Source organism: Lethenteron reissneri, chromosome 46 (genome assembly GCF_015708825.2).
Source record: "Lethenteron reissneri isolate LAM-NWPU_2019-01 chromosome 46, ASM1570882v1, whole genome shotgun sequence".
Lineage (NCBI taxonomy): Eukaryota > Metazoa > Chordata > Hyperoartia > Petromyzontiformes > Petromyzontidae > Lethenteron > Lethenteron reissneri.
In genome coordinates, this window is record NC_083824.1 from 2,032,610 (window position 1) to 2,295,981 (window position 263,372).

General features: G+C 50.6%; 4 protein-coding genes and 1 long non-coding RNA gene across 12 annotated transcripts; 4 read left to right on the forward strand and 1 right to left on the reverse strand.

Annotated features, from left to right (window-relative positions):
* Positions 1-13,722: 13,722 nt before the first annotated feature.
* LOC133354043 (solute carrier organic anion transporter family member 3A1-like) lies at positions 13,723-25,390 on the forward strand. Its single transcript, XM_061570590.1, has 9 exons — positions 13,723-13,726; positions 13,877-13,975; positions 14,421-14,756; positions 15,963-16,127; positions 16,525-16,732; positions 18,319-18,457; positions 19,051-19,229; positions 19,713-19,777; positions 20,635-25,390. Exons 1-9 carry the CDS (start codon positions 13,723-13,725, stop codon positions 21,147-21,149), a joined length of 1,710 nt encoding a protein of 569 aa, XP_061426574.1. The 3' UTR covers positions 21,150-25,390.
* Positions 25,391-31,760: 6,370 nt separating this feature from the next.
* LOC133354245 (CMP-N-acetylneuraminate-poly-alpha-2,8-sialyltransferase-like) lies at positions 31,761-73,740 on the forward strand. The gene is made up of 5 exons (XM_061570944.1): positions 31,761-32,406; positions 42,315-42,440; positions 53,768-54,025; positions 57,124-57,417; positions 68,029-73,740. The coding sequence occupies exons 1-5, from the start codon at positions 32,243-32,245 to the stop codon at positions 68,309-68,311; spliced, it is 1,125 nt and encodes a 374-aa protein (XP_061426928.1). The 5' UTR covers positions 31,761-32,242; the 3' UTR covers positions 68,312-73,740.
* Positions 73,741-77,754: 4,014 nt separating this feature from the next.
* Positions 77,755-84,662, reverse strand: LOC133354247 (membrane protein FAM174B-like). Its single transcript, XM_061570946.1, has 3 exons — positions 84,029-84,662; positions 79,928-80,065; positions 77,755-78,924 (listed from the first exon to the last, which is right to left on the reverse strand). The coding sequence occupies exons 1-3, from the start codon at positions 84,346-84,348 to the stop codon at positions 78,921-78,923; spliced, it is 462 nt and encodes a 153-aa protein (XP_061426930.1). The 5' UTR covers positions 84,349-84,662; the 3' UTR covers positions 77,755-78,920.
* A 450-nt stretch (positions 84,663-85,112) lies between these two features.
* On the forward strand, positions 85,113-224,204 carry CTC1 (CST telomere replication complex component 1). Of its 8 annotated transcripts, XM_061570930.1 has the most exons (27): positions 85,708-85,759; positions 88,033-88,139; positions 95,207-95,268; positions 140,029-140,222; positions 147,942-148,135; positions 148,364-148,488; positions 150,794-151,017; positions 152,219-152,393; positions 160,814-161,116; positions 165,103-165,231; positions 175,427-175,653; positions 195,604-195,853; positions 198,058-198,285; positions 198,784-198,919; positions 200,058-200,145; positions 203,377-204,241; positions 204,732-204,815; positions 205,891-206,028; positions 206,656-206,750; positions 215,562-215,668; positions 217,865-218,030; positions 218,451-218,528; positions 219,024-219,192; positions 219,722-219,789; positions 221,101-221,254; positions 223,039-223,165; positions 224,056-224,204. In XM_061570930.1, the coding sequence occupies exons 2-27, from the start codon at positions 88,073-88,075 to the stop codon at positions 224,190-224,192; spliced, it is 4,590 nt and encodes a 1,529-aa protein (XP_061426914.1). In that variant the 5' UTR covers positions 85,708-85,759; positions 88,033-88,072; the 3' UTR covers positions 224,193-224,204. The 8 variants fall into 8 exon arrangements, with proteins under 8 accessions (XP_061426915.1, XP_061426917.1, XP_061426914.1 ...); XM_061570931.1 differs by lacking the exons at positions 85,708-85,759; positions 88,033-88,139 and adding an exon at positions 85,113-85,205 and having other exon boundaries at positions 95,202-95,268; XM_061570933.1 differs by lacking the exon at positions 88,033-88,139 and having other exon boundaries at positions 85,682-85,759; positions 95,202-95,268.
* LOC133354250 (uncharacterized) lies at positions 183,959-187,191 on the forward strand. The gene is made up of 2 exons (XR_009756561.1): positions 183,959-184,724; positions 186,133-187,191. It is a non-coding gene; the product is annotated as an uncharacterized LOC133354250 (long non-coding RNA).
* Positions 224,205-263,372: the final 39,168 nt, after the last annotated feature.

Genomic DNA, 263,372 nt, shown 5'->3' on the forward strand with positions numbered 1-263,372 from the left:
AACCTCATCGTAACCTTTTGTGGCAAAGCCCAGGGCTCAAACCCAGGCGCCGAGCGGCTACGCGGCCCCACGGCGCCTTCTCGTGGGCGAGCACGGCGCCCGGACGCGCCGCTGGCCTCCGCGGCGTCGCCCCTCGGTCTCGCCGTGACGGCACCACTGGCACTCGGGTCGCGACCCCAGTGCCCGCCCGCCCCTCTTCCCCGCTCCCCCGTCACGGTAACCCAAAGCGATGAAGACGTTGCGGCAGGAGCCGTGTGGCCCCCCGGCGCTCGCGAGCGTGTGCGCCGCGCCCCTGGCATAGAGAGCGCTCTGGTTTCCGTAATGCGAGCGCAAAGTCCGGGGGGAATCGGTGGATGGCAAAGGGGGGGGGACTAGGACGTGAGGTGGCTTTGGGGTGTGTCGGCCGAGCGACTCGGGGGTCGTGTCGTGTCGTGAACCCAGCGATCATCTCGCGACCGGTAGCCGTCTGCGACGATCAAACTCCTCGTCGTGTTGTAACAGCGCAGCTGTCGTAACTCTACACCGCCCGCTGTCACGCAGCCACTCGGTCTCACGTGCGGCGGGGCGATGTCTGTGACGGGCTCTTTTTGCTTGAGCCTGTGGACCGTTCATAATCGCCACGCCCCGTCAAATATTACATCTCACCGGTCGCCCGTACGTGCATTGACACTTGCCGTGTTTCCAAGAACACAAAACTGCCAAAGCGGTCGCCACGCAGCTCGCCACGCACACAGCAGCATTGCTGCCCGTACCCGCACCTCGATTCCGTGCAGAGGATGGCAGTGAAATATTTCCGAGAAAAATTTTGCACGCGAAAAAAAAAAAACTCCCCCGCGCCACGCGTCCACGCGAGCGTCGAATGCCGCTGACGTGCAACGTCATCGCGAAACGGATGGGCGCCCCGTTGTTCCAACGGCTCACCAGCCTGTTTGTGTTTTCATTATGATGGCCGTGATCGTTGCGAAAATAATTCGGCCGCCCTCTTCCCAAGCCACCATTGCGCTTTTGACGCTGCCGGCGTTCCGCCAGCCAAGCGTTGGTGGTCGTCGGGCGAGCGACGATTCACCAGCGACGAGAAGAGCGTTCCTTCTGCTCCTCGTCCACGACTTTTTGCTTTCCGGGTCCTTTGTTCTGCCTCGTTCTGCCCATTAGCCTGAAGTTGACACTCACATGTAATTTGCATAAATCGTTTATAATTGGTTCTTTGCACACGCTGATGCCACTCACGCCTGGGCGTCGCGGTGACGAGATGGTAACTCCTCCGCCTGATATGCAGGAGCACGTGGGTTCCATCCCGACCCTGACACCTGTATATTTTGCCGTTGCATGTTCTCCCCGTCGTTGTAGGATTTCTCTCCGGGTCCTCCGGTGTTTTCCCCTCCACATTTAAAGTCAGCATCAAGCTCTTAGTTTTTTCGGTAAAGTATACAGCAAATGTGGCTGTGACGGTCCCACCTGATGACGGAGACTTGTGTTGCCTCCGAAACGTCGTGATTTATTATTATTTTATTATTATTTATTTTTATTTCATTTTTTACCTACGTGACTTTACCGAAAAAACTAAGAGTATGAATCCTTGCAGTCACAAAAGCTTCAAATCTAGAATTCAGCATCAAGCGTTTAGAGTATTTGGCTGATATAAATGTCCACGTGAAAAGCCACTTCGTTGAGCTATAATATATGCTTCTGAACAAGAGCTATATAGCTCAGTGGGCCTTACCTCGTAAAATAAAATCAGTTCAGTTTAATAGTTTAGTATCTTGAGTGTAAGAACCAACTTTATTCGATGAATCTGTGAATAATTACAGCCTATTGATTCTTCTGTAATAACCCAGACATACGCTGCAGGGTGCTTTTTCAGAAATATTAACTATTAACCATTATGTAATCTTCTTCTTGTGGTTAAATAAATTATGCATGCACGTGTGTCTGTGTGCGCATAGACTTATTGTGGCAAGCGGTGGCGTCGTGATTAGCGCACCGCGCTCCAGACCCGGCGAACAAAGTTCGATTCCCGCTCGCGGCTAACACCGGTGACGATTTTTCGAACCGGTTCTGGGCTGACCCAGCCTCAAATGAGTATCTGGTGCAATGTGTGTAGTAAACATCACCACTGGGGAGACAAAGGCGGTCTGCTGTGGTGCTGGCCACCCACCGCCTCGTGTAATGTACCGGCCTTCATAGGTGCTCGCTAATAGCACTTTGCCCGAAACATGTCATACGGGGGACCTTTGTCTTTTTTTGGCTCATAGAATGAAAAATACAGACCAAACGAGAAGATGAATCAGGATGAACGATTGTGAAAATTGGATTCTTAAAAAGATAATTGATTCTTTGATTGAACCCTGATTGGTAACCATTCACTGACTCACAGATGGCTTGAATCGTTACCCATTACGAACCGAACAGCCCTAGAGTGTTGTTTTGCATTCTTACTGACATGCGAGCGTGCGTTTTTGGGAAGCCAAATCTGGTGACCCATGTTCGATTCCCACTTGCGACCAATAACGATGACCAAACCGACGCGTGCAATGGCGTGTTCGTTAATACATCATGAGTAAAAATGTGAACAGAACTCAACACATTCTTCAATAATAACACCGTGGCCTTAAAATGAAAAATATATGATAGGCGACGTTTTGGGATTGGACCTTCTTCATAGCACATCGTGTCCTCTGTCCATTCCCTGAAACGGCTGATAGCCCTTCTTTAAAGCAAATCACGCCAATGGCTCTTTACCCGAAACGCCACCGATTATCTAAATGTATTTCCACGAAATGCCACACACAGTAGTCATTGAGGAAAGTGCGGTTTGTTCTTGTTGTTGTTGTGCTTGCCAACTGCAACAGCAGGGCACAGGCAGATAACTCGTCACACTGCTTGACACGGCGCAGGAGGAGGAGGCGCTTTGCCAAGCGCATGTAGTCAGGTGTCTGTGGTCTCGCCCAGGGCCACCGAGGAGACACAAGTGGCCTCCATTGCCCTCCCTGCAAGTCGAATGGTGTCCTCAACCCGCAGCCACCCATCAGCAGCGTCGATGCTTGTTACCTGTCCGCAGTCGAGGGCAATCCGAGTGAGCTGGGGAGTTCTCACACGCGCACGCACAGAGGCAAAGATCCACCGTGCAGCCTTTAACAGACTGTCGGGGCGAGTGAGGTTAGCGAACAGCGCTTATGAAGGCTGGCACGGCACACGTCACTGATGTTTACGCACCGCACCAGATACACATTTAAGGCCGAGTCGACCTAGGGGAGTCCCAGGACCGTTTCAGACATCTATTGCCGACGCTCGCTGTGAGCGGGAATCGTAGGCCAGCGCGCTAACCACCGCACTAGCGCACTTCCCGCACTGGCATTCACAGACTCGTACACACATTGTACTGTGACTCTGGCATGTGTTGGCGTGGAGATTGGATGAATGCACACTCCGGTTTGTCCGGGCCAAGTGACCAGTGTCTGGTTTTTATTTTCTCTCTCTCTCTCAAAACTCCTCCGGGGGGTGGACACATTTCCAGCGGGCAGAATTCAAAGTCGCGATGCCCCCGCGTCGTGCCGACACCAAAACATTCCCTGTGGCCGGACTGAGGTTGAGTCCGGGACCGGAGGGAAGTGGCACCGGGTCGGATCGCCTCTCGTCTCTCCCCCCCCGCCGCCCGACTCTGAGATCTCCACCGGCTGCGCTGCCTCGCCCGCTATTTCGGGTCACGTCGATGTCTGCGTCGCTTTGTTCGTCTTTAAGGATGCGCACGAAGCGAGTGAAACGAAAATCGAAACGATGATGACGCAAGGTACGCCTGTTGGATGTCGGCATCGCCGCGCGACTCCTCGCTGCGCGCCACTGAGTCCTCTTGTCGGGGGGCGCTGCTCGTTCCCTCGCGGCGACAGATTCCCCTCACCGCCGTGCCGTTCGCGTCATCTCGTCGGCGGTGTGCCCCGTTTCGTCGCCGCGGACTCCTTGCGAGCGCGCGGTTTGCGGTGCGGTGCGCCGTGGGTCCACTGGCGGCGCTCGGCCCGGACCAAAGCGCTCCCCGCGTCGTGCCCTCCATTGGCCAAAGACGATGACGGATCGCGGGCTCGGTGCGACTTGGCCGACCCCGCAATTTGCGTGGTGGGTTGGTGAAGTGTAAGGTAAAAAAGGAGCGAGCAAATCACAGCACCCCCCCTACCCACTCTCTACCCCCTTAAAAAATAACCTGGAATGGCTTTTGACGAGGGAACGATCTCATTTACACGGCTCGCACTGTAACGGGCCCTGCCTGCAGTGCCAGTTAATGGGTACAGCCCTCGCGCGACTGCGGCGGGAGGGGTGAGAGCATCCGCCGGGGATTGTGTGGGCGCGCGCGCGTGTGTGTGCGTGTTTGCGTGCGTGTGCGGTCATGGGCCACACCTGGCGCGGTGTGTAAACATCGCCACTGGGGAGACAAAGGTGGCCGGGCGTAGTGTTGGCCACCCACCCCCTCGTGTGCCGTGCCGACCTTCATAGGTGCTCGCTAACAGCACTTGCCCCAACAGTCTGTTAAGGCTATACAGGGGATCTTTGTTTTTGTGTGCGTGTGTTTGCACGATTATGTGCCCAAAAGTGCATGTGTGTGGGGCGTGTTTGTTGCGTGCACGTTGCATGTGTGCACGTGTTATGTGCCCGGCCGTGCGTTTGTGTCTGTGTGTGTGTGTGCGTGCGTGCGCATGTGCATTTGTTCACAAGTGATCGCCTGGCTGCTCATTCGCGTGTACACAGGCGTCTGCACACACCGCCGGGGTCATTTGTGTGCTCGCTGCTAAAGTGTTCCGCTATTATTTGTTAGGTACCATAAGTGGCCAGCGCTGAGAGTACACACGGTGACACGGGCCTCCTCATACCCCCCCGGCCCCCTCCCATCTGCGCGCAAACATCAAAGACTCGAGAGCGGAGAAGCAAATTGCGTGGACACGCAGCCACTCGCAGGCTGCGCCGGACTGCACCGGCCTACGCCGGGCCCCAGAATGCCACGCTCGCCTCGTGGACCCCACGCCTGCGTCAACCTCATTTGGCCCCTTCCGAGAATCGCACGCGTCTTTCTTTTGGCTGCTCAGCCATCGAACAAGGCGGCGGTCACCGCATCGCGTGCGGCGCTTTCACATGCGCTTTAGCGGCCGTCTGGAACGCTCCGCCCGATATCATGGAGCCACTGGAGCTGTGCCGCTTTTTAACATCATCTCGATTGAAAACCCATTTCTGGAGAACTGCTTTTTGTGTTTAGTTTGTTGTCCTCACACCGCACCGCCGATTAGTACGGTTGGATACGTACGGTGCGAAAGAAGTTCAGCATACGCACGTACGTCATGATTTATCGTTTTATTGCCAAGTCAGGAGAGTGACGACCGGTTTCCTGCTTCGTGTAAAGCCAGCAGTGGTTGGCCTCGCCCTTGCCACAGGAGTGACCAGCCCTGTCCTAGGAATGTGGAATTTACAGCAACTGGCACAGCACTAAATGGACGCAAGTGCCCTGGCACGCTCACACTGCAAGTGGGCGAGGGCAACGCTGATGCCTGGCGCCACCACCAGCACCGCCACCACCAGCACCGCCAGCACCGCCACCACCAGCACCACCACCAGCACCACCAGCACCACCACCACCAGCACCGCCACCACCACCAGCACCGCCACCACCGCCAGCACCGCCACCACCGCCAGCACCGCCACCACCAGCACCACCAGCACCGCCACCACCAGCACCACCGCCACCAGCACCACCAGCACTGCCACCGCCACCACCGCCAGCACCGCCACCACCAGCACCACCACCAGCACCACCAGCACCACCACCACCAGCACCGCCACCACCACCAGCACCGCCACCACCGCCAGCACCGCCACCACCGCCAGCACCGCCAGCACCACCACCACCACCGCCACCGTGGCCTGAATCCCCCCCCCACCACTGCCGCCGCCCACCGACCCCCAACTCCACTTCCAGCCAATCCTCCCATGTCGCTGGTGGTGGTGCCGTGGGTGTAATCCCGTGTAATGTATATTACCGTAATGGGGAGCAGATAGGCCAGACACACACACACACGCAGGCAGGACGTCTGGCGTGCAGTTAATCAGGCGGCTTTGTGGCTCCTGTCGAATTTAATTTCTTTAATGGCCCAACGCAGAGCGCAGGGCACGGTCACGTGGACCCATCAGTGCGTTTATCAACGGTCGAGGAAGAGCGCCGGCCCGACAATTAACGCCGCGCCTGGCCACGCTGCTGACGATGACGAAGGTGACGGTGATCCATTTGGTTTGTAGAAGAGTTGACAATCGCAGCGTCGTCGAATTTGGCCGTCGGCGGTTTTGAAACGTTTCCACCCGCGGGACGGATTCGCACGTCTCCCGAGTGCAGGGAGATTATTATTATTTTGTTCGTTTAAAAATGCAGCCGAGACTCTTCTCGATGATAAAAAAAAGAGTGATTTAGCGCCGCCGCCGCCAAGCCAACAGTTTGGACGCGGTCCAGGCCAAGCCGCTGTCCGCACGCCGCTCGCGCGCCTCGTTTGCGTAACCGCCGGGACCTGTCGCGCGCTGCGCAACGCGGCGCTCTGGTGACAAAGTTCCCATTCCCGGGTGGCGGTGTGGGGCCCTCCCTGGCGTTGGCGATCGTCTTGCCAGCGGGCCGCCCCCGCAGCCCCCCCCCCCCCGTGCAGTCACGTGTCACCGCTCGGTGGATCTCTCCCCGTGGCGAGGAACGGACGGCGAGAAGCGTTGTGTCCGGCACGACGAGTGAGAGACGAGCAGCGTTCGCACGCGGTGGTGTGATTGGTTAGCGGCGGTGGCGCAACACTTGACGTGAGATCTGGAGGTTCGTCGGTTCGGTTCGATCTCCCGGCTCGGCAGTTGAAACAAAGTTCCGCTTCCCCCTCCCCCCTGCCTCACCACGTCGCTCATCGCCTCGCCCACCACCTCACCCACCACGTCGCCCACCGCCTCGCCCACTCAGCAGTACAACTGGCTTCACCACAGGGAGGCAGATCGGCAGGTCACGTCCGGTGTGGTCAAGTGTGGGAATGCCCACCTCTTCCAACGCGTCTGCTCACAGCGTACACGAGTCATACAGAAACGGAAAAGTCAGAATATTTAGACTGGAGGAGGAATCCGATGAGCTATGAAGCTCTTTTTCATGGACGTCCAGTAGTTCACATATATCCAGTACAAACACCCTGCCAGGAGTCCAAGATCACCTGTGTAGCCTTGAGCAGACTATCAGGGCGAGTGCTGCTGTGTGTGTCCACGCGTGTTTGCGCACGTGTGTGTGTGGCCACGTAACTGCCTGCTTGCACGTGTGTGTGTGTGGCCACGTAACTGTGCCTGCTTGCGCGTGTGTGAACATTCGTGTGTTTACTTGCGTGTGTGCGTGTGCGTGTGACCTTTGCGTGACCCTGCCTGCCGTACCTTTTAGCTACACTCTGATTTAAAACAGTTTTTAAATAAAAACGTGTGGTGTTGGGTTTTTGTGGTGATTCCAACATATTCTATTTAGGATTTATAGAGTGCCCTTTCGAGGGCACTTTACATGATAATTACGACGGTGATAATTCACAATCATCAAAGCACATAGTGGACTTTAAATAAACTCCTTCTAAATGTGATGGAAATGACATCTTCTGATTAGAACGATGAGTATAATAATAATGAGGGTGATATATTGGGTGGCACACTTGTGCCTCACAGCAAGAAAGGCCTGGGTTCGATTGCAAACTCGGCACACCCCTGTGTGGAGTTTGCATGTCACCCCCGGCTCCGCATGGGTTTCCTCCGGGTTCCCTGCTTTCCTCCCATAGCTTCAATAAAGCCCACGCAAAGTCACTGGAATTGGCCAAAACGACATCTCAATGCAGAAAAAGAATCTACGTGACTCGATTGGCATCACACTTCGCAGCAACATCGCCCCCTACTGCAAAAAAAATTGGCAGGATCCTCCTTAGAAAGAAATTTTAAAAAAATTATAATTATTTTACCAGGTAAGGGCCGACTTAGCTATATAGCTCTTTCAGAAGCGACCTACCACAAATGAAGTGGCTTATCGCGTGGAAAGTTATAACTGCCAAACAAAACGCGTGACGTTGATTCTAAATGTGGAGTGAGTAACCGGAGGACCCGGAGAAAAATCCACGCGACCACGGAGAGACACACACAAACTCCAAATATAGAGCAGGCGTCAGGGTCGGGATCGAACCCACGACCTCCTGCATACCAGGCGAGGTAGTCAACATCTCGTCACCTCGAGACTCGGTGGGGCTCTCCTGGGTAAACAAACAGAGAAATAAAGTAGTACCCCGGTTACGTCGGGGATGCCTTCCTGAAAGGTGCGACGACGAATATCGAAACGACGTCAATTCGCACCTCCGATTAGCGCGGTTGGCTACGTACGGTGCGAAAGAAGTTCAACGTACTTAAACAGACGTAAATCAAAGCCGTTTACAGGGTTAGGTGGAGGCGAAGGCTGAGAGGCGACGGATAACGGGAAAGGGCGGACGATGCCGTCAGCGACGTGAGTGTGGCCTGAAGCGACGCTAATCGGGTCGGAGCGGTGTTAGTAACAAAGTGACGGCGTGTTTGCTAAACGACGTAAAAGGGGGGACCACGTAAATCGGGATGTTACCGTCACTACGATGATGTTGTGACCTTGGCCACTTTGTCCAAGTAGCTCAATACAAATCTCGAATTTTTAAAGTGAAACTGCACGAAATTGTGATGATTGTCAACGCCACTGCTTCTCGGGTCCGCTCCGTTCCGCCGTGGCGTTGTTATCGCTCTTCGACTGCTCTTCTCCGGATGAGAACCATTATCAACGGTAAAGTGATTAGACGATGAAATATAAAACCGAAGCTCTGTTTCCCACCGCAAAGCACGATTATATATCTCGTGGCAGAACCAGCGGGAGAACCGCGATAAACGAGTTGGCGAGGCTATCCTGGATGCACATTTCACTAATTTCGCATCGTAAGTAGCCAACCGTGCTAATCGGAGGTGTCGGTGGGAAGGACAAACTGAAGACAACAAGCAGCTCTAAAGAGTTTGTCAATCGAGATGATGTAAATGTGCATCGCTCCAGTGGCTTCCCAATATCAGAAGGAAGAGCGTTCCAGACGGCCGCAGAAGCGCATCTGAACGCGTGCGATGCGGCGGCCGTCTTTGTTCGAAGGCGAGCAGCCAGTAGCCGCTGCTGCTGCAGCTGCAGCTGCAGCTGCGAGGATGAGCGGAGTGTCGCGTGACGATGGGTAGATACAAGGCACTGAGTCCGAGATCCCTGCTCGCTGCCGGAACGTCTCGTCTCTCGGCCACGCTGTGTTTTACCACGACACTGCAGGTCACTTCGCTCTGTGTGTACGCGTGTACTTTGAACTTCCTTCGCACCTTACGCAGCCAACCGTGTTCATCGGTGCCGGGGTGGTGTGGGGGGGCAGACAAACTCAACACAAAGAGCAGTTCTAAAGAGATGAGTTTCCGAGCGAGATTCTAAAACTCCCTGCCACTGTCCGAGGGCGGTCATGCGTCCGCCGCTTGTTGCAGAGGTTCGCGGGCTCGAATCTGGTGGCCGCCCCCGGTTAATCCCGCGGCTGTAATCAACCGCTTCACGTGAACGCTCCCGCAAGAGCAGGCCGCCGCGTGCCGGCGTCGGAGCCCAAAGACGTCGACTGCCAACATTCCCCGCAAGTTGCTCAACGGGGACTGCAGATGGCAACCATCGCCCCCTAGTGGCATGCCAATGCCCTCTGGTGACTCTCGCAAGTGAGAATGTGTCCTTGCCTCTGATTAATCTCGCCCGGTTAAACAAATCAATCTTCCCTCGCACTGCCCGACTTGAGAACCTCTTCCCAACGTCTCTTTTCCCTCCCCTCGGAACCTCTCACAACAATCACCTCGCTCAAACGCCCCGCTCGCTCACACCCCTTCCCCTCTTTGGCAGTGTGCCGTTTGTTGCTGGCCGCTTGGCGCTTGTGGGCCTCTGCGCGGGGGGCCCCGACGCGCTCACCTCGAGCCACGCGGTCCTCTCACCCAACGCCAGAGACGATTTTAAAGTTTGTCGACAGCAACGACAACGACAACAACAAATAGCAACGTGGCACTTGGCGTCACGTGGGAGGGCCGCGGAGACTTCGGGTACGCGCTCGCCCGGTCAGGGGTCATCGTCCCCTCGTTCATCTATCGGCGCGTTCCTCCTTTACTACTCAAAGCATGAGAGAGAGAGAGAGGGGAGGGGGAGAGATCAATTTGCTTCGACGGCTTCGATTTTGGCCGGCCGCCCGCGGCTTGTGGGGGGTGTGGCCCTGCCTCGTCTTCACGTCTCGCGGCGATTCTACTGCTTGATTTTGTTTCTTCGCCCCTTGCTTGCTGGGAGAGCGCCTCGCGCGGATTTGAAGACATCAGCACTTGGGCGAGTGCCCAAAGGGGAGGGAGGAGGAGGAGAGGGGGGAGAGTGGAGAGGGGGTGGAGGAGAGGAGGGGGCAGCAGGGAGGAGGAGGAGGAGGAGAAGAGGGGAGGGATGAGGAGAGGGGAGAGGGGAGGGAGGACGAGGGAGCGAGCAGACGTTGCGAGGAGGTCCACTGATGTATCACAACGCAACGTGCGCCAATTTTGACAGCGTCTTACGTAAACAAACACATTCCAGTTGAAGTGGCTTCACAATCACCAAACAAACACAAAATAACATTGTGATACTTCTACTTCTGCGAAGGTAGAGCCAGCAGATTGCAATCCCAATGTTTAAAACCTGGTTGCGGGCGGTCGTCTCAGCCCATCAGTATCCCTCCGGGACTGATAAAATGGAGTACCACTTTGTGCAGAAGCCAACAGCGATTGTGCTATGGATATGTTCGCCCCCGCCATGGGAGTGTGGAATTTCCACAAACTGGCTCAGGGCCGCTAGCGGGAGCTGAGCACCAATATGTCGTTACTGCATATGTTGCATTTATGATGTTTATGTTGAAGATGACGATTCTAATTTTTCTATTTTGACATTTAATTTTTGGAACGTGCTTCTGGTGCGGTATTTAATAATAATAAGTATTATTATTTTCCATGCTCATTGTAACTTTTGTCTATTTTGCTCAACGATTTTCAAGGCGCGGTTGGCTACGTACGGTGCGAAAGAAATTCCAACGCACCTACATACAATTGCATCGCGTTCACACCGTGTAATGCCCGTCGCGTTACACGAGGGCTCCCTCGGGAACGGACTTTCCGTTAGGGCCCTGGCCCCGGTTAAACCGAACGCTCTTAGTTGATTGTTCCCTGGCCACTGCTTATCAAGTGGAGTGCGTGGAGTGCGTGGAGTGAGTGCTGTTGGCCCACAGCCAGTGGCATCTGATGCTGATGTTGCTGGGCACCGCTTGAGCTCCTGCCTCCCCTCGTGTGTGTGTTCTACATGTACGCACGTTGAACTTCTTTCGCGCCCTACGTAGCCAACTGCGCCCATCGGAGGTGCGGGCGATGGACAACAAACCAAACGCAAAAAGCAGTCCTGAAGATACGAGCGTTCAATCGAGATGATGAAGATGTAAAAGTGCATCGCTCCAGTGGCTTCCTACGATCGGAAGATGGCCGCAGAAGTGCATCTAAAAGCGGCGGGCGATGATGCGGTGACCCCCATCTTTGTGCGATAGCGAGCCAAAAGCCGCCACTGCCGCTGCTGCTGCTGCTGCTGCGAGGATGACGGAGAACGGGAAGCACTTGAGCGGGAGCCGTGAACAATTGGCATTGCAAGTGCACGGGCAACGCCGAGCCAACTCGGCGGCCCAGCCCGCAGGTCGATCAGTGCTCGATGACGACGACGAGGATGCTGAGAATGATTTAATTTGATCGAGCGTCCTTCACGCTGGGCCGGGCGGACGCCTCTCTCTGGGTGCTTTACTCGCCGCGACGAGCCACTCACTTGACGTCTCAAAAGGGAAACCCGCCGCCCCCCCCCCCCCAGAACCCCACCACAGTGGCAGCTGTCCCCGTGTGGCACAAGGTGACTCAGCAGCCGGCCTGCGATCGCTCGTCCATCGGACTGCGAGCAGAGGGGGCGATGATTGCTACCGCTGTGCGCAATCCCATTTGAGTAATTCGCGAAGGATTATTTTTCTTCTTCGAAGTTTGGTTACACTTAGACCGTGATGACGGCACGCAATGGCCGGCTCGTTTCTAATGACATCCACGGGATCGTTAACGTACACTGTGAGTGAAGCGGACGGCGCTCGGTATTTTTACGGATAACCAATACCAATACACCGCCATTTGCCACTACACGGTGGTGGCGTCACCACGGCGTCTGTGCCAGGCCAGGTGCACTTTGAGGCCAGGTGAAGTGTTGAAGGATCGCTAATAGGAGGTCACAGGACTGACCCAGGTGCCACGGATAACCCCCTCCCCCTCATTATTAACCAGGACGGCCTGCCGGATTTGACCCACGAACCTCTGTCATTGGCCCCAAGCCGGACGACCGCACCTTGCGGTTCACGGCTCCCACGGACGAACGGGGGGTGGTGGTGGTGGTGGTGTTGGGGGCGGAGCGCGAGCTCGGAGTGCCCGGCAGTGCCGTCGCGTGGCAGGGCCCGTTGTGAGCTCCGCCGTTCGCCGTGGAGATCGCGTGGCTACGATGCCACCTTGCGTTGGTGTCGGCTAACCGTGACCCTGACTCGCGTTGGCAGGCACGGTCGATCGATCGCGGTCGTTATGTCATCGAAATGTTGTCTTGTACTGGAGGAATCCGATGAGCTATAAAGCTCTTTTTTCACAGAACGATTCAACAACAAATAATAATAAAAAAACGATCGGAGTGCAAAACATACGAAAGGTAAACAAATCACTTTGAATAATATACACATTTATTTTTATCTTACCAGATGAAGCCCATTGAGCTCTTAGCTTTTTCAAAAGTGACCTGCTAATCACAAGTGATAGCTCATTTAAGATGGCTCATCGTCATCGCGTGGTTTCAGTTGTCCAGCGTCGATCTCGCCGGGGGGAACCGTGGAAAGGTCGGACGTGTGGACATTGTGAGAGATTGGCAGCTGCTGCCGCCCTGCCGTGCACATTTCTGGAGAGAGTGACGGAGAGAGAGTGTGAGAGAGAGAGAGAGCGAGAGAGAGCCAGCGAGAGAGAGCAAGAGAGCGAACGAAACTTTGACTTTTAAACCACTTTTATTGCCGCCAGAAGCAACAGCACTGGAGGCAATTTCGATACGAAACACAAAGTCACCAGCAACAAAATAACCAAACACAATAAAAAAAACGCGCTACAGCACGTGGCGCTAGACGCACCATCCACAAAAAAACTTCACGTGGTGGTCGTCGTGCACGCCACACCCCACGACTGTGCACGTTAGAAGGTGAAAAGGAGGGTGAGAGAGAGAGACAGCGAGAGAGAGACAGAGAGACAGAGAGAGAGCGAGAGAGTGAGAGAGACAGCGAGTGAGAGCGCGACAGAGTGAGAGAGGCAGCAGCATTGGCTGCGGGGGAAACGCGCCGCCGTGCCGTCCGAAGTCGGCGATTTTCCGCGAGATTAGGAACGCAAATTTACTGCGCGTGAAAACACGTGCCGTGGAGAAGGGCATTCGCCCGAAAACATCGTCTATTTGTATTTATCTAGTTTTTTTCCCCCTTTCATTGACGAGTGTGTTGAGTTTTGTTGCTGTTGTGGAAAAAGTTGGGATTTGTGAACACCTGTAGCACGGGTGTTCACAAACATAATTGGTCAGGGCCGATACGTGACGCTCAGATGTGTGACGTTGTACCGTGCGGTTGATGATAATTCGTTGGGTGGACATTGGCGGCACGTGCTCGCACCGCGAAACGCCAGGGCTGTGACGTGCCGGCCTTAACAGGAGCTCGCTGACGGAGCAACTGACCACTGCTTCTCTGTTTGTCCGCAGGCATCGTGTTCACCACGCTGGTGTTCGGCCCGGCGTGCGGCTTCATGCTGGGCTCCGTGTTCACGCGCATTTACGTGGACGCCATCTTCATCAACACGAGTGAGCCCGCTCGACATTCAGACACTCTGTGAAGGTTATCGTCGCGAGAGACGACCCGTGACCGGTTTGACTGGTGCCCGCTGCTCCACGTGATGAGCCACTTCGTCGAGCTGTTATTTGTGGCCAGGTCGCTCCTCAAAAAAGAGCTACGCAGCTCAGCGGGCCTTACCTGGTAAAACAAAAATAGCTTCGTTTAAAAATTGTTTGGTACCAGCAGTGGAACACGATCCAAGTCCTCCAAGCCCTTGGGCCGAGGCAAGGCCAAGCAATAGAGGGCCCGAGACAAAGCCAAGGCCGAGAGCCCCCTCGGGCCGAGGCCAATGCCAATCGTGGCCTCAGGCCGGCACTTCAGAAGCCAAGGAATTTTTGCCGTGACCGTCGCCCCTCGTGTTCGTTCCCCGCCTCCACCTTCGACACACAAACACTCTCACCCCCCACCGCACAGGCAAGCTGGACCTGACCCCGGAAGACCCGCGCTGGATCGGCGCGTGGTGGGCCGGCTTCCTCCTCTGCGCCGTGCTCCTCTTCGTCTCCTCGCTCTTCATGTTCGGCTTCCCACGCTCGCTCGCCCGCCCGCCGCACTGCACGCCCGAGCTGCTGCCCTCGCTGCCGCCGCCGCCGATGCTGCTGCCGCCGCCGCCCGGCGCCGTCGTTGCCGGCCACTCGGATCGCGCCGCCCTCCGACCCCTGGCGGCGCCTCTGACCCCCAAGACGGCAAACGGCAGCGTGATTACCCCGGGCAACGGGCGGGAGGCGTTGTCGTGTTGCCGCCACTTGAGAGGTGAAGCGCCGTGCAGCGGTTAACGGCGGTTAACGGCGGTTAACGGCGGTTAACGGCGGTTAACGGCGGCTTCGTACCCAGAGGCGAAGAAGCGTCCTTGTCGTCGTAGGCCGTTGCGTGCCCGGGGGGCGTGGTGTAAATTTTGTCAAATTCGAAAATTTGTCCGCATAATTCTGACATGGGAAATTGCGCGCGGCATCAGCAACATCGCCCTGTCCTGCAGAATTGCTGCAGAGAGGACGCTACGGTAGCGAGATGGTAACTCCCTCGCCTGGTATACAGGAGGTCGTGGCTTTCATCCCGATGCCTGAATCCGTGGAGTTTGCGTGTCTCTCACGTGGATTTTTTCTCTGGGTGCTCCGGTTTTTCTCTCCACGTTTAGAAAACACGCGCTTAGAGTCTTTGGCTGCTGCTATGAATGTCCACTTCGTTGAGCTGTCATTTGTGATAGCCGGGTCGTCTCTGAAAAAAGAGCTACACAGCTCAGAGGACCTTACCTGGTAAAGTTAAACATTGTTTAAAAGTTGTTTTGAAAGACCGCGTCAACAGAAACGCCGCCGCCTTCCTCCGCATTTGTCTCGCGCTGTAAGGAGTGGCACGAATCTCGAACGTGCCAATGCTTTTATTTTGGCGATTTGTTGCCGGCACCTGCCTGGCCGAGTGATTCAAACGACGCGAGATGAACGCAACAACACTCGGCGGTGGGTGGGGGGGGGGGGGGTCGGGGGAGGGGGGGCGGAGGTGGCCCGGGTGAGTCGCGAGGCTCGCGCTGAACCGACTCCGCTTGGTTCTGGTGTTCGAGTCTGGGTTGCAGTTAGCTGCCTGCGACGAAATTCTCAACAGCAGCGAGAGTTCAATGTCTTGGCACCAATGCCTGCACAAAACACCACGCGTGTCCATTTAGATTCTCTCAGACTTATTTTCATTCGGGCTCTGTGAAGGAGGCTTGGAAAAGCCACCACTGGACTGGTTTCGTCAATTATCCCGTGACACCTGAGCCCTGCCCCGTGACCTCCTCCCAGCGAGTGATCAGGTCCAATATGCACCTGTGCTAGCGCAGCGATGTGCGGTGGTTAGCGCTCTGCACTATGAACCCGGCTACCCGAGTAAAATTCCACGCTCGTGATCAATGCAGTAACAGCGGCGAATATCTGAACCGGTCATAAGTCGACTCGCCGGGGGGATCTTTGTGTTGGCGGCACGCAGTGATCCCCAGGGCGACGCGCACTCTGCTGCGGAACCCGGTGTTCACCTGCATCGTGCTGGCCGCCTGCGCCGAGATCGCCGTCATCGCCGGCTTCGCCGCCTTCCTGGGGAAGTACCTGGAGCGGCAGTACAACCTCACCGCCTCCTACGCCAACCAGCTGCTCGGTAAGTCCAGCCGGTCATCTCCTCCTCCTCATCCTCCTCTCACGTGGAGCAGCCCGCTGGTTCCACTAGAACACGTGTGGTTGTGTCGGGGTAGCTGAGTGGAGCAGTCCACTCATTCCACTAGAACACGTGTGGTTGTGTCTGGGTAGCTGAGTGGAGCAGTCCACTCATTCCACTAGAACACGCGTGGTTGTGTCGGGGTAGCTGAGTGGAGTAATCCACTCATTCCACTAGAACACGCGTGGTTGTGTTGGGGTAGCTGAGTGGAGCAGTCCACGCATTCCACTAGAACACGCGTGGCGGTGACGTCGTCGGCGTTGACGCTGCGTGGACGTGGGATGCGGGGCGCCGTTTGTAACGTCCGCGTGTCGCCACCCCGCGTCCACCCCCTGCCCAGCGATGACGGCGATCCCGTGCGCGTGTCTGGGCATCCTGCTGGGAGGGCTGATCGTGCGCCGCCTCTCGCTCACGCCCCTGGGCGCGGCGCGCACCGCCCTCATGGTCAACCTGGTGTCCACGGCCTGCTACGTCTCCTTCATGTTCCTGGGCTGCGGCACGGGGCCCGTGGCCGGCGTCACCACGCGCTACGCCAACGTCTTCAACGAGTAGGGAGCGAGCGAGCGAACACGCCAACTCCGATCGTCCTCGCAGCAGCGGCTGCTTTTGGCTGCTCGCCGTCGAACAAAGACGGTCGCCGCATCGCGTGGCGCTTTCAGTCACACCGGAGCTGTGCAAATATCTTCAGAATTGCTTTTTTGTGTTTAGTTTGTTGTCCTTCCCCGGCACCTCCGATTAGCGCGGTTACGTACGGTGTGAAAGAAGTTCAACGTACGTACATGCATACGGATCGCGCGCCATGCAGAGCACCTCCCTAGAGCGTGCTTGATGTTCTCAGGCCCATCACCATTGGCCGCTCAATAAAAGTCCCACCGATATTTGCATTTCAGTGACGATTGACCCTCTTTGAAGCGACCCCAGAAGTGGTTCGGTGGCGCCATCTTCTGGGGCCACCTCACCACCACCGCGTCACGCGGTCGGCAGGTGCTCCACCCGTGGCGGTCCTAAGCCGATTCTAAACCGCCCGACGATCCGCCGATTGATTTAGACGATTGCGGGACGCGCGTTCGCCGCTTGTTCACCGTTCGAATTCAGTGGGCGGCCCGATTATTACTGCAGTGCAACAACCGTAAAAATGTACGTGCCGTGTGTACGTTTAACTTGTTTTGCACCGTACGTAGCCAACCATGCTAATCGGAGATGCGGGGGCAAGGACAACAAGCTTAACACAGAAAGCAGTTCTCAAGAAAAGAGTTTTCAATCTAGGGGGTTTAAAAGTGCAAAGCTCCAGTGGCTTCCTGATATCGGAAGGAAGAGCGTTCCAGACGGCCGCAGAAGTGCGGTGAGCGTCTTTGTACGACGGCTTGCGTGATGCTTTATGCTCTTTGACGAAATCGGCAAGGTTTATAGCGGCTCATTTGTGGCACTTTGTGTGTACGGAGCACGACCTTGCGATGAACTCGTTCGGCAACCGGAAGGCCATGCAGCTCGGTGAGCACCGGACAGACACGGTGTCGGATCTTGCAGATGCCACACGCCGTCCGCTTCACTCACGGTGGACGTTAAAGATCCCGGCCATTCGCAGGAGTCGGCGATGGCGTGCCGGCGTCACGGTCCAAATCGTCTAAATTGTAAATGACTCAATTGGGATTGTCGAGGGCAGTCATCGGCCCCTACTGGCAGACCGATGACCCCCAGGTCACCCTCGTAAATGAGACTCATCCTGGTCGCTTGAGTTCTCACCTGGCTCAACAAAGGAAACTTGAAACGAAACTTTGTCCAACAACCGATTGTCTTTGACTTGTCCGGACGGCGAGGCTCTACCCACGGCGCTCCTGCATGTGCGTGCATGTGTATGTTTATGTGCGCGCGTGTGTGCACGCATGTGTGTGTGCATGTGTGTGTGCACGTGTGTGTGCGTGCATGTGTATGTTTATGTGCGCGCGTGTGTGCACGCATGTGTGTGTGCATGTGTGTGTGCACATGTGTGTGCGTGCATGTGTATGTTTATGTGCGCGCGTGTGTGCATGCATGTGTGTGTGCATGTGTGTGTGTGTGTGCGCACGTGTTTGTGTGTGCACGTGTGTGTGTGTGCACGTGTGATTGTGTGTGTGCGTGTGCCTGTGTGTTTCAGGTCGGATGGGGATTGGCCCCTGGACCCGTACGCGCCGTGTAACCTGGAGTGTGGCTGTACGGCCGGAGCGTACAGCCCCGTGTGCGGCTCCGACGGCATCACGTACCTCTCACCCTGCTACGCCGGCTGCTTGTCTGGGGTGCGTTACTTGCACGTGTGCGTGTGCGGGCACGTGCGTGCGTGTGCGGGCACGTGCGTGCGTGTGTTGTGTGGGGAACGGTAGGATAGCGGTTAGCGCGCTGCGCTACAAACCTGGTGACACGATTTCGATTCCTGCTCACGGCCAACGTCAGTGCCAAATATCTGAACCATTCTTAGGCCTCCCCTAAGTCGTCTAAAATGAGTACTAAGGCAGCCGGGCGTGGTGTTGGCCACTCACCTCCTTTTGTGCCATGCCTGCCTTCATAGGTGCTCGCTAGCAGCACTTGCTCCAAAAGTCTGTTAAGGCTATACTGGCGGATCTTTGTTTGTTGTGTGTGTCATAGAAACTCGGGTCCCTTATGTAGCCTTCAACACACACATTCTCTGCAGAACAGGGCGAGGAACATTGCAATTCAACACACAGAGGCGCCCGAGCCGGGCACCAAACCCCAGGCCCATCTTGCCGTGAGGCACGAGCGTTGCCACTTATTGCAGCGCAACCTCGCCCGCCCGCCCGGCCGCCCGCCCGCCCGCCGCGTGCCGTACCTGTACCGTGCCTGCGTGCATTTCTTCCCCCCCTTTCCCCCGTAGAACATGTCGGAGTGTCTGTGCGTGTTCGCGAGCGAGGGAGGGCGAGCGGAGAGCGCCGTGCCGGGCCGCTGCCCGAACCCCGAGTGCCAGCGAGTGTTCCCCACCTTCCTCGCCATGGTCTGCGTCAGCAGCCTCATCGGCGCCATGGCGCAGACGCCGGCCATCATGATACTCATCAGGTGAGCGCCTTCCGCCAGGACCCCCGGCAGGAACCGCGCCGGGGCCCGGCTGGGCCACAGGGCCACCGTCCAAATATATCGGGAAGAACTCCCGCTTTATCTGGAGTCTAAATGCAAGGACAACAAAGTAAACAAAAAAAGGCAGTTCTAAAGAAATTCGTTTTCAAAAAGCCGAGTTCACCCCTGAGTGATCACGTGTGTGCAACTTGTCACGTACATTTTGTTATTTTGTCTCGAGGCGCAATTTGTAACGCGTGCAAGCGGGGTCGGTGGGAAGGCGGCCAAAACCGGCGCCACCAAAATCGGCCAAGCTCTGCGGTCTTCCAGCAGGATGCTTGCCACTCTATCCCAACTGGTCGCTGCACGCACGGCTCACGGTGATGTCTGTGTCCGTTGAACGGCCCCCGCCCCCCCCCACCCACACGTGGCACCGGCCGTTGGTGACCAAACTCTCCGTTGGCCTTCGTCGTGCGGCGCTCTCAGAACCGTGAGTCCGGAGCTCAAGTCGTACGCGCTGGGGGTGCAGTTCCTTCTCATACGCCTCCTGGGTAAGTCCTCGCTCACACACGCACGTGGGCACGCACGCACGCACGTGGGCACACGCCGTCGGCGGCGTGAGTTCTGGCTCAAGGAATGAAATGAGGCCGCCCTTCTCAGTAGCCGTGGAACATCGGCACCAAGGTCGGGCCAACGTTGGTCCAGCGGTTCCAGCCCACATGTCAATCAACCTTCGTCCAACGTTGGGGGCTTACTGGGCCGTCCTATTTAACGGTTGTGACGTACAATTACAACGTCACAACGGTGCTCGGTGAAATCCCTGATGCCACGTAATTCTCTTAAAGTGCATTCCGATGCTTTCGGGCACTCTTGGTGCAGGGCCTGCTGAAGGGCTTGCCTCGGGCCTCCTCTGACTGCATCCTTTTCGCCCGTTTCTTCCGCGAGACTTGGGAACGTGACTGCGCCTGGGGGAGACGTTACCGGGAGGGCCCCTTAGGAATTGACGCCGGAAGGCGGCTGCTGCTCCGCGCCCTCTCGGCGCACGCCCCCACGCTTGGCTCGTCTGGATAAAGAGGCCGAGCGAAGCGGTTTCATGTCGTCGCCTTCGAGGACACCGTTGGCCGCGAGTGTTCAGAACCGACAACTCCGCGGTGTCGTGACGTCGCATGGTCCGCGTCGCGATCGGTGTTTGGAGCAAAAATAAATGAAAGAGCTTTGTTCTCCTCCGCTGCGTTTTTGGGTCTACGCCGAAAACGTTTTGTTGAACGTCGCGGTGGGTGTCTCTGAAACTCGTCGGAGAGTTACCACAGCACGCCCGCGGACCCCTGTGCGGTAGAAAAATAAATCGGCTAATTAACGACAAAATCGACGACTCTTTCACCGCCGTCCTCCCGCCTCCTCCCCCCAGGGTTCATTCCGCCGCCGCTCATCTTCGGCATCGCCATCGACATGACGTGCGTGCGCTGGTCCGAGCCGTGCTCGCGCACGGGCGCCGTCCTCGCCAAGGGCAGCCGCGGCGCCTGCGCCCTCTACGACAGCGAGTCCTACCGCCGCATCTACGTCATCCTGGCCGTGGCGCTCAAGGCCACCGCCTTCCTGCTCTACGCCGCCACGTGGGCCTGCCTGCGCTGCTCGCCGGCGCGCTACCTCCACTCCGGCGGCGCCAACGGAGCGGCCGGGTCGGCGGCGGCTGCCGCGACCGCGGCAGCCGCGGCAGCCGCGGCGGCCGCGGCGACGGCTCCGGTGCCGGGCGCGGCCGCGTTCGGCCCGTCCGGTCCGGGCGACGGAGCGGCCGAACGGGGCTGGGCGGCCGGGCCGGCGTCCCCTCTGTCGGCGGGCGGGAGGCCCGGCGGGCCGAGGGCAAAGTTCGTCTACAGCCTGGACGATCGCGAGCTCTGCGAGAACATGGAGACCGTGCTGTAGGGTCGGGGCCGGCGCGACGGACCCCGCGGTTCGCCACCCCGAGAGCCCCGCCGCGGCTGCTGTCTCGCCACGCTCGTCGCGAAGGTGCCGATGCTCCGTCGCGCGCGGGCCAACCCTCCCGATCCCAAGCGGTGGGCTGCCGCCCTCCAAACTCTTTTCACCGCACGCCGATTTTAAAAGTCGGGGAAAAAAAGCGACACGATTAGCTCTGCAAACTCGGCGTGCGCGTGTGAAAGGGTCTGAATTGGCAGCCGACCCCTGCGAATCGGTAGCGTTGGCGAGCGCGCAATCGCTCGAGCACGTAAGCGCTCGATCGGCCATCGAGGCTGCCCTCCGGCCTCGACAGGTTTTTCCACGGAAGGCGCCGGGCGGCATTGGGGGGGGGGGGGGGTGGGGGGGGGCGGGGGGGCGGGCACAGACTGCTGCGGTTGTTTCGGGGGAGCGACCGCGACGGCGCCACGCCGGTGCGCCTCACAGTGCCTCACGGATGGAGACGGTGTGTCGACGACGCGCGGGGTTGAACGTGCAGTGGGGACGTGCGAAATTGCGTGCGAGCGGGAGGTGGGGGAAGCGTTTGAGCACGCGAGCGTCGTGACGGCGGGGAGAGAGCGTGGCAGTGCCACTGAGTGTCCCTTTCCCCGGCACGTGTGAAAGCGCATACATGGTGTAAGAACGCAAAATTGTTAAAAATATATAAATGCGCACAAACACCAAATATCGCACAACACTTGCACAGCACGGCGACATGTGACAATGCTGATTTATATCGCTATGCGATAATACATTTCTACTGAAAAAGCACTTTCAAATATTTTTTTAAAAGTGACTTTCGCAAAAAGGAAAACAGAATTCCTGTATAAAGTGCTGAAGATATATATACTGAAATGCAGCTAAATGAATGATTTTTATTTGATTCTCGAAAACGTGTACATAGGTGTCTGTGTCATTACCGAGCTAGTCATCATTGTTGTGAGTACCCCAAGCCAAAAACACCATCAACCATCGCGGTTAGCAGTGGCGAGATGGGTCTACATGTTACAACGCCGACATCACGGTTGTGTTAATCAGTACTTACGTTCGAACATTGGGTGCCTTGTGTTTGTGGTCACAATCGCAAGTGAGTGACCACGACTTAACAGCGACTCAAGCTCAGACTCTTGATTACGATGCCCAACTGTTTTCCTTTTTCCTTTAAACCCGTGCGTCGCCACCTCTGCCGTCGCAAAAATGTGGTGGCGCACGTGCGTTTTTGTTGTCTTGACGTGCAGTTGTGCCACACCAGCACGCGTGCGCGTGCGCCTGCATGCATGCGTGTGCGTGCGCATGTGCGTACGTGTGCGCGTGCACGCGTGCTACGGAGAAAACAACGGAAGTCAGTATTGCCAGCTGCACCGTCGGTTGCAGCAAGCGTGAGACGTTAGTTGTAATTGTCACAGCTTGGGTTCCTCAGAACGAAAGAAAGAAGTACCTCTCTCCTTTTCCACTTGGCACATCCGTTTCGAGCCGGGGGCCGTGCCGACACGGCCCAGCGATAACCGGTGACTCGGGAGTCGCCGGTTATCTTTTTTGTCCACCGCAGAAGCCGAGCCGTGCCGCTGTTGTCACACGCGGATCACGTGGTGGATACACGCTCACGCGCACACATCACACACGCAGGTAAGACAAATATCCCCCGTATAGCCTCAACAGACTGTTGGAGCAAGTGCTGTTAGCGAGCAGCACCTATGAAGGCCGGCACTGTGGCACACGAGGGGGTGGGTGGCCAACACCACGCCCGGCAGCCTTTGTCTCCCGAGTAGCGATGTTTACACACTGCACCAGGTTAGTTTGAGTCGACCTAGGGGAGGACCGGGACCGGTTCAGATAATTGTCACCGGTGTTGGCCATGAGCGGCAATCGAACTCGAGTCGCCGGGTTCGTAGCGCAGCGCGCCAACCGCTGCATTGCCGCTCCCCACATACGCAGATATACACAATCACACACATACACGATCACACACATACACGATCACACATACACGATCGCACACATACACAGTCACGAAACTCAGACGCATCTTCTCGCTTCCGACTCACTCTGACCAGCTGGACCCTAGTTTGTCGAGCTTCTTCAAGTGTGATGACATCACGTGCCTTGCTTGGCCCCGAGCCAGATCCAGATGTCTTCTTGTGAGGCCAGCGTATCACGCTTTGGTTCCGGCTCGGCTCGGCAGCCAGTGGAAAACCCCACCGTACCGTGACGGTTCCGGACTGGCTCGGGTCAGATGTGCCAATGGAAAAAAACGAGGTAAATATAGCACGCAGCATCGGCCAATTCCTGAATGCTGGTTGCGGGTGGTTCTGTGGTGTCGTTGATGGATCGCAGAGGTTTAGAGAATGAATTTAACAAAAAACCCACCCGGTGTTTGCAGTAGATTTAGAACGTGTGTTTAGACTTTGATTATGAGATTATGCCCCCCCCCCGCCAGCAAGTTTCTGACAGTGTTGTCCACCTATGCGTAGGTTTTCCCGGGGCACTCTGTTGATTTCAAGGAAAGCAAAATGTGCACTGCAAGTTACAATTAAACAAAACAACAATTCCTTTACTCTACACTAGAGGGCATTGGTGGCTTAGCTTGCATCTTTCTTCGTTATTTCTGCGGGTCCTCGGTTCAAACTCCCTCCATCATTGTCCGATTTTGAGCTTTCTTCTTTCAAGCTATGAAGCTCATCTTCATTCTCCTGTCTCTCGCCTATTTACCAGCATCTTTTTTTTTACAGACCACTCATCGTGAAGTGCGCACCTCTGAGCTTGTGTCCAAACCGCATATTTATTTTCTGCATCGTTCTGAGGCTTCTCTCCTCCCGAACCTGCTCTTGAACTTAGACCATTCACCATTTTTCTCCATCCGACTCAGGGGGCTCCACGGTGGCGAGATGTTAACTCCCTCGCCTGGTATACAGGAGGTCGTGGGTTCGATCCTGGTCCCAATCCTGGCCCTGACGCCTGCTGTATATTCGGAGTTTGCATGTTCTCCCCGTGGTCGCATGGATTTTATTTCTCCCCACATTTAGACTGAACGTCACGCATTTAGAGTATTTGGCTTCAATACATGTCCACGCGTTGATAAGCCACTTCGCTGAGCTATCATTCGTGGTAGCCAGGCTACTTCTTAAAAACAGCCACGTGGCAGTTCAGTACCTGGTAAATAAAATTGTAACAAAAAATCTCCATTGGACCCCACAAGCCCCTTGTCAAGGCTTTCAGTCGTCGTATGCCTCTTCCTTTCTCAAGAGTCGCAGAGTTTTTTGTCGCATGCAACGCTACGCTCCATATAGCAGGGCCCGCGCGGGTCAACTTTTATTCAAACTCTCTGCTCATTCGTTTTGTCAGCCAACATTCTTCTACGATTGTCGAGATGCGTGATGAACAAAACGTACACATGTATACATATAGTGCCAGATTGCCGTCATGCAGGAGGATAACTCCGTAGCCTTGCGATTTTTACCCCCCCGTGGTTTCACGATGGAGACATCGGTGAGTTCTTCGCGAAAGATCTCTCGAGAAGTTGAACATTCGTCAAGAAGGGAATCTGGGTGGTGCTCAGTTTACGTTGGCGGCTCCAAATTCCACATTCCCGTGGCAGGGTCCAGTCTTTACATAGAGGACACCCTCCGTCAGTATGATTATTCCAGTACGATTGTCAGATCTTAATGTCTCTGCAAATTGTGGAGTTGCAAACAGTTAAGGCTGAGTGAAATCTGCATCGATTTTAAAACACATTCCTATACCACTTGAAAAAACGAATAAAAGTTGCTGTGTAGCCAAAAAAAGTGAGTATTTTTCTAGGTGGTTTATGTGTCCAGCACACAGGTTTGTATATTAAGTGAATTTAATTTCAAAGTAACAATAACGTAGAGCGACTGATCGCTTGTAAGAATCTATTTTTACTTGTGTACTGTGAAGAGGGATGTGTTTTAAATTTCACACTTTTCTTTTTTCGTAACCATGGAGCTTTCTCAGAGAACATGTTTGTTATCGTCATCATGAATCACAAGCCAACGCTGCATCTTCACCTTCGTTTCAGATTCCAGAATTTTGCCGAGGATTATTTTTATACACGGCCATTAACAAACAAACAAAAAGTTGGTAAAACTTACAGCCTGTAGTTTGAACAAAGAATTATAAAACCCGCTGTATATCCGAATGTGTTTTTTGTTGTTGTAAATATGATGTAACGTATATAAAACTTGAAGATCATATTGTGTTGTGTCTTGCTAAAAATGTGTTCCTGTTACTAAATATTGTTTTGGGGCGGAAACAGATGGCACATTTAGACTGCGTATAATAAACATGGCTTCATAACATTCACGTTCATGGATATGTAGTGCCACATTTCCATCTGCATCCGGCACAAAATCTAATTCATAATATTACATTATGAAGTCATGTAAGTAGTAAATAATGTTTGAGGTCTTGCTGTAGCATTGCATATGTGCGTGTGTGTAGGAATGATACCCAATCAAACAATAAATGACCCACGGTTGCTCTAGCTCAGTCGAGAATGGTTAATTTCGATCACACAACAGAGAGTTTCTTGGGAAAATGTATCCCGTTTTAAATCATTGTTGGGTCGCGAAGAAATGCCAAACAATTTTCACTTGCATCAATATTTGATTCGCTTACAAACTTAGCATAGAGATTCTTTATTTTTCTTTAAGACCAAAAATATTTAATAATCCATCATTGTCGTTTCACTAAATCAATTTTGAGCTCACCCTGTCCTTGACAATAAATGTGCACTCAAAGTGGGCTGGTGAGGCATTTGGATAGCACCGGCATTCTCGTGAGGAGCGCATCCTGGATGATGTTTGTTGTTGTTGTTGTCTCATTTGCAGCGCGCAGGACACGCATGCACCCGGGACACGTCCGGCAATGACGCTGCCTCGGTTCCACGGCTGGGCCAGTGCGCATGTAACAGCATAGCCTCGGTGTTGCCGTCTCGCACACTCAACCAATGTACGAGTGCCCATCGTGCACGTGGGGCTTGCCTGGTAATTAGTGCTGAGCAGAGGTCGCTCAGGTCCCGGAGATGGGAGCTGTAGCAGTGTTTGTTGCATGGGGCAATGGTTTATCTACTTGAATATTTACGATGTTTGCCTAACACCGAGGTTTTTGCAGCAAATATTAAGATTGATTATTGTGGCGGGCCACGTAATGGCCTGGGCCAAATTCGTGTTTTTGGGCCCTACACCACCCGACACAGCCAAACAAATTTAATGGTCACGCGTACAATTATTTAACACCGATTATCACGTCATTTAATTGAACAGCAAGGATTTTCTGAATCACAAGGCTCATTTCCAGGAGAGTTCGACATTGGGATGATTGTCCGACATTGGGATGATTGTCCATTTCCATTAAAGAGTGTTGTTTTATTATTATTCCTACATTAGAGAGGAATCCAGATGGCCTGAAGAAAACGCATGCATATGAGGGGATAACGCTCAAAACGCACACACAGACTGGGTCACATCCCATTCGGTGTACTGCCGTCACCGACCACGCCTCGTAGTCCAGTGGGTTTGGGAATTTAGAAAACCCACCTGATCCACCAACCCTTACCCTCCACAAATGCTGCATCACATGGCATGTGCCACCAGGTCTTGCTATGCCTCTTCCTTCTCACCTGATCCATGGAATGATAGGTGCAGTGTGCATCCTCACCAAGAGAGGTTTTGTTTCAGGTATCTGACGTCAGGTTGCCTTTCCACTCCTGTGGGACATTCTCTGCGCGACAGCTGAGTTGTGTAAATCAGGTGGGGCCGAATGTGCAGTGGTGAATTAAAGATGCATGACTTACATTTCCTCTTAACACACTGCTTTGAGATGCACTACTTGAGATGCATTACTTTGCCCTTCGAGCAGTGCAATGACTCCAGTCTGATGTTTATGCTGCAGTGATGGAATGAGCGAAAACGAACTGGTCAGAAAATATTACCAACAGAAATGCAAATATTTGAACTCATTTCCCAAACTGATACCCTAATATGTACAGTGTGTTTCCGTTACGAGGCACTGCTGGTGATGAATGTGGTGAGCTATTTATTATTTCTGGTGATGAATGTGGTGAGCTATTTATTTTTTCTGGATTTTGCCTTCCAGTTCGAGCAAGGGTTGGTCAAGCAACATATTTTTTCATGATTGGAATTCCAAACCATTTTGTACATGGTTTGAATCGCAGCCTGGTCATCATGTTTCCCAGTTATATATCCTTATGACAGGACCATTTAAAAGCCACCGCCTGTATCTCTTTGGCCTTGTAAAGCCTAAACGGTGGCCAGGCAGTGTAGATGAGGTCATTCACTATCATGGGGTTGAGCATGAACGCAGGTACTGTATTGGGATTCTTATTTTTAAATCCGTGGGGTATTTCTGTTAATCCTGGAGGTCATTGTCACGATGTCGTTAAAGAGTGAAACCCCCCAACCAGCCACCTTGTGCACGGAGACCTCGGGTGCTGGGCGCAGTAGCTGTGCTCTCTGTGCACGCGTGCAGTGAGCTGGCATAGGTTGTGGGCCCCTTAAAGTCTCTCTTATCGTGCCTCGGTTTCTGTGGGCAGGCCAAGTCGCTTGGGCTCGAGCACCAAGCGAGTTGGCCTGAACTCGAGTTAAAGGAATTGTCCACGATTGTTCCGAGTTACTCAACGGCTAGACCTTTCCCGGAAATAATTCCGAGCAAGACTTGATCGGAAATACTTGTGAGTCAAATACCACGACCACATTGATGACTTTAAATGCATAACATTAAATGTTCCAGCTGCCTACAACATTCTTGTTATATTCTTAGGTGTTTTCGGTAAAGTCACGTAGGTAAAACATCAAAATTAATGAAAATAATAAAATAAAATAAAGATCACGACGTTTCGGAGGCAACACAAGTCTCCGTCATCGGAGACTTGTGTTTGATGACGGAGACTTGTGTTGCCTCTGAAACGTCGTGATCTTTATTTTATTTTATTATTTTCATTAATTTTGATGTTTTACCTACGTGACTTTACCGAAAACACCTAAGAATATGATTCCTTGCAGTCACGAAAGCTTCAAGTCTAACATTCTTGTTGTTGACATGCTTGGTCGTGTTATTTTCGACTCGGTACGAATTATGTTGTTGGAAATGTACGTGTGTGTTGCACTCCTTTCGCACCGTACGTAGCCAACTGTGCTCGTCGGAGGTGCGGGGGAAGGACAAATTAATTCAAAAAGCAGTTATAAAGAAATTAGCTTTTCAATCTAAGATTTTTAAGTGCAAATACAGGCCAGCGGGTGAAGAACTCGAGTTGACTTCAAATTATGGAAATGCCGTGGCGGGTGAGATAATCTCGAGTACGCACTCCCGTTCTGCGACTCCAGTTCTGACTCGTGCAGAAATGCGGTTTCATTTCGTTCTCCATCCATGCCCCCCCCCGCCTCTCTCTCCTCTCTCTGTGTGGCCCTGAGTTGATGTGTCCCATTTCTAGTGTTGTATAAACGTGCCTTTTTCCAACCAATGGCTTTGCGATCGTTTTTGTTCGTGAGCCGCGGTACATTGGCCGAACAAGGAGAGTGGCGTCTCTGACATACAGCAAATCGCTCGTTTCTGCTCGCGAGGGTTTTTGTTTATTGAAGGGACAATATCCATCTACCCCCGAGCTCGTCCACCCTCGTCAGCCGTGTGGGCTCTCACACCTCGTCCGCAAGACGACCACATTTGCCTACAGTCCAGGTGGATCTAGAACCGTTACAAAGGAGGGGGAGGGAAGAGCTTGGGGTTAGCGGTCCCAGAAGTTTAGTCTCCGAAATAGGGATTCATCATCGAATTGTGGGGGTCAGCGCGTGAGTAGAACGTGACGCGTCGTGCACGCTGCTCCACGTCACACAGCCAACTAATGAAGTCGTCACGTGATGACCAAGCGTGGAGGAGGGTTTTACGACACACACGTTTTTTACTTACGCGTTCTGGCTCAAAAATAAGAATGATACATCATCGTATTTGTCGCGAAAGCCAACTACGTGTTAGTAAAAAAACATTAATCAGGCCCTACATTAATTTTATTGTAGTGAAAAAAACATGAAACGCATCTTCTCTGTTGAATGTCACTAAAATGCCGATTATCGGGGGTGGGGGGGGATCACATCGCCCCCTCCCACCGAAACTCGTTCGCTTGCCATCTCTGCTTCTTATTCTCTGCTTCTGTTGCAAGGCAGTGTTCGGTGAAGGCGGAAGAAACCCTTCCGAGGTTGTGTGCCCAGGGCCATCAAACGTGACTCGAACCGTCGTCAATGCAAATAAATCGACCTCGAAGCGAATTTCAGGAACACTCAAATGACGTCACCGCGGTGCGTTTAAACACGTGGTTGCAACCCCAGCGGCACCCCCAAGAGAATGTGCGAAAGTCACACAGTCTGTGTTTTATCCTCCTCCATATTCTTCGATGCGGTGGCTTCCAACTCGCATTGGCCACCTTGGGGACACAAGTCCCAGGTAAAATACAATACTTGAAAATGTATATCTATAAAAGTTTGCAGACTTGGTCAATCCACTGCTTGATGAAGGCCACATCCCATCCTGTGTCAGTCACGCGGGTTTTTTTTTTGTTTTACCAATGCTGGTCCGTGTGAGTTTACTCACCAGTGCTGTTCACCACGGTCATGAACAGAACTCATGTGCCTGGGTTCATAGGGCATTGCGCTAACAACTGCGCCACCACTCCACACTTACGGCTGCATTTTTAAAGGTGAATGAATTAATCCGAAAGTTAATGCATGGTACAAAATAACCATCACGGTAATGTTAACTGTCCTTTCATATTTCTCCCGAACACACGCGCGATTATTTGTGCCCCTGTTGAGAATATAAATAACATAAATAAACGCTTGCTTTGCATCGTTATCTCACCACATTAAGATAGTATTTACACGTCCCATCTGCCATCATATTACCGTATTAAACCGATGGCTGTTGCTGCAAAAATCACCCCCAGAATGCTCGTGTGGCTGATGGCACGTGTTCAAAATGCACGTGTCTTCTCTGTGGAGGACACAACTATGGATAGGGAGGCGTATTGTCTGCTTGTGTGTTTTTGTTGTCGCTAAGGATCTCCGCTTATCACAAAGCCGTGTCCTCAATCTGCGAACAAACGACTTAGTCCCGAAGCACCGCGACCTGCTCCGACGAGGGATGGCGCCCGAGGGGCGCCGCGGCTCTCGCGTTCACGCCGACCGCGTGTGGCGGCCGTCTCCGCGAGAAGCCCCCGGGGCAGGCGCCGGGGGCGGTGCTCACCCCCACGGGCACGCGGTGCTCACCCCCACGGGCACGCGGGGCCACGGCGGCTTCACGGTCGGGATTCACACTGCAGGAATCCGAAGAGCTATAAAGCTTCGATTTAAAGCTTTCGTGACTGCAGGAATTCATCTTCTTGGTTCTTTCGGTAAAGTAACGTAGAAGGGAATTATTTTATTATGTTTTATTTTTATCATTGTATTACTTCCCTTCTACGTGACTTTACCGAAAGAACCAAGAAGATGAGCTATAAAGCTCTTTTTTCACAGATGTTCCAGTAGGGGCACTGGGTCAGAGAGTTACTTGGACGAAGGCCTCCCCCAGGCCATTCCCACAATGGCATCTCACTCCGGGGCGCGAGCTGGTGTCGTGGATCCATCTCCACGTCGTTGACCCTCACGGGCGTGAGGTCACGGGCAACAACAGCCTCGTCCATCGGGACCTCCTCGTTCCTTCTTACAGCCACGACGTCTTGCCCCGCAAGCACCACTTTCGGCGGCGAGTCAAAACGATGTCTCGTTTGAGTCGCCTGCTCCACAATTTCTTCACAGTATTTGTCTCCTAAGTGTACATGCGGTCAGTAATCAGGCATGCGTGCTTCTCCGTAACTTTCAGACGCTGTTTCCTTCCTCTGTCAAAGTCCACGGTTCTGCCTGTCACCAAGACACCCGCCACTCAGATTTAGGAAGCTAAGTAGGGTTGATCCTGGCTAGTTGTTGGATGGGCCACCATACAAACCAGGTTGGTGTCGGCTTGCGGGAACACGTAGTGGTCAGCAGAGGGCAGTACAGCGACATCCATTGTACTCCCTCTGTGTCCCCACGAGTCTGCCGGCCGCCTCCACCAACTCGCACTGACCAACGTGGTGAAGTATGGTCACTTTGACCATCATGACATGAACTTGCATGGGGGGAGAGGCCGTCATCCAGCAGTGGATAATTAAAAATAACCTTTAAAAAGCACCTCTGAGCAATAAGGAACAAAACGTCAAACGGCCAGCAAAAAAACCTCTCAAAGTTGTAACAGATTTTAGCGTCAACGCGTTTACCGAATTTTCGGCACCGACCCATTGACAAAGGGGGCACCGCCGCTTCGGCGCATGGCGCGACGTGCACGTGCCCCTGGGCCACTGCGGGCTGCTCGCCTCATGCTCCTCATTTGCATAAGTTCCCCCGCCCACCACCTGCAGGCGAACCAATCAGCCGCGAACAAAACTCGCGGAGACTCCCCCTCCCGTCCAACTCCCCTCGTGCCCCCTCCCCCCTCCCGTGGCTCGGTCGGTGGCGCGCGCGCGCCGGTTGCACAGAACCCGGCGCGCGAGCGCGCGAGCGGTGCACGCGCAGCACGGGGGCGCGCGCAGCACGGGGGCGCGCGCGCGAGCGGTGCACGCGCAGCACGGGGGCGCGCGCGCGAGAGAGCCGCGCGAGCTCCGCTCCGTTCCCGCCTTTTTCTCCTCGCGGCGGCGATGCAACCCGCCGAGTACAAAGAACCCCGTGGCAGCATCAGCAGCCGCACGAGAAGCTGACGAGGCATTGTACACACGTCGAGGAAGTCGTTTGCTCGGTGCAAGCAGCCTCCTTTGCCTCGCATAACTATAGCAGACGCAACAAACACCACACGCAATAGCGGCGGGCGCGAACGTCGTAAGCACCCCGTTATTCGCGACACCGGACACGCCGAGAGACTTTATCATCGTCACCAACGTCGCGTTAAAGACTGGGACAGCCCGCTCTCAAGTTGTGTCGCGGTGGTGCTGGAGGTGCTGCAGGAGGAGGAGGAGATGAGTGTTCGCCATGCGCATGCGGACGAACCTCGTGACGGCAGGCGCCGTCTCGCTGCTCGGGCTGCTGCTGCTCGCCCGGGACCCGGGGGGCGCGGGGGGCCCTGGGGGCGCGAGGCGCCCGGGGGGCCCGGGGGGCTCAAGGTGGCGGGGCAAGGGGCCCGGGGCGGCGGCCAGGTCAGTGGCGTGGGGGGGGGTCTTCTCATCTTTCACTCCGTTAAATACTCTTAAATTAACACGGATGAGATGTTTAAATGTATATGTATTGAAACGTGACGACGTGTGTGTGAGTGGATTTTCTTAAAATTTGTCTTGGGGTTTGATTGTTGACAAATCTCTTGACAGATGTCCTGAAATGTGTGGGTCTCTTCAGTTCTCTGAAGTTAAATATTTACTAAGATTTATCTTAACTTTAGACGGAACGACGTGTGAGTGAGTGAATGATCTTAAAAATTGTCTTGGGTTTGATTGTTGACAAATCTCCTGACAGATCACCTGAAATGTGTGATTGGGTCTCTTCGATTCTCAGAATATTAACTGAGATTTATCTTATCTTTAAATGTAACGAAATGTGAGTGAGGAAATTATCTTAAAATTTGTCCTGGGTTTAATCGTTGACTTTCAGGAGATTTGTTTCTTAACTAGAAATGTAACGACCTGTGTGAGTGAGATTGGTCTCTTCACTTATCTGACGTTAAATATTAAAGAAGATTTCTCTTAACTTTAAACATAACGCCACGTGAGTGAGGGAATTATAATTCTCGCAAAGTCGTGGACGTGACGAAATGTGAGTGACAGGATTTCTTCAATTAATCTTACTATTCTCTTAACGTTAAACGTAACGAATCATGAGTGAGGAAATAATCCTCAATTTCTCCCAAGTTTAATCGTAAACTTTGAAGACATTTCCCTTCAATCGCTTCTTAACTTTCAATGTAACAAAACGGTGCCATCAATGGGGATTCTGCAATTATCTTAATTCTCTTAACTTTACACACAACCGACTGAAGGTGATTCTCTTAATTTATCTGAACTTAACATTGTGAGAGGATGAAGCTCTGCGTAAGATTGATTCGTCGTCAGCCAGCAACTAAACATACTGTATGTATTACACGTAATGTATACATTATTTAAATTTACTAAATTGACGAATCTCCTGACAGATGTCCTGAAATGTGTGATTGGGTCTCTTCAATTCTCTGAAGTGAAATATTTACTAAGGTTTATCTTAACTTTAAACGTAACGACGTGGGAGTGAGGGAATCATCTTAAAATTTGTCTTGGGTTTGATTGTTTAATTTACTAAATTAAAATAACGAGCACTCTTCTTTGGCGAATGCGGGAAACTTGACAAATGTGTTGATTGGAGAGTTAAAACGCATTCCATGTCCCCCCCTCATCCAGCTCGTTATTGTATGAAGTGCCATGTATCGCTGACGTATTGTATTCTATTAATGTGTAGAGTTTTCCATTGCATTCAATCATCGACACGTTTAAGCGTTAAACGCAACGTTTGTGAAGTACATGTGCTATGAAGAAGGGCCGTTGCCTGAAACGTCACCTATGATACAAAACATTCATTTGAAGACCACAACACAGTAATATTGACGAATATGTTCATTTACGTAATTTGTGCACCGCTACCCAAGACAGCATCTCATAACAATTAGTATTTTGTCGTCATACAGTCATCAGATAAAAGCACTATTAATGCAGTGAAGTAATTACCGTGCTTAAGGAAATAAAAATCCATCCGTTGCTTAAAGGGGAGGAAAATACGATTTTAAACGTCATTAAAGTATCCAGAGAGACAGCTTATTTCAGGTTATATGATTGCTTCATTTGAGTTCATATAACCATCCATTGGCCATGTGGATCAAATGTACAATATGTATCTGCTATACATTTAACATGTTAAGCCCATTTGTCAATTCATTGATGAATGAGGATTTATTTTCGCCATGTTGTTAGTGGGTGTTGATCGAGAGGACTTAACCAAGGTGGGGAAGTTGGGGATCATAGACGTGGGAGTGTCGTAGAGTACAACAATGGGTTTTGCTACACTGCTGTCTGGCACATGCCTGGTGAGTTGGTCATAGGCATGGCTGATGTGATTGTGGAGATGAATCGCTGAAGAGCGAATGCAAACTATAGAACAAAGAGGACAGGCATCTTGGGAGATGGGCCACTGGGTATGGAGTAGACTGGAACCCAGGTGGCAGACATGTGGCAATTAGGTTAGCTCCGTGTGAGAGTAATTAATAGTTTAATAGGCTGCCATAACACTGCATTATATATGCTTAAGATACGAAAGGGACTCATATGCATAGATGAATATGCAATGCTATATTCTGCATTGATAAAACTGCAGCAACGAATTATTTCACGCAAATATCTTTAATATACGTGAGCTATTCTGTCCACTGATGAAGCACTCCCTCCCTGCCTTAAGCTCAGTTTTTGAGGCATTTGCAGAATTTTTTACATTGCTGATGCTGCTTAATTTGCATGAAATGTACAATAAAAAACATTCTGCTTAAGTGTTGCATTTACACTGACACGGCACACCTAATGTATGTATTACTGTATATTTAAGAGCTCATACATTTTTTGCTACCCGCATATATTATGAAATGCCATATCCAACACCATGGCAGTGGCGTGCGTGTGAAACATGCTGGGTTCCCTGTGGCTAAAGTACTGCTATTTTTTTTTACTGCAGATTTTACCAGACAAAGAATAAGCAGATCGAGTAGCTACAGAAAAGGGTAGAACACATGGTGGAAGTTTAATTAAAACGTGCACAGTTGCACACTTCAAGAACAAACGATTCCTTGTGTAAAGCCAACACTACTGTTTTGTTAGACAAAGCATTTTGATGACGCTTGCGTTGGCAGTGGTGCACACGCACAGATAAAAAAAATTCGGCACATTTGCCAATTCCACTGCCTTGAAAAGAAGTATATAACAGGTGACATTTTGGACAATGACGCTTCTTGACAATAACATCGAGAGGCGATAAGAGTTCACAGAACATATAGAAGTAGCATGGATGTACCTATCTGGCCTCTCTAATGACCAATGTGTGGAGATGTGTTGGTATTGTTACAAGAGGCTGTGTGAGTCGGCACACATCACGCGGTGGCCGGTGGAAACAACCAGTCTGTAATACAGTACATTTACACAATCTAAACAAAGGCTGTTAATAGACCCAAAATGTCACTTTTGTGGTCCTATTAAGATGTTATAGGAAATAATCGGCTTTTGGGAAATGTAATAGTTTAAATGAGTTGCTGCAGTGCGAATGGCAGTGTAAAGGATGCACACATTGCAGTATGCAGAAATTATGAAGTAATCACATACATCATGCCTGGCGCATGCACGTGTGCATTCAAACAAATATTTTCCTGGCAACCCTAAAACAGTATTGAGGCAGCTATCTGAACTGAGTGCCTATCCTAAGCCCATACACTACTTACCAGGAGGGATGCATCGAGCTACATGCCCATCTGTCTTTTGGGATGATTGTGTAGTGACTGACTCGAAGACACTAGGAGTAGGAGGCACTCTATTTATTAACAGCCTTCTCAGTTCACACAAAGTAACTACAGCCCCCAGTCAGGACAGCTGGCAGACTGCCTGGCTGATGACGCCAAGAAGGTGAAGACGTAGACGGCGATGAAGACTCCAGCAGCACGATGAGGAGATCCCACTCACGGCGACAGCCGCGAGCCTTCGCTGGGGTCCCCTTTTATCCTCCCAGCGTGGCCTCGCTCCGCCCCAGCGTCGCCCCCTTTCCAGAACCTACTAGCGGGTTCCCGGGCTTCTCTCCGTGCCCCCTCTGTAACCTTTCCCTTACATCCCTCTCTCTCCAGCTTGTCATGGGACCTGCTGTCAGGCAGGGCTGCTGCAACTGCAGATCCCCTTCTCTCTCAGCAACCAGCGCTATGCTACGTAGTGACCCATTTTATGTCACTACAATTGTACCCCCAAGAGGTCAGATGGTTTTAATGTCAAGTATATTGTACTTTGCATAAAATTAGAGGCTGCTCAAATGTGTTTTATTGCTGACAATCATAGCAGTGTTGCAGAAGAATTACGCAGTCTTCTGAAGGACGAGACCCTATCATTTCATAGTAGCCTGTGTGAATGGGTAAGGTTTCACACATGAGATTGCATTACAGCTCGTGGGTTCATGACCCTTTGACATTCTTCCCCTCTTAGTCATGTTTTTTTTATTTTCCCATTTCTTCCCACTCCTTGTAATGAATTTGCCAAACACCCCAATGCAGGGCTCTTCTGAAAAGAAGTCACGAGGTTCAGTGAGTCTTTTCTGAATACAAAATAAAAACATGTACTTTTATATTATTGACAAACAACCTTTGTGGCTGAGAATGGACTAGTGAGCACAAAGTGTATCTACATCGATTGAATATATGTGACTTGTGGAGTCAACCTTGCCATATGCACAGCCACTGTATACCTATAAAATATTAATAATGGAAAATGATTTTGGAATTCCCAGGTGGTGTTTATGTGACGCATATGTAGGTGTGTTCAGCAAGCATTGCAAATATCTCTTCACAAAAGTGTGTTCAGAGCACAGCAGATGCACCCTGGGAGACTTAATAACAGTTATAGTTCTGCAAGCTTGACTCATTAAAATATGAAAAGGATGGCATTGAGCGCCATAGTAGTGGAGTGCATTGATACAATAGTGTTTCTTTTGTTTTCTCAAAGCAAACTTTTACATGGGAGAAGTGAATGCGAATCTATAATTCTGTCAGACATGCTAGAATGCCCACCCTCCTGTTATTTCGATCCATTCCTATCCCCTCATCCCCGAACCATGATGTCAAATAAAATACATTTGAGTTCACTCACGTTAGAAGGGATGGCCTCCTGCTACCAAGCAATAGGTGTCTAATGCAATTTAATTTAATGACTCATCCCTCTGAGCACGATTCTCAAATATATAAACATGGACATTGTATTTCAGCTGGAAGAACCTGAGGAGCTCTGAAGTGCTCGTTGACAGGGGTCCAACCCAAGCTGGTGGGCAGTAGCAGAAAATCACAACGCAAGTTACGTTTCAATTGGCCATGTGGGTTTTGTAGCAATGAAACATTTAGTGTGACCCATTTTCTTTGTCATTGTGGTGCATAAATGAAGCCTTACTAGTCTTCATATTATTTGCACTTACAATATTGGCAAGTTATTCAAGAATTTTACTGCACACTGTTTCAAAGGAAATAGATTGGATCGCCCATTGTTAACACAATTATCTATTGGAGCATATGTAGAGTCGTGTAGGGAAGTGTTTTGCCGGTATTATTCTGTCTTCAAGTGAGTGGTCATCTGGTCTAATTTGTGAAACGGTAAAGTGAGTCTATGCTTTTCATTTTGTTTGAGTTTACTCAGAGGAATGTATATGGACAACTGCGTTGTTTTACTTGCAGGCACATCAGTTTATTTTAGTCCTGTCTTTTTATTAAACTAGTGTTGTATTTTAATGCCGAGTACTATTGTTCCATATGCATATACATACATCCATTATCGTGCGAGGATGCTTGTGGTCATGTGGTGGCTAATTGTGTGACCACCTGAACTGGGCAATTAGGAGCTAAAAGCCCGTGAAACCGTTGCCTTACAGAACAACGATCCTCCGCAACCACAGTGACCGCATGCTGCGATGCATATCTATGCTCAACGGATGCATATTTATGCTCTACGCAAGTCACTCTTATGGGTTGATTACTAATTGCTTATTAATTGTGTTGAAGAAGATAAAAATACATCTTTGTTTCGTTGTATGTTCAAGTCATAGCCACTTACACTTTGTAAAGTCGGCAAAAAAGACAACTGTACAATTAAATTGGCATTGATAAAATATTGAATTGGGACGCACAAGTGAGATGAACAACATTGTATGTGGATGTTGATTTCCTGGCAACAGTGGAGGTTTACACGTGATAATTTGTTAGTTTTAATGAATCTGGGTTCAACTGCACGAAGGCAATAGTGTGTGAAAATATGAATCAAATAGGAATCCAATCAGCAGCTTCTCCCAGGCAATGGTAACTTAGCTATAACTGCAGTGGAATTAATCAGGAGTATATTACCTAGGGAATAATTTTTTTTTTTAGAACAAATGACAGTATATTCTGTTAAGGCAATGGTCTAATCAGGAATAACTTGTTGTCCAATGCAGTCACATCATTAACGTGCATTCTATATTCATTATGAAATGCCAAATACTCATCCAGTTAAGATTTATATTTAATGTCCTTATGCTTAAACAATTCCATGGTATTTTTTAACACTTGAACTGAGACCGATAATTTGGAAAAGCTTAAATTTGAAGTTGCATTTGAAATGACTAAGTTTATTATCATTCTGAGTTACGTAGAAAACCGTCCCAATAGATTTTGGGGAGTATTACCGATTTCAATCGTGAATGCAGTTATCTCCGTATAATATGTGATTATAATATACATAATGTGGAGGATGGCCCACTTTACTAGATTCCCAGGAGCTTAAGTTCAACTTATTTTTGTCCCAGCTCATATGAAAAATTAATTTAAATTCATCTAATTTGCTCATTTAAATACAAGCAAGGGCTGCTCTGCAGGAGGGTTATTCTGAATTGACCATGTAGTGTCTGGTAAGTAATAACTCCTTGATTAAGGTGGCTAGGTAGCTCGGGTCAGAGCGCTGGGCTGGTACCGCTGACATCCTGGAGCCGCCCATGGTTAACCTGGATTCACCAATGTCTGTACAAGAAAACATTTTTATTGTTCCTTATTTGGCAAAATTTCAGCTCAGAATAAAAATGATACACGTTTATGACGGACATTTCTGTCTGTAACAGATTGGGTTTGGAAAGTTCTGCCCTCCAATGTACATAGAGGGTACTTGAAGAGATTTCAGAAGAAGTCTTGCAATACCTCCTTCTTTGAACTGCTCTCTATCATGGGGTGAATGCACTGCTTATTGAGTTCTGAATAACTTGATTATATCATTGCATAACAAAAATAGCACAATTTGGATTAAACAAGGACAAAGACATTACATGTATTTTTAAAGTGACAACTCAGTGAATATTTGCTCCAGAAAAATGTATCTCTGTAAAGGAGGAAGAAATTGTCAGTGGCCACTTACACTGGATAATATCAGAATTTTATTAATGTGTTAAAGGATGTGGGAATTACGTCACATTGACATCAAGAGAGTGCTATAATGGTGTGCTTGACCATATCTTGAAACGTTTTTTGGATAACTCGACAGCCTATGTAGGATAAGAGTTGTCTGTTTTTTGGGTTTAATATTCTTTTAGCTTACATTGCTTATACATAACGAAGTGGAATCGACATAATGTGCCATGAAACTGTCCACTAATCATTCACTAAATATTGTTTTGTGTCAGGTTATGTGGAATTCTGCTTGGAAAATGTGAAGAGGTTTTGGTTTTTTTTATTAATGTGTAGTGACATCGTTGGATGCCACTGTGTGAAGCCGGCCTGTGGAAAGGCACGGCACACGATGTATTGACATCGCTGACACCACTTTAATGTGGATGTAGTATGGGCCCTAGTGAGCACTGACTGACAGTTGGCACCACGCTCTGCGTGCAGTGCCAGCCCCTACAATATAGAAGGCGAGAGTGCCGGGTACGGTACGGGGTTACCAGGGGACTATGGCACTCTGGTTGAACCCGGAGGACACGGACCCCCAAAGGGGGACTGGGGTGATCACGTGTCCAGGTGAAGATCCTTCTCGAGGTTTGGAGAAGGTGGGCGTGGCTAGAGGCGGCGCGAGCACCACCACACAGGTGATAAGCCAGAGCCCTGAGCACCACCGGCTGCTGTTGTCATTCTGAAGAATCGACGTTCCACGTCCAACGTCCAAGAAGAGTCATCAACACGTGGACCTGGACCCAAGCTGAGGTCCCATCCATTGTCGCTACTCCCAAGTGTAATTAGTGTAGTTAGCTTGGTGGACCACCTCCGTAGGTTGTTATCTGGTGATGGGGTAGTTACCCCTGTGTGTTAGTGTGTTGGTACCAATAAATGTGTTGCCTCCAAGAGTGCGTCTGCGAGTCAGTTTGAACCCACTACAAATGCAAAGTGAAAACGATTGTGCATATTCAGTACTCCGCCAAGGGGGTCTGTTAATTAGGTATTATCATGTGAGCTGGAATGTTAATTTATTAATGCTACGAGCTGCATTTGGTTTTGAGTATGTATCTTTGATACCTGTGAGTCTCATGACATACATCACAGTTCACCAGCCCATTGCAAAAATATAGTTTTCATTATTATTACAGCCCTGTCAGTATGTGACATGCACATTGGCAGTAACTTTTAACACTGCACAGAGACACAACAACCCCCTTGCATGTCCATTCTCTCACTTCCAGTGATCATATTTTCCAGCTCCTCTGGGAATTATAAACAAATGTTAAAACAGCCTGCCACCCAAAGCAAAACCTTATAAAATAAAATAATTAGCGTGTTTGGAAAACGTCGACTTTGAGAGAGCCCTACATTACTTTCAGGTTTATTGCTCGTAGAATTGATAAAGGTGATCATTACCATTACTTGAAGCCAGTGCAATCAGACAGTCTGATTTTAGCATTGTAAGTTTTTAAGCAAGATTCAAACCTTTGTATAGCAATTAACCATGGCTTGCTGCTTCATTTGTTGGCTGTGATGAAAAAACCACAGGTGTTGGGTAATTGTCCTTGAGGAACAGAAAATACATACTCCTTCGTTTTTGTTTTAAAATAATATGGTGTGATAATTCTCCACATCTTTTCACATAAGTGTGCACATCATTTCCGCTGTCTCTTGAGCCTTCTGCATAGTGCATATTGCTGAGTGCAGAATTGCATCCTGGATTAAGCCTTTTTATAGGTTGTGCTATCTGACTTGGGAGAGCTGCCTTGCAGTTGGGTTTAATGAATGTCTCCTGTGTGCTGGGGTTTGCGGAGCCATTACTCTATTGACACTCGGATTAAGCTGCGGTAAGGTTGATGCTTAAGATGAATGTACGCCCTAGAAACCTCTTCACCACATTAATTAATGTCTTTATTTGTGGCGTCTCACATTTTGCAAATGAAAAGGGGTGTTAAACCTTTGCACGAACCCATATTCTAACACTATAAGGCTTACTGCTGCTATAAAAAAAGAACCATGCAAGGTGGAACTGGCATAATAATTCATGGGCATCAATAAGGAACTTTGCACACTAAGATTGTTATGAAAATGCAATTGTCAAAGGCAGAAATACTCATTGAATGTCAGACTGCAGCGAACGAGGAGCGAACCATGACATTTACTCGGAGCACATGCCTTGGCGTGTACCTCACAAAGTTGAATGCTTATCTTGTTTTTTGCTTCGTGGCCACACTTTATATAAACAATAATGTAATAGCATTGTGAGCAGAGAAACCAAATCCAGATTAAATGTAAATAACATTTCTGTAATACTGGCAAAAAAGGTCCCATGATAACAGTTCTGTATGCACAACCCCCCCAAATGACAACACTTTTGCAGTAGGGTGCTGCATTTTGATGTTTGGACAATAATTTTAGTGATTTTTGTGTGTTTTATGTAGCTAATGGTGTGATTGAGATCATTCACTTAGCCTGTATTTACTGTGCTTCTTTCATTTAGTATTCTGATTATGTTATGGACATTATGTCATGAGAACAGAAATTTTCATTCAGAATTCTCACAATGCATCACCTACCAAATGCTGTAAGACAATAACCTCTGGAAGGTGGTATTGAAATTACTTCTGAGCCTTCAATTCCCCTATATGTATACTGAGGGTGTGCACCTTCTCACAATCCACCAATTTCTGGAGTTTCATAGATGTGATCCAACAACCGTTGCTCCAATCTGCTGGATTACAGGCATGTGCTGGGCTTATCACAACACCTGGTTTAATGACAGGCTGCTACTAAGCCTTGTTTTGACGCAGCCTTAACCAGATGCCTTTCTATATTCTCCCCAACTGCTACCCCCGTCCCTTCTGACTTGCTCTCCCACTCTCTCCCTCTCCTGTTCTCCCTCCCAAGGCGAGACATGAGGGGCCTCCAGAGAGTCCGTGTTGGCAACATGAGTGTGAGTGGTGAGAGCAGTCACTGGCCCGTGGAAGGAGCGCAAGGGTGGCGCTTCAACCTGTCCCTCGCCATGCACATACGGTGGGTGGGTGTCTGTGTGCAGTGCGCTTGTGTGTAGCTGTCCATGCATATTAAAAAGGACAAAAGAAGAATTACACCTGGTCCTGCCACCTCAAATTGTCCTCTGAATTTAAGCAGACTGGCCCTCTGCATTGTTATAATTTTGGTTTATTTGCCCTAACAAGCAGTGTATTGATTTGATTTATTTTCTAATTACAATTCCCCTTGAAATAAAAGCATTCCAGGCCATCAGACTCAAAGGATGTGCTGTTTGGCATCCACTGCTTAGTTTTTTTTCCACCAGTGATGGTTTTCTGAAGCTTGATAGGAGGCTTGCCAGCTGCCAATATGTAGCATTCCTGTCGGTAAACGTTTGTCTTAAACCTAGTTAATGCTGTTAAGCCTCTATTTCAAATTGTTGTTAAGCGTGGAGTAGTTACATATTTGTGTCCTAGTTAGTGAGTGAGCAGGATCATTGTTCTCTCAGCCCTGCTGCTTAGTGCTAATTCCATCACAAATTGTCCAGTACCATTCAGTGTTAGAACATTGGCCTTGGAAGCTGTATAATAAGTAAAAATATGCTGTTGCTTCATAAGGATTTTTCATACAGACATTAGTATTATTTTTTTGTTAAATATATTTACTCTGTTTTATTCTGTTTTTATAATGACTAATATTTCCCCCACTTCCTTTATGGTCTTCTAACATATGTGTTTTTGTAGCATATGCTTATACCAGTAATAAAGACATGTGGTGCCCAATTCAAGTCTCTTGAGGGATTTTATTATCTATTACATATGTTCTCTTATGATTATTACTACTACTGTATTATGAATATAAGGTTTATATCGATGCTTGCTTCTATAGTTCTGCCAGCATAGTGTGAGCATTGAGACTAGAAGATAGATATTGTATTTTTTGTCCTTTGAGTTAATGTATTTATTTAACACGTGCTTTTGCCAACCATTTAGTGTACAATTATATAAAAGAGGTTATACATGTAAAATTTGTCTTCATAAGAAAAATAACAAACGCAACCACTTCAGCCTGCATTTGCACTCTAATAATGGGTAGCTATGCATTATGGTGGGATGGATTGGAAAAGTATTTAATGTGCTGTACTATGCACCCCGCACATCCTGCACTGACCAGCGTGGTGGAAGTATGGTCGAACAACCCAAAGACTGACACGGTGTGGGGAGGCCTTCATCCAAAGGGGTTATAAAGTATATTGTATAATATTTGCTACTTTATTCTCCATTGGGTAGTTATTGTATAACAGCGATTACAATGCTGTGTTGGGTAGTGCTTATATGCAAGTGGTGTCACAGTGTTCTGCATAGGGTAGCTATTACTCTGTATGGGGTAACAGCTGGTGCCACAGTTGTCAGGTGTCATCTAAGTCTATCAGTGTGACAACACATGCACAGATGTGTTTTTATTATGTATATATTTTGTACACTTTGCATGTAAAGGCTGACAATAAACCATAAAGAAAATCCTCAGCATGGATTGTCCATATTGTGTGGCGTTGTATACCCATCTGCGGTACGTAAATGCATCAGTAATTTTACGGAGCAGCTTTCAATTTTCACTCTTGTCAGCCTGGTGGGAGGTGGGGAAGGGAGCAGTCTGCTTGAGTCAGCTTCTGTGTGTTAGGAATGTCTAATACCATTAATGTAATTGATTGATGGATAGTTTTCCATGCCACTCACTAACTGCAGTTTTTACACCTGACATGGCCTGTCTCCATGCCTTGAGCTGACTGATCAGTGTTTTGCATTTGCAATGCACTTTTAATCTCATCAACTGGATTTGCAAATACAAGGTAAGGTGGCTTGCATTACCTGTTGCAGGTCTGTTGTGATATACAGAACAGCTACAGTATACAGGTGGGTGCATGACTCCTGTTTTATCAAAAGGTGGTGAACATTGACAATGTGAGGGTGCAATATAACTTTTCACTGATACCAGTGAACATTTTATGTAACCAAAGACAATTTTTGAGAAGAAATGCTCTTGCTGCCAGATCCTTATTCGTACTCGATTGAAGCATGTTATTACACCCAATCCTTCCATGGGAAATTTGATGATCTTGACACAGACGTGCAAAAAGATGATGCTCACATAGGTATGGACTGCACCGGCCATTATATTTGTTGTGGAGGGCTCCCTGGAAGCTTCTCAAAGTAGCACCCAGGAGGCTGGTGCCTGCCTCCTGCTGCTCAGCTACTGAGAGCACTCAGCTGTGACTGGATTGGAAACACACTGCTCACCAGCTGCTCATTGGTTGGCACCGATTAAGGATTTTAAAAAATATAAGAAAAGAGGTTCGTAATGGTTTTTAGATTTTGTGAAAATCTTAGGGCTACTGGTGAATCCAAAGCAAACCTATGAGTTGAATTAAAGTATGTTTTCAGCTTAACAGTGACTTGCCATTGTATTGCATGTATAGTGGTATACTTAATCATGTATCTTTATTACTTATTTTTATTGGGGGTGGGGGTAGAAAGTGGTGGAAAAACAATTATCTCACTGGGGCCATAATATTGACTTGAGTTTGCTGGCCGTGGCTTATATCAGTGGGAAGTAATATCTGAACTGGTCCTGGGCAACCCCACGCCTTCACCAACCCTCACCTACTATTGTGGTGAAATATGGTATGGTAAAAAACCACCATGATCGGCATGCTGCATATTGAGAAAAGGGCTGTAGTTGTTTCTGTGGGAACTCGGCACGATATAGAATTTTCCATACGTTAATTGTTTTACGTGAACAAAAAAAATCATAATAGTTTGAGGGACACAATTGGAGAACACAACAGTATGCATCTCTAGGAAATTACTGAATAAGCCCTGGGTTAAAATTTATGAAAAGGGAGGTAAGCAAGAGCAGCATTTAATGCTTTTAAAAATTAAATCTGACAATGAAAAGCAACATACCAACGTGCCTAAACACAAACACTTTCAATCAGTGCATATATTACCTGCCAGGACATGGATTTAAAATATATACTCTGATACACAACATAGAACAAAAGCTGAAAAATGCGCAAAGAAACACAAAGAGATGCATTCTAGAAATGACACTGAATGACAGAAAGAAGAACATGTGAATTATAGAACAAACACAAATTAGAGATCACTTGTTGACTTTTTAATAAAAGTAAGAGGGATTCAGCAGGACATTGCTAAAAAGGGGATGCCAGCTGATGGACAAGACTGGTAATGGAGTTGTGAAGATGGAGCGATGAAATCGGCTCATGTCCATTAGCAAGATGGATTGTGGCATTGCATGAACATGAGAAATGGAAATAACTTGAGGGGAGGCCTTCATCCAGAAGTGGAGACATAATTGCTTATTTACCAATGAATGTCACACTGTCCAAGACTCTTTTTCGGGAGGGTTCTGCATTGGAATGTTTGGCCAACACCAATTACGTCATATGCTTTTTAGCTTTGGGAAATCTTGAAGGAGATTCATGCATGGAGGTGGGGGACATACAAACACCAGGTACTTGAATAAGGAATACAATTCCAGTCCTCCATGCTATAAGATATAAGCTTTACCACTGTACCACCCTGCAGCAAGGATCGTTATGTAGCATGCATTTATTGGTTTGTTTGTTTTGGCCATTTTTTGCCGACTGATATATTTGAAATGTATTTAGGTATAATAAGCTGAATTTATTTCATATTTATATATGAATGCATCTTATTCAGAGATGGCCAACCTGAATGGGAATGTTGTACATTATCTATTTAGGGTGGTATGTGGCCTGGCCAGGATGTTATTAGACTAGAGTTATTTTTTTCAATGCCACTGAGGCTACATATGATTGCTTGTATGTACTTATTTCAAGTTAAAGCGATTTAATGATTCCAAATAGCTCGTATAGATTTTGCATCTTAAGTTGACATATTTGCGCAAAATGTAAGTGCACATATTTGCATGTGCACATGTATGCATTCAATTGCCCTTGTCAAAACGACCTCTAGTTTTTTTCTGTAGTCTGGTGTGTAACACAGGGGGCACCCCAAATGCTCATGTCGAACCCCGCAGTGTTGCCGCAATTATGACTTTATATAGCGCTTCACACTGGCCTGACAAATTAACTTCTATCTCATCTCACTGCTGTGTGGATTTGTCAAATTTATGCCTTTTCAAATCTAATCAGGTGCACAGCACTTATTGTGCAATGGTTTCTTCTTGGTTATTAGATTACTAATATAATACGGAATTGCTTTTATTATGCCTGTGGGTTCAGTTGTGGTGCTAAGATGAGTGGGCTTTCAGAATTTGTGAACGACACATACCACACTCATCCTGACCTATATTTCACCATGCACGGTCAACAACTTCCATTATTTTATTATGGATGTTCGTAGCTTTTGCTAACAATGCAACCGCCATGTTAACTGGCACAATTCCCGTTCTCAATTTTTTAACTCTGCAAATGCCACGCCCCCACAGCTTTATTTAGCCACACGTGTTAAAAGCCTACATTATTTTACCATGCATGTTTAGATACTTAAATTTTTAGTAATGCATGTACCATATTTGGGAAGACCTTTTTTGACCTCGACATTTAAAAGTTGTCTTTTTTAGCCACCCCCTGCCATATTCCCATGATATTGAATCATACACATTCAGTCTACATCGTAGTGTTGCACTCATCACAGCTGCTGTCTCGGTAGCTGGCAGAGTGCATTGCCTCCAAGAAGCACTCTATTTATTGGGTTAAAAAACTGTGTTCATAATACTCACAGATTGCGCCACTTACTATTATTTAATTATGTACAGTATAGAAATTTCAAATCCTGAATAGGTGCTATTGTCTGCTTATAGTTAATTGATATAAATATTTTATAAATGTGGCTCATGACCCAATTAAGCATGCCCTGGAAAGTTTTCATTTGCATATTCGTGGGCCAGCCGATATAATAGTGGAAGGTTAATCATGTTATAACAAACAAAAAAATGTAATGCTCTATTCACCTATAATTAATGTTCCGTTTGCCATGGTGGCTATGAGGCGTGAGATTGTAAGGCACGTGGCCGTGAAGGGTCTGCTTGATTAACTTGCTTTAAATAAATATCTGCCATCACATGGTGTGCGTCTCTAGCCTGGCTACTTAGATAATGGGTTTGGTATCTCACACAAGGCTTGGAACAAGGTGTCTCTCCGTGTTCCTCGCAATTGCATTGCTAGTGTCACCTAGTGCAGTGTTTTCCAACCTGTGGTACATAAGGCTGTGGGAAGTGGTCCACGGAATTATTGCGCATATTAGGACATCTTTTTCCACTAAAGCATGGATGGTGGTGCACAAATTATTGTTTACGTTTAAAAATGGACTGCGAGTCCAGAAAGGCTGGACACTTTATGTATGGGCATACAATTTACTTTTGAAATGTGTCACTCTTATGATCATCGTCTACATTTTTGGTACAATATACACTAATATAAAGTAGTTGCTTTATGCAGAAACAGGACCCTGCCATACCAAGGTGCATTTTCCTCTTTTGGGTTTTGTGTGCAGGGAGTCACTTTAATTTACCAAAAAAAAATCCTAGCTATTTATCAGATGCAGCTTTGTTTTTCAATGTTGATATAAACATATATGTCGAGTTACTCAAGCGTGACTAGAAATGGCACCAAAAATGTGCCCATATATCATACTGACTTGTACAGCTTGTTCCAGCAATGCCAGGTTCAACTTCAAATGCATGCCACTCGACTTTGTGTGGTGCCATTACTTAACTGGCACGGGGCCAATAACGAGCTCCTCTTCGCACGTTCTCTAAACATTTAGAATTAATGAAGAGCTCCAAGCTAGTGAATTTCTTAAGAATGTTAATCCTCTACTTTTGTTCTCTTGTAATATAACCCACGGGAATTTTTGAAAAGACGACTGTAATTACACGGAATTTTTTGACAAGCCCATGATGCTGCTTGGAGAATAAGATACTAATGCAGGCTTACACATTTGCAGGTAGTGAGCAAAAATGCGAAGTGGCTTCATGATTTACGAACTTTTAAAGGGATAAGTTAATGGCTCAGAAAGCAAACTAACAGCAATAGACTAATGTTAAAAGCCTGATGAAAGCACTTGCATTAATTGGATGCTTTTAGGATTCATCGTTTTTTTTCTGAAACTGTTTAGTTTTTTTTGAGACACTGCTGAATAACTGGCTGGAAAGATATTCAGTGTTCATGCAAATTTTCATTGGAATTTTTTTTTGTTCAATAAATGTTGGCATTCATTAAAAATAGCCTCACTGATTGTAATGCAGCACCATTATGCTGGGTGGCATTGGGGGTAGGGCCATTTGGGGACTTTAATTACATTCTGGGACTCAATAAGCATTCTTCCATAGCATTTATAAATGAGCTGGATGTGAGATTATTTTATTTTCTCCACTTTCATATGAAATTAGCACACAAACACCCCAAGGTCACCCTTTTCACCAGAACAGCACAGTGTAGTGTTTGCACATAATGTTGGTGTGAGTGTGCACTTGTGTGTTTGTAACAACAGGAAGTGGCTCTTCTTCTGAACAAAAAAATGAAGGGAGCGTGGTGGTGTGGTGTGGGAAGCTGTAAGCCCCAGGTTACTTTGGGCTCGCCTTCCCATCAACTGGAGGCGAGGAGTGGTGGTCATGGTTAATTATGCCCCCACTCAAGACGAACATCCATGGAGAGATGCAGGCAAGGCTGATGAGTTAGATGCCTTCTATGACCTCCTGTCACAGGTGCTAGCTAAAGTGGCCCTTCAGGCTAGAGTCATCTTGTTGGGTGACTTTAATGCCCGAGTTGGTCATGATGCTGGCACCTGGTCTGGAGTGATTGGAAGACATGGGCCAGATCAGCTTAATAACAACTGTAGGAGGCTGCTACATTTTTGTGCAGCCCATGGGCTTGTAATTACCAACACACTGTTCCGGCATCAGCGCATCCATACAACATCATGGATGCATGCTGGGTCCAAGCAAGAACATCTGCTGGACTACGTAGTGACAGAACAGCGGATGCGGGCCCATGTCCTTGACACCAGGACCTACCGTGGAGCTGATCTACCCTCTAACCATCGACGAGTCATCTGTAAGATGCGCCTGCCATTCTTCCACTCCGGTGGTGGGTGTACACCCAGGACCTCATTCAAACCTAAGGTGGCCTGGTCTCAACTAGCTGTTGAAAGTTGCAAGCAAGAATTTCATCATCGTTTGCAGCTGGGCTTGGCATCGTCCCCCACTCCTCCTGGGCGAGGTTTAGGACTGTGTCTCATGCAGCTGCAATGGCTGCTTTAAGTACGTGGTCCCGACCTCCCCAGATACCCTGGCTGACAGAGGAGGTGTTCAAGCTGGCTGAGAAAAAGCGACAGGCCCACTCTCATCGGCTACAGCATCCCACGTTGGAGAATGAGGAGGCTTACCGCAGCCTTCACTCGGAGGTTCGGAGAGCCGTGAGGCGCTGCAAGGATGGGTGGTGGTCGCGGGTTGCTGAGGAGATGGAGTCTGCCTCAATGGCCCGTGATCACAAATCCCTATTTAATTCAATCAAAAAAATTAACCCGTAAAAACAAAGTTTTTCACTCTAAATCCTTTATATGCGTGGCGGCTAGAGTCCTCTCGTCCTCTGGCTTGAGATGGCTGCCACCTATGGGTCAGATGATTGTCTGCCAGCATTAAGCAATTGGTAATTAAATATTTAAACAAATTTCCCGAAACTGTGTAAAATTTTGGGAAAAAAATTTCACGAAAATTAATTGTCACGCACAACGAGTCTGTGTGCAAAATGTCAGCTCGATTGGATCACGGGAAGTGGGTTAAAAAACGACCGAAAGATTTCCACGGTCGTAAGCAAGCAAGCAAGTGAACTTAATATAAAGGATTTAAAAAGTAACCTGCAGTGCCACACCTATTACCATCATTAGGGGAAAAAATGGTGATCCAATCTCCAACCCCCAGGAACATGTTTGCAGAAGTCCTGGGGGAGGGGAAATCCCTCCACAAGCATCATGGGACACAGTGGGGATGACCTTGCCGAGGCTGCGGTGCCTCAAATATTAGAAGAGGAAGTCACCCCCTGTGAGTGGCTGTCTGAGGTGCCATCTGTTGAGGAAGTACTGAAGGCGGTCCAGAGTCTGAGACCAGGAAAGGCACCGGGCAGAGATGATCTCCCAAGCGAAATGCTGAGGGAGGGTGGCGTTTGTGCACAGATTGCTCTACATGACATCATAACAACAGTCTGGACCACTGGACGGGTTCCGCAGGACTGGAACGATGCCCTGGTGGTCCTCATCTTTAAGGAGGGAGACCACACAGGCTGTAACAACTACAGGGGCATCTCACTCCTCAGTGTGCCGGGAAAGGTCCTGGCAAAGATTATTCAACACCGCATTGCCAGGCATGCTGAGGAGAGGCTTGCGGAGCCCCAATGTGGTTTCAGGAAAGGGCGGTCCTGCACAGATGCCATATTTTCTGTCCGTTTGCTCCAGCAAAGGTGTAAGGAATTCCAACAAGACCTACATCTCTGCTTTATTGAACTGGTCAAGGCCTATGATACCATGAGTAGGCCTGGGCTCTGGGTTGTTCTTTGTGCTTTCGGAGTCCCTGACCCTCTGCTCACGATCATTAAGGACCTTCATGATGGTGAGCGGGCCCAGGTAAAACTACGTGGCCGGGAGTCGGAGCCATTCCCTGTTCACCTTGGGGTGCGACAGGGATGTCCTCTGGCTCCAACATTATTTAACATCTATTTCGACCACGTAGTTCGTGAAGCCCTTCAGTAGCTGTACAGGAGTAATTTCCATCTGGTACAGATACAATGGGAGGCTGATCGATGCCCGGGTGCGGTCAAGGGATGGCTCCCTATTGGTCAACCACGTTATGTATGCCGATGACCTGGTAATTGCGGCTCACTCAGAGGAGGAGTTGGAGGCGCTGCTGCTGAAACTGGAGTGTTCCATGAAGAGGTGAGGCCTTACCATCAGTCCCACCAAAACAAAGCATCTGCCTAGGTATTTTGTACCATCGGGCACTCCACCTACACAACTCCCAATCGGTGATGGGGCAGTTGTGGAGAGAGTGGAGAGTTTCCCATACCTGGGCAGTGTGCTCATGACTGGCTCCGGTTTAACAGCAGAGGTCTCACTCCGAATCAGTCGAGCAGCATTATCTTTTCATCGGTTGCGTAACGCTGTGTGTAAGTTACCTGGTTTGTTGCTCCGCACGAAGCTTCGGGTCTTCTCGGCCACAGTCATTCCCTCCCTTCTTTATGCTTGCGAAACGTGGACCCCCCTAATGGAACATCTTCGCCGGTTAGAAACATTTAGGCTAGCCTGCCTACGATCCATCCTGGGTTTAACCAGGCTGGATTGTGTGAGGAGCTCACAAATCCTCGAAAGATCTGGACAAAGTCCCATCGGTGAGCTCCTCCGGCAGGCAAGGCTGCGTTGGCTGGGCCATGTAGCCCGCATGCCCAATCACCGCATGCCCAAACAGCTTTTGCTCGTCCGGATCGAGGGGGCTAAACGGGCGCGGCACGGGCTAGAGAGGAGATGGAGTGATGTGGTACAGGAGGATGTGGAGATGACTGGTACCAGCGGTGTCAAGATCGGCCTCTGTGGAGGAGGCTCATGAAGGACGCTACTGGGCAGTTGAAGGCAGTCGCCCTCCAACAACAACGGAGGGTGGAGGAGCGACGCTCACAACAACGAGCAGAGCGCCGGGTGGCTATAGCACAGCAAGTTGGCACAGTAGGGGGCACAGGTGGTGCATCAGCCAGTCATCTCAGTCAGTCGACCCGTGGCACCTGGGTGTGCCCCGTGACCTCCTGCCAGCGGGCGTTCGACACTTCACGTGGCCTCAAGGTGCACATAGCCTGGCACAAGCGTGGTGGTGACGTCACCACCACTTAGTGGCGAATGGCGGTTGTTGTTGTTTGTAATGTGTTTATAAAACTTTGACCTAAACTCTAAACCAAGTTTTGCCAGTTTTAAATTAGTATTTGATCTGGTCAAGATGTTGTTAGTCACTACGTGGCCTTGGATATGTGTTGCTGAAACATTTTTTGATTAGATCACGTAAATATATAAATGTGTCGTTAAAACCCGCCACCACCTGGCACAGACAACATGCCAATTTGTCACTAGTACAGCACACCGGTGTGTTGGAGAGCTAAGCGACAACATTTACAATCTGAGTACGACGTTTCGCCAGTAATTACGAGCTTCCTTGGGCAACAGCCAGATTTGTGGAGAAGTCCACCTGTTTCGTTCCTTATATAGAGGCGTAGATGTGGTGACAACACTTCTGCGCTCTTGCGCAAAGTGTCAGCAGTAGCAGAACACGCGTGCCAACAAGGACACTCAATTGATTTTGATGATGAAGAAGGTATGTGCAAAACTAGCTGCTACTGGCCAAGACTAATTAGAGAATCTATCGAAATTGAAAGAAAGAAAAATAATTGTAACCGTTCGGATAGCTACCGCCTTAGTGCTGCGTGGAAGTGAATTATTAAATAATACATTATTTAAATGCATGCCTATGAAGGGCACCATACTTCATTAGGGATTACCGTTGGTATGGCTATTTTAATACACACAATAGACAGGAAGGCCAAGATCAAAGGGCTCTCATAATGCACATGCATAATGTACATTGACTCATTAATACCCCCCCCCACTTTGCACAAGAGCGCAGAAGTGTGGTCACCACATCTACGCCTCTACATAAGGAACGCAACGGTTAGACTTCTCCACAAATCTGGCTGTCGCCTGATGAAGCTAGTTGTAATTACTGGCGAAACGTTGTACTCAGATTGTAAATGTTGTGGCTTGGCTCTCCAACACACTGGTGTGCTGTACTAGTGACAAATTGGGATGTTCTGTTTACGTGACAACCCTTACTAGTTGGCTGTATCGGGTGGTGGCAGGTTTTAACGACACATTTATATATTTACGCGATCTAACCCAAAAAACTTCTTATGGTTGCTGAAAAAAAAACTGTCCGTGTTTAAGCGAGCATGATGATTAGTCTAACCAGGACTATGATAGCCTCTCAGCCAATCGAAAGCACTGGTAATTCTGCCAATAATAGTGCAGCCAGTCTATGTGTAATGGTTCGGCCAGGCAGTTCGCCAGCATTGATTCAAGCAAGCCTGACTGCCTAAGTAAGACGCTGAATGTAGAAACTTGTCCAGAGTTGGCTTTTGTTGAAACAATAACATTGAAATTACACAATCCCAAAGGCCATATGCCTCATCTCAACGTCGTGCACGTCACCATGATCGATGTGCATTTGTCAATCGGTTCTCGTTGCGTTCACCTCCCGTGTTGTGCGAGCAGCAAGGATGTGCTCAAGTTCCTGGACGCGGATCGCGACGTGTCAATTCTGCGGGCCCAGGTACAGCCAGGCGACCTGGTGCACTATATCTTCGACCGCGGGCGCACCACTAACGTGTCGCACAGCCTGCATGCCCTGCTGCCCACGGCGCCGCCACTCAGGGGTGGTCGCTATGGCTCCTGTGCCGTCGTTGGAAACTCTGGCATCCTTGAGGGCAGCGCGTGCGGCGAGGAGATTGACCAACACGACTTTGTCATCCGGTACGTTTTGTCCCATCCGTTTTTGCTTTGCCATGGGAGCCTCATGCACTTCGCTTGGTGTCTTAGCCAGCGTTGGCAGAGCTGGGAATGACTGTCAAGAGGTCAATGAATGATCATTATTTAGTTCGGCTGGAGTCTGGCTGTGAAATTTATAAATGGATAGAAATTAGGGATGTAATAAAAAACATGCTTAGGTTCACGAAACATGGATTGAATCATGCACATGATAATCAATTATTTCCAAGTCGTATGTTCATACCATAAATTGTGTAGATTTAATACAATTTCTACTTGAACAACAACGACAAAGGATTTCTCATGTGAATGGAATCGTGACCTCGAGTTGTGATAGTTCATGAAATCATGGAGGGGGAGAATAATTACATTCTCATTGGGAAATATTAATATCCAATGCATCTTATGGACAGTCTATTTATGTATTTTATATATACAGTATACTGTTTAAATTCCTAAATAAATATCTACAGATGACTTCAATGAGTAGGAATGTACTATTTCTTGTTTAAATGCTGTTGATTATGTTTGTAACAGTAAATCTTGACAAGAACCAACAAACCACACTGTAAAATGTAATTTGAACACAAACACAATAAACTTAACTTCACTATTGTTGTAATTTCTCCTGAAGAAGGCCATGTAGTTGAAACATTAATCTTTTGATTTGAAGCTTTCGTGACCGCAGGAATCCATACTCTCTGGTTCTTTCGGTAAAGTCACGTAGGTAGGAAAAATAATGGACCCCGACGTTTCGATCGCCAAACAAGCAATCGTCTTCAGGTGGGAGAGAGAAACAGGCTGCTGAAACAAGTCCTTGTATATAGAGCCGAGAGGGGGAGGGGGACGGGGGGGGGTGCCGCATCGGGCAAAAGGGTGGGGGTTAGAGATTGTGCCTAAGCGAATGGGAAATCCAAAGATAGGAACCGAGATGGGGGGGGGGTGATGCGAGAGTAGCGAGAGTTGAGGAGGTGGCCATTGTATTGTGAGAGATTAGCATGTCAATGTAAACGAATCAACGCGCAACGGTGGCTGTGCTAGTGAGACATCCGGCTCGTTAGAAAACGAGGGGAACAAACGAGGGACAACACCACATCGAGGGAAGGAGAGAGAGAGACACACCGAGAGGCACACCCACGCACGGAGAGAGACAGAGAGAGAGACACACCAAGAGAGAGACACACAGAGGGACGCACAGAGACACACATACACACAGAGACACACACACAAAGTGACACAGAGAGAGACACATACACACAAAGAGGCACAGAGAGAGACCTACACAAAGAGACACAAGAAAGAGACACAACAACATCACAGCCAGTTATAGTCTGCTACAAAACGAGAGCCACCGCCACATCGAGGGAAAGGGGCAACGTTAGCTGTGTTAGTGAGACATTTAGCCCGTTAATGTAAAGACATTTAACTTGGTAATGTAAATTGGTAATGTAATGGCAGGTAAGATGGAAACATCAACAACCATCTTCTTGGTTCTTTCGGTAAAGTCACGTAGAAGGGAAGTAATAAAATAATAAAAATAAAACATAATAAAATAATTCTCACGACGTTTCGGCCACAACGCAAGCAGCCGTCCTCAGGTGAAGAACATGTCTGTCGATAAGACAGAGTCTAAATGACACGTCTTAGGCTTGGAGTGTCTATTTAAGCTGTGAGGGAGGAGGAAGAGAGCCTTGACAAAAGAATTTGCATTTGAAGAGGAATTTAGCATATTTATGGGAAATGCAGGAATGCGAATAGTGCTAATTGTGAAATGCGTGGGAGGTGGGCGGGGGGTTTTCAAAGTCATATTATGCCCGTGCATTATGCAGGATTAGCAGCATCAAAGGGAGGGGGCTGGGGCAGCACCAACAAAGGGAAGGAATGTGAATAGTATGCAGCTGCAGCAACCAAACAACCACGTAAAAAACTAAAGTATAAACTTCATAGTATCATCAGTATACTAAATATACTCTCCAATAAGCTGAGCTACTAACAGTAAGTAATACATTACAATTCTATGTCGCAAAAAATATAATATGCTTCCAGCTAAACTTTTTTCCCTTACATCAAACAGGACTCTCCCCGTACTATATGCTGCCATAGACAAACCCAACATTAAATTATATACTGTATTACTATACACCACCTTATACATTGTTATATTACACTATGTATTATTCTACCCACCCTAATGTATATCACACTGCTATATATTCACTATACAATTACGATACTATATATTACTTTGTACATTGTATTAAGCATATAAATGTTATACTATTTGTTACGTGGTTGTTTGGTTTCTGCAGCTGCATACTATTCATATTCCTTCCCTTTGTTGGTGCTGCCCCTGCCCCCTCGCTTTGATGCTGCTAATCCTGCATAATGCACGGGCATAATATGACTTTGAAAACCCCCCGCCCACCTCCCACGCATTTCACAATTAGCACTATTCGCATTCCTGCATTTCCCATAAATATGCTAAATTCCTCTTCAAATGCAAATTCTTTTGTCAAGGCTCTCTTCCTCCTCACTCACAGCTTAAATAGACACTCCAAGCCTAAGACGTGTCATTTAGACTCTGTCTTATCGACAGACATGTTCTTCACCTGAGGACGGCTGCTTGCGTTGTGGCCGAAACGTCGTGAGAATTATTTTATTATGTTTTATTTTTATTATTTTATTACTTCCCTTCTACGTGACTTTACCGAAAGAACCAAGAAGATGAATCCCTGCAGTCACGAAAGCTTTAAATCGAAAAATCAACAACCAGTTAAGGCTTTACCTGGTTAATAACATTCTTCCAATGATTGCTCAATTTGTACCCATCTTCTCGGTTGAAGTTATGTCTGTGTTTATATATCTGGATGGCTTCATGAACAAATTTCTACCTATGTGACTTTACCGAAAGGACTAACGAATATTAATATTTTATTTCCATTTCGTAGTCATGAAAATAAACTTTATTATTTTTGTAACTATCCTGATCATCATTGTAAAACATTGCCACACCCTCCCTCGCTCAAGCACCATCACACCTTTTGCTCACACACCAATGTCTCTTCCCCTCACGCACACCACAGCTGTAACCTGGCACCAGTGGAGGGCTACGAGCGTGACGTCGGCTCGCGCGTCGACTTCGTCACCATGAACCCGTCGGTGGTGGAGCGCACGTACGGCGGCCTGCGCACGCAGGCCGACCACGACCGCTTTGGCCGTCGCCTGCGCGCCCTCAACGGCAGCGTCCTCTGGATCCCGGCGTTCATGGCCAAAGGTGGAGAGCGACACGTGGAGAGCGTCAACAACCTGCTGCTGACCTTGGGCCTCCCTCTTCGAGCCGCCTTCCCCAGCCTCAGGCTGATGCACGCTGTGCGGGGGTGAGTGTTTGCACTTTGGGCAGCAGCTCGCTGGCTCGATTGGTGGAGCAGGGGGCGGACACTGACCGCTCACCTGCCGCACTGGGCTTTCCATGTTCTTCTTGTGAAATATAACGAGCAATTTAAATTGAGACCCGTTTGTTCGCAACGAGAAAAATGTTCGCTTAGCGAGCAGAGGGCGATCAATCGATATGCATCCTGCAGCGGGAGGGGGCGCATAGCGGCCCGCACCTGTTTGCTTTCCAACTGTGCTATGTGTCTCCATTATTCATCGTGTGGGGGAGGGGGCCTCGTGGTGGCACTGTAATGGGTGGGTCGGGGGAGGGGTGGGTGGCAGTCCTAATTACTAATTGCAGACCCTGCGGACAGGAAATCACGCCCCATCTCGTATCCCCGAATAGTGGCTATGAACTCAGCAACCCTGGTTAGATTCCGAGCCACGGCTAACATCAATGGCGAGTGATATTTGAACCTGCGATCCTGCATGGTCCTTGCTGCTGCCTCCACCCAATAACATCATCTACCCTTCAAACAACAAATGCCAGGCACCTCCAAGCACTGGTTTTTCATATGCGGTAAATGTTACATTTGATGTTTTATTACTTTATTTTAAAATTATAATTTGTGTTTTTCACGTCAAAAATGTGTGCAAGAGAGGAACATTTTGGTGCTGACACATAGCTCAGCTTTGAACATGGGGGTCGTTGAGAAACGACGATCGTTTACCGAGCTTACCGAGCAATTTTCGCGGCACGTGTCTCGCGCGTTAAGCGAGACACGCTTGTATGTGTATGCGTGTGCAGTGTGAGAAGATGTGGGTTTTATCTCCCTTGTTGATGAAATTGTCAAAATGTATAATTTGCTGCTCTGGTGTAGGGGTAATACATAAGAAAGTAGCACAATACAAGCATATTTTTACTTAATGTTTCGCGACATCACCGTATGGGCCTTTTGGACTAATGTTTTCCAGCAGAATTTATTTAAGCAGGCACACTGGACCAGTTTCTACTTTATCGCATATGCAGAATGTGACCTGAAACTAGTTGGATAAAGCAATACATGTATTTGTAGGAAAACTAGATGTTTAAAAGACTAACAAAATGTCCAAGCTCACGTAATAAACTAGAGTTGACATTTATTTTAAGAAATTAGTTCAATTAAAATAACACCGTTACCTGAAAAAAAATCTGTTATCGTACATCAAACAAGGTTAATATCAGACAATAATAGTGACGGACTAAACTGATTTTGTGAATTTGCCTGAATAGATGCTTGCGAAACAGCACTTGCCCAAACAATGTGAATGGCTACAGAGGGGGCCCTTCGTCTTTGTTGTATTTTTGTCTCTCGCTGACCCTACATGTAGATATTGAGAGGGTTGTCTTGTGATTCGTCTGAACACTGTATCCAAAACTGTTAATATAAAATAAAAACTTTGATGTATGTCTACGAATACTGTCCCAATAAGCTATGAAGCCTGGAGGCAGATTTTATCCAAATAACCGTCGATATGGCAGGTTTGTGAAAAAAGGCCAGTCAGATAAAATTACATGTAGTATTTATACAGCACGTTTATTAAAGAATGTAGCGCTTCTCCAGGGGTTGGTTTGAAAAATGGAAGGTTTGGGGGAAAATATTAAAAACTGCAAAAAAGCTATAAGTAATCATTTTATCCAGCAGATGATATTTTATGTAGGCGTAGGGTCTATCTGTTGGTCTCCCTGGGAAGGGAGTCCTACCCAGGATGGGTTTAACCCAATACTGGCCGACTACCCCAAACCCCGTCCTTGAACATTACCACTGAGCCATCACTCAAGTGTGGTGTGTTTTTACCATGTACACCATTGTGCCTCAGGGACATAGGCAGCCCATTTTGTGCAGACTGCAATATGTGCTGGATAAACAGCTATTGTGTGAACTTTGCCACCAGCTCGTAAACTGCCCAGTGAAATACAATCCACATAATTTGTGAATACTTTTGCAATACCTAGACTGAACAGTTTTGTTACACATTGCAAAAAAATCTCTTAAAATACTTGTTCTTGAAATTAATGAAAAACCATGAATACTGCTTAAGCAGCATGTGGACACACATTCGCTTTTAAGTGAGCACAGTGCTAATAAGTGTAAGTATAGATGTGATTGAGCCGATATCTGCAGATTTGAAACATTTTGGCGAAGTGGTTGTATTCAGACAGTGTCAAAATTGGAAGGAGTTAAATTATTAACGTGGCAGAGGCTTCAAGGCACGGCTGGCTGAGGTCAACCCTCCTGTTGCCAGGGCATTTTTGTCTTATGCCTTTACATACTATAGATATCCACGTGAAATATATATATGTGTATTTCCATGTGATGGCACCGCGTATATATTGTTATCTTAGACATGTCATTAATGATGTGTGTTTATCTCTATAGCAACACTGTATCTGTATGTTTGTATCTCTATTCGTTGGTTTTTCACAAGTTGTATTCTGAAAACAGGTAAAGCTCAGCTTTGCAGATCCGTATCTTATCCGAAGACCTCAAGGCTGATTACAAGGTTATATAGCAAACTGATGGTGAAGGCCTTATTTAACTATCTGAGAATAAAGCAACACTAATCACAGAAGATAACTATACCCTTATAAATTATTTGCAGAGTCTGACAGTATTTTTCAAATGGTGGGTCATGACCTCCAGAGGGGGTCCACTGGGTCATTAGAGGAGGGCTCGCACAATATCTACTCCCCACCTAAACATTTTAAAGCTACATCAAAAGGGTATCTAGAAGTTGAAAAGGCTTGCAGACCCTTGGTCTAGTGCAGAGAATTTTGCGAGAGTATTTAGTATTTTCATAAATACTAAATACACATAGGGGGGGGGGGGGTGGGGAATGGTTTCGAAGTTGTTAGCATACTGTGTTCATAACCCGGTGACCTCAGTTTGATTCCCGACCATGACTAACGCCAGGGTTGCGATTTCCGCATGGAAAATGCGGAAGGAGGGTTCAAATTTTCCCGCATTTTTGCTAAAGTCAACCGCAAACGGTGGAAAGACTACTCCTATGACCGCGCGCTTTTAACAACACGTTAATGCGTTCTATTGGAAAGGATACATCATGTACATGTGCTCGTAATCACGGCTCCGCATTTGAATAAAGTATGTGGTTCTTGTGCGGAAATGCGGAAATCATATATTCATTCCAATCAGTAACTCAAAGCCCTACGTGATGCTGGGCCTTGCATGTATCCTTTCCAATAGAACGCATTAACGTGTTGTTAAAAGCGCGCGGTCATAGTAGTCTTTCCACCGTTTGCGGTTGACTTTAGCAAAAATGCGGGAAAATTTGAACCCTCCTTCCGCATTTTCCATGCGGAAATCGCAACCCTGACTAACGCCAGTGACGAGTCATGTCTGAGACGATTTTGGAGCCCTCGCCTTCACCAATGTGCAGTGGCCAGTGGTTGTGATGCATGATCAAATGACCTTCTCAACTGACATGGCGTGGGGGAAGCCTTCATCCAAGTGGACTGACAAAGGGGTGTGTGTGTTAGACATGACTGGAAGATGTGCTCGTAGGGGTAGTGGGTGTTCTTAAATGTAGCTCCAGGAAGTGTACGAGTTAATGGTGACGGCAGCAGATAGCAGGGGTATTGATTGGGAAAGAGAAAGCTCACCTTTCTCTGTCCTTCCCATGTTTGCTACAGGGTGAACAGCGGCAAGTGGTGGTGGAGGGAGGGGCATGCAATCACTCCTAACTTATCCATTGCAAATATTTTACAAACAAGTAAATATTTGCCATATACTGAATGTAAAATGTTACAACCAAAAAAACCCGTGAATGCTTTTCGAACCTGGTGTGTCAAAGCGCAAAGTAGCCTAAACCGTCAGCAGACATCTGGCTATCCAGACCATTACTGGAAACTATCAACAACCTTTGTTTAAAGCTGTCTTATTCTTCATCAAATTATGGAGCACAGCGCAGTTTATAATAATGTGTTACAATGTCTCTTGATAATGGGTCGGATGGGCCCTTGTGGGAATGAGCTGTTAGCAATGGTGGCATGACACAAAGAATATGACACAAAGGGTCTGAGAGGCCAGCGCCATCTCTGCCCACGTCTCTCCCCATTGGTGATCTTGATGTTGACATCAACCCACAGCCCACTTTTAGACCCAGTCGATATGTGTCAACTGCATACAAATCTTGTTTTATCCTTCCTGCCTCCTGGCAAGCGACACGTGTTTGACATTCACTTGCCCTACCACCCTCACTTGCAGTGGGTATTGAGATGCAAAGCAATTAAACCTGAACACAACGCTTTTAGTGCTTCTGTGAAACTGCTTGATGTTAGGTTGTGGGTAATTTCGAGCAATGTTAGCTATGTCTTGAAACAGTTTTACTGTCTTAGTGTACCTCAATGGCAACACAATGATAGCGAAACTCATTACAAATGCCCCATACTTAAAGGCTTTTCTTCCTGCGAACAGGATGACAATGGCTTCCTGAAAGGTATATCGATCTGTGAGTAAACAGCCTGCTTCCAAATCGGCGAATGACGGTTTCTGAGAAACAGGGATCGGAATAACATTGCATTCTTTTGTGTCTAAGGTCCCTTAATTTCTTCCGAATAGGAATTATGCCATACATGCGGGGGTTTTCATAAATGTCCTTGCTATGTTTTTTTCTTCCGAAAGTCATTAGTGTGGCACAATACCTAGTCTGTTGTGTGTTCCTCATTGTATGATATCTGTGAAATAAAAGCAACTTGTTATTAGGTAATAATGTTATTATTAGACCTGGAAGATTCCTGCAAGAATTATTTCCTATGATTCCACCCTGGATGATTCAATCAGGAACCTTTATTCTTCTGTGGGTGATTCTGAAGCAGAATATTGGTGCTGGGTAAAGTCACATTTGTAAATGTGATTTGTAACTTTGATTATTACCTGTGTAACGATATTTCAATGTTAATGTGCCTTTTCATTGATGGACTACTGTGTGTGGTGTTATCCTGGTGTGGTCTGGAACTGTTTTGTTATTGTTTTTGCGGCCTTGCCCAATTTTGATAAATCGGACTTATATATAACTATCTTTCCTACTCGGCTTCGCCTGGGACTTGGATTCACCACGCCTGGCCGCCTTTGTCTCCCCAGTGGCGATGTTCACACACCACACCAGTTACTCGTTTGAGGCGGAGTCGACCTAGGGGAGGCCCAGGACCGGTTCAATAATCGTCACCGGTGGTGGCCGTGAGCGAGAATCGAACTCGGGTCGCTGGGTTCGTAGCGCGGCGCGCGAACTACTACACTACCGCTCCCCCCACACACACACACAGACACAAACACACAGACACAAACACACAGACAGCACGTGAAGCACTACACTACCGCTCCCCCCACACACACACACAGACACAAACACACAGACACAAACACACAGACAGCACGTGAAGCACTACACTACCGCTCCCCCCACACACACACGCAGACACACAGACAGACACAAACACAGAGACAGTACGTGAAGCACTACACTACCGCTCACCCCACACACAAACGCGCGCGTCCATAGGTACACATACACGCGCTTGCTGCAAACACACAACTTTCAGGGTGCGTAGGACAGTAAACGACTGAAATAATAAAGCAGCAATGGTGCGCGAAGAACGCCTGAGACCTGCAACACGTCTGTATGGCACTTTACTCGCTGAGGGTTGGGGGGGGAGTGACATGAGCAGGCACACTGCGTGACGCTTCCGCATGCGCGGGTGACATCACATCTTACTTTCCGTGCAAAATATATCCATTATTGTGCCCCCCCTCCCCCCCAAAAAAACACAAAAGTCTATTTTTATATTTTTGCATGGTGTACAGTCTGGAAAGTACCCACATGGCAAATTTCAAGTTTGTTGCATGTCGGGAAGTACGCTATACATTTTGAACAGACACACATTCACAAATTTCCATTTTATATATAGATAATTTTGCATTTCGATTTCGTGACTTGCTTACAATTTTCTCAATTTTGCACTCCTATTGTGGTTTTTGTACTGTGCTGTTGTAACTTGCTGACCCACCCATACTGGATTCCCCCAGTCAAAATAAGATTCTGATTCCCATGTTAAAACCTCTTATTTTGAATGGGATTCCAACGGAGGTTCTGCCAATGACGATCCACGCATTCTGGCCATGCATCGGTGTGGGTAAGGACCATGCCACGGCTGGCCTCCAACATATTGTCCAGGCCCTACAGCCGTTTTCATTTTATTCAGTTGGGATTATGAATAGCATTCATCACCCTCTACTGCAATTACTTGGCAGGACCCTATTGAATAAGCCTCGGTAAGGCTATCCAGCATAACTAAGTTGAATAATAATGATGTTGGAATTGCCATTGCAACGTATGGGTAATGCCTAGATAATGTTTCAATGGCAGTCTGGCTAATACCAGCAAGCGGCATCACAGTTGATTCCGGATGAGGAATCGTGAGAATCTCTCAACTTTTGTCAAATGTATCTGGTAAAGCATTTTAACACAGTTGGAAGGCCCAAAGACATTTGCAGTGTACGGAAGGTCACTTTAAAATCAAATCCATTTGGGCCTCTTGAGCATTATTTTTTTTATGAAAAAGCACAACAAAATTTGCTAACAGGCAGATGCATACAAACACAGGTGAATGTGATTGCAGGCATAATGGCCAGTATAAATGAAGGCACACATAAAAACTCCAGACATGCTCAGTATTTTGGGAAAGTGCTGTTCGTGAGCATGTATTAAGGCCGGCACGGCACGGCACACGAGGGGGTAGGTGACCAACACTATGCCTGGCTCCCTAGTACTGATGTTTACACACATGATGTCCCCAGGTACTCTTTTAAGGCTGAGTCGACCTAGGAGCAGTTCACATATTCGCCACTGTTATTGTATAGCCATAACAAACTGTTGGCAAGTGCTGTTAGCGAGCACCTATGAAGTTTGATTCTCGCTCACGGCCAACACCAGTGACGATTATCTGAACCGGTCCTGGGCCTCCCCTCGATCGACTCGGCCTCAGATGAGCACCTGGTGCGGTGGTTAAACATCGCCACTGGGGAGACAAAGGTGGCCGGGTGCGGTGCTGGCCACCCACCCCCTCGTGTGCCGTGCCAACCTAAGTGCTCCCTACACAACAGAGTACACACACACCCTCATGCAACCACATATATCATAGAATTCTACTTATAAAGTATTTTTTACCATTCTTAGCAGGAAGTATGTTAAGAGTTACTTTTCTCTAATAAATATGCAAATAAATAAACCTGTTAAGGTTAACTGGCACAAAAAAGAATTGGCATAATGAACAAATGCAGCAGCGGAAGGTAATATTAGCAGTTTTTGCACAGCATCGCAAGTGCTAATTGGCTGGGATGTTATTACTTTGGCAGTATAGCACTTAATGAAGGCCCCTTTCACCTTCACATACCACCTACCCCACTTCTGTATCCCAGCACACCACCTTGTCTTCCTTGCTCCAGACACCTGCTGACAGGATGCTCGTGTTATCTGTAGAGACTGTCGATCATAGTGTGGATGTCTGCACCAATCATAACATGTGTGCATGTTGAGCTTCTTTCTCACCATACGTAGCCAACCGTGCTAATCGGAGTTTGTGGGGGGGAAGGACCACAAACTAAACTAATCATCTCAGCCTGATGTTATTTAGTCAGCAGCCAGTTGCCTTCTTTTCATCAGGTCAGGCTCATTGAGACAACGTTTCTTTGCAAGGGAGGTGTAGGTTGGAAAGTGAGCTCTGAAATCTGTGTGGAACGCGTGGTTCCCACAGGGACACTCTGACATGGGAGCATGTTAGGGATTGTTCTGAAGCCTCTTGGGGCACCATGGTTGAGTATCCGTGTCCACCTGTGAAGTGAGTGAATGCAGTTGTTGTGCCTCACTAGGAGCTCTTGTAGACGCAGGCAGGTTCCCCTCGTGTGAGATACTTATCCACGCTCTACGCATGATAACTTTCGCACGCTCGTGTCTTGCAATTGTTTGCAATGTTTCTGTTCTTTAACTTTTTATATTTCACATTAATTTCACACTTTGTATATGTTTATGAGTTTAGCTGTCTGCCTAAAAAGTTATTGATAATAAATGCAAAACACATCTGGCATTGAAATTGGATCCAGAAAAATCTATAAAAACATACAAAACACACTTCAGCATTAATTTGAAAGGTTTAATTGACTCAACATTATAAGATAGCAAAGAGGATGTTTTAAAATTATGAAGAGTTTGATGTCGCAATCAACTGAGATCTTATTTTGTGCTTGCTACTTGCCATCTGTTATGACACATTTCTAAAATATGCTGGCACATTAAACCAAATCACAGGTTGTCACGGTTATTTTTTTGTAATGAATTGCTGTTGTCAGATTGCCCTTCCCTTGTGAGAAAGTCAAACTAAATGCATTGGTCTTTAATGAGCATGCCTGCCTATTCAAACACTGTCGCTCCGTGAGCTGCTTTTCTTGAGAATGTGGGAAATTTTGGGTATTTGCGTGCGGTTACAGGCTGTTATTTTATGCATACAAATATTAATTTGTAATCGACTTTCATTATTTATTTTTTGGCTCACAAGAGCAGCGTGGGCTCAGTTTTCTATAATGCTGTTAACATTTGAACATGAATAAATAAATGACAAATAATTTAGAGTTTGTGATGTAATGGTGATATAAGAGTAGGTTTTAATTTTTCTGGCAATTAAACAGGTGTTAAGATGTTCAAACACCCAAACAGAAACCTTTTGCACCAGAGACAGCCTTCTTTTGGGCCTAGTCTCAACCAGTGTTAGACCAGAGAATGGATTTTGGCCTTTTGGCGTTCTCTGGTCTAACGCTGATTGAGTCTGAGCTATAATGAAGGCTGTCTCTGGTGTATATTAATCAGCTTCAAAGACAATGGATTTATTACCATAGCATGTTTTTGTTTGCATGTTCACCACAAGTATGTGTGGTTAATGCTGACATGATTCCTTGCAAAAGGTGTCGATCGTGTTTCGATCGAAACGTCGTAGTTTTTTGTTATTTTTAAAGAAAATAACAGAGACAGCCTTCTACGACGTTTTGATCGTGTTGCTATCGGAACGTCGTAGTTTTTTTGTTATTTTCTTTGAACCGATCTACGTGACTTTACTGAAAGACCCAAAGAATATGAATTCCTCCAGTCACGAAAGCTTTAAGTCGTGATAATTATCATTCCAGGTATTTGTAATGGTGTATAGCCTGTACAGATACATTGGTGTTTTTGAGTGTGTGTTCTGAAGGAGAGGTGGCATCATGATTCGTACTGCTATGTTACAAACGCAGTGACTTGCGTTGTATTCCTGGATATGAACATAACCTTTGAAAATTGATATATAAACATGGTCTGAATCTCTACGAGGTCAACTTTCAGCCTTTTGTGAATGTTACATCAGCACCGAGGAAACAAAGGTCGCCCGGCATGAATGGTGTTGGCCGAGCACCCACTTTAATGCCATGCTGGCCTTCGTATGATTGTGTGTATGTATTCTGTAAGGTCAAACAGGAGTCTTTGTGTACGTGTGTGGTTTGTACTAGAGGAGTGGGGGTGAGGTGGTTTGTGCACTGTTCCAATTCAATCAACTCTGGTTAGAGACGTCTTTGTGTGCCTATGTGTGTGTCTCTCTCTGTTTGTCTTTGTGTGAGTCTCTCTCTGCTTCTGTGTCTGTCTGTGTGTCTCGGTGTCTATGTTTTGTCTCTCTCTCAAATCTAGCAATCTTTGGAAGAACGTAATCAACCAGGTGGGGTGTTGACTCTTGTGTTGGCCGACTCTCTGTGTTGTATTGCATTATATTTCCAAGTTTACTATGTTTGTTTTCTCATTCATTTGTACCTGATGATGGTTGATTGTGTAGCAAACGAAACGTCGTAATTTATTATAATTTAATTTCTTTCTACGTGACTTTACCGAAATAACCAAAGAGTAATTCCTGCAGTAACGACATCTACCATAAACATGTTAGATTTGGATGGCAGATGTGTGTTAGAAAGGCACCACGTGTTTAAGAAAAATAAAATTGACTTGACTTGATATCTTTGCAGGGCTTGACTCCCACCCCCCTCCCCCTACAGAAATCTGCATTGACCAGTATGGTGAAATATGGTCAAACAACCCCCATTCAGTAGTGCATTAACAGAGCTTTCAAATTATTATTACATCCTAATTAGTTGATGTCTATTATTAATTGGCTGCTAATAGCAACTTAATATATAGAGCACTGCAGAGCTCAGTGGGTGGGGTGGAATTTACTACCGGCTCATTGCATGGCAGATTTTCCCACTTGTCTGCTTCCTTGCACCACTTGAGTCGTCTCTCTTTTGAGAGTGAGATATACTGTGCAAGTTACCAGTTGAAATTATTATTACGCCTGATCTAGACCTTCCCAAGGCCAACTTGACCTAAAATAAATGCTGGGCAGACAACAGCAGTAAGGCTGGTGTGGTGGCCATACCAAGACCTTGTGTGGTGTGTTTGACCTTAATGGTGCCTGCCAAAATCACCAGGCCCAACGCTCCATAATTCTAACTTGGAGATATTTGTCCTTTCCTTCTATTCTGTGCATACAGTTACTGGCTGACCAACAAGGTGTACATCAAAAGACCCACGACCGGCCTGCTCATGTACACACTGGCCACCCGCTTCTGTCGCGAGATCCACCTCTATGGCTTCTGGCCCTTCCAGTACAACATCGCTGGCCAACCCGTGCGCTACCACTACTATGAGGGCCTTCGGTACCGCTACCGGTCGCGTGCCGGCCCACACGCCATGCCGCTCGAGTATCGAACGCTGCACCGCCTCCACTCTCTCGGTGCCCTCAAGTTGACTACAGGGAAGTGTACTGGTCGTTGATCAGCGTGATGTGTAGGAGCGACCCAAAGCACGGGGAGAGAGAATTGCACGTGAGGATCATCAAAGGCCCCTCGTCATCACAAGGTGCTAGTCTGCACCTCTGATGAGCACGGTTGGCTGCGTACGGTGCGGAAGAAGTTCAACATGAATACATCAGTATACATTGGTGTTAAATCATCACTGCACATTTCTTATTAAGTGGAAGGTGCACTCTTTTGAGGGTCTGTCATACAGTGTTTTGTGGAAGTGTGTTACAAGTGGTGCAGAGGTGAGTGGTGCCGTAATAAGCAAAATGCAGGTAAAAGAACTGATGAAAATAAGATATCAGCACGTCTTTTCCAAGCGGAAAAAGTGAGAGCCACAAAGAGGTTTTGTGACTGCTGGCTGCTTAACAGAGAGGAAGTGTAGATGTGGACCTGAAAATAATTGACTTCCCAGATGAGCACCGTATGGATTCACAAACACGCGGTGTCAGCTTGAACCTCCAGCCCGGTCAGTGTGCTGGCATCAGGGGACAGAAGCCATATTATACATTGGGAGTTGTTACTCTGCACGTGAGAGGTGATCTTCGAGTGAATACTTACTCATTGTCTTTGACTAGGAAGCATATCTGTAAATCCTGGAAAAATATCCAGAATGTACAAGAACATTTGTTTTCAAATTCAGCTCACAATGAGTGCCAGTGGGTCACACACATCAATCGCTTTTACTACTTAGCTCAGCAGTTTATTTCAGGCCCCTTAAAGCTTGTGCAGAACTAGCGGGTGCCTTTGTGTGCTGTGTATAGCGTCGCCCACCTTGCCCTGCCGAGGGGTGTGCTCTACCAAGCCACGCACACAGACATCGATGTGTATGGGGTTCCTGGGGAGGGAGTGCGGCTTGCCGTGACGGGAATATGTGGAGAAATAATGATGCTCCTTGTGTTTGGGGTTGAAGGAAATGGTTTTTGGTTTTACCTTCGTACACATTTCACGTGTTCCTTCCTCGTGTGATTTTGTAAAGTGTGCACTCACAAACGGTAATCTCGAATAGTGAACACGGATTTTTTTTTTAGATAAGTGCTAATCTCTGTCCTGTGCTGCAAAGATGACGAGATTGTGCATTATGTATTTATTTGGGGACAAAACCTTTTAGTTTTTTTACATTTCAGCCCAAACACATTGACCACTGCTTAGCAATGGAAACACTTTTTACACCAAATAACACCAATACAGTGACATTACTCTTAGTAAGTAACAACTTTATGTTTTGGAAGGCAGTAATAACATTGAATATAGAGTAATAACATTGTTATTACTCTATATTCATTTGATAGCTTAATTTAAGTTGGGTACCTTATTCTATCAGTGTGCTCAGGCTATTTTACCTTATAAAAACAAAGAAGAAGTTTTTTTTGTGAGTGAATTTTCACTGTGGTTGGTAAGATGATTCAGTCAACATTTTTATCCAGCATTTGGTTATTTGACTAACGACTAACAGCAATCTTTGTTTTTGCTTTCATTGTAGAAGTAAACTTTTCTGCAATTTTACCAAAATGTTAGCCATCCAATTACAGGGTCATTTTTAAAATGCGGTGTATGCGTGTGGTCTCCCTTCTTTACCAAGTGATAATACGTTTGTATATATTATGTACTGCCTTCATGAGAAGACAAGTACAAGCCACTCGTCTTAATAAGATGTCACTTGTGTAGATGGGGGCACAGAGGTTGGGTCGAGCGCATGGCGCTGCATTCAGCACAATGGCGTTATCAAACAGGGTTGGCAATGCATGGTGCACTTGGCCACTGGGATTTCGATACGAAAAAGGTTTTCCTCTGCTGCCCCCCATAGTCTAGAACTCCCCTTTCCTCAGCGGTCCGTGGTCTCAACCCCATATCCCCTGTTCAAGTCCAGGCTCAAGACCTTTTTTTGCCTCTGCCTACGACTGACAGTTTCAAACAATTAATATGCTCACTGTTCCGTATACTGTCTTGAGATATGGTCGCATTTAAATGCTATATAATAAATTCAAAGTGTGTTGTATTGTAAAACAAGGTAAAAGCCACTTGTTGCTTTTAAAGCTCTTGCTGGAAATATGTACGTGTTTGAAGACTGACCGGGTAGCAGTAGACATTGGTAGTGTTTAGTTTTTTTGTACTGTGAAAATGAGTAGACGCTCGTGTCCCTGTTTTTTCATATGAGCCTGTCGTGCAGGCAGCTCCACTGTTAGTCCGAGCAACAAAGCTGCAACTGCAATCAACCTCAGGTGCAGTATCCCCTTGACTGGGTGTGTATGAGGACCATTGTTGAATGGATTGTAAGCTTAGAGGAAATTCTCTGTTATGTCTATCATGCAGGAACACACTGTGTGGATAGATTCCCTGTAACATCAAAAGAGCAACAGGATATGTTTTATTACAATAGAAAGTACACCATGTCTTCACGGATCAGTGAGCGCGAGCTAAACTGGCATTGTCACCTGCTGCAAGTCTGCCTTGAGCCGTGCTCATGAGCCGTCTTGCTGCCGGCGGTGCATGATGTTCCCTGCTAACACCCCTCACCGTTTTACGATTGCCTCTTTTGGGGGAACTCAAATGTAGAGCCCTTGCCGGGGAGGCTAAGGCCTGCACCAGTCGTGGTTCAATACAACGCAGAGACTGGGGGGTGTCTGCAGAGACACTGATGAATTGAACCACGACAGTGCAACATCTCTTAGAAATAAGAGGAAGAACTGTATCTGATATCCGTAAAAACACTACCTAAACAAAGGTAGCTTGATATTACTTAGGGTGGGTTTGAAGTGCCACTAATGAGAAGTAGACATTTAAATGATGGTCTCGTGCAGTAGTTCCCAACCTGCGGTCAGTGGTCTGCAAGGCCTGGGGAAGTGGTCCGTGTGGACCTGCTGCAGATGTTACAACTTTTTTCACAAAACACCATATTTTTTAAATCTTGACTTAGAGCTTTCGTGACTGCAGGAATTCATATTCTTATTTTCTACTGCGTGGTGGTCTGCAAAAACGCTTTGAGTGTTGAAAGTTTTCCGCTAGTCCATGAAGCTTGAGAACCACTGGTCAGGCGTTTTGTTTATTGCACTCTCGTGATGTCGCATCATCAGTGTTGGGATATCACCAAGGCGCTGTGGCAGTGTGCATGATCGTAGCGTTTAAGCCTTTTTTCCCTCAGTAATGCAGCTTATAATTGTGTCAGAGGTTAATGTAATTCTTGTTCAGGCGAAAAGGCAGTTCCTGACCATGTTCTGTGGAAAAATACTGGCAAATTGAGACTTAAAATTATTTTACAGATTTTATTCCAAAAACTGGGGCAACTGCTTTTATCCTCAAAACATTCATTGGTCCTAATGTTTTTGTTGAATATTATTGTTTTCGCATTGGCTTGTCTTCTTAGACAGTTTATTTCATCTCATTTGAATATTTTTTTAATTCCAAAATGAATCGGTGAAAAAAATTGGCCTCTTTTGATGTATTCACTGTTTTTAGAGGTCATGGATTTTAAAATCCAACCTTTGTAGCAACTAGCCTTTGAACAAAAGCAAAATCTAAGAAGGGGTCCAAGCTGGTATCGTCTGATATATGGTTAAAATTAATTGCTTATTTTTAAAACTGAACATGATGCAGAGGTTGCAGTTGAACATCAGTTATTATGAAGCTGATGGAGAGGTTGTTTTGCATGACAAGTGAAGTACTGGCATAATTCCTGATTGGTTGAATTGCTAAATTCATCGAATGTTCACATTATTGGTTTAAAAGGTATAATCAGCTGGCTTACTTCCACTCAATATCAAACTTGAGGTCAGTGTTTAAGTAAATTTGCCAGAGGCAACTGGAGGTAGTGGATGTGTACAGTCCTTGAGAAAATCGCCACAGTACCAGATCTCGTGAGGCCTTTCTGCCTATTCCACAAGAGCTTTAGCTTCAGATATTGCCATTTTACAAGGAGTGCCATATCCTACCATGCCTCTCTCAATACTCCCATTAATGCTCTGGAAGTGCACAAGTGTAGTTTGAGTTGGCGCCCGCACGAGCCAGCCAGCGAGATAGTATTACCTTATCCATTGCATGCAGAAAAATCAATTAGTCTTCGTATTTTGTAATTGGCTTATTTTTATTGAAGCAATAACCACTGCCTGCAAGCCTAATAATGATGTAAATAATGTCATTTATTTCTCTGGTAATGCCTCATGAGGACATTTTTCAATTTGCTATTTATGCTGTTAAAACCCAAACATCGGTGTATAAGGGAAAGTGTAAAACCCAATGTCAATGTTTATATTGCGTAACAACCTTGCACCTGGAGGAAGTGGGGTTATTAATGCGCGTCTATTTTTAACGCTCGAAGACGAACATCACTGTTAAAAACAAAACTCGTATGCCTTATAGTCTGAAGACTTTTAAAATGATCCTGCATTGGGATGTTTGACCAATTACATTTTAAGGAGTATTTGCTTGTGTAAGGAAACTGGAGATACCCACGGGTAAGGGAGTTTAACAATTCTACTTGATATACCAATCTTTACTCAAAGCTTTGGATCACAGGTGTGCCCCACCATCCTTGAGTTGATTTAAATGTGCGCTTCTCCAAGTGTCCAGTTCCATGTGCTTCACAGTTTGGCCCCACTTGTGCATTGCACTTTTAAGGAAACTCATCACATAAATCATAGAACACATTATTTAATGACAGCCTTGGTATTTTTTTAAATTAATGTTCCACATTTTATTCGCCAAAATATTGCCATTGTTTGGGTATCAGATTCCTGCAACGTTGCGTGTTACGGGTGCTGCTGAAGAATGAAGCGTGTTTGCTGGAGGTGGGGTCACGGCCTGCCTTGACGGTCTTTGCCTTTAATTTATGTGCAATGGTTGTCGTCAAAAACTTTAGTATTTTGTTAACTTTTCGTAACTTTCTTTTACAGTCGACAAACCATTGTCTCCATAATAAGCAGCACAACACTAGCATGTTAACAACAAAAACATAGTAAATATTGCAGAGTGGTGCGTCGCGTGTGTGAATAGCTGCCCACTATGCGGGCTTGGCTGGCTGCCATGACCACCGCTGCCGTGGCTACGGCAGGTTGCCACGGACACCCAACCCCGGGCCCCCACTAACCCTGGCCTTTCGTGGCTTAATGTGACCTTTGTTAGGTTTTCATTTTTAATAATAAGGGATCGGAGCAGTTGTTGCAGCTTTATCCATGTACGCTGTGGGAGAAGCTGATACATTTTTGGCACGTGAGAAAAAGAAATGTTACGCAAGTGGCGTGAGGAAGTATTCTAAGCGCCCTGCGAAGACATTCTGTAATTTAAGGTCATCGTTTTTACAGGAGTTTTGAGTGGACTAAGTGTGTTTTAATTGTCGGCGCTTTATTTCTAAGGCTGGTGAAGTACTTGGTGTTTGTGATGGCTTTGAAAAATAAATGATTATAAAACACGCCCTGTTGTCTACAAAGTATTCATGCACGTCGCTATCAACTGGTCGGCAATAATTAGCTGGGAGACTTCATATTTGAGGTAATTTCTCGAAATGTTTATCTCTACATTGTTAATTAGTTCTCTTTGCCATATTTTAAGATTGCTTCAGTGACAATCGTGTTTGTATAGCATTTTATGAAATGTAATTCTTATTTTGAAGAAAAATGTGAAAGTTTAACATGTTTTTGCCACTCCGATGTATATGGGAACTTTGCATTTCAGCTCCCCACACAAGTACCATGATCAACGTATGCGATAAGTTTCCTAGCCAGTGAGAGAGGCTTGCTGTGTAGTTTATTATTTTCCCATTCCCTCCATGTAACAAGGGTAAGCAGAAATAGCTGAATTTGAGGCTAAATTGAGTTCAGGTTAAACCAGAGCCATGACCTTGACTCGAATGCCAAACCCAGTTCAGCCATTTAGTTGACAACGCAATTTTGCCTCTTTCATGAATTGAAGAGACTGGGAAGACTCTTAAGCCATGTGTGGTCTTGGCCTTCCTGCACCCCCTCCCGTAAGAGTGTGAGCATGCCCACCCACATATGCTCTTCTGAAATTGGCCCGAGTATTGAGTCTTGGAATCCGATCAGGCTACCAGCACCAGTTCACGCCACATGCATGCAAAGTAAACCTCAAATCATCAAAAAGAGTGCCAGTTCATTTGTGCCCCATGCAGTTGGCTATAATGAGCTGTTAGAGCTTCTGGCAAGAGGGTACCTCGATTAAATTTGTATTCATCTAATGTTTCAGGCTCGCAGAGCAGGTGCTGCTGGCTTTAATAGCCTAGCCATGGTGGGCACACGTAGGGGCAGACTCCTCTTGTGAACATACAGACCATTGTGGTGTTGTCTCCTGCAGTGACATGTGTGTTTGTGATTCTCAGCAATGAAGTGAAATGTGGAGTGAGCACAGTTTGCTAAACCATGGCGAAGCAGCAGCCTGGAGTTGATTAATCATAACATCGGTCGCCAATACGCTCCAGGCTCCACACTTATGAACACGGTCCTGTGCCGGGCACCCACAAAGCTGCATTCATAATTACCGTAATCGCTCATTCATTCAGTCGAGCGGAGGCTTCACCCCACTCCCGAGCGCTTCAGGCGAGGACTGCCATAGGGTGAGCGAGAGGTGCCGCGGCCCATCGAGACGTGCCGCGCACTCTCGGTGAACGTGGGACACGGCCAAGACACGAACACCTAGAGTACTGTACTCGCAGCGCGGTGCGTAAAGTCGCCCTAAGGCCAAAGAGGTCTGGCCGGTTTGCCCCCACACTCACTTGGTGCCACCACAGCGCAGCTCCCCACCACGTGGTGCAAGGGATTCACTCCATGTGAAAGCCACAAGGACATGCGACTTGCTTTCATTTTTTTTTTTAAAACGCTCACCTCTGTCCAGATGCAGAAAGGCGAGACCACACGTTCCTAAGGTTTCGAGGTGATGGGGGGGGGGGACACTGGCAATTCCAAGTATTCCCTTTAGGATAATTATCGGAATCGCTGATGGTATTCACCAAACTTATGATATTGGTGGTGGCCTAACTCAGGAAGAGGGGTCACCCCATCTATACGTGTCTTGACGATAGGCCGAGGATGGCAAGTTCGAGGGTGGAGCGAAGTGTGATCCGTGTCCGCGGTGGCTGAGGCCCGAGAGGTTCACGGCTTTGTCCTCGACACCCATTGGTGCAGCACGTGGCCTCCTGTGAACACCTGAAACACTTCGACACAGTGCAAGGAAAGTGAGAAGCTGAATTATCTAAGGGTAGAGGTCGTCAAGATGATGTCAAAATGGGGGAGGACCCACTAGGCTATTACACGTGACCTTGGGCCACATGGTATCCATGGCCAAAAGGGTCCCTTGATCCAGGTTGCACATGTTCAAGCCATAATGGTGCCCCCTGGACACGTCAGATATTGTAGGAGGCAGTGTTCCTTATCTCGTGTGGTTAATGACCTCGATTGGTGGCTCAGCTTAGCCCAGCTGACCAGGGGAAGTCCTGAAGTCGGTGGGGTCCTAGAGACATGCCAATAGACTGGCATGGGGAGCCTGCTGCGAAAAATGGGCCTTTTAGGACGAATGGTCAGAGACAAAAATAAGTGACAAAGCATAAGCTTCGTAGAACCAGGGGCGATTCCATTTAGCCCAAGCACAGCGCGTAAGGGGTAGTGGCCGAGAAAGACGTGCTGATCAGGTGCAACAAGGGTCTCCCAGGTTAGACACATTGATACTTCTGATGTCTTTGGAGAAGACCGGGTTTTAGCCTTCGCGCAAGCAATCTATGGGATGTAGGCAATGCGACTGCAAACGGGTTCAGCAGAGAGATTATACCCAGGAAAGTGGATGCTCCACCCGGAAATTTAAGAACAGGTCGCACCGGTTTGACGGCTGTGTGAAGTCCCCTTCCCCACCCGCTTTAGCAGTCGTGTAGGCTGGGGACACGGATGTCCCAGGAGGGCCGCCCTGTCCGCAGCAGTGTCCCAGTAGAGACGGTTGAGCGGTTTAGTTGGGGAGAGAACTTCCCTACCGCTAATGAGGCTCTGTTTCTGGTTCATTTGGACCGCGTCGGAGTGCCGGCCACCCATTGTAAGGTGGCGAGGTCAACAAATCTTGTGCAAGAAAAGCGCCCATTCTATACGACCGCCCGACCATAAGCCGACGCATTTCTTCCGAGCTGTTTTTTGTGCTTCGTTTGTTGTCCTTCACCCCACACCTCCGATGAGCACGGTGGGCTACGTACGGTGCGAAAGAAGTTCAACGTACACACGCACGGACCAAACATGTGCGACGTTCAACAGCAGCGGTTGAAAAATATCTATTGGGTGCTTTTGCGCCATCTGTAAAGCGTTCGCATTTGTGTGTTCATTGCTTGTGTTGTCATATTTAGTGAACTTTGGTTAAATGCGTCAACCTGTAAACGGCTTCCTGCCAGCACGGCCGGATAACGTTCCAGGGAAGTAAAAAAATAATCCTGATGGCGAGCGATTGACCACACGTACACACCACATTCGGTTACACAAATCGCACATGTGCAAGGCACGCACCCACAAGGCCACAGAAACAAAAAAAAATCAGTTTGCACGCAGAAATGGTTTTATTTATATAGCGTCAAGATAAGTCCATCTGTTCCTAATTCCTGCGCAGTTTCAGAATGAGCCGCACCCAATGCAGAGAGACCAGCCCCCGGTGTGTCAGACTTCCTGTCACAGTGAACCCATCACCTGGTCTGCAGCCACGTCACCTGCGGGGCAAGGTCGACTTGCCCGTGTGCACACACATTATTGCAACCCACAGCCATTTGTTCCTTCCGTGGGGTAACACGGCGTGTCATTTGGTGGCTCTGGGTGAAGAATGTAAATCGTGTATTACGCAACAGCAGATACCGACTGCACGCCGCAACTCGGCAGGTAGTCGTCGTATTTCGCAGCACACGGCAAGTCAAAAGCATATCGCTAACGGATCAACAACAACAAAGTGCTATATGTAACCAGGACAGGCTTACCCAGTCTCACGCCTCTTCTAGCAAAATCCTGAATATGATATTTCAAGGAGTGTTTTGCATGGAGATGCTGGAGTATTCCAAGGAGCCCCGTGTGTAGACGGAGATAACGCCTGAAGGCCGACACGGATGCATGAACCAGATTGCAATGCTGCCATCTTCTGGCCGCCTTGCATTCCACGTTTCACAAACGCGACACCAACCCTCTACTCCAGAGCAACGATTCACGAGTGTGCCACCGCACCCAGCTTATATAAACAGATGTAGAGGCACAAAGGGCTTTCTTACTTCATTGCCAGGATTTCACTTCTTTGCACTCACTGTCCACACAGGAATGAGAATCTTTGAACCCTTTGCACATAGACTCTCAAAATATACACACACCAAGGTTAGGGCCTTTAAAACCACAAAAGGTTGCAGAAAAGTAGACGTCAAGTTTCGCCCTTTGTACTTGAAAAAAATCACAACTGAAATGAACAGGCCACTTCTCGAACAATACTGCACATTACCTGTGTTTATTATTGCAAACCAGTGTCAAACAACCCAGACACACGCGTGCATTCACAGTATCCGTCCAACTACACTTGGCAAGGCCCCCGAAAAGAACCGTGTAAACATGTAAGAGCATCCCCATCGCAATTATACTTAAATACCCATCACCAGCAAATAATAAAAACAATTACCTTTGTTTTTTGACACAACCCTTTAAAAACAGACTGCAGCAGCCACATTATGGAATTACAACTGCCCTGCAGAAACCAACAAAAACAAAACACCCCACGTGTATAGCTGGTGCATATTAAATAGAAAAAGTTTACAATTTCCCCAAAAATATATTCATTTTCCAACCGTCACCCTTAGAGAAAAAATATCGTCATGCTACAGGCCCAACGGAAAGTGTGCTACGGACGTATTTACCATTCGTACAAAGTAGTCATACGCGTACAAATCAAACGAGTTCCACAGCCGTATAACTTTGAAAATCTCGGTGTTTTTACACTTTCACTTCACCTCCAACGGGTCAGTATGCCACCACCATATACACGACTGCAGAGAAATGGCTTGATTTGCTCCATAAGCCCGTACAGCAAAGCTCAGTCGTGCAGTGGCTTTCAAACTCAAAGACCGAGAAACAACCTTGACCCTTGCACATCTTTTCCAGCCGTTCTGCTCTAACACGCAAATTATGCAGGACACACTCCACGTTTGTGCCGGTCCATTTAAAATGACTAATGTGGAGAGGCATCCTCCCGTAAGAAGGCAGTGCCATGGGAACGGGGTTTACGATCCGACACTGCTTGTGCACCCAAGTGACCCTGGAGCTGGGTGTTCAATTGATACAATCCAGTTAACCGGCATGACACGAAAACCCACGACAGCATTGAAAACGGGCTCAGTCTGATATTGTAACGCCGTGCTCTCAGAAAAGCACAACCGGCAATTCGCCGCCGCCCTCGTTATAAAGGATAATTATGGATGGCCCTCTCCTTGTGTCCATGACGCTTCTCTCCTTGAGACCGCCATGGAAACACTCGTCATTGCTGTTTGATTGGTCCATCGCCCTCGCGATCGCAAGGCTGGGAATGGGGAAATAGGTTTTCTCCTTGTTCCACGAGCTGCCCTTTGGGAAAGAGCAGCCGCTCTGACATCACCTGGCACGCGCACAACACAGAGGGACGGCAATGCCCCATCAACGCCAGGCTGGGGGGGGGGGGGGTTCACTCGGCAGACAGAACTCCGAGTAATGAGCAATTGTTTGTCTAAGTGCAACACTATCCTCAAAGTTGTTGAGAAATGGGGGGGGAAATTTGGGAGAAAAAAATAATGGGAGGATATGGGACACTGCGGTTATAACGGCGTAGAAGACGTCACAATGGAGAAGCAGTAATAGGCGGAGAAGAGGAAGGTCGTGAGCAAGGACTTGGACGCGAGATGAAGTTGAAGTAGTTGCAGACAAAGGGGACGGCAAACGATGAAATGGTGCCACCTCGAACCTCTTGGCCACATGTTTACGGCGAAGCGTATAAAATCAGGCATGCTGTTGCACTGGTTTTACTTCCTTCCCAGCGACGTTAACTACATCGGAGTGTTTTCTTTGAAAAACAAGCACATTTTTTACACATTAGTAGCTGTTGTGAAAAACTGTTGGGAGTAAACCCCCAGAAGCTTTAATTAGTAAAAAGTATATTCTGTGAGCCACTCGCAGAATTTAGTCAACACAAGTTTGTGTGAAGAATGTCTGCAACAGGGATCAGTGTGTCACAGACTTGCGAGCTCATGGTGGAGAGGCTCCCAGATTTGGGTGTCTCCTGTCTGGGTGGTGGCACCTTGAGTGGAAGGGTGTGTGTGAGTGTGAGCAAGTGAGTGTGTGCGTTTGATGCGTGCGTTTGATGCGTGCGTTTGATGCGTGCGTCTGATGCGTGCGTCATGGCAAGGGTAGTTTTTTTGATGCGTTTGTGTTCAGGCACGCAGGGACTGAACTGTGCACCGACACGAACCCAATTTAAAGTTTACATTCTGTTCAGGAGAGCAGAGGTTAATCCGACCGGAGTGTGGATGACAGCCGATGTGACTGTTGTGGGCGGTGAAGGCGTGTTTTTCTGCGCGTGTATTCAATCAGAGACGCGCGCGAGTCGACGTGGGCAGAGGCGCTACCGTTGGCGCTTGGCCTCGAATAGCGTCGTGTCTTCGTCCTCGTCTCCCAGGTCGTCCGCCAGCGGGTCCATTTCCACCTCGTCCGCCGGCGTCACAATCACGCCGTACTTCCGCGGCTTCCGGAACCGTCTCCTCATTCTGTGTGGTGATGCCGTGCACACACGTAACCAGGTAAGGCCCCACTGAGCCGTGTTGCTCTTTTGCTCAAGCGACCTGGCTATCACAAACAATAGCTCAATGAAGATGGCTTATCACGTGGAAATGTATAGCAGCCAAATACTCTAAACGCGTGACATTGAATCTAAATGTGGAGGGAAAAACCGGAGGACCCGGAGACAAATCCATGCAAGCACAGGGAGAGAGAGACACGCAAACTCCAAATATGTGTCAGGGTCAGGATTTAACCCACGACCTCCTGTATACCAAGCGAGGGAATTAACATCTCACCACCACGGCGCCCTCTTGTAATGGTACAAGAGGTGGTGATGTGGCCCTGCGGCAGTGCATCCACAGCACCTTGCAGAGGTTCACAGTTTGAATCCAGCGGATGGCCCGGTTATTAATGCGGCCGTACCAATATTGTGCGCCGTCTGCTTCACAGCAACCGTTAAAGATTGCTCCGATGTCATTCGCAGGGACAGACCTAGACCTTGTGCATACTGGCGTCAGGGTCACAATAGAAAATTCCACCGCAAATGACTCATTTGGGATGTGAGCAATCTTCACCCCCTAACGGTAGACGAATGCTCACAGGTCGCTCTTGCAAATGAGCCTCATCCTGGTCTTCTTAAGTTCTCACCAAGTTAAACAAAATAAAACTTGAAGCAAGCAGTCACGGGTGCAATCACACGTGTATTCACACACACGCACTCCTAGATTCATTTACTTCTAATCTGACTGCAGCGCTACACACCTTACGACTCAGGAAAGTAATGTTTTACTGATTTAAAAATCAAACAATCTCAAAATGCTCGTATCGAATCGTCCGCGTAAGAATACATTACTCACAATTCATGCGAGCATTCCCTTTTGGCTAACAAAACGGATGCCACAGCTCAGTCAAAACGCAAAAAAGCGGTGCAAAGAAGACGAACGCCGTAAATCACCGAGTCGCAGTTTGAAGCTCCCGTTTAACACACGAGGGAGGCCGACCGGAACCCAAACTTCACGCCAAAATTAATGTCAGATGTGTGATGACGTCAGGCCACCTGACATTCGTTGCACAACGCGTAATCCAATATGGGTGACGTGTACTGACTCGAAGCGCACACAGGTGGCGATGTGCCCAGCGGCAGGCTCGGGAGGGGAGCTTATCTCATCAACTCGACTGGGCCACGTGGCTTGCTCTGACCCAATGCCGAGCGAGGGTCACTGTGGATTCCTTCAGGCATGCCGACGGCTGAACGATAAAACTCAACTTTTTTTTGTTGGACCAGATAAGACCCACTGAGCTGTTTAGATCTTTTTCAAAAGCGACCTGGCTATCACAAACGATTGCGCAACGAAGTGGCTTATCAACATGTGGAAATGTATAGCAGCCAAATACTCCAAACGCATGTTGATTCTAAATGTGGAGCGGAGGACCCGGAGAAAAATTCACGCTCCCATTGGGGGAGAGAGACATGCAAACTGCAAACATACAGCAGGCGTCAGGGGTCGGGATCGAAACCACGACCTCCTGTATACCATGCGAGGTAGTTAACATCTCGCCACCGCAGCGCCCTTGATGCTGCTGTTCACTCAAGAACACCCACAAGCACCAGATGGCTCTTGTTGCTTTAAGGGTGTATACTATTCTGCAATTGCAAACACAGCTGACGGCAAAACAAATTGTAGAACAGGCATTGTTGGGTGGGGAGGCTTGTACGTCAGGTAACATTCAAAATTAAATTACAACTTCCTTAATGGCCCATTTTTTTTTTTCAACGGGAATGTGAATTAGATCAGGGGTTCAAGCTCACGTCATACAAACAACAAACTCAAGTGACCATTTATATTAAGGTCACCTCTGAACAGTAAGCCCCAGGACCATACAATATTTGTGCTACGGCGAACGCGTCAACAGATCGTGCGCACACATCCACTTTACTAGGCGAACGCCTCTTCAGCAAGAAAGACTTTAGTTGCAAAATAACAAAGTTTACCTGGTTCTTTTTCATAAAATATAATTGTTGAAAAAAACTCTACAAACTGGAACCTCGTGAATGTCGACTTCTGGCCGAGCTCTAAGCTGCTTAGAAAGTTCACTTATGCACAGACACAAGATGAACACCATGAAGGTATTATTGATACAAAGAAAAAAAACGAGACAATATCAAGTCCGATTTCTTGGACACGTGTTAAAAGAACACGCAACTGGATACGAATGTGGGAAATGCAGAGGTAACAGACTACTAAGCAGCACAAGCAATGTGAAGTGGATTCAATTGGGAGTAATCTCATCCAAAGTTGTTGAGTTCAACAATTCATCAGGGACACCGCGAGATGGAAGGCCACGACCGCGGACGTTCTGGAACTTCTTCCGCCACCGACAGTGGCCAATCGTGCTCATCGGAGACACGCAGAGCGAGCGAGAGAGAATTATCACGCAGTGGTCAGGAACATTTATAATGATGATGATGACGACGACGACGATCTCCGGATTATTCAACATCACTGGGCAAACAAGCTCCGCGTGTGCTCGGGGAAGGGGTGCAGCGCCAACCTCAAGCGAGTCACCGAGTAATTGCCGCTGTGCCCCGGGGTCAAGTGGGAGGAGGAGGAGGGAGGGAGGAGGGCCTCCTTCTCCTCCTCCCTACGCCCTCGTCACACAAAGGAGGCCTCGGGGGGCACGAGGCGGAAAGGAGAGAGCGAGAGGCAGCGCTGTGACAATAAACACAACCCTCTTGTAGATCACGCGGCGGCGCGTACCACACATGTGAATGAATACAAACAACACACAATGTCACTGTTCGGTCAAGGACTCCACCGGATTGATAATAAAACATTGTCAGTGACGCGTCGTGTATATATGTTGGGCCGGACCATCACGTACACGTGACATTGTTGGATCGATAAAACGTCCAAGCACCGGCGTGTCCGACTAGCCGGTAGAGGAGCTCTGCCGGGGGACAGTTCTGAGTCTCCCCGAGTGGCCGGTCACAACTCACTGCCCCCAGGTGAGGGGTACGGGGTACGGGGGGGGCGAGAGGGGTGAGGAGTACGAGGGGGGGGGGTGAAGAGTACGAGGGGGGTGCAAGGGGGGTACGAGGGGGGGGGGGAGGGGGTACGAGGGGGGGGGTACGAGGGGGGGGGAGGGGGTACGAGGGGGGGGGAGGGGGTACGAGGGGGGGGAGGGGGTACGAGGGGGGGGAGGGGGTACGAGGGGGGGGGAGGGGGTACGAGGGGGGGGGGAGGGGGTACGGGGGGGGGGGTACGGGGGGGGGAGGGGGTACGAGGGGGGGGTACGAGGGGGAGGGAGTACGAGGGGGAGGGGGTACGAGGGGGAGGGGGTACGAGGAGGGGGGGGTACGAGGGGGGGAGTACGAGGGGGGGGGGTACGAGGGGGGGGTACGAGGGGGAGGGGGTACGAGGAGGGGGGTACGAGGGGGGGGGTACGAGGGGGGAGGAGTACGAGGGGGGGGGGTGGGAGGGGGTACGAGGAGGGGGTACGAGGGGGGGAGTAGGAGGGGGGAGGAGTACGAGGGGGGAGGAGTACGAGGGGGGAGGAGTACGAGGGGGGGGGAGTACGAGGGGGGGGGGAGTACGAGAGGGGGGGGGTACGAGGGGGGGGGTACGAGGGGGGGAGTACGAGGGGGGGGGGAGTACGAGGGGGGGGGGGTACGAGGGGGGGGGGGTACGAGGGGGGGGGGGTACGAGGGGGGGGGGTACGAGGGGGGGGGTACGAGGGGGGGAGTACGAGAGGGGGGGGAGTACGAGGGGGGGGGAGTACGAGGGGGGGGGGTACGAGGGGGGGGGGGGTACGAGGGGGGGGGTACGAGGGGGGGAGTACGAGGGGGGGGGGGTACGAGGGGGGGAGTACGAGGGGGGGGGGGGAGTACGAGGGGGGGGGGGTACGAGGGGGGGGTACGAGGCGCAGCGATGGGGGGGCGAGGGCCTCACCGCAGCGCAGCGAAGAATCCGAGCACGGCCACGACCCCGAGGCAGAAGTAAGCGGCGCGGCGCAGCACGGAGGCGTCGAGGGAGACCCCCAGGATGTGCATGGACGACGACGACGACGTGGAGTTGGGGCCGACTGCGCCACGCCTCCGCGTCACGGCCGTGATGTTCGGCGAATTCGCAGCCGCAGCGGCAGCAGTCGCCTTGACTGCGGTCGCGCCTTCTCCATCGCCGCGCGTTGCGGCCGCGAGCAGCAGCGACACCAGCAGCAGCAGCAGCAGCGAGGCTGTCGTAGCAGCGCCCAGAGAGTGAAGGGCGCGCATCGTGGCTCAGTCGACGGATGGAGCGGGGGGGGGGGCTGGGAGGGTGTGAGACGCGAGGCCGCGCTGCTGTCAGCTACCGCCGCCTAAGTAGCGGCCGGGGCAGTCGCTGCAGGAGTGGTATCAGCAGTCAGCTGTGCCGCTGCCGCTGCTATCTCTGGCTGCGGGTGACGACGGGGCGCTGTGCGTAGCGCGGCTGCGGCTGCGGCTCCTCGTGTCGACGGCGATCGGCCGCTGGGCGCCAGCGACGCTCCCCGGGTGACGCGGGCGGCCCCCACGCGCGCCGCTCACTTCCGCATCCGGGCAGCCACCGGAAGTGCCCCCACCCTGAACCCCCGACCCCGCCCCCACCCTGAACCCCCGACCCCGCCCCCACCCTGAACCCCCGACCCCGCCCCCACCCTGAACCCCCGACCCCGCCCCCACCCTGAACCCCGACCCCGCCCCCACCCTGAACCCTGACCCCGCCCCCACCCTGAACCCCGACCCCGCCCCCACCCTGAACCCCGACCCCGCCCCCACCCTGAACCCCGACCCCACCCTGAACCCCCGACCCCGCCCCCACCCTGAACCCCCGACCCCGCCCCCACCCTGAACCCCCGACCCCGCCCCTACCCTGAACCCCCGACCCCGCCCCCACCCTGAACCCCGACCCCGCCCCACCCTGAACCCCGACCCCGCCCCCACCCTGAACCCCGACCCCGCCCCTACCCTGAACCCCGACCCCGCCCCCACCCTGAACCCCGACCCCGCCCCCACCCTGAACCCCCGACCCCGCCCCCACCCTGAACCCCCGACCCGGCGACTTGGTCGCGTGATGGTTGCAGGCGACGGGGGACACACGTGCGCGCGCTTCGTTGGTAAATACAAACAAACAACGAGACGACGAGGTCTCTTGTCTGCCCGCCCACACACACATACCGCGCGGTGTGGGTGTGTGGGTGTGTGGGTGCAGCGATTGTTGTGCGGGTGACCGAGCGAGCTTCTGTGCTGCCGGGCTCGGAGCGAGCCGCCTCTTCACAGATCGCCGCTCCCCCTTGTCAACAACGGCCGCCATCTGGGTTAGGGATCTACATGGGCCGTCGACTTGAGAGAAAAAACAAAATTATCTTCCCAAACGACTGTCGGGGGATACGTTGTTCCTCAGCCGTAACAGTAGCGCAGCATCACCCTACCGGGTTGGGGAGGGAATGCAATAGAGTATTTAGCAAAAATAAAATTAAAAATTCGATGTCCTTCACCAACATGGCCGTGACAGGGAGCGATCACCCGATTGGCTGAGCGGGCTCACGTGGCGCGAGCCGACCAATGGGGTGACGACGCGGGCCGGCGGGCTCGCTGTTTTAAAATCTCGGGCGACTTTTTCCGTTTTGAGCTCAACCGCTGAGGGCTGAAGGCCGAGAGTCGCCGTGCAGTTAAGTCGCGGGTGGTGGTGGTGATGGTGGTGGTGGTGATGGTGGTGGTGATAGTGATGGTGGTGATAGTGTTGGTGGTGATGGTGGTGGTGATAGTGTTGGTGGTGGTGATGGTGTTGGTGGTGATGGTGGTGATGGTGGTGGTGGTGATGGTGATAGTGTTGGTGGTGATGGTGGTGGTGGTTGTGATGAAGGTGGTGGTGGTGGTGGTGATGGTGGTGGTGAAGGTGGTGGTGGTGATGGTGATGGTGGTGATAGTGTTGGTGGTGGTGGTGATAGTGTTGGTGGTGATGGTGTTGGTGGTGGTGGTGATGGTGGTGATAGTGTTGGTGGTGATGGTGGTGGTGGTGATGGTGGTGGTGATAGTGTTGGTGGTGATGGTGGTGGTGATGGTGATGAAGGTGGTGATGGTGGTTGTGATGGTGATGGTGGTTGTGATGAAGGTGGTGGTGGTGATGGTGGTGGTGATGGTGGTGGTGAAGGTGGTGGTGATGGTGGTGGTGATGGCGGTGGTGATGGTGGTGATGAAGGTGGTGGTGATGGTGGTTGTGATGGTGATAGTGGTGGTGATGAGGATGGTGGTGGTGATGGTGGTTGTGATGGTGATGGTGGTTGTGATGGTGGTGGTACCCCCCCCAGCGCGTTCCGCGTTCGCCCGCATTCGTTCCGTCTCGTAGCCCCCACCCGCGGTGTCACGATGGGCGGCAGCAGCAGCGGCAGCAGGCATCTCGCCGTGGACCTGCAACCCCAGAAGTTCGCGTGCCCTCGCTCGATCTCCGGACACGGCAGTCGAACCCAGTGGGCACGACTCTTAAACCTCTTCACCCCCCCCCCCGGCGCCTCTGTCCACCCAGGGGAAGAAACGGGGCCCACGGCCGTGGCGGGGTAACGTGTGGGGGTCACCCTGAGGCCCCCACTCCGCACCGAGTGGCATGACGGAGCGATCGCTGTGTCCTCGTGTTGTTCACCATCAGGGAACCCGCAGAAACGACTGCGGTGTCGGCGGCGTTGACGCACGCGGCTCTCTTGTTATATTGGTTGCCGACCCCTGGACCATGCAAGTCCGGCTTACCATGGGTGTCCAGTTTACCATGGAAGTCCAATTTACAACGAGAGTCCAGTTTCCCATGGAAGTCCAATTCACCATGGAAGTCCAATTTACAATGGGAGTCCAGTTTACCGTGGAAGTCCAGTTTACCATGGAATTCCAATATACCAAGGGTCCCCAACCCCCTGTTAGGAACCGGGTCGCACAGCAGGAGGTGAGCAGTGAGTCCGCGCGTGGCCCGCCCCCATTATTTTATTATTTACCACGTCCGTCCCCGCCTCTTTTCCGCACTTGTCTCAGTCACAGTGTTGGTAAGCCCACAAGCTGCTAACCCCCTGCCAGAATGAGTAATAAACGTCGGCCAGAGAGCTTCTTTGAAAAGGGGGAACGACCCAATGATGAACCCCCCCTCCCCCCGGTTCGTGAAAAAATTGTCTTCCACGAAACCGGTCCCTGGTGCCAAAAGGTTGGGGACCGCTGCAATTTCCAATGGGAGTCCAGTTTACCATGGAAGTCCAGTTTACCATGGAAGTTGAGTTTCCCATGGAAGTACAATATACAATGGGAGTCCAGTTTACCATGGAAGTCCACTTCACCATGGAAGTCCAATATACAATGGGAGTCCAGTTTCTCATGGAAGTAAACTTGAGAATGGGATTCCACTTTACCATGGAAGTCCAAATTACAATGGGAGTCCAGTTCACCATGGGAGTCCAGTTCACCAATGGAAGTGCTCGGCAATCTGCGGCTCTGGAGCCGCTTGCGGGTCCTTCAGGACTGTTTGGTGACGTCATTTAATAAGGACCACCGTCTCGTTCACATGTATTGTGGCTCTTGAAATATTAGGTTTATTTAACCGAATTTGAAAACAATAGCTCTCGTTATTTCGTTATGTTTGTTGTAAGTGTCGGTGTGCCGAGTTGTTAATTCCCCTCAGCTGCCTCGGGCATGAGTGTTGTCAGTAGTGGTGGTGATGCTGTTGTTGATTCATGGTGACGTCTGTCAGAGAGAAACCTGTCGAGTCTGGAGCAGTGAAATCCTCGACACGGTCTCGTCTGTCTTACTACTGGTGTCTCATTGTCTCTCCCAATGTATATTCCCGTGTCTGTCTCATCCCGTGTCTTTTGCCTAACTGCTCCAGTGTCTATACTCCCGTGCGTGCTCCCGTGTCTCGCTCTAGCCTAACTCGTATTCTCTTATTCAATGTCTCTTTTCTCCTTTCAGAATCAGAATATTTATTTATCATGGAGGAATCCGATGAGCTATGAAGCTCTTTTTTCAGAGATGTCCAGTCGGGGCGGATCTGCAAATCTGCCAATGTTTCCTCCAGTGTATGTCTAATCCCGTGTCTCATGCCTTCATGCTGTTTTGTATCTTGCCTTCCTGGTGTGTGTGTGTGAATTTGTTTTGTGTGTGGGCATGTGTTTGGCAAGGTAATGTAGTGGTTAGCATGCTGCCCTATGAACCAGGCAATCCGAGTTCGATTCCCGCTCACGGCCGACACCAATTATGAATATCTGAACCTGTCCTGGGCATCCCCTAGGTGGACTCAGCCTCAAATGAGTACCTAGTATGGTGTGTAAACATTGCCACTAGGGAGACAAAGGTGGTCGGGCGTGGTGCTGGCCACCCACCCCCTCGTGTACCGTTCCTGCCTTCATAGGTGCTCGCTAACATATCTTGCCTCAACAGTCTGGTAAGGCTTTACGGCGGATCTTTGTCTTTGGTAAGGTAGCACAGTGGGGAGCACAAGTGGCGCATCTGCCAGTCATCTCGGTCAATCCATAACACCATAATACCTGGGTATGTCCCGTGACCTGCTCGCAGCGAGCCTTGCACACTTCACGTCGCCTCAAGATTCACCTAGCCTGGCGCAAACACCATTGTGATGCCACCGCCACTTCTAGGCGAACAGCGGTTGCTGTGGATGTACGTGGCCGTGTGTTTGTAGTGACTGACTCAGAGACAATAAGAGTAGGAGTTACTCTGGTTTATTAACACAACCTGACAGTAACACTTAGTAACTATGTGGTTGTTTGGGGGCGCCACAGGCGCCCCCCAAGCACGGCTCTCCCTCAGGGCAGCAGTGGAGAGAGCGCGTCTGGCTCCCTCACGGCAACAGTGGAGACAGCGCGGCTCTCCCTCAAGCCAGCATTGGAGAGCACGGGGGTCCCTCAGGGCAGCAGTGGACGGAGCACGGCTCTGCCTCAGGGCAGCAGTGGAGAGAGCGCGTCTGGCTCCCTCACGGCAACAGTGGAGACAGCGCGGCTCTCCCTCAAGCCAGCAGTAGAGAGCACGGGGGTCCCTCAGGGCAGCAGCGGACCGAGCACGGCTCTGCCTCAGGGCAGCAGTGGAGAGAGCGCGTCTGGCTCCCTCACGGCAGCAGTGGAGATCGTGCGGCTCTCCCTCAGGACAGCAGTGGACAGAGCACACAGGGCAGCAGTGGACAGAGCATGGCTCTGCCTCACTCTCACTCAGCCGTCTCCTCCGTCTCACTCACCCGGCTGCTTGCTCGCGGTCACATGACGCACTTCAACCAATCCGGGGGCGTACATGTTTGGGAGGAGCGCAGCTCTGGTTGGCTGTTTGCTCGCGGTCACGTGATGCACTTCAAGCAATCCGTGCCGCGTTAATCCACAATGACAGAGTCACAGAGCTGGGTGTTTATATATTATAAGTATATTGTGGCCTGGCTCCGCCCCCGGCCATGCCTTCCTTCTGGAACCAACTAGTGGGTTCTCGACGTGCCCCTTCCGTAACCCTTCCCCTACACCCATCTCTGGTCTATCACGTGGCCTGCTGTCAGTCAGGGCTGCTGTAAGCTGCAGATCCCCTTCCCTGCCAACAGCTAGCGCTATGCTGCTACGTGACCGATTCTATGTCACTACATGTGTTTTGTGCTTGTTACATATGTGCGTGTGGATATAGGTATGTTAGTGGAGTCCGGTAAAAACAACCCCCTACCTCATGGTGCCGGACGGGCAACGCTGTCATGGGCAGTGCTGTGAGGGAAGGGCCAATTCCGATTGGCCTTTCCCCTCATGGCATTTGTGATCACAGCGGCCAAATGGGGGCTCTGGACGGGTGCGAGGGGCTGGTAACCCCTCCACCTTAAATTAATTACCGCTAAACCACGACGGGAAATTTTAATTAACAAGCTTGTGCCGGAGGCCCCGGAGGGACAGGCATCTATGATGTCTCCTGGCCAAACCCCATTTGGCGGAGCCAGGAGACTGAATCCTTACCCTCGGGGCTCCTCCAGAAATAAAAAACCACTACGTGTGGCCACGTGGAATGTTCGAATGCTCACTGCGGAGGAGAGGCTTCCACTCTGTCGGGAACTGGATCGGTACCACCTGGATCTCTCTAGTATTCAGGAGGTCTGGTGGACCGGCTCTGGCTCCTGCCACCATGAGGGGTGGACAGTCCTCTTCTCGAGGCAGGAGACGGCCAAACAACAGGGAGTGGCTCTTCTTATGAACAAAAGAATGAAGGGGGCATGGGAGTGTGGCGGTGAGGTGTGGGAAGCTGTAAGCTCCAGGCTACTTTGGGCTCGCCTTCTCATCAACCAGAGGTGAGTAGTGGTGGTCGTGGTTACTTCTGCCCCCACTGAATACTAACATCCGTGGAGGGATGCAGGCAAGGCCGATGAGTCAGATGCCTTCTATGATCTGTCACAGGTGCAAGCTAAAGTGGCCCCTCGGGATAGAGTCATCTTGTTGGGTGATTTAAATGCCCGAGTTGGTGATGATGCTGGCACCTGGTCTGGAGTGATGGGAAGGCATGGGCCAAATCAGGACAATAACAACAGCAGGTAGCTGCTAGATTTTTGTGCAGCCCATGGGCTTGTAATTACCAACACGCTGTTCCAGCATTGGCACATCCACACAACATCATGTATGCATGCTGGGTCCAAGCAAGAACATCCGCTGGACTACATAGTGACGGAACAGCGGATACGGGCCTATGTTCTTGACACCAGGACCTACCGTGGAGCTGATCTGCACACTGACCATCGACTTGTCATCTGTAAGATGCGCCTGCCATTCTTCCACTCCAGTTAGCTAATGAAAATTGCAAGCGAGAATTTAATCATCGCTTACGGCTGGGGTTGGCATCGTCCCCTACTCCTCCTGATGTCCAGAAGAAATGGGCAAGGTTTAGGACTGTGGCTCAGGCAGCTGCAACGGCTGCTTTGGGTACACGGTCCAGACCTCCCCAGAGACCCTGGCTGACAGAGGAGGTGTTCAAGCTGGCTGAGGAAAAGTGACAGGCTCCAGCATCCCACGTCGGAGAATGAGGAGGCTTACCGCAGCCTTCGCTCGGAGGTTCGGAGAGCCGTGAGGCACTGCAAGGATGGGTGGTGGTCACGGGTTGCTGAGGAGATGGAGTCTGCCTCAGTGGCCCTCGATCACAAATCGAGGGCCACTGTAATAAAGGTCGTGGAAGCGACTTCTGGAATCCGGTCTTTATTTGTCTTTCTTTACAACACTCCTTCACGCTGCTGACAGCGTGAGAGGGATAGAGAGAGACGCGCGCAGCCACGTGGCAGCCTGGACCCCCGCTCTCGCGTGGCCTCTCCCTCCGTTCATTCCAGTTCTGACCACGTGTTGTTCGTCTCCACTCCTATTTAATACCTGGGTAACGTGGTACCTTTCCACTAATCCTGGTTAGCCTCATTGGAATCTTCCAGACTCCATCGTAGGCTCCCGGGACCACGCCCCTGACTCGTCTCCCCATTGGCTGTGGCTAAAGCCAGCAGAACCAATCCTCTACTTACAGCTGTCACCTTCCCATTACGTCAGGGCCACGCCCCTAGGCTTCCCCCCATTGGCTATGGACCAGGACCGGCAGAGCCAATCATTGTGACGAGTTGTGATCCGTCAGCGACCCGGATATATCCTCACATTACAATTCCATCAAAAGGGGAAAGAACGGTGATCCAATCTCCGAACCCCAGGAACAGGTTTGCAGATTTGTTGAGCATTTCTGTGAGGTCCGAGGGGAGGGGACATCCCTCAGCCTGGATAAAAACGTGGGACAAAGTGGGGATGACCCTGCCGAGGCTGTGGTGCCTCAAATATCCCCTGTGAGTGGCTGGCCGAGGTGCCATCCATTGAGGAAGTACTGAAGGTGATCTCAAGGTGATCCAGAGTCTGAGACCAGGAAAGGCACCGGGTAGAGATGAACTCCCATGCGAAATGCTGAGGGAGGGTGGCGTTTGTGCACAGACTGCCCTACATGACATAACAACAGTCTGGACTACTGGACGGGTTCCGCAGGATTGTAAGGATGCCCTGGTGGTCCCCTCTTTAAGAAGGGGGATCGCACAGACTGTAACAACTACAGGGGAATATCACTCCTCAGTGTGCCGAGAAAGGTCCTGGCAAGGATTATTCAACATCGCCTTGCTAGGTACGCTGAGGAGAGGCTTGCGGAGCCCCAATGCGGTTTCAGGAAAAGGCAGTCCAGCACAGATGCCATATTTTCTGTCCATCTGCTACAGCAGAGGTGTAGGGAATTCCAACAAGACCTACATCTCTGCTTTATTGACCTAGTCAAGGCCTATGATACCATCAGTAGGCCTGGGCTCTGGGTTGTTCTTCATGCTTCCCGCGTCCCTGACCCTCTGCTCGCGATCATTAAGGACCTTCATGATGGTTAGCGGGCCCGGGTAAAACTACGTGGCCGGGAGTCGCAGCCATTCCCTGTACACCTTGGGATGCGACAGGGATGTCCTCTGGCTCCCACATGATTTAACATTTTTTTCGACCACGTAGTTCGTGAAGCCTTCAATAGCTGTAACAGAGGAGTTTCCATCTGGTACAGATACAATGGGAGGCTGATTGATGCCCGGGTGCAGTCAAGGGGTGGCTCTCTATTGCTCAACCATGTTATGTATGCCGATGATCTGGTAATTGCTGCTCACTTTAGAGGAGGAGTTGGAGGTGCTGCTGCTGAACCTGGAGCTTGCCACTAAGAGGTGGGGCCTTACCATCAGCCCCACCAAAACTAAGCACCTGCCTGGGTATTTTGTACCATTGGACACTCCATCCCCACAACTCCCAATTGGTGATGGGGCAGTTGTGGAGAGTGGAGAGTTTCCCATACCTGGGCAGTGTGCTCATGACTGGCTCCGGTTTAATAGCAGAGGTCTCACTCCGAATCAGTCGAGCGGCATTATCTTTTCATCGGTTGCGTAACGCTGTGTGGAAGCTACCTGGTTTGTCGCTCCGCAGGACGCTTCAAGTCTTCTCGGCCACGGTCATTCCCTCCCTTTTCTACGCTTGCGAAACGTGGCCCTCCCTAATGGAACATCTTCGCTGGTTAGAAACATTTAGGCTGGCCTGCCTACGATTCATCCTGGGTTTAACCAGGCTGGATTGTGTGAGGAGCTCACAAATCCTTGAAAGATCTGGAAAAAGTCCCATCGGTGAGCTCCTCCGGCAGGCAAGGTTGCGTTGGCTGGGTCGTGTAGCCCGCATGTCAAGCCACTGCATGTCCAGCCACCGCATGCCTAAATAGCTTTTGTTCGGCCGGATCGAGGGGGCTAAACGGGCGCGTGACCTCCTGCCAGCGGGCGTTCAACACTTCACGTGGCCTCAAGGTGCACATAGCCTGGCACAAGCGTCGTGGTGATGTCACCGCCACTTAGTGGCGAATGGCGGTTGTTATTAGTGGAGTTGGTGTGCGAATTAAATAGTGTTATCGTTTCTCAAATGAATTAATTTAAAACATAACAGTTTAGCATTCTAAAACAGTTGATAAATACTCGGGTTGACCAATGGACAAAACCTGTTTTGTGAAAAGTTTACAGGAAATAAAGTGAAATTTCGAGGTTAAAGAAAACCCTTGCTATTAAATTATAATATCCTTAACCAAGGCAAAAGGATATTCTGACTACAGAATCTGCAAAGCCATCACCCCAACCGTAATGAACGAGCCATCTGAAGATCCAATCAAAACCATCACCTTAACTTACATAGCACGGATAAACAAAATGATTTCCAAAATTATGAACAAACACAAGATCCAGGTCCGATTTAACAGTGCATAAAATTCGTGACCTGATCCCATCTGTGGAAGACAAGATTCCTGACATGCAATATCTTGGCATCTACAAACCAAGCTGTATCTGCAGAAGCAGTTACATTGGGAAACCAAACGACATGTCTCGGACCGTGTTCGTGAACACAAGGCAGATCTGAAACACGGCAGGACCAATACTTCTGCAGTGGCTGATCATTACTTTAATGCGGCTGGCTCACATGAAATAGATTTTTCTAAGATGATGGTAATTTGCAAGCCGACTGGCTATCAACAAAGATTTGCTCACGAAGCCATCCATATATACAGACACAATTTCAACCGAGACGATGGTTTTAAACTTGGCAATCATTAGAAAGATGTCATGACTTGTTTTGTGTTTTCTTGTCCACCTCCACCGTCAGCAGTGTGGGTGTGTGGAACGAGGTGCAATGCTTTGATTGGTGCAGACCTACTGCCGGTGTCAAGCCCTCTCCTACATTAACATTAGCTGCCCCGCCCATCTCTAAACCTTTACAAACAACTTGCCCTCAGAGGCTAACCTCCCTGTTCCTGATGACAACCGCTTGCGTTGCGATCGAAACGTCATGATATTTTATTATTTTTTATTCTACGTGACTTTACCGAAAAAACCATAGAATATCCTTAACCAGCCAAGAATATTGTATAACCTCCACTCATTACTCAAAGATGATTAGCAAAACCTAACAGTGCCTCCCAGTTTCAATTTAAAGCTTCGTGACTGCAGGGATTCATATTCTTGGTTCTTTCGGTAAAGTCACGTAGAAGGGAAATAATAAAATAATAAAAATAAACCAATAAAATTATCACGACGTTTCGATTGCAACACAAGCAATCATCATTAAAATTTTTCTAAATTTCTTTCTGTGGTTGTCACACCTGATGAGAATTTTATTGTTTTATTTTTATTATTTTATTATTTCCCTTCTACGTGACTTTACCGAAAGAACCAAGTGCCCTCCAGATTCAGTGGTAATAGTGGTTAACGTGTGACACGGTAAACCGGCCACCTGAGTTTCATTCCAGGCCACAGCTAACATTGCATGAGTAGCAATTGAAATCAGAACCAGTCTTGCAACCCGCACTAACCAGCGTGGTGAAGTATGGTTACAAAACCACAGTGCCTTACATGGTGTGGAAAGGCATTCATCCTTAGTGGATTGATAATAGCTAGAATTTCACCTCTCATGGCTAAAGCTTATCTCTGACGTATCTAAGCACCTGAATATGAATCACTGCTGCAGGCTCCCAGGACTAATCTCTGTTAATGCCTAAACATTAATCATGAATATCTGCTAATGTGTACCCTCTTGTTTGTTTTTCAGATAAGGTGGTGTAACAATGGAGGCTTTCATTGGAGAATTACGGGAAGTCAGAAGCCTCACAAATGCTGTAAGTTTAATCGGACATTTTAAACAAACCATCGTGGTATATTCATACTTATCATATACTGAGGGAGGAGCGGTTGTTTTTTGGTTCGGGAGGCAGTGCGCCATGCAACCTGCTTTGCTTTTGCGGGCAATTATTGGCAATAAAGCCATCGTTATTTTACGTGCCAATATCGGCCCTCAATAAAGTGGGTATCAGTGTGCATTACAAAGGAACGGTACCGGGGCATGGAGTAACAGGAACGAGAACAAAAACCTGTCACGACCTCAACGGCTAAGACCGACTGAGCAAAATAAATTGCAACCGCGGGCAAAATAAAGTTTCAACCATGCGTAATGAAGATCATAATAAAGGTAAGTTGTAAATACAAAGAAATAAAATAAAAGAAAAATTAAGACAGTTTTTATTTTACATTGTAGATTTCATGGGAAGGCAAGTCTAAGTTTGGTGTGTTTTGCCCAGACCATGGAATGAGAGACAGAATTGAGAGAAACTCGGCGTGATGTTTGGAGCTGCGCTTGAGAAGGCTCCGCAACCCCCAGCGTCGTCGGGTGTACAATCCTCGGCCGGTGAAAGTCTCGCGCCGTTCCCGTGGAATAGCGGAGTGTACACAATGTGCCTGATGTTGGAGGGAGATGCGGTGTTGCTTGTAGATAGGGGGCCAAGCTACACTGTGCTTTGTTGGTTTGGAGAGCAGCGACCTTGAATTGGATGCAGAAGCGGCCCGGTAGCTGGCGCGAGCTGGTGCGGAGGGTGGGCATGATGAGTTCAAAACGGCAACCACGCCGGATCATCCGGGCAGCTGCATTCTGCACTTAACTGGAGTCTCTGCACCAAGTGGATAGCTCTGTGCGTAGAGGGCATTCCCATAATCCAGGCGTGTCGAGATCAAGGCATGAACTAAATAACATCAGCGACGAGCGATATCTGATCCGTTCGTTTTTACGATCTCCATTCTTCATTTCACACCGACCAGCACAGTGAAGTATGGTCAAACTACCCCGTGACCAATGCGGTGTGAGGGAGACCTTAATCTGGCAGTGGATTGACAAGCGACTAAACTATTCGTGATGTTAAACGTGTGGCGTACTCAACACAAGTGTAGTGGATTCAACTGAGTCGCAGACGTACTTCTTGAAGGCAACACATTAATTAACACCAACACGTAACACAAAGGGGTTACTGCCCCTTCACCAGATAACCGATGGTGGGGGACCACCAGGCTAACTACGCTAGTTACTGGGAGTAGCTACAACGGACAGGACCCTAGCTGGAGAACCTCGTCCATGTGTTGGTGACTTCTTCTTGGACGTAGAACGTAGATCGTAGATCTTCAGATGACGGCAACAACGCTGAACCCCAGTCCCTGTGCGGACCCCGGTTTATATGCTGCTGAGTCGTGGCTGGCCCCGCCCTTGGCCACGACCACCTTCGAGAAACCTCTCGTGGTTTCTCGACCCTTCCCGTAGGATCTCACCCTGACACGTGACCACCCCCTAGCCCCCGCCAGGGGCCCCCTGTGTAGATCTTACTGGTCACGTGTCTTCCAGGATCAACCAGAGTGCCATGGCCTAGGGTAACCTCATCCCATGGCTGACACTCTCACACCCCATCCTGTAGGAGTCAGCACTGCACGCCACCCATGGTGCCATTGAGCGCTATCCCAGCGCTCACCAAGCCCCCTCTAGGGCTGATACTACACCCACATACGAGGTGTCCGCGATGACGGTGCATCGCACGCCGTGCCTCGCTAGAGCCGGCAATACACAGCAACATACACGATGTCGCTACACACGTGATGTCCGCGATGTGAGTACATCGCACGCCGTGCCCATCTAGGGCCGGCACCACACAGTGACATCCGCGATGTCACTACACAAGCATGAACGTTGCCTTGTTCGTGCTTTCAGACCCCTTAATGGCGTCTTTTCTCTCCTTCCCTTGCTCGGCTCCTCTCGTCTTTCCTCCTTTGTGTTTCTGCACTCTCAGTCGATTGTGTTATGGGCACATTATAAATGTAAGTTGTTATACAGCGGTCGATCGTACTTCAGAGCTTAAGAGAGGGCAGAATAACCTCATAGTGCACGCTGTGAACAAACAGCGGTATATCTGTGTAAAGTTGATGTTGGAACATGTTTACACTGGCAGCCAGTAGCAAACAACTCTTTCAATAGTTAAAGAGGGATACGTACACTGATGTAAATTTAAAATATGTATTATAATGTAACTGTAGAACTGCGTAATGGTAGGCTTAACGGAATTCTATTAATGCCAAGATTCACGTAGCGATACACTGCATTAAAATAAATGAATGTGGAGACGATTTATCACCTCCGTTGCTTTTCATGTTCATACATTTGTGTCAACACAGCTCTTGTTATGTGCTCTGTAAATGAGAATTTCCCACAATGTATGTCACGTCATATTCTTGGTTTTTTTGTTTCCATGGGTCTCGAGGCCTGGTGTTCATGCTTATTATCCCTTTCCTGGTAACGGTCGCCGCGCGAGTACAACGCCAATGTGCGCCGTACACCCTCCTCCACCCGGCACAGCGAATAAGTGAAGTTGTCACTTGGAACAAACGTGCCAATATTTTACCGCTTTAGCAGACCACTATGTTGGAGAGCAATCCATGTAACGTTTTACAGTTATGTATGACGTTTCACTGGTAATTGCAGTCATCATCATCAGTTCAACTCCTCCAGTGAAAATATCCTCCAATTATGATGCCTTTAAATAGGCGATGTGACGTCATCAGCACACCCGCACAGGTGAGCAGCAGGAAGTACATTTTTTTTATTGTGATGTGTTCCTTTAACTACGTTGGGTATTACCTTTGAAGCCCGGCATCCCTTAAGGAATACCAGAGAAGACTAGTTTAACACATGTGAAGTCGGAATCACGAGGCTTATATCCCCAAGCAAAGCCCAATTTACTTTTCAGATGTTTTACCAACTGGCGGCTAGGCCAGTTGACAATAGCTACAGCAAAGTGCCACAGACTACAAGTCGTACACGTTACTGAAAATAAGTAAACAGTAACAATATAAAAAAAAGCATTTCCAGATTTGTATTTAATGCGGCGTTTCTCCATATTTTTTTGTTTCCATAAAAAGTATCCTCCGTATGGAAGCTGTGTCGGGTTTAGGAAGGTGTAGGACACATTGGCATTGTTCTCATGGGATCTGACCCAAAAAGAAAATCAATTCTGAGTCGTGGTTATGGTGAACTGGCAGTGTCAATATTTTTTGAGACCCATTTGTTAAGTACACAGGCCACATCACATTACAGTCTTTTTGAACGTCTGCCAGCGACGCCAATGTTCTTGAAGTGGAGCAACTCGGAGCATAGGGTGATGGTTTCAGGGCCCACATCTTAAAATTCCGAACGCCACCTTGACAAAATGTGTGTCAAGCCCTAGCAGTGAAGGCGTTCTTTGAAGTTGTGATGTGACATTTTTGTGGCAGAAAAAGTTAAGCCCAAGGATAGTCTAATGAGCTGCCCAAATCTGATGCCTGGGAGATGAGATGAGATTCCTGAAATTTCACAATTTAAATTCCTCACATTTAACCCCAGCATATAATTGTCTTCTGTTTGACCTTTTCAATCCATTTCAATCATTAAAATTTTAATGCTAAAAATTACATGCCAGGGATGTGGCCTACATAAAAATAATAAATTAAACTCCAGCAAGTTGTGTATTTTTAGCAGTGCATTGAGCGTAGACTTTTCTTTTTTAAAGAAACATACACAACTTGCTGGAGGTTAATTTATTATTTTCGGTTACCTTGAGGACCTTTTACAATATGCTGATTGTTGACGGAAATATTTGATGCGGTCTTTAGACAATAGACTGACAGTGCAGACGGACGGGAGTCATCTCTTACGATTGCATTATTCTACAAAATATTACATTCTAATCTGCTTATCAGCTCCTGTAATATTACATGAGTTTAATTAGCATAGAAGCCATGCCTGTATTGTTTGTGAGGCTGCCAAAGAATTGTCTTTTGAGCCTAAATCCCTTGATCCCCACTGTAGCGAGTCAGTGTGCCCTGGCGGTTGTGCCATAATTCACTCAGGTTTTGCCCTCAAGTCCCGTCAAATGTACGAGTGACACCTAGGAAAGGACAATGCAAGCGGTAAACCGTGCGTGCGCGCTTTCATGAACGTCAAGTTCCTCTCGACTGAGAATCTCATCTGTGTTTCAAAAAAGGTTATATTTATTTGCTGGCTGTTTGGTTTTCATGGGGCGCTCCCACTTCAGTGCAACAACGAGTGGCTACCAAGTAATGGGAATCGCTGCCGGTCTCCGGCAGGCCGGCTGCTTAATAATGCACCTTGTTATTTCACGCCCGGGAAAAATTAGCATATCAGAACGGCGCGCGGGAAAAGGGCACGCATCCTTCTCTGCTCGTTTGTGAAGGAGGACATTGCTTCAACTTTTAATGGGGGTGGCTCTGCTCCCGTCTGAAGGATCGCCCGACTCGTACCGGGCGCCACGAGCACTTTGTTTGAAGTGCGCGCGCGCGCGGCCGGTTCCCGTGCATTGCGGGGAGCGGCGTTGGCGCGGCGGTTGCTTTGAGCGGCGTCATTACGTGGGAGTTGAAACGCGACGGACGGTAGTGCGACGTGCAAGGCAGCGTTGTGGCGATGCATGTGTCAAGACCCCGGTTCTGTGTTCGTTGTTATATTATTTAGGGGTGCCACGGTGGCGGGATGTGACCTGGTATGCAAGAGGTCGTTGGTTCGATCCCGACCCTGGCGCCTTAGTTTGCGTGTTCTCCCCGTGCTCGGGTGGATTTACCTCGGAGTCTTCCAGTTTGTCCCTCCACATTTATTAACACGCGTTTAGAGTATTTGGCTGCTATAAATTTCCACACGACGATTAAGGCACTTCGTTGGGCTATCATTTGTGGCCAGGTCGCTTCTCAAAAAGAGCTACATAGCTCAGTGGGCCTTACCTGTTCAGCTAATTTCTAGGTGCCCTTCTGCTTATGAGTATTGTGGACTCTCATGATCAAGTGGACACGTGTGAATAGTAATTGATATAAATTATGACATTGGCGATGCAGTGGTTTTTAATAAATAATGTACTATCTCCAAGTTAGAATTCTTTATTATTTTGATGCTGATTAATAATGCCTTACAGCCATTCATTTATTCATAACATTAATACATTTATACTTAAAATTTAACTCGACGCTTTTCTACAATCTGGCATAAATATCAGAATTATCCACAAAGTGAACTTTGAGCTTACATAAAACACTATGTCCCCTGGCCATGTCTGGCTCTCCATGTAAAAATGTATAATCTTTTTGCACATTCTATCGGTCACGTGGCATTCTGGGTGTGAATTTTTTGTCAGTTTTAATTATCATTTTGTACCACATAAATATATCGGACTTATACTCACGATTAAATAACGTGCTGCTCTTTATCGATCCACTGCTGGATGAAGGCCACCCATTGAGCTAAGCAGCTGTCATACGAAAAACCAGATACAAAGACCACGTGTGACTGTAATTTACTGCAGCCATGGGCATGGTGGCATTTATCAAGTTAGGGTTGGTCAGGTGCTGTGTTAAATCTCTGGAACCAATGTAATCCAGTTTGTCAAATGTTAGTCGACAGCCCCAGTATACGTCTGTGAACCCAAATGTCAGGTCATGGGCTCATTGTCATTCCTTGGGGCCCAGTGTAAAGCTCTAGGCACGGTGTTCATCTGTGGCCCTAAATGTTAATCTAAGTCTATTGGGTCAATTTGTGGGCCAAATGTAAGTCCCATATTAAGTCCAATATATATGTAATAAATGGACTCGGACACTTCCTTCTGTCTTCGTGTCTTTTATTGGGTTCTCGTCTTCACCCACACGGCACTGTTATAACTCTGTATTTGTAGCCCCCGGCTATTCACTGCTATTATAGCTTCTTCTTCCCTCTGACTCTCTGCTTCATCTACTGTAACCTCCTCCCTGCAGACTCGCTGCTACCTCTATGCAGACTCCCGCTGCTACCCCTATGTGCAGACCCTCTGGCTGCTACCGTATGCAGACCCGCTGCTGACTCTGTATGCAGCCCCGCTGCTGACTGCAGCCTCCTCGCTGCTTCGGGTCGGTCACCGCTGGCCAACGGTGCCGATCCTCGCTCCCCCCGTGTTCGTGGCGATCTCGCCACCCTCCGCTTCGCCCTTCGTGGCCTCTCTCTGTTCCTGGTTCCCCGTCACTCCCCATCCTCTTCCGGTTCCCCTCCTTCTATACTCAACCCCTCACCCCCCCACGTGACCTAACTCCTCCCCTCATGACGGCACCTCCGGAGGGCCGTTTACACCCGCATTACACATATATATCGTTTTTATAATGTGTTGTGGGTCTAGAGGCCCCATGTAAAGCTATTGCTGCATTATAAGTCTTTTGGTTCCACACAACTCTGTTCAAAGAAAGTCAGTATATGGACTCCATGCACGCCTGTGGTTTGTGACCGCAGTGTTACCTACTGACCCAGCGTTCTCCTACGAGTTCAGCGCTCTTCCGCGTTCAGCCCAATGTGAGCCTGCGAGCGACGTAAGCACGTGACGCCGATGTCGTGAGCCCCGTTTGGCCCGATGCGGGATCACGCGTGCCGTTCCACTCTACGTGGATCCGCTCCTTAATCTTTGACAGTGTTTCCTCTGCCCGTTGTGCACTCCGTTTGCCGTGCTTGCATGCCCCCCTAGTCTCTGTTGTAAAATGCTTCAGAGACAGATTTGTGGACACCGCCCCCATACATTTGTTTGCCCGTCAGGAGCTCTGGGGGGATGAGGGCGGCCCCCCATTGGGAAAATTGAAATATTCCACGACAATCAGCAATCACTTCATTTTTGCCAAACAGCATTTTTATGTGTTTGCTGTGATGCAAATGAGTCAATGCAGTGGGAGTTCACGATCGTTTTGCATGTCAGATGTTGTGTTACATTTATTTATTTTGTCGCGCTTGTTTACCCACGAACGCCTCTCTGAGTCTCAAGCACCATTTTTTCCAGAGGGTCCTGCCAAGTTTCTCACGTAATCCGTCATAGAGGTTTTTGGGTTCGATCGTGTAAATATCAATGTTGTGTCGTTAAACCCGCCACCGCCCAACAGCCAATTAGTAAGATTTGTCACGTAAAAAAAAGTGCCAATTAGTTACTAGTACAGCACACCAGAGTTGGCTGTCCGCCTGATGATGCTAGTTGTAATTACTGGCGAAACGTCGTACTCGAATTGTCAATGTTGTGGGTTTACTCGCCAACACACCGGTGGGCTGTACTAGTGTTGGGTCGTAGAACCACGCGGAGATGGAACTTCTTGTAAGGGCTTTCGCCGTTTATCAACACGGTTTAAACACTCGGCTCACACCAGGGGTAGATGTTCTCTTTACTGGGTCCTTCCTGTGGACCCCCAAGCTCTACTCGTTCTAACCTCGGCTATCCCTTGGGTTCTCTCACTCGGGCCAGGACGGGGGTTCATCCAACACCGTCCGGTCACGAGCGGGAGAGACCTCCTTCAGCCGATCCAACAACCCCTGCCTTCGTCACGGGGTCCCCCTTAAGTACCCCCTTGGGCGGCTCCTCCCCGTCACTCGGACCCACCCCTGTTCTCGAAGGTGTCTCCTTACAGCGCTCATGACATGACGTCATCACTCCTTACAGCGCCCATGACATGACGTCATCACACTTCTCCTCCACACTAGTAACTAATTTGTACGTTTTGTTTACGTGATAAACCTTACGAGTTGGCTGTGTCGGGTGGTGGCGGGTTTAACGACGCATTTATATATTTATGCGATCTAGCCCAAAAAAACCTCGTATGGATAATATTGATTTAAAGCTTTCGTGACTGCAGGGATTCATCTTCTTGGTTCTTTCGGTAAAGTCACGTAGAAGGGAAGTAATAAAATAATAAAAATAATTATGTTTTATTTGTATTATTTTATTACTTCCCTTCTACGTGACTTTACCGAAAGAACCAAGAAGATGGATAATATTGGTCGTGAAAGCTCTACTACCTGTTAAAGTTTTTCACAGTAGGGGTGAGCGAGGGATGTTGCGCTGTGCAATCTTGATTGAGTACTTCACAGGCAGTTTTTCAGCATTGGGGATGTTTTGAGCAATACCAGTTGCATTGTGGGTTTTGTTTTTAGCTGTGGGAGGAGTAAGCTGGAAACCTGGGTGGTAACTCCTTGCAAAACAGCGGGGGAGAACATACAAACTTCACACAAGGTGCCCAAGTTGGGAATTGAACCCAGGCCCTTATTGCCGTGAGGCGCAAGTGTTATAGCTGCAGTGCCGCCCTGCCGCTCCAATGTAATATGCAGTTAATGACTGGAGAACATTTTGTTATTTTCCAAGGATATTCTGTTCTCTGAATGACAGAACGATCTGATTTTCAGTATAAAATATGCCAAGGTGTCAGATGCACTGAAATTGGCACTTTTGCACCTAAACGGTATTATTGTAAAATGCAAATGTTCTCTGTGGGTATAATTTTCTCATAATCGGCCATTCTCTCTCCGTTGGTTTGTGTACGGCTTCAACTGGTTGAACACGGTTATTACATCGGCCGTGAATCTATCCACTTCTGGTTTGGTTATGAGGCATGTACCAATTCACGTCCTTGGGATGAGATGATTTGTCACTCTTCAGTGGAACAAATAACAACATCGTTTTTGCCTCATTTATTCGAATACAATACCAACATATAAAATGCAACTGCATTTCAAAACGTTACAAAAACAGTGGGACTATTTATTCTATGGACAGAAAGAGGCCATCATAGGCGGAGGAACATTTATCTCTTGAGTGTGGACTTGATTTGGGGAAGGGAGTTGACAGCACGGATGACTGCGGAGAGGGATTTCCAGACCATGGGGTTGGCAGTCGAGCCGACGAGACTGAGTGACCTCCCACAGAGCAGTGGCTGACTGGAGGCTGTGACGGATAGACGTGGCTGCTGCAGGAGAGAGCGTGAAGGGGCGGAGTGGAGATGAGGCGAGGTGGGCGTGCGATCTTGAACTTGTTCGCAGACTCCAATTTAATGAGGGTTGAAGGATTGGCCTGCTGGGGTGGGGCGCGATGCGGTCTCGTGCACGAATCGAGGTGCAAAAAACTCTGGCGGTGGCATTCTGTGTTGCTTTGAGCTTCAAGATGAGAACGACGGTTGAGCAAGAGTCGAGTTGCGATGTGGTGCAGGCGCGCGGGTCAGGGTCTCGCCAGCAGCTGGGTTGAGGATGATGAGGCGGATTCCAGAGGTGTGTAGGCGGAGGTTTGAGGAGGTCTGACAGAATTGAGATATGTGGAATTGTACTGTGTTATTCGTCGGACGAAGCTTGCGTGAATTAAAAAAATAAAGTGTTTCTTCAACGCACAATTTGATATGTGCATTATGGCGTCGAGATTAGCACGGTTGGCTACGTACGGTGCGAAAGAAGTTCTGCATAATACATACATAATCAATTCTTTGTACCATGCTTATTTATAATCCTCTTTACTGGCTTTGTTTTCTCAGCTACCACACTGTAAATACAAATGCTTAATCCACTTGTCTCCTTTCCAGATGTGCTCTCAGTTGACTGACGTGTTTGCTCTCCTGAATAATAATTCACATTTTTTAAAAATACTTATATAATTTACTTATTTATCCAGTAAAGTCACAACGAGTCAAATGACTTGTATTATATCAGGAGGGTCCTGCATTGGGTTGTTTATTTTTGAAGAATGTTTTAAACCAATTAGCAATGAGTGTTTATGCAGTATGGGGGGAGGAAACCAGAGCACCCGGAGAAAACCCACACGCTTGCGCGGGGTCAGCGCTCTGTCCCCGTACAGATGGAAGCAGTTGGAGATTAGTCCACTCGCTGTGACGCCTTCTCCTGGCGAGCCAGGGGTACGGCACCTCCTCAAGGCCCACGGGGAGGGAGTTTCTCGACATTTGTGCGGTGATCCGCCAACCCTCGTGAATATTCCAGATTTCCGATTTGTGGTGTTCCGCCTTCCCCAACTCCTTCAACTGTACATATTGAGCAATTTTATTGAGTTGCCACGTTCGATTTGTAAATCTGTGTTCCCACACCGCAAATGTTTCACCCTCGAGTTTAAACGAAGTTTGTTGTTCGTTTCTCAGTCTGCTTGTCCTGGTGAGGGTCGCGGCGGCCGCATGTTGAGTAGGGCGGTCCACACCTCCCTCTTTCAGACGACGGAATCCAGCATTACACTACTATACATTACACTACGACACTATACACTACTATGCATTAATATACACTACTACACTATACACTACTTTACTACACTATACACTCCTATGCATTAATATACACTACTACACTATACACTACCTTACTACACTATACACTACTATGCATTAATATACACTACTACACTATACACTACTATGCATTAATATACACTACTACACTATACACTACTATGCATTAATATACACTACTACACGATAAATGTCGATTTAAAGCTTTCGTGACTGCAGGGATTCATCTTCTTGGTTCTTTCGGTAAAGTCATGTAGAAGGGAAGTAATAAAATAATAAAAATTAAACATAATAAAATAATTCTCACGACGTTTCGGCCACAACGCAAGCAGCCGTCCTCAGGTGAAAACCAGGTCTGTCGAGGTGACAGCGTTTGAATGAAACAGCACACGTGCTTGGAGCATATATATAAGCTGGGTTGGAAGGGGGGAAAAGGGCGCCTTGACAAAAGAATATGCATATCAAGAGGAATTTAGCATATTTATGGGAAATGCAGGTATGTGATTAGTACTACTTATGCCCGTGCATTATGCAGGACTGGCAGCATCAAAGGGAAGTGATATGGGAAATGCAGGTATGTGATTAGTTCTACTTATGCCCGTGCATTATGCAGGATTAGCAGCATCAAAGGGAAGTGATATGGGAAATGCAGGTATGGGATTAGTACTACTTATGCCCGTGCATTGTGCAGGATTAGCAGCATCAAAGGGAGGGGTAGCATTAATAAAGGGAAGGAGTGTTAATAGTATGTAGCTGCAGTAACTAAAACCAACACGTAAACAACTAAAGTATAAACTACATCGTATCATCAGTATACTAACTATACTTTACAATAAGCTGAGTTACTAACAGTAAGTAATACATTACAATTCTACGTCGTAAAAATTATATAATATGCTTCCATCTAAACTTTATTCTCTTACATTACACGAGTCTACACCGTACTATATACTGCCATAGACCAACCCAACATTAAATTATATACTGTATTGCTATAAACCACCCTATACCTTATACATTGTAATATAACACTATGTATTATTCTACCCACCCTAATGTGTATCACACTGCTATATATTCACTATACAATTACGATACTATATATTACTTTGGACATTGTATTAAGCATATAAATGTTATACTATTTGTTATTATACACTGTACCATTGACCGTCGTGTCAATGGGTGAGTAGTGGCAGGAAACTTGCAGCGGAGCAAAGAATCCATTCCCTGCGGAGAATACAATGCCAGTGAGTGGAACGTGGTCTGAAAGTCACTGTAAACGTGAACGCAATCAGTTAAGATCCGAAATGGTTTATTACGTCCTTCCAGTGATTGCTAAGCCAGAATCCATCTTCTCGGTTGAAATTGTCTCTGTGTTTGTATATGTGGATCGCCTCATGAACGAATCTCTCATGGTAGCCTGATGGCTTGCAGAGAACCTCTGTCTTGGAGAAATCAATGTCATGTGAGCCAACTGAATTGTAACAGTGATCTGCCACGGCTGAGGTGTTTGTCCTACCGTGTTTCAAGTCTGCTTTATGTTCACGGATGCGGTCCGAGACATGTCGTTTGGTTTCTCCAATGTAACTGCTACCACAGAGGCAACTTAATTTGTAGACGCCAGGGTACTGTATGTCTGGAACCACATCTTTTACAGACGGGACCAGATCACGGATTTTATGTACTGTGTTGAATCGGACCTGGATCTTGTGTTTAATCAGGATTTTGGAGATTTTTTTTGTGACCCCAGCAATGTAGGGTAAGGTGATGGTCTTGAAAGGCTCCTCAACAGGTTTATAGCAATACAGTATATAATTTAATGTTGGGTTGGGCTATGGCAGTATATAGTACGGTGTAGACTCGTGTAATGTAAGAGAATAAAGTTTAGATGGAAGCATATTATATAATTTTTACGACGTAGAATTGTAATGTATTACTTACTGTTAGTAACTCAGCTTATTGTAGAGTATAGTTAGTATACTGATGATACTATGTAGTTTATACTTGAGTTGTTTACGTGTTGGTTTTAGTTACTGCAGCTACATACTATTGTAATAAAGGACTCGACCACGATGTCTGGCTTGGTGTCCTTTATTCGGTTCTTCTCTCTTAACCCGCACGGCTGTCCTTCTATAAGACTCTATACTGACACTGATACTGCTCTCCTGCAGTTTCTCCCCTCGTCGTTCTCTCAGCCTCTCTCTCCTCTCGTCGCTCTCGTAGCCTCTCCCTCACACACAGCCTCGCCGGCTGTGTTCCCCGCAGCTCCTCGTCCGCCTTCTCTCCAGCCGCCCCACCGCTGTCTTCTCTCGCAGCTCCGCTGGCTGCTCCCTTAGCTGGCCACCGCTGGCCGCCGCTGCCACCCCTTGGCTTTGCCCACGTGGCCTTACTCTGGTCCAGTCCCACTCGTTCTGCCTTCCTCTTCCGGTCTCCTCCCTTAAGAACCTTAACCTTTCCTCCCACGTCACCTAACTCCACCTCTCCGTGACGTCACATCCGGGAGGTCGCCCGCGCCCGCATTACACCACCCTCCCCCGTGGAGAAAAACCCAGCCGACCTCGGCTGAACAACACCAACAGTAATGCGGGCGAACCCGAGCGTAACACACCAAAGGACACCAAGCATGCAATATAACAGTAAGAACAATCAACACAACTCAACAATCAATAACGTAGCAGAAGCAGGCAATAAATACACAGTAAGAACAATACAACATAACAATCAACGAAACACAAGGGATTTAGAGCGTGTGCGGGTCGCCGGCCCGTCCCGGACGGTCGGCGGCCCATCCGCGGAACGGGAACGTGATTGAGTTTGAGGAGCGACAGGGTGAAATCCCCCTGTCGCTGTTGGAAGTCCACCAACGTCCCGTGTCCTTGAAGGATCAGTCTTGGGCTTGTCCCGCGGATGCGTCTGCAGCGGGGTCGGAAGGGCTGCAGGGCTCGAAGGACCCGCAGATCTGGCAGGCACCCTCCGAGCAGAGCGCCTCGTCCCCTCCGGTGTCAAGGCCGGCCTGCCTGGAACAGGTACGACAGGCGCTCTAGCAAGATCAATGGACGCAGGCGGGGGAGAGTCGGCAGCAACAGACCCCGGCAAGGCAACATTGGGAGATGATGCATCATGTAGGGGAGCAACATACGGTTTCAAGCGCGACGTGTGAACAAACCAGCGGCGAGAACCAATTTGAACACGCGCCGACTGAGGATTAGGAACCTCAATGAGGCGGACAGGCCCTCGCCAAGGTTTGTGAAATTTGGGAGAGGTACCCGGCCGCACCTGCGGGCAATGGAGCCAGGCCAGGTCCCCAACCTTCCAGGGGCACTCCCCTTTGGAACGCCGTGCGTACCTCTCATTTCGGGCCTGAGCTTTGGCCGTAGCCACACGGGCACTCTCCCGCGCCTCCGAGACCCGGCGAACAGTGTCCCGAATGTAGTCAGGAAGCGGTTTACAAGGTCCCCTCACACCGGTTCCCATCTGCACATCCATTGGCGGCACGTTTTCCCGACCATACATAAGGTAAAATGGCGAATAACCCGTAGCCGCATGAGGAGTCATCCTGTACGCCGAAAGCACCCCCGGGATGTGCAGGTCCCAATCCGATTGTTGCTCACTCACCGTGTGGCACAGCATGGCAGACAATGTCCGGTTTAGCCGCTCAACCATACCATCCGTTTGCGGATGGTATGGGGATGTCCGGACCTTCTTAGTCCCTAGGCCCGCGCATACTTCCGCCAATAATTTCGAAGAAAAATTTCGGCCCTGATCCGTAAGGAGTCTCTCCGGCGCACCCTTGTCCATAACATATCCGAACAAAAAGGCGTCGGTAATGGCCGCGGCCGATTGATCGGGCAACGGCCAGGCCATCGGCCAACGGGAGAGGTACTCAACCCCGACCAGCAAATATTTATTACCCCTCGCCGAAGGTGGGAAAGGTCCCAAAATGTCCAGTGCCACCAATTCATTGACCCGAGACACCCGAATTGACTGTAAGGGTGGCACATAAGGATGTTTAGGAGGCTTACGCCGGGCACAGTCAGGGCACGCGCGGACGTGCCCCACGACATCCGTCGACATGCCGTGCCAAAAATAATGACGTTGCAACGTCAACAAGGTCTTCTGCACACCCAGATGTAATAGCGTGTCACAATGGAGAGTTCTAATCAACTCGTATCGGAGGGACGCAGGCACCACTAGACGCCAGTGTTCCTGGAGACTTTCCCTCCACATAAGCAGACCATCTCGGACCGCGGTTTCCGGCGCACCCTCCGTAACCGGACCCCCAACCTCCACTTTGGATCGCTTCCGCAAGGACACTAACGACTCATCCATCATTTGCTCCCTTATCCAAACAGACCGTGGCAGATTCAAAACCCCATCAGTCGGCCCCGGTTCCACAGTAGCATCCGACTTCTCCACAGCCAATACCACCGGCTGAGGGGGGGGTAGGCTGGGCGCACATCTCTGCGTCCCCGACGCACATTTGCAAGGGGAGCGCTGCGGCAACCTAGAAAGTGCGTCTGCGTTCGCATGGCGCACCCCTTTACGATGGTGAATTTGAAATGAAAATTCTTGCAGCGTGTCCAACCAACGCGACAGCTGGCCGGAAGGTTGATCCATTTTAAGGGCATATTGCAAGGCCGCATGATCCGTACGTACGATAAAGGAACGGCCGTACAGGTACGGTCGAAACTGACGTAGGAAAAAAACAACGGCTAAGAGTTCCCTGCGAGTGACACAGTAGCGTGTTTCCGCGGGCGACAGGACCCGGCTACCATACGCAACGACGCGCTCTACGCCCCCTTTAGACTGAGACAACACCGCGCCAATACCTGTGTCGCTCGCATCCGTATCAAGAATGAACGGTTGATTGAAATCCGGATAATCCAATGTTGGGGCGGTAGCCAACAGATTACGCAGACTCTGAAAGGCCGCCTCTTCCGGCGGTCCCCACGCAAACTTACGTCCCTTACCCGTAAGGAGGTGCAAGGGCCTCGCGATGGTCGCAAAATTCGGTACAAATCTTCGATAATACGAGGCAAATCCCAGAAAGCGACGTACATCCCCCACGGTGACCGGAGTCGGCCAATCTCGGACGCACGCCGTTTTTTCCGGGTCCGTAGACACCCCCTCAGCACTCACGATGTGCCCCAAATAACGGACGGACCGTTGCAGTAGGTGACATTTCTTTGGTTTAAATTTCAAGTTCGCGGAGCGCATCCTCGCGAACACCGTCTCCAGCCGCCTTAAATGTTCATCAAATGTGCGGCTGAAGACGATGATATCGTCCAAATATATGAGACATGTCTCCCACTGCAACCCCGTCAAAACGAGTTCCATGAGCCTTTGAAATGTGGCAGGGGCCGCATTCAGCCCCATCGGAAGGCAGTTAAATTGAAACAACCCCTGCGGCGTACGGAATGCGGTCTTCTCCCGTGAGGGCTCGTCAAGGGGAAGCTGCCAAAATCCCGAAGAGAGGTCCAGTGTAGAGAAATACTTAGCCCCCGACAATGCGTCGAGGGAGTCGTCCATACGCGGCAGGGGATACGCATCTGCCACCGATATCTTATTCAATTTTCGAAAGTCAACACAGAATCGCAATTTGCCATCCTTTTTCTTAACCAAAACCACAGGCGCGCCCCATGGGCTGTTCGACGGCGATATAATATCCGCAGCCAACATATCCTCCACTGCCCCCCGAACGTGTTCTCGCTCGGCCGGACTCATTCGGTGCGAATTCAACCGAATAGGGGCAGCGTCGCCTGTAGCAATGTGATGGTGAAGCAATGAGGTGCGTCCCAAATCCAAATCATTGGAGCTGAACACATCGGAATACGTCAATAACAATTTATGAAGCGCACCCCGTTGATCCACAGACAGGGAAGAATTTCCGTCACATAAGCTAGCAATCCAGCGGTCATCCGAAGCCACAGGCTCGGAAACACCAGCAACCACTCCCTGGCTATGCGAACAATCGTGAGCCGTAAATGCCGTGGTGGCATGTGCCACAACCGTGCCGGCTGGGACACAGACATTTTCCGTACCCGCATTGAGCACCTGCAAAAACGGTAATTGATCTGGCCGGACGATGGTCTGCGCTCCGACCAGCGCCGATCCGGCCGTTATCGAGGCTGAAGGTGACAACAAGATCCCAACCGCTCCCAGCCGACCAGGCAGGGGCTTCCGATACCGCAGGGGAATAAGCATCTGTGAACCAGGTGGAATATCAACAGATGCCACGGATAGCGCCTGCACTTGTACGGCCGAAGCAGGTCGCCCCCAGGGCGACGGCAGAAACGAAATTTGACGGCCACCCGGCAGTTCAATACAATTCTCATTAATTTTGATCAAAATAGGCATCTTAGCCAGAAAATCAGTGCCCAATAAACAGGGAACTGCCAAGGATCTTGAAATCAACACAACGCCCGAGGCCGACACATCCCCAATAGATATTTTAGCGTCCACCTGGCCCACGATGCCCATACTACCCCCGTTCGCAGCGACGCACGACCCGTAAACCGGACGCACGGCCCCGGGTGGGATGCCTAACAGATGAAAAATGACATCCGAAATAATAGTCGCGGACGCCCCGGAATCGACCAAAATGCGCACGTCCACCCCTTGTATAGACCCCGGCACGGTGGACGAACCCGTAGCGGCCGCAACAACCCTCCGTGCCAATTTGCGCCACTGCGTCACAGAGCGACAAGGCCCCGTCGAAGGTCCCTCTTTAACAACAACACTATGACCGCACAACGAAGGTGATGGGTGAGGTGTAAAGCCTTGCCGGGTGTCTGGTGCGTGCCGACTTGCCTGTTTCGGTGGATCCTTGGGCGGCTTGGCCGGTAATGAGGCCTCCTGTTGTGGCGGACCCGGGATGCGGGCCCAGCAGTCCTTCGCGTAGTGGCCCTTCCGTCCGCAGCGGAAGCAATCGGCGTCGTTGCGCCGAAGCGCAGGCCTTGCATCGCGCCGCCCGCGTATCGGCGGTGCAGCACGAGAGGCCGGTCCACCGCGGCCTGACCATGGCACCGAGGCGGCCGTCAGCTCCTGAGGGCCCCGCTCATCCGGCACGTATACCGACTTCGTAGGGTCCCAACCCAGAGCGCCACCCTCCGCGACGGGCCCCCCTGTCCACGCCGTGACCTGTTTCCATCGTCGTAGGTTGAATTGTGCATCCAGACATTTCGCCGCCGCCCGGGAGGTGAGCTTCTCATGCCCGCACACCGGCATGGGAATCCCAAGATCCCGCGACAGCTCGAGCATCTTGCCCAAGATGAGAGGCTCGAGCAGGTCAGGTGTTGTATCTGGATACGCGGCCATAGCCAAATCAAGCACTGCACCCCTGTACGCCACAGGCGACTCCTCGGGCGCTCGTTGTCGTTGAGCGAATCGCCGATGCGCGTCGTCAGGTGGCTCGTAGGCGTCGGCCATTTCTTGAAAAACTCCATATAATGTCCTCTTCTTCTCGGCCTTAATGGAGCGAAAAAAACGAACAGATTCGTCGTCCAGAAGAGTCGGCAACACTTCCAAGGCCTCAGCATCGGTCCATCTCGCAGAACGGACCGCCGCTAAAAATCTGCAGGCGAAAGCGCTCCAGTCGCCCCCAATGGCGAATTCCTTGACCGTGGTGAGATGGCGACTCCGACTTCGCTTCACTCCGCCCTCCGCCGATGGTTCCTCCGGAGGCAAATTCAAAATGGCGTCGAATCGCGGCGTGGTCAAGATGGCGGATTCCCGCCGCGGCACGCGCAAGATGGCGGCCTCCTGCCGCGTGGCCCATGGCGCCGGGAGTGAAGAACCCGTGGCGGCCTGTGGAGCACTCTCCGCTCTCTCCGTCGCCGTGCTTGGGGTGACGAGATGACACAATTGGCCCAGGGCGTCCTTGAGAGTCTCCAGTTGCTCAGCCACCTGCAGCCATCGCCGATCAGCGTCTGATGGTGTCGGCGGCCCTGACACTGTGGCTACATCTTCCACTCCCGTCCCCGCACTCGTTTCAGCAGGGCTCTCCTCCACCACCCTGGCAGGATCCATGTTTGGAGGGAAGTCTTCGTCTTCCGACGAAGAAGCCGATGCCGGCGCTGGAACATTTTTCTTTCTCACTTGTTTCGACATGCCGTTGCACTTCCGACACCAATGTAATAAAGGACTCGACCACGATGTCTGGCTTGGTGTCCTTTATTCGGTTCTTCTCTCTTAACCCGCACGGCTGTCCTTCTATAAGACTCTATACTGACACTGATACTGCTCTCCTGCAGTTTCTCCCCTCGTCGTTCTCTCAGCCTCTCTCTCCTCTCGTCGCTCTCGTAGCCTCTCCCTCACACACAGCCTCGCCGGCTGTGTTCCCCGCAGCTCCTCGTCCGCCTTCTCTCCAGCCGCCCCACCGCTGTCTTCTCTCGCAGCTCCGCTGGCTGCTCCCTTAGCTGGCCACCGCTGGCCGCCGCTGCCACCCCTTGGCTTTGCCCACGTGGCCTTACTCTGGTCCAGTCCCACTCGTTCTGCCTTCCTCTTCCGGTCTCCTCCCTTAAGAACCTTAACCTTTCCTCCCACGTCACCTAACTCCACCTCTCCGTGACGTCACATCCGGGAGGTCGCCCGCGCCCGCATTACACTATTAACACTCCTTCCCTTTATTAATGCTACCCCTCCCTTTGATGCTGCTAATCCTGCATAATGCACGGGCATAAATAGTACTAATCACATACCTGCATTTCCCATAAATATGCTAAATTCCTCTTGATATGCATATTCTTTTGTCAAGGCGCCCTTTTCCCCCCTTCCAACCCAGCTTATATATATGCTCCAAGCACGTGTGCTGTTTCATTCAGACGCTGTCGCCTCGACAGACCTGGTTTTCACCTGAGGACGGCTGCTTGCGTTGTGGCCGAAACGTCGTGAGAATTATTTTATTATGTTTTATTTTTATTATTTTATTACTTCCCTTCTACGTGACTTTACCGAAAGAACCAAGAAGATACTACACGATACACTACTATGCATTAATATACACTACTACACTATACACTACTATACTACACTATACACTACTATGCATTAATATACACTATACACTACTATGCATGAATATACACTACTACACGATACACTACACTACTATACACAGACTATAGCACTTTCTGGGAATTCCCAGGCGTTCCCAGGCCAGCCGAGCGACGTCGTCCCGCCAGCAGCAGCAGCAGCGTGGTCCTGGGCTGGTCCCGGGGTCTTCGCCCAGTGGGACGTTGCTGCTGCTGCTACTGCCCAGTAGAGTTCCAGGGGGAGTCTCCCGGGGGGGCTTCCTTACCAGGTACCCGAAACCACCTCAACTGGCTCCTGAAACAAAGTTGCAAGTTGAATCCAGAAAGGAACAGATTAAATCGTGTTAGCCACATGTCACACAACCCGAGGCCTAATTGGATTGTGGACCCACAGCATGTGTTGTCATGTTCTCAGTTTAGCCAAATTGAAAGTCAGTTGTGCACTTGGCAACTTTTGGGTATTTTTTTCTCTTTCTGACCAATATTACCCAATTTTGGTTATCTTACGCACACGAAAGGCCAATTTGCTAATTAATTTAACGTAAGTATTTAATTCGTATTGAGGGGGGGAATGTACACGAAAATGGGATGTCTTATTTAATTATCCTTTTCATTTATATTTTGTGATTATGCGCAAAGGTAGGAGTTGGTGAGGGTCAAAGAGGTACTTTTGTAATTATGTAAATTGGATTTGAACAGAGCTGCTATGAAGAGAGAATTACTTTTTAATGCATGCCACGTACACAGACATCTATAACAAGGCAAAGAAGAGTTTACAAGTACATACACGCATTGCCTACGTGCACACACGCAAGCATGCACCTTGCATGCACGCACCTCTTGCTGACATACACAAAACAAGACAGACTCCCCCGTGTAGCCTGTAACGGAATTGGGCAAAATGCTGTTAGCGAGCACCTATGACGGCCGACACGGCACACGAGGGGGTGGGTGGCCAGCAACACGCCCGGCCGCCTTTGTCTCCCCAGTGGCGATGTTTACTATACACCGCATTAGGTACTCATTTGAGGCTGAGTCGACCTCGGGGAGGCCCAGGACCGGTTCAGATAATCGCCACCCGGCGTTGGCCGTGAGCGGGAATCGAGCCGCCACGCGATCACCGCTGCACCGCTGCTCTTGCTGACATGCAAACAGAGCATTGTGTGACAGTATTTCCACCTCGCGCTTAATTACCACTAACGGGTAGGCGTGCCTCAGTCGTGTGGCTGCAGCAGGCACTGTTCCCGTAGCGGGAGAGCGCCCCCTTAATTGCCCTCCTCCGTTGCTTCCTGCGGCGGTGCGTGGGTGGCGGTGCGCACTTCGGGGGGCACCCCTTTGTGCATTTCCGTGGAAGAGCCGCGCGTGCGTAACGATGACTGTCGACACAAACAATGATGTACTAGTCGACGCTCCCTTGATGACAATTCAAGTGTTCTCAAAATACGGGGCTGCGAAGCGTTTCCAGTGCAGTATTTTATCCCTGGTAATTACGGCAAAAATATTCCATTTCTGTAGCTGCTCACTCCGAGCTGTAAATGCTCTGATCGTGGCATTGTCTTTGTGCTGTTCACCTTTTGGCGTTGTTCTCTGGTCTGACACTGACGGTGAGACTAGGCCCTAAAGAAGGCTGTCTCTGCTGTAGGCCAATCAGTTTCAAAGACAATGCCATCTATTATATTATAAGAGCATGTTCGATTGCATGTTCACCACACGGTACGTGTGGTTAATGCAGACTTGATTCCTTGCAAAAAAGGTTTCTGTTTGGTGTTTGAACATCCTAACACCTCCTGTTTTATTGTTAGAAAGGGTAAAGTCTGTTCTCATTTTTTATAGAGTATATTTTTTCGCAAAGTACTCTCGGGTTTTACGTGACCTAGTTCGCCCTTGCAATAGATTCCCTTGCAGTTTTCCTTGCGTCTCAAGGGGTTTATTTCATCTTCCGGTTATATAAAGGATAAATAATAGGACACTGTGGTCACAATGTAAATTGTGTTCGCAACAATTACCACTTGCGCGTACTGTGATGATGCACAGAGTGGCCGCAACACGTTGTACGGTGTTCGCGGCCAGCATTACGATTCATCGCTCGCTTATTGAGTTTGTGCACGTGATGATTTGGCCAACACGTTGAATGTTTGTATTTCAATGCAAGCTGGGACTAATTTGGCAAATTAATTCGGCCAAATCTGAATAAACATTTCAAGGCAATCAAATCCCATACTGCTTAATATGGCATAATAGCTTTGGGGGACGCCTTTGGCACCCTTTCGCTGCCATCGCTGTGCACACTGCGTGTGTGTACGGGCTCTTTGTTTAATCAAATATTTTAAATGACAAGAACGAACCCATCATAATGGTCATTATTGCTGCGGTGGCAATATGTTAACTACCTCACCTGGTGTGCAGGAAGTCCTTGGTTCGATCCCGACCCTGACGCTGTATATTCGGAGTTTGTGTGTCTCTCTCCCTGCAGTGGCGTGGATTTTTCTCCGGATCCTCCGGTTTTTTTCTCCACATTTAGAATCAACATCACGCGTTGACAGTATTTGGCTGCTAGCAATTTCCACATGATGATAAGCCACTTCTTTGAGCTATCATTTGTGGCCAGGTCACTTCTAAAAAAGAGCTACGTAGCTCAGTGAGCCTTACATGATCAAATGAACAATAGTTTAATAACAAGAACAACAACCGCCATTCGCCACTAAGTGGCGGTGACATCACCACGACGCTTGTGCCAGGCTATGTGCACCTTGAGGCCACGTGAAGTGTCGAACACCCAGTGGCAGGAGGTCACGGGGCAGACCCAGATGCCACAGGTCGACTGACTGAGACGACTGACTGATGCACCACCTGTGCCCCCTACTATGCCAACTTGCTGTGCTTTAGGCTCCCGGCGCTCCGCTCATTGTTGTGAGCGTCGCTCCTCCGCCCTTGGTTGTTGTTGGAGGGCGACTGCCTCCAACTGCCCAGTAGTGTCCTTCACGAGCCTCCTCCACAGAGGCCAATCTTGACACCGCTGGTTCCAGTCACCGGCAAGTCCACTCAGCTCCACATCCTCCTGTACCACGTCACTCCTTCTCTTCTCTAGCCTGTGCGCGCCCGTTTAGCCCCCTCGATCCGGCCGAACAACAGCTGTTAAGGCATGCGGTGGCTGGGCATGCGGGCTACATGGCCCAGCCAACGCAGCCTTGCCTACCGGAGGAGCTCACCGATGGTACTTTGTCTAGATCTTTCAAGGATTTGTGAGCTACTCACACAATCCAGCCTGGTTAAACCCTGGATGGATCGTAGGCAGGCCAGCCTAAATGTTTCAAACCAGCGAAGATGTTCCATTAGGGGGGGTCCACGCTTCTAAAGCGTAGAGAAGGGAGGGAATGACTGGCCGAGATAACCTGAAGTTTCGTGCGGAGCGACAGACCAGGTAGCTTCCACACAGCGTCCCACAACCAATGAAAAGATAATGCCGCTCGACTGATTCGGAGTGAGACCTCTGCTGTTAAACCGGAGCCGATCATGAGCACACTGCCCAGGTATGGGAAACTGTCTACTCTCCACAACTGCCCTATCACCAATTGGGAGTTGTGGGGGTGGAGTACCCGATGGTACAAAATACCCAGGCAGGGTGCTTAGTTTTGGTGGTGCTAATGGTAAGGCCCCACCTCTTAGTGGCAAGATCCAGTTTCAGCAGCAGCGCCTCCAACTCCTCCTCTGAGTGAGCAGCAATTACCAGATCATCGGCATAAATAATATGGTTGAGCAATAGGGAGCCATCTCTTGACCGCACCCGGGCATCGATCAGCCTCCCATTATATCTGTACCAGATATAAATTCCTCTGGTCCAACTATTGAAGGCTTCACAAACTACCTGGTCGAAATAGATGTTAAATAATATCGGAGCCAGAGGACATTCCTGTCGCACCCCAAGGTGTACAGGGAATGGCTCCGACTCCCGGCCACATAGTTTTATCCGGGCCCGCTCACCATCATGAACGTCCTTAATGATCATGAGCAGAGTGTCAGGGACTCCGAAAGCACGAAGAACAACCCAGAGCCCAGGCCTACTGATGGTATCATAGACCTTGACCAGATCAATAAAGCAGAGATGTAGGTCTTGTTGGAATTCCCTACACCTCTGCTGTAGCAGACAGACAGAAAATATGGCATCTGTGCAGGACCGCCCTTTCCTCAAACCGCATTGGGACTCCACAAGCCTCTCCTCGGCGTGCCTGGCAAGGCGATGTTAAATAATCCTTTCCAGGACCTTTCCCGGCACACTGAGGAGTGATATGCCCCTGTAGTTTTTACAGTCTGTGCGGTCCCCCTTCTTAAAGAGGGGGACCACCATGGCATCCTTCCAATCCTGCGGAACCCATCCAGTGGTCCAGACTGTTGTTATGATGTCACGTAGGGGCAGTCTGTGCACAAACGCCACCCTCCCTCAGCATTTCGCTTGGGAGATCATCTCTGCCCGGTGCCTTTCCTGGTCTCAGACTCTGGATCGCCTTCAGTACTTCCTCAACAGATGGCACCTCAGACAGCCACTCACAGAGGGTGACTTCTCGGCACCGCAGCCTCAGCAGGGTCACACCCCCACTTTGTCCCACGTTTGTCTGGCTGAGGGAGAAATGCTCAGCAAATGTGCAATCTGTTCCTGGGATCGGAGATTGGATCACCGTTCTTTCCCCTAATGATGGTAATAGGTGTGTGCTCTATACCACATGAAAGAGCGATTGGTGATCGTGGGCCATTGAGGCAGACTCAATCTCCTCAGCAACCCACAACCACCACCAATCTTTGCAGCGCCTCACGGCTTTCCGAACCTCCGAACGAAGGCTGCGGTAAGCCTCCTCATTCTCCGACGTGGGATGCTGTAGCTGATGAGAGTGGGCCTGTCGCTTTTTCTCAACCAGCTTGAACACCTCCTCTGTCAGCCAGCATCTCTGGGGAGGTCTGGATCGTGTACCCAACGTAGCCATTGCAGCTGCATGAGCCATAGTCCTAAACCTTGCCCATTTCCCCTCGACATCAGAAGAAGAGCCACTCCCTATTGTTTGGCAGTCTCCTATCCCGAGAAGAGGACTGTCCACCCCTCATCATGGCAGGAGTCAGAGCCGGTCCACCGGACTTTCTGAATACCACAGAAATCCAGGCGGTACCGGTCCAGCTCCCGACAGAGGAGTGGCTGTTTCTCCTCCGCAGTGAGCGTTCGAACATTCCACGTGGCCACACGTAGTGGTTTTTTGTTTTTGGAGGAGCTCCGAGGGTAAATATTCAGTCTCCTGGCTCTGCCAAATGGGGTTTGGCCAGGAGTCATCATAGACGCCTGTCCCCCTGGGTCCTCCGGCACAAGCTTATTAATTACATTTTTCCGTCCTGGTTTTCTGGTAATTAATTGAAGGTGGAGGGGTTATCAGCCCCTCGCACCCGTCCATAGCCCCCTCATGGCCGCTGTGGTGATTACAAACGCCATGAGGAGAAAGGCCAGTTTAATTTGGCCCTCCCCCCACGGCACTGCCCACCACAGCGTTTCCGCCCGGCACCACGCGGAGGTAGGGGGTTGTTTTTGCCGGACTAGTTTAATAATAGCACAAGCATACATGCACGTCCATCTCTTCTGCTGCTGCTGCTGCTGCTGAAGTCAGCCGGTCACCGTTGCTCAAGTTTATTTGACAAGAGGACCACTGGTCAGGCCGCACCCTCTCAAAATATAAATCTGCATTTTTGGGAGGATCATTCCCTGGTTTCGTATATTTCCTCATCTTGTTTACTATTCTGTTTCCAAGTTTAAAAGTGGGAATTACAAACATAGTTCAATAAAACAATTGTAGTACTACAAAATGCGGCTGCAGGGGTCCCCAACCCCCTTAGGCTGCAGACCGGTACCGGTCCGTGGCCTGTTAGGAACCGGGCTGCACAGCAGCAGGAGGTGAGAGCGGTGAGTCCACATGTGGCCCGCCCATTGTTTTATTATTGACCTCTTCCGTCCGCGCCTCTTTCCCGCACTGCGCACTTGTCTCAGTCACAGTGTTGCTAAGCCCACAAGCTGCTAACCCCTCGCCTAAATGAGTAAAAAACAAACGTCGCTGGAGAACTTCTTTGAAAAGGGGGAAAGACCCAATGATGAAAATTTTGTCTTCCACGAAACCGGTCCCTGGTGCCAAAAATGTTGGGGCCCGCTGCTGTCCTACACACAGCTGATCTACACCACACACAGCTACACCACACACAGCTACTCTACACCACACGGTATGGAGCTGTCACCTTCAGGCCAATGGCGTCGAGGTACAAACGAAAACGCAAACAAAGACTCCTCGAATGGAATAGCGACCTGGTTTCACGACAGCTCGTCAAATTTCTGGGGGAGGGGAGTGGGTGCCGGGGGGTAGAGGGGGGTGATGGATAATTCCGTGCCAAAATTTTTACTCCGGCGGTTCCCAACCTGTGGTCCGCGGAGCCCCGGTGGTGATACGTGAGGCTATCCACTTCCTACTTAGTAGGAGGTAGCCTGCTACTACGTAGTAGTAGGTAGTAGTAGGTAGTAGTAGGTAGCTACCTACGTAGTAGTAGGTAGTAGTAGGTAGCTACCTACGTAGTAGTAGGTAGCTACCTACGTAGTAGTAGGTAGCTACCTACGTAGTAGTAGGTAGTGGTAGGTAGCTACCTACGTAGTAGTAGGTAGTGGTAGGTAGTTACCTACGTAGTAGCCTAGTAGGTAGCTACCTACATAGTAGTAGGTATTAGTAGGTAGCTACTTACGTAGGAGTAGGTAGTAGTAGGTAGCTACAGTGAGGGAAAAAGTATTTGATCCCCTGCTGATTTTGTACGTTTGCCCACTCACAAAGAAATGATCAGTCTATAATTTTAATGGTATGTTTATTTGAACAGTGAGAGACAGAATAACAACAAAAAAATCCAGAAAAACGCATGTCTAAAAGGTTATAAATTGATTTGCATTTTAATGAGGGAAATAAGTATTTGACCCCCTCTCAATCAGAAAGATTTCCTGGCTCCCAGGTGTCTTTTATACAGGTAACGAGCTGAGATTAGGAGCACACTCTTAAAGGTAGTGCTCCTAATCTCAGCTTGTTACCTGTATAAACGACACCTCTTCTTGGTTCTTTCGGTAAAGTCACGTAGAAGGAAAATAATCAAATAATAAAAATAAAGCATAATAAAATAATTATCACGACGTTTTGGCCACAACGCAAGCAGCCGTCTTCAGGTGGAGAACAGGTTTTTTCGAGAAGGCAGAGTCTGAATGGCACGCCTCAGGCTTGGAGCGACTATTTATGCTGGGATGGAGGGGCGAAGAGCGTCTTGACAAAATAATTTGCATATCAAGAGGAATTTAGCATATTGTACAATAATAAATAGTATTAAAGTGTAATGTTTAATACAATGTATAAGGTAATATATAGTATCGTAATTTTATAGTGAATATATAGCAGTGTGGTATACAGTTGGTTGGGTAGAATAATACATAATATTACAATGTATAGTCTATAAGCATATTAGTTGCTGCGGCGCCATATTATTAACATTCCTTCCCTTTATTAATTCTAACCTTACTCCCTGTCTTTGATACTGCTAATCCTGCATAATGCATGGGCATAATGACTTTAAACCCCTCGCCAAACTTCCTACGCATTTCACAAGTAGTACTAATCGCATATCTGCATTTCCCATAAATATGCTAAATTCCTCTTGATATGCAAATTATTTTGTCAAGACGCTCTTCGCCCCTCCATCCCAGTGTAATAAAGGACTCTTTCTCAGTGTCGATCTCCGTTGTCCTTTATTTGGGTTCGTAGAATCTCACTCAAACGGCGTCCTCGCTCAGGCCCGCGTCTCCTCTGACGATCACTCCACAGCCACTCTGCTGCTCCGTTCTGCAGCCTCACTGCTGCTCCGCCTTGCAGCCACACTGCTGCTCCACTCTGCAGCCTCACTGCTGCTCCGCTCTGCAGCTAGCCTTCCACAGCCCGCTAGCCCTCTGCGTCCTGACACCGATGGCTGACGGTGCCGACGTCTCCCGATGCGTGGCGATCGCGCCACTCTCCCCGTACTGCCCAGCGTGGCCTCCTCCCGTTTCACTCCGTCTCAACTCCCTATCCCCTTCCGGTTCTCCCCCTAAATCATCTCCCCCACGTGACCCTAACTCCTCCCTCTCCTCACGTGACCCAGACTCCGCCCCCCCCTCAATCCTTGCTCGCATTACATGACCCCCCCCCCTGATGAAAACCCAGCCGTCCCCAGCTGCAATAAATATGATAAAATAATGCGAGCAACATTTTAACCATCTGGCATCACCGGACAACAGAGAATATAACAATGATAACAAGAACAACAAGAACAAGAACACAATCAACGAAAGGGATTTGGAACGCGTGCGGATCGCCGGCCCGTCCCGAACGGGCGGCGGCCCCCCCACAGACCGAGAACACGACAGGGTTTTAAGAGCGACGGGACTAGAACCGCCCGCCGCTGTTGGAGGCCCGTCAATGCCAAGGTCCCGTTCCCCAGAGAGACCCAAGTCCGGGGTCTCCCGCAACCGTGTCTGTGGTGGAGTTGGAGGGGCGGCGGGGTCAAGTGTCCCCGACGCCGTGGTAGGCCCACCCAGAGCAGGATTCGCCGCATCCGCCAGCGTCACGGCTGGTTCGTCTGTAGAAGGCACGACAGGCGCGCTTGCAGGGTCAACAGGCAAGGGCAGAGGTGCGTCAGGTGCAACAGACACCGGCAAGGCAACATCAGGAGATAACGCATCTGTCCGCGGGGCAACATCAGGAGATGACGCATCCGTCCGCGGGGCCACGTAGGGCTTCAACCGAGACGTATGGACGTACCAGCGCCGCGATCCGAACCGAACCCACGCGGACTGCGGGTTAGGGACCTCAATAAGCTTAACCGGCCCTTGCCATGGTTTGTGAAGCTTAGGGGAGGTCCCCGGCCGCACCTGCGGGCAGTGCAGCCAGGCCATGTCCCCCACCTGCCAGGGGCATTTACCGGTCGAGCGCCGGGCGCAATGTTCTTTTCGTGCCTGAGTCTTGGCAGTAGCCAATCGGGCCCTCTCCCGTGCCTCGGTGACGCGTCGAACAGTGTCTTGAATGTACTCGGGGAGAGGCTTAACAGGACCCTTCACCCCCGTACCCAGCTGTACGTCCACCGGCGGCACATTCTCGCGGCCTTACATTAGAAAAAATGGAGAATACCCTGTGGACGCATGAGGCGTCATCCGATACGCGGAGAGTACCCCAGGTATGTGCAAATCCCAATCAGCTTGTTTCTCGTTAACCGTGTGACGTAGCATGGCCGACAGCGTCCGATTAAGCCGTTCCACCATGCCATCCGTCTGCGGGTGGTAGGGAGACGTACGAACCTTCTTGGTTCCCAGAGCAGCGCACACTTCCGCCAACAATTTAGAAGAAAAATTTCGCCCCTGATCCGTGAGTAGCCTTTCCGGCGCCCCTTTGTCCAGTACATATCCAAACAGGAAGGCGTCCGTGATAGACACCGCCGACTGGTCGGGTAAGGGCCAAGCCATCGGCCAGCGGGAAAGATATTCCACCCCGACCAGCAAAAATGTATTGCCCCTAGCGGATGGCGGGAAGGGTCCCAAAATATCCAACGCCACCAACTCGTTGATCTGAGACACCTGTATAGACTGCACCGGCGGCACATATGGGTTTTTAGGCGGCTTCCGCGGGCACACTCGGGACACGCCCGAATGTGTCCGACGACATCCGTCGTCATGCCGTGCCAGAAGTAGTCTCGCTGCAATGTTAACAAAGTTTTCTGCACCCCGAGATGTAATAAAGTGTCGCCATCCGAATAAATTCGTACCGTAACGACGACGGTACCACCAGGCGCCAGCGGTCATGCAACCCCTCCCTCCACATGAGCAACCCATCCCGGAGAGCGGCCCCCGGCGTCCCACCGGACAGCAGTCCCCCCGCTCCCTTCGCAGCCCGACTCCGTACAGCCCCCAACGAGTCATCAAGCAATTGCTCGCGGATCCATACCGAGCGCGGCAGGTTCAGAACCCCATCGGCCGGTCCTGGGCACACCGGAGCCTCAGGCACCTCGACAGCTGACACGACAGGCCGAGGGGGTAGCTGAACCGGCGTACACCTATTCGTACCCGACGCGCAAGCGCAAGGGGACCCCTGTGGTAATCTGGAGAGCGCGTTCGTGTGACGCGACCTCTTCCGATATTGAATGTCGAAGGAAAATTCCTGCAGGGTCTGCAACCATCGTGCCAGTTGGCCAGATGGTTGGTCAACTCTCAGGGCATATTGCAGAGCCGCATGGTCCGTGCGCACAATAAACGAACGGCCGTATAGATACGGTCGATATTGGCGGAGAAAATAGACAATAGCCAATAGTTTGCGGCGAGTAACGCAGTAGCGGGTTTCCGCCGGGGACAGCACGCGGCTACCGTAGGCTACCACGCGTTCCACGCCGCCCTTGGACTGTGACAGAACGGCCCCGATCCCGGTGTCACTAGCGTCCGTATCCAGAATAAAAGGTCGATCAAAATCCGGATAGTCCAATGTCGGCGCCGTCGCCAACCGATCGCGTAGGCCCTCAAACGCCGCTTCCTCCGGCGGTCCCCAACTGAACCTCCGACCCTTCCCCGTAAGGAGGTGCAAGGGCCTAGCGATCATAGCAAAGTTCGGAACGAACCTACGATAATATGAGGCGAACCCAAGGAAGCGACGTAAGTCCCTAACTGAGGCCGGGGTTGGCCAGTTGCGAACGCACACCGTCTTGTCTGGGTCCGTGGCCACCCCGTCCGCACTGACTATGTGTCCCAAATAACGCACGGATCGTTGCAGTAGGTGACACTTTTTGGGTTAAAATTTTAGATTGGCGGAGCGCATCCTAGCAAACACGTCTCCAATCTCTGTAAATGTTCGTCAAATGTGCGGCTAAAGACGATGACATCGTCTAAATAAATCAAACATGTCTCCCACTGCAGACCCATTAACACCAGCTCCATCAACCGCTGAAAAGTGGCAGGGGCCGCATTCAAGCCCATCGGAAGGCAATTAAACTGAAATAAGCCCTGCGGCGTACGGAAAGCCGTCTTTTCCCTCGAGGACTCATCCAGGGGAAGCTGCCAGAATCCTGAGGAGAGATCAAGCGTTGAAAAAAACTTCGCCCCGGACAAGGCATCGAGGGAATCATCCATACGCGGCAGGGGGTACGCGTCTGCCATGAACACCTTGTTTAATTTTCGAAAATCGACGCAAAATCGCAGTTTCCCATCCTTCTTCACAAGGACTACCGGCGCGCCCCATGGACTGTTAGATAGGGATATTATGTCAGCGGCCAGCATGTCCTCCACTGCACCGCGAACCTGATCCCGCTCCGTCGGGCTCAACCGATGCGAGTTCAACCGAATCGGAGCGGCGTCCCCCATATCAATGTGGTGGGAAAGCAAGGAGGTGCGTCCCAAGTCAAAATCATCCGAGCTGAACACGTCGGAATAGCTTAGCAACAGCGCGCGAAGCGCGGACCATTGTTCTCCGGTCAGGGATGAATTCTCCCCGCACAACTCGGCAACCCACCGATCATCCTGCCCAGTGGGCCCGAAACCCCCCCTACCATGTCCCGGCGGCCCCGGTCGTCATGGGCCGTGAACGCGGTCGTGGCGTGAGCCAAAACCGTTCCGGCCGGTACGCTAACATTCTCCGCACTCCCATTCAGCACTTGTAAAAACGGAGGCTGGCCCGGCCGGACAATCGTTTGTGCCCCAACTAGCGCCGAGCCGCCTGTTATAGCCATGGACGGTGATAACAAAACCCTCACCGCTCACTCAACGCCAGGCACTGGTTTCCGATATCTCAACGGGATAAGCATCTGCGAACAAGATGGAATGTCAACAGATACCTCGGACAGCGCCTGCACCTGGCAAACAGGGGCAGACCGGCCCCAGGGCGACGGCAAGAACGAAATTTTCCGACCCCCCGGTAATTCAATGCAATTTTGATCAACCCTTATTTGAATGGGCATTTTTGCCAGGAAATCGGTCCCCAACAAACAGGGCACCGCGAGGAACCTAGAGATCAAAACGGTCCCTGAAGCCGACACCCCCTCAATCGATATGTTGGCGTCCACCTGGCCCACAATGCCCATACTTCCCCCGTTCGCCGCTATGCATGAATCATAAACCGGTCGCACTCTCCCTGGCGGAATGCCCAAGAGATGGAAAATGACGTCCGAAATAATGGTCACGGACGCACCGGAGTCCACCAAAATACGCACCTCGACTCTCTGAATAGAACCCGGTACAGTGGACGACCCAGTAGCAGCCGCAAGCACCCTCCGTGCCAATCTCCGCCATTGCGTCAGTGAGCGACACGGGTCAATCGGCGGCCCCTCGTTGTTAACGACACACGGACCGCGCGGCGATGGTGATGCATGAGGTGACAGGCCTTGCCAGGTGTCTGATGCGCACCGACTTGCCTGTCCTGAATGGTCCTTTCGCGTCACGTCCGTGGTCGAGGCCTCCTGCTGGGGCGGCCCCGGGATGCGAGCCCAACAATCCCTGACGAAGTGGCCCTTACGGCCGCAGCGGAAACACTCCACGTCGTTTCGGCGCCCGGCACCCCCTCTGTACCGACGCTCCCGCGTCGGCGGCCCGGACCTCAGCCCCGTTCCCCCCCGAGCAGGCCACTGGGTGGAGGCGGCCGTCAACTCCTGCGGACCCTTGTCGTCAGGAACGTAGACCGCCTTCTTAGGATCCCACCCCGTAGCACCGTCTTCGACGATGGGGCCCCCCGTCCAAGCTGACACCTGTTTCCAGCGTCGGAGGTTAAATTGAGCATCCAAGCACTTAGCTGCAGCCCGGGACGTCAACTTATCATGGCTGCACACCGGCATGGGGATCCCCAAGTCTCTAGATAATTCCAGCATCTTGCCCAACACAAGGGGTTCCAACAAATCCGGCTCCGTCTCGGGGTATGCGGCCATCGCCAGTTCCAGAACGGCGCCCCGGAATGCCACCGGCGATTCTTCGGGCGCCCATTGCCGCTGTACGAATCTACAATGGTCATCGTCCGGAGGCTCATACGCATCCGCCATTTCCTCGAAGACACCCTGCAGCGTCCTCTTCTTGTCGGCCTTGATGGAGCGGAAAAACCTGACGGACTCGTCGTCGAGAAGTGTTGGTAGGACTTCCAGGGCCTCCGCGTCCGTCCATTTTGCGGATCGTACAGCTGCTTGAAATCGGCAGGCGAACGCGCTCCAATCGCCGCCGATGGAGAACTCTTTAACAGTTGTTAAATGACGGCTGCGGGTCCTTGCTCTGCCGTCCTCCGTTGATGGTGGCTCGTGCGGCAGCGACAAGATGGCGTCACTCCGCAACGTATTCAAGATGGCGGCTCCCCGCGGTGGAGAGCGCAAGATGGCGGCTTCCCGCCGTTCCTCCGCGGCCACGCCCAAGATGGCGTCCTCGTGCCGCGTGGTGGAGAGGGCTGACGGCGTCGGCAAGGCCCCGGCCCGCTGTTTCCCGCTGGGCCTCCCCGAAGTCGTCGCCGGCGTCACGAGGTCACACAACTGCGCCAGCACCGTCTTCAGTGCCTCCAGTTTGGCCGCCACCTGTCGCCATCCTTCATCAGCGTCCACTCGCGCGGATGGACCCACCGAAGCGGCAACGTCCTGCACGCCCGGACCGTCGCTCGTACCAGCGTCGCTTCCCCCCTCCATCGTCGGTAGCACCACCGCTGGAGGGAGGTCGTCGTCAGAAGATGCTGCAGAAGATGGTGCAGGGACGTTCTTTCTTCTGAGCTGTTTTGACATGCCGTTTCACTTCTGACACCAATGTAATAAAGGACTCTTTCTCAGTGTCAATCTCCGTTGTCCTATATTTGGTTTCGTAGAATCTCACTCACACGGCGTCCTCGCTCAGGCCCGCGTCTCCTCCGACGATCACTCCACAGCCACTCTGCTGCTCCGCTCTGCAGCCTCACTGCTGCTCCGCTCTGCAGCTAGCCTTCCACAGCCCACTAGCCCTCTGCGTCCTGACACCGATGGCTGACGGTGCCGACGTCTCCCGATGCGTGGCGATAGCGCTACTCTCCTCGTACTGCCCAGCGTGGCCTCCTCCCGTTTCACTCCGTCCCAACTCCCTATCCCCTTCCGGTTCTCCCCCTAAATCCTCTCCCCCACGTGACCCTAACTCCTCCCTCTCCTCACGTGACCCAGACTCCGCCCCCCCTCAATCCTTGCTTGCATTACTCCAGCATAAATAGTCGCTCCAAGCCTGGGGCGTGCCATTCAGACTGCCTTCTCGACAGACCTGTTATCCACCTGAAGACGGCTGCTTGCGTTGTGGCCGAAACGTCGTGAGAATTATTTTATTATGTTTTATTTTTATTATTTTATTATTTTTCTTCTACGTGACTTTACCGAAAGAACCAAGAAGATGAATCCCTGCAGTCACGAAAGCTTTAAATCGAAATAAAAGACACCTGTTCACAGAAGCAATCAATCAATCAGATTCCAAACTCTCCACCATGGCCAAGACCAAAGAGTTATCCAAGGATGTCAGGGACAAGATTGTAGACCTACAAAGGCTGGAATGGGCTACAAGACCATCGCCAAGCAGCTTGGTGAAAAGGTGACAACAGTTGGTGCGATTATTCGCAAATGGAAGAAACAAAGAAGAACTGTCAATCTCCCTTGGCCTGGGGCTCCATGCAAGATCTCACCTCGTGGAGTTGCAATGATCATGAGAACGGTGAGGAATCAGCCCAGAACTACACGGGAGGATCTTGTCAATGATCTCAAGGCAGCTGGGACCATAGTCACCAAGAAAACAGTTGGTAACACACTACGCCGTGAAGGACTGAAATCCTGCAGCGCCCGCAAGGTCCCCCTGCTCAAGAAAGCACATATACATGCCTGTCTGAAGTTTGCCAATGAACATCTGAATGATTCAGAGGACAACTGGGTGAAAGTGTTGTGGTCAGATGAGACCAAAATGGAGCTCTTTGGCATCAACTCGACTCGCCGTGTTTGGAGTAGGAGGAATACTGCCTATGACCCCAAGAACACCATCCCCACCGTCAAACATGGAGGTGGAAACATTATGCTTTGGGGGTGTTTTTCTCTTAAGGGGACAGGACAACTTCACCGCATCAAAGGGACGATGGACGGGGCCATGTACCGTCAAATCTTGGGTGAGAACACACTTCCCTCAGCTAAGGCATTGAAAATGGATCGTGGATGGGTATTCTAGCATGACAATGACCCAAAACACACGGCCAAGGCAACAAAGGAGTGGCTCAAGAAGAAGCACATTATGGTCTGGGAGTGGCCTAGCCAGTCTCCAGACCTTAATTCCATAGAAAATCTGTGGAGGGAGCTGAAGGTTCGAGTTGCCAAACGTCAGCCTCGAAACCTTAATGACTTGGAGAAGATCTGCAAAGAGGAGTGGGACAAAATCCCTCCTGAGATGTGTGCAAACCTGGTGGCCAACTACAAGAAACGTCTGACCTCTGTGATTGCCAACAAGGGGTTTGCCACCAAGTACTAAGTCATGTTTTGCAGAGGGGTCAAATACTTATTTCCCTCATTAAAATGCAAATCAATTCATAACATTTTTGACATGCGTTTTTCTGAATTTTTGTTGTTGTTATGCTGTCTCTCACTGTTCAAATAAACCTACCATTAAAATTATAGACTGATCATTTCTTTTGTCAGTGGGCAAACGTACTAAATCAGCAGGGGATCAAATACTTTTTTCCCTCACTGTACCTACGTAGTAGTAGGTAGTGGTAGGTACTACTACGTAGTAGTAGGTAGCCTGCTCCTACGTAGGTAGTGGCCTAGTAGGTAGCTACCTATGTAGAGGCTACCGCAGGTGTCCGCGGATGTCCGCGTAAAAGGAGAATAATAATAATAGCACCCTCGTCAAGGAAATGTACAATTTTAAAGTACAATTTTAAAGTAACTACTTGATTGCGTGTGGTGGTGGCGGCGGGCGCGCTAAATGTTTGGAGGTTGAATAAGCGGGGGTCGGCACACTCGCAAAGGTCGGGAACCGCCGCTCTCGACAACGCATTGAGTCATTGACACCGTGTGGCACGCACAGGAACAATATTGGGGCGACGTGTTTGAGCAGCGTTCCCTCTTCTGAGCGCAGACAGGCTGGGGGGGGAGGGGCTTTGCCCCCAACATTGCCTTTCTTCATGAAAGCAATGGGACATTCTTCATAGGACAACGCTATCAGGAACGGGCCATTCTCCCGAAACGTCGCGTGTTGCATCTTTTTTCCATCTAGAGAGTTATTTGATGAGCGCATTGAGTTGTCTGTTGTTGTTGTTGCTAATTGTGCCTCTGCAGCCCTGCCAACGCGGTGGCGGCGGTGGCGGCGGCGGCAGCACCGCCAGCTAATTGAGAGCGAATGAATTGATGCTTTGAACCCGCGTTGGAACGCGTTACAAAGTAATGAGCAGAAATCCGGCCGTGAGACGGATGCATTTTACAAGGATGTGGAAGTACACCGTGGTGATGGATGACAGGCGTTGATAAACTATATTGAACCACGGAAATTAATGCTGTAATAGTTTTAACAGAGAATTAATGTTCAAGGAAATCATTAACACTGCAATGACCTGTAACATTAATCATGTTATTTATTTTTTAATGATGGACTACATTGTTTTAACGTGGATTGTGAAGGTGCAAATGTGATCGCATCGATTCTATTGGAATGGTTTTTAATTTAATTTGGTGTGTGTTAAATAATATATACAAAGACAAAGATCCCCCATATTGCCTTAAACAGGCTGTAGGAGCAAGTGCTGTTAGCGAGCACCTATGAAAGGCCGGCATGGACACACGAGGGGATGAGTGGGCAACACCACGCCCGACCGCCTTTGTCTCCCCAGTGGCGATGTTTATTCCCCACACCAGGTACTCATTTGAGGCTGAGTCGACCTAAGGGAGGCCCAGGACCGGTTCAGATAATCGTCATCGGCGTTGATCGTGAACGGGAATCGAACTCGGGTCTCCGGGTTCGTAGCGCAGCGCGCGAACCGCTCCACCACCGTTGCCTACCCACACTGTATACCCACACTGTATACCCACACGAGTTCTCGCACCTCAAAACAAAGGTACACATTTAGACTCGAACACAAATCATTGACAGTTGCATGCAAACGCGCACGAGTACTCACCTAAGTAATTGCTCTCGCCTGTGTTCTCTCCAGTTGTCTAATAGTTGGCTTCCAAGGGTGAGGTTGTCTTTGATCATCGAGTGGCACCTTCCTTGGTCACGTTGCCGTGGCATCTAGTGGTCATCACCAATTGTGCACTTCACAGTTAAGAATATTCAAAGACCAAAAATTACATTTTCATTGTTTAAGCCCAGAAGTTGTAGCCCATATATTTGAAAGTGCATACCGCCGGTGCAAACGCCGTTGGCTTTTGTGGCGAAGTGATTTATGTTGTTTTTGTTGTGCTGTGTTTTCACAAATGTGTTTTTTTTTCACCCATACCTCCCTCTCCCTCCCAATCATTTCGTGCAAAATGAAAAAGCCCAACCTGTGCTTTGCAACAGAAAAATATCCTTTGGAGTAACCGCCCGCCCACAGCTCAAACAAAGGATTCCTATGATCAACAACTCTTTATCTTTGAAGTGGATACAAAAAATAAATGTTGAGAGGCAAACAGAAATGTCAAGACGAGACAGAATGCCAATTTTTTTTGGCGGCCAGAGTCGAGGAGGTCGAATGCAGCGGTGTTACTGCGATCCTTCAATCGTGCGCATCTCGGATTCCCTCTTGTGACTTCGCCGACAGATTTGTCTCCTTGCCCAGGGAAAGGAACCTCTCGTCTAAATTGTGTCTCCCCGGTGTGGACCTTGGGGGGAGGATGCACGAGTGTGGGTGTACGCGCGCCGCAGCTCGCCCACTCGCCACCGTTGCCGGTGGTTTCGGTGGCGCGCCGCGTTTCTGCCCTACGCACTCTGGAGTTCGTCTTGAGACGGTCAGCGGTAGCGTCCTGTGTGAGTGTCAATGACAACGCTACCTTTGCATGGGGGGGCAGAGTTTTGCGGTGAGGCTAGAGGGCTCAGTCAGTGAGTGTACATGGAATGTTTTGCACCCTGATAGCAATAATAATATACAGTAAAACCTTGGATTGCGAGCATAATTCGGTCCGGAAACGTGTTTCTAATCCAAAGCACTCGTATATCAAAGCACTCGTATGTCAGTTGTGATCACGTGACACTCGGCAGACAAAGCGTAAATACGTACTACTCGTATTGCAAGACCTCGCTCGTTTATCAAATTAATAGTTATAAAAAAAATTTGCTCGTCTTGCAAAACACTCGCAGACCAAGTTACTCGCAATCCAAGGTTTTACTGTATTAGGAAGCCACTGGAGCCATGCACTTTTACATCCAGATGGAAAAAAAATTCTTTGGAATTGCTTTCTTGTGTTTAGTTTGTTGTCCTTCCTCCGCACCTGCGATTTGCATGGTTGGCTACGTGCGATGCGAAAGAAGTTGAACGTACGTACGCACGTGCCGCTTAATTGTGTTTTCACACCGTTGGATGCTTCCATGCATTTTAACACACCAATCGCATTCCGAAAAATCGGAGCTTCTCAACCTCCAGACCCCGTGGGCCTCGGCAGACTGTCATCTCGTCACTGCAAGTCTCGTCCTGTCGGCTGCAAATTAAAGTTGTCGCACGTCGGTCGCGGAGGGGTGAGCGGTTAAAAATGCAAACTCCTCAGTTTGGTGCGTTGTCGCGGTCTGGAGTTTTGAGCTGCAACATTGTCCGAAGCAGCGAAATCGCCGTCAGGCAGTTGGAGCACACAACATACGTGTGTGCTGCACAGGCGCCCACTGCAAGCGCGCTTTAGAGAGCAGTGGCGGTTCACAGTTGTCTTCATGCGGCGCAGCGAAGCTCTCTCCAATTCACACGTGGGACATGAACTGGTGGCTGTGCCCAGGCTGACTTTTGAGAATCAACTGCGGCATTAATTAGGCTTAAGCGTTTTAAAATAAAATAAATAAACCAAAGTGCCATATCCAGCTCCGTTAAATAACACGCAGGCACTAACGTCGATGAATGTCAATGAAGCGATTTCACTAATTAAAGTGTTTAATAACAACTGCCCGTTGAGTGGCTCGAACAACGTTTGCATATGGAACGCGAACTGAGCGGTTTAATTGAGCCCCTGCTTGGTTATTTCCCCTCCTGGATGTTTCGACACACGTGTGAGTGTCGTGTGCTTGTCGTGTGCTTGTCGTGTGCCGTCCTCACTGTGATGGGCATTCAAGGTCCAGGCCATCTCGCCTCATTTCCCGCCCGGCGTTAAGACGTCACCAGCGTGGCGCGGCAGCGGTAACACTCGTGGCCTCACAGCGAGAAGCGCCTCGGTTCGATGCCCGACTCGGGGGCCTCTCGGTGTGGGGTCTGTATGTTCTCCCTCTATTCTGCGTGGATTTTCCTCCCGGTTCTTCGGTCCCCTCCCATAGCTGAAATAAAAGCATGCCAGTGTAACGGGTGTTGGCACAAACCTTCCCAATGCTGAAAATTTTACCTGCAAAATACTCGATTGGGATTGCACATCGCATCATCGCCCCCCCTAAATGCAAACACTTTGGCAGGACCCTCCTAAAAAGGAGTTCTTGAGAGTCGGTGAAGCTTTCCTGGGTAAAAAACTGGAACGAATTAATGAATAAGATGTTAAGCTGCTTCAACAAACGTGTAGTGGCATACTCACACGGACACTTTCAGCTTCCCTCACACCTCCACCCTCGTCCCTGCCCCCAGCAGGGGATCAGCCAACACCGCTGGCGAGGACGAGGTGAGGAGGGCGAGGTCCCAGGTGTTCTTCATCCCTTGAGCACCAAGCAACCAACTCTCCCCGTGTTGATCCGCACACACCCTTATATCTCCCTCCTCATTTGGGGTCCTCACCCCCCCATTAAGCTGACACCTTCACGGCTCCTCCGGCACGCGCTCTCTCTCTCTCATCACCTCCATCTCCCGGCTCTCCGGCGTCTACCCCGTCTTCCAACGCTCGCACCTGCTCGTCCCCAAATGCACCCGCCCAATTAATGCCGCCTCTCCGGCACCTAATCCATGTCTCCCCGCCTACACCTGTGCGACCTCAGTTGCACCCTCTCTTGGCTAACCCCCGCGCGTTACGCCACTACAAACGTATATATATACGATGAATAACACGTTCATGAAAATAACAACATCTAGAATTCTATTTAGGAATTGAATAGCGCCCTTTCCAGGACGCGAACACGGAGCGTTGGTGTGCCCACAGCTGCCAGCGTGGAGTCACGTGGCCCAATGCGCCTTAAGGGTGGTGGCATTACGGCAGTCGGTGCGCCGTGGTGGAGTCTTGGGATGAGTTTTAGGGTGGAGACGTTGCCATAAAGCAACTGGAGTGAAAAACTTCCTAAGCTGACACTGATTTAGCGAATTAAACACAGCATTTGGCGATGCTGTTGCTGCTGCCGCTTTGGCAGTGGTGCCCACGCACGAAGAACAAAAGCACTCAACGAGTTCGTCAATAACACGGCCTTTAAAAAGGACATGTTTATAAGAGGCAACGTTTTAGGCAACGGGCCATCTTCACAGCCCATTGAGAGGTCGAGCCACGCAACGCGCCGTGATGAAGGGCCATTGCATGAAACGTTGCCTTCATGTACTTTTTATTTTTAAAGAGGCGTTGTTATCGAGGTTGTTTTGTTGTTGTTGATTTGGCGTAGGGAATGCTGCAGTTGAGTTGCATTGTCAAACCGACCAACCTGGGGCTGCTCGAATTCCGCAGTTACGGTGAGGAGGGGTGGCGGGCGACCGGGCTGCGGCGATGCCGTGAGAGTAAAACAAGACGGCGCCTCCTCGCCGGAGACTCCGCTGTGGGCGTTGTGATCGTCGCTGTGTTCGCTGCTTACCGCAAAGAGGCGAACAGAGACTAAATTGTGATTCAGATTAAATGGCAAAAGTCGCTCTAACGTTGGATGTTTTACTCCGCGATAGAAGGCTGTTTTGCCAGACTTCACACGCTCGGTAATTGAGTAATCTTCTCGTTTTGGTACGGCGTGTTGCGGACATAATTGAGTAATACATGGGTACAGATAGAGAAAACAAGAAATTGCCAATAAAATACAAAAAAACATTACGCTCTTTCAGTTTCAGCACATTGCAAAAGAACACCTGCAAACTGATCAAACATCTCAATGATTGTCAACATTGCTACACGTTCTGTATTCCATTTACGTGATAGCAGTCCATTTCACAAAGAGTTTGCAACTTCTAACTTTACCCGAAGATAACAAAGTGACGCTGCCGTGTCAGACGCGACACACGTACCAAGCATGTGTGGACCTGATTCAGCTTAGGAGGCAGAGTTGTGTGTGGCCTCAAATGCCAAGCTCCCCCTTGTCACTTTTAAAGACTGTGGGGGGGACAAGTGCTGAACGCGAGCACCTATGAAGGCCGGCACGGCACACCTCCCACCAGGGGGTGGGGTGGCCAGCACCTCACCCGGCCGCCTTTTGTCCGAGTCGACCTAGGGGAGGAGGAGGCCCAGCACCAATACAGATAATCGTCACCGGTGTTGACCGTGAGCGGGAATCGAACTCTGGTCGGCGGCGCAGCGCGCCAACCGCCGTGCCGCCGCTCTTCGCCCGCCCGCACGCGCGCCGCCCAAAATCTTTGCCAGCGCGTACGCGGGGCCACTCGCGCCCGTGCGCACGCGCGAGCGAACACGCAAAAATATACACGTGGAACGCGCGCGAGAATTGCAATTCTCGCGCGCGAGAATTGCAATTCTCGCGCGCGTTCCACGCACGGGCACGCACGCACGCGCGCACGCATCAGCACGGCTTATCACACCCTTGCACAAGGTGAAGCAGAATACGTATATACAACGGCAACAAAAAAAACTCACGCGGCATCTGGCACACCTCGCATCGTTGCACACGAATGCCATGCGACCCCTGTGCCGCCCAGAATTTGCGTCTCAAAATGAGATTTTCTCCTTTGTCCAGGAAGCCATCTGTTCTGCTCTGCCTCTGCTCGCCGATGCAAAGTGAGCCCGATCTTAACGCGCCGCCGGGCCTTTTGCGCTGGCCACCACTTGCATCATGGATCGCCATGGTGATTAATGATGATGGCATTCATTGTCGGAGGCAAGAAACACAGCCTGATTTTGCCTGCTTACCCAGAAAACTCTCACCGTGCCTTTGATAATCTTTGTGTTGGAGGGTACTTACCAAATGTTTAATGCAGGGGGTAGCAGTTGCCGTGCGTTTCCTGATGAAGTAATTTGAGAGTAATATTTATAATTGGGCCAATGTGGACCATGGCACTGCAATGGCCTGCTATTTTTCGAACGACGCCATGGGATGTTCACGGTGAAGCAGACGGCACGCACCCCATGGTTCATGTGCCTACCACTTTTAGCAGGGCAGCCTGGCGGTGTTGTGGGCAAGGCACTTTGGACGTTCCACCGATGGCTGCACGTGAAAATCTGGACGTTTGGTGCAGCAGAGTGGAGGAAGGTCACAGCTTTTTGAACCGCGGTGCTGGAATGGACTTTAGTTGCAAATCCCTTTCACAGCAAGGAAAACTACCGGTGACAAGGCTCGACAGCCCAACCCTAACGGCAGAGATGGCAACTAAAGTATTTCGGGCACAAAGCTGCCGGCGTGATAGGGGCGAATCCGGAGGAACTGTCAATGTGTTGGTGAAGTTGAAATGGAACAGAGTTAGATGGAGCCTAATATCTGCAAATACCAGCGAATATTAGATTATTTGAATATTGGCTTTTCAACGACGGTACAGGACCAAAGTATACGGACAGTGGGAGATGGGCAAGCGTCTAAACATAATCCGTCGCATTCCCCAGCCGTGATCTGAGAAAGACAGATGGTGTTGTAAATGTAACCCGGAGGACAGTGTTACACCAATGTTATTGCAAAGCCAAAAATATCAGCGAGTGGGAGTAGTTTATTACGGGAGGTCATGGATACTCAGGAGTGAGTATAGTGACGAGCAGAGAGGAAGTCGCTGTGGGTCATGATGAAGTAATTTCCCGCTCTTCACTGTGAAGCGGGGTCGACCGTTGTCCGGTCGCGTCTTCGGAGTCAGATTCTTCTCCGTTTGTGCTTTGCCGTAACGGCAGGTCCTTTTGGCTGCCATCTTTTCCGTCCTCCGGTCTCTGCCTCTTTCAATGAGTGACCCTTCAGCTCCTTCAATATCCCCATCCTTTGCTTTCCTTTCGTTTTTTCCCCCCTTCCGTTCCATCGTCCGTAATGTCCTTTGTCAATGTACGTACGGGGAACTTCTTTCGCACCATACGTAGCCAACCGTGCTAATCGGAGGTGCAGGGGATGGACAACAAACTAAACACACGAAACATTTTTCCCTGCGTAGAATGCATGCAATCGTGTTCTTATTTCTCGTTTTGATCACTTCCATGACCCATTGTCTTTCTTTCGACGCCATTCAAGGTTTATCCCAAGAGTCAAGATTTGGCATCGCGCGATGTCTCTGCGCAGGCGTGTGAACATAATCGACACGGATGGACAGGCAGATGGATGGGGTCCGGCAATGTTAGGAAAGCATCAGAGTTCTCCGCTTAAGGCTGAAGTGTGCACGTGAGTGAAGGCCCGCTGTTTGGGGTTTGGCAGGCGCTGTGTGACTTAATGCCTCGCAGGTCAGGCGTGCGTGAAATGTAAAAAAAAAATACATGCACAGCTCCCATCTTTTTTTTATTTCACGAGTTTCAACGGAATTACCGTGCATCAGTGTGGACTTATCCCTCACTTGCACAGGGGTCGGTGGGGGTGGAATAGCGATAAGAAAATTGCATGAACGCACGCACGGAGAAGCCACGTGTGCAACTGCCTTGCCAACGTCGAGAATTGGGCCGGCAAAAAAAAAATCTGAAATTGAAATCGCTCTCATTGGGAATTCTTAAATAGAAAAATCATTAACGACCAGTCATGAGGATCGCGAAACGTTGGCTTTTTGTTCGTTTTATTTGTTAACCCGCAGCTTCGTGTGACCTCCCGCGTAAGCCGCGGTGCGTGCTGTGGTGCACGCGCGTGTCCGTCCGTGCGCTAGCAGAGTGATTGGCAGGCCCCCAGCAGAGCACATCTGCCTGCATGAATTATTAATGATGCTCTTTTAAAAACTCTTTCCGCTGCCCCCCCCCCCTCCACCAACTCCTTGCACGCAGACAGCGGTGTCGGTGGAGGTCCGGTGGGATGTGGGTTCGTGAGGCAGTGGGGGGTGATGGGGGGCGAGGGTGGCTGGAGTTGGGAAGGCAAGGGGATGTTTGCTCTATGAAGTGGCCATAATGTTTCCAGTTGATAACAGCGGCCATGATGAAGGCCTATGCTGCTCAAAGCACCAATTAGCGTTGCTTTCATTCCCGTCCATTTTGATAATCCTGGGTTTTTTTCATTTCAAGTGGCTAGAAACTAAAAATCCCAATGCAAGCCAGCATTGTATATTCACATCCTCTGCGGGATGCTTTCAGCCTCTCGTGGTTTTTATGATTTCTCATGGCTTTCTTCGTATTTCTTTGAAGCTCTTCGAGTCCTCAATGTCCTGGTGCCCTCTGTACGGTGCGTTGTGTGCTTGTTGATGTTTTTCAACGAGAGAGGTTGATGGTTTGTTGCAGCTGGAAGCACCTTGTATTTTCTGCAGAGCAGCTGCTCTTCTTACCCAACTGTGCGTTTATTTGGAGTTTGTGCTCGTGTCTCTCTCTCTCTCCCTGTGATCGCGTGGATTTTTTTCCGGGTCCTCTGGTTTTTCCCTCCACGTTTAGAATCAACATCACGCGTTTAGAGTATTTGGCTGAGATGAATTTCCACACGACGATGAGCCATCTTCGTTGAGCTATCATTTGTGTCCAGGTCGCTTCTCAAAAAGAGCTGCGTAGCTCAGTGGGGTCTTGCCTGGTGAAAAAGTAAACAAATATTTTATAAACTTTACTTGGCGCTTTCGTGACTGCAGGAATTACTTTTTGGTTCTTTCGGTAAAGTCACGTAGAAATAAAATAAATTAAATAATAGAATACGACGTTTCGATTGCAACACAAGCAATCATCATCAGATACGAATGAATAAGAAAAACAAACATAGTTTGCAGATGTCTCTGAGATGTTGCTATTTCCATAGCTGTCAACCCCTTATCAGCGCCCTACCTTATTACAGACCAATTCAGACCTCATTGGTCACCCCGTGCCCTTATAAATCTCAACGTTCATCCTATAAAGTCCCATCACAAGGGAGAAACACGAAAAATAGACACTTTATTTTTTACACAATTTTTCTATACAAGAATACGGGTAAACCATATGATTTGACAGGTATGTATTTCCCCTACGGCAGCAGCAAATGTTATTTTTTCAAAGTTCCCGTCGCTCTGACGATCGTTTGTTTCCTAGGAGACGGAGTGGCTCGGACGCGTGTACCACTTCGTGGAGCTGAATCTCCTTCCGGGGGTAGAAAATCCTGGCGTCTCCGTGGCAACCCTGTCTGGGCGACTGGTCCGATGTCTGTCGGAGCACTGCGCCCAAGCGGACGAGCGCCGCCTCCCCGCGACGGAAGCGGAGCGCCTCCCACTGCCGCTCGCCTACACGTAATTACGCATTTCCTATCGCTGCGCTGGGAGTTGAAGAGCTAATTAACCGAAAACACTCTTAATCTTTCTGCAGTGTTGTCTGCTGACTGGGGTCCAATTATACTTAAATAAAGTTGTGTCGGAGAAACAGTTACGCGACATCCGACCCTGATTGGAGTGTTTATTTTGTTTAGCATGCGAGCGAGCGATCAAATGTTAAACGTGTGACTTTCACTCGGGGAACAAGAGCGCACCTAATTAGTGCCAGCAAAGAAATTAGCAATATGACCGTGTGAGAATGGCGGGCCTAATGAACATCAAAATAAACATGCCAACCGAACATTTCAACTAATTTCTGCGTAACCCGTGTGACACGACGATATTTTTCTAAATGTCTCTAGATTGCATTGCTCTGTATCTCGCGTGCTTTACGAGCGTATGAAGTCAAACGATTGCAACTTGTGGCTTGAACGCAGCCGCATCTATAACCAAGTTTAAGATTGCTTCGTTGTACACCGTTTGCAGGTACATTTTGGAATAAGTTTTTTTTTTAATGCATTGGCTGCATATTGGGTGGTACAGGGATAACACTTGTGAGACGCACAGCAAAGAAGGCCTCGTTGGGTTCCATTCCTGAATCTGGGCCTCTCTTGCCTTTCCTTTGGCGTTCCCACGGTCTGCGGTTTCTCCCCATAGCTAAATCAACCAAACTATTCATAATAAAAAAGTTACTTTGGGTTAGGTCCTGTGAATGTGAGTGTCTTTAGCCCACCACCACTCGACACGGCCAAATCAGTAAGGGTTGTCACGTAATTAAAACGTGTCGGTTAGTTACTACTTCAGCAGTCAGCACACCGGCGCGTTGGAGAGTAAACCCACACATCTATACTCACGCGATCTAACCCAAAATAACTTTTATTATGAATTACATTGTAAGGTTTGTTTTTTGTTTATCTATGAAGAAGAACCCGGAGAAGCCGAATTGTAAATGTTGTGTGTTTACATTCCAACACAGCGGTGTGCTGAAGGAGTAACTAATTGGCACGTTTGGTTTACGTGACAAACCTTACTGATTGGCCGTGTCGGGTGGTCGTGGGTTAACGACACATTTATATTTCTGCAATCTAACACGAATTAACTTTTTTTATGAATAATATTGGTTACAAAAAGCATACAATGTAACTGCTATTCTCCAAACATTCCAATGCTGAAAAATTACCCTGCCAAACCACTCAATTGGGACTACACATGGCACCATCGCCTAGTGAGCCCTTTCATGGTAGACAAGCACAGCAACAATAATACGAATCTTAATAAATGTCAGAGCATCCATGAGTGAAGCTGGTTGCTCCGTGAACCTCCTTGCAGTGGGCCAATTGTGTTTAGTTCGGGTCACGTGGCCCCAGCTGCCGCGCGTGTTGCCGCTTGCGGTTTGAATCTGGCAGGCCTGCCCCCGAATAATTCTACGGGTGTGATTGACCGTAGAAATTCGAATTGTAAATGTTGTAGTGGGTTTACTCTCCAATAGAGCGGTGTGCTGAACTAGTAATGAATTGTCATGTTTTGTTAACGTGACAAACCTTACTGATTGGCTGTGTCGTGTGGTGGCGGGTTTAACGACATTCATATTTACGCGACCTAACCCACAAAAAAAAAAACCTTATGGATAATGTTGGTCGCGAAAGCCCTGCTACGTCTTAAACTAACCTTAGAAATACGCGTGTGCTGGATCACGGTGCACCCTGAAGTTCCCGTGACGTCATTCGCAATAAAAGAGTCGGCTGTTGTGTGCCGGCTTCGTGAACCAAATTTGATGAAAAACAATTCATGAAAGATTGCCCCGGAAGTAACTCCATTGCGATTACTCGTTTCAACATTGCCGCCTGCTGTGAAACTACTGCAGACTCTCGCTGTGAAACACAGCAGATTTTGTGATTGCCCAGAGCTTTATGAATGGCGCGAATACCAAAGTCAGTAATTATTATTATTTCCCTGCACACTGGTTTGGTCCAGTAATGCATCGCTTGGTTTGGTTTATATATAGAGCCCATTATAAGAATAAGGTATGATCACTCTCCCGTTTTCAAGACGCTGAGCCTTTTATGATAAATGGGACACCTGCTGCTCTTTCGAAGCGGAGTGAAGCTGTGGTTACTTCGAGTTTGCGGCAGACGCCATCAATCAGCTTCACGTGAGAGTGCACCACTTGCAGTGAAAATGATGTTAAAGTGGCTTTACCTGAGCCAATGTGGGCCAGATTTGTAGTTCGGTGCCCTCGCTTATTGGTTCATTATTCTCTTGTTTGAATTTAACCCCATCCCTCGAGACAATGATGCCTGAAAATACAATTTAACAAACAATGGCATCTGATCATGTATAGTAATCTGATAATGTAATTGAGAATTGATCATGTATAGGCATGTGACAATATATAGGCATCTGGTAAGATATGGGCATTCTATAATGTAGGCATCTGGTAATGTATGGACATCTGGTAATCTACGGGCATCTGATAATGTAAGTATCAAATGAAGGAAGTGACCCAGTGTTTAGGGATCGGCTCATCGCCATAATGGATGTTTTCCCGTCGTTGTGATGGACGTTTGTTCACAGTGCGTGCGCGCGTGGGGTTCGTGGCAGCTTGGATAAATCGATTGCCGACTGGCAAGTGGATTAAACCCACTTCACGTGGCAGTGCCGAGGCGACGTGGTGTTTTATCTGCATTTGCCAGCAACGTTTTGGTTGAGTCAAAAGCCGAATGGCTCGCAGGGTTATACCTAATAAATGAAACTGAGAATGAAAAAACTGAATGTATAGGGATCTGATAGTGTGTAGGCAATGTGTAATAAAAGGACTCGAACACTTCTTTCTGTCTTCGTGTCCTTTATTTGGGGTTCGCGTTCTCCTTCCCACACGGCACTCCTCCTGAGACTCTCTCCCTGGCAGCCCCACATCTGCCTTCGCTCCCGTAGCCTTCCACGCTCCTGCAGCTCCGCTGCAGGCTCTTGGTACAGCCCTCTGGCTGCTCCCCCAGCAGCTCCATCTCTGCTCCCTGTTCCTCCGTGCGTGGCGATCTCGCCACCTCCCAATGTCAGCCCTTCGTGGCCTCTATGGCTATCTCGCCATTTCCTACCTCAATCCTCCACTCTCTCTTCCACCCCGCTGGCTGGCGCCGTCATGAGCCCCTCAGCCACCAGGCTGAGGCACGGCGACCACCCAACGTGTTCACTACCCTTCACTCCCCCGACTGACCCAGATAGCTTCCTGTCTCCCCGCTATAACTTCTCCCCCACGTCACCCTGACTCCTCCCTCTCGGATCGTCATATCCGCCCCGCCCATTTACGCCCGCATTACACTACCCTCCCCCGTAGAGAAAATCCCAGCCGTCCTCGGCTGAAACAGAACAAAATAATGCGGGACGAAGGCATCACAATCAGGAGTCCCCCAGACACAACGGAGATTATAACAACAACAACACAAGCAACGAAAGGGGAGGTATCAGGAACTGGAACAGAACACCGGCCTGTCCTCCGCACAACAACAACAAGAATAAGAATGGCACAATGAACAACAACGGCAACTGACACGCAAGAACGGCCAACGCGCACAACCCAGAATGTGATGTTTTAGTGCGTGTCCATGTTGCAGTTCCATCCGCTCGGCTCAAGTCCAACGTCAAAGAGCAAGTGGTAGAGCAGAATGACGAACGGCGCTCAATTGCTCCTTCAAGTCCTCATCCAGCTAGCACACCAGGTAACACCCAGTGCGACGGGAGCTGAAGAATCTGTGACGAGAAGGAGAATCCAATCCCCTGAGGCACAGCACAACAACGCACATCCGCCTGTCGTACACGACAGCCACCCGGCCTCAGGGTAGTGGAGATGATGTAAATCTGGCCCGCTTAAAAAAAAAACCCCCAATAATTACCCAAATTAACCGCGATCGATGCCCCAGTATTTACATTTTAACAACAATATTATTTACACGTGACAACAACAACAAAAATTCTGCTCTTACCCACCAGCAGTCCTCCCTTGAGGACCAGCACAGACCTCAGACGTACACAGCATGTACCCACAGTCACTCAACAAACCAACAAAACGCCTAATCGCACACCCTCGCGTGGAGAGAGCCACGCTCCCCAGCGGTGACGTTTAACTCGCCGTAACCCTCACCGTGGTCGTCAACCCACAGCAACATCCATTTACCATACTCTCGGCTAGTGCCATTTCGGGGAAGAGCAGCACTCGGCCATGCTCCTCCCTTACTATCCCATCGGAGATGGACACACACCAGCCCAGGGAAGGTTCATCCCCCGGCAATGCCAGACCCCATGGACTCCCCCTACGGGGCAATGTTCTCTTATAGAGACAATAACACCCTAACCCAGATCCCGTGAGCCCCCGGCACACCAGGTTCAGTCTGCCACCGCACAACTGAACCATGACTCCCCGAGCCATATGAGCACATGGCCCATTAGTTTAAGACATACCACGGAGGTTTCGCCTCCGGGCTGTCAGGTCAGCCATCAGCCATAGCCCGATGTGACCACAACTCGTGCATCACCCAATCAACAATGGCAGGCATAACAGATGGAATATTTGCCCCACCCCGGTTTTTCCCGCGCGCTCAAAATGGCGTCCCCCTTCGCCCAGCGCGTTCGCGCAATCTCTCGCGCGCACTCAAAATGGCGGCCCTTTCCGCAAAGCGCATCGTCGCCATACCCCGCGTGCGCGCAAAATGGCGGCCCAACGTGCGAACACGTGGCCAGAAAATGGCGGCCCAACGTGCGAACACGTGGCCAGTTTTCTCCATTCGTGCACCCCAGCTTCCCTATGCTGGGGGTCACAAAATGCATCCCCCGTCTTATTGTAACAACCCCAACAACGATAGACGCACAGCCCCAGCTTGCTGCGCGCAGCAGTCATATCGGGGAATTTTTAACCAATATTTTACCAACCACATTAGTTACACAACCCAACTCGCAAAGCAACTCGTGGCTGCATGCAATCAACCAATACACGACGCCACTTGGCGCCCATTTACGATCCCATTAGCATTAACATCTAAGCCACCCACAACGGCGTCATCGCGCACTCTCATTTTCAAAAAGCTCAATTACCCCTATAATATACACGCAATCTCGTGTGCACAACACCCATACAACCAAATTTTTGGGTCCCCCTCGAATTTGTTACCAATTTCCAACAGGTACGCACAATATAATAACAATCCCAATTCCAATAATCAACCACTGCATCGCACCCCATAACCATACAGAACGGTATAACAGCACATGCAATCAGCATATCGCGATCACACGCGCACATTTAAGCACAATAGCAAGCAGATCTGCAGGCAACCAACACACCATTAATCCTGTCGTAACTTTGCAGCAACAACACAATTATTCTCTCTCTTGCAACAATCGCATCGCACACAGCACCTCGCAGCACAATACACCAAAAAAAAAATATATTTTTTTTTCCAATTAAGCCCATCACACAAGGTAACCCACAAATAATACAGCGCAAGATACCCGACGCTCCCAAGTTAATAATTAACTTCACCATCAAGATAACAACTCCACGCAGCAGCGCACACACACAATTTGACACTCAGCAAATACAGCAGACTCTCCGTCCATTCTCAACACACGCACACACTTATATTGACACCAAGCAACAAGCAGATAGCGCGTTCATCGTTATTACACACATATACACACAGTCCGAACCGCGCTCCGCACAATCGAGTCATAAGAGAAAACCAAAATAGCCCCCCGGCCCTCGAAAGATGGGTGAGGTGTGTGTTAAGGCCGGGTGCGTATCGTTATGACTCGCCCGGGGCTGCAGCAAGAAGAGGACGGCAGGGTGGCAACTTGAGACGCCTCGCAGAACTCGTTCGGCGACTTGACGGCTCCGTTGTCACGCACCCGAGCCAGGACGGGAAGCTCCCGCCCCAGCAGCTGCAGCATCGGCGTCTTCTCCTCGCAGCACCCCCTCGAAAAACAGCAGCTCACAGCAGGCTGCTCACCCCGCGGCACCTCCAGATGGCAGCGCAAGGCTGCCTCTCCGCCGCGATGTTGAAGATGGCGGCGTCCTCCCGCCGCGGTGAAGACAAGATGGCGGCTTCCCGCCGTTTCTCCCCTGCCACGCCCAAGATGGCGTCTTCGTGCCACGTGGCAATGGCGCTGGCAGCGCAGGAAAGGCAGAGGCCTGCGGATCACCACCGGGCCTCCCCGTCGTCGTCCTCGGCGTGGTGAACTCACACAGTTGCGCCAGCACGATTTTCAAGGTCCCCATCTGCATCACCATCTGTCTCCATCGTAAGTTGGCGTCCTCCGGCACAGACAGGTCCACCGACGCGTCGACACCTTGCTCACCCGGACCCGTACTCGTTCCAGAACGGATCTCCTCTTCCATCGCAGGCAGGTCCACTGTCTGAGGAAGGTCGTCGTCGTCGGATGATGTAGCAGGAATATTTTTTTTTTTCTTCTTTCTCTCAGTTGTTTTGAGATGCCGTTTCACTTCTGACTCCAGTGTAATAAAAGGACTCGAACACTTCTTTCTGTCTTCGTGTCCTTTATTTGGGGTTCGCGTTCTCCTTCCCACACGGCACTCCTCCTGAGACTCTCTCCCTGGCAGCCCCACATCTGCCTTCGCTCCCGTAGCCTTCCACGCTCCTGCAGCTCCGCTGCAGGCTCTTGGTACAGCCCTCTGGCTGCTCCCCCAGCAGCTCCATCTCTGCTCCCTGTTCCTCCGTGCGTGGCGATCTCGCCACCTCCCAATGTCAGCCCTTCGTGGCCTCTATGGCTATCTCGCCATTTCCTACCTCAATCCTCCACTCTCTCTTCCACCCCGCTGGCTGGCGCCGTCATGAGCCCCTCAGCCACCAGGCTGAGGCACGGCGACCACCCAACGTGTTCACTACCCTTCACTCCCCCGACTGACCCAGATAGCTTCCTGTCTCCCCGCTATAACTTCTCCCCCACGTCACCCTGACTCCTCCCTCTCGGATCGTCATATCCGCCCCGCCCATTTACGCCCGCATTACAAATGTATGGGAATCTGATCATTTGTGAATGTAATGAATCAAGGGCATCTGATAATGTATGTAAAGAGTGTAAACTCTTCTCAACACTTTTAATGATGCATTCTGTCTGTCATATAATACTACAAATAATGCTATACATTCTGCATGGGGATGTTTGGCCACTTTCATTTAAAGGAAGTGATAGGAAGACAGAGTACACGGACAAAACGTGTGTGTGTGGGAAGAGCAATAAAAAGTCACAATGCCACATGCAGCCCTTTTGGTGTGATGGATTCACATATCTACATAATACGCCAGCTTTTATCTTAAACGCGCTGGATTATAACTATTATATCACGACTATTTTACGATGACTTTTTTTATTTCACCAGCTAAGGCCCACTGAGCTACGTAGCTCTTGTTCAGAAGAGACGTGGCCACAAATGACAGCGCAACGAAATGGCTTATCACGTGGACATTTATAGCAGCCAAATACTCTAAATGCACATTTCTAAATGTGGAGGCAAAAGCCCAAATAAAAATGCACGCGACCACGGGGAGAACTTGCAAACTTCAAATATACAGCAGGCGTCAGGATTGGGATGGAACTCACGGCCTCCTGTATACCAGATGAGGTGGTTAACATCTCGCCACCACGGCGCCTTGTAAGTGATGCTTACGTGTGTGACATGTGCCACAGGCTCGTGTCAATTTCTGACCTATGTACCAAGAGTCACCAGGCCTTCTCCAGCTCGCTGGGGCCCAGGTTCAAGCACCTTCTCTCATGGCCACACGGCGGCGGAGGGGAGGGAGCGAGGCTGGAGGTCGGCGAGGAGGGTGGGAGGCTGGTGGGAGCGGAGGAGAATGCCGCGCAGGCCGTTGCGGAAACCCACGGTTAGGCCAACGGCGCACGCTGCGCTAAAAGCTTTACCGGCTTCACGAGCCGTCGTTCGGTTGCGCTAAGTTGTCGGGGCGCGTTTGCTGGCCGCGCCACCGTCGTGCGCCCTGCTGGTCCGAACGGGTGCTCGCGCGCGCCAGCAGCGTGCGTCCCGTGGGGTGGTTCTGTTTTTTTTAAATCTTGGCGTGTGTCTGTCTGCGTGTCTGCGGGTGACTGCTTCCCAGATGGCCTTCTGCCTCATTGCTCCTTGCTGCTGTGTGGGAGGGTAACGGATCGCTCTTCAGAGCCGGGCACCCAGCCCGATGGCAGCTTGTTCCTGAGGGACCGCACCGGGGCCCTGCAGTGCGAGGTGACGGAGTTCCACGATGTGCACAGGTCGCGGGGGATCTGCGCGTGAGAGAGCCATCACGGCGCAAGTGCACGTTGTGACTCTTTTCTCACACACGGTCTTTAGGAAACTTGATAATTGGAAATGCTCAATTTGTAACTCACTAATTGTTGTCGTCTAGTTTGCGCTGTCTCTAGTAATGTTTGCCTCCATTATGACTGAGGAAATATTCTCATTTAATTTGCATACGTAGGAAATGATTCATCTTTCCACACACATGCAATTCAGCGATTGTGTCGTGGTGTAGTCGCACGGACAGCTTTTCTCCTGTGTCACTTTATTACTCCGCATCCCACACGGATGCTCCTCACTCTTTACGCAACGCACTCTTGCCCCGAACTCTCTCTCTCTTACTCCGCTAGCCTGTTACTGATCACTCCGCTGGGGGATCGGCCAACACCGCTGGGGAGGGCGAGGTGTGGAGGGCGAGGTCCCAGGCTTCTTGTCCTCTTCATTCCTTGAGCTCCAACCAAATCAACCCCGTGTTGCTCCGCACACCCCTTATATCCCCCTCCTCATTGAGGGTCCTCAGTTGCCCCTTATTCAGTCGACGCCTCCTGCACGTGCTCTCTCTCCCTCATCGTCTCCATCGCCCGCCTCTCCGGCGCCTGCTCCGTGTGTGCACGCCTGCACCTGCCTGCTCCCGAATGCACCCACCTCATTATCGCTTCTCCCCTTGATTGCTGCCGCCTCTCCCGCGGCTGTTCCGTGTCCTCCCGCTTGCACCTGCTCGCCCTGAGATGCACCCGCTGTCTGCAACCCTGCGCGCGTTGCACCACTACAGTTGTATCACGAGCATAACAATAGATTTGAATCAATCAGTCCTTACACTTTTACTCATATGTTACATATTATATAGTTTGTGTTGAACTAGGACCCATATCCACCAGAGATGCTCCTTTACCTGTGAACGTCTGGGCAGTTCACCAGAATTGTTTCAAGCAAAAGCCTGACTTTGCTGATGAACACTTTGAATATCGAAACCGCTAACGGAATTTGCTTGTGTTGAACCCCAATACTGATGGGGAAAAAAATGTGCTTCCAGTAGGGCTGTGTTGCTGATGGGATGTATGAAAATAAACCTTTATTTTTTTTTATTTGGTAGCAAATATACGGGGAGGAGGATTATCCGCTTATTTCTTTTGCAATTTAAATGGGCGCCTTTCGCATCTCTTCTACGGAAACCTTCCAGTCTCAGCCAAGTGGCCTGACAGCCAAACCACATAGAGCTCGCACGTTGTGTATGGCTTACCTCTCATACACTCGAGTACTGATACTGTCGCCAGAATCATTCTTTTAATTGTTATGCCGTTGTTAATTCTTGGGGACCGGCATCACATTTCGTAAAGCCGGTTACGGCATCCTCCGAATTATAAGATGCACTTTTGTTCCCCCCATTTTCGAGCTAAAAGTTGGGAGCGCGGCTATATAATTGTTTTCCGGAAGGACGTGTTTGAATCTTCATGTTCAGAATCCCCTTACGGAAGACGGATCTTGGCAGCGATACGTAAATAAATGCAGAGAATCATCATCCACAAGACATCTCTCCCCCTTATCAAGCAGCGCGTTTATACTAACGTTCCAGAAGTCAGCTCTTCATAAGTGATACACGATCTCCCAGAGGGCTTTGTTTCTGGTTGTTAAGAATAACCTTCCGGAAAATACCTCTCCCATACTTTTAGGTTTTTTCGGTAAAGTCACGTAGGTAAAAAATAAAATTAAAATTAACAAAAGTAATAATAGAAATAAAATAATAAATCACGACGTTTCGGAGGCAACACAAGTCTCCGTCATCAGGTGGGACCGTCACAGCCAGACTTACTGTATCAGGTGAGCAAAGTCAGGCTTTTGCTTCATACAGTAAATCTAGCTGTGACGGTCCCACCTGATGACGGAGACTTGTGTTGCCTCCGAAACGTCGTGATTTATTATTTTATTTCTATTATTACTTTTATTAATTTTAATTTTATTTCTTACCTACGTGACTTTACCGAAAAAACCTAAGAGTATAAATCTTTGCAGTCACGAAAGCTTCAATTCTAGATTTAATACCTCTCCCCCCATTATACATTCACAATCATCTTCAGGAAGACTGCTCTGCGTCTTCCCAATTCACCCGATTATTAACCCCTTTTACGATTTTCAAAATTACCCCGAATGTCGCAGTGCGTCTTACATTTCTGAGAGCGCCTTGCGAATTGCGTGGCAACGCTCTCCTTCACGGCCTCGTTTACCCGGAGCTCTGCCCGGTGCTCTCGCCGAGCAGCTCTCCGACTTCCCGGCCGAGTGGCTCGGCGAGTTGGTGCTGCTGCCCTGCTGGAGCTACGTGCCGGGCGGCGAGCCTCGCGGACCCCGCCACAGCTACGTGGAGGTGCACGGTGGCCCCCTGCGCCTCGTCCCCCGAGAGGATCCTCCGTGTCGGCGGCGGCCACGGGCGGCGGTCGCCGCCCTGCGTCCCGACATCGCCCGCTGCCTGCTGCTCGCCTGCGGGTGAGGGCCCCCAGTCGGGGTTTATCACCATTAAAGGGGCACCGTGGTGGTGAGATGTTCACGGCCTCGCCTGGTCTACAGGAGGTCGTGGATTCGATCCCGACCCCGACGCCTGCTGCTGTATATTTGGAGTTTGCGGGTCTCTCTCCCAGTGGTCGCGTGGATTTTTTCCTGGGACTTCCGGTTTTCCCCTCCAAATGTAGAAAACGTGCATTTTAGAATATTTGACCGCTCTACATTTCCACGCGATAAGCCACTTAGTTGAGCTGTCATTTGTGGTAGCAAGGATGCTTCTGAAAAAGAGCTCAGTGGGCCTTACCTGGTAAAACTAAAAATAGTTTTTAAATAGTTTATCGAGTCACGTGCTGGTGGAGGGCGACCTAAGCCTGGCGGAGGACCAGATTGGATGATGGCCGATGGACGCGGCCGGCCGACCGAATGGCGGCCAAAGGAGGGAACGCGTCCCAAGAGATGGAGCTCCGTCCGTTGCGCAGGAGGAGCGAGACGGACGATAGCGACACCGGACCACGAGGGCGGGCGACGGAGCGGGGAGGTTCTTCATCCAGCAGTGGCTAGACAATGGCTGATGATGACGAACGAGGGCTTTTTGTTGATTGCCGCTAGCCGCACCAAGATGGAGCAACGCACCAGACCATCGGTGGCTTATCCACTCAAGATTTGACTCGCTCCCTTTGTTCACGGTGATCTGTATGTGTGCTTTTGGGGAACGTGCGAACGGATATAAAATAATGCAGAGCGTGTTCGTAATGAGGCGTGCGGTGGTCTCGTGTTGTCTCTGGTTGGCAAGTTGCACCTCCGACTTGTGCTTAAGACTAATTAAACATTCACAGTGTCGGAAGGGATTTGAAATCACAACAATAATTAATTAACACCTTTGATTTCAAAACATAGCAGGCAAGGATCACTGGTTAAAGCGTTAGGAAGGTTAAAATTTGTGCTGCCGATGCGTTGACAATGGTACACAAATAACAAAGAAACTCAACACAATGGCCAATAACACCGTGGCCTTAAAAGGGGGAAAATAATCTAGAATGTATAATGGTGACAATTCAGTCAAATGTCTCGTTTTCACAGCCCAACATTGGGACACGTTGGTCCCACATTCTGGCCAGTTAAACGAACGAATACCGGCAATTACACACGAGATGAACCGACACGGCGGCACTGCCGGTGCGTGCAGTGTGAAGCGATCGAGCAGGGCCAAGTTCTCCCTCCTAGGCGAGCTGCTGGCCGTCGCGCCCCTGCTCTGCATCCGAGGGAAGTCCTTCTTCGTGCTGCGCCTGGGCTCTGCCTTTTCAACCTCGTCGCAGTCGTTGGCCTCGTCGTCACTCCAGTCCGTGCTCTGCTTCGTGCAGGTGCGTGCTAGGGTGCGTGCGTGCTAGCGTGCGTGCGTGTGTGCTAGTGTGCGTGCTAGGGTGCGTGTGTGCTAGCGTACATGCATGTGTGTGTTAGCGTGCGTGCGTGTGTGCTAGTGTGCGTGCGTGCTAGTGTGCGTGTGTGCTAGCGTGCGTGTGTGCTAGCGTACGTGTGTGTGCTAGTGTGCGTTGCGTGCTAGTGTGCGTTGCGTGCTAGCGTGCGTGCTAGCGTGCGTGAGTGCGTGCACCTGGGCGACGATGCAAAGCTCACTGAAGCGGGGTGGTGGAGGGGGGAGTCGGGAGCGTGAGCATATGGCCACCGTCTGGTGCCCCTGTCTGTACGAGTTTATCCACTCGGCTTGCAGCGCCCGCAGGGCGCTCGGCACTAAACGCGGTGGTATGGCTGCCTTCACATGGCTCCGCGTTAAACGCCACGTGCGCGGTCACGTGGTCGGTGAGCTGCTCGCGGTCTGTGCCGGCGTAAATACTGTGCGCCGATTATCACGGGGGAAGATGTTTAGCTTGGATAAATTTGAATGGCAGCGATATTTAATCCCATCATCGGGAGCACCATCAGGAGCACCAAAGTAACCAAATTGTGGGAAAATCGACGCGTCGTCAAGCCCACGCGTCGGCTTCCCCAAAAGTTACGAATCGAATGGGAAAAAATGTCCAGAACCATTAGGGGGAATTTTGCAGACATAGCGCGTTAAACCTGCCCGCAATGAAACTATCTTCTGCACTCGCGTGGAATGGGCCACTTCACCTCCGGCGCCGCGAGAGGTGAGGGCGGCACGCGAGGATGGCGCCGGCGCCACGGCGAGCGTCCTCGTCGCTCGTGGAGCCAGCCACACGCGGCTAAGAAGTGGCCATTTCTAGTTCAATCATTTTCCGTGGCTCTCACGGTGCCACTCGTGCTCGCGGGACACTGAGCTGCGCGATTTCAGCCCAGCATCATCCGAACGTATCTTTTGAGCCTGCGGAAGCAAGAACGCATGCATTGTGTTGATTTTGCTCCTTTCATTATCATCATCGACGGGATCCACGGGCAGATAGCGTGACGGTGTTCACTGCACATTTTCTCTGCCTTGTGCCAATGTGCTCGAGCAGCGCAACATCTTTATCGCACCGATCTCTCGTGTCGTCGTTAACCCATTCTCTCTGCGAGGTCTTCCTCTCTTTTCTGCTTCCTTACATTTTTTCCAAACAACACACTTTAACATTTTCCTCTTGTGGCCCATCCTATGCCACACGTTCCAGTGCCCCTTTTGCCGAACTTAAAACATCTTCAGAAAATTGTTGGGGGGTGGATGTGGTGCAACTTCCCTTGCGTGCGTGCGGCAGAGGTTTTGCAAGCCCCATCGTGCGGCTCTCCGGCTCGCGTGCGGCTTTTCATTTTCGTTCTGATTATTCGCCCACCTTTTTGACGTCTGTGTTCGTCTGAACTCGAGTGAACCATTTCTTTCTCCCCTTCTCAGCCTGCCTCCTGTCCGCGGAGCGCCGTTGCACCATCCATCATAATATTTCAGTTTGCACTGCAGTAGTGAACCGCTGGGAAGGAGATCATAAATATGTAACGATTGCTGGCGATCGGCCTGGATGGTGGTGGGGGTCTTCTTAGAGAGAGCCGTCTGTTTAATTAGACTTGATGGATGGCTGTGTCAAACCTTGTAGAAATTAAAGGGCTAAACAAATGTAAAATGTACGTTAAAATATGCATGTGTTTAAGTGTTTTGAAATACGAGTACGTTGATGAAGTTGATTATCTTGCCGCCATGAAAAATGCGGCTAACATTTTTAAAAAGCTGTTTCACGTGAGCGCAGCAATTAGCGTGAAATTTACATTTCGCGTTCACAGCGTAAAAGGGTTTCATCGAAAGGAGAATGCTATTGCCATGACTACCTGGCGCTCGAGTGGCTCGTGCTACGAGACCACTTACGGCAACAACAGCTTACATTTGTAACGCGGCCATAACGTAACACATGCCTCTTTAACGCAGATGCAGGAGGAGGACGTGGGAGGAAACGGGAGGGAGCATGAGAGGGAGGGAAAGGAGCTGCTTCAGGGGGTCCGAAGGCACGGGAGTTGAAATGGAAGGCTCTTAGGAGAGACTTAGAACCAGAGACAGGGGGTCGAGGATACCAGGTGGAGTTGCCTGGGGAGGGAATTCCTGAGGGTGCGGTGCTGAGTAGCTCGGGGAGCGACGCGAGTGGTGGTGGAGCAGCGGATCTTGGGAGCAAGACGGGGTCGGTGGTGTTGGTGTAGCGGGCTGGGACGTAACGGTGTGCAGCGGAAGGGAGGAGGAGCAAGGCGGTGGATGGGCTTGAACCCAAGGACAAGGATCTTCTGTTCCACACGCTCGTGGATTAATGACGGCGGGAGTGCACGGTTGCGCTGAACATAAGTGCTACGTCCGTGCATCCTGAGTGGCTTGCTCTAGACATGACAAAGCGTGGGTCCATCAGGCAGACTGAGAGTTAACCACAGAGAAATGGATTGACGGTCTCGAGGGTTGATGGATGACCAGATAGTGCGTTGTGTCTGAATGGGTAGTTTGATAAATGGAATGACTAATGAGCTGGCAGTGTATATTGTACGGCTGGATCTCAAAAGCAAGGCGGGGGAGCCATGTGGCCCATTGTAATGATCGAAAGTTAATCATTAATAAATGCATGCTGGTGTGTGAATGGACAGTGCGGGAGCGGTGGCGGCGCAGTGGCGTGTGCACTCACCGCTTTACAAACCCGTCGGCCCGAGTTCGATTCCCGCTCACGACCAATAACGGTGACGAATATCTGAACCAGTCATGGGCCTCCCCTCGGTGCGGTTCGTAAGCACCGACACTCGAGAGACAAAGGCGGCCTGGCGTGGTGCTGGCCACCCACCCCCTCGTGTGCCGTGCTGGCCTTCATAGGTGCTACCCGCTAACAGCACTCTCTGATAAAGGCGACATGGTGGGAGGATCTTTGTCTTTGATTGAATGGACACTGGTGGAGGGAGAATCACCATTGCCATGAAATGCATCTCTTACGGACCAACCCATGGCATGAGGCAGAAAAGCCACGCACAACATTAGTCATGCAGAGAGTGCGGCAAACACTGTATTTTCAAAGAAAGCAATAAAATAACGTGTAGTATTGAGGAATTAAACAAACGTTTATATGCGACAACACGTTTATTCTTTGCGTGCAAAAAGAAAGAAAATATCCACTCTTACAGTATTTGGAATTCCAAATTTGTTTTGTTTGCTGTGATACAAATGCATTTTATGGGTTAGCTCTTACTGTGAAGTGGAGAAAAAATATGAATAATTGTACATTGCCATCTTCTTGGTTCTTTCGGTAAAGTCACGTAGAAGGGAAGTAATAAAATAATAAAAATGAAACATAATAAAATAATTCTCACGACGTTTCGGCCACAACGCAAGCAGCCGTCCTCAGGTGAAGAACAGGTCTGTCAGAAAGACAGCGTCTGAATGACCTGTTCTTCACCTGAGGACGGCTGCTTGCGTTGTGGCCGAAACGTTGTGAGAATTCTTTTATTATTTATGATTTTTATTATTTCATTATTTCCCTTCTACGTGACTTTACCGAAAGAACCAAGAAGATTAATCCCTGCAGTCACGAAAGCTTTACATAGAAATGTACATTGCAGTTGGTGGTGTTAACAAAATAAAGAATGTCTCCTTCACATGGACGCCTTTCCACATAAAACAATTAAAAGTATTTATTACACAATCCATCGGCCGCACGGCCTTCTGGGAGCGCGTAATGCCCGCTGCATTGATTCAAATACAAGGATAGTTCTGGACCGGTTTCGACCACAACGGTGTCTCATCAGCAGAGTCAGTGTTGCTTGAATGATATAATCCCAGAAGGCCGTGGGGTACCGTCTGCTTATTTATTGTTGTTTATATTTTCCACAACAGCTCAATTATTTTGACGTTCGTGCTATTCGGTAAAGAGAACCATAAACCCCGAGCAGACTTGTAGATCAAGCTACCGTGCATGCTACTAATTGGGAGTCACCAATGTGCCGAATTATTATGACTTGGGTGCCAGATTTCACCCATTAATTGAAAGACCCCCCCGGTGCTGCATCGCGCTGACACTTTACTAGACGTTACATGCTGAAGTCACATAATTCTAGTCTTTCTTACAGAAACATCTATCCACTAACCTTGTGTTCCAGACATCCCTGCCTAAACGACACAGTGGCGAGATGTTAACTCCCTCGCCTGGTGTGCAGGATGTCGTGGGTTCGATCCCGACCCTGACGCCTACAGTATGATTGGAGTTTGCGTGTTCTCCCCGTGGTTGCGTGGATTTTTCTCTGGGTCCTCCGGTTTTCCCCACCACATTTGGAGTCAACATCACGCGTTTAGACTATTTGGCTGCTATTAATTTCCACACGATGATGAGCCGCTTCGTTGAGCTATCATTTCTGATGGCTAGGTCGCTTCTGAAAAATATCTGCGTAGCTCAGTGGGCCTTACCTGGTCAAATTAAAATAATTGCCTTTCATAATGACATTTTTAAAAAATCTCAAGCATTTAACACCAGTGGCTATTAACGTGTAAAGCTGCGAATGTTGCAGTATTATGACCAGAGAGCGTGGTTGCAGTAGATGGCATGATTAAGATTAGACAAAATAACAACCAGTGGTTTATGGTGCCTACAATATTTGCTGACATGTTGTTTGTAAACATAAAAAACTGTTATGTTCATAATTGAGTACGGGCATTGTTATTGTAATATATCACCTGCCCGGCTGCCTTCAGAGAGACTGTCGGGAAAAAATGTTTAATAAATGTGTGGCTGGCCAGGACAAATTGATGTTACAGCTGAAATCGGGTGAAAGTAATTGAATGCAATATTGAAATATGCTGCAGACCGACATTATATTATGTCAAGCATATGTAGAAATCCAACTTTTTTGGTTTTTGAATCCCTTTGTTTTATGAAAATCAACAAAAATTCTTACTCCAGGGGAGTGCGTACATTTTAAAACAGTTAGTCAATGTCGAGGTGAGTTATTGCTCAAATGCGCCACACTGCAGCATGGGGGCTCATCTCCCGTTCACTGCCCCGAGCCAGTGATGGCAATTACACTTTCCCATGGCAGGGGACAGTCTATCGACTGTTCACTTCCCCCCAAATTGGCACTGATTTACGCATACTCTGTGGTTCTTTTGGTAAAGTCACGTAAGTAAAAAATAATAAAAGTAAAAAAATTATAAAAATAAAATATTAAATAAATGAAATCACAGCCACAAGCAACTGCAGCTGCTTGTGGCTGTGGTGGTCCCACCTGATGACGAGCACTTGTGTTGCGCCCGAAACGTCGTGATTCAATTAAAATTATTTGTTATTTTTATTATTGTTTTTTACTTTTGTTATTTTTTAACTATGTGACTTTACCGAAAGAACCAAAGAGTATGGATCCTTGCAGTCACGAAAACTTAAAATCTTATTTATGCATTTTATCGACCCTGCCAACCAGGATTTGAACTTCTGAGCCGCTCACTTAGCTGCTTCCCAGTGAACGTGTGAACATTGTGCCAGAGTCGGCGTGTGGCTGGAACCGTGAGAGCAACGTTAGCCCAGCGTCACGGGGCCAACTTTCCGTGTTTACCGGGTGATTATGTCCACACACATGACCTCCATAATGTGGACTGTTGTAGACCGGAGTTTTAAAGGTTACACAAAGAGCATTTTTGTTTAAATGTAATAAGAAAAGTAATTGATGTAAAATATAAATATCTGTTTTCACTGGTGATGGAATAGGCTTTGCGAGCGTGTCCATGCTTTATTGTGGAGCTGCTGCTGCTGCTGCTGCTGCAGCTATAAATATGGAATAGCGACAGGACTTAATTTTAAGAAGCACATTTTGGAATCTCTTTACTCATCTTGACACATCGAGCTGAGCTGATGGAAAATGAAAATCAAATCCGAGCAAAATCCATTGTATATTCTACGTAAATTAACTGGGTCCAAGTGTATTTCTGCAAATTAAATTCGTGTCCGCTTCAAGTAAGGAGAGAACATAATTTAATAGGATCTGGGGGGTCTGTGTAAATCTCCAAATATTGGAAAATTATATTCTGAAAAATGAGATCACATTAAGCATATTTGATTCCGATAACTTATTCCCTTAAATAAACCAAAATATGCTAAATACTTTTAATTGTAAATTTCAAAGGGAGGGGGATGATCTCTTTAGCAACCTCGAGCAATTGTGGGCAAAACATGGTCATTAATTTAATTAACAACAAAGGTTTAATATCGAAAACCACTCATTAAGTTGTCAAGTACATGCATGAAACCATTTGCCGATTGCGTCATTAGCCGTGTTATTAAATCCTTCCGCTGTCTCATGTGGGGTGGAGCAGTGGGGCAGCGGTTAGCGCACTGCTAGGGAACCTGGCGAACTGAGTTTGCTTGCCAGCTCCTGCTCACAGTGCCAACTGATGTATTGCAGGTCACCCTTGCGGCAGAGGCAATGTTTCATGCGTCTGAACGGGTTGATTTCATCTCCTGGTTAAATCAAGGATGCATACGTATCAGGACCAGTCCCGTGCTCCCCTCCCTCTCACCAAACGACACTGACCAGCGTGGTGAAGTATGGTAAAAAAAACCCTATTATTGACTTAACGGGAGAGAAGTCCTTCATCCATCCAGCAGTGGGTTGACAATAGCTGGGAATGTATTGCCACGTTTAGTGGTGAGTGAGAATGCCGCTCGACACCTGCGACTGAGCACAGGACCCGAGGCTGAGTGAATAAGACAATCGAGAGACATTTTGTGATGTCTCATCCTTTGGTCGTCTCAAGACTAAACGGTGTCACTGCGTATCCGCCGCCCTCTAAAGGGAGCTGGAGGTGCAGTCGATGTTTTTTCTCTGTGTCACAGTAGCTGGGAGGCACAGTTGATAAACTACTAGGAAAAAACCCCCCCCAAAATTAGCACAGCTAATTAGCCATTCAAGGAGGGTTATGACCATAGGCATTAAGCAATGCTTGTGGGAAGACATCTGATAATCCGTCAAAATGAAAAACATCTGTAGTTTCGATTAGCCACCCCGCCCCCCCACGATCAAGGCTTACACCATGGCTAGTGGGGAGCACAGTGAAAAGCCTGTCTGGGTGAAGGGAGACATGGGTTGAGAACATGTGGGAACCCCGAGCATCAAGCAGCAAGTGGTCCGCGGACTGCTGATGACCTGCGAGGCAGTGTGGAACCTGCTCCGCGGAAATGCCCATTTCCAAAGTCATTGCCCATTTCCAAAGTCATTGCCCATTGAAAGCCTTCAAATCAACATTGAAAAGCCGTTCGGCGATTTACGAATCCTCAGCACAGCTTGCTATTGACTGAATCGGCCGATGGCTCACATCGGTCCGAATAGGTTTAATGTTGATAGATATGTTATTGGTTCACCGTGCTCCGTGGAAATAAAAAATGAAGGGTTTGCGGTTGTCCGCAGGTCGGGAAAGATTGGGAAACCGCTGTGATAGGTAATGGGAATATCTGCGACTTTCTATCTAACCAAATGCACGGCAGCTTGCACCCTGGATTGCATGCTAGTTAATCTAGAGAGCTGCATTTTTGTGCACTTCTGCAGCTGCCTCTGTCTCATGAACCTATGTCTGTGTTTTTTAATGTAATGTAATAATGTAAATGAACATCCTTACAAGCGATCATATTTGAAGTTGTGAAAAATGTATGCAAAATTCCTCCCAGCCGCTTGCAAAGTAGATATTTGGCGGGCACAAAGACAAAGATGGCCCATCTAATCTTGATTTGAGGCTTTCGGTAAAGTCACGTCGATAGAAAATCTCTACGTGACTTTACGTTGTAAACAAACTGTGAGGGCAAGCGCTGTTAGTGAGCACCAATGAATGCCGGCACGGCACTCAGGGCCCCTTCAGATAAGCGTCACCGGTGTTGACCCTGAGCGGGGTTCTTAGCGCAGCGCACAAAGCGCTACACTACCATTCTTGCGGCCACACACATAGGACATACACTGAAATGGCCCATAAGCTTAAGTAATCATATGGCTCTCCGAGTAACGTCATTTCATTGTCAATTGCACTAAAGGCAGACGCGTACCTGAGAGCGTTTATTTTTTGCTCGGGTCGCAAGGTTGAGGCACAGTTCCTCTGTTCGATAGACGTCGTTTCTTGATATCTCTACTGCACGGTTTCTCAAACCGCCTTCACCACTGTTGCCCGTCTTCTCGGCGCAGTGCAGCAACGCAATATTTCATCCGATGCCGCTTCTCGTATGAAAAAGGTCAGGGTACATTTTCCCGTCAATTATAATGGACGGCACGTTGCGCGAGAAAACAAAGAGCAGAACATCCCCAAGCGTCCCCGTGGTTTTTCCCTCTTTTTTTTAAACGAATGTTTTTTTTTTTGCAGACACCCAGCAAGCTGTTCTGGAGCAGCTGCCTCCGCCCTCATGAGCACTACCTCATTACCGACGTCACCATGACGACCGTGAATGGCACCCGGCCGGTGTTCGTAGTTTCCTCGACCTCGGAGCTGCATCCCGCGGGCAAGGCCCACACCAGGGAGCTCGGCCTGAAAGAGGCCCTGACTGCTTGCGGCGTGTCGGGGCGGGACTTCCAGGCGAGCTGCAGGGCCGCGGCCGCCGCTAAGCCCGACAGCCTGGCACGCGAAACCGAAGGAAGCGGTTCACCCTCAAACGTCATTTCGTACCGGGTATTGCAGCAAAATGTGTGCATTCGTACCGCATCAATTCACGTCTGTTGTGCTGTCGGGGTCGAGTCAGCGGTAGGAGGGTGACATCTTCACCCTGGGGTGACTAGGGATATTCCCAGAGAAGCCCCGGGGGAACCCCAATGTGGCCTCTTGTCCACAGCCAACAGATGGGACTCCTTTTATGGTCATTTTGGGATTTTCCATCAGTCCCATGAATGAGGGCCCTCACAGCTGGACAGCACCAACTCTTGCGTAAAGCAAACATCTTCCAACATTCGTTAAATAACGACTGTGGCCGCTCAACTGCTCGGATGGGAGTGCTGGATCCTTGACTATGTCAGCTCAGTCAGTATACCCTGGCGAGGTTGTTTGCTGCCTGAGAGCCCCATGCCATCTCTGGTAACTTGACGGAATTCCGGTAAGGCCCCCGCTGAGCTACGTAGCTCTGTTTCAGAAGCGACCTGGCTGCCACAAATGATAGCTCGACGCAGTGCAGTGGCTTATCACGTGTACATTTATCGCGGGCCAGATATTCCAAACGCACGTTTAGAAATGTGGAGGCAAAAACCGGCGGATTCGTAGAAAAATCCACTCGACCATGGGGGGAACATGCAAACTCCAAATATACAGGCATCGGGGTTGAGATCGAACCCACAACCAGGCGAGGGAGTTAACATTGGTGATCCAGCAGTCACTGATTCATTCGGTCACTCGCTCACCGGTGATCAGTCGCCTCCCTGTCGCTCTTCTCTCTGCTACCACCGTGTTTACTGTTCCGGTGAACTTCACCGGTAGATTCTGCCACCAATGTTGAGGACTCGCTCTCCCAGACTTGAGTGTTTCGTTTCATCCACGATGTGTTCAACCACCACACTGCAGGTCACAACAACAATAGCAACCACTATTTGCCACGAAGTTTTGGTGACGTCACCGCAGCGCTTGTGCCAGGTTAGGTGCACTTTGAGGCTACGTGAAGTGTCGAAAGCTCCGAATGTCACGGGAAAGATGCAAGTGTTTTGAATTGACTGGGAATGACTGGCAGATGTATCACCTGTGCACCCCACTGTGCCAACCTGCTGGGTTTAGCTGCCCGGTGCTCAGATCATTTTTGTTAGGTAACAAATGCAGATCCCAACAACAAAGACAAACATCCCCCGAGAGCCTTAATAGACTTTTGGGGCAAGTACTTTTAGCTAGCACCTAGGAAGGCCGTCACGGCACACGAGGGTGTGGGTAGCCAATACCACGTCCGACCGACTTTGTTTCCCGAGTGGCAATGTTAACACATCACATCAGGTATTTATTTGAGGCTGAGTCGACCTAGAGGAGGCCCAGGACCGGTTCAGGTAATCATCACTGGTGTTGGCCGAGGGCGGAAATTCGAACTCAGATCTTCGGGGTTGTGAACACAGCGCGCTAACTGCTGCACCACCGCTCCCCACCACACTCACCGACACACACACACGCGCCATAATGCAGGTCACAACGCTTCTCTCTCTGCTTCTTCCCTCGCACTACTCCACTTTGGAACTCCCTTCCGTCGTCCTTTGGTCAATTATAGAAACGTGTTAACTCTTATCTGTCACGACGATTGATGTTTTGGGCCTTGGGGCCTGTGCGCGGCGACTGTTAAATCTAAGCGTGCTTCGTAGCGTCACAACAGTGCGCGAGTTGTGGAAGTTCTGAAGCTAAATTGTGAGGGATTCCTTTAGTGAAGTCAGCGGGGCTCCTTGAGTTCAGTCAACTCCATTGGGGTTTCAACTTGAGAACATTCAGGACAGATGTTTAACGCCATTTCACGTATTAAAATGTACAAGCAATTAAAAACTAAAGTTAAAACTCGGCCAGTTTCTAAAAGTTGTTAAAAATCCAACATCTTGCGTGTACAATGCACCCAGAGCTTAACAAACATTCTCTGCCTTAAACCGATTTACCCACATCACAGCAACTCCCCCCATCTCTCCACCCTCACCCCCCCATCTCTCCACCCTCAACCCCCCCCCCATCTCTCCACCCTCAACCCCCCATCTCTCCACCCTCAACCCCCCCCCATCTCTCCACCCTCAACCCCCCCCCATCTCTCCACCCTCAACCCCCCCCCTATCTCTCCACCCTCAACCCCCCCATCTCTCCACCCTCAACCCCCCCCCCCATCTCTCCACCCTCAACCCCCCCAGTCTCTCCACCCTCAACCCCCCACTCCTCCACCCTCAACCCCCCATCTCTCCACCCTCAACCCCCCCCCCATCTCTCCACCCTCAACCCCCCCCCCCATCTCCCCACCCTCAACCCCCCCCCCCATCTCTCCACCCTCAACCCCCCCCTATCTCTCCACCCTCAACCCCCCCCCATCTCTCCACCCTCAACCCCCCCCATCTCTCCACCCTCACCCCCCCCATCTCTCCACCCTCAACCCCCCTCCATCTCTCCACTCTCCACCCTCAACCACCCCCCCATCTCTCCACCCTCAACCCCCCCCATCTCTCCACCCTCAACCCCCCCCATCTCTCCACCCTCAACCCCCCCCCATCTCTCCACCCTCAACCCCCCCCATCTCTCCACCCTCAACCCCCCCCCCCCCATCTCTCCACCCTCAACCCCCCTCCATCTCTCCACCCTCACCCCCCCATCTCTCCACCCTCAACCCCCCCCCCCATCTCTCCACCCTCAACCCCCCCATCTGTCCACCCTCACCCCCCCCCCATCTCTCCACCCTCAACCCCCCCCCCCATCTCTCCACCCTCAACCCCCCCCCATCTCTCCACCCTCAACCCCCCCCCCCCATCTCTCCACCCTCAACCCCCCCCCCCCATCTCTCCACCCTCAACCCCCCCCCCCCATCTCTCCACCCTCAACCCCCCCCCCCCATCTCTCCACCCTCACCCCCCCATCTCTCCACCCTCACCCCCTCCACATCCCAATGAATATTCACCATTCCCTCCGGCGCGATCGCCGCCGCGCGGCGTGCGTCTCACGTCAGCCCGCCACCGCCCGCACCCGTGGCGATTCAGTGAACTAGCGCGATTCGGCCTCAAAACTCTATGCGGCGGTCAATATCAAATCTGTAAATGCGAACACTATTGAGGAGCGTGTGAATCAGTCACGTAAACATACACATGCATCATACGCGATCGATAACCGCGCACAAATTGACGCCAGGTGTGGTTCTATCGTAATTGATTTTAATTGACGAATAGCATTCATGTCTAATGTACGATCATTCGTGATGAAAGTCACATTTAGACGCTCCACATGCATAAAGGCTTGCTTTTACATTTACTGAGCATTATTTATTTATTCGGGAGAGCCGCACTGAGCAGCAGAACTCTTTTTCGGGAGGGTCCTGCATTTGGCTTTTATTTGAAAATGTTTAACGATGAGTTGTGTGTATTACACAAGCGGGAGGAAACCGGAGCACGTGGAGGAAACCCACGCGTTGCGCGAGGGGGCAACGCTCTATCCCCCGCGTACAGATAGAAACAGATGGCGATGAATCCACATGCTGTACCGCCAGGGTATGGCACCTCGAAGCCCACGGGAAGGGAGTGCGGTGATCCACCAAGCCTCGCTGCCTCCACGGCGCTGGGTTACTACAGGCTGCGGCCATGTGCAGCAGCGTACTCACCACCACCACGGCCTGTACTTTAGCAGTAGACTCGATGAGGCTTTCTTGGGTAAAAAAGTACAATAGTTAACTGTGACAGTGGTGGTGACTATGACTGTGGTGGGTGATGATTATCTGAACCGGTCCTGGGCCTCCCCTAGGTCGACTCAACCTCAAATGAGTACCTGGTGCAGTGTGTAAACATCGCCACTGGGGAGACAAAGGCGGTCGGGCGTGGTGCTGGCCACCCACCCCCTCGTGTGCTGTTCCGGCTTTCATTAGCGCTCGCTAACAGCACTTGCCCCGACAGTCTGTTAAGGCTATACGGGGGATCTTTGTGTGCGTGCGTGTGTGTGTGCGTGTGTGTGTGCGTGCGTACCAGGGCGTGCTCACACGCGTAATCAACGCGCACGGCGGCTTGTACGAGCTCGACGGCGAGGTGGGCCTCTGCCTCGCCTACCAGCAGGGCCTGCACCTCGGCCGTGGCCTGCGCATCGGTGCCACCCTCGAGGTGACCTCTCCATTGATTGATAGTTTAATATTTTTATGGATATAACATTTTTACTCTCACTCTGTACGTCGGTCGTTCTCTGCGAGTCTGTCGGTCTCTGGCGGGTGTCTCTGCCCCTGTGAGTGTGAGCTCCATCTTTGTCGTTCGTCCCCCCTTCTCCTCGACCGGGCTTGTGGCCCGGTCCCCCGTGAGCCCATCCCGACGCGCGGATGCTTGGGAACGTCTCGCTGCTCACAGGCCAAACCGGGCGGGGGGATGGGGAGCAGTATTTGAAGGTGCTCAAACCAAAGTGAAGTCTACGTGCGAATGCAGACATCGGTACAAGGGATCCAGATACACAGTTTGATTTAACATGGCCCAAAGGCTCACGTGTTGAACCCGGCAGGTTTGTTAACCATGAAATACGCGGCATCTGCTTCACGGTGGGCACTGCATATCCTGTCGCTTCATTCGAAAAAACAGAGGACCGATGTGTTTACTGGCGTCATTGGTGACGATTGCTATGGAAAACATAGCAATCGTTGCCTGCTCGTGCGAAAGCTTAGCTGGAGCCCTTGAAACTGGATGAGGCATTGCTGGGTAAACAAGAGTAGTCAAATTAATAATAATAACAATGTAGGTTAGCCGAGGTGGTATCTCGCTCTCGCCGTGACCCGCAGCCGCTGTCTGTGCCTCTCGCGGGGCCCACAGCTCCCCTGGCATCGACGCGTCGCGCTCACGTGCCGTCGAGATCTTGCAGCCGCCCCCATCGATCGCCCTGCAAATCCGATAATCTCTCTCAGTTCACGTCACGGAGATATTCGATATTATTTCTGATCTCATTTTCACCGTCTCGTTTGTGCTGTCGGTCTCGTACCTTTTGTCATTTTCATTCTCCTTTGTACAATGAGCCTAAAGGCTTAATTTACATAATTAAGGTTTAATTTGCATAAATAATAGATTAAGCCGTTATTATCCGAGTGCTGTGGTGTGACAATCAGGCATCTCGAAATTATGTTGAAGTGGTTTTGCAACGCTCACTGTAACCTGGATGTGTTAGACAAATCCATCAAATCCTCAGACCTTTTAAATGCACATCGTTGGCTTCCGGTTGAACAACGGCATCCTGCACAAAGTCTCCTTCTCCCCGTTACAAAGAGCAACCGGCCTCTTTAGCATCCCCACGTTTCATCTCACAACCTCCGGATTGGCCTCAAAGCGGCTCCCCCCGCCCCCCCTTCTCGGGCCCGCCGTCTCGAGAGCCAGACGAGGCGGCGGATGTCCCCGCCGCTCTTGCCGCGGCTTCGCTCGCCTGGAATTCACTCCGTCCGCCGCTCCCGCTGTGCACCGCGCATCGTTGCGTCGTCGTCGTCGACTCTTTGTGAGCACCTTAAAGGCGTCTCGCTCTCTTCAACCCACTCTTGTCCACGCCCCTGAACGTCCTTTTTCTCAAGTTGTATTCGTGCGCGTTGCAGTTTTGATAACGAGCGAACGAATCCCGTCCTCGCCGCCCACGCGTTGCCATCGCTCGCTCAAAATAGCGGCGGGGGGCGCGTGACCCAATGGCAACAAACAAAAAAACAACCACGTTGAAGGTTGCCTGATCTAGCGTGTAACACCGTGACGGGGACTGATTTGTGCTCTCGCATTAATCAACACCGCAGCTGTCATACCCCCGCCACCCCATGCCTGCAGGTGGACCCGTGCGCGGTGCTCTCTCCGTGAAACGTGAAATCACAAATGATGTTTTCCCGACGCAACCTTGAGGAGGCGGGGAGGACCGGCGCTGGTACGGCCGTGCCTGCCCCGCGGGGCGCGCGGCGGCACGAGGTTTGGTGAGAGGCCAGAGATGAAACGTGGGGACGCTCGCTGCCGCAACCACGTGGGGACCGAGGGGACGCGGTCGCCCCTCGCGGCCGTTGGGGGCGGATGGAGCGGCCGGGTGACGCCGTGGCTTTTGTGGATTGCGGATGACCCCCCCCCCGCCTGCCCCCCGAGAGCCTCCTCATTATGGGGTATAAATGGGTACGGAGTTGGGCGGTGCGGCGAGCCCCGGCTAGACGGAGCACGCCGTCATTGCCGCTAATATCCGCTCGGCCAAGGAGAGCCAGCGGCAGTGTGCTTGCTGTTCTCGAAGTAGCAAAGCAGGGTAAAACATAATCCGCCGTATTCACTTCTCAACGTATCCGCAGAGTGTGTGCATACCTCGGGCCCAGCGCTCTCACCTGAATATGCAATATATAAAACAGATAACGAGCTAAGCTTATTCGATTTGAAGGTGAGAAAGAAAGAAAGAAAAAAAAAAAAAAAAAGACGGCCTTAATAATCATTGATGAACTCGGTTTTCTAAAGCGCCATTCGAACAAGGCCTCAAAAGCCCTTTACAATAAAGCTTAAGTTATGGAGAAAGCCTGCTGTACAAACAGGTGAGTTCTAAGATGCGATTTCAAATGAATGTGACAGACTATATTCCCGAATGGGCCGAGGAGGAAGGGAAATTCCACAATCGCGGAAGCTGGCTACAAAAAGCTCAGTCTCCCACAGAACAACACAGTCTGGCCTTTGGAATCATGATTAGGAGACCAGAACCAGCAGATCTGAATTCTTTTCTGCAGTGGAATATAAAACCTCAGCAGATCGGTGAAATATTTAGAAGCCAACTCATTCAAGGCCTTAAACGTGAGAGGAGGAATTATTTAAGTCGATGTTGTACTTTAAAGGGAGCCAGTGCAGGGAAGGAAAGGATCGGAGTCATTTGATCACACGATTTAGATCTGGCTTAAAACCCGGACATCTGAGTTTTGAATATATTGTAGTTTACTTAAAACACTTTTAGAAACGCAAGAAAGCCAAGGCATTACAGCTGTCCAACCTTGATGAAATCAGGGCAATGCATCAGCCTCTCAGGATCGGGAAAGGACAGCAAGAGTGGTCTTAGTGGAGCTTTGCAGCTTAAGTGGATTAACAAGATGTTGGTGATATTATGCATGTGGGCCTGAAATGTCTCACTGGGGTCTAGGATAACAGCTAAGTTTCTGACCTCCGAGGAAGACAGAATGGCCAAACTAAAACCATCCAGTTTGTGCACTTTATGTGGAGAGCCCAAAAACATAATCTCTCTCTTACCACAATTTAATTAAAGAAACATTAGGATCATCTAAGACGTGATCGTATGGAAACGGCTACTTTAGTATCAGTCAGAGCCTTAACATAAATCTGCGGGGTCATCAGCATAAAAGTGAAAATCTAACGGTCACCAATTTAAAAGCACACTGATTACGACATCGGTGCTTGAGTGATTCGCTCAATATAGACACAACCAGGGCAGAGACGACATGACAATGGATACAGCCAGGGAAGTGGGATCGGATTTCTCGGGAGCAAGTTGACGGTTTTTCTTTGGAGGCCAGGTCAGAGAGGGTCATGGGGAGGGGGCGGCACAGTGAACGCAGTCGGAGAGTATTGTTTCGATGTGACTCAGGAGTGGAAGGGGCAATTCCTCTTTTGCATAATAGAATACATTTTGGAATGAAACGATTCAAGAAACGTTATTGCATTTAAACGATGGAACCAGGTAAGATTGGTTTAGAATTAGATTTTAACATTTGATCAGTTGTAGTAAAAGGCATTCTTGAGTTTCTATAGCCATTAGCGTAGAGAAGAATGTGGGCCTTGCCTAATTTAATTCGTCCATTTAAAATATCCTGATGTTTGCTTCCAGATGTGATCATGAATCTCCAGACCTGTGTCCCACTGTCCAAGGAGCGCAGATGGCCAGTATGCCAAGGAGATCACCGATTGTAGCAGACAAGTTGTGATTTAAGCGGCACCAAAGAGCCAAGAGTATTAGAGAGTGTTGCATTATAGAGAAGACGCTTGTCCTCCCAAGAAAGAAACTGAAAGTTTGAGGGTAAGAATGCAAAAATTGACTCAACAAACTTAGTTGTATTTAAAGATTTTAAATCCCTACAGATGATGGTTTGTTTGTTTGATTCAATGAAAGTGGCCAACCGTGCTAATCAGAGGTGCGGGGGAAGGACAACAAACTAAACAAAAAGTAGTTCTAAGGAAATGAGTTTTCAATTTCGATTTGAAAGTGCATAGCTCCAGTGGTTCTCTAATATCATAAGGAAGAGAGATACAGCAATGTTGCACCAATTTAAAATGGATATGAACAAACCAGATGTAATGACTAGATCAAGGGTATGACCAAGATTGTGAGTAGGAAAGTTTACGTGTTGGGAAGAACCAAGACAGTCCAGCAGGGCTAAACATTCCTTCGCAAAGGAATAATTTGGGGGATCAGACGAATATTAAAATCACCGAAGAATAAGATGTTATTTAAATGGGATAAAACAATTGCAATAAATCGGGAAAATCCCGTTGAGAATATGGCGTTAGATTTTAGGGAGCGATCAGTAGAGCCACCCTGAAAGATATTGACGCCGCTGACCACGCAAACGTCTTGTTTGTGGTTATTATTAACTAGAAGTGAACTCATAAGGTGGTACGTCTGACTGCTTAAAGTCAGCCTCGGGGGGCACAGGGCTTTTATTGCTTCGTTGGGTTCTGGAAGGGAGGGAGGGAGGCAGGCAGGCAGAGGCAGTGTGACTTGCAAAGTGAAAATTACCACTGTGCCTCTGTGTGGGGCCACATTCACACCCAGGCTCTGTCTCCTCTCCGCCGCAAAGTTTGCACGTGGCCCATGACACCATCACAGCCTCCATCACCCTCAAGTGACAGTTTGCGAACATTTGGTTCGTTTTGCTTCTCTCGGTTTGATGTTTTTTGCCCATTATTGTATCGGTAATAATGTCCAGCCCAGTGCTCTTTGTGGCAGGGCCCCCGGGCCACTGGCGGCCCCCGGTGGCCTTTAGCAGCGGCCCCTGACGTGCGGCCCCCGACAATACCGCTTGCAGGCGGTGTGGCGGCCCTCGCACTGATGATGTCTTATCGGTGAAAGTGGCCCACGTCTGAAAATTAGTGAAGAACACTGGTAAAGCTTCTTGTCCTTCCACTGCCTGGTGAATCATGGGGCCTGTTTGACCATCGCTAATTATCGCTGGCCAGCGTCGATTGGCTATTGGAGACCCCCAGGACTGGTTTAGACATCGATCGCCGCTGATCTTCGCTGTGACGGCAGGGAGCATGGACGTTCAAAACTAATACAGTACAACAATGGATGCTTTTTGCTGTCCTGCCGTCTCATGCCAGTGTTGCCTCCCTTCGGTCGTGTATCCCAACAAAAATGTTGACCCCCCTTGTTTGCCCCGAATCACGAACTGGTGATACTCGGTTGTAACAGGATGCCGCCCCCGTGTCGTACCCAAAGAGGGAAGGATATTCGGACTCTGTACAGATAAGTCTATACATAAACGCTTTACCGCCTCCAATAGTTCTTATTGTTATTGCACTTGCTTACCCAGGAAAGCCTCACTGTGTCTCAATAAGTTTTACGTCAAAAAGTTCCTGCTACGTTTTCGCAGGAAGGGGGTGGGGGGTGGCGACAATTGTGATTTGTTTTCCAATTCGATGATTGCAAGTTTTTTTTTTAATTTGGCAAATTGGAACTGTGAAGCCGGCGCACGATGACCTGCCCTTCTTGTTTGAAGTCCACTACGAGGCTGAGGACGCATCGTGTTTTATTAATTGATGCACCTGCAGTATTAACCAGGGCAGTCTACCGCTATAACGAACCACGAACCTTTGCAACTGGCGTCAAACGTGCTCCTGCACGGTCATTACTCTGTATCGATCCCTGCATGATCCACCGGCCACCCCTCCCTCCCTCCCTAAGATTCTAGAAAACAGCCGTGTCGCACCACAATTACGAGCAGTTGTGTCGTATTTTTTGTTACGGTGGCTCTGGTGTGTACGGTTATTTAGCTATTTATTTCCAGTCCTTGTGAACGTACGTGGGGGTGCGTTGAACTATTTCGAAGGCTCGTAAGAATTAAGTGGCGACATTACAATGAAACGATGTGTTCATGTTAGTGTAAAATGTGGTTCTAATGCTGTCATTACCACTGTCTGCATTGCACCACCACCACTCCTTTTCAATAATCTCTTTAGATTTCTCTCCGCACAAATTGCATTCAACGCGAAATTCATTTCAGCCCCTCGCCGTCGTCGCCATCCGTCACGACCGAAACCCACACGTCGCATTTCATCTCGGTGTCCTAGGAAAAAAAAGGGGGGAGGGGGGTGGGGAAATAATTATTTAATCGATAACAAATTGTAAAATTAGTCATCACTCAAACCCGCCTCCTCCGCCCTGCACGTGCACGCGTTGCAAGTGCGGTGCGAGCGAGACGCCACTCGTGACCCTGGCCTCTGGCACATTTCTCTGATTCCATTATCTCACGGGGCTGTCCGTGTGCATCTTAATAAATACAATTCCGCGCGTCAACCCTTATTTTTGGAGTTATTTTTTATTTCATGCCAGGGATGACTGAGATAGCGCTTCAAACGGGAGATAAGGAGCTGGCCTGGCAGTGTTCAGGACGTATATATTTTCCCGTTGGAACGGTGCCACATACGCCTTTCATGCTGAATTGACTGCATCAGAAGGATGCAAGTGGGCGCCTCCGATGTGGTTTTGCGCATGTTGGCGTTCGATGATGTTTTAGCATCCGATTAGCGCGTTTGGCTACGTACGGTGTGAAAGAGGTTCAACATACATAAATGCTCGCATGCGTGTTGGGTTGTTGTGCGTCACCTTGCTTGCGAGTGAGATGGCCGACGCTAGCTTGATGGATGGGTGTATTAACAAAGACAGAGCTGTAATATAAGCCCGTGGAAACATGAATGAGCTGTCAGGCTAAATTGTGCATCAAACTAAACCGCTTCAGCCGCACGGTCTTGCTTTCCGTCGTCAACGCGCTCTGCGTGCCGCCACCTGCGCGGACGATGCCGCGGGTCCGCGATTGCCGCCCGTCTCGCAGGACAGGATCGGTACGAGCCGCCGAATGTCGTGACCCCCCCTGACCTACCCGGAGGTGTCAGATTGTCTAAACTTCATGTCACGCAGGTCAAGAGAGATGTCGTCGTGGACAAAGCTGTTGATGCCACCACCACCACAGCTCACTCCGCCACGCTCTTCACCTTATATCATGGACCTTTGGTGTCGGCCAATCAGTTTCAAAGATACAATGCAAAATGTATCTGGTGTTTGAACATCTTCACGCCTCGTGTTTTATTGCCAGAAAGGGTAAAACCTATTCTTATTTCTCATGCCCTTTAACCTCCGCCAGATCCCGCAGACACGCAGCGAGCGACCTCCAAGAGCGGCCCTCACGGCGACCCCACCGTCTGCTCCGTAGGTCTTCCCCTTGGTCGCCGGACTCTGTGGGGACTGCCAGGCAGGCGTAGGCAGATGATGCTGCTCTAACTAAAATAGCCCAGCTAACAATAGATACAGGGCCTCCGATACTTCCAGAGGTCTGTTCGCAAGTCAATTTGTTCATAAGTCGTCCAACTTTACTCCTGTCGATCCCAAACACGTTGTACGGCATGTACACTAAACACGGGGAATGGCTTTAAAAGTTGTATCATCTCCTGGTTCTTCACGTTCTGCAGATGTAGATGCCGCCACCGCCATCTATTGCGTGGCGATTGAACTCACGACTCTCGGTCCGAACAGGCAACTGGACATACGGACAGGTTTGTTCGTATCTCTGAAAGTTTGTAAATCGAATGTCCATAAGTAGAGGAGTCCCTGTAGCCATTGTAATTTACATGGCGACATTAACGCCCCCTCACTCTGGTCTTCGCACGTTATTGACCGAAACAGGAGGAGGATTCCTGATGAGGCTGGTTGTTATTTAGCGGCGAGACATCACGGTACCCGAATTGTAAATGCTGTAGTGGGGTTCCTCTCCAACACACCGATGTGCTGAACTAGTAACTGATTGGCATGTTTTGATTACGACACAAACCTTACTAATGGGCTGTGTCGGGTGGTGGCGGGTTTAACGTCACATTTATGCGAGCGACTTATGTTCTTGTTGATTCTTTACTGTAATTTTTGTTGAAGGAAGCTGGGATTATCACTTGTCTCATGTGCGTGTGAAGGTGGTTTGCGTGGCAGCATGTGCGTGCATCCCCTTTGGTTTGGGGTATAAATGTGCCAATGCTGATAAACACCCCCAAAAGAGAGCTGAGTTACCCGAACCCCACGTGCCCCTTGACACCTCTGCGGGGTTCCTCTTTCCACTTTGTTAAAAATAAAACAATGGGAGAGCTCTCGGTGTCAGATGCGTGGGCGCTGCTCACAGGGGCTCAGGGCTCGGTTCTGGTTTTTTCGTGGCTTTTCCTCTCAACTTCTGCACGGTGTCGACCACCGTTGGCTGATCCAGTCCAGCACCTGGTTCTGTTGATCGAGAGAGACCACCCTCGCCTGCTCTGAGTGGTAACCGAGAGAGACCACCCTCGCCTGCTCTGAGTGGTAACCGAGAGAGACCACCCTCGCCTGCTCTGAGTGGTAACCGAGAGAGACCACCCTCGCCTGCTCTGAGTGGTAACCGAGAGAGAACACCCTCGCCTGCTCTGGGTGGTAACCGAGAGAGAACACCCTCGCCTGCTCTGATTGGTAACCGAGAGAGAACACCCTCGCCTGCTCTGGGTGCTTGTCGTGCACGCCTGCGAGATCTGTGAGCCACCGTCCACAAGGCGCCTCTGAGAGAGAGACTCGTAGGACGGCCACCTGGTCTGCGCCACTTTTATCGGGGCTGTTGTACAGACTCGACGTCTTCGCTTCTGCCAAGGCAGCCTTTGCGAGGGGGGGGGGGCGGGTGAGGCGCTCTCTTGAATGGGTCCGGCAGGCGCGCTGCGGTGGCACCGGCAGGTCTGTCTTTATCGGTGACCGCAGTGGGGGCCCTCGGCAGGCTGCACAGAAATCTGTCGTTTATCTCACGCTCTGACACTCGTGCGTGGCTCTGCTGTGCGTGAAGTCAGGACGGGGGAGCTGCGGGAACGCCCTCTCTTACAGGTGCAGGTGGAGGTGAGCACGCCTTGCAGGGGAGTCGTTCTGAATGACCTGCTGCAGACATGCGGAATATATCTTTCGGTGATGATCGTAGATGCCGCTATGAATACGCATCGCCCTGTCTCAATTAAAAAGTATATATTTCACGAGGAGGCCGATACAGAGCACAAACCGCGAAGTCGGATGCAGGGGGGCGGGTACAGAAACTCCACGGAACACTGTGCTCTCCTGAGTTCAGAGAAGGTGGAAAATTGGGGCATCGCTCTGTTTCCTAACAAGCGCTCCATTTCTTTCCATAGGACCACATGGCTCATCTCGTGTGCCTGCGCTCGGGCCTTTCCCAGTGGCCTTGCCTCTTGTGTGTGTCTGTGTGTGCGCACGTGATTATATTCTCATACAAAAGGCTCCGGAGGTGTATGTCATCGTGTTATTTCCGATGGAGCTCTTGACATACTATACGCACGCGCGCACAGTTGCGCGTCTGCTGTGTGCCGTTTGAGTTTTATTAACGGAATTATTTTTTTTGCATCGCACTTTGGAGCGGTGGAGCAATTCATTGTGATTCAAATCTGGCCTTTGTAACGGCCGTGTGAATGTTTCATGCATATTTATGTTCTCTATAACAATGCCACGGTGGATATATTCTGTCAACCTTCCCAGCACTCTGTCCTGTATTGTATGAGGAAAAATGTACTTTGTTGGGAAGAGAAGGCGAACATTTACCAGCGCCATAGCCAATGTCTGTGACCAAATCAGTTCGGCAGACGGCCGTCAGCCCCCGCCCCCCGGCCCCCTCCACTCTGATTAGCACGGTTAGCTACGCACGGTGCGAAAGGCGTGCATCAAACACACACACACACACAAACACACACAAACACAAACACACACGCACACACAAACACACACACAAACACACACAAACACACACACACAAACACACACAAATAGACACAAACACACACAAACACACACACATGGACCACTCCCTCGGGCACACACGGACGGTTGGGATTTTTTTTTGGTTCGGTCGCAAACAACTGAAGACCACGCGACGCACTGAGACGGCGTGCAAACACAAAATTACGACGGCGATCCCGGACAAAGACGACGCCGGTGACGACGGCTGACACCGGTGACGACGACTGACGACGGTCCACGGCGATGACGGGTCCTCGTCGTTTCCCCCATCCAACCTGTCATCGTTGTCTCCCCCCCCCCCCCGCCCGGCAGGTGCACGCGGCCCACCTGGTGCGCTGCCCGTGGCCCGGCTCTCCTCGCGCCGTGCTGGTGGTGTGCGCGCTCGGCTCCGTGCGCGTCGCCTCGTTCTCGCCCCTCGTTTCGGCGTGGGCGCCGTTCCGGGCCCTGTGGAGCGCGCCGGTGCGAGCGCTGCACGCCGCCTGCCTCTCGCCCGCCGGCTACTTCCGGCTCCTGCACGAGCTCCGCAGGCTGTCGGAGAGGTGAGCGACGCGAGCGCCCATCAAACGGCGAAGCCCCCGCGAGCAGGCCGGACGTTTTGTTTGAACCAGGCGTAGAGCTCGGAGCCCTCGCACGCCCCACAGCCTGGACGGGCGACAGACTGAACGGGTGAGAGGCTTAATAGGTGAGAGCCTGAGCAGGTGAGAGGCTGTGAACGTGGAGCGTGCCGTCCATTCGTGCTCTGTTGGTGGATCGCACAGATTCGTGAAGCTCCCACCCTACCCCCCCCGGGCACTGAAGTTGCTCTTTCCTGGCTTGCCAGCAGATGATGGCAAGTGGAATCATTTCCAGCCGTACAAGAGTTGAGTGTTTTCTCCACCTTCGCACGCGTTGGTTTTCTCCGGTTACGCGGGTTTCCTCCTGCATGTATAAACACTCGTTCATGGAGTTGACCAATCATCCCAACGTTGCACCGCCAGAGCTTTTGGCAATAGTCGATGGCGCCGGTTCCGGCCGTCTTCCCAAGCGCTTGTCTCTGCTCTCCCGCGTCTCTGTGCTACGCGTAACAAAAATCTCCAGCGTTTTGACACGAACATGCACGTACGGTTATAAAGAACCGTTCAAGATTGCATATCAAGCAAGTTAATATCTGCGTGGGAATTCGAGTTGTGTTTTCCTTTAAAAGACCCCAAGCCGTTTCCTCTGAGGAGAAACCTTGCTCCAGCTCGCTCGGCACTCGATATCTCGAGGTGCACTGCTGTGGCGCCGACTTCATTTGAACCCCCTTCTCCCTCGGGTCACACGACGGGACAGTCGCATCAAACCCCGCGGCCCGGAGTCAAAGCAAGGGTGGCCCGCAGTGTGGCCCGGCGGCTAAGCCGAGCACGCTCGAGACCAGCAGGCTGCCCGCCGCTGGTGTCGCTTCTATTTCTATTTATTTTGACGCCCCCCCCCTTCCCTGGTTTGCGGCCGACGCGTGGCGTCTCGTTTTCCGCTCGGCTCTCTCGCGACGGCTTCTGTGGTCACGCCGGTGCGCGCTTGCGTCGCGGCGCCTTGAAAAATGACGAGTCTCCCGAGTAAATGATGCGTGTTAGGCAAAGTGCCTCGAGCGTGCGCACGCGACATTCACAGTTTACACCTCCGCAGATTTGAAATGAATTTTTTTTTTCTAAAACCACCGCAAACATAATACACGATGGTTTATAAATGAGGGCACGCACTTAGCAAAATGTTGTTTATTTCTTCCATCCTCACCAAATCTGAATGTGCCAGAAAGAATATTCCCAGGCATTACTAACAGGCTGGTGCAAACCGAATTACGGGACTGTATTGTCGCGCTCGAATAGGCCCGCGTCTCGGTGCCACAGTTCCTCCGCGCGTGCGAGCGAGGCTCTTGCCCACCGCTAAAAGCCTTACGCAACCAGCGGGGTCGGGGTGCGCGGGCGACGAGGTCATCGGCGGAGGCGAGGGGGTGCCACGGCTGCCCGCTCAAGTTCGTGCGGCGCTTGTCGGATGAGTGAGCGGAGCGCGGTCGGTCGGGTTGGAATGCGCGCTCGCACGGCTAATGCGCCGTGCGTGATAAGCCGGCCGGGACATTCGGCAGACGGTTGCTAAGCAGCGCTTCTAGCCTATGCTGTGTACGTGTCCGTTTTTTTTTTTAGCAACGCTTGACCGGGAAGAAATATTTTATTTCACGCGCGCGATGCAGTCGAATCGCATTCTGCACAACACGGCTGGGCCAAACAAATCAGTGGATGGTAATTTCATTGCTCCACCATCTGAGAGCCACCTGTCTTTAATAAGGGAGACCTTGGAAAGTAATCTGGGCATATTTGTTGTTTGGCATATTTTATGCCGCCTATCTTTCTGAAGTCTTTCAAGCAAAGTGTATTGATGTTCGGGGCTTTAACAATAAAGTTTCCTTTTGATATTCTCCGGCAGGCTGTACCCAATTTGATATTCCGTCCTTCCCTTTTTGAACATGCAACTGTACATTTCAGTGATTGGCATTCACGCACGTAGAGCGTTTATCGTTTGTCTGTAGTGTGTGCGCGTGGTGTGGAAGTTGATGTTTGGCACAGTGAGCCGGATATAAACACAGTCCTAATAATGGAACCGTAGGCAGGTGCCATGGTCTCCGTACAAAGAGGACAGCGATCAATCGCGTCGAGGGCATCCGCCGACACGTCTGCACCGCAGGGCACAAACCGTCCTCGTGCCGAGGACCGGCAACGTTTTTATTCTGTCGCGAATGCGCAATTTTGTAGACAGGCATTGAATAGAAAATTAATTTGGCAGAGTGCCGGCACTGGACGAGGAGCGGAGGTTGAAGGGGGGGGGGAAGAGCTTGTGGTGGCCGCGTGCCTGCGATCCACGGAGGCTGTCCATCTGTAGCAATTGCCTTTCTGTCCGCACAGTGTGTGTGTGATTATAATATTCAACGAGCCTGAACCCAAGAACAAAAAAACAGCCCCTCTGATCAGCACGCGCTCCGGCACTTACCAATGTCACGGAAGATATTTGTCTGTGCGTGCTAATTAGTCCGGGAGCAAGGTGAAAATATTTTCCCAGTCGCTTGCCCCAATTCACCACCGCTACCCCCCCCCCCCCCTCTCTCCTGCACCGTGCTCTCCTTTCCATTTCACCCCAACCTCTCTCAGCCCGGGCTCTCATCACACCCTCGCACAGGTCACCATATGCCGGGTTTGTCCCTCTAGCCCCCCCCCCCCCCCCCCCCCCCGCTGTGAGAGTAGAGACAGCTGGTTGTTTAAATGACTGGTTAACACATCATCAGTCAAATGCTTTCTTTAATTTGACTTTGTGTTCCAGATACCTTTAATCAAGTTATTTCATGCTTAGCCTCAGTGGATCTTGACTGTGCAAGGCAGACTCGCTTGCTAAGCCGAATATTTTCATGCAGAGTAACAGGACGTCTCTGTATTTTTTTTTTACAGGACGGATCTTTGTTTATCGTAAGCTTCAGTTTGTTCTGAAGACCACAGCGTTGATGTTTTTTCAACGATCAACTTTGTTATGCGGTGGTCCGTTCCAGAAATGCGTCTTCCCGTGAACGGTAACAGGTGATCCTTATGGCGGTACCCTGGGGTACCAAATAATACAAAATGGGAGAGGCAATTCAATATTTTATTTCTGGGACGCTATTTTTTCCAGGGGTGTACTTCACTCCGCGACTGGGGTACCAATCAATCCCAAATCGGTGCGCTGAAACCCTGAACGCTCATACGCACCGTAGTGGTGCACCGTGAGTACAGCTCGTCGAGATGAGTCGTTTGCCGCATCGCCGACCATCAACAGACTAAACGTGACCGCATCACGGACATTATGCGAGTGCCGGGGTACCGCCATGAGGTTCGTGTGCTTCATGTCCCGGTTCTGAGCGAGAGCACAGTTTGGCTGTTACGTCTCCGGTGACAAAGGTTTGCTTTCGTGCCCGATGGCTGTTGGGCCCTCATAGGTGAGCACGCATCCCCGCAGCCCTCCCCCGCTCCCACCGCGTTCGTCCTCTGTCGTCAAAGAGGAATAAAGGACGGCGGCTGAGACACGTGCGACGCGACATCTGGGGGGGACGGGGGTGTCGCTCGGCAGCGGCTGAGAATAAAAAAGCGTTGATCCCTCTGCCGCAGTTGCCCTATTCCTGGGCTGCGTATCGTGCCCCAGGGGCCCGTGAGATCACCGGCACGATAAGATTATCTTAAGCGAGTCATTGCACCTCCGCTGAGCGTGCTTGCTCAACACGCACCACTGAGAGATGCATTACGGATGTTTGGGTGAGGTTGGGGTAGAGCTTTTTGTCTCTTGCTTTGACACCGGAGTTGGTGGAGACTGGTCAAGTGGTCGTCGTGAGAAGTCTGTTCTGGCGGTCGTGGCTCCAATGCTGGAATGGCTTTCTCTGATTACTGGGGCGGCGGGGGGGGGTCTCAACCAAACCACGCAGCCCGGACGCGTACACGGTTGGGGTTGGTGCTGCCGCCTCTAGCACCACGGCGCCTTTTCCCTACTCACTAACAAAGGCCATCTTGTATTTCTGAAATAGGAACCCCATATGTTTTTATTAAATGTGTAAGTACCTGCGCATGGAACGAGTGTGTAGGATTACGTGAATGGATTGTCACAGTACCTTTGCACCCAGAGTTTAGAATGTAACTGAAGGATCAGTTTTTTTAGGTTTTTTCGGTAAAATCAGGTAGGTAAAACATCAAAATTAATAAAAAATAAAATAAAATAGAGATCACGACGTTTCGGAGGCAACACAAGTCTCCGTCATCAGGTGGGACCGTCACAGCCAGATTAGCTGCATCAAGTGAGGCAATGATTCAAGATGTAATCCCTTAAAAAGCGAGGATTACATCTTGAATCATTGCCTCACTTGATGCAGCTAATCTGGCTGTGACGGTCCCACCTGATGACGGAGACTTGTGTTGCCTCCGAAACGTCGTGATCTTTATTTTATTTTTATTAATTTTGATGTTTTACCTACGTGACTTTACCGAAAAAACCTAAGAATATGAATCATTGCAGTCACGAAAGCTTCAAATCTAGAATGAAGGATCAGTTTCCACTGATTGCCTGCCCCCTGTCATGTCAGAATCAGAATCTTTTTCCTGGACGAATCCAATGAGCTATAATGCTCTTTTTCACAGATATACAGTAGCGACACCCCCTGTCCTCTAGCCCAACCCTCTGTCCTGTAGCCCCACCCCCTGTCCTCTAGCCCCACCCCCTGTCCTGTAGCCCCACCCCCTGTCCTGTAGCCCACCCCCTGTCCTGTAGCTCCACCCCCTGTCCTGTAGACACACCCCCTGTCCTGTAGACACACCCCCTGTCCTGTAGCTCCACCCCCTGTCCTGTAGCTCCACCCCCTGTCCTGTAGACACACCCCCTGTCCTGTAGACACACCCCCTGTCCTGTAGACACACCCCCTGTCCTGTAGACACACCCCCTGTCCTGTAGACACACCCCCTGTCCTGTAGACACACCCCCTGTCCTGTAGACACACCCCCTTGAGCATTTTTTTGCCAGGGTCATCCCCACCACCTGCAGTGTTGCCTAGACTGCAGCGGAAGTGTGGTATGGAGGCCCACTATTCTCTGAGTTTATAAATGAACTCCACCTGCCAGTTGGGCTCCATTTCCAGCTCGTCTCTGGGACACGGCACAGCCAGACCGTTTGCCAGAAGGGGGGGGGGGGTGGACACAACGCAGGGCATCGCCACGCTGCCTCCAGGGCACGTCTGGCCAGCATTGCAGCAGCAGACCGTGTTATTACACAAGCAATTGTGATCACTTACATACAAATTATGTCACCTGGAACCCATCCTTTGAGATGGAACGTCTCATTTGCAAGCGTTTCCAGGGTGTCGATTGACGTATCGAGAGGGAACACCCCCGATGATTCGTACAACAAACGTCGTGAAACCTACACGGTGTGCTATGCGTTTATACAATGAACTTCACAGCGGGCAAAATACATAAATACATACCTAAACAAATCAGTGGTGCGCATTGCCGGTTCGTACAGAATGCACCCGTGCTGTAACAATGGCGAATGTTGTGCAAGGAAGTTATTATTGAAGCAATTTTGAAATCGATAGACAGTGGCGGCATAGTTTAGGGTCTGGGAGATCATTCCGTGTTGAAGCAGCTGTGTGTCTGAGCGAGGGCGCGCCTTCTGTGGTCTTATTACACCTTACAGGGGACAGTTACATCGCTGTGATTTTTTGGACGCAAGAGCAGAGTTGTTGGAGTAAAAGGAGAGTCGCTTAGTTCAGGAGGAAGGTTGGGGGAGCACTTTAATGTGCTGTAATGCACTGTATACATTTGGGTAGATCGGTCAATAATAGATGGCCAATGAGTCAAGTCTTTTTGTCTACAAATATTAGTTTGCTCTATTATGTTGTTCCCAGTTTGTGTATATTCTGAAATGCGTTGTGTGTGTATTTATTTAGCACTGGGGAGACAAAGTGTGATGCTGGCCACCCATGGGTGGTCGCTAACAGCACTTGTCCCAACAGTCTGTTAAAGGCTGCATGGGGGATCTTTGTATGTACATAAGTTAAATATACCGGTAGTGTGCAGCGTTGGACATGTGGTTCATGGACTCGGTTCATTTTCACCCGTCGATAACATCCGTGGAAAGTGATCTGTGAACCTCTGGGCCTCCTTTGGGTCACACCACAGGCTTAAGTAAGTACCTGATGCAGTGAGTAAATATTAGCACTGGGGGAGACAAAGACCGTTCGGCATGGCATTGGCCATACCACCTCGTGCGACCTGCCCCCCTTAGTAGGTTCTCAATGAAGGCACTTGCTCTGACAGTCTGAAAAGATTGTGGTATTCCTTTGTCTTTGTATTTATATTTTCAAAATAGGTTATTCGTAATGACTACATTTTCTATTGCTAAATAATTGCTTGGACTAAAGAACTGTGCTGAGCTATGCTGATTTACTCAGAACTAGCCAAGGCAGTATTCTACAAAGGTTTTCTGTGTTTGTAATAATTTATATATATTGTATAGAAATCGTGACAAATGCATTTCACCACATAACTAATGTCCATTTATGCGCACAGAGACAACAACGCAGACTTAACAGACATCCGTGCAGACAAGAGACACCCACGATACAGAGAATGGCGGGGCACACACACACACGCACGCGCGCAGAGACGACTCGCACCGATAGAGACGCAGACAAAGTAGGCGGATGCTTAAAATCCACTCGTTCTCTTGGTGAGCAGTCGTTGCGTACGGCCGGGTGCGAGGATTGCAGGTTTAGGGGAGGTATGGAGCGTGGGCGAGGAGGGGGCCTGGGCGTTGGGTGACGGGGAAATGGGACGACGGCACACAACGCGGTATTAAATGCGTGCTGACGTGCGTGCGTCACGCGGCCAAGCCGTAGATGAAATGGAATGAAATATAACGAAGCGAAACAAAATAGAATATGAAGGAGAAACTTTGCCACTTGAAGTGCACTTTGTTTGCCGGAGTGCTTGTGTGCGTTGCTCGAATCGGGCCTTGTTGCTGAAAGGCGATAGTGGAAATGACAGCGCAAATGGATGGCGTATGCACACGAAAGACCGTTCTTTTGTGGGGGGATATTTTTTTTGCTAACATCGCTTGGGATGCAATAGGGTACAGAGATAATGATTTTTGTGAAAGCGTCGGATTGAAAAATTGTATTTCTTTGACAGCTGTTAACTCATGGACATTTTCTTCGACCAAGATGAAAAACCCCTTGCGTGCATTGCTTGCATGGTAGAGTAATTATGAACTACAAGAGTTCAATGTCAGCGTCACACAGGTTTTAAATTGAAAATGCAAAAGCATTCAGCGAGGTTTTGTAAGTGTGTGTGTGCGCGCCCTTGTTTATGTGCTTTCAGTGGCATTTCCCTTAAACTGTTGAAATTGTAATCTGGAGAATTTCCCAATTGTTTTGTTACAACCGCTTTGCGCACGTGTGTGTGATGAGCGGTACTGTGGCGGTTAGCACACTGCGCTACGAACCTGGCGACCCAGGTTCGATTCCTGCTCACGGTCAACACCGGTGATGATTATCCGAACCGGTCCTGGGCCTTCCCTAGGTCGACTCAGCCTCAAATGAGTACCTGGTGCGATCTGTTAAAATTACCACTAAGGAGACAAAGGCGGTCGGGCGTGGTGTTGGCCACCCACCCCCTCGTGTGTCGTGCTGGCCTGCATAGGTGCTCGCGAACAGCACTTGCCCCAACAGTCTGTATAGGGGGGAATCTTTGTCCATGCCAAACATTTTTCAGTTGTGTAATAACAGTGTAACATTTTTTTATGTTCCAGGGTAGTAAGCGTTTTTCCTAATTGCGTATGCCTCAAAAGTACAGAAAATGGCTATTACTCCCCACAAACTTTGCTTTTGTGACCAGGACAGTGATATTTTGAAATGTACCTATTTTCCAGAACATTCCAGATAGATTCAGTGCTGAGTAAACATGGAGTAACTTCTAGAACATTCTAGAACTTTCCAGTGATATAAATAGTAGTATAAATACAGGGGCCGTAAGCCCACCAGTTCAGTTTAGTTCCAGCTGCCGCATTTTTATGAGATGGCATCAAGAGGCTGCAAGCATCCTGCAGACGCATTTTTCTGTCTGCGGCCAATTTATCAAGACAAGAGCGAAAAAGTACTCTGTGGAAGCATCTGCTAAGATGTGCGAGGCCTACAAGGCATATTTCGGCATGCCTGTTGGGGATCAAGACAAACCCTGGGGACCTCATTTCACCTGCGAGCAATGCAAAAAAAACTCTGGAAGGTAAGATGGACAATTGTTGCTCGGAAATTTACGTTATAAAATTTGTTACAATTTTATGAATTGTAAAAGTTTTTAATCTTCAAATGTTTTACAATTTTCAATGTTATTAAAAAAATATATCATATATGAAAAATGTTGCGAGAATCTTTTGAACATTAGTCGTGGGTGAAATAAATTTATTTTTGTAGGATGGTACAGAGGGGAAAAAGAGAGCCATGAAGTTTGCTATCCCAATAATTTGGCGGGAACCCACTGACCACTCAAGCAACTGCTACATCTGCATGGGGGACACCCTTCCAAACGTAGGACTGGCAAGAATGCACCTGCTATCACGTATCCGGACCTGCCCTCATCCATCGCCCCGGTGCCACACTACCATGAGCTCCCTGTACCCACTCCTCCGGAGAGAGACCAGCCGTCTTTAGAAGAGAGCAGCAAGTCAGAGAGCGAGGGAGACTTTGTAGATCCAGATGACAATTTCAGAGGTGGAGTTAAGGAGAGAAACCCATAATATCCCAACCAAAAAGACCTCAACGACTTGATCGGAGATCTTTGTCTCACCAAGTCCAATGCCCAGCTTTTGACATCCAGGCTCAAGCAGTGGAATTTGTTGGATGAAAGTGTGCAAGTTGCAGATCAGAGGAAGTGTCATGAACCTTTTTGCAGCTTCTTCACCCGTCAAGATGGGCTCTGCTTCTGCCACAATGTGACCAGTCTGTTCGAGGCAATCGGAATCGCCTGTAACCAGAATGAGTGGCGCCTCTTCATTGACAGCTCATCCAGGAGCCTCAAAGCCGTGCTGCTCCACAATGGTAACAAGTACCCGTCTCTTCTCCTGGCTTACTCAGTGCACCTCAAAGAGAATTACAACAGCACCAGGACCTTGCTGGACGCCTTGAAGTATGATGAGTATGGCTGGGAGGTCATCGGGGACTTCAAAATGTGGCATTCCTGATGGGTCTCCAAGGCGGTTTCCCTGCTATCTTTGCCTTTGGGACAGCAGGGACACCAAGGCCCACTGCCACAGGCGGGACTGGCCACAGCGGACTGAGTTCTCTGTGGGGAGGAACAACATCAAGTGGGAGCCACTGGTGGACTTTATGTGAACGAAAATACACAAATTCGCCTGTTTTCTCATTGAAAATCGGTAAATTTCTAAATATCACTGTCCTGGTCACAAAAGCAAAGTTTTTGGGGAATAATAGCCATTTTCTGTACTATTGAGGCATACGCAATTGGAAAATAATACTTACTAATTCAGGTGTGCTGCGTGAATTCGCATGAGGAGCTTTGTTGAATTAATTTCATGAATAAAATCAGTGACGAATAACATCTGAAACCAATCCTGGACGTATCCCACCCCTTAACCAACCCGCATTGACAACTGACTGGTGTGGTGAAGTATGGTCAAACAACTCCCATGACCGCTACGATGTGAGGACGCCTTCATCCAGCGGTGGGCTGACAGAGGGGTGACAGATTTATTTTTGTTATATTTAACCAAGATATGTTAAGAGCGTGTTTGGGAAATGTTTAAATAGGTTAAACAGTTTTCATAACAAATTGTGCAGGCACTGCGGATTTCAACTGCAGAGTTGTTGTATACTACTACGACTACTACGCGTTACATTATTAGGCGTTGCCAACGCCGGAAATTCACTTTGCTTCTTGGAAAGTGAAGATCTTTGAGTGAGTGAAGACCGAAGCCTCTATACTTAGTCACGGCTCAGCTCAGGCTTGGCTCTGGCTGGCTCAGTGGAGCTGACTCAAAGCCATGCGCTTAACTTGCATTCCACATATATCCTTGGCCATTTAAATATTAGTATACTCGTCACCCTACATCTGTTACATGTTTTTTTCTGGAACGAATGTGATTGTGCTACGTTCAGTGTAAAATAATCTGCCCGAGCCGACCTACGCTACAGGGAATGTATTCTTTTTTACGTAGATTTATGTTGGTGCAATATTTTCTATCTCTCGCACGATGGGGTTCTGTTCTCTTATTTTGTTCATTGCTCTAACTTTATTTAGTTTTATTTGTTTTACTTTTGCCATTTTTATGACACAGGTCGCTCCTGCAAACGAGACTACGCCCGGTCCCTTGTGTTCTCACCTTGATAGAGAAAATAAAGCGGCTCTTAGAATCAGGAAAAAAAAATCGTGATCAGAATATGTATTTATATTGGAGGAATCCGATGAGCTATAAGCTCTTTTTCACAGATGTCCAGTCGAATGGTCCCCAGCCACGCTCCGGGATTTCCATGAGCCGAGCCTGAGCCAAGCCACGACTGAACGTGCTCACTCGCGCGTCTTTGAAAGCAGCCGCGTGGCATCAAGCCTGAGCTGAGCCCCCAGCGTTCAGAGGCCGAACCAGCGACGAGTGTTTTTCCCCAAGTGAAGCCAGTAGGATTAATATGATATCATCCATGTGTCTGGTATTCACACCGTTCATATAGCGGCAACAATGTCACCAGAGCACTGTGTTTCACAGACGTGGCTTGCGAGCGTTTCGCAGCAGGGAGTGATGTTGTCTTCGCGTCACCTTTTTGACGGGCACATTCTTCAACATTTGCCACAGTTGGAACATGACGCCGGCGCGGAGCGTCCTCCTCTTTTCGATCGATGTCAAGAGATCTTTGATGGCCACCGTGCAGCAGACGGTTCGTTGTGTTTGTTGACGGTGAATACAACCGCCGGTATTTACTATTAACCAGGGGAGGCCTGCCAGATTCGAACCGCGGAGCTCCGCAACGGGCGCCGAACTCGCGAGCGCGGTCGCGTCAACCGCTCCATTTACCGCGCTACAATTGTGCGCACGTACGCGGAGCTGTGCGCACGCACGCGGGGCTGTGCGTCGCGTGCATTGCGTGCGCGTTCGATCTTGGCGGGAAATAATTCTGTGAGCTCTATATATGAACGAGCGGCATTATCCCGGCACTCCGCCGGGCCGTGCTCGTCTGCCGGGAGAGCCACGCGAACACATTTCAATCAAGCCGCGGCCGTTTTCTCTCCCCCCTGCCCCGCGATATCGCTCCTTGATTGAGCAAATGCTCTTCCATAGGGAAATCATGCGCAGCGCTGAACTTTAAAATTCCAAACGTATGTCCTGGATGTTAATTGGGCACATGTTTTATTCTTATATGAAAAGTGGGTAACCTTTTGTCCGTTGCACTGCTCAGTTCGCACCACACTGATTGCTGTTTGATGAGATAAAACCAAATATGTAAATTTGAAAATAAACATCAGATGTCGAGCATGCGATTGACATGCATTCACGAACACACCTGAATCGCCCCATCTGTCTGTTGCAACTGCATTTAATTGCGAGCCAGACCGTACAGCCAGATTATAGGTTGTGTTGGTGCAGAGCAAGCATCGGCAAACGTCACGCGGTCCGGTGAGTCCTTGAACCAGGTGCAAGGTTTTACGACTCCACATGCACATTTGTCACAGTGGGAGCCCTGCCTTTGGAGCCGAGCTATGTGGAAATGGTGGTGTTTGAGGCATTCATGCAATGACCTATTTACTCGAGAGTGACTGATAGCGGTTGTCACAATCTCCCACTGTGCTGGATCGCATTGCAGAACACAGAACACGGTGCCTGGCTAAAAATAATAACCCCTTGACCGAGCGGCCGAATACCGCGTCGGAGCGCTGCCCCCGTGGCGAGCGGCGCAATCCATGGGTTCGATTCCAGGCACGTTTTAGCGATTTATGAGTCATATTTCGACGGCTTTACATGGCGCCTTTCATCACAGCATCTCGCGGTGCCAACTGGGGTGTACGGTAACCGCGCAAAATATCCGTTATCGGCCGTGCTCTATCCGCTGCTGGAAGGGGGCCTCCGCCAGTGACAGTCGTCGTCTCGATGCACGTGAGCTGGCCGCGTCGCCCCGTCTCCGTGGCGATCGTCCGCCTGGGTGTGACCATCAGCCGCGCACCGGAGCATCAGCAGGCCGATGCGCGCACCCTCCCTCAGGAATGGCAAATGAACGACGCAAGGCACGGTGGCGCGACAGTGGCCGTGCACCCCCCAAACTGTGGACCGTGCAGTAAACCCACTGGAGTCTTGCACTCACTCCTCCAACGAAGGAGGAGGAACGGCAAAGCGACAGGGACTCTGCTGAAGCCCCGTGGCTCGCAGGCATTTGGCTCCGGAGCATATTCCCACGCACAAAAATAGAATCCTCCGTGGCGTGTGCTGTCCTTGAGCCGCCTTTGTTTGCGCGGTCCTGCCCAAGTCCGCTGCTATTAACAGGAAGGAAAAAATCACGACGTGAAATTAGATAAATACTCTCTTAACTTGGCTTATTCTAGCGGTAAGCACTCGTCAAGAATGTTGAAGGCGTACCCTCGGTAGAGACGAAGAGTGACTGGAGAAGAAGCTCTTTAAGATCAACTTTCGGGGCCGTTCTCCGGCGCAAGTGGGGAGGGGAGACGGAGACCGCCGCTGCTGCCGTGAGCCTTCCAAACGGAAGTGTCCACGTATCGTTGCGTGACTTCCCGATGGCAAGATTGTAAATGCATTTTGGTAACGAGCAGAATCGTACAAGAAATAAGAATACTTGCACGGCAAAATTCCCAATTCCTCTTCTGCACATTGTCACCTCCAGATCTGCGGATGCTGCGACAACAACAGCAGCAGTAGCAGCAGGTCCCCGTGGCCTGCCACGAAATCGAATCCGAGGGCCGAGTGTTGCCTAACTCGAGGGCTTCCCATTCGGAGGCGCGGTTTGCTGTTTAGCCCTTCACCAGTCGCTGTGCCAATCTCAAACTCCGCTCGGAGTGACAGACGATTTTCCCGTGGAAACGTGACCGGTAGTTAATTTCTGCTGTCGTTATGTTAAAATGTTTTTAGTTTTTTTGGTTTCTGTCGGCGGTCCTGGCTTTGGAAGTGATTCGCTGTGTACTTTGCAGTAATGTTATTCCCCTTCTGTGGCCTTTTGTGGAAAGTCCACAGCGGTTCTTTGTAGATCGACTGCCATGAGAGAGTGGAAGCCGGCATTGCGTGTTTGAGTGGACTCGACTTGATTGCTGTCATTATATGCACCGCACGATAGCTAGCGGTCTATTATAACGTGTGCAGACTCGGGGGTGGTGGTCGTGCTGCGCTACGAAGCGAGCTCAATTCCCGGTCACAGACTGACTTCAATGGCGGGTCGGTGTCCGAACCGGCCCTGGTTGCACCTAACCCCCTTCACCAACCCGCCATGACCAGCATGGTGAAGTATGGCCGAGCAAACCCATGGCCGATACGGCGTGGGGCGGGTTTCATCCAGCAGTGGCTCGACAAAGGGCCGTAAAAAATGAAGTTAAAAGAATGAATGTGCACACGGAGAATACTTCTGAGCGACGCTCCTGCCCAGCTCCGGCTACAACTCAGAATCGTTGCACTGCTTGGCGGGTCGAAGCGAGACGTATGAATTGCTTTGCACGCAAGCCGTGACAGTGGCATCTCCCCTGCTGTCAGAGTCCGAGTGACAAGACGAACGTCAGGAGCGGCGCCAGTCATTCGAGCTGCCCGCCGGAGTGCAGTGCATCTCGGCGCGTTCCTTGCTCTTGACTCCCCTCTGCGGGAACTTAGCCGCCAATGCCGTGCAGGGAAGTGCGTTGGGGTCACACACCAAAACAAAGGCAAAGATCCCCCGTATAGCCTGTAACGGACTGTTGGGCCAAGTGCAGTTAGCGAGCACCTATGAAGGCCGGCACGGCACACGAAGGGGTGTGTCGCCAGCGCCACGCCCGGCCGTCTTTGTCTCCCCAGTGGCGATGTTTACACACCGCACCAAGGTACTCATTTGAGGCTGAGTCGACCTAGGGGAGGCCCAGGACCGGTTCAGATAATCGTCACTGGTATTGGCCGTGAGCGGGAATCGAACTCAGGTCACCAGGTTCGTAGCGCAGCGTAGCGCTAGCCGCTACACTACCGCTCCCCACACACACGCACAGACACACACGTGCGCACGCGGACGTTGGGTTAGGCTCGCTGTGGAGCTTCAGACTCGCACTTGCGCACAACTTCGTGTGTGTGCAGCAGCTTTGCTTCAGTTGCTTCCACTCTCCGAATGCCGTCGAAGCCTTTCTCTGTCTGCTCGGCCCCTGGTTCCCGACCTGCGCCCCGCAAGGTCAGAGGGAGCGGTTCCCGCAAAACTGTTGCAGATAACGCAACCTACGATTTTTTTGCTAAACGTCAGTTTTTTTTTTACACAGCGTAATCGTCTCTTCAGTGCGAGTCGATAAAAAGCAAGTGAATAATTTTAATGACCTTTTAAATTAACATTTGACAGGACTCCCGGGTGTGGTTTTAATTTAGACATTTTTGGGGTTTGGCAGTGGCCCCTGAATTGCAGGAAGGTTGCGACCCACTCTACTGGACTGTGCTACGTTGCAAATGGTAAAGAGGTTGTTCACTGCCTGGAATTTCTACTGAGCTGGCCTTAAAATGTCTGTATAAGCATGGTTAAACGTCTTCTTGAATCGTCAAATTAAACATCCTTTGTGACAGGACCCTGTTTTTCCATAATTGTGGGTAAAACCTGAAATGTCTTGGAACAAAATATGTAAGCAGACGATATCCTCCTCATCCTCCCCATATTTTATCCCTCCACGTAACAACTTCAAGTATTCCATATGCCACACGGGCTTCTGGGAAACCATAATTTCAGCAGCATTGGTTCAACGCAGTCGAAGCCTGCACCTGGTGTTGGTATTCAGTGTCTCATCAGCAGTCCGGCTTTGCTTGATCAATGTTGGGAAACTGCCAGATGGTTTATCGGCAAGGATCCTCTCTGTGAGGTATTGGTCCTAGTTCAGCGTGAAACTATAATAATGTGTCACCAAAGCGTCGATGTTTTTATAAGTTGCCTGTTCAAGTTGTTTTCCTTCTTGGCAGGTGTTTAGATGTTCAAACACCGAATAGATTGCACGCAAACGACAGGCGGTACAAGCACAATGTTCATGCGTAGCCTGCGTCGATGACCATGTGAATAACCCGACCGGCAATGCGTACCCATAGTAATTTATATGCATTCATTAATCCTCCCCCCCTTCACACGTGAAGGGCTCACACGTGGCGTCATCACATCTACCCCTCTAAGGAACGAAACAGGAGGATTTCTCCACAAATCTGGCTGTCGCCTGATGAAGCTGGTTGTAATTATTGGCAAAACGTCGTGCTCAGTTTGTAAATGTTGTGGATTTGCTCTCCAACACACCGGTGTGCTGTACTAGTGACGAACTGGCCACGTTCTGCTTACGTGACAACCCTTACTAGTTGGCTGTGTCGGGTGGTGGAGGGTTCCAACTCATTTATTCTTCTGCAATCTAACCACAAAACCTTTATTATGAATACTATTGGTCGCGAAAGCCTACGTGTTAAAATTACCATATAGATACCTCTTACTCGTTGCAATATTTATCCCTTCACTCTTGATTTCCCTATTAAACCAAAACAGCGCTTACTAACACACGTTACCTAACCTTTTTCAGAAGCCTCTTGCTCTTATTATTATATTCGCACCGTTCTTTTTTAATTCTCTCCACATGTTTCACATACGACCGTTATTATTTATTAGTTGTGCAATATTCATTAAGGGTCCTCTTCTCGTTCTCTGCAATGCCCACGTTGTTGTCTTTGTTGTTGTTGTTGTGGTGCTCACGTGCCACGAATCTACCCGTGTAAAAATAGCCGGCAAACCTGTTAAAACGGCTCATCTGTGCAACGCATCAAATAAACTCAAACTCTATCCACAAAATGAAAAGATTGGGGCCGAAAACAGGATGTTCTTTCTCAGCCGCGACCTTGGTGGGATGTGTTAAATTGAAGTAATTTCAAAACTAGTAAACCACCCGGAACCAATAGTGATTTGTTAGATTTGTGTTGTGAAATTGTTCTGTGCATACAGTTAATTTGATTATAATGTCGTGCACAAACACGACTCTATTGCCAGCCCATGGCTTGCATAGTAATGTGGCATTTTAACATCGATGCATTCCGCAGTGAATTAAATCACTGCCCTCTCGGTGGTCCACCAGAGGACATATTAAAAAACGCGTACGCTATTAACACTGCATTAAAAACGTACACCTATAACCTCTTGCTCGGCTCGGCAGGCTAATATCTTGCCAGCTAGGGCTTCTGAGCTACCCAGTCCAATCCGCAAATCAGCTTGCCGTGATTAAACCACGTGCTCAAGATGATGGGCGGAAAAGCCAATTATATATCAGTGACTGAATAAAACCCAGAATGGAGTGAATTTTGGTGTTCACTTATTGAAGCTTATTCCAGCCCTGAGAATGAAAATTGTTTTTGTTGACCTGTGAAGAACACACTGTGCAGGGCATTCATTCAGCCCCTCGAAGTGGCATCAGAAGTAGATCTGTTGACAGAATTTTCTTGCACTATCCCATTGCAGTATAATTTAGAAACAAAAATATAAAAACACTAGCTGTACTACCCGGCTTCGCCCGGGACTTGTATCTACCACGGCCGGCCGCCTTTGTCTCCCCAGTGGCGATGTTAATACGCTACAGCAGTTACTCGTTTGAGGCAGAGTCGACCTAGGGGAGGTTCAAATAATCGTCACCGGTGGTGGCCGTGAGCGGGAATCGAACTGGGTTTGCCGTGTTGGTAGCGCAGCGTAGCGTTAAGCACTACACCCACCGCTCCTCACACACCACACACGCACACACACAGACACACACACAGACACACACACAGACACACACACACAGACACAGGCAGCACGCTAAGCACTACACTACCGTTCCCCCTACACAACACACGCGCGCGCGTCCATAGGTACACATACACGCGCTTGCTGCAGACACACACGACTTTCAGGGTGCGTACGGCAGTAAACGACTGAAATAATAAAGCGGCAATGCTGTGTAAGGAACGCCTTAGACCCGCATTACACATTTGTGTAATGCGAGCGTAAACACACAAACACACACGAACACATACACAATACACACACACATACATGCAGACACACAGACAGACACATAACACACATACATACACACACATACAAACACAGAAACACATACACACACATACATAGACACACACATACACATCCACAGACGTACATACACACATACATACAGGCACGCAGACATACACATAAACACATACAAAAAAACCCACATACATACACACACACATACATACACACAAACACATGCACACACATACATACACACATGCATACAGACACACAGACATACACATAAACACATACACACATACACATGACCCGGCTTCGCCCGGGACTTGGATCCACCACGCCCGGCCGCCTTTGTCTCCCCAGTGCCGATGTTAATACGCAACACCAGTTACTCGTTTGAGGCTGAGTCGACCTAGGGGAGGTTCAAATAATCGTCATCGGTGGTGGCCGTGAGCGGGAATCGAACTCGGTTCGCCGGGTTGGTAGCGCAGCGTAGCGTTAAGCACTACACCCACCGCTCCTCACACACCACACACGCACAGACACACACACAGACACACGCAGACACACGCAGACACACACAGACAGACACAGACAGACACACACACACACAGACACACAGACAGCACGCTAAGCACTACACTACCGCTCCCCACACACCACACACGCACACACACAGACACACACACAGACACACGCAGACACACACAGACAGACACACAAACACAGACACAGACAGCACGCTAAGCACTACACTACCGTTCCCCCTACACAACACACGCGCGCGCGTCCATAGGTACACATACACGCGCTTGCTGCAGACACACAGGACTTTCAGGGTGCGTAAGGCAGTAAACGACTGAAAAAATAAAGCGGCAATGCTGTGCGAGGAACGCCTTAGACCAGCAACACATTTGTGTAATGCGAGCGTAAACACACAAACACATACAAACACATACACACACATACACACAAACACATACACACACATACACACACATACATACACACAGACATACACATACACACAAACACACACATACATGCACACAAACACATACACAATACACACACACATACATGCAGACACAGACAGACACATAACACACATACATACACACACATACATACACAAAAACACATACACACACATACATAGACACACACATACATACACACAAACACATGCACACACGTACATACACACATACATAGAGACACGCAGACATACACATAAAGACATAAAAAAAACCCACATACATACACACACACATACACACAAACACATACATACACATACATACACACATACATAGAGACACACAGACATACACATAAACACAAACACACATACACATGACCCGGCTTCGCCCGGGACTTGGATCCACGATGCCCCGCCGCCTTTGTCTCCCCAGTGACGATGTTCACACACGACAGCAGTTACGCTTTTGAGGCTGAGTGGACCTAGGGGAGGGCCAGGTCCGTTTCAAATAATCGTCAGCGGTGGTGGGCGTGAGTTGGAATCGAACTGGGGTCGCTCAAGCAGCTTAATGACTGTTTGTACAAAGAACATATAAAGAATCGATTATAATAACCAGGCTACAGTCCACATTATAGACTGCCAGTACACGCAGTCAGCTTCATAAGCAGGCTAGAGTGTACATGATAGAGTGGCAGTACGCTCACCGAGCTTAATAAGCAGGCTACAGTGTACATGATAGACTGGCAGTACGCTCAGCCAGCTTAATGAGTATTTGTACAGTGAACATTAAAGTAATCGATTGTTGGCGCGTTGGGTTTAAAAGTAATATTAATAGCACACATTGTGGTGGGGGTGTAGTGAAGAGTAGGAAAAACTTTGATGAATTTACCTCAGAGTGGCGTGGTGGGTGTCGAGGCCTAGTAGCGTGCAAAGCCTGCGGCCTCGCCTAAAATTGTCGGCTTGGAAGAGGCAGGGTACGGGTGGCGTTCCTTCCCCCCCCCCTAGCGCTCCAACAATACTGTGTAATGGCTATTATTTAATTAAATACGGAGCTTATGAAAGTGGCGAAGGCGTGGCTAGCCGTTGGCAGGGGCAACCGCCGTCCAATGAAACTGCAGCCCTTGGCGAAGGCGTGGCTAGCCGTTGCCAGGTCCAATGAAAGCGGCGAAGGCGTGGCTAGCCGTTGCCAGGGGCAACCGCCGTCCAATGAAAGTGCGTATGGGCCGAAATACACACACACACACACAGACAGACATGAACGATTTTATATATATAGATACGTAAAACATATAAACCATAGTAGAGGTTTTTTCGGGTTAGATCGTTTAAATATATAAATGTGTCATTAAAACCTGCTACCACCAGACACAGCCAATTAGTAAAGGGTTGTCACGTAAACAGAACGTGGCCAATTCGTCACTAGTACAGCATCACCGGTGTATGGGAGAGCCAAGCCACAACATTTACAATCTGAGTACGACGCTTCGCCAGTAATTACAACTAGCTTCATCAGGCGACAGCCAGATTTGTGGAGAAGTCCACCTGTTTAGTTCCTTACATAGAGGTGTAGATGTGATGGCCACGCTTCTGCGCTCTTGCAGACAGACAGGGAGCCCTTATTTCACCCGGGTTAGATGAGCCATTGCCTCTCCTATTAAATCTCCCTTGCACAAAGCTGGGCGCTGGTGGGGCATGCCGTGCCGCTCGACTTGATTTGCCGTGTCCGTGCCGTCTCGATGGCGTGCGCGCCGTGCGCAGGCTCTGCCCGGACCTGATCGCCGAGCGGTGCCTGACGAGGTGGCGCCCCGACCCCGCCGACCGAGGCGTCGTCCACTCCCTCTTCCTCTCGCCGGGAGAGCGGGCCGATGCACCGCGATGCGGGAGTCCGCCCGGGTCTGCCCCGGAGTCGTGGCAGCGCGGCTGGACCGGCTGTCTGTTTCGCAAAGGCCCCAAGAGGGACGTTTACCTCGAGATCCTGGAGGAGCCCCATCGCTGCGTCGTCACGCAGGCGAGTTTCGCCTGTCGCGCACCCCAGGGCCGGAGGTCGCGTCAACTTCTCGCCGATTAAACAATAGTGGGACGACGGAGGCGTGGGGGGGGGGGGTGTTGCACACTGGCGATCAAGCGGTTGAGTGTCTTGGTAATAATAATAAAAATGATGATGACATTTATAACGCGCCAGATGTTGCCGACACGTCAACAACTCAAGAGGTGCGGAGCTGAGCTCAGGGCTCCTCGAAAGGATGATCAAACAGATCGGGGCCTTTAGATGTTTCGTGAAAGTCAGAGTGCATTTGATGTTGCGGATGTGCAAAGGGAATGGAGAGTTCAACACCGAGGGGGCGACGGCAGAGAACCGACGTGAGGCTGTAACAGTTCGAGACCTTTGGTGTCTGAAGTAGATTGTGAGTGACGCTGCTGCTGCTGCGTCGGGTTCTACCTTGAGCTTCAGTGCCAGGCGAGAGGAGTTGGCGGTGGGGAACCGGTGGTGAAGGTGCGATGACAAAGGCGCATGATTTTATCATTTGTCCCGCTGGCGACAGGTAGCCAATGAAGAGCGGTGGCTCTCCGTACTCTTCATCTTCATTGCAAACGCCAGAAGAATAAGGCTTGCACACTGAAATAAATACCACGATTTCATTTTGAAATAGAAGATTGTCTATTACTGTACTGTGCTAGCTATTGTTGAACTTTTATGCTCAGCGAATTTGCGGCCCCTTTTGAATGTTGTGACACCCCTATTGAAGGCAGTTGGTTCCGTCACGCTCTCTGTCCCATAAACCAGCGTCTTGTTTACAAGCGTAATCTTCACAGGCTTATGTCACACAGCGGAAGTCGTTAAGTTATTAGTACGGTGGTCAACGATAACGTCTCATATGCCCCAGTAGCGGACACACTGATTATACACAATGCAGGTTTTTTTGTGTCGTAAAACCTGTCACCACCCGCACAGCCAACGAGTAAGGTTTGTCATGTAAACAGAACATGCCAATTCGTTACTAGTACAGCACTAGTGTGTCGTGTAGTGTATAGTGAAGTGTATAGTGTAGTGTATAGTGTATAATGTAGTGTATAGTGTAGTATACTAGTACAGCACTAACCGGTGTGTTGGAGAGCCAAGCCACAACATTTACAATCTGAGTACGACGTTTCGCCAGTAATTACAACCAGCTTCATCAGGCGACAGCCACATTTGTGGAGAAGTCCTCCTGCTTCGTTTCTTAAATAGAGGCGTCGATGTGATGACAACACTTGTGTGTTCTTCTTGCTCGAAGTGGGGCGGGGGGGGGGGATTAATGAATGCATATAAATGACTATGGGTATCCATTGCCGTTTGGGTTATTTATATGGTATTTACATTATGCATGCGCAGTATCCAAGCCCATTGTTCATGTAATTTCTGTCGATTGTGTGTACTAAAATAACCATACCAACTGTAATCCCTATGTGAAGTATGGGGACCTGTATAGACATTTAAACAATGTATTATTGATTGATTGATTACAGCACACTGATTATAGCACACTGTGCAGTAAGTCTGGCGACCCGAGTTTCATTTTCGGCCAACGGCGAACATCAGTTGGCCGGCAATGTCCGAACTGAATCCTGGATTCCCCCCTCATCAACCCATGCTGACCAGCGTGGGGAAGTATGGCCAAGCAACCCCCAGGGCCGATACGACGTGGCCTTTTTATGCATGTTGAACTTCTTTTGCACCGTACGTAGCCAACCGTGCTAATCGGAGATGTGTGGAAGGACAACAAGCAGTTCTAATGAAGTGAGTTTTTAATCTCGATTATTTAAAAGTGCATGGCTCCAGTGGCTTTCTAATATCGGAAGGAAGGGCGTTCCAGACGGCCGCAGAATCGCATCTGAAAGCGCGTGATGGGCAGTCTAAATCCGCCACTGCTGCTAGGATGACAAGAGTTTGCGTGATGAAGAGGTGGTCCTCATGTAAATGGAGACTACTCGGGTAGTGCGACCTTTGGTGGTACCGACTTCTGCTGTGGGCCCATGGACTCGTGGTGCAAAGTGCGGACTCCGAGCCAAAAGCCGCCGCGAGGGTAACCGGAATTTGCGTGATGATGCTCCTTGACGAGATCGGCAAGTTATTGTGGGTTAGCAAGCGGCCATAAATAATCATTGTCAACCGCAACGTAGCCACGCGTGGCAAGCTTTGTCGCGTTGTTCTCCTGCCCGACCCCCCTATAGCCCGACGATGCGGACGACGGTCTGTGGCAGCTGCCCTCAATGAGCGAAGTACTGAAGATGGCCGAGGAGGAGAGCCGCAAGGTGTCAGTGGGCTGCTGTCCTGTTGGCTCCGAGCCCCCTCTGGCCAGGGAAGACTCGAGCACGGCGGCCAGGCCTGGCCACAGCGCGGAGAGCAGAAAGGCCTGGGAGTTTTCGGTTTTTGGCCCCAAACATTTTGAACCACCGGTGGTGAGTTTGGTTGCAGGCCTTTCACCGGGACACCTCGAGCATTTCATTTGAGATCAACTGTGCGATTTCGGAAGGCGGCGGGTAATAGCGAGCGAAGTCATTCACACTCGTCGGGAAATTGCCAAGTACAATCTTTGAAATGAGCTCGTTAATAATAACGGTAATTGGCAGCCTTCGAAACACCGCAACTTAAAAATCGACTTTTATGTAATGAGGCTTGACACATAAGTAATATCGCTGCACTCAAATTGCTCACATTTTATTATAATCCGTTGCCTAGCATTGGCAATGCTCTCCCGTTGCGTTGCTCGCACTGTACGATAAGTTAACGGCACACGTCGCGTCCCTGAAGCCTCTGCGCCGTTCTTTCGCCGAGAGCAACGCGACGCCATCGTTTTCCGGGCGGCCGTTGCTCACGGTCGGGCGTGACGACGGGCGGCGTCGCGACCTTTCCCTGCGACCTTCTCCCGAGTGCGACCTCTGGTGCGTCCTCCGCAGATCCTGGTGGGCGTGCTCAGAGCGAGCGTGCGCACCGGCCTCCTGCAGCTCGTCGACCACACGGCCGCCCTCGACTGCCTCGCCATTCAGCCCGGGGGTCGGCGCCGCATGGCATGCTGGGATACCGCCTTGCTCGGTGCGTCGCCGAGCGGTCGCCGCGCCGAGATGACGGGAGTCACAATCAACGTGGGGGTGGGGGGGGGGGTGGGGACGCGCGGCCACAGCGCTTAATAGTGGCGTCCCCCGCCACTATTTGTTGTTAACTGGGCACGGAGGTGTGCGCCTGTGATCCGTTGCTTGTGCGTGTTATCGTCTCCCATGTGTATGTATGTTGAACTTTTTTGATATGTACGTGTGTTGAACTTTTTTCCCACCGTACGTAGCTAACCGCTCTAATCGGTGATGTGGGGGAAGGACAACAAACTAAACACAAAAAGCACTGCTAAAGAAATGAGTTTTCAATCTAGATGATTCAAGAGTGCACAGCTCCAGTGGCTTCATTTTATCGGAAAGAAGAGCGTTCCAGACGGCCGCAGAAGCGCATCTGAAAGTGCACGATGCAGTGACCGTCTTCGTACGATGGCTTAGCCAAAATCCGCTGCTGCTGCGAGGTTTGGCCGGCATTGGCGTGATGATGGTTCAGGCTCCTTGACGAGATCAGCGAGGTTTTGTGGTTGATTTGTGGCAAGCACTTTGTGTGTAATGATTGCGACTCTATAATCTATTCGTTGTGAATGTATGTGCAGTCGTTGTTTTTCTAGGTAAGTTGCAGTTTCCTATTCGTATACAAACACTCCTTAATGAGACACCTATACCCCAAAGCAAGACCCATCAGTCTAGATTCTGCGAGGCTTTCCTGGATAAACATGTCATTGCTGCTCTATAACAATGAACGTAGCAGGCCACTGTTGCAGGCATTCGGTGACGAGATATGAACTGCCTCGCCTGGTATACAGGAGGTCGTGGGCTCGACGCCGACCCTGACGCCTGCTGTATATTTGGAGTTTGCGTGTTCTCCTTCTGGTTTTTCCCGCCACATTTAAAACATGCATTTAGATTATTTGGCTGCTATGAATTTCCACGCGATAAGCCACTTGTTAAGCTATCGTTTGTGGCCAGGTCGTGTCTGAAAGAGAGCTACATAGCTCAGTGGGCCTCACCCGGTAAAATACAAAATTGTTTAGTTTATAAGTTGCCTTTGGTGATTCTTGCGTCGGTGATTCTTTGCGTATCCTGCTCGTGACGCCGGGCGCTCTGGGCGGTGTGTGAAGCAGGCTGCCTGGTTCGTCTGAGCTGCTTCTCGTTGGTGGTGGAGAGATTTACCGATGCTCGCACGACAGGCACTCGCCAGCACCTCACCAGGTAAGGCTGCGTCGTCATAAAAACAATACAACTCCCGTGAGTGCGGAATCCAAACCCCCTACCCTCTGCCACGTGACACGAACTCCAGAACTAACAAAGCGTCTAGTTTTTTTTACTTTAAACTTCAAGTTGCCCGCACCTCCGATTAGCACGGTTGGCTACGCATCGTGCGGAAGAAGTTCGACATCCGTACGTAACAGGATTTAAGGATGATTTGATTTATAAAGGAAATTAAATCATCAGTACATTTTCTGTTATATGCGCCACTCTTATAGCACAAGCCTATCCCGACGACGCCGCGTGTTGCACAGATGGGGAGAGTTTGCAGTATCGTCACAGAAGGGGGGTGATGTTTACTACGTGTTTTCCTCTCAAAGTAAATTTGCAGGTAACGTTTTTTATTTTATTTTGGCAACACTTGGAGTGTGTCGTGGGCACACGTGCACGGCCCACTTTTTTTAAACGAGTGTCACGGGATATTGGTGGAACACTGTGAAGCAGATGGTGTATATAATATCAACGGCACCCCCACGTTATTTGCCAGTGCCGCCGCAGGGCCTGGAAGTGCGAACTTGTGCAATGAGCGGCGCGTGCAACGCGCTTCAGCCCAGGTAGCACCACGTCACCACACCACGTCACCACACCATGTCACCACGTCACCACACCACGTCACCACACCACGTCACCACATTGCCACCGCCACACCATGTCACTGCGACACCACGTTGCCACACCACGTCACCACACCACGTCACCACACCACGTCACCACACCACGTCACCACATTGCCACCGCCACACCATGTCACTGCTACACCACGTCGCCACACCACGTCACCACACCACGTCACCACACCACGTCACCACACCACGTCACCACATTGCCACCGCCACACCATGTCACTGCCACACCACGTCACCACACCACGTCACCACACCACGTCACCACACCACGTCACCACATTGCCACCGCCACACCATGTCACTGCTACACCACGTCGCCACACCACGTCACCACACCACGTCACCACACCACGTCACCACATTGCCACCGCCACACCATGTCACTGCCACACCACGTCACCACACCACATCCACATCGCCACCGTCATGTCACCACACCACGTCACCACACCACGTCACCACACCACATCCACATCGCCACCGTCATGTCACCACACCACGTCACCACACCACACCACGTCACCACACCACCACACCACGTCACCACACCACCACACCACGTCACCACACCACGTCACCACACCACATCCACACCACCACACCACGTCACCACATCCACACCACCACACCACGTCACCACCACACCACGTCACCACCCCACCACACCACGTCACCACACCATGTCGCCACACCACGTCACCATACCACCACACCACGTCACCACACCACGTCACCATACCACCACACCACGTCACCACCCCACCACACCACGTCACCACCCCACCACACCACGTCACCACACCATGTCGCCACACCACGTCACCACACCATGTCGCCACACCACGTCACCACACCACGTCACCACACCACGTCACCACACCACCACACCACACCACCACACCACGTCACCACACCACCACACCACGTCACCACACCACGTCACCACCCCACCACACCACGTCACCACCCCACCACACCACGTCACCACACCACGTCACCACACCACGTCACCACACCACCACATCCACGTCACCACACCACCACACCACGTCACCACACCACCACACCACGTCACCACACCACCACACCACGTCGCCGCCAGCGAAGGGGGAGGCACGATCCAAACTCGAGAGACATTTCGTCTCTTCGTTATTGTGGGCCGTGTCCCAAGCTACCCGACGCAAGTTTTAATTAAACCAATTTTATATTTTTTATTTGACCAGGTGAGGCCCACTGAGCTACATAGCTCCTTTTCCGAAGCCACCTGGCTATCGCAAATGAAAGCTCAACTAAGTGCCTTATCATGTGGAAATGTAATGCTTTGTTAACGAGAACAAAATGTTAAAAAAACGTTGCGGCTCTTTGGTCACTTTAACGACTTTGATGTTTTGAAACGTACAGGGGCTAAACATCACAGTGATAACATTAAAGTGGTGTAGAATATAATTGGATTATTATGGCGCTGCAAGGGTTTTCTTTTTCTCGCGAACGAAGACTCAAATCTGCGGTCGGGCACTCCGCAATGCGCAGCTTCGCATAGACTTCCTGGTCTCTCGTGCTGTGGCTCCGTTTAATCGACTCGAATTCCACGCGTATCATTTTCACGCTAATTCCCCATCGCGATTAAAGTTGTTGTTGTTCTAGATAAGAGGTTTTTACGCAACAGACTAACAGACCGGTCTGTCTGCCTGTCTCGTCAAGCAGGGTTACCCTGAACATAACAACAGAGAATCGTCACAGACGTACTGCCGACTGTCCACCAGTTGGGCTTTAAGAGTTCCACTTTTGCCGTTTTTGTTGAGTTCAGTGTGGATTAAGGGTTAATGCTCATTTAACTTGACAGATGCTCCGGGATTGCCTCCTGGGAGGTCTGGGAGGGTTCCAGAGAGAGAGGGGGTGGGGGTTGTTGCCCAGGACATCTGCCTGGGATTTGTCAAAGATTACAAATCACTTCTTAATGCCTACAAAGCGGCCTTCATTATCCCTCTTTAAAGAGAGTAATAATTAAAATTCCTACAGAGCTATTTAAAGTGAGCATTTAAAAAAAAATCTCGTCTAAGAGCCAAGTACTTGCATTCCTCAGTCATGAAGACTTCAGTGTGTTCTTTGGGAGTCCCATTTGCCTAAAGTGCCGCCCACGTAATCACCGCTTTCCCCTTCTCCACACGCACACCGTCAGCAGCTTCCATCCCGTTGCGCCTTTTAAAGCCGCACACAGTTACTCAAAGCGATGCTCTCGATGGGCGCCGAATCAGTGTCACATTGTCCCCGGTGTGCCGGTGCGGCGCTCAAAGGTGTCGCGTGGAGGACGCTCCAAGGTAGCGCGCGTCTCGGATGCTGCTCCTTCCCCGTTGGCACGGCCACCGCTGTTGGAGGAAGGCCATCATCCCCCCCCTTGCTGCTCATTAACAGCTCTCTGGCCGCTGGCCCGATTGCCCAAGCTCTGTGGCCCTATTTTGGAATGTTTGGCCAACTCCATTCATGAGTGTCTATGCATTTATCAAGTTGGTAACGTTGTTCACTTACACGCTTGTTATGCCGTGCTTAGGGTCTACGCTCAGTTTCACGCCGATAAAGCTACGGTGCTCTACCGGCCGAGCGGCGGGGTTCAGTTGACGGCGGCTACCGGCAGCAGCCGCCCGGAACCCGCGCAGGCCGGGCCCGCTGCCGAGCGGCCTCCAGAGGCCCGAGAGAACGTCGGTCGCGGAGATGAGGACCTCTCGAGCGGCAGGGCATCGCCAACGGCCCGCGCAGCGTCGCAGCGTGCCGCCGAGCCCGGCCCAGCGGCGGCGAAGGGAACGGTTGGAGGCAGGAGCGAGGAGGGGGCTCTTCGCGTGCCACAAAAACGAGGCCGCGAGAAGATTGTCGCGCCGGGAGCGCCCGGCGTGCGCGGAGCAAAGCGCGACGCCGCCGAGCTCGTCGGACCGGCGGCAAAAACCTCGAGGCGGGGCGACGACGACGGCGGCCGCTCGCAGGCCGCTCGTGCAGCGACGTCGCAGAACGACGGCGCGGCGGCGGCGGCGCTGCCGTCCGGTGAGCGTGCAGCGCCGCCCTCGGTCTCCGTGACAAACCCGCGCGGGAGCTCGGCGCCAGGCGGCGATGGCGCGGCCGCCGCTGCCGGCGTCCGCCGGGAGACGCGGCCGGGCGGCCCCGCGGGGCGGAGCGAGGCCGGCGACAGCCGTAGCGGCCCTCCATCCGGGGGCCCCGGCGGAAGGGGGTCGGTGGCGAGAGTTTTCGTCGTGACGCACAAGGAGGCGCTGATGCTTCGCGGCGAAGAGTCGGCGCGGGGGCTGAGTTTCAACGCCACCGTGAGGATTTTGGAGGAGACGGTGCCGGACGAGCAGCGGGCGACGCCTGACGGACCACGCGGTGGCAACGGTGGCGGCGAGCCCGGCGTGGGCAAGACGACGCAGGTGTGTCGTCACGCCGCCTCTCTTCTTCATTCGTGCCTTCCTCGCCCTCTTTCTCTCTTCTCATTGTTTACCTCTTGAGATTTGCGGCCACGAATAGAATAGTTCATTTGGCTTTTAAAAACAAGAAGAAGATCTGTTCAAAAAAGTTTAAGTGCTTTACCCCTGAAACCATCGTGGGGAGGCACCCCCTTTCCTCTAGTTGACCTTTCCCGAAGCAGTGATGGAAATTCCACCTCAGCGTGGCAAGGGAGATATTTATTCGAGGTGCGACCACTGTTGACGGATTCCCACCGGGTGACGGGATTATAATTTGCGATGTTACCGGTTGCGGGCCAAGTGCTCCGTGTGTCTCTAGTCCTTTTCCCCCCCACCACCAATCCTCCCTTCTCTTCTGCGTGTTCTAAAAAAGCAAACGTGAGTGCCACCTCAGAGGCGTCTGCGCTGCTGGTGGACGTCGCTTGACGCTGCTTGTGCTTCGTGTTCTCCCCAGATGTACTTCGTTGGGGAGGCGGTGCGGTGGCACTCGATCCTTCACCCGGGGGACGCCTACGAACTGCTGCTGCCCAGCGAGCAGGTGGCTGCCAGCGGCACGACGTTGCGATGCGGCCGCGGAGAAACCCACTCGCTGCGCGACGCGACGATCTGTCACCTTTTTTGGGGTTCTTTGGGGTTTTTTTTTGCCATCGTGGTGCGCGGAAGAATCAATCCGCAGCGGCTATGGGGCTTTACAGGGTTTCCATGCCGGGTTTCGATGAAGCAATCATCGCGCCATATGCAGCAAGTGAATAAGCAATTATGCAGCCTCAAATACTTTATTTAATGGGTTTTTCGTAAGCGTAAGAGACAAACTTGATCTATGAATCGGCGAATTGTTACCTGCCTATTAAATTATGGAGCCGGTTTTTCCCTCCGCATTTAGAAACACGCGTTTAGAGTATTTAGCTGCTATACATTTCCACGTGATAATGAGCCACTTTGTTGAGCTATAATTTGTGGCCAGGTCACTTCTGAAAAAGAGCTATGTGTGTATTGAACTTCTTTCGCACCGTACGTAGCCAACCGTGCTCATCGGAGGTGCGGGTGAAGGACAAGAAAGTATCGCTCAGAGTGGGCCTTGCCTGGTAAAATAAGAAATAGTTTTGTTTTTATTTCGAGTCACGGCCTGCAGGTTGTGCCACTCGGCTGTGAACGTGACGCGGCCCAGCGGCGGCAGGGTCGCCGCTTGTCGCTTGAGGTTCACGGTTCGAACATCCGGCAGGCCGCCCCGGTTAATACTGCCGGTGTGATAATCATACAAATAAACACTACGCGACGTTAAAGATCTCGTGACGTCTTTCCATGAACGTAGGCCATTGTGTGCCGCGCAATTCAAACTTGGAACAATTATACACAGATTTGGATTTTACAAAATAGCAATCACCACCTCCTACTTCTGGCAGATCAATGGCCGCTCGCAGGCCGGGAGCTGCGTCGCATTGCACCACACCGGGGCAGGATAGGCAAAACGAGGCCGTCTCGTCACGTTCTGGGATGCAGTTTCAATGCGAGTGATTTTTATTTTTTGTCACGAGTTTCCGTGGCCCATTGGTGGCAGCGATTGACGCGATGCGACCGTCCTGCAATGTGCGCGTCTCCGGGGCGTTTGTCAGGAGGCCTCCCTGTACTGCCCTCAGCCGGGCGTCCCCGCCGGGGTCCTCCAGGCCGCGGGCTGCCCTCACCTCATCCAGCTGATGCCCAACTGGACAATCCGAAGCCTCGGGAGATCCGAAAGCCCGTCACACGCGCAGGTACCGAAACGCGCTCGTACGATGGCCTGCTAATTTAATATGACGTTGCCTTGTGAAGCAGACGAGGATGCATTTTGTGGTTTAAACTAAATTATTTAACTTTCTATTTTAATCTTGATTTGAAACTTTCGTGACTGCAGGAATCCATACTCTTTGGTTCTTTCAGTAAAGATTGCTTGTGTGGCGATCGAAACGTCGTGATCTATTATTTTTTCTACCTACATGACTTTACCGAAAGAACCAAAGAGTATTTTTATTTTACCAGGCAAGGCCCACTGAGCTATTTAGCTGTTTTCAGAAGTGACCTGGCCACAAATGACAGCTCAACAAAGGTGGCTTATCATGTGGAAATTCCTCCCAGCCAAAGTACTGTAAACGTGTGTTTCTAAATGTGGAGGGAAAAACCGGAGGACACGGAGAAAAATCCACGCAACCACGGGGAGAGAGAGACACGCAAACTCCAAATTTACAGCAGCAGGCGTCAGGGTCGGTATCGAACCGACGAACTCCCCCAGAAACACAAACAGCCACTCCAGTATCCGGCTATCTGGCCTGAGATGTCGCAGTTGTTGCACTTAACATTTGTGAATGTCGTCTCACGCTTTAATGTTGTTTATTTACCATCAGTTAGAACCGCAGCCCAGCACCTCTTCACAGAGGGCAGAGGAAAGCGGTGACCATCGTCTGGGCCTCATGAATATCAGAGACGTCTTGGAGGAAAGGTGCGAAGCGGTCACAAGGGAACTGATTGCGTTTCCGAAATGCATTAAACACGAGCACTGACTTGACCCACACGTCCCATCGCCATCGCTCCTCGGTGACCCCTACAGTCTGCCACGACAATAGAGCAAACAAGGGCGCACGCGAAACGTGCCTACGAGCTGCAGTCATTGGTAAAACATTATCTGGCGATGCTGCTGTTGCTGCGCTGGCAGTGGTGCACAAGCACTAACTAACACGTAAAAATAGCCCAACACGTTTTGTCAATAGCACTGTGGCCTTAAATGATACATATATCTGTGCCTAACAGCTGACACTCTAACGCCGTGTGTAATGCTGTTGGCTAGGCTACGTGGATTTTCATGCAATTTTTGTTATTTTAGTTTGTTGTTCATGAAAGACGAATCATAAATATTGTAACTAATCATTAGTTTGTTATTACAAAAATAATACATTTTCTTTAAAAAATATCACAGCGCCGCTTTTGGTAAAAACTAGGTGCGGCGCCGTGTTGGCATTTAATATTACAGAATAATCTATCCAATTAATTTGTATGTGTGACAATCGTTTATTATTTTTTGGACATCGAATAGAAATTTAAATGAAGAAGCAGAATCCGCTTTTAAGTTGACCTCAGTGCAGTCTCACTTTGATGACTTTTGCTCGCTCTTGCAGTGAACATTTGTGGGAATGAGTGAACACCGACCTCTCCCCTTCCGATCAATAACAAATAATCACTTTTTTTTTATTCACATCAATCCAGAATCCAGTAAGTTATTGTAACTGAGTGCAAATTCATTTTGGTAAAAGTGACCTTCTGCTCACATTTTTTGCGAAAATTAGTGATCTGTCCTCCGGGTTTATAAATAGTTACATTATTTTGTATTCACATCAATACAGAAGCCCATGAGAACAAAATTCACCTCAAGGAAAACTGTTGGGAGATGATCGTCAATTTATACCAAATGTGATATAGAGGGGATTTTTTTTATTTAAACAATGAAATACAACGTTTACATTTTAGTCTGTTTCATTACATTCATTTTTTATGAACCCATCATATGACGGGCAATTACACTAGCAGCACAATATGACAATTGGTGATGGTGTGAGCGATGTCCCTTCTTCATAGCATGTCAAGGGGCATCTCTATATGTCTTTGATACAAGATGCCTCTCTATGTGCCATGAAGAAGGGCATTTTCCCAACAAGCCAGCCACTTTATATGTTCCCCGCGATATATTGTTCCATTTAAGGCAGTGCTGTTGACGAATGTGTTGAGTATTTTGTCACTTTTCACTGCAATTGAATGATACTTGTGAAGTATGGGAATTGACGGCAGGAACTTCTTGACGGGTAACACACTTTTATTAAATCCTTTAGGTATCACAATACAACGTGTGGTCTCTCTTCTTCCTCCGACACACTCCACTAATCTCGTGTAAGCTCTAGGCCTCTGGCTACACCCGATACACTTGACTCGTGTAGACCCTATGCCTCTGGCTACACACAATATACTCGACTCGTGTAAGCCCTATGCCTCTGGCTACACAATACACTCGACTCGTGTAAGCCCTATGCCCTGGCTACACATAGTACATTCGGCTCGTGTAGACCTATGGCTACACCCACTACACTCGCCTCTGGGTTACACAGAGTCCCGGTCCCCTTAGGACAGCGGGGCTAGGTACCGCAGGGCTCTAGGTCTTCATCCCCGTCTTCCTTCTTCGCTGGTTACACACTGCCCTTACGCCTGTGTGCATCCCCTTTTATAGCCCCTGCTCACGAGGGACGGAGCTGATGCGGCGTCGACGTGAGCGTCGTTCCTTAATGACCCAATCACGACGCACTCTCTCTACGATCCGCTTTCCCCAGCGCGTGTTAACATTACTCCACCAATCACACTGCGCTGCCACCTGATCACTCCCTCTCAGCGCGTCACCACCTACACAGCCAATCATCACGCACTGTGCATACGATCCTTAATCCCAGCGCGTATCACCTCTACATCACCCCCTCCCACATAGCTTGCAGCCGGCCCGGCTGTTAACCTACAACACAACATAACGCAACGCAGTAATAAAGAACTCCACATCCCAGTGTGCCCCGTAACACAACAACAACAACATAACACAACCTTAAATATGAAGCAATATACAGCCCGACGAACAACACAATAAAAGCGAACACCGTAAAACGAACGCGCCAAGTGTCACTGTGACCCACGCAGTGCCGAGGCGCTCCGGCTGCCTCGACTCCGCACGTGGTAGGTTACACAAAGTAGCGCGACCTAGCGCGAGTCCGTCTGGCCGGTCCGTCGTATGGAACGGGACGTTGGCGACCGTCCGGTGTCTCCGGCAGCTCTAGACGGCACGGGTCGGGCCTGGAAGGACCGGCCCCGCCGTGAAGATCCGGCCGCCGGTGGTCGGCAGCAGTCAGTTCCGAGACACCTGGGAGCGGATCAGGCGGAGACATGTGAGGAGCAGGCAAGGACAATTCCCCCTCAGGGTCGTCGGTCACGTCACATGCTCGGCCCTCACGACACAAGGGGAGGCCATACGGAGGCGAGAACGGTTTCAGTCGGGAGGGGTGGACGTACCAACGGCGTTTCCCCCATTTTATCTGAACGCACTGGGGGCGTGCCACCCGCACGACCTCCACGGGTCCCCGCCACGGCTTCAACAATTTAGGCGACGTGGCCAAAGGTGCCTGAGGGCAATGCAGCCAGGCCTTGTCACCTGGTTCCCAATTGTGCACGGACACCTTCCGTGCCCGCAACCGCTCGTTCGCAATTTGGCGAGCCCGCGAATTAAGCCGTGCGGCCTCCCTTGCCTCTGTCAGTTTATGAATATTAAATTTAATATGCTCTGCCAATTTAGAATTAGTTCGTGGTGCGGGCAGACCCAGCTGCGTTTCCATGGGCGGGTCGGCTTCCCGACCGTCAATTAGAAAAAACGGGGAAAACCCCGTAGCTGCATGGGGGGCCATTCTATACGCGGCAAGGACCCCAGGGACCTGCAGGTCCCAATCAACATGCGACTCACACACCTGCTGGCACAGCATAGAGGTCAATGTCCTGTTAAGCCTCTCCACCATCCCGTCCGTCTGCGGGTGGTACGGGGAGGTACGCACCTTTTTGGTACCCAACAGGTCGCACACCTCCTGCAGTAATTTACTCGAAAAATTTTTCCCTTGGTCAGTCAGCAAGCGTTCGGGAGCCCCCTTGTCCAGGACGTAGCCCTGGACAAAGGCGTCCGTCACAGCCGCCGCCGACTGGTTGGCGAGTGGCCACGCCATAGGCCACCGGGTAAAATATTCGACCCCCACCAACAGGTACTTATTACCCCTAGGCGTGACCGGAAAGGGCCCCAGAATATCGAGTGCAACGAGCTCGTTAGTGCGCGAGACCTGAATAGATTGCAGCGGTGGATTAGCTGCCACGGGCGGTGGTTTCCGTCTGGCGCACTCAACACAACCCTTCAGAATATTCACCACGTCACCCCCCATTCCCGGCCAATAATAGTCACGCTGAAGCAGGGCAAGCGTTTTGTTAACTCCCAAATGCAAGAGGCGTTCGTGTGCGGCCAAGACAACCTTCCCCCTCACAGCAGAAGGCACCACAATCGCATGCCGCCGGGACAAACTGTCCCATCTCATCAACAGGCCCTGCTTAAGCTCGTAGGAGCCAGTTCGGTCGTGGCTACCTTCGGAACCCTCCGTCTTTCGGCGCAATGCCAGCAGGGAGCTGTCCGCCATTTGGAGACGGCCCCACTCAATCAACGACAGTGAGAGCAGCGAGTCCTGACCCCCTGGGGTAGCGGGACCATCCCCAATTGGTGTGCTCGCGGTCGCAACCAACGCCTCCCTACCTTCCGTAACCGGAGGTTTACAGCGCGCCGATCCCGATAAGCACGCACATTTGTGACAAGGCAACAACCGCGACAGGGCATCGGCATTCGTGTGTCGCAACCCTTTACGGTACGTAGTCGTGAACTGATAGTCCTGGAGGACTTCCAACCACCGCGACAATTGGCCCGAGGGCTGGGCAACCCGTAATGAATACTGGAGCGCCGCATGGTCCGTCCGGACCGTGAAATGACGACCATAGAGATATGGCCTGAATTGTTGTACAAAAAAAACAATGGCAAGTAGTTCACGACGGGTGACGCAGTAGCGCTGCTCTGCCGGCGACAACACCCTGCTACCATAGGCGACCACCCGTTCGACCCCTCCAACGACTTGGGACAGCACTCCCCCAATGCCCGTGTTGCTAGCATCCGTGTCTAGCAAGAAGGGACTCTCAAAGTCCGGATAGCACAAGGGTGGGGCCCTTACCAAGGCGTCCCGGAGGGAGCAGAATGCAGCCTCCTCCTCCGGTCCCCACCGGAACTTCACTCCTTTCGCCGTTAAAGCGTGCAAGGGCTTTGCAATGGTGGCGAAGTGCTCAACGAATCGGCGATAATACGAAGCAAAACCGATGAAACTGCGCACGTCTGACACTGACGTGGGCGTCGGCCACGAACTGACACAGTCCGTCTTCGCAGGATCGGTAGAAATCCCCGAAGAGTCGACAATGTGACCCAAGTACCTCACGGATTTACGAAAAAGATGGCATTTGGCCGGTTTAAACTTTAATTTAGCCGATCGCATTCGCAAGAACACCCCTCTCAATCGCTGGAGGTGTTCTTCGAACGTTTTACCGAAAACAATGACATCGTCAAGGTAAATGAGGCACGTCTCCCACTGCAAGCCCGACAAAACCAATTCCATAAGACGCTGAAACGTCGCAGGAGAGGAGTGAAGTCCCATGGGTAACCGGTTAAACTGAAACAGGCCCCCTGGAGTCCGGAATGCAGTCTTAGGCTTAGACTCCTCGTCGAGTGGCAACTGCCAAAATCCGGACAATAAATCAAGAGTCGAAAAGTATCGCGCACCGGACAATGCATCGAGAGACTCGTCCATCCTGGGGAGCGGATACGCGTCGGCCACCGAGATCTTATTCAGGCGGCGGAAATCGACGCAAAATCGCAGGGACCCGTCCTGCTTTTTAACGAGCACAATAGGTGCTCCCCAAGGACTGGAAGAAGGCGAAATAATGTCGGCTTCCAGCATATCGTTAACTGCCGACTGAACATGTTCCTTCTCAGCAGGACTCAGTCGGAAAGGATTTTGCCTGACCGGTGCCGCATCGCCCGTTTCAATGTGGTGGCGTAGCAGGTCCGTGCATCCGATATCATACTTATGTTTACTGAAGACATCCGAAAATTCAATCAACAACCCGCGCAACGCACCCAACTGTAGCGCTGACAAATCGTCAGAGTCCGCGCACAGCATATCAATCCAATCTAGGTCCTCCTTTGATGGTACGCTATTCGTGGGGCTCGGATCAGCCTGCGCAACCAGCCTCTCCTCCGCAGGGACCCGTGCCGCGTGAGCCAGCACGGTGCCCTGCTGAATGACGGCCGGCCGCGCCCCAGCGTTTAAAACCATGACAAACGGATCCCTGTCTGCCCCAACCAACGTGTGAGCCACCGATAAATCGAGACCTCCAACAGCCCTATTAGAAGGACCCAAAAGCATGGCCTGTTCCGAGGCCTCCTTCCCCCATGGCTTCCGTAACCGGAGGGGAATCAACATTTGTGAACCCGGGGGCACGTGCACGGTCTGTGTTGCTAACGCCTGAATGGTAGCGCACGCCGTCCGAATTACATTAGGGCTCGTCAAAAATGAAATACGGCGACCCGATGGTAGTTCAATGCAACGCTGATCAATGAGAATTTTGATGGGCATTTTCGCCAAAAAATCAGTGCCCAATAGGCAAGGAACCGCCAGGGAAGATGAAACGAAAACGGGTCCCGACAATTTGATATCACCAATGCAAATGGACGCCCTAATCTGACCGATAATGCCCAACGATCCCCCGTTAGCGGCGTAAAATGGCACATCCACCGGAAGAAGCGGACGACATTGTACCGGGAGAATATTATAAATGAGATCCGAAATAATAGTCGCCGATGCCCCCGTGTCCACTAACACCCTGACCTCGACCCCATCAATCGATCCGGTAACGACGGATGAACCCGCTGAGGCAGCCACTATTCTGTGCCCCAATTCCGACCATTTAATGTCTCCCCGGTCCCGGCCGAACCCCCCTCTCCGAACCGAATCCCCGAACTCTACTCGGCTCTCCCTCGTCGCAACGCGACGACCCATACGTGTCGAGTATGCGGGCCAAGCATGTGAGGTGCCGCGACTTGCCGGGGTTTGCAGTGATGACTTGGGGCCTTGGTCGTCGTCCAGCCGAGGTCCCATGGCGCGCTGACGTGGGGCGCGGCAACCGGAGGCCACGTGGCCACGAAGGCCGCAGTTATAGCAGGTGATGACAGTAGTCGGAGATCTCGGTTGCTCCAGCTTGCGGGCCGCTCGCAGAGGCGAACGACCCCCCCGACCTCCAGTCCCCCGCTCGTCCCGCGATGAACGCGTCCTCTCGTGGGCTGACGACTTGGGGCACGGTGTCAACCGGACCCGGAGTTGAGGCCACGGCAGCGTTGCAGACGACCCCCTGCTTCCGTTGAAGGACCTCGTGCGCTTGCATGCTCGTGGCGACCCGTAATGAAGAAATATCGGTGTCGTCGGCCGTGTTGATGGGGACCCCCAGGTCCTGCGCCAACTTGAGCAGCTGCTCCAAAACCATCGCATCTTGGCCCTCCTCGTCCATACGAGGGAACGCGGCGTCAGCGAGAGCGAGCAACGCCGTGCGGTAGGCGAGCACGGTCTCCGTGTCCGCCTTCCGTCTTGCGTAGAAATGATGGCGGCACGCCGAGGGAGGACCGTAGACTTTGGCCATGAGAGCCAGCGCATCCTTGAGCGTGGAGCGGTCCGACCTGCGTGCGGACGTGAAGGCCGCGAGCGCGTTGTCGTCCAGCATGGCAGGCAGTGCTCGCAGTGCCGTAGCGTCGGACCAGGCGGACATCTCTTGATGCGCCAAAAATCTGCGCTGAAATTGGCTCCAATCCCCGCCTTCCGCCTTGAATGCTGACAACGTGGGAAGGCGCTGCTGAAAGATAAAGTCGTCCTCCTCCTCGTGCTTCCTCTCTGCCCCCCCGTCGGTGTGTAAGATGGCGGCCCCAGTGGCGGGTGTGTGATGGCGGTCCGCCGCGCGCGTTGGTGACGTCAGCGGCCGCGCATGGAGAACCGCTGCCACGTGGTGATGGCCGTTCCCGCCAAAAGTTGGAGCGGATGAAATGGCGGGAATCGCCAAATCGTTTTGGCGGGAATCTGCAGGGCGACCCTGTAGCACGTCGGCCGCCGTCCCCGCTCCTCCCGACGAGCTGATCTCCGCCAAGATGGACGCGGCGGTGAGCAGCAGCTCCGCCAGACGGGAGTGTGCCTCGCGAAGCACGGTGTCAGTCCCCCGTCGCTCGACCGGCGCCGTCGGTGGATCCTGCCCCGTGGGCAGCTCCTCTTCCTCACCCCCTGATGCCCGCTGGCCCGCGTCGTCGAGGTTGTCCTCGTGGTCAATCCCGTGGGTCCGACGGTTCCTCCTTGTATCCATGCTTGGAGGACCGTTTCACTTCTGACGCCAGTTGAAGTATGGGAATTGACGGCAGGAACTTCTTGACGGGTAACACACTTTTATTAAATCCTTTAGGTATCACAATACAACGTGTGGTCTCTCTTCTTCCTCCGACACACTCCACTAATCTCGTGTAAGCTCTAGGCCTCTGGCTACACCCGATACACTTGACTCGTGTAGACCCTATGCCTCTGGCTACACACAATATACTCGACTCGTGTAAGCCCTATGCCTCTGGCTACACAATACACTCGACTCGTGTAAGCCCTATGCCCTGGCTACACATAGTACATTCGGCTCGTGTAGACCTATGGCTACACCCACTACACTCGCCTCTGGGTTACACAAAGTCCCGGTCCCCTTAGGACAGCGGGGCTAGGTACCGCAGGGCTCTAGGTCTTCATCCCCGTCTTCCTTCTTCGCTGGTTACACACTGCCCTTACGCCTGTGTGCATCCCCTTTTATAGCCCCTGCTCACGAGGGACGGAGCTGATGCGGCGTCGACGTGAGCGTCGTTCCTTAATGACCCAATCACGACGCACTCTCTCTACGATCCGCTTTCCCCAGCGCGTGTTAACATTACTCCACCAATCACACTGCGCTGCCACCTGATCACTCCCTCTCAGCGCGTCACCACCTACACAGCCAATCATCACGCACTGTGCATACGATCCTTAATCCCAGCGCGTATCACCTCTACACTTGTATAGGCGCGCCGCATTGTGGTGATGGAGAGCGTCACTGGGTCACACTTCCACCGAGGCGAGTTCCTTAGTCTAGAAGGTCATTAAGGATTCATCACACGCATTTTGCGAACCGGCATGGTGCAATAATATTGACAAAGGAACAAAAAAATGTGTAGAAATTGGGATGGGTTGTCCAAAACGGCCAGGCACTGGGTGGAAGGATTGTGAGTATTTGATTGGTCCTCGCTGTGTGATGAGTGATGACATCATGTCGCCGTGCACTCTCAAGGGGACGGCCACGAGTGTCCATCGCAACGAAACTCATCCGAGACAAATGAGCCAGCGGAGCCGGCGGTGGGCAAACAGTCGCACGAAGCCTCAAATGTGCGGCCCCACTTTGCCGCGCGACGTCGCGTCTGGTCGCACAGCCTCACCGAAGCGTGCGGTTAAGAGGTGGGGAAAAAAATCTAATCTCTTTCTGCTGCCCGCCACTACATCCCCCACCCGCTCTTACCCCCCCACCCCTCGCCACCCCCACCCTAATCCAACAGCTGCGAGCAGCTGGTGTCGTTCACCGGTCAAATTTCAGAGAGGTTCTGCTACCACCCGCACGATCGCTTCCAGAAGCTGCACGACTCCGCCTCGCGCAAGCGCCTGGGTGAGTGAGACGGGCGCTAGCGAGCCTTGTGCGCACGCTGTCCTCGTGGGGTTGCCGCCCGAGTCGGGCAATCGTGGAGGGGCTTGGCCCAATGTGATCTGCGTTGTTGGAGACAGTCGGGGAGGTAATTTGCGCGGAGCCAAAGTTGGGGTTTTTTTCTGCACGCTTATGACTTTGTACAAATCACCTTGGCGGTGCGTGACACGAGTGAGCTCGACGAAGCTGTTTAACGTCGACCGGGACTTTAGAAAAAAAGTTTCCTCATCTTCTTGGTTCTTTCGGTAAAGTCACGTAGAAGGGAAATAATAAAATAATAAAAATAAAACATAAAGAGAATTATTATATTGTATTATTATATAATATTTTTAAAAATTATATTATTTTATGATGTTTGCTTTTTATTATTTTATTATTTCCCTTCTACGTGACTTAACCGAAAGAACCAAGAAGATGAATCCCTGCAGTCACGAAAGCTTTAAATCGAAAGTTTCCTCAGTTAACGTGTGGAAATGAAACGAATAAACTAGTTTTATTTTAACAGGTAAGGCCCACTGAGCTACGTAGCTCTTTTTCAGAAGCAACCTGGCTACAAATAATAGCTCAACGAAGATGGCCTATCACGTGAACATGTACAGCAGCCAAATAGTCTAAACGCACCGTAGTCGTGGGGCTACATGAACACATTGACACGCTACTCTCTAGCAATACAGTGGCTTCTTCAGCACCGTAGTAGTGGGGCTACATGAACAGGTTGACACGCTACTCTCTAGCAATACAATGGCTTCTTCAGCACCGTAGTAGTGGGGCTACATTAACAGATTGACACGCTACTCTCTAGCAATACAATGGCTTCTTCAGCACCGTAGTAGTGGGGCTACATTAACAGATTGACACGCTACTCTCTAGCAATACAATGGCTTCTTCGGCACCGTAGTAGTGGGGCTACATTAACAGATTGACACGCTACTCTCTAGCAATACAATGGCTTCTTCAGCACCGTAGTAGTGGGGCTACATGAACAGGTTGACACGCTACTCTCTAGCAGTACAGTGGCTTCTTCAGCACCGTAGTAGTGGGGCTACATTAACAGATTGACACGCTACTCTCTAGCAGTACAGTGGCTTCTTCAGCACCGTAGTCGTGGGGCTACATGAACAGGTTGACATGCTACTCTCTAGCAATACAGTGGCTTCTTCAGCACCGTAGTAGTGGGGCTACATGAACAGGTTGACACGCTACTCTCTAGCAATACAGTGGCTTCTTCAGCACCGTAGTCATGGGGCTACATGAACAGGTTGACACGCTACTCTCTAGCAATACAGTGGCTTCTTCAGCACCGTAGTCGTGGGGCTACATGAACAGGTTGACATGCTACTCTCTAGCAATACAGTGGCTTCTTCAGCACCGTAGTCATGGGGCTACATGAACAGATTGACACGCTACTCTCTAGCAATACAGTGTCTTCTTCAGCACCGTAGTCGTGGGGCTACATTAACAGATTGACACGCTACTCTCTAGCAATACAGTGGCCGAGGTTTATTACTTGTAAATTCCATCTCTAGCCCCGCCCACTTACCCCTGGGTTGTACCCATCTCAAACCTATGTAACCTCTTGCTGCAGTAGTTCTCTCGCTATATTTCTCCTGCCTCAGCAGTCCGCCTGCTGTATCTTTTTTCACCTGAAGACGATTGCTCATGTTGCGATCGAAACGTCGTGATTTTTTATTATTATTTTTCTATCTACGTGACTTTACCGAAAGACCCATAGAGTATAATATCAAATTAGGTTTATCTGTTTGGTTGTATTGGCATGAAACGAAGAGACTTTGCATTGAATACCAAATGTGTACATTGCACAAGTGTGGATAGAGGCCAATAGTGTGCACTTTCAGCATTAGTCCTGTGACACCAGCTTCTCAAAATCAGAATCATCATATTTATTTACACTGCAGGAGGAATCCGATGAGCTATAAAGCTCTTCTTCACAGATGTCCAGCAGGGGCACGGGGTCAGAACGTGACCACGACAAACAAAACAAGAACACGATAGGAGTGCAAAGTTGAACTTCTTTCGCACCGCACGTAGCCGACCGTGCTCATCGGGGCTGCGATCTGGGGCTAGTCTCTTGAGGCTGTCCGCTATAACAACTTGCAATGCTCATGCACTTTTTACTCCATCGTTGCCCACTGCGGACAGGCATTTGGCTGCCCGGAGACCCCGACCTGCGGTTTGACGTGCAGGACCTGGACAGCCCCGAGCTGAGCGTCAGCGTCTACCTGGACCCGTCGCGCTTCGTCTACCCACTCGGCCTGCTGCCCGGCGCCACCGTCGCGTTCCGCCGCCTTCAGAGATGCACGTCACGGTGCGGCCACGCTCGCGCGGGGCGGCACTGTCCGTTGCGAGCGTGGAACCGCGCGGCCGTGGTGTCCGCGTTGACGGCATGGACGCGCCTGAGTGTATTTTATTCTTCCGCGTTTTGTAATTTTTTTATTTTTCATGATTGCTCGGATTTTGCCAGGAACAGCCTTTCTGTGAACGCACGAGCAGGCTTCGTTATTTGCACGTCAATGCCTTTGCTGGATTGAAAGGTCGAGAAAGGTTGTAGCCATCTCCTCGTCATCGTCAACTCGGCGTGTCTGACGAATTAAAATAGTTCTCATTGTCACCGCCACAATCGTCCGCGTTCATGCGACTGCAGACTCACCATTGGCACACTCCTAGTTGTTTATCTGCTACGAATCATGATGAGAACAATGAACTTTGTCTTCCCTCCACCTGGCAGCGTGCGGAAGAATGTGTACTGCAAGATCTTGCCCGTGAGCAGCATCGACGTGACTTCCTTCGCAGACGCTTCGGCCAGGTGGCACGCACGGCTCACGCGTCGCGTCCCGTCGCACGCTAACGCCACTCGACGGCCAGGCGCGCCGCGCTTCAAACTCACGCCTTACACTATTACCTCCCCCCACCACCACGGAACTCACGAAGTGGGGGGGACTCATGCGGCGTCCGACAGCGAACCTGTTCAGAGTCATGCATTAATTACCTTCCATCGTCTTCTTGGTTCTTTCGGTAAAGTCACGTAGAAGGGAAATAATAAAATAATAAAACATAAAATAAATTTTTTATAAATATTTTATGATGTTTTATTTTATTATTTCCCTTCTACGTGACTTTACTGAAAGAACCAATAAGATGAATCCCTGCAGTCACGAAAGCTTTAAATCGAAATTTACCTTCCATCGCTCACTGTCATTTCATCTTATATAGTTTTGCCTTCAAGCCGGCGGACGTGAATCTTAACGAGCCGGCTTGCCCTGACTCGCACCGCCTCGCGTTGCTGCCTTGAATTTCCCAGCCCGCTGAGCGACCCCTGGGGAGACGGAGCGCCCACTCTTCAAATCGCCGATCTCCTGTCGCGCGGCCAGCAGAGGGTCACGTCCGGGCGGCTCGGCTGCAGGGTCGTGCGAATACGCTGGTTGCGCCTGCGCTGGGCCTGCGCCTTCTGCGACTCCAATTTTGCCCAGGTGACCACAGAGACCACCGAGCGAGCGACCGACCCACCGACCGACTCGCCGACCCACCAAGCGACTGACCAATGGACCTCGCTGCTTGTAAACACCCCGGCGGCCCTCGGCGCGTGCCCGGCACGGGGCTTCCGCTTGGCAACTCCCGATTGATGCGCACCGCTCACTCCCGTGCCCGCGAAGTGCCCTGCAGGCGACGGTTGTTTAAATTGACAGCGGCAGGAACGGTGCTGAGGATGTGCGGTGCTTGCGAGGCGCGGGCGGGTGAGCCTGCGCGTGCGTGTAGTAAGTGCGTGCGTGCGTGCCAGCACTGCTTAAGGTGATTGATTATTATGACTTCGTCAAGCCCGCCTTTAATTTGGCAGGCCGTTATAGCGATCCAGAATGCAATTAGCATTCAGAAAAGATAAAGAGCCATGCATGGTTTATGGCGATGGTAATAATCGTCGGCTTCTTGGGTGATTCAAGTAATCGCTCGTTTGAGCCTCGGCGTCGGCGTGCTACAAGCGTGCGTGCGTATCTCTCGCAGGGCCAGTGCAGCGGAGCTTTACGTGGGACATGCAACTCAGAAGAGGGCAGCTTCACAGCCAAAGCGAGGTAAGGCTCAAACGTTGCTCTCCAAGCATGGTGCATCAACGGTTGCCCTGCCCCCTTCCCCCCCGGTTGACACGGCATCGGTTGTCGTGGCTTCGTGTGCGGACTGCCCCCTTAAGTGCTTCACGTAGAAGCAGTGCCCACCCTACAGGCATCCTTGCTTGGCCTATTTTTTGCAGCATCTGCTATTTTTTTTCGGTTTTCAAAAGTGCGGTGGTTCCTTCCCTTTTGTACGCGGCTGGGTTTAGCAATTTGGCAAAGGGGGTTCCACTGTTGCGGCCGCACCCTCCACCCCCCCCCACCTGTTTGTGTTTTCCCGCCCCATCGGTCCGGGGCCCAAGTGGTGGTGCCACGCTCAATCACTCGACAAGCATCATTTTGTTTACTTAACGAGACACGTATAAGAACGGTGACTCACCGGTCAAGGCGCCGGTCAGGGAAATTTACGATTCTCCCTCGTGTAAACAGTTTAGAGTTGTTGATCTCCGGCCGTGTCGTATTCGCACGCGGCGCTCGCGGGACCTGAGCGTTGCACGTGGAGGAGCGAACATCCCTTCACATCCAGAGTGTGGTGGGCGGGCAGTGGTGGCTACGCACGTGGCTGCCTCTAGGCCAGCGCTGTGGAGGCAGCGAGGGTTGGTCGATCACCACGCACGTGCCGTGATCGTCCAGCACGTGCCGTACCTCTGGCTCGCGAGGACAAATCGGGGCAGCAGAGTGTGGACTAACCGCTACCATCTGTTTCCATCTGTACGGGGATAGAGCGTTGCCCCCCTCATGCTCGTGGGTTTTGTTCTGGGTGCTCCGGTTTCCCTCCCGCTTGTGCAAACAACTCATTAATTGGCTGAACACATCTTTAAAGAAGCACCCAATGCAGGACCCTCCTGAAAAATGGTTGCACGACTCAGTGTTGCTTTCCTCGCTAAATCAGTAGTTATTATTTGTCGTCATTAATCCCGCGTCTTTCCTTTTAAACAAATGCAGTGGGCCCATAAACGTCAGTCGGTCAGCAACAAACAGCGCCATTGAAATCTTAATCGATAACAGTTTACACGGTTTTTTTGGCTTGTGCATCGAGGAAGGTTGTTATCAGAGCTCAGGGAAAAAGAGACAATGGGAGGGAAGTTATTCCAAAGTGGAGCAGTGCAAGAGAAGAAGCAGAAAACATCGCCACCAGGGAGACAAAAGGCGTGGTGCTGGCCACCCACCTCCTCGTGTGCCTTGCCGGCCTTATTCACAGGTGTTCGCTAACAGCACTTGCCCCAACAGTCTGTTAAGGCTATACGGGGTGGGACCTTTGTCTTTGTGCCACAGCGTGATGGTGGACGATGGCACGGGCCATGCGTTCATGTACATGGACGGCCTGCAGGTGGCCTCCCTCCTGGCCCTGTCTCTCCCGCAGTGGGAGGCCCTGCACCGTCACGTACTGAACACCTCCGGGGAGGCGTCCTTCAGCTACAGCGACAAGGTACACGGCAATGCACGGCCATTTTCACGATCCACTGCTGGGTGAGGGCCTCCCCACGCTGTGCGGCTCGTGGGAGTTGTTTGACCGAGCTTCACCGCGCCGGTCGGTGTGTGTTGGAAGAGGAAGCATAGGCAATGGAGCGGAAGTACTGTACAACATACGGTTTTGGTGCACCGCCCTCTGCTGACCATCACGGAGCACAGCCCGACGGCACGAACGGCGTCCTGGCTTGGCTTGTGACATCCGATCATTTGTGTGCACATTCTGGGTGACACGTTTCATCGGCACAGGGCAAATACGATTCTCAATAAATTCTTCTCCCTCTCTCAAATGATATTCCAAGTGTTCCTTCAGCGTCGTGCGAAGCGAGATTAAGTCGTTTCCTCTCGGAGCCCTCGCAGCAGTCATCGTCGGAGAACAGTTCCAGAAGGTGATATCAGAACCACGTTTGATGTCTTGCTCCAGTGACTTTTGCGGCATTGGGTCTCATCTCCTGCTTACAGCCCTGAGCCAGTGGCGGAGAATTCCACCCGTCTATCTGGAGGACAAACCACTTTTGACTTCTCTACATCGTGGTTACGCATATTCATTGGGTCTTTCGGTAAAGTCATGTGGATAGGTTCAAAGAAAATAACAAAAAACATTTCTTCTGATGACGACCGCTTGTGTTGCGATCAAAACGTCATAGTTTTTTGTTACCAAAAGACCCAAAGAATATGAATTCCTGCAGTCACGAAAGCTTTAAATCAAGATTTTAGTGGTTATGTATTTTATCAACCCCCAGAGAGATGATGGGCTGAGTCAACCCCAGCCGGGATTTTAACTCGCAACCTACCGATTGCGAGCCGCTCGCTTCCACGGCTGAGCCACCTGACCCGGACGCCTTCGGTAGGCCTCTTATCCACACTGGGGCTCAGGGGGCGCTGTATTTCATGTGCCTTGCAATGAGTGCTGCAATGCCAATCATGCCAAACATGGCATGAGTCATCAGACGTAGACTAAAGTAGGGGAAGTGACGGGCCACGTTTAACGTGGTGGTTTTTTTGTGCGCTTGCTCATGACCGGGGCAGAGACCACCAGCTCACTGCTCACGAGAGCCAGGTTTAGTCACGGATGGCCCTCCCCAGATTTGAACCGCTACCCTAGGCTTTGCAACGTGAAGCCGGTTGTCCCTGGTATATAAACTTGGTCTGGACTTTCTTCTGGGTTGCCAGAGGAGTGCCGAGCGTGCCGTGTCAACACAGCACTGGGGGAGACGGAGGAGGTTTACTCACCAGCCCCCTTGTGTGACGGACCTTGTTTCAATAGGCGCTCGCTTAACAGCACTTGCCCATACAATATTCTACTTGCGCACCATGTGCTGCCGATATAAGCGCTGGGGCCGCCCAGAGGAGGGGGGCAAATATGGAAATTGCCTCGAGCAAGAGAGGGGCCCCACAACAGCCCTGTTATTTTGCCGCTAGTGAATAAGGGGGGGGGGGGGGGGGTCTCACGTGGAATTCCGCCCTGGGCCTCCAGGAACGTCTGGGCAGCCCTGATGGGCGTACTTTGTGTCTGTGTTTGTCCTTGTTGCGTGCAGCGGGGAGCGACGGCCCAGTGGTTAGCGCACCGTGCTGACAACCCGGCAACCCGAGTTAAATTTTCACTCCCGAACACCTCCCCTCGTGTGCCGTGACGGCCTTCACAGGAGGTGCTCGTTATCAGCACCTGTCCCAGCAGCCTGTGAGTGGTTATATGGGGGATCTTTGTCCTCGCTTTGTCTTCTGCGTGCGACGGGTGTCCAGTTTTCAAGAGTCACTCTCGATGGCCTCACGGAAAACCTCATCCGGGCGCTCTGCTGCAGCCGCACAGTGTCCCGACCACTCTGCCTGCGCTTTCGAGTCAAAACGTGGGCACAGGAAGAGCAGCAGGGTCTGTACATTACCATCCAAGCACCTCCCTCCCCCCACTCCTCCCTCCCCCCCAATCCCCCCCCTCCCACACATCCCACACCTCCCCTCCACAAATTCACGTATCAGCAGCATCAGCCGTGGTAGTTGCCACATTTGTCGGAGGCTTCTGCGGCGGCTCCACGCCTCCCTCCAAGCCGGCAAGTTCGTGCTCACGAGCCGCTCACCACGCTGGCCAGCTTGCCGGCACGGGCGCTGCGCACGCTCGCCTCATGTCGCGTGCTTGGTTTTTGTGTCGTTGCGTGCGCACGGAGGAACATCTGTGGCAGCTTGTGAATGCCGCTCCATGATGACGGCTGTCCCTGTGTTCGTAGCTCACGACTCGGGACAGATCACGTTATTTTGCCGCGATAAAATGCGCAGACATCGCGCATGCATAGCGGGGCAACGTGCCGCACATATGGGTAGCTAAAATATAAACACAATCGATGCCTTAGTGATGTTTACCCGTGCTCACCACGGTGGCGAGATGTTAACTACCTCGCCTGGTATACATGAGGTCGTGAGTTTGATCCCGACCCTGACACCAGTATATTTGGAGTTTGCGTGTTCTCCCCGTGGTCACGTGGATTTTCCTCCGGGTCCTCCGGTTTTTTCCTCCACATGTATAAACAAGCGTTCAGAGTATTTGGCTGCTATACATGGCCACGTGATAAGCCACCTTCGTTGAGCTTTCATTTGTGGCCAGGTCGCTTCTGAAAATAGAGCTGCACAGCTCAGTGGGCCTTACCTGGTAAAACAAAAATAGTTTATCGTTTACATCTCCCCCCCCTCCTTCCCGTGCGTTTCCCACCCCCCCTGCCCCCCCCCCTCTGTCGCCCCCCCCCCCCCCCCGTGTTGCTGGCCATGCAGAGCCACTGCGGACCTTTGAGTTTGAGCTGAAGAAGGCGGCGTACAGCACCCTCATGCCGTGTTGGCCCATGCTGCTGTGCGTGGGCGTGCGCGACCCCGCCGCTCACGCTCGCGACGCCGGGCGCCAGGAGTCGTAGCACGCCACAAGGGGGGGGGGGGGCGCGGGGGGCGACGGGGGGAGTTTGGGGCCTATGGTGGAATGTGGCGCCAACGATTGTGTTTATTGTGATTATTGTTACCACGCTTGTTCAACCACGAGAACTCTTTTTTGAGGAAGGTCCCCGCCACGTTCCAGCAGTGCGGCCCGGCCGGCCACTGCTGCACGTTTCCCGATGGAGCAATGGCGCGACGGGCGGCACGCAGCGTCGCGCTCTCCACCGAGTGACGCCGCGGGATCCCCGGCGTCCACTCCGGTGAAGGAGACGCCTCGGTGTTGTACGGTTGACGCGCCCTCCGCATTAAGCAGGGCAGCCTGTCGGATTTGAAGTGCGAACCTTCGCTTCAAGTGACGAACCCGCTACCGCAAGTAACATTTTGTTCCACACACCCCAAACCTGGACCCTGTCCCAAGATGTCCAATCTGAGTTTTAAGCTTTTAAATGTTTTATTAAATTTTTATCTTAATGTCCGTGACATCACAGCTGCACGATCTCCGTGCCTTTCACTTAAATGCGCGACGCGACAGTTGGGTGACGTTCGAAGCGGAGCGCACGGCTTAGCCGCGTGTCTGTGAGATCAGAGCTGTCGGTTGTCTTGCGTTGCCTCTCCCGCGATGCTCTCGATTGGGGGGCTTTTACTTTGAAGTGGGGAGGTCCAAGCAAACGGAGCAAGCAGGCCTTCAGGGTTTGCATGTGTCAACGGAACAAGACAACTGACCTGATTATAGCCGTGCAATCATTCAATGCCATTGTGGAGAATAAATTAACACATTATACCTCGTTCACGCTCCTCCGATTAGCACGGTTGGCTACGTACGGTGCGAAAAAAGTTCAACGTGCAAATACGGAGTGCAGCATGCGTCCATACATGTATGTCTCAAGCAAACCTGACTGCTGATGAGACACTGATTGCCGAAACCAGTCCCGGGTTTGCTGGTAGGGAACCAAAGCTGCTGCTGTAAAGGCGCACGAAGGCCTGCTGCTCTGACGTGTGCAAATAGGACTTTTGTCTCGGTGTTTTTTATGCGGAGGGATAAATATGGGACAGAGGCGTGTTATTTATCTTGTAATTAAAGCTGGCTTTTGTTGGGTCAGGTGAGTAAAGTAATTTGGTGCGTGTGTGTGTGGCCTGCATGGCAACTGCTGTGCGTGTGTGCCAAGAGGGCAGAGGCAGATAAAGACTTGCGGATCAATGAGAACCACAACAAACTCGACACACTCGCCGTGTGCGGCCTTAAAAGTAAACAGATGCAACAATTTAGGCAATGAGCCTAAACACTTTTACACTTTTATAGGTACTTTTATTCGTGTGCTTTGCAAAAAGGACCATTGCCCGAAACGTCGCCTGTTATATATATTTATTTTCCATGTTTTACGGCCACAGTTGTCATTGGCGACCACGATGAGGTTGTGATGTTTATGCTTGTGCACCGTTGCCAACGTGGCAGCAGCGGCATTGCCAAATAATTAGTTTCACAACAAGCGAAAAATGTCGTTTAACTCATTTGGTTTAGCAGCAGCAGCAGCCGCCGCTCGGTTGAGACGCCGCGGAGAAAGCGGCAACCCCCGACCCCGACGACCAAGTGAAGGGTGCCCGACGCTCGGAGGAGCCTCTCCCTGCTCCACCTCGTGATGGCCACACGAGGGTGATCTCGTCACGGCTCGCGCCCTCCTCCTCCCGGTGTCCACGTGGCTGTGAGCCCAGACCTGGCTGTGATGAACCCAGACCTGGCTGTGATGAACCCAGACCTGGCTGTGATGAACCCAGACCTGGCTGTGATGAGCCCAGACCTGGATGTGATGAACCCAGACCTGGATGTGATGAACCCAGACCTGGCTGTGATGAACCCAGACCTGGCTGTGATGAACCCAGACCTGGCTGTGATGAACCCAGACCTGGCTGTGATGAACCCAGACCTGGCTGTGATGAACCCAGACCTGGCTGTGATGAACCCAGACCTGGCTGTGATGAACCCAGACCTGGCTGTGATGAACCCAGACCTGGATGTGATGAACCCAGACCTGGCTGTGATGAACCCAGACCTGGCTGTGATGAACCCAGACCTGGATGTGATGAACCCAGACCTGGCTGTGATGAACCCAGACCTGGCTGTGATGAACCCAGACCTGGCTGTGATGAACCCAGACCTGGATGTGATGAACCCAGACCTGGCTGTGATGAACCCAGACCTGGCTGTGATGAACCCAGACCTGGATGTGATGAGCCCAGACCTGGATGTGATGAACCCAGACCTGGCTGTGATGAACCCAGACCTGGCTGTGATGAACTCAGACCTGGCTGTGATGAACCCAGACCTGGCTGTGATGAACTCAAACCTGGATGTGATGAGCCCAGACCTGACTGTGATGAACCCAGACCTGGCTGTGATGAGCCCAGACCTGGCTGTGATGAACCCAGACCTGGCTGTGATGAACCCAGATCTGGCTGTGATGAGCCCAGACCTGGCTGTGGTGAACCCAGACCTGGCTGTGGTGAACCCAGTCCTGGCTGTGGTGAACCCAGACCTGGCTGTGATGAGCCCAGACCTGGCTGTGATGAACCCAGACCTGGATGTGAGCCCAGACCTGGCTGTGATGAACCCAGACCTGGCTGTGGTGAACCCAGACCTGGCTGTGGTGAACCCAGACCTGGCTGTGGTGAACCCAGACCTGGCTGTGATGAGCCCAGACCTGGCTGTGATGAACCCAGACCTGGATGTGATGAACCCAGACATGGCTGTGGTGAACCCAGACCTGGCTGTGATGAACCCAGACCTGGATGTGGTGAACCCAGACCTGGCTGTGGTGAACCCAGACCTGGCAGTGATGAGCCCAGACCTGGATGTGATGAACCCAGACCTGGCTATGATGAACCCAGACCTGGCTGTGATGAACCCAGACCTGGATGTGATGAACCCAGACCTGGCTGTGATGAACCCAGACCTGGCTGTGATGAACCCAGACCTGGATGTGATGAACCCAGACCTGGCTGTGATGAACCCAGACCTGTATGTGATGAACCCAGACCTGGCTGTGATGAACCCAGACCTGTATGTGATGAACCCAGACCTGGATGTGATGAACCCAGACCTGTATGTGATGAACCCAGACCTGTATGTGATGAACCCAGACCTGGCTGTGATGAACCCAGACCTGGCTGTGATGAGCCCAGACCTGGATGTGATGAACCCAGACCTGGCTGTGATGAGCCCAGACCTGGCTGTGGTGAACCCAGACCTGTATGTGATGAACCCAGACCTGGCTGTGATGAACCCAGACCTGGCTGTGATGAGCCCAGACCTGTATGTGATGAACCCAGACCTGGATGTGATGAACCCAGACCTGGCTGTGATGAGCCCAGACCTGTATGTGATGAACCCAGACCTGGCTGTGATGAGCCCAGACCTGGCTGTGATGAACCCAGACCTGGATGTGATGAACCCAGACGTGGCTGTGATGAGCCCAGACCTGGCTGTGATGAACCCAGACCTGGATGTGATGAACCCAGACCTGGCTGTGATGAACCCAGACCTGGCTGTGATGAGCCCAGACCTGTATGTGATGAACCCAGACCTGGCTGTGATGAGCCCAGACCTGGCTGTGATGAACCCAGACCTGGATGTGATGAACCCAGACGTGGCTGTGATGAACCCAGACCTGGCTGGCCGGGTGCGGCGGGGAGCCGAAGGTTCGCCCGCTGCGTAGCTACGAAGCCGACGCGCCCAAGTTCGAGTACGTCTCACGGCCAACGCCGGTGACGATTGTCGGAACCGGGCCTACCCCTAGGTCGACTCGGCCTCAAATTAGCACCCGGTGCGGTGTGTTAACATCGCCACTGGGGAGACAAAGGCGGCCGGGCGTGGTGCTTGCTGGCCACCCGCCCCCTCGTGTGCCGTGCCGTCCTTCATAGGAGCACACTCCCCCAACAGTCTGTGAAGGCTACACGGGGGGTCTTTGGGGGTGCAGCTGCCTGCTACTGCATCAGCGTTTCTTTGCGAGAGCATTGCCCCCTTGTGTGGTGGAATCACCTTGTGTTTGTTTTTAATAAATCGTTTATTTTATAATATTTTAATTAATTGTTTCATCACATTCATTGGAGTAGGGTTGACGAACGTTGTTCGCTATTTTCGGGGGTAACAGCTGACGTGCAGGACTACACGACACTCAATGATGTCCCATCGTGTGTGAGCTCGATCATGGAGCCCTTTTTGCCAAAGTCAAAAGTCTGAAAAGTAAGAATAGGTTGTACCCTGGCTGGCAATAAAACACCGACGTGTTGAGATTCCTTGTAAGAGGCATATATCTGGTGTTTGAACATCTTAACACCTAAATTTAGATTTAAAGCTTTCGTGACTGCAGGGATTCATATTCTTGGTTCTTTCGGTAAAGTCGCGTAGAAGGGAAACAATTAAATCATTGCCTGTGTTGCAGTCGAAACGTCGTGAGAATTTTATTGTTTTATATTTTTATACTCTTAGTTCTTTCGGTAAAGTCACCATGTAGGTAAAAAATGAAATAAAAATTAATAAAAATAAAACAATAAAAATCACGACGTTTCAGAGGCAACACAAGTCTCCGTCATCAGGTGGGACCGTCACAGCCAGATTTACTGCATCAAGTGAGGGAGGGATTCAAGATGTAAGCTCTTAAGTACCAGTTAAGGGGGGAGGGAGGGGCTTATCAGAATGTGGTAGCCAATGAATGGAATGTATCGAGGGGGGGGCGGGGCTAACAGAGGGACGGGGTGGTCGTGGTCAACGACGTGTTTGTGCGCAAGTCACTGTGGATGTACATAATAGAAAAGAACGAAAATGCCTATGTTTATACCAGTGTTGGCTGACAATAAAGAGAGTACTGTTAAACGTTAGGGATGTAAACACTCGGTAAAGTAAAATAGTGCCTGTCAGATAAGATGGTCCAAAAATGTGTAATTAAATCTTTTTTGCATGGTTGATGACATCTTTCCAATGATTACTAAGTTTGTACCCATCATCACGGTTGAAATTATGTCTGTGTTTGTATATCTGAATGGCTTCGTGTACAAACCTTTGATGGTAGCCAGAAGGCTTGCAGAGCACCTTAGTCTCGGAGAAAACAATCTCATGAGAGCCCACCGCGTTGTAGCAATGATCGGCAACGGCGGAAGACTCAATTTTGCCGTGTTTCAAATCTGACTTGTGCTCGCGGACACGATCAGAGACATGACGCTTCGTTTCCCCAATAACAGTCACCACAGCTGCAACTCAGTTTATAGACTCCAGGGTATTGCAAGTCAGGGATGACATCCTTCACGGATTTTATGTACTGTACTGAATCGGACTTGGATCTTATGTTTGTTTAGAATTTTGGAGATCTTTTTGGTCACGCCTGCTATGTATGGTAACGTGACAGTTTTGATCGGAGTTTCAAGTGGCTGTTTCTGTATGGTGGGAGAAACAGCTTGGCGGATGGTGCGTTCAGAGTATCCGTTCATCCTGAGGGCCCGATGTACATGTCTCAATTCACTGGCCAGGTGGTGTTGGTCAGAAATGCCATGAGCTCTGTGGTATAGCGTTTTTATGAGAGAATTCTTTTGAGATGGGTGGTGGTGGGAATCCGGTTTCAAGTAGGAATCTGTGTGGGTGGCTTTCCTGTAGACAGAATGTCCCAATGATCCATCAGGTCTCCTTTCAAACAGAATATCTAAGAATGGTAGTTTGCCATCTTTCTCCACTTCCATGGTGAATCTGATGGATGGATGTCTGGAATTGATGTGGTCCAAGAAGTGGTTCAATGCTGGGAGGCCATGTGGCCAAATGACAAAAGTGTCATCCACATACCTCTTCCACAGGGAAGGACGCAGGGTGGATGTCTGGATGGCGTCTGATTCAAACTTTTCCATAAACATGTTGGGTATCACTGGTGACAAGGGGGAGCCCATAGGGGTACCCTCATTCTGTTTGTAGAAGGTGCCATTCCAGGTAAAATAAGTGTCGGTGAGGCAATGCCTAACCAGCGCAGGTACATCCGAATTCAATCCATGTTGGAGCAAGTCCTCAATTATTGTTAGGGTGTCAGGCACTGGGACTTTGGTAAACAGAGATACTACATCAAAACTGACGAGGATATCATCAGGATATCATCAGGAGATAGTACCATAATTGTATTGTTTCCCTTCTACGTGACTTTACCAAAAGAACCAAGAACATCCTATAACCTGTGTTATTGCCAGAAAGGGTAACACGCTTTTTATATTTTGCGTATGCGAGCTGTTGATGTGATTTTTATTTTTTCATGCTTTCCATCGCTCTTGAGAAAACCTGTACGAGCGCAAATATTACACCGACGCTCCTCATAGCAAATGCGGCGATCTTAACAAACACGAGCTTATAAAAAAAAAACCCGTGGCTTTAAGTTCACATTGAAAGCGAAATGTAGCACGGAGCGGTCGCGTGGCGGTCTCGCCGTCTTCATCGATTCTCCAGCAAACCCTCGGCTGGTCACGGAGAGAGCAAAGCAGCAGCCTCTTAACTTCTTACAAAAGTTACCTTTTAAAAAGACGCGCGCGCGCGCACACACGTGCACACGATTGATTGCAATTCATGGGCGCATTGGGCAGCTGTGAAACAACAAACACAAATCCTACAAAGAGCAGTGACGTCTGCCGACCCCTGCCAAGCTCGGAATGTTACTCATTAAGCGATACGCGGCCCGTGATTGCCTACAGCGGGTTTATTTTGTCCTGCGGCAGAGAGAGCGAGAGAAGGTGAATTTGACATCAAACACACAGACACACCCCCCACGACCACCATAATTTCACTCGATTGTAATAAACCTAACTTAGCGCTAAATGGTTGGACAATGTAAACAAGCCGCGCGTTTCCCAGACCCTGACCCTCTGCCTGCCATTCGCTGCCATGCTCGGTATAAAAAGAACAACACCGCTTGCTTAGACGGCGGTCGAAGCGCACGGTGTGTGTACGTGTGTGTACGTGTGTGTGTATGTACGTGAGTGTGTGTACGTGAGTGTGTGTACGTGAGTGTGTGTACGTGAGTGTGTGTACGTGTCTGTGTACGCGTCTGTGTACGCGTGTGTGTGTACGTGAGTGTGTGTACGTGCGTGTGTGTGTCTGTGTACGTGAGTGTGTGTATGTGCGTGTGTGTGTCTGTGTACGTGAGTGTGTGTACGTGAGTGTGTTGTGTATGTACGTGTGTCTGTGTACGTGTGTGTGTGAGTGTGTGTGTACGTGAGTGTGTATTTGCGTGTGTGTACGTGAGTGTGTGTACGAGTGTCTGTGTACGTGTGTGTGTGTACGCGTGTGTGTACGTGAGGTGGGTTGTGTATGTACGTGTGTCTGTGTACGTGAGTGTGTGTGTGTGTACGTGAGTGTGTATTTGCGTGTGTGTGTACGAGTGTGTGTGTACGTGAGTGTGTGTGTGTACGTGAGTGTGTGTGTACGTGAGTGTGTATTTGCGTGTGTGTGTGTACGTGAGTGTGTATTTGCGTGTGTGTACGTGAGTGTGTGTGTGTGTACGTGAGTGTGTGTACGTGAGTGTGTGTGTGTACGTGAGTGTGTGTGTGTACGTGAGTGTGTATTTGCGTGTGTGTACGTGTGTTGTGTATGTACGTGTGTCTGTGTACGTGTGTGTGTACGTGAGTGTGTGTGTACGTGAGTGTGTATTTGCGTGTGTGTACGTGAGTGTGTGAGTGTGTGTGTACGATTGTGTGTGTACGTGAGTGTGTGCGTGTGTGTACGTGAGTGTGTGTGTGTGTACGAGTGTGTGTGTACGTGAGTGTGTGTACGTACTGTGTTCAACTTCCTTCGCACGGCACGTAGCCCACCGTGATAATCGGCTGGCCACGTCCCGGCGCATGCACGCGAAGTTGTGTGCCGATGGCCGCTGCATCGGGAACGGTGCACAGACACAGCTGACGACGACGACAACAACAGGAACACACTCGGATAATTTCGTCGATAACACTGCGGCTGTAAAGGGCACATTGCTTTATGTAATAAGTGACGTTTCAGGCAATGGCCCTTCTTGATAGCGCACAAATGAGACCAGATAGATTAAGCGAATCGTTTTGGTCGATGACCCTGTTATTCCATGGGGCCTTGGTAATTACAAAGTTAAGCGTGCGATGAGTTCCCACGCGTTTGTCTTACTCCTTGAGAACCCCGAGTGTGCCCCCATTTCTTCCCTTCTAGCCACAAAATTTGACGACGTTTTTACGCCGCGTCTTTGATCTGCGTCACAATCCGGAACCCTTCACAGCTCGGGACAGCTGACACGAGGCCGACCGTTCTGAGACGAAGCCCCCCCGAGTGAAAATCACCCAAAGCCGCCACTGCGAGTGACCGGCAGTGTCTGAATTGACACTTTGCAAATGGTTACAGAAGACTTTTTTTCGCGTTAATATCACTGTGGATCTAGGTGATGGGCAGAGCGAGGCCACTCTGCTCACACGTGTCTTCCCCTTGTAGTTAGACCACAAACAAGGCCTCCCAGATGTCCCTTTGATGTGCATGCGGAGTGCTAATTCCCAAGGGCTGCGCAAACAGCCTCCCGGCTCTCTGCAGTAAACAGCATGCCCCTGTGCCAACACCTAACCACACTCCCACACACAGCGTGGTCATTCCGGCACCCCAGCACCGCCGTGCACTTCCAGCCCAGCTGTTCCCACGAGGGCAAACGCAACACCCGCGGCTCGAGGTGGGCACACACACGTTTACATGTATACAGCTGTAGCTACCAGCTCTCGCCAAACAGGCAACCAGAGGCCGCCCCTTGTCGTTGGCAAATATTGAGCTGGTCCTGGGCACTTTCAGATCCCAGTCAGGTCAGTTGGAATAGGGGGCGGTGTGTTTGGGGAGCGGTGATGTAGTGGTTACCGCGCTGTGTTGCAAACCAAGCCACCCGAGTTCGATACTTCGATTCCTGCTCACGGTCAACACCAGTGACGACGATGTGATCCGATCCTCCCTCTCCCTGAGGTTGCCTCGCGCCTCCACTGAGCACCTGGTGCAGTGTGTAAAACATCGCCACTGGGGAGACAAAGGCGGCCGGTCATGGTGCTGGCCACCCCACCCCCTCGTGTGCCGTGCCGACCTTTATAGGTGCTACTCGCTAACAGCACTTGCCCCGACAGTCTGTTACTGGCTGCACGGGGGTCTCGGTGTTTGCGGGAGGCGCTAGTGCAGTGGTCAGCGCACTGCGCTGCAGACTCTTCAGCAGCCCGAGTTTAGATTCCCGCTCACGATTAATGTCGGTGACATATTCTTGGTTCTTTCGGTAAAGTCACGTAGAAGGGAAATAATATAATTATAAAAATATTAAACAGTCGTGAGAATTTTTACTGTTTTATATTTGTATTATTTTATTATTTTCCTTCTACGTGACTTTAACGAAAGAACCAAGAATATGAATCACATGCAGTCACGAAAGCTTTTGACTCAGCCTCAGATGAGTACCTGGCGCAGTGTGTAAAAATATTCACTGGGGAGACAAAGGCGGCCGGACATGGTGCTGGCCACCCACCCCATCGCATGTCGTGTTGACCTTCATAGGGTGCTTCTGCTAACGGCACTTGCCCCCCACAGTGTCTAAAGGCTATCGGGGGAGCCTTTGTCTTGTGTGTTTTGCGTGTGTGTGTGTGTGCTGTCGCATGCCTATCAGGGTGGGGTGCTGGGTGGTGCCCGCTGGGAGATCTGCTACTTGTTAAAGCTGTCAGGGTATGGATACTCAACCCCCCAGAGGGATAGATGGTTACGATGTGGAGAAAAGCATTTTCCTGTATCCCCTTTCGTTCCCTTTTCTCACCGCGCTGACCCTGGGTACGCGCTCGCAGCTGCTTACATCCCTGTGCCGAGCCCCCTTCTGCATTCTCGTGTAGACCGTGCGTACGCACGACAACGTGTGGTCCATAAGTCTGTGGCCTGACGGAGGGGTGGCATTGAGAGATGTTGATGAAACTGTGATTTTTTTTTTGTCCACGTAATTCCTTTGAAGTGCGGTGTACTTACGGCATTGCTGCCGCAAGGCTTTAAATCCCCCCCCCCTCTCTCCCGTAAATCCCAAAGTGTCTGGATGCACGTTCACCTCGCTTAGCACACATCACTTGTCACGGGAATATTGCTTTCCCTTCAAGTGAGCCTTTAACGGTGGAAACATGTGGCAGACATTGTGGGAGCCAGCTCATCTGAGTGTGGATTTTTAAAATTGAGATTTTTGTGTTTTCTAGATTGTTGTTTTTATTGTTGTTTTATATACAGCGTGTCTCAAAAGTCAGGACGCATTAGGGTGATTATATTTATTTTAACATATTAAAAAAAAAGACTTCTTTTCACATGAATGCATGCATGTATTCTCTTTTTAAGTGGATTCAGAACGCTTTAAAGATTCATCTGAAACGGAAGAAGAAAAATCATAGATATTAATATTAATACAATGATAATGGCTACAATGTTAACTTAAAGAACAAACACTTAAAATGCTTTCATCCCATTGTTAAAATAAATAAGCCCTTAGGTGTCATGGCTATCGGGTCACCCTGTGTAGAAGGTCTATGGAACTACAATGTGTCCTCTGATTATCACGGTTAGCTACGTACGTATGGCGCGAAAGAAGTTCAACATCCATCAATACAAGCCGAGAAATGTAACTTCGTACAGAATATTACCAATGCAGAAGTTGTATTTTTTATTTCATCTGGGCCCTAGCTAGGTCAACTCAGCCTAAAAGCAGTATATCGTGTGATGAATCACGAGCTGTAGCCAGGTAGCATGTAATGAATTCTCCCCCTCATCACTTAATGCATTTTCATTCAAGAGTAAATGTTTTTATCTGTCACTATAATAATAATACACATGCAGTCTCTAGTAGCTGCAGGGTGCAAGGGAGCCAATCACAACTTTTACCAAGCGACAACTCAACAAGTTCCTCGATGGCCCTTCAGCACAGCACAAATGTGAATGCACATTTGAATACATCTATGTACTCTGAAAAGGGGCCGTTGCCAGAAACGTCTATTTTTTTATTCAGGCCACAGTGTTAGTGACGAATGTGCTGATTGTGCCTTTGCACCGCTGCCAACGCAGAAGCAGCATCACCAGATGATTTGTATTTTGCACACTCGTTCATGTTGTGTGCGTGTGGGTAAATGTGCCTGTGGGTGTGTATGTGCGGTCGTGTAGTCACAAACCAGGCCACCCGAGTTCGATTCCTGCTCACGCCCGCCAACCAGTGATGATTATCTGAACCGGTCCTGGCTCTCAGCCTCAAATGAATACCTGGTGTGGTGTGTAAACATCGCCACTAGGGAGACAAAGGCGGCCGAGCGTGGTGTTGGCCATCCACCCACTCGTGTGCCGTGCCGGCCTTCATAGGTGCTCGCTAACGGCACTTTCCCTAACAGTCTGTTAAGACTACACGGGGGGTCTTTGTCTTCGTTTTGCAGTGGCATTGTTAGTTTGCTGCGTGGAGTAAGCAAGAACATCACTGTGGGCTTTTGAACCCCTCCCCCCGACCAGATGTGGACATAAGTAGTCCAGTAATCAGGTTTTTGTTTTTTCCAGTAATGATGCTGTGATAGTTTTGAAATGGTCAGCTGACTTTTGACATGTGTAAGCATAAATCAACTCTTATGAAGTGCAGTGTATGTATCATGGCCGTACATTTACACTCGGTCACTACCATCGGGCGCTTTCAGATGCGCTTTTGCGGCCGTCTGGAACGCTCTTCCTTCCGATATTAGGAAACCACTGGAGCTACGCACTTTTAAATCATCTAGTTTGACAAACTAATTTCTTTAGAGCTGATTTTTGTGTTTAGTTTGTTGTCCTTCCCCCTGCACCTCTGATTAGCACGGTTGGCTAAGTACGGTGTCAAAGAAGTTCAACACACATACAAACATACGTGCGTGGTACTGAATGGTCAAGTTTTTTTGGACTGCAGAGGCTTCTAAACCAGTGGTTCTTTACATGGGGTGCACGCACCTCCTAGGGGTGCGAGATGCCCTTTCTGGGGGTGCGAGACATTCCAGATTGTTCTAGAAGGTAAATCATCGAAACACAATTTAAACACGGGCACTACTTTGTTTCATCAAACCCTGTGTATTAACGTTATAATTGTGTTTAATATTGAGAGCCAAATGGGTGCAAGGCTGCAGTAAAGGTTAAGAACCATTGCTTTAATGGAATATCTCATTTGTTGTTGTCGTATGCCTTTGAAAAGGTTAATAAAACTTGATGTGCGAAATCACCACAGTCCTCTTGTTTTGACTTTGACAGGAACATCAGCGCTCACGTTTCCCCTGGATGTGTTGCAGCGGCAAGCGAGAGTGCAATTGTGCTCTTTGTTATTCCGTGGCAGTGCTAAATGTGACTTTTACAACAAAACAATCGCTTCTGTTTGTCTCATCAGGATTTATTGAAGTGTCTTGCTTCGTGTCAATGCCCGTGTTTCTGATCCTTGTCACAGGAGAGAGATAACACGATGGAACACATTTTTTGTTCCTGGGTAGTAAATGTATTTTTTTCATTGCTTATGCTTAAAAAGTATAGAAAATGGCTATTATTCCCCAAAAACTTTGCTTTTGTGGCCAGGGCAGTGATTTTGAAATGTACCTATTTTCAATGAGAAAACGGGCGAATTTGTGTATTTTCGTTCACATAAAGTCAGAAAAAATCATATGAAGAAAATTAACATGTATTTATACTAAAGTATTACAAAAATGACTAAAAAATATTTAGATGTGAGTAGTTTTTCGAGATTTACGATTTTTCTGTAAATCACTTTCACGAATCAGCCCCCAAATGTAGTCTCCCATGTTCTCGTTATGCTGTCCTTAGTAGCGGCGTTCAAAGTCCAGTATATCCTAGTGGAAGCGTTCGCCTTGCTCCTCCGAGTACGCTCCCATGTTCTCCTTGAATTTATCAAGATGAGCATCAAGGATATGGACTTTGAGGGACATCCTACAGCCCATTGTGCCGTAGTTCTTCACCAATCTCAACCAGCTCCACATCGTTTTCGACCTTGTGATTGCCCAGGAAGCCACGAACCTCTGTGACAAAGCTGTTCCAATCTGCTTTCTCCTTACTAGTGAGTTTCTTGGGGAATTCATTGCACTCCAGGGTCTTCTTTATCTGTAATCCGACGAAGACACCGGCTTTGACCTTTGCCTCAGACAGCTTAGGAAAGAAGTCTTGAAGTTACTTGAAGGCTGCCGACTCCTTATCTGCCGCTCTGACAAATTGTTTCAGAAGGCCCAATTTGATGTGCAGTGGTGGCATCAGCACCTTCCGGGGGTCCACCAGTGGCTCCCACTTGACGTTGTTCCTCCCCACAAAGAACTCGGTCCGCTGTAGCCAGTCCCGCCTGTGGTAGTGCGCCTTGGTGTCCCTGCTGTCCCAAAGGCAAAGATAGCAGGGGAACTTGTTAAAACCGCCTTGGAGACCCATCAGGAATGCCACCATTTTGAAATCTCCGATGACCTTCCAGCCATACTCATCATACTTCAAGGCATCCAGCAAGGTCTTGATGCTGTTGTAATCCTCTATGAGGTGCACCGAGTGAGCCAGGGGAAGAGACGGGTACTTGTTAAACTTATGGAGTAGCATGGCTTTGAGGCTCCTGGATGAGCTGTCAATGAAGAGGCGCCACTCATTCTGGTTACAGGCGATTCCGATTGCCTCGAACAGACTGGTCACATTGTGGCAGAAGCAGAGCCCATCTTGACGGGTGAAGAAGCTGCAAAAAGGTTGGTGACGCTTCCTCTGATCTGCGACTTGCACATTTTCATCCAACAAGTTCCACTGCTTGAGCCTAGACGTCAAAAGCTCGGCATTGGACTTGGTGAGACCAAGATCACTGATCAAGTCGTTAAGGTCTTTTTGGTTGGGGTAGTATGGGTTTTTCTCCTCAACTCCACCTCTGAAATTATCATCTGGATCCACAAAGTCTTCCTCGCTCTCTGACTTGCTGCTCTCTTCTAAAGACGGCTGCTCTCTCTCCGGAGGAGTGGGCACGGGGAGCTCATGGCAGTGTGGCACCGGGGCGATAGATGAAGGAAGGTCCGGATACGTGATAGTAGGTGCATTCTTGCCAGTCCGACAAGCAACTGCAGAAATAGCAGTTGCTTGAGTGGTCAGTGGTTTCCCGCCAAATTCTTGGGATAGCGAACTTAATGGCTCTCTTTTCCCCTCTGTACCATCCTACAAAAATACATTTATTTCACCCATGACTAATGTGTAAGAGATTCTCGCAACATTCTTCATATATGATATGTTTCAGTAACATTGAAAATTGTAAAACATTTTAAAATTAAAAACTTTTACAATTAAAAATGTTTAAACAAATTTTTATAACCGAGCAACAATTGTCCATCTTACCTTCCAGAGTTGTTTTTAGCATTGCTCGCAGGTGAAATAAGGTGCCCAGGGTTTGTCTTGATCCCCGACAGGCATGCCGAAATATGCCTTGTAGGCCTCACACATCTTAGCAGATGCTTCCACAGAGTACTTTTTCGCTCTTGTCTTGATAAATTGGCCACAGACATAGCAAAATGCGTCTGCCAGATGCTTGCAGCCTCTTGATGCCATCTCATAAAAATGCAGATATGTTATCCACTTAGGCAGCTGGAACTAAACTGAACTGGTGGGTTTAAGGCCCCTGTATTTATACTCCTATTTATATTACTGGAAAGTTCTAGAATGTTCTAGAAGTTACTCTAAGTTTACTCAGCACTGAATCTATCTGGAAAATAGGTCAATTTCAAAATATTTCAAAAATATTACTGTCCTGGTCACAAAAGCAAAGTTTGTGGGGAATAATAGCCCTTTTCTGTACTTTTGAGGCATAAGCAATTAGGAATAACACTTACTACCCAGGGACAAAAAATGTATTTAAATGTGTTACACAGTGTAATCTAACTTTAAACGTTATTATTTATGCAATCTAGTTGGCGTCAGGATAAAAGGTGTGCGATGATCCTGGCCACGTTTTTCGCCGCGAGGCTTCACCGATGGAAGGAGATAAAATCTGAGTCTGAACGACCTCTCACAGGCGAACACGGAGCCTTCCCCGCACCGGCGGCACGAGCGGCCGTGGTGAAACCCGTGACCGACCAGTGCGCTCGCGCTGACATTTTAAGGCCAAATCCACAATGTAAACTCCTGTAAGCCCTCCTGACAATGCAGATACCGTATTTGTAATCTCTCTCTACGTGCCGTTCCCTTTGCGAACAACGCCAGCGATCACGGCCTTCCTTCCATTCGTCTCTCTCCACGATATTCACTCAAGAGCTTTGTTTGCATCAGACTCTCCCAGTTGCATCTTTCCCCGGCCTCGTACGCCTCCATGAAGAAACGCCCCGATTTACGTCGTCCCCCCTTTTACGTCATTTCGCAAACACGCCGTCACTTTGTTACTAACACCGCTCCGACCCGATTAGCGTCGCTTCAGGCCACACTCACGTCGCTGACGGCATCGTCCGCCCTTTCCCGTTATCCGTCGCCTCTCAGCCTTCGCCTCCACCTAACCCTGTAAACGGCTTTGATTTACGTCTGTTTAAGTACGTTGAACTTCTTTCGCACCGTACGTAGCCAACCGCGCTAATCGGAGGTGCGGATTGACGTCGTTTCGGTATTCGTCGTCGCACCTTTCAGGGACGCATCCCCGACGTAGACTTAGAATGAACAGAGCATTTTAATACAGCACTTCAATGCATACACTGTAGCAATGCATACACTGTAACGGTGCTTTGTATGCACGGGGACACGTCTACCATGGTGGCTAGGAGATGTTAACTACCTCGCCCGGTATACAGGAGGTCGTGGCTTTGATCCCGACCCTGACGCTTGCTGCTGTATATTTGGAGTTTCCGTGTCTCTCCCTCCCCATGGCCGAGTGGGTTTTTCTCCGGGCCTTCTGGTTTTCCCCCTCCACATTTAGTATCAACATCACGCGTTTAGAGAATTTGGCTGCTATAAAATTGCACGTGATAAGCCACTTTAGTTGAGATATCGTTTGTAAATGCCAGGCCGCTTCTGAATAAGAGCTACGTAGCTCAATGGGCCTTACCTAGTAAAAATTTTTTTTTTTATAGTTTTCTTCGGGTTTCCCCCCCTCAATATTTATAAACACGCGTTTAGAGTATTTGGCTGCTATAAACGTCCACGTGATGATCGGCCACTTCTTTGGGCTATCATTTGTGGCCAGGTCACTCATTGAAAAGGAGCGGTATAGCTGAGTGGGCCTTACCTGGTAAAATAAATAGTTTATAGAATCAACGTGTGGTTTTAGAGTTTGTGGCTGCTGGACATTTCCACGCGAAAAGCCACGTCGCTGAGCTGTCATTTGTGATCGGCAGGTCGCTTCTGAACAACAGCTGCACGGTAGCTCAGGGGGGGGGCCTCACCCGGCCAAGTAAAAACCACGCTTTGTCGCCTGTCGGCCTCGGTTCCGCTCGCCGTTCCCGCGATCCGAGGCAACCGACGAGCCCCAGCTTCGACCCCCGTTGTTTCTTGTTCTCCGCCAGGCCGCCGTGCGCGAAACGACGCCACAATTAGCGACGGCGCGACCGGACAATGATCAGCTTTGAGATTAATCGCGCGTAAATCGCTCCGCGAGTTTTTGTTGTTGTTGTTGCTGCTGCACGTGGGGGAGAGGGCCCGTGGCCTCCGTGGGGCGGCACGCGTGGTTTGTCCACCACTACGACCACCACCACGACCCCCACCACCACCCCCACGACCACCACGACCACCACCCCCCGTGTGTGGACGCCCCAAGGCGTCGTTGCCACCTTGGGGTGAGCCTTGGCCCCGCAGCGCGCCTCGTAGACGGAGGGGTGGCGGCGGCGGCGGTGTGGGGGCATTCCGGAGACTGATAATTGCCACGCCGAATAGAGCAATCCGCGTGAGCGCTAACTCAGCTTCACAAGCACTCGCTCAGCGTTGCATTGATTCCCCGCAACAACAACAACGCAAAAAAGCCCCGTCGCGTTGACCTCCGGATGAGAAGCAGATGTGGCCGTGAACCCGAGCCCCCAAAGTGTTTCAAAGCGGCGTCTGGTCGACCCCGACACGTGGACGATGTAAAGAGCTGCGAGGATGTCTCCGAGTCTCTCTCGTCGTGATGGACAGGGATGGGTCGTGAGCGCGAGGGTGGCGCGCGTGCTGCTGGAACGTCGCTTCTGTACAGGGCACGCATCCCTGATGTCCCTGATGTGCTTGTCCCTGATGTCCGTGTGTAGCACGATTCTCCGGGAGATGCGGGAATCGATCTCCCGCTGTGTTTGCTGCGCGTGCCCTGAGCCTCTTCATCCTCCTGAAGAAGCTCCCGGCACGCGGAGCGAAACGTCGGACGACGTCGTGCCGAGCAGCCGCGAGGTTTATAGCCGGAAGCGCCTCGCACAGCTGCCCGGCACGATCGCGAAAAGCCAATGAAGGTTTGTATAATTACAATTTGTATAATTTCAATTTGTATAATTATAATTAGTAAAATTTGTATAATTACAATTTGTATAATGACAATTTGTATAATGGCAATTTGTATAATTACAATTTGTATAATTACAATTTGTATAATGACAATTTGTATAATTACAAAATACGGTACTTTTGTCTTTTGATTGTATTGTATATAACGTCTAAATAAGAGTTTGTATAAGATGGCTTTGGGTGAGTGAGTGCACAACAAAGGGAGGCTGTGTTGTGTTGCTCTTGTTCCACGTGTGGTTGTTGTTGTTGTTGTTTCGCGGCTTTGTCTGGTTTGGCCCAAGCATTCCTCCCAATCCCCACGATTAGTGATGGATGTCGGTGCATTATCTTGATTCTGGGTGCATCGGGGACGAGGTCCCTATAGGTCAGAAGTTCGCCGCTTGTCTAAACTGTTTAGACTTCGGTGGTGGGCGGGGGATGCTGGAATTTACCAGGAACACACTTCAGTAGAAATTGTGTTTATGCTCAAACTAAAAACACGATTCTTGCCATTTGAGTTGTGGATTTCATTGTGGGTTAAGATCGCGATCCGTTAGTCTCGTGGCGCGATGTTTAAGGTTGCTACGAAGGGAAACGTCCCCACGTGCAGCCTGCCCACACTCCTGGGGAAAGTGCTGCGGACATCCCATTAAGGTCGCGGCCTGCCACACAAGGGCCAGCCCCGCGCCCAGCTGCCTTTGTCTCCCCGGGGCTGATCTTTTAATACCGCACCGCGCCAGAGTCCACCTAGGAGAGGCCCCCAGTACCGGTTCGGATGTTCGCTGCCACTGAGGTTGGGCACGAGCGGGAATCGAACTCGGGGTTAGCGCCGGGTTCGTAGCACAGTGCGCTAACCACCGCGCCACCGCTTCCCCCCCTGTATGGGTCGCTACAGAAACTGTTTCACACAAAACATCGAGGGCCATGGGTTCATGTTGAAAGGTCGGTCAGGGCGATCACCAGCAACGGGCTCAGCGCAGGAATCGAGAGTTGACCCCGTCACGCGAACACGCTCGTGATGGTTTTTAGGAACTTTGACGAATGCAAATCAAAGCCCCTTTCGGGTCTGAGAAGAAGCAACGCGCCCACAAATGCCGCCAAAGGCAACGCACCGCGCACATCCGTCGCGTGTTATTTTTGCTGTTCTTCGCAGCCTCCCGAGGTAGAGAAGCCCTCTTCTGTTCTCGTTTCTTCGCCTCGTTCGCCACGAAAACCCGAACGCGTCCTCAACTGAGCTGGCCTTGTTGAAAAAAAAAAAGGCACGGGGCTTGCTCTTTTCGTTTTCGTTTCGATTGCCCTCAAGTGTTTTTCTTCGGGTTTGTTTTTTGTGGTTGTTCGCTTCAGCGGCCAGGACTCCACCTCGCGTGACGTGACCACGAGACGTGCAAATACGAAACCCTTTCGGTCTGGGAACGGTGGCTTCAAATGTTTAATCACATCCCGGACCTCCACCCACTTCCTGCCACACCCAATCAATAACCCAATGCCCCCATTTATCCCATTTACATTTAACCGGGCAGTGGGTGGGGTTGGGTGGAGGGAGGCGAACACAAATTTAGACGCATTGCCTCTCGACAATGCGGTACTGTTCGCTAAACGTAGCTGTAAATACTAACGTTGCGTTTGCGACGTGACATCAACACGTGCGGCCATTATACTCAGGTGCTGGGTAGCACACGGAAGCGGTTTTAGTTTTGGAAAGAATGGCAGAGGAGGGGGGGGGGTCCAGATTCCATCAGCTCGCTTCGCCCCTAAGGTGCCCACCGAGGACTCAGCGATGCCCGCATCGCGCAGCAGCCGGGGCCACAACCAACAATGCACCGCGCAGAGTCGTGGCTCGTGCTGGGCGTGGGAGTCTGCGCCTGCACACAAAGCGCCCGTGACATTTTTTTCCTCGTGCCATTGTTTCGTTTGTGAAAAGTCTGTCCGGCACACTCGCTAAACTAAACTATGCTTTATTGTACCCCGGTAAGGCCCGCTGAGCTATGCGGCTCTTTGTCAGGAGCCACCTGGCGATCACAAACGATAGCTCGACCAAGTGGCTTATTCATCGTGCGGAAATGTTTCGCAGGCAAATGCTCTGCGCGCCTGTTTCTGAACGTGGAGGGGGAAACCTTGCCCCACGAATCCGCTTACAAGCAGGAGGTACATCCGATTAGCACGCTTGGCCACGTACCGTGCGAAAGAAGTTCAATGTACGTCTAGTACCGCCTGACGCCGTCGAATGGATGACCAGCGACGACGTCACATTCATGGTGTTTTGTCAGTTGCCATGGGCAAGAGAGAATGTCAAGAGCCAAAGAGTAACCACGTTGCCCTGGTGAACATTGAGAAGGTAGGTTAATGGAAGAACCGAAGCCCAGCTCTTTATAACCAGCAAATAATCCGTGGCTTGCGTGGCCCCGCGATGCAAGCGAAGAAGATCCGATCCTCCGCGCCTCGAAATGTGGAGGGAAATACCGGAGGTATCGAAGAAAATTCCACGCGACCGGGGGGGGGGAAGAGACGCGTAAACTCCAAAGAAACATGTATCGGGATCGAACCCACGACCTCTCGCATACCGGGCGAGGTAGTTAACATCTCGCCACGGCTGGCATGTGTCCTCGTCTGTTCAAGGATTCCACTTAATTTTGTTATTTTACTACGATGAATAACAATACTCTGCCCGAGTCGACTTACACCGCGGGGAGTGTTGTCACGCACCACGGATTCGTGTCTGTGCGATGTTTTCGATTCATCGCGTGCCACAGTTTTGCTTTCATGACGATTTCTAATTTGTGATCCCGAGCCACTCCGGCACTAAACGAGACTCATCCCGGTTTCTTGAGCCTCTCAGATTTTGTTAAATAAAAACCCAACTACTCTCACGATTACGGATGTCGATTCATAATTCCTTTGTTCGAGGTCAAATCGTCGTGTAAGGAGCAATGTGAAATGTTGAACTCCAACCCTCCACCACCCGACAGAGGATAATCAAATCGAGATGTCACGTCATGGGCAAATATGCCGAATTGGTTTTTCGTTTTCCAGCATGAATGTTGGAAAGCGGGCAAACATTGTGACAATGTTTAACGGCGTACAAGGCTCCAACAGAAACCAGTAACGAATCGTAGCTCCTGTCACCCTGCACCACAGCTCCTGTCACCCTGCACCACCACCCCTGTCACCCTGCACCACAGCTCCTGTCACCCTGCACCACAGCTCCTGTCACCCTGCACTACAGCTCCTGTCACCCTGCACCACAGCCCCTGTCTCCCTGCACCACAGCTCCTGTCACCCTGCACCACAGCTCCTGTCACCCTGCACTACAGCTCCTGTCACCCTGCACCACAGCTCCTGTCTCCCTGCACCACAGCTCCTGTCACCCTGCACCACAGCTCCTGTCTCCCTGCACCACAGCTCCTGTCACCCTGCACTACAGCTCCTGTCACCCTGCACCACAGCTCCTGTCTCCCTGCACCACAGCTCCTGTCTCCCTGCACCACAGCTCCTGTCACCCTGCACAACAGCTCCTGTCACCCTGCACCACAGCTCCTGTCACCCTGCACCACAGCTCCTGTCACCCTGCACCACAGCTCCTGTCACCCTGCACCACAGCTCCTGTCACCCTGCACCACAGCTCCTGTCACCCTGCACCACAGCTCCTGTCACCCTGCACTACAGCTCCTGTCACCCTGCACCACAGCTCCTGTCACCCTGCACCACAGCTCCTGTCACCCTGCACCACAGCTCCTGTCACCCTGCACCACAGCTCCTGTCTCCCTGCACTACAGCTCCTGTCACCCTGCACTACAGCTCCTGTCACCCTGCACCACAGCCCCTGTCATCCTGCACTACAGCCCCTGTCACCCTGCACCACAGCTCCTGTCTCCCTGCACCACAGCTCCTGTCACCCTGCACCACAGCTCCTGTCTCCCTGCACTACAGCTCCTGTCACCCTGCACCACAGCTCCTGTCACCCTGCACTACAGCTCCTGTCACCCTGCACCACAGCTCCTGTCTCCCTGCACTACAGCTCCTGTCACCCTGCACCACAGCTCCTGTCACCCTGCACCACAGCTCCTGTCACCCTGCACTACAGCTCCTGTCACCCTGCACCACAGCTCCTGTCACCCTGCACTACAGCTCCTGTCACCCTGCACCACAGCCCCTGTCATCCTGCACTACAGCCCCTGTCACCCTGCACCACAGCTCCTGTCTCCCTGCACTACAGCTCCTGTCACCCTGCACTACAGCTCCTGTCACCCTGCACCACAGCTCCTGTCTCCCTGCACTACAGCTCCTGTCACCCTGCACCACAGCTCCTGTCACCCTGCACTACAGCTCCTGTCACCCTGCACCACAGCTCCTGTCTCCCTGCACTACAGCTCCTGTCACCCTGCACCACAGCTCCTGTCTCCCTGCACCACAGCCCCTGTCACCCTGCACCACAGCTCCTGTCTCCCTGCACCACAGCCCCTGTCACCCTGCACCACAGCCCCTGTCACCCTGCACCACAGCCCCTGTCACCCTGCACCACAGCTCCTGTCTCCCTGCACCACAGCTCCTGTCACCCTGCACCACAGCTCCTGTCTCCCTGCACCACAGCCCCTGTCACCCTGCACCACAGCCCCTGTCACCCTGCACCACAGCCCCTGTCACCCTGCACCACAGCCCCTGTCACCCTGCACTACAGCTCCTGTCACCCTGCACCACAGCCCCTGTCACCCTGCACCACAGCTCCTGTCTCCCTGCACCACAGCTCCTGTCTCCCTGCACCACAGCCCCTGTCACCCTGCACCACAGCTCCGCGACCACCACCACCACGACCACCACCACGACCACCACCATCACGACGACCACGACCACCACCACCACGACCACCACCACCACGACCACCACCACCACGACCACCACCACGACCATCACCACCATCATCGTCATCGTCCTGCTGCTGCTCATTCACAGCAGGAGCAGCGTTCAATCCCCGCCTCCTTCAAGAGACACCTGAAGGCCCCAGCCTCTCTCTCGCCCCGCTTCAGAGTGACACTGAGCTTGGCTCCGAGCCTCAGGAGTCATGCTCCTTTACTTATGTCCGTGAAACATCGTGCGCATTTTATTTGTATACTAGCGGGAAGTACCCGGCGTTGCCAGGGCGAAAAAGACAGACACACACATCGACTTACACACACTTACAGACATTGATCCACACACACAAACACATCGACTTACCTTACAAAGACAAAGATCCCCCGTATAGCCTTAACAGACTGTAGGGGTAAGTGTTGTTAGCGAGCACCTATGAAGGCCGGAACGGTACACGAGGGGGTGGGTGGCCAGCACCACGCCCGACCGCCTTTGTCTCCCCAGTGGCGATGTTTACGCACTGCACCAGGTATTCATTTGAGGCTGAGTCGACCTAGGGGAGGCCCAGGACCGGTTCAGATAATCGTCACTGGTGTTGGCCGTGAGCGGGAATAAAACCCGTGTCGCCAGGTTTATAGCGCAGCACGCTAACCGCTACACTACCGCTCCCCACACACCAATACATATGTAATGCGAGCAAGGAATGAGGGGGCGGAGTCTGGGTCACGTGAGGAGAAGGAGGAGTCTGGGTCACGTGAGGGAGAGGATTTAGGGGGAGAACCGGAAGGGATCTAGGAGTTGAGAAGAAGTGGAACAGGAGGAGGCCACGCTGGGCAGTGGTGAGAGGGTGGCGCCATTGCCACGTGGTGGAAGGCCACGGCACCGTCGGCCAGCGGTGTACGTGGGGCACAGCAGAGCTAGTGGGCTAGAGTTAGTGGAGTCGAGCTAGCGGAGGAGAGCTAGTGGAGTGTGGGAAGCTAGCCGGGCGTGAAGAGCTAGCAGAGTGTGCGGGGCACACAGAGCAGCAGTGTGGCTGCAGAGCGGAGCAGCAGTGTGGCTGCAGATGGAGCAGTGGTGTAGCTGCGGAGTGGAGAAGCAGTGTGGCTGCAGACGGAGCAGCGGTGTAGCTGCGGAGTGGAGAAGCAGTGTGGCTGCAGACCGAGCAGCGGTGTAGCTGCGGAGTGGAGAAGCAGTGTGGCTGCAGGGTGTACGGTGGAGGAGGTGCCGGTCTGAGCGAGGACGCCGTAGGGGCGAGAGAGAGACAAGAACCCGAATAAAGGACAACGGAGATCTACACTGAAAGAGTCCTTTATTACACATAAACTCACACACACAATGCCCTTCACACACAGACACACACACATATGGACTTACACACACAGACATCGACTTTAGATACACACACATGGAGTTACACACACACATGGACTCACACACATAGATTTACACACACATATGGACTTACGCACACATATGGACTGACACACATCGACGTACACACACACATCGACTGACACACATAGACACACAAACACACATCGACTCGCACACATACACACACATTGACGGAGACACGCACATCGACACACACGCACACATGGACTTAACCACACACATAAATATTACATTTTTTACTAACTAAATTTTTAAATATTAGTTGTCTACACACACAGACCACACACACACATTGACTAACACACACACATCGACTGACACACACACATATCGACTCACACACACACTAATGGACTCACATGCACACATGGACCTAGACACACACGTTATTATTAAAAATTTCGTAAGGTATTTGTTAAATATAGTTGTGTACACACCACGCACACACATTGACAAACACACACACATCGACTGGCACACAGACATATCAACTCACGCACACACACATTGAATCGCACACACATCGACTAATACACACACATTAACATCGTCGCAGACACGCATTTGGACTCACACGCACAAGGACTTAGACACAATAATAAATAAATTATTATTCACTGAGTAAATGTAGAAATATTAGTTGTCAGCACACAAACGAAACATGTAATATTTGCAAGGTGATTATTGAAATAATAGGTTTCTATGTACGTGAGTTTAGCAAAAGAAGCAAGAAATAGTAATATTAGTTGTCTGCACACAAACATGATTAGTGTAATTTTTGTTTAGTGACATCGGGGACATCGGGGATGTCACTGCATGGTGCCGGCCTGAGAGGGCCAGGGCACGTGATGCACTGTCATCGCATACACCCTGTGGGCGGGTGTAGTACCAGCCCTAGCAGGGCTTGGCGAGCGCTGGATAGCACGGGCACCACGCACAGCGTGTGGTGGGGGCTCCCACGAGGGGGAGCGGAAAAGTGTCAGCCCAAGGGCAGGGTTGCCCTGGGCCATGGCACTCTGGTTGACCCTGCAGACACGTGATCTAGAGTGTCAATAGAGAGGCCCTCAGGTGGAGGGACTAGGGGGTGATCACGTGTCCAGGGAGAGCTCTCGAGAGGGATCGAGAGGGAGCTAGAAGGCTCCAGAAGGTGGGTGGGGCCAAGGGCGGAGCGGCCCCGACCGTAGGGGGATATAATGCGGGTCCCTGAGAGGGACCGGGGTCACTGCATTCTACGAGCTGAAGCTCCATGTCCACCAGCTGAAGCCTCATCTCAAGCTGGAAGCTCTACGTCTTCAAGGCAAACACATGGTCGCGGACCCGAGTAGGGACCCGACCCTTCATAGCAGTAACTCCTCTGTATAGAATAGTTAGCTGGGTGGTCACCACCCTAGGCTGTATCTGGTGAAGGGGCAGTTACCCCTTTGTGTTACGTGTTACAAATAAATGTGTTGCCTCTAAAAGGAACAACGTCTGCAACTCAGTTGGACTCACTACAACTGGTGTCGGAAGTGGCCAACACGCTAGTTATTCAGCTCGCAGACCATGTACCTGGGAGTTGGACGGCGAGGACGAGAACCTCGTACAGCCTACAGCTCTGGCGGATGCGGAAGAGACGCTGTCAGCAGAGCGGGGTGCCATCCGGGCGCTCGACGCTTCGCCGTTGGCGGTGGCGACCCTCCGGGAGGCGCAGGATTGCCTCGCGGAGCTCCTCCAAGCGGCGACTTCGCTCCTTGCGAAGTTTAGTCTCGCGGTCTCGCCGGCGAAGGAGGGAGTGGCGATGCCGCTCGTGAATGGCGATTCAGCCTCCATTTCACCACGGGCGGGAAACTTGGTGGGGCAGCCCGCGCATTTGGCCGCCATTTTGTTGCTGGTGCGGAGCGCGCAGCCCGCTAAAATTGAAGATGCGCCATCGGCGCTGAGGGACATGCCGGCTCACCAATGTCGGCCTCCCTTTGTTGGAGATTACACGGCTACCAGTGTCGACTGGGTTGCCTTCAAGCAGCGGTTCCTCACGACTGCCGGCTTGACGGGGTGGTTGGAGACGGAGGCGCTGCGGGCGCTACCTGCCGCCCTTGGCGATGCCCTTGCAGAATTTCTCACTATCCCGCTGCTGGAGAGATCCATCCTCACACAGGCCTTCGACCGGTTGGCGTCCGTTTACGAGCCTCCAGCGGACACGCGCCACAAAGTCCCCAAGTGCGTCCGAGCCCAGCAACTTCTGCATCAGGACAGGGCACTGGTGACTTGTGCCATGTCCCGCATGGTGCCGGGGTCACTGGATGGAGGTGAGCCCCTTGTGGTATACGCGTCGACTCAGGGTGGTGGCGACCTGGGTGACGGTGACGCGCGATGGACAGACGAGCGCTAGCAGCCAAGGTCGTCATCTTGTTCTAGAGGTGGCCGTGTTACCTGCTACCAGTGCGGCCTGCCGGGCCACTTGGCATCGGGCTGCCGCGTCCCATGACGGTGCCTCCCGCCATCACCGCCATCCTACGCTTCTCTACACCCTAAGGGCGAGTCGCGACGCACTCCACACTCGACCCCTGGCCTCACCTCACCCATCTAGGCATTTTGGTTCGTGATCTGATCACGCGTCGGTACGGGGTAATTCTACGCGTAATCGTGAGGTGTGTCAGCTCCGACCGGATCAGTGGTCGGAGCTGGCCCATCGAGTGGTGGCTGCGACCGTGGGTTCATCTACCATGGTTGGGTCCATTGAGGGTGTGGAACTAAGGATGCCTAATCGACACGGGTGCATCGGCAACTATCATTTCGGTGATAATTTTCAACATTTTGCCCCCTAAGTGTTGGGTTCTAGACCCTGTCGATGCGCCGTGTGTTGCCGCTGACGGCGGCTCATTGGGTATTGTCGGCCGGATAACGGCCGAGGTACGCATTGCTGACATTAGCTTTTTGGGACACATTCTTGTCTCTACCTCCCTGACTGTTTCATGTTTACTTGGAACCAATTTCCTTGGTAGAATAACATTGGAAATCTGCATTGACCGTGGCTGTTTGGAATTGCCATCCGGACATCGTGTGGCATTTTTGCCTTCCCTTACCCGGTTGTGTGCGGCCAATGCTATGGCTCAGGTGGTTGTTCCCCTCCACTTGCGAAAGCCGCTCGATTTGGGTGCTACGGAGTACGACCAGGAACCTTTTATTGAGGTTCTTCATGCTGGGTTGGATACCATGGTCATTCCGGAGGGTGCGGTGTTGGATGCAGCTGCTGAACCTTGCACGAGATGATCCCGGGATGTGGATGAATGTCGTTTTATCCATGCCTCTTGCCTAGAGCTGGTTATTGTGCCACGCAAGTTTATCTCATCTTCATATCGCTGGGGCCGAGTGTCGAGTGTGTCCGGTGACCCGGGGTGTGTGCCCGCTGCGGTTGGTCCCGGGCGAAGCGTTTCACACCTGATGTCGCCTGAACGGCCGCGCATGCCGACTTCGCGGGCTTCGAGAGCGGGGGATCCATTGACCCGGCCTACTGCTCTTCGTGAGGAGCCGGGTTCAGCGGGACAATTACGCATCCCCCCCGGGTCCTCCAGGGTGAGCGAGCCCACCTCCCCTGGGGGCCCGGCATCATAGACTCGCTCACAGACTAGATTTTCATGATTCCCTTGCACACACGCTCCTACGCCAATGTGTGCATTTACTACTATAAGCTTGTGCCGGAGGCCCAGGGAGGTGTCTATAACGTCTCCTGGCCAACCCCCATTTGGCGGAGCCAGGAGACTAAATCCTTACCCTCGGGGCTCCTCCAGAAACAAAAAAACCCACTACGTGTGGCCAGGTGGAATGTTCTAACGCTCACTGCAGAGGAGAGGCTGCCAGTCGTCTGTCGGGAGCTGGACCGGTACTGCCTGGATCTCTGTGGTATTCAGGAGGTCCGGTGGACCGGCTCTGGCTCCTGCCACCATGAGGGGTGGACAGTCCTCTTCTCGGGGCAGGAGACTGCCAAACAACAGGGAGTGGCTCTTCTTCTGAACAAAATAATGAAGGGGGCGTGGGAGCATGGCGGTGAGGTGTGGGAATCTGTAAGCCCCAAGCTACTTTGGGCTCGCCTTCCTATCAACCAGAGGCGAGGAGTGGTGGTCGAGGTTACTTATGCCTCCACTGAAGACGAACATCCGTGGAGGGATGCAGGCAAGGCCGATGAGTCAGATGCCTTCTATGACCCCCTGTCACAGGTGCTAGCTAAAGTGGCCCCTCAGGACAGAGTCATCTTGTTGGGTGACTTCAATGCTCGAGTTGGTCATGATGCTGGCACCTGGTCTAGAGTGATTGGAAGGCATGGGCCAAATCAGCTCAATAACAACGGCAGGAGGCTGCTAGATTTTTGTGCAGCCCATGGGTTTGTAATTACCAACACGCTGTTCTGGCATTGGCGCATCTACACAACATCTTGGATGCATGCCGGGTCCAAGCAAGAACATCTGCTGGACTACATAGTGACGTAACAGCAGATGAGGACCCATGTCCTTGACACCAGGACCTACCGTGGAGCTGATCTGCCCACTGACCATCGACTTGTCATCTGTAAGATGCGCCTGCCATTCTTCCACTCCTGTGGTGGGTGTACACCCAGGACCTCATTCAAACCCTTAGTGGCATGGTCTCAGCTAGCTGTTGAAAGTTGCAAGCGAGAATTTCATCATCGCTTGCGGCTGGGGTTGACATCGTCCCCCACTCCTCCTGATGTAGAGAGGAAATGGGCGAGGTTTAGGACTGTGGTTCATGCAGCTGCAATGGCTGCTTTGGATACACGGTCCAGACCTCCCCAGAGACCCTGGCTGACAGAGGAGGTGTTCAGGCTGGCTGAGAAAAAGCGACAGGCCCACTCTCATCGGCTACAGCATCCCACATCGGGGAACGAGGAGGCTTACCGCAGCCTTCGCTCGGAGGTTCGGAGAGCCGTGAGGCACTGCAAGGATGGGTGGTGGTCGTGGGTTGCTGAAGAGATGGAGTCTGCCAAAGTGGCCCGTGATCACAAATCGCTCTTTAATTCCATCAAAAAAGTAACCTACAGCGCCACACCTATTACCATCATTAGGGGAAGGAACGGTGTTCCAATCTTCGACCCCCAGGAACAGGTTTGCAGATTTGCTGAGCATTTTTGTGAGGTTCTGGGGGAGGGGACATCCCTCAGCGTGGATAACAACGTGGGGATGACCCTGCCGAGGTTGCGGTGCCTCAAATATTGGAGGAAGTGACCCCCTGTGAGTGGCTGGCTGAGGTGCCATCTGTTGAGGAAGTATTGTAGGTGATCCAGAGTCTGAGATCAGGAAATGCACGAAATGCTGAGGGAGGGTGGCGATTGTGCACAGACTGCCCTACATGACATAATAACAACAGTCTGGACCACTGGACGAGTTCCGCAGGACTGGAAGGATGCCCTGGTGGTCCCCCTTTTTAAGAAGGGGGACCGCACAGACTGTACAACTACATGGGCATCTCACTCCCCAGTGTGCCGGGAAAGGTCCTGGCAAGGATTATTCAACATCGCCTTGCTAGACACGCTGAGGAGAGGCTTGCGGAGCCCCAATGCGGTTTCAGGAAAGGGCAGTCCTGCACAGATGCCATATTTTCTGTCCGTCTGCTACAGCAGAGGTGTAGGGAATTCCAACAAGACCTACATTTCTGCTTTATTGACCTGTTCAAGGCCTATGATACCATCAGTAGGCCTGAAGAACAACTGGGTTGTTCTTCATGCTTTCGGAGTCCCTGACCCTCTGCTTATGATCATTAAGGACCTTCATGATGGTGAGCGGGCCCAGGTAAAACTACGTGGCCAGGAGTCGGAGCCATTCGCTGTACACCTTGGCGTGCGGCAGGGATGTCCTCTGGCTCCCACATTATTTAACATCTATTTTGACCACGTAGTCCGTGAGGCCTTCAATAGCTGTACCGGAGGAATTTCCATCTGGTACAGATACAATGGGAGGCTGATCGATGCCCGTGTGCGGTCAAGGGATGGCTCCCTATTGCTCAACCATGTTATGTATGCCAATGATCTGGTAATTCCTGCTCAGTCAGAGGAGGAGTTGGAGGCGCTGCTGCTAAACCTGGAGCTTGCTACTAAGAGGTGGGGCCTTACCATCAGCCCCACCAAAACTAAGCACCTGCCAGGATATTTTGTACCATCGGACACTCCACCCCCACAACTCCCAATTGGTGATGGGGCAGTTGTGGAGAGAGTGGAGAGTTTCCCATATCTGGGCAGTGTGCTTATGACCGGCTCCGGTTTAACAGCAGAGGTCTCACTCCGAATTAGTCGAGTGGCATTATCTTTTCATTGGTTGCGTAACGCTGTGTGGAAGCTACCTGGTCTGTCGCTCCGCACAAAGCTTCAGGTCTTCTCGTCCACAGTCATTCCCTCCCTTCTCTACGCTTGTGAAACGTGGACCCCTCTAATGGAACATCTTCGCCGGTTAGAAACATTTAGGCTGGCCTGCCTACGATCCATCCTGGGTTTAACCAGGCTGGATTGTGTGAGGAGCTCACAAATCCTTGAAACATCTGGAGAAAGTCCCATTGGTGAGCTCCTTTCGGCAGGCAAAGCTGCGTTGGCTGGGCCATGTAGCCTGCATGCCCAGTCACCGCATGCCTAAACAGATTTTGTTCGGGCCGGATTGAGGGGGATAAACGGGCGCGGGATGGGCTATAGAGGAGATGGAGTGATGTGGTACAGGACGATGTGGAGCTGAGTGGACTTGCCGATGACTGGTACCAGTGGCGTCAAGATCGGCCTTTGTGGAGGAGGCTTGTGAGGGACGCTACTTGGCAGTTGGGAGGCAGTCACCCTCCAACAACAATGGAGGGCGGAGGAACGACGCTCACAGCAACGAGCGGAGCGCCAGGTGGCTAAAGCACAGCAAGGTGGCACAGTAGGGGGCACAGGTGGTGCATCAGTCAGTCATCTCGGTCATCTCAGTCAGTCGACCCGTGGCACCGGGGTCTGCCCCGTGACCTCCTGCCAGCGGGCGTTCGACACTTCACGTGGCCTCAAGGTGCACATGGCCTGGCACAAGCGTCGTGGTGACGTCACCACCACTTAGTGGCGAATGGCGGTTGTTGTTGTTATATATGTGTGTGTGTATTTTTATAAAGCTCGTGGGATGTCGTCCTCGGAATGTTTTTTGCATGCAAATTCCACGATTGAAAGTAGTTGTGAGATTGCATCGTCCATAATTGGTGATGCACGCCAGGGATCTGAAAACATTCCGGAGCACTGGTACGGTGGCGCACAGGAAACTGTCGCAGGTTGTTGCTTGTCGATGCTGAGAGAGACAGAGACAACGTCCTTTGTTTGCATGTCCGAGTCGCACGGCGTCGTTCCGTGGCGGCCATCGTGGCTGCACCATGAAGTTGGGCAAACCTCCAAGTGGTCCGGGGCAACGAGGCGGCCGGATGCGTAAGGCGGGCTACGGCGGCGCTCGCGGCCCCACGCGGTGGGGGGCGGACGGGCCGCTTGTCGGACAAGCCGCCGGTGGCGTTGTGAAGTCCGCGGCGCAGCTATGGTCGCTGGGGGGTTCCTCTTAAGCCGGAGTGGGGGATTCTCCGCTGATGTGAGGCGTGCCAGGGGACCGTGCTCTGTGCTGGGTGGGGGAGGAGGTTGCTGGGCTTTGGGGTCGTTGTTAGAGCCCCCGGGAGTCGGGGTTGGTGGGGCGGCGAACGGATGTGGTGGCTGCTGGGGTTTGTGGAGGGTTGTGGCTAGCGGGAGAAGTCTGGGGTGGATCACGGTGTTGATGAGATGGGTCACGGTGTTGATGGGATGGATCTCGGTGTTGATGGGGTGGATCACGGTGTTGATGGGGTGGATCCCGGTGTTGATGGGGTGGATCACAGTGTTGATGGGGTGGATCACGGTGTTGATGGGGTGGATCACGGTGTTGATGGGGTGGATTGCGGTGTTGATGGGGTGGATCACGGTGTTGATGGGGTGGATTGCGGTGTTGATGGGGTGGATCACGGTGTTGATGGGGTGGATCGCGGTGTTGATGGGGTGGATCACGGTGTTGATGGGATGGGTCACGGTGTTGATGGGATGGGTCACGGTGTTGATGGGGTGGATCACGGTGTTGATGGGGTGGATCACGGTGTTGATGGGGTGGATCACGGTGTTGATGGGGTGGATCACGGTGTTGATGGGGTGGATCACGGTGTTGATGGGATGGATCGCGATGTTGATGGAGTGGATCACGGTGTTGATGGGGTGGATCACGGTGTTGATGGGGTGGATCGCGGTGTTGATGGGGTGGATTGCGGTGTTGATGGGGTGGATTGCGGTGTTGATGGGGTGGATCACGGTGTTGATGGGGTGGATCACGGTGTTGATGGGGTGGATTGCGGTGTTGATGGGGTGGATCACGGTGTTGATGGGGTGGATCACGGTGATGATGGGGTGGATCACGGTGTTGATGGGGTGGATCACGGTGTTGATGGGGTGGATCACGGTGTTGATGGGGTTGGGTCACGTGTGATGGGGTGGATAATGGTGTGATGGGTGTGGATCGCGGTGTTGATGGGGTGGATCACGGTGTTGATGGGGTGGATCACGGTGTTGATGGGGTGGATCGCGGTGTTGATGGGGTGGATCGCGGTGTTGATGGGGTGGATCGCGGTGTTGATGGGGTGGATCGCGGTGTTGATGGGGTGGATCACGGTGTTGATGGGGTGGATCACGGTGTTGATGGGGTGGATCGCGGTGTTGATGGGGTGGATCGCGGTGTTGATGGGGTGGATCACGGTGTTGATGGGGTGGATCACGGTGTTGATGGGTGGATCGCGGTGTTGATGGGTGGATCACGTGTTGATGGGGTGGATCGCGGTGTTGATGGGGTGGATCGCGGTGTTGATGGGGGGATGCGGTGTTGATGGGGTGGATGCGGGTTGATGGGGTGGATCACGGTGTTGATGGGGTGACACGGTGTTGATGGGGTGGATCACGGTGTTGATGGGGTGGATTGCGGTGTTGATGGGGTGGATCACGGTGTTGATGGGGTGGATCACGGTGATTGATGGGGTGGATCGCGATGTTGATGGGGTGGATCACGGTGTTGATGGGGTGATTGCGGTGTTGATGGGGTGGATTCACGGTGTTGATGGGGTGGATCACGTGTTGATGGGGTGGATCGCGGTGTTGATGGGGTGGGAATCGCGGTGTTGATGGGGTGGATCGACGGTGTTGATGGGGTGGATCACGGTGTTGATGGGGTGGATCACGGTGTTGATGGGGTGGATCACGTTGTTGAGGGGGTGGATCACGGTGTTGATGGGGTGGATCACGGTGTTGATGGGGTGGGTCACGGTGTGGATGGGGTGGATCACGGTGTTGATGGGTGGATCACGGTGTTGATGGGTGGGATCACGGTGTTGATGGGGTGGATCACGGTGTTGATGGGGTGGATCGCGGTGTTGATGGGGTGGATCGCGGTGTTGATGGGGTGGATCGCGGTGTTGATGGGGTGGATCGCGGTGTTGATGGGGTGGATCGCGGTGTTGATGGGGTGGATCGCGGTGTGATGGGGTGGATCGCGTGTGATGGGGTGGATCGCGGTGTTGATGGGGTGGATCGCGGTGTTGATGGGGTGGAATCACGGTGTTGATGGGGTGGATCGGGTGTTGATGGGGTGGATCGCGGTGTTGATGGGGTTGGATTCACGGGTGTCTTGATGGGAGTGGATCACGGTGTTGATGGTGTGGATCACGGTGTTGATGGGGTGATCCGGTGTTGATGGGGTGGATCTCGGTGTTGATGGGGTGGATCACGGTGTTGATGGGGTGGGTCTCGGTGTTGATGGGGTGGATATCGGTGTTGATGGGTGGTCACGGTGTTGATGGGGTGGATCCGGTGTGATGGGATGGATCACGGTGTTGATTGGGTGGATCAGCGGTGTTGATGGGTTGGATCCGGTGTTGATGGGTTGGATCACGGTGTTGATGGGGTGGATCACGGTGTGATGGGGTGGGATCACGGTGTTGATGGGATGGATCGCGATGTTGATGGAGTGGATTCACGGTGTTGATGGGGGGATCACGGTGTTGATGGGTGGATCGCGGTGTTGCTGTGGGTGGATCGGGTGTTATGGGGTGGATGCGGTGTTGATGGGGTGGATCACGGTGTTGATGGGGTGGATCACGGTGTTGATGGGGTGGATCGCGGTGTTGATGGGGTGGATGCGGTGTTGATGGGGTGGATCACGGTGTTGATGGGGGGATCACGGTGTTGATGGGGTGGATCGCGGTGTTGATGGGGTGGATCACGGTTGATGGGGTGGATCGCGGGTTGATGGGGTGGATCACGGTGTTGATGGGGTGGATCACGGTGTTGATGGGGTGGATCACGGTGTTGATGGGGTGGATCACGGTGTTGATGGGGTGGATCACGGTGTTGATGGGGTGGATCACGGTGTTGATGGGGTGGATCACGGTGATGATGGGGTGGATCGCGATGTTGATGGGGTGGATCACGGTGTTGATGGGGTGGATCGCGGTGTTGATGGGGTGGATCACGGTGTTGATGGGGTGGATCGGTGTTGATGGGGTGGATCGCGGTGTTGATGGGGTGGATCACGGTGTTGATGGGGTGGATCACGGTGTTGATGGGGTGGATCACGGTGTTGATGGGGTGGATCACGGTGTTGATGGGGTGGATCACGGTGTTGATGGGGTGGATCACGGTGTTGATGGGGTGGGTCACGGTGTTGATGGGGTGGGTCACGGTGTTGATGGGGTGGATCGCGGTGTTGATGGGGTGGATCACGGTGTTGATGGGGTGGATCATGGTGTTGATGGGGTGGATCGCGGTGTTGATGGGGTGGATCGCGGTGTTGATGGGTGGATCGCGGTGTGTTGATGGGGTGGATCACGGTGTTGATGGGGTGGATCGCGGTGTTGATGGGGTGGATCGCGGTGTTGATGGGGTGGATCACGGTGTTGATGGGTGGATCACGGTGTTGATGGGGTGGATCACGGTGTTGATGGGGTGGATCACGGTGTTGATGGGGTGGGATCGGGTGTTGATGGGGTGGATCACGTGTTGATGGGGTGGATCACGGTGTTGATGGGGGGTCACGGTGTTGATGGGGTGGATCACGGTTGTGGGGTGGATCAGTGTTGATGGGGTCACGGTGTTGATGGGGTGGATCGCGGTGTTGATGGGTTGGATCGCGGTGTTGATGGGGGATCACGGTGTTGATGGGGTGGATCACGGTGGATGGGATGGATCGCGATGATGATGGGTGGATCACGGTGTTGATGGGGTGGATCACGGTGTTGATGGGGTGGATCGCGGTGTTGATGGGGTGGATGCGGTGTTGGGGTGGATCACGGTGTTGATGGGGTGGATCGGGTGTTGAGGGGTGGATCACGGTGTTGATGGGGTGGATCACGGTGTTGATGGGGTGGATCGCGGTGTTGATGGGGTGGATCGCGGTGTTGATGGGGTGGATCACGGTGTTGGATGGGTGGATCACGGTGTTGATGGGGTGGATCGCGTGTTGATGGGGTGGATCACGGTGTTGATGGGGTGGATCACGGTGTTGATGGGGGGATCGCGTGTTGATGGGGTGGATGCGGTGTGAGGGGTGGATCGCGGTGTTGATGGGGTGGATCGCGGTGTTGATGGGGTGGATCGCGGTGTTGATGGGGTGGATCGCGGTGTTGATGGGGTGGATCGCGGTGTTGATGGGGTGGATACGGTGTTGATGGGGTGGATCACGGTGTTGATGGGGGGATCACGGTGTTGATGGGGGGATCGGTGTTGATGGGGGGGTCACGAGTGTGTGATGGGGTGGATCGGTGTTGATGGGGTGGATCGCGTGTTGATGGGGTGGATCGCGGTGTTGATGGGGTGGATCCGGTGTTGATGGGGTGGATCACGGTGTTGATGGGGTGGATCGCGGTGTTGATGGGGTGGATCGCGGTGTTGATGGGGTGGATCGCGTGTTGATGGGTGGATCGCGGTGTTGATGGGGTGGATCGCGGTGTTGATGGGGTGGATCGCGGTGTTGATGGGGTGGATCGCGGTGTTGATGGGGTGGATCGCGGTGTTGATGGGGTGGATCACGGTGTTGATGGGGTGGATCACGGTGTTGATGGGGTGGATCGCGGTGTTGATGGGTGGATCACGGTGTTGATGGGGTGGATCACGGTGTTGATGGGGTGGATCGCGGTGTTGATGGGGTGGATCGCGGTGTTGATGGGGTGGATCACGGTGTTGATGGGGTGGATCACGGTGTTGATGGGGTGGATCACGGTGTTGATGGGGTGGATCGCGGTGTTGATGGGGTGGATCACGGTGTTGATGGGTGGATCACGGTGATGATGGGGTGGATCACGGTGTTGATGGGGTGGATCGCGTGTTGATGGGGTGGATCACGGTGTTGATGGGGTGGATCGCGGTGTTGATGGGGTGGATCGCGGTGTTGATGGGGTGGATCGCGGTGTTGATGGGGTGGATCGCGGTGTTGATGGGGTGGATCGCGGTGTTGATGGGGTGGATCGCGGTGTTGATGGGTGGATCACGGTGTTGATGGGGTGGATCACGGTGTTGATGGGGTGGATCACGGTGTTGATGGGGTGGATCACGGTGTTGATGGGGTGGATCACGGTGTTGATGGGGTGGATCACGGTGTTGATGGGGTGGATCGCGGTGTTGATGGGGTGGATCACGGTGTTGATGGGGTGGATCATGGTGTTGATGGGGTGGATCGCGGTGTTGATGGGGTGGATCGCGGTGTTGATGGGGTGGATCGCGGTGTTGATGGGGTGGATCGCGGTGTTGATGGGGTGGATCACGGTGTTGATGGAGTGGATCACGGTGTTGATGGGGTGGATCACGGTGTTGATGGGGTGGATCACGGTGTTGATGGGGTGGATCTCGGTGTTGATGGGGTGGATCACGGTGTTGATGGGGTGGGTCACGGTGTTGATGGGGTGGATCTCGGTGTTGATGGGGTGGGTCACGGTGTTGATGGGGTGGATCTCGGTGTTGATGGGATGGATCACGGTGTTGATGGGGTGGATCGCGGTGTTGATGGGTTGGATCGCGGTGTTGATGGGTTGGATCACGGTGTTGATGGGGTGGATCACGGTGTTGATGGGGTGGATCACGGTGTTGATGGGGTGGATCACGGTGTTGATGGGGTGGATCACGGTGTTGATGGGGTGGATCACGGTGTTGATGGGGTGGGTCACGGTGTTGATGGGGTGGATCGCGGTGTTGATGGGGTGGATTGCGGTGTTGATGGGGTGGATCGCGGTGTTGATGGGGTGGATCGCGGTGTTGATGGGGTGGATCGCGGTGTTGATGGGGTGGATCGCGGTGTTGATGGGGTGGATCGCGGTGTTGATGGGGTGGATCGCGGTGTTGATGGGGTGGATCGCGGTGTTGATGGGGTGGATCACGGTGTTGATGGGGTGGATCACGGTGTTGATGGGATGGATCGCGATGTTGATGGAGTGGATCACGGTGTTGATGGGGTGGATCACGGTGTTGATGGGGTGGATCACGGTGATGATGGGGTGGATCGCGATGTTGATGGGGTGGATCATGGTGTTGATGGGGTGGATTGCGGTGTTGATGGGGTGGATCACGGTGTTGATGGGGTGGATCGCGGTGTTGATGGGGTGGATCGCGGTGTTGATGGGGTGGATCACGGTGTTGATGGGGTGGATCACGGTGTTGATGGGGTGGATCACGGTGTTGATGGGGTGGATCACGGTGTTGATGGGGTGGATCACGGTGTTGATGGGGTGGATCACGGTGTTGATGGGATGGGTCACGGTGTTGATGGGGTGGATCACGGTGTTGATGGGGTGGATCGCGGTGTTGATGGGGTGGATCACGGTGTTGATGGGGTGGATCATGGTGTTGATGGGGTGGATCGCGGTGTTGATGGGGTGGATCGCGGTGTTGATGGGGTGGATCGCGGTGTTGATGGGGTGGATCACGGTGTTGATGGGGTGGATCGCGGTGTTGATGGGGTGGATCGCGGTGTTGATGGGGTGGATCACGGTGTTGATGGAGTGGATCACGGTGTTGATGGGGTGGATCACGGTGTTGATGGGGTGGATCACGGTGTTGATGGGGTGGATCTCGGTGTTGATGGGGTGGATCACGGTGTTGATGGGGTGGGTCACGGTGTTGATGGGGTGGGTCACGGTGTTGATGGGGTGGATCTCAGTGTTGATGGGATGGATCACGGTGTTGATGGGGTGGATCGCGGTGTTGATGGGTTGGATCGCGGTGTTGATGGGGTGGATCACGGTGTTGATGGGGTGGATCACAGTGTTGATGGGATGGATCGCGATGTTGATGGAGTGGATCACGGTGTTGATGGGGTGGATCACGGTGTTGATGGGGTGGATCGCGGTGTTGATGGGGTGGATTGCGGTGTTTATGGGGTGGATCACGGTGTTGATGGGGTGGATCACGGTGTTGATGGGGTGGATCACGGTGTTGATGGGGGATCACGGTGTTGATGGGGTGGATCGCGGTGTTGATGGGGTGGATTGCGGTGTTGATGGGGTGGATCACGGTGTTGATGGGGTGGATCACGGTGATGATGGGGTGGATCGCGATGTTGATGGGGTGGATCACGGTGTTGATGGGGTGGATCGCGGTGTTGATGGGGTGGATCACGGTGTTGATGGGGTGGATCACGGTGTTGATGGGGTGGATCACGGTGATGATGGGGTGGATCGCGATGTTGATGGGTGGATCACGGTGTTGATGGGTGGATCGCGGTGTTGATGGGGTGGATCGCGGTGTTGATGGGGTGGATCGCGGTGTTGATGGGGTGGATCGCGGTGTTTGATGGGTGGATCGCGGTGTTGATGGGTGGATCACGGTGTTGATGGGGTGGATCACGGTGTTGATGGGTGGATCACGGTGTTGATGGGGTGGTCACGGTGTTGATGGGGTGGATCGCGGTGTTGATGGGGTGGATCGCGTGTTGATGGGTGGATCGCGGTGTTGATGGGGTGGATCATGGTGTTGATGGGGTGGATCGCGGTGTTGATGGGGTGGATCGCGGTGTTGATGGGTGGATCGCGGTGTTGATGGGGGTGGATCGCGGTGTTGATGGGGTGGATCACGGTGTTGATGGGGTGGATCGCGGTGTTGATGGGATGGATCGCGGTGTTGATGGGTGGATCACGGTGTTGATGGGGTGGATCACTGTTGATGGGATGGATCGCGATGTTGATGGAGTGGATCACGGTGTTGATGGGGTGGATCACGGTGTTGATGGGGTGGATCGCGGTGTTGATGGGGTGGATCGCGGTGTTGATGGGGTGGATTGCGATGTTGATGGGGTGGATCGCGGTGTTGATGGGGTGGATCACGGTGTTGATGGGGTGGATCACGGTGGTTGATGGGGTGGATCGCGGTGTTGATGGGGTGATCACGGTGTTGATGGGGTTCACGGTGATGATGGGTGGATCACGGGGATGA

Coding starts and splice junctions, on each gene's coding strand:
- LOC133354247 (XM_061570946.1), bottom strand. CDS start 84,348: ATGCGCGCCCTTCACTCTCTGGGCGCTGCTACGACAGCCTCGCTGCTG. Junction 80,066..84,028: donor GGATTCTTCGCTGCGCTGCG/GTGAGGCCCTCG, acceptor ATCACCACACAG/AATGAGGAGACGGTTCCGGA.
- LOC133354043 (XM_061570590.1), top strand. Junction 14,757..15,962: donor GTGTTGCCGCCACTTGAGAG/GTGAAGCGCCGT, acceptor GGCGGCACGCAG/TGATCCCCAGGGCGACGCGC. Junction 16,733..18,318: donor TACGCCAACGTCTTCAACGA/GTAGGGAGCGAG, acceptor TGTGTGTTTCAG/GTCGGATGGGGATTGGCCCC.
- CTC1 (XM_061570930.1), top strand. CDS start 88,073: ATGAAGCTCTTTTTTCAGAGATGTCCAGTCGGGGCGGATCTGCAAATC. Junction 219,193..219,721: donor GCGACTCCAATTTTGCCCAG/GTGACCACAGAG, acceptor TATCTCTCGCAG/GGCCAGTGCAGCGGAGCTTT. Junction 221,255..223,038: donor CCTTCAGCTACAGCGACAAG/GTACACGGCAAT, acceptor ACGGGTGTCCAG/TTTTCAAGAGTCACTCTCGA.
- LOC133354245 (XM_061570944.1), top strand. CDS start 32,243: ATGCGCATGCGGACGAACCTCGTGACGGCAGGCGCCGTCTCGCTGCTC. Junction 54,026..57,123: donor CAACACGACTTTGTCATCCG/GTACGTTTTGTC, acceptor CGCACACCACAG/CTGTAACCTGGCACCAGTGG. Junction 57,418..68,028: donor CTGATGCACGCTGTGCGGGG/GTGAGTGTTTGC, acceptor CTGTGCATACAG/TTACTGGCTGACCAACAAGG.